The sequence below is a fragment of the Schistocerca serialis genome, chromosome 1 (assembly GCF_023864345.2).
Source record: "Schistocerca serialis cubense isolate TAMUIC-IGC-003099 chromosome 1, iqSchSeri2.2, whole genome shotgun sequence".
NCBI classification, from domain to species: domain Eukaryota; kingdom Metazoa; phylum Arthropoda; class Insecta; order Orthoptera; family Acrididae; genus Schistocerca; species Schistocerca serialis.
Window position 1 is genome coordinate 618,765,237 of NC_064638.1, and position 288,358 is coordinate 619,053,594.

The window sequence follows — 288,358 nt, forward strand, 5'->3', positions numbered from 1 at the left end:
TTCGTCTCCCTTCACAATCTGAATAATTTCTTTTATTTCATCATACATTTCTTCAATTTCTTCGTCATCTGCAGAGCTAGTTGGCATATAAACTTGTACTACTGTAGTAGGAGTGGGCTTCGTATGTATCTTGGCCACAATAATGCGTTCACTACGCTGTTTGTAGTAGCTTACCCGCATTCCTATTTTCCTATTCATTATTAAACCTACTCCTGCATTACCCCTATTAGATTTTGTGTTTATAACCCTGTAGTCACCTGACCAGAAGTCTTGTTCCTCCTGCCACCGAACTTCACTAATTCCCACTATATCTAACTTCAACCTATCCATTTCCCTTTTTAAATTTTCTAACCTACCTGCCCGATTAAGGGATCTGACATTCCACGCTCCGATGCGTAGAACGCCTGTTTTCTTTCTCCTGATAACGACATCCTCTTGAGTAGTCCCCGCCCGGAGATCCGAATGGGGGACTATTTTACCTCCGGAATATTTTACCCAAGAGGACGCCATCATCATTTAATCATACAGTAAAGCTGCATGTCCTCGGGAGAATTACGGCTGTAGTTTCCCCTTGCTTTCAGCCGTTCGCAGTACCAGCACAGCAAGGCCATTTTGGTTATTGTTACAAGGCCAGATCAGTCAATCATCCAGACTGTTGCCCTTGCAACTACTGAAAAGGCTGCTGCCCCTCTTCAGGCACCACACGTTTGTCTGGCCTCTCAACCGATACCCCTCCGTTGTGGTTGCACCTACGGTACGGCTATCTGTATCGCTGAGGCACGCATGCCTCCCCACTACTAGTAGTAGTAATACTACGGAGTACCACTGGTACTACTTCTACTTACTACTCGTACTATCTCATATAGGGTTAGTGGGAAATGACAAAAGTGATACCTGCACATGAGATGACTAGTAGTAGATAACGCTAGTCTAGTGCTTAGTGGCTGCTAACTGGTAAGTGGCTCCCTGAACTGACGACATTGTGGTGACATCTGGGTGATGTCTCGGCTGGTAGCTGACGATTCAGTCAGCCGGGCAGGACTTGGTGCTGGGGGTCCTAGTTTCAAATTCTCTTTAGCGTAAGACACCATTATCATCGATAATGAGATCTCCACCATTGCGGACAGGCTCTGCAGCCGCGTTTTCATAATGCACAATTCATACTTCATCCACAAGTGCCATTGTATAGTGTCACAGTTCAGTCTTCGAAACCCTTATGCCAGCGTATTTACATTGCTTCTGGTCTCGGCATCCATAAGTGTTCTAAACGTTTCCTGGTTCGGAGAGAGAGATCTTTTGTTTACCTCGTCTTCTGAACGACTGAAGACTCTGTGTTCTGGCAAGTAATAGTCAGCTTAGTCATAGATGTTCTGTCGTTCCTTTAATATTGATGAGGAAAACGTATGCATGCCATTAGCCGAATGCACATGATTCATTCTCACCCACCGCCTGATGTCGAGAAAATAAGTGATACATTCTCTGGCGCGAATCTATTATCTCAGGAAATACCGGCAGCCTTCCATCCACTAGTTTTTCAGTTGATTTTTATTTGCGGCAGAATACCCATATATGGTTTGGCTTCGGTCGATGTTTCCCAGTAGGTAGCAGAATGCTTACAGGACGAATCCCAAGGATAACTGCAGCAGCAGGGTGATGTTGAAAGCTATAGTAAGCCTCAGAAGCACGGTTTTGTACTTGCTATAAGGCAGCACCGTACTTCCTAAGAAATGCAAAATGCTTGACCTAACTACGCTTGAAAATGATTTGGAAGAATCTGGAAAGCAACATTTGGCGTTATCCATCCAGGCGGATAAATATATGACAGTGCATTTTCCTCGCACACAACCTCAAATTCTCAGCGGTACGTCAAAAATCAATCACATTTTATAGAGTCTAATATTATTGGGAACCAGTTTGGAAACTGCTCCTTTCATAGCACAAAAAGGGGAATATGTCCTGGGCAGAGTTACGGATGTAAGGAACGGAACTCGCTTTTCGTCTCATCTGGCAGCTCCAAAGGCATTTAAATCAAAACATCTTCACATATTCGCGATTTTAATTCGTGCCAGAAGTTTTATACCCCAGAAAAACTGTTTTAACTATTAAATGTACGCTCTTCGGCCATATGACATTATACAGGGTGGACCATTGATAGTGACAGGGCCAAATATCTCATGAAATAAGCATCAAACGAAAAAACTACAAAGAACGAAACTCGTCTAGCTTGACGGGGGAAACTAGATGGCGCTATGGTTGGCCCGCTAGATGGCGCTGTCATAGGTCAAACGGATATCAAATGCGTTTTTTAAAAATATGAACCCCCCATTTATTATTACATATTCATGTAGTACGTAAAGGAATATGAATTTTTTAGTTGGACCACCTTTTTCGCTTTGTGACAGATGGCGCTGTAATAGTCACAAACGTATAAGTACGTGGTATCACGTAACATTCCGCCAGTGCGGACGGTATTTTCTTCTTGATTCATTACCCGTGTTAAAATGGACCGTTTAGCAATTGCGGAAAAGGTTGATATCGTGTTGATGTATGGCTATTGTGATCAAAATGCCCAACGCGCGTGTGCTATGTATGCTGCTCGGTATCCTGGACGACATCATCCAAGTGTCCGGACCGTTCGCCGGATAGTTACGTTATTTAAGGAAATAGGAAGTTACGATCTGCAAGTTATATAACATAGTTGAATTTACTGTATAATTTTTAAGTGCTTTGTGTTTGACCGGAGAGTGATAAAAATTATTGCAGTGACCATTTTTGTTATTTACTTTAATGTATACTACTTTTTAAATGTAATTTGTAACATTAGTGTATTTTACATTGTGTATTTGAACCCACCAGTCACATACATTTGCTTACTCTTCCTTCCATATTATCTCAAGTCTTTGAATTTTTCTTTTGTTTTTCAGGAATTGATCTGGATAAATTCATTCAACAGAAAAGTGTGTTGTGGGCATTGAAAATACAACATGAAGAAACCAAAACGTGGACGTACAAACCATCCCGATTCATTTTGTTATATATATGTGATGAATTCACGACAAGGAAACAACGACCAATTTCTAACTTACTGAGGTCGTCGTATCATTTATACTTCAAATGCCAACTGGGAGATCAGGATAAAGATTGGGCACCTCACATAACTTGCACTAGGTGCAATTCTAAACTAACACAATGGCTGAAAGAAAAAAAATGAGCACTTACCATTTGGCATACCAATAATCTGGCGAGTGCCTGAAAATTATGTTGGTGATCGCTACTTCTGTTTGACTAATGTAACTGGCATTACATCAAAGAATAAGAAGAATATTAAGTACCCTAACTTGCCCTCAGCAATTAGACCTGTTCCCCACAGAGAAGACCTACCAGTTCCAACTCCTCCACTAGTGTGGGAAGAAGTTCCTCATTCTGATCATGGATCTACAAACGCTGGGGAAGCACAATGTCAATCTAGTGAAGAAAAGCACTTTCCAGAACAAAGACCACATTTAATCACACAAGCAGACTTGAATGACTTAGTTCGTGACTTATACTTATTCAAGGAGCATGCAGAAATTTTATCTTCACGTCTTAAGAAATGGAACTTATTTCATGAAGAAACAAGAATAACTCACTTTAGGCAATGCAGTAAAGATTTGATGACATATTATCGTATGGTGGACAACGTTTGTGCTTGTATTGATGTAGTACGATTAATGAAACAGTTAAACATACCATACGATGCTGCTGAGTGGCGCTTGTTTATTGACGCTTCCAAGACAAGTCTGAAGGCTGTACTATTGCGTAATGATGATATGTTTCCATCTGTACCTGTAGGGTACTCCGTGAGCATGAAAGAGAATAACGTAAATTTGTCAGAGATGCTTTAAGCTACTAAGTATAAGGAAGGAAATTGGAAAATAAGTGGTGATCTTAAGGTGATTGGTTTAGAAACTGGTCTCCAAAGTGGTTTTACACAGTATTGCTGTTTCCTTTGTCTCTGGGACTACCGTGCAACAGATAAACATTATACAGTTTAACAGTGGCTACCACGAGAGAAATTGGCTCCGGGGGGTGAAAATGTGAAATATGTACCCTTGGTTGATACTCAAAATGTTTTCCCTCCCCCACTGCATATTAAGCTCGTCCTTATGCAAAATTTTGTCAAGGAAATGGACACAAATGCTAATGGTTTTATGTATCTACGTGAACTGTTCCCTGAATTGACATCAGACTGAAAGAGAGGATTTTTATGGGGCCACAAACTAGGAAGTTAATGCATGAAAAGAACTTCGAAGAAAAATTAAGTCAGTTAGAAATTGCAGCCTGACTTTCTTTTTAGGATGTCGTTGAAGGTTTTCTAGGTAATACAAGAGAAGAAAACAGTGACATATTAGTGGGAATTCTTTTAGAGAACTATAAAAATCTTGGATACAGAATGTCACTAAAAATGCACTTCCTTCATTCTCATTTAGATTTTTTCACTACCAATTTGAAAGCGTTAGTGACGAACACGGAGAAAGGTCCCATCAGAAAATTTTGCGAATGGAAAGCCGTTGTTGTTGTGGTCTTCAGTCCTGAGACTGGTTTGATGCAGCTCTCCATGCTACTCTATCCTGTGCAAGCTTCTTCATCTCCCAGTACCTACTGCAACCTACATCCTTCTGAATCTGCTTAGTGTATTCATCTCTTGGTCTCCCTCTACGATTTTTACCCTCCACGCTGCCCTCCAATACTAAATTGGTGATCCCTTGATGCCTCAGAACGTGTCCTACCAACCGATCCCTCCTTCTGGTCAAGTTGTGCCACAAACTTCTCTTATCCCCAATCCTATTCAATACTTCCTCATTAGTTATGTGATCTACCCATCTAATCTTCAGCATTCTTCTGTAGCACCACATTTCGAAAGCTTCTATTCTCTTCTTGTCCAAACTATTTATCGTCCATGTTTCACTTCCATACATGGCTACACTCCATACAAATACTTTCAGAAACGACTTCCTGACACTTAAATCTATACTCGATGTTAACAAATCTCTCTTCTTCAGAAACGATTTCCTTGCCAATGCCAGTCTACATTTTATATCCTCTCTACTTCGACCATCATCAGTTATTTTACTCCCTAAATAGCAAAACGCCTTTACTACTTTAAGTGTCTCATTTCCTAATCTAATCCCCTCAGCATCACCCGATTTAATTTGACTACATTCCATTATCCTCGTTTTGCTTTTGTTGATGTTCATCTTATATCCTCCCTTCAAGACACTGTCCATTCCATTCAACTGCTCTTCCAAGTCCTTTGTTGTCTCTGACAGAATTACAATGTCATCGGCGAACCTCATAGTTTTTACTTCTTCTCCATGAATTTTAATACCTACTCCGAATTTTTCTTTTGTTTCCTTTACTGCTTGCTCAATATACAGATTGAATAACATCGGGGAGAGCCTACAAGCCTGTCTCACTCCTTTCCCAACCACTGCTTCCCTTTCATGCCCCTCGACTCTTATAACTGCCATCTGGTTTCTGTACAAATTGTAAATAGCCTTTCGCTCCCTGTATTTTACCCCTGCCACCTTTAGAATTTGAAAGAGAGTATTCCAGTCAACATTGTCAAAAGCTTTCTCTAAGTCTACAAATGCTAGAAACGTAGGTTTGCCTTTCCTTAATCTTTCTTCTAAGATAAGTCGTAATGTCAGTATTGCCTCACGTGTTCCAGTGTTTCTATGGAATCCAAACTGATCTTCCCCGAGGTTGGCTTCTACTAGTTTTTCCATTCGTCTGTAAAGAATTCGTGTTAGTATTTTGCAGCTGTGACTTATTAAACTGATAGTTCGGTAATTTTCACATCTGTCAACACCTGCTTTCTTTGGGATTGGAATTATTATATTCTTCTTGAAGTCTGTGGGTATTTCGCCTGTCTCATACATCTTGCACACCAGATGGTAGAGTTTTGTCAGGACTGGCTCTCCCAAGACCATCAGTAGTTCTAATGGAATGTTGTCTACTCCAGGGGCCTTGTTTCGACTCAGGTCTTTCAGTGCTCTGTCAAACTCTTCACGCAGTATCTTATCTCCCATTTCATCTTCATCTACATCCTCTTCCATTTCCATAATATTGTCCTCAAGTACATCGCCCTTGTATAAACCCTTTATATACTCCTTCCACCTTTCTGCCTTCCCTTCTTTGCTTAGAACTGGGTTGCCATCTGAGCTCTTGATATTCATACAAGTGGTTCTCTTCTCTCCAAAGCTCTCTCTAATTTTCCTGTAGGCAGTATCTATCTTACCCCTAGTGAGACAAGCCTTTACATCCTTACATTTGTCCTCTAGCCATCCCTGCTTAGCCATTTTGCACTTCCTGTCGATCTTATTTTTGAGACGTTTGTATTCCTTTTTGCCTGCTTCATTTACTGCATTTTTATATTTTCTCCTTTCATCAATTAAATTCAATATTTCTTCTGTTACCCAAGGATTTCTATTAGCCCTCGTCTTTTCACCTACTTGATCCTCTGCTGCCTTCACTACTTCATCCCTCAGAGCTACCCATTCTTCTTCTACTGTATTTCTTTCCCCCATTCCTGTCAATTGTTCCCTTATGCTCTCCCTGAAACTCTCTACAACCTCTGGTTCTTTCAGTTTATCCAGGTCCCATCTCCTTAAATTCCCACCTTTTTGCAGTTTCTTTAGTTTTAATCTGCAGTTCATAACCAATAGATTGTGGTCAGAATCCACATCTGCCCCTGGAAATGTCTTACAATTTAAAACCTGGTTTCTAAATCTCTGTCTTACCATTATATAATCTATCTGATACCTTTTAGTATCTCCAGGATTCTTCCAGGTATACAACCTTCTTTTATGATTCTTGAACCAAGTGTTAGCTATGATTAAGTTATGCTCTGTGCAAAATTCTACCAGGCGGCTTCCTCTTTCATTTCTTCCCCCCAATTCATATTCACCTACTATGTTTCCTTCTCTCCCTTTTCCCACTGACGAATTCCAGTCACCCATGACTATTAAATTTTCGTCTCCCTTCACTACCTGAATAATTTCTTTTATCTCGTCATACATTTCATCAATTTCTTCATCATCTGCAGAGCTAGTTGGCATATAAACTTGTACTACTGTAGTAGGCATGGGCTTAGTGTCTATCTTGGCCACAATAATGCGTTCACTATGCTGTTTGTAGTAGCTAACCCGCACTCCTATTTTTTTTATTCATTATTAAACCTACTCCTGCATTACCCCTATTTGATTTTGTATTTATAACCCTGTAATCACCTGACCAAAAGTCTTGTTCCCCCTGCCACCGAACTTCACTAATTCCCACTATATCTAACTTTAACCTATCCATTTCCCTTTTTAAACTTTCTAACCTACCTGCCCGATTAAGGGATCTGACATTCCACGCTCCGATGCGTAGAATGCCAGTTTTCTTTCTCCTGATAACGACGTCCTCTTGAGTAGTCCCCGCCCGGAGATCCGAATGGGGGACTATTTTACCTCCGGAATATTTTACCCAAGAGGACGCCATCATCATTTAATCATACAGTAAAGCTGCAAGTCCTCGGGAAAAATTACGGCTGTAGTTTCCCCTTGCTTTCAGCCGTTCGTAGTACCAGCACAGCAAGGCCGTTTTGGTTAATGTAACAAGGCCAGATCAGTCAATCATCCAGACTGTTGCCCCTGAAACTACTGAAAAGGCTGCTGCCCCTCTTCAGGAACCACATGTTTGTCTGGCCTCTCAACAGATACCCCTCCGTTGTGGTTGCACCTACGGTACGGCCATCTGTAACGCTGAGGCACGCAAGCCTCCCCACCAACGGCAAGGTCCATGGTTCATGGGAAGATGGAAAGCCGCTATAAAGGTAAATGGAACCCTTCAATGTTAAGTGGGTACTGTTAGTTTTAGAAGCGTGAAGGATATATATCCCACAGAAGGAAGTTGTCATCAAAAAGACTCAACCCTCCACCATCATCATCATCATCGAGCAAATGAATGTTGCATTTTTTCTTGTAAAAGTGTACATTAGGCCCAGGACACTAGAGTAAGATAGTTTTATGACAATAAGTATGTTACATATTATCTAAATTTAGTGTAGACCACACTAGTCTTTGTTTTTAGGTATAGGCATTTAAAAACCTGAATGACAAACAATTGGAGGGTGATGGGGAAAGTCTAACAGCATTTTCAGATTAAAGCAAGTCTATATTAGTTACGTCCACCGTGTTTTATCTCTGTGCCTGAAAAAAAGTTTTTGTTCTTGTTGTATAGTGTAATGGAAGCAAGACTAAAGAATAATCAAGATATGTTCATAGGATTTGTCGACCTGGAAAAAGCATTCGACAATGTAAAATGGTGTAAGATTTTCCAAATTCTGAGAAAAGTAGGGGTAAGCTATAGGGAGAGACGGGTCATATACAATGTGTACATCGGTCAAGAGAGAATAATAAGAGTGAACGACCAAGAACGAAGTGATCGTACTAAAAATGGTGTAAGACAAAGATGTAACCTTTCGCCCCTACTGTTCAATCTGTACCTCGAGGAATCAATTATGGAAGTAAAAGAAAGGTTCAGGAGTGGAATTAAATTCAAGGTGAAAGGATATCAATAATACGATTCGATGATGACATTGCTATCATGATTGAAAGTGAAGATAATGTGCTGAACGGAATGGTCTAATCAATAATGATTGAGAGTAAATCGAAGAAAGACGTAGGTAATGAGAAGTTGTAAAAATGAGAACAGCTAGAAACTTAGCATCAGGATTGATGATCACGAAGTAGATGAAGTTAAGGAATTCTGCTACCTAGGCAGTAAAATAACCAATGACGGACGGAGCAAGGAGGACACCAAAAGCAGACTATCAATCGCAAAAGGGCATTCCTGGCCAAGAGAAGTCTACTGATATCAAATATCGGCCTTAATTTGAGGAAGACATTTCTGAGAATGTACGTCTAGAGTACAGCATTCTATTGTAGTGAAACATGGACTGTGGGAAAACCGGAACAGAAGAGAATCGAAGCATTTGAAATGTGATGCTACAGACGAATGTTGAAAATTAAGTGGACTGATAAGATAAGGAAGTGGAGGTTCTGCACAGAATCGAAGAGGAAAGGAACACGTGGAAAATACTGATAAGGGGGACAGGATGATAGGACATCCGTTAAGACATGAGGGAATAACTTCCATGGTACTAGAGGGAGCTGTAGAGGGCAAAAACTGTAGAGGAAGACAGATATTGGAATGCATCCAGCAAATAATTGAGGATGCAGGTTGCAAGTGCTACTCTGAGATGAAGAGGTTGGCACAGGATAGGAATTCGTGGTGGGCCGCATCAAACCAGTCAGAAGACTGATGACAAAAAAAAAAACCATTCTTTTATATCCCTAACTCCACCCAGGACTTATTAGCCTTTTTTGTGCTATGACAGGACCACTTTTTATTCTGATTCTCAACTTTTAGTCTGCCATAGCGGCCGGCCGGTGTGACCGTGCGGTTCTAGGCGCTTCAGTCTGGAACCGCGTGACCGCTACGGTCGCAGGTTCGAATCCTGCTTCGGGCATTGATGTCTGTGATGTCCTTAGGTTAGTTAGGTTTAAGTAGTTCTAAGTTCTAGGGGACTGATGACCTCAGATGTTAGGTCCCATAGTGCTCAGAGCCATTTTTTTTTCTGCCATAGCTTGGCTACCGACGTAGATTTTTGTTGCCTCGGGCGACGGACAACGCTTTCACAAAACTATAAGACTTAATTTAAGGTACTTGTCTACCTCCTTGTAAAATTTGAGTCGATTCTCACAAGTTTAAAACATAGAAGAGGCGTGTTCAAGGAAACTAAAAAAAATGTGTTTTTTAAACATAAAATCCGAATGGAGCTACAGTTTTGAAACGGAGTTTTCAATTTTATCGCAAGAATGCATTTTTTTTATTTATTTGATTCACTTTAAATCTTTTCCGTGCATTCATTTCACGTAAGAATGAATTTTGCTTGCGACGTTTAAATCGACTTTCAACCATCGTAACTCAACAACGGATAAAGATTGGATTAGAAAATCCATTTATCTACCAACCAGTAAAGTTTTAACCCATTCGTGTGAGTTTAAAGCACAGAAATGTGACGCTACAAAACCTTCAAGAAAGACGTGTTTTTTGCACGTAAAATACAAAAGAACCAAGAATCTTTTTCAAGCGGTTAAAACTTATCTTGGAGTAAGGTCCAATATACAGGTGGACCAAATTTGAACCAGCAGTCTCGCTCCGTCCGGAGTTTTTTAGCGACGACTGTTTTTGCACGTAAAATCCGAACGGTGCGCATACAATCGGTGCTGCTGGCTGCACATTAATATCAGCCCAGTTAAAATCTTTTGAAAAAGGAATTAATCCATTCGCACAATTTGCCTGGGCGCTAGTCCGGTTCATGATGTACGAACGGCTATACAAATTGCCTCATTCCCGGGATAAACCAAATACTTTTCACCCAATGTTCCTAACTTAAACAGGAACTGAAGACCAAACCACCATTCTGTGTGCACCTTTTCATACACATTTGTTGCAGCGCTTCCGCCGTGTAATGATAAATGACAATAACCATTTCTACTAATTTGAAACCGGAAAATTGGAGACGTAAATCAAATTTAGTTGAGCTGCATGACCAGTGGTATTGGAATCCGCCATGTAGTAACATAAATATACAGTCACGTGAAAAATAGACAGCATTATACTTAGTCGTTGATGGAGGCACACCAATGACCACCGCTGGATTGTATGCCGCCTGATGGCGTAACGGGCAGCTGACTCGATAAGGAAAGTGTATAAGCATATCAAAGACGGATGAGGAATCACTGTAACGACGGTGCAAGCTGCACCACGGAAACTGCGAAGGTGGTCGGCAGTTCGCATGCTACTGTTGTGGCCAAATATGGAAAGTGGTTGAAGAACGGGAAATCACTAGTAGACCACATGTTTTTTAACGTCCACGCCTCACTACAGAGCATAATTTTATGTTGATTCGTTTGTCCTTTGTTCCCATATTTATTCCAGGTATTTCTTTTTCCACGTCTTGATAATCTTGTCTAGTACCAGGCTGAAGAGGAGTGGGGACAACCAATCACACTGTCTCACTCCTGTTCTAATTTGAAAAGGTTCAGAAACTTCGTCCCTGAATTTTACTTTTGTGGTTTTCTCTGTTGCTCAATTAATGAAGTAGTTTTGTTATCTACACCATATTCACGAAGTGTATTGAACAGATTGGTGTGATGAATCGAGTCGTACGCTTTCTTGAAATCTACGAAGCTGACTACTGTGCGGTTCGACTGACGGTGTTGCAGTATCATCTTCAGGTTCCAGATCTGTTCTGCGCGGGATCGATGTGGGCGGAAACCTGCCTGATATTCAATAATCACACGTTCTGTCTGCTGTTCTAACCTGATGAGAAGAGCACGTGAGAGCACTTTGTAAGTGACTGGTAGGAGTGAAATGCCTCGATAGTCGTTGGGATTGGTCTTTTCGCCCTGTTTGTGTAGAGGGTGAATCAAAGCAGTTTTCCAATCTGCTGGTATGACTCCACTTTCCCATGTATTTGCAATGATAGTTTTTAGTCTAAGAAATTCTTCCAATTCATATGTGGCATTCAGCAATTGGTTAAATGTGGCATTGGTTAAAAACAGTCTTCGTTGCAATTTTAGTTTTTTATTTTTCAACGACGCGTTTCGGATGCCTAAATAAGGCAAAACGCGTCGTTGAAAAATAAAAAACTAAAATTGCAACCAAGAATGTTTTTAACCAATACTGTCAATCAAGAGTTCACCTTCAATCTTGAGAATTTAGGTAATTACACAGTCTTTCCCGGTACTTCGTTGTTTTTCAGATGTGATACAATGTTTCGTTTCTCCTCATGCGTAGGAGTTGAATCATGGTTTGGGATTGCAACGTGGAAATCAAGTTTGTTTGCTGGTGGTTGGCAGTTGTCTAACTTTTGAAAATGCTGTTTCAGGATTTCACAGTTGGCCTTTGTGTTCGTCTCAAGTGTTCCATCAGGGCGCCGAAAACAAAGAGTGGGTGGCTTGAAGGTTGCTAGCTCTTCCCTAAATGTCCTATAAAAGATTCTCATGTTGCTTCCTTTAAAATCATTATCAATTTCATCTAATCGTTTGTGATGGCACATGCGTTTAATTTGTCTGATGATTTTGGATTAAAATTTAGAAATTTTATGTCGTCTTGTGGACAACAGATATTCCCAAGCTGCCCGGCCTAAAGAGTTGTCCGAGAACGTAAAGCAAAACGGTCGAAATTATAGTCCAAACATGATCTAATAGCTGGAAAGCAGCTTCCCATGCGATTAGAGGACACTATGTAAACTTTTAGTAGATGTACTACAGATTGTCGATGATCGTTAGAAGAGTTTCGCATTTCGAGAGTGACTTTTTTCAGAATAATGAAATCGAGGAAATTTGGGAAAATGTACATAAGTTTTGATGTACTTTTGATTTATTAATAAATATAGTTGTCTGAATTAAATAGCCATGTAGCAACAAGAACAGGTCTGCACTTTCTGAAAAGATGAGGATTGAGAATGGATATGCCCTTTTTCTGGGGACAATCCGCCAACATTTAAAGCGTATGAGATAACGGGTGAGCTCATTGTCCCTGGGAATGTTTGTGAAGAGGGGGCACCTGTTCGCGTATGACGCACTCTGGACTCTGGATAAGCTCTCGAATGTCTACTCCTAAGAGATAACGTTGAACGAGGGCATTGTAGTCCACTGAGAGCGGATATGAACGAAGCAGTTTATTGGAGGTTGAAATTTTTTTTCAGCTGCACTTCACACAGGTGTATATTTCGAGAAGTCGATCTTTGTTCGAACAGGAAACCGTGGCTTCGATCTGTGAACAAGAAACGAACATTTGGAGGCCCATCGCAAAAGGCGAATACTAGCATTCGATAGTTACACTTCAAATTATTTTGCCGTAAAAGCAATGGAGGCATTATGGGCAACGGAGAAAGAGTAATACCGATGCACTAATTGATAAGAAGGTGGATCTCATGTACAATGAGCACGTTCAAACACTAGATAAAGTATTGAATTCCTTTTAATGTGTGTGTTTAAGAAACAAAGCAATCTGCTTCAAGTACATGTTATCGGGAAATGTCTAGTTGATTTGCGGCATTGTACACTAGTTGAAAAAAGTCTTGGGATACCTCCTTACGTCGTGTCGGACTCTTCTTTTTCCCGGCCTAGTGTAGTAAGTTAACGTGGCAAGGACTCAACAAATTGTTGGAAGTCCCTGCACAAATACTGAGCCGTGCTGCCTCTGTGGTCGTCCGTAACTACGGAAGTATTGCCAGTGTAGGAGTTTGTGTACGAACTGACCTCGCGATTATGTCCCACAATTGGGGTGGAATTCATATCGGGCGATCTGTGTGGCCATGTCATTCGTTCGAATGGTCGAGCATGTTCTTCAAACCAATCACGAAGAACTGTGGCCCAGTGACATGGCACATTGCCATCTATAAAAATTCCATCCTCGTTTGGGAACATGAATGGCTACAAACGGGCTCCAAGCAGCCGAACATAATCATTTCCCATCAATAATCGATTGCACTCCATGTAAACATAGCCCACACCATTATGGAACCACCACCAGCTTGCACAATGCCTTGTTGACAACTTGCGTCCATGGGTTCGTGAGGTCTGCACCAACTCTAAACCTACCATCAGCTCTTATCAACTGAAATGGGGACTCATCTGACGAGGCCACGGTTTTCCAGTCGTCTGGGGTCCAACCGCTATGGTCACGAGCCCAGGAGAGGCGCTGCAGGCGATGTCGTGCCGTTAGCAGAGGCACTCGTGTCGCTTGTCTGCTGGCATAGCCCACAAACACCATATTTCGCCACGTTTGTCATGCGTCCTATATTGATTTTTGCGGTTATTTCACGCAGTGTTGCTTGTCTGTCAGCACTGACTCCACAAACGCCGCTGTTGTATGTCGTTACGTGAAGGCCGCCAGCCGCTGCATTATCTATGGTGAGAGATAATGCCCGAAATTTGGTATTCTCGGCATACTCTTAACACTGTTGATCGCTAAATATTGAATTCCCTGTCCGCCGCTCGTGATCTTGCGGTAGCGTTCTCGCTTCCCCCGCAAGGGGTCCCGTGCTCGATTCTCGGCGGGGTCAGGGATTTTTTCTGTTTCGAGATGACTGGGTGTTGTGTGTCTTTCATCATCATTTCATCCTCATTCACTCGCAAGTCGCCGTAGTGGCGTTAAAGAACTAGTGGAGCGGCGGCCGAACCGCACCGCGAGGGGTCTCCCGGCCACCAATGCCATACGCTCATTATTATTATCATTCATTGAATTCCCTCAGTGCATCAGTGCGGACTTCTTTTCAAATTTCTTTGTTTATAATAAGACAAATTTATGTCTTATTGTAACATTTATTCACGATATTTGTAATTGGATTCAGTAGACGCTGAGAGAGAGAGAGAGAGAGAGAGAGAGAGAGAGAGAGAGAGAGAGAGATGCACGAAGATTGGTTCAAATGGCTCTGAGCACTATGGGACTCAACTGCTGAGGTCATTAGTCCCCTAGAACTTAGAACTAGTTAAACCTAACTAACCTAAGGACATCACAAACATCCATGCCCGAGGCAGGATTCGAACCTGCGACCGTAGCGGTCTTGCGGTTCCAGACTGCAGCGCCTTGAACCGCACGGCCACATCGGCCGGCATGCACGAAGAAAGGAAGCGCCTTCTAAGTAGCCAGACTTTATCAAACGGTTGGTGAGAACCACAATGAATGAAGAGTATCGCTGCTGAGGGATGGCGACTTCACGGTTTTGAGGCGAAGTCACGGTGCTGCGCTCCTCACTGTAGTGTGACCGAAGGCAGACGTACTCTGCTGGCTGCCCGGCGATTGGCGGCTCTGGATGCGGTAGGGCAGCTAAAAATTAGGCCACTTTCTGGCGTGACGTGCAGTATATCTTCATTCGTGCGAAACTTCATGCAGCACGCCACAATCATTTGTCTTCTTTTACAGTGTGGGTGCTACGACGTTTTTCGCCATTTCTTGTCATCTTCAAGACTTTATAGCCCACTATCACTGAGTTATTGTCCTCCTGCTTAAGCTTCTAGTTTTACTTTCAACGAACTACCGCGTTGTATAATTTACTTCTGTTCTTATAGACTGCAAGATACGTTAGAAGATGTAATAGAGAATACATGGTGTACATTTACCACTCTCTGTCCCATCCACTGATTTTGTGCAGGGGGAACAGGAGACGGTAAGATTCTGTAATGATTCGCATGCAATTCACGATTGAAATCAAGTGTACAACTTACATAGTTTTCGTAACCAATTGCTTGCAAAACAACAAGTCTCATAACGTTTTAGTCCCTAAAACGTACACGTTTTTCAGCCAAAATGGTTGCATACTGAATATTTACCGTTGTGTACGAAGATTTTCGGTAAATACATCGGTGATATCTATGTTTCAACAATTTTGAAACTGTACTAGCAAATCTGTCCTACATAAATGCTCTGTTCGATTCTCACTGAGTAAACGTAGAACCGAAGGTATTTTTTTATTTTCAGGAACAGTCATCCAACCGAATCAGTATGTTCCTTACTTCATGCGAAATGAATTTTCTTATTGCAATATTTCGCAGTGTTTATGCTACATGAACTTCAATAATATATTTAAAAAATGTTTGAATATCTCATATTCTATGGGAGAATTTTACGAGAACCACTCAGGGGACTGCGAGAACGTCCGGCATCTCACAGAACCATTATACCCTGTACAATGCCTTATTGCTGATCAGGATGCTTGGACTGCGAAATATCCCACAACGGTAATGCGATCGTAATAACCTGCACCATGACAGATTCGTGGAATCTGCTGAGCGAAAAAACGAGTTCAGGAGCAGTTATACAGCTGACACTGAAGCGGAGCTTAATTTACCGTGAAAACTTACAGAAAGCACACTGCCACTGGATGTCCACCAGCTTGGATAGCCGCGCACTTTAGAATGCCGCTTCCGGGATGCGGGGACCCGCACCAGCCCCTGATCGAGTCCGCTCAGCGTATTAACGACGAGAGCCGGCCTGCCCCCCGGATGGATGTGCTTTTTTTAAGCAGTTGCCTACATCCGACTAAGTGAATACTGGTGTGGTGGTCATGACTCGCTTCAGTTACACAATTCGCAAACATTTCAAACCGTTCTCACACTTTCACAAGGATAAAGTTAGACGCAAACAGATGGATTAGTAGGGGTGTCGGTTATCCCTGAAACAATCGGTTTTCTGTTACACCAGTTTTTGTCTCCAGTTTAACCTGATTGTTAAAAATGCTCAAAATAACCGGTTTCTGAAGTAACCGATCTTCGGTTTTTTATTGCTACTGTTTCCAAGTAAACGTAGACTCCAAAAAAAGGATTGAAACATTCTAAAGTGAAGTACTATGAAATCTCGATCTATTTGGGGTTGAGACTTTGGCAGAAATCGATCTCATTGTCTCCAGAAAAGATAGCGAAGGTGGAGCTGACGGCAAGTGCGAAAGATCCCAAGCTGTAGACTTCCCTGCATCGTTACATTGGGATCTATCAATTTTTCGGCCTGAAGCAACCACAAAATTAGGGGTTTAGTTGTTATCGCAAGTTTACAACGTGTCAATAGAACTACAGTTGTGCCAATCAAATTTACCTTGTCTTTCAATAAACATTATAAATCTTTCCTCCTTATATGACGCTGCAAGTGTGTTGTGCCTCTACTCGTTTTTAATTTTTTAAAGCAAATATAGCATTGTAGTTCATTACTACTGCACTTCGTAAAATAATTCCTTGCTAGGTATGGTGCCATACTGCAGTATAATCGATGTCTGAGGCCGACAACGAGAAACTACTGTACAGACTAGATTGGGCCAAGTCTTGCACACTGGAAGTACACACCTACCGTCTAGTAGGCCACCCAGTATAACAACAGGTTCGGTATTGTCTCTGCAACGTTATACTGATTCTTATGTCATGACTCTGTTGCTAGTTCCTAACTACCGGCATTGTTATTACAATATCACTGATCATCTTTGCAATGTTTCAAAGTAATGGAAATTTTACGAATAAATACTACTCGTTTTTTGGAAACATGTGTTATTTTAAAGCCAAAAATTTTATCACTGCTGCTATGGAAAATTGATATGTCGGTTTTATTTACCCAGTTATTATTTAAAAAATAAAAAAAAATCTATTGTAACCGAGACCAAACAAATACCGAAAAGTACCGATAATTCAGAAGTAAAATACCGTTACCTGTTTTAATCGGTCAATTTTTCCCATTCCTATGCATTACGCAGTTTCCGTCTCGATGTGGCGAGGCGACGGGGTGGTGAGAGTAGGTTGGTTCAAATGGCTCTGAGCACTATGGGACTTAACATCTGAGGTCATCAGTCCCCTAGAACTTAGAACTACTTAAACCTAACTAACCTGAGGACATCACACACATCCATGCCCGAGGCAGGTGAGGGCAGGGGGGGGGGGGGGGAGGGGAAGGGGGATGGGGGGGGGAGAATGGCAGGCGACAGGAAGGGCATCCGGCTACCCCGACAACATCGTCAAATCGATATATTAATATGCTAAGTCGATCCTTTGAAGATATGGCATTAGGTCAGGGAAGAGACTGCTATCAACTGATATCAACGAGAATTTTCGTGGCAGATTAAAACTGTATCTAGATGTGTGACTACAAGCTGGAAATCTGATTTTCATGGGCAATTATCTAACTAGATACGGCTCACATTCCGCCTTCACATACCCACATCTGCCATTAAAGCTCTCCTACCTTACGCCTACTACTCGCTAGAGATTGTGCCTAGAAGGAAGAGGACACATCAGCTGGAAGAGGAACTTCTTTGTGCAGTTGACAGCAACTCCAGAATCAGAGTAAGACAATTATCTGCGACATGTAATGTTGACCACAAGTCTGTCTGGAGAGCGCTACATGAGAATCTGCTGTGTCCATATAATGAACAACGTGTGCAGGCATTATCAGTTAACGAAAGGCGTTCTGAACATATTTACTGTTGCCACATGAGTGCTATGGTCGTACTGCGAACAGGTGGTCGAGTGTGAGTGAGGGTTCAGTTTAAAACTGGAGGATTCAGTGACACAGCGACATTTGTAATAACATTTATTTATCGAATAAAGTGTACAGAATTGAAAGTGTCTTCAGAGATGCAGTTGGTAGCAGTGCGTAAGTTCAAGTGCCATGAAGGAGTGTTGATACCTTGTCAGCGAGTCGTGAAATCGCCGGGACAGGTCAGTGCCACTGCAGCGTGCTGTGCTAGCGATGGCGGCGGTTTGAGGAAGATGCTGTCTGGTCAGTCGCTCTGCGGTGACCCAGTACGGCTTCCACCTCAGGGCTCTCGAAGACAGACTGTCGTGCGCTCAGGTGGCGACTGCCGGTTGTGGTGCAGGATCTCGGTTGTCGTGAAGACTAGGTCCTCGTCACCCACCATGGATCGGCGAAGACAGCAGCAGATGCTCACGAGTCGGCAGAAAGCTGCGTGCACGCACCACACCTGGATGATGCGAAGATGGCAGCTTGTAGATCATCTGCCTTCTCATATGATACTGTACATCTACATCGGTACTCTGCAATTCACACTTAAGTGCCTGGCAGAGGGTTCATCGAACCATTATCATACTATTTCTCTACCATTCCACTCTCGAATGGCGCGTGGGAAAAAGGAACACCTAAGTCTTTCCGTTCGAGCTCTGTAGGAGGGCTGCCGCACACCAGTCCTCCCATTCACGATGACCCACTAGGCAGCAACGGCAGATCACGGCTATGATATGCATCAGGTTGGCTGCATCTCTGTTTGAAGGCAGCAAGCAGGTGGCAGTTGGCCACGATCGATCAGCTTGTTGTGGTTTCACTGAAACTCAATAGATTATCATTCTCTGTGGTTCTAGTGATAAGGATGCAATGGCAACATGACAGAACATGTTCTTGAGCTCTTAAGGCTTCGCTATTAAAGGACCGAGCCCGCAGTTATGAACTGCTGGCTCTGATTGTCTGAGCGCACTTGCCCTCATTTATCGGTACCGACAGTGCTACTTGCCTATGTGGCAGCTGAGATCAGTTCTCTCTGCCTTCATTTAATGTTGCAGTGTCGCTTGGGTAGTGAAGGTACGTAGCATTACCTCACAGTATCTTGTTGTCTAGCACGGCAATGCTTACGTTTCCGCCTGGTTCGCTCTGAGGTCCGTGCATAGTTGACACCATTCAGCACATCAATTAGCGCTAGTTACTCTGCTCTGAGATCGCTCTGTAGAACTTTTAGAAAAGTTAAAAATGTACACTGAAATTATTCTGCTGTCCGTCAGTGCTGTGCTGATCCATTCTTTTCCTGTGTGTTTTCGATGATTAATGAGTTGAATACATCTACATCTACATCTACATCTACATCTACATTGATACTCCGCAAGCCACCCAACGGTGTGTGGCGGAGGGCACTTTACGTGCCACTGTCATTACCTCCCTTTCCTGTTCCAGTCGCGTATGGTTCGCGGGAAGAACGACTGTCTGAAAGCCTCCGTGCGCGCTCTAATCTCTCTAATTTTACATTCGTGATCTCCTCGGGAAGTATAAGTAGGGGGAAGCAATATATTCGATACCTCATCCAGAAACGCACCCTCTCGAAACCTGGCGAGCAAGCTACACCGCGATGCAGAGCGCCTCTCTTGCAGAGTCTGCCACTTGAGTTTATTAAACATCTCCGTAACGCTATCACGGTTACCAAATAACCCAGTCACGAAACGCGCCGCTCTTCTTTGGATCTTCTCTATCTCCTCCGTCAACCCGACCTGGTACGGATCCCACACTGATGAGCAATACTCAAGTATAGGTCGAACGAGTGTTTTGTAAGCCACCTCCTTTGTTGATGGACTACATTTTCTAAGCACTCTCCCAATGAATCTCAACCTGGTACCCGCCTTACCAACAATTAGTTTTATATGATCATTCCACTTCAAATCGTTCCGTACGCATACTCCCAGATATTTTACAGAAGTAACTGCTACCAGTGTTTGTTCCGCTATCATATAATCATACAATAAAGGATCCTTCTTTCTATGTATTCGCAATACATTACATTTGTCTATGTTAAGGGTCAGTTGCCACTCCCTGCACCAAGTGCCTATCCGCTGCAGATCTTCCTGTATTTCGCTACAATTTTCTAATGCAGCAACTTCTCTGTATACTACAGCATCATCCGCGAAAAGCCGCATGGAACTTCCGACACTATCTACTAAGTCATTTATATATATTGTGAAAAGCAATGGTCCCATAACACTCCCCTGTGGCACGCCAGAGGTTACTTTAACGTCTGTAGACGTCTCTCCATTGATAACAACATGCTGTGTTCTGTTTGCCAAAAACTCCTCAATCCAGCCACACAGCTGGTCTGATATTCCGTAGGCTCTTACTTTGCTTATCAGGCGACAGTGCGGAACTGTATCGAACGCCTTCCGGAAGTCAAGAAAAATAGCATCTACCTGGGAGCCTGTATCTAATATTTTCTGGGTCTCATGAACAAATAAGGCGAGTTGGGTCTCACACGATCGCTGTTTCCGGAATCCATGTTGATTCCTACATAGTAGATTCTGGGTTTCCAGAAATGACATGATACGCGAGCAAAAAACATGTTCTAAAATTCTACAAGAGATCGACGTAAGAGATATAGGTCTATAGTTTTGCGCATCTGCTCGACGACCCTTCTTGAAGACTGGGAATAGTTGTAGAAACTGAGACCTAACATGGAAATAAAGTGTTTCTTAACACCTGTCTATGAATCAACAATTGACGACACAGTCGAATTCTCGCCCCAAGTAGCAGACAGCTTCAAAGCAACTCTTGTGTTCCTGTGTCGCTGAGGGCGCTCATATTTGGTTAGAGCGCTAACACCGAGGTGGAGTGTGGCCAAGTGCAACAACAGAGGGCAGTCTGTTGACCAAAACTGTTTCGAGAACAACTTGACCCGGTATTGGGCAGCCATGGGCAGCGGCGGGCAAGAGTTTGGTTTCGGTACTGGGCGTGGCATGGCGCGCCACCCGCGCTTGTTTATTACTGGCGTGGCTGACGCACGTACTAGGAATTTGCGGTGACAGCACAGCTCCGCATAGTTGGTGGACGGGGCAGCCGTTATCGTCATCAGTGAAGAGAGCGTCGGTGGAACGGAAGGAGTTGGAAAGGTGTAAACGGTGTATCGATGTCGACCATTCATACGCCTGATTTCCGCTAGCAAGTAATAAGGCTAGGGAGAAGCAAAGAAAAATGTAGCTGAAAAACGTAATCAGGCTATAAGTGGGGGATTAACCCTGTCCTGGTTGCTTTGGAACCTGTTACAGGAAGAAGAACATAGTGCCACACAATGGCCTCAAATGGTTCAAATGGCTCTGAGCACTATGGGACTTAACATCTGTGGTCATCAGTCCCCGAGAACTTAGAACTACTTAAACCTAATTAACCTAAGGACATCACACACATCCATGCCCGAGGCAGGACTCGAACCTGCGACCGTAGCAGTCGCGCGGTTCCGGACTGCGCGCCTAGAACCGCTAGACCACCGCGGCCGGCCCACAATGGCCTGGAGGGCTACGGAAAGAAGTACCTGTCCTCACCAGCACGTGTGATGACAGTAAGGCGACGATAGACCGGCCGCCAATGACCATCAGGACGACACTGCCGTTATTCAAGAAATGATAAAAATATTGTAACCGTCAGTTGTTGTACTGTCGAGCTAGCTGACAGACGTAAAGCTCATATGCTGCGCCAGGCCAGGCTATTTAAAGAAAACTGCTGTTAATATGAAATGAAGCATTTGAATGTGCGTAGGGAAATAGTGATGCATTGTGTGTAGTGTTTATTTAAATAATATATTTCAAGTGCATTGTCCAGTATTTGGTGCTTCTTGTGTCATTTCAGACACGAAATTGAATTATTTTTCAAATATTATTACTATTCCATAACAATGTAATACTGATTACGTAAGTTCCTAATAATTAATTTTTTACAAATACTACCATTAACATAACCATGTAGGCTTCTGCGGCCAGTGTCAAGATGATTAACATACTTCTGGATGTTGTAACGCGTAACCGCATAAAATGTAAAACACTTTTAAATCTATAAACTACAAAAAAACTAGCATTATGCGTCTCACGGTGTGGTGGAAGTTACAGCTTGCGAAACAAATGTGTGAACGACATATTCCACGCATAGTGCACCCACTACACGCACACTTTCTACTTTGTACCATGCATCTACTCATATGAAATTATAACTTATACGTGTACGTTACATATGCTTAAATGTCTCACGAAAATGCTTATTTCAATTTGTACCGCAAACTGCTTCATTATTCGCTTCGCTACAGACAAACAAACAAACCGACAGCACAATAGTAACTATGTAATGGCTACTTCACTGCTGTAGACTTTATCTTGTATTCTTGTTATTGTTCTTGTTCTTCTTCTTATTATTATTATTATTATTATTATTATTATTATTATTGTCATTAGTGGAAGTGGTCAGGCACAAAGCTATGGCAGCCTGAAGTCTCCCAATTTCTGTCAGTTTAGAAGCAGGGGGTCCAGTAATCAACTATAGTACTATGTTGTACCTTCGGAGTGCTCGATGTCGGTGAAGCAAACGTCACTGGGGAGAGGCGTGGTGCACGGGAAATACGTTTTGTAACAAGACTATAGCGTCAATTTAGATACACTACTGGCCGTTAAAATTGCTACACCAAGAAGGAATGCAGATGATAAACGGGTATTCATTGGACAAATATATTATACTAGAACTGACATGTGATTACATTTTCACGCAATTTGGGTGCATAGATCCTGAGAAATCAGCACTCAGAACAACCACGGCATTGAGTCAAACAGAGCTTGGATGGCGTGTAGAGGTACAGCTGCCCACGCATCTTCAACACGATGCCAAAGTTCATCAAGAGTAGTGACTGGCGTATTGTGACGAGCCAGTCTTTCAATTGGTGAGAGATCTGGAGAATGTCCTGGCCAGGGCAGCAGTCGAACATTTTCTGTATCCAGAAAGGCCCGTACAGGATCTGCAACATGCAGTCGTGCATTATCCTGCTGAAATGTAGGGTTTCGCAGGGATCGAATGAAGGGTAGAGCCACGGGTCGTAACACATCTGAAAAGTAACGTTCACTGTTCAAAGTGCCGTCAATGCGAACAAGAGGTGACCGAGACGTGTAACCAATGGCATCCCATACCATCACGCCGGGTGATACGCCAGTATGGCGATGAGGAATACATGATGACAATGTGCGTTCACCGCGATGTCGCCATCACGGATGCGACCATCATGATGTTGTAAACAGAACCTGGATTCATCCTAAAAAATGACGTTTTGCCATTCGTGCACCCAGGTTCGTCGTTGAGTACACCATCGCAGGCGCTCCTGTCTGTGATGCAGTGTCAAGGGTAACCGCAGCCATGGTCTCCGAGCTGACAGTCTAACAATAACTACTGCAAACGTCTTCGAACTGTTCGTGCAGATGGTTGCTGTCTTGCAAACGTCCCCATCTGTTAACTCATGGATCGAGACGTGGCTGCACGATCCGTTACAGCCGTGCGGATAAGATGCCTGTCATCTCGACTGCTAGTGATACGAGGCCGTTGGGATCCAGCACGGCATTCCGTATTACCCTCCTGAACCCACCGATTCCATATTCTGCTAACAGTCATTGGATTTCGAACTACGCGAGCAGCAATGTCGCGATACGATAAACCGCAATCGCGATAGGCTACAATCCGACCTTTACCAATGTCGGAAACGTGATGGTACCCATTTCTCCTCCTTACACAAGACATCACAACAACGTTTCACCAGGCAACATCGGTCAACTGCTGTTTGTGTATGAGAAATCGGTTGGAAACTTTCCTCATGTCAGTAGGTTGTTGGTGTCACCACCGGCGCCAACCTTGTGTGAATGCTCTGAAAAGCTAATCAGTAGCATATCACAGCATCTTATTCCTGTCGGTTAAATTTCGCATCTGTTGCACGTCATCTTCGTGGTGTAGCAATTTTAATGGCCAGAAGAGTAGTTACCTTTCTTTTCTGAGAAAGTGTCGTAGATAGCACTCACAATCCACTTAGAATTGCTTCGTCTTCCATAAGAAAATGTTGCTAGAAATAATCAGTACCAGTTATTTCATTGACTCGCTAGTTCGTGTTCTAATAAAACACATACAAACGCTAAATAATCATTTATCTTTCATCTTTTTGGAACAGAAGAGTTTAAAAAAATGTTGTTTTTCATTCAGAAGTTTAGTAAGGAGCTAATTTTGATGTTGATCGGAGCGAAGGAGGTGAAGGGGAGGGGAGGGTACCAGCCAATACGTGATTACACTTTGGGGTAATCGTCTCAGAAGTGTTGGGAACCGATGGTTTAATGTGACCTGTGTTACCTTGTAGTGCAGACGGCTGTGTCAGGACCGGCCTATTAAAGCCAGTAAGTTTGTGAAATACAGCGAAACCGTTGCTGGGTCTGACGTATTCAGTCGTAAAGGTTACGTTTCGTTCAACCGTGCTTAGTGAGAACTTTTATCTGTCACTGCTTCGGCTTTCACTGTTTTACTGTCCTTATGCACTGTTTCCAGCAGAGTCTACTTAAGGTTTGTATTTTGTATTTCTTGTATTGCTTGTCTAGCGTAAAAAAATGACGGCTTTGTTTAGGTACATTTTAGGACTGGGTTCTGGGATACGATCCTTTGTTGAGCATGTTCGTATTCCTCTTTTTCTGTGTGCTCCTGTTTATGTGTTTCAATTCATGCTCATAAGACGAAGGAAGTGAATTTTTCTGTATGAGTCCGCGATGATTGTGATTTTCTTATGAATAAGGCTTCCTAAATTGCTTAATAAATTTGTATATTTATTACTCCGTTTCGGCTACTGCCATGATCAAATGTCAAAACACGTAAAAATTGCAAAACAACTTTCAGCGTCACTATTAATGACTATGACCCAATGGATAACAGCTGGAACGCTAGAGGGGCCAAGCTGCACGTTCACAAACCACAAGCCCGTAACTTAAGAGAAATACTCGATCAGTGCGTAAACATCTGGCGTCACATACCTCCTGAGATTTAGCGTCGACTTATCGAATCCATGTCACACAGAACGGCTGCTGCACTGAGTTCCAAAGGTGGACCGACGCGATCTGAGCAGACGGTCACACTGTTTATGCTCGTCGGTGTATGTCCTACCTTCAGGCAAAAAACGAGAGAGCTTGGGCTTATTCGTTGAATGCTGGACAAATAAATGTGAAAAATAACTCGTCGTCAATGTCTGAAATGATTTAAAAGAAATTCGTATGACTTTATGCAGCAATTTTTTACTGTGAATGAACCCCGCGCCGTGAAACAGAAATCAAATCAGTGTCTGGAAATCGTCGGTCCTGCACCAAAGAAGACAAAGTCTGAAAGGTTACGATATGTGTTTCCTAGAGTTAAAAAAAAGCGAGCAGTGTACTTACTGATGCCCTTGAGAAGGGTAAGCCGGCCTTGTTGGCCGAGCGGTTCTAGGCGCTACAGTCTGGAACCGCGCGACCGCTACGGTCGCAGGTTCGAATCCTGCCTCAGGCATGGATGTGTGTGATGTCCTTAGGTTAAGTTTAAATAGTTCTAAGTTCCAGGGGACTGATGACCTCAGAAGTTAAGTACCATAGTGCTCAGAGCCATTTGAACCATTTTTTTGAGAAGGGTAAAGAAAGAGTTGGTGACTAGCACGCAAGAGTCCACCTCCGTAGCTGATTGATTAGGGCGGTTGACTACCGTGCCGACGACCCAAGTTCGAGTCCCGATACTGCCTGAAATTTTTCCTCGGTGGCAGGACTCATCCTCGTGAGGCGAATTCAGGCGCTACTTGATCAATTACTAGCGGTTCCAAGGTCACTAAACCCGACAGCGTGCGCGGGAGTTGCGTGCAGACCCTCTGTACCACATCAAATGATCCCATTGGCAGAGGATGACACGGCGGTCGATCGTGCCCGATGCACTCGTCTAGGGCAGAACGGGGAGTTTTACCTTCCACTCTCCAGTTCACTTGGTTACAATCATATTTTAGCAGTCCTTAAGTATTTGAAGCGCGTACTCTAGGAACATCTACTTTATTCATCTTAATTGACACCTTTGCTTTTCACGTTCTTCTGCGGCTAAAGAAACTGGTGTGTGGAAAACACATTGTAAATTTGTACTGTGCATGAATTCCAGAATCGAACTGCCGGGATGACATGTAATCAACGAAAAAAATGTTGAGCGAACCTCTGTTGAAACATTTCGAGAGAAACGAGTAGCGAAGTCTAGATACTCTCTACTTATCCTCGTAAGTCACTGATATCTCGGTGGAGAAGTGTAAATCGTCCGATTAACAGGATTTCCTTTTTCTCTAATTACCGTCAGGGGTTCAGAGCTCTACAACCATCTGAGTGGAGTGTAGTGCTTTACAGATGCAGACTTAGAAACGCGCAAGAATATCATGCCTACTAGTCGAAGGACAAATATCGAAACAACGCAAGATTTCGTACAGTGCCGCTTAATTAAATACGCTTAAGTGCAGCCACTTGAAATCTTGATTACGAAGACTTTGCATACGTACGTGACATTTAGATTTTCCGATGTACTTGAGAAGTATGAGACTAACAAATTGCTACGATAACGGCTGCCGTGGAAGATAAGAGAGATTTGCTATAAAGGACACTAGCGGCTGCCAAAGGGTAGGTTGAGATGATGTGGAGCCGGGGTCGTGACGTCCAGCTGTGTGCCCTTGTGGTGGTGGCGCTGGCCACCCTCCAGCAGGCAGAGGCGGCCGCATTACCGCCCGCAGCAGGTACTGTTCTCTAAGGCTTTAATCTTGAATTTGATCGTTAAACCAGAAGATTATCTCATCATCTTTGAGGTGTCTAAGATCCTGTACTTATTCATCGCGCTATGGTGTTATGTTTTCTGGTTTCAGAATTTTCCATAGTTATTCATTTGAAAATATCAGCCACACGTCGTCATTGTATTCACTGTGAGGTGTTGTTCTTATTACGTATTCCGGTCGCATGAACTTTGTCACCATCATGAAGGCCTTCAAAAGTTTATTTTTTATTTCTTAATGCACTTTCCGTTGAGCTAAGTGTATGGAATTTGGCAAGAATCAAGGTTTTACACTGTAAATAAAGGAAAAAATGCGATAATTTTAATTTGTAAGTATATCACACGAAATTTTTGTTTTTGTTTGCTTTCCAAATGTCTGTCTGCCCGTCCGTCTGTCTGTTAAAATCCGTTTCCATGAGGAACCGGTAGACGTACCAAGCTTAAATTTATGTCACTTACTAACATGAATGGCCCCTTGGCGGTGCAATGAATGTAAGCTAAGTCAATGCCATTTATGTGACATATTTTGATCCTTGCAAATTCACTCATCAAAAAATATAGGGTACTTTACGTTGGCCTAGAGCCATGAAACTTAGCAAGAACCGAGGTTTCCCAGTACCAGTAAAGGAAAAAAAATCCGAGAACTGTTAATCTGTAATTATATCGCACGAAAAAAATATTTATTTGTCATTTGTTGTCCGACTCTCTGTCTGTCCATGTGTTGAGACTTCTTTTACCCAGGAACGGGTAGGTGTATCAAGTTTAAATTAATGCCCCTTGGCGGTGTAAAAATTTAAGCTTCTGTGTCAACGCGATCGAAAAACAAGGCCATTTATGTCATATATTTTAATACTCGCATACTCACTCATCAAAACCTATAGGCTAATTCTCATTGACCTAAAACCATGAAATTTAGCAAGAAGCTGGGCTTCACAGTGCAATAAACGGGAAAAAAAATCAGAAAATGGTTAATTTTAAACTATATCACACGAAAAAATATTTCTTTTGTTGTTCGTTATCCGACATAAAACTTAAAACATTCTGGGAAGTCTAGGCATTCCCAGGACCGATACCTTGCCAGTATTAATGTCGATAACAAGCAAAAATTTGTCGAGATTCTCGACTTCTGGAATGGACGTACTGTGTATATACATAATCAAGTTCGTATGGAATCCTCACAGCGCAAAGTCCTACTCTCTCCTGACCATTTTTTTGTTCAAAACATAAGAGGTATAAAATGAACTTTCATGCCATTCGAAACTAATTTCCATCATCATCAGTGCGAGATGTGAACCGTCCCTACCCCTCCTTTCTAGGCACGGATACACTCTTATATACACTCAGCCTCCGAATGTGATCTTGAGAAATTCCTTGCCATGCCTGAGACATCTGTTATGTCAGTTAATCAAGACTGAGTAGCATTCTGTGTTGTCAAGCAATATTACATCTGACCCTGGCTGTACACCATGAGGTGTCTGTTGTGTGCTGTATGGAATCAGCCGTAAACGACAGATGGTAACTCGAGATTTCAGACCAGCTCCCAACAATCTGTTCCCGACGGTTAGTTGTGAACACACTGCCTGTAACCTCTGCCCTGATTCCAACTGTTGTCATCCGTCATTCACCCAAGCCAGTCGAACAGTTCTACGATCTTCTAGTGGTGTAGCTGTTCTGGGGGAACCTACTCTCCTCGCCACAAAGTTCTGAGTCCACCTCGTCACTAGTCGTTGTGCATTCACTGCACTGAAGCAGAATCCCTGTGTGATCTATCGGTATGGTGCACCCGTGTTCTTCACGCCAATGATTCGACATTTCTCGAAGTCCGAACTGTGGCGATAAGCTGCACGATCACGTCCTATGGGTACGCTGTGTTGCGACCTCCACCTGCGCAGTTCCAGGGACGTTAAGCCACACCTGCCAGCCATCACGTACACTCATCACTCTTCATGTGTAACCATGGACTTTTTTCTATGCTGAAAATAAGCTCGCTCAAGGACGAAACAGTAATTAACATACTTCACAGAAATGGAAATTCTGGTGTAACAGTTTGGTAGTGTTAAGCGAGTGTATTCACGGCGTAAGACTTTCCAGTTCCTTCAGTGTATTTCTGAAATGCTAGCAAACTTGGTTCTCTGATATTAATTCGATGCGGCCTTTCCCTTTTTCGCTATATTCGCTTAAAAGTTTCAGTTATAGTTTTAATTTTTTACAAATCTCTCTATTGGAATGTCCGTCTGCACTTGCACCTTTCCTTGCTTTCTTTTCCAGCTTTCACTGTAGCGTTCTATACATATTTTTTAATTTATTGGCTACGTCACTGGCGTGCTCAAACGATGGCGCCCTCGTACTTAAGCACAGTCTCTTACACAGGAGACACCTTGTAACCACACATTAAAGGTACATATCTAGCTTGAGCACTGTGTTTAAATGGTCATTCGAGAATAATCAACTTTTTTCAACAAAACACAACTTATACTTATGCCTGCGTGACTTTCTTTCTTTCTTTCTCGCAATCTTGCCTAATATGTACATTTGTATTCTGGAAATATACGAATCACTACGCAGTGTTTAACTTAACCAGTTCTAATCTCCAAACACTGACCACTTCTTTTCGACGATGCCGAAGAGTGACTAACGATGCATCGTCGTGTAAGTCCGACTTCTCTTTCTGCAGAAGTGGTCACTGAAAAAGAAGATTGTGGGAGGAAGTTACGCATTTCTTGGCACATCTTGCTCTCGGAATTTTATGCACAATGCAACAATTACCCATACAGCTGGCTGTTCATTCCTGTGAAGCTCTCGTGCTGACTGAAAAAATCCCTGACGAAAACTCTGTTCCATGTATTCAACTTCTTAAGTAAACCACTCGAAATGCGGGGTCGAATAAGTTCATAATAGTAATGACTCTGGGCGATCTGTTCTACTTTTCATTTAATTTGTGAAGCCACAGGCTTAACCTAAAATATGGTGATTGCAATTAAAACATCTTTACCTTCACAGTCTTGTGATCTATCCAGTATTGTCCGACGCTGGTAGCTGAGTGGTCAGTGCGACAGAATGTCAATCCCAAGGGCCCGGGTTCGATTGCCGGGGGTCGGAGATTTTCTCAGCTCAGGGACAGGGCGTTGTGTTGTCCTAATCATCATCATTTCATCCCCATCGACGCGCAAGAGTTGCCGCAGTGGCGTCACATCGAAGGACTTGCACCCGGCGAACGGTCTGTCCGACGGGAGACCCTTGTCACACGACATTTATTTATTTATCAAGTATTATGTGATATTCTTACACAGTTTGCTTTCGGCCTCAAGACGATTATTCAGCGATAGATATACTTGTTCTGCGTCTTTATATGTGCATCTAGATAGAGTTCATTATCTCTACTATGGCAGGGCATTACAGTGAGACACAGAAGTCATCAATATCGAAAGATAAGATTGTTCACTACGTGGCTGACTTTGTAAGTTTCTATCATTTGCTGTTACTGGCGATTTCGGCCAGTAAACCTTCTTGAAACACCTAAAATAAAAATAATTTTTTACAAACTTTAAAAATCTACGAAGTTTCTACACAATAGTGTGGGAGTTGATATCACATGAATTGTTACAAACAAGTTCCATCTTGGCAAGGCTTTGTGAAAAGCACACAAGGTCATATATAGAACCCTAAAATGGACGAAAGTTTCATAATAATGGCAGTAGATTAAGTACTGTGTTGCTTCCAAGACTATTTGGTATATTTTATATATACCGATTGTATTACTGATTATTGCTTATTATTCTTCAAAATGTTATCAGATGATAAGCATATCATGCTCACGTGCACTACCACCCACTCACTTGATTACATAACTTTTATCCGTTTTGCCGGCCGGGGTGGCCAAGCGGTTCTAGGCGCTACAGTCTGGAACCGCGCGACCGCTAAGGTCGCAGGTTCGAATCCTGCCTGGGGCATCGATGTGTGTGTGTCCTTAGGTTAGTTAAGAGTAAGTAGTTCGAAGTTCTAGGGGACTGATGACCTCAGAAGTTAAGTCCCATAGTGCTCAGAGCCATTTGAACCATTTTTTATCCGTTTTAGGGTTGTTACCTTTCCAAACTCTCTTTCCTCTAGACCTCTACCTTACAGTCTACAAACGTCGAATTTACCTAATTAAAACAATGAAATAGCTTGAATTAATACTTCACCCAAAGGTTACTGAGAATCCCCCCTTACAAAAGAAAACCGACTGTAGACTAAAACTACTATCCGGCCAGATGTAGGAACTATCACACCTACAATGAGCTCATCCATCCTGTCTGCGCTATGCAGGTGTTGCATTTGTGTATATCACTCTCAAGCTTTTCGCATCTGCTCCAAATCCTTGAGCGCCATGCACTGTCCCTTGCTTTCCGCTCTCCGCCTCTATCCTGTATCAGGCAAGTGGAATACCTTCATCAGTATTCCTATTTCTTTTTTACGAAAAATCGAAACCCAACGTACTACTGTATGCTACATCCTTGAGAACCATGTCTTGCTGGTACGCCTGTGTCACCATGTCCTTCCTTACTCCAGGGTAATTTCAACACAATTCCCCACTGAGATCATTCTTGACATCTACGCCAGTTGTTAGTTGTAAGCTACCCTACTTCTTTCTTTCTCCATATCAAGAATCCTATCCACCCTTTCCCTGAATTATACACCTCCTACCACCTCCGTTGCTTCTCTTCAATCGCATCTTTATACAAGTCTACAGTCCATTTCTTGATCCACCCTAAGAATTATCCCACAACATTTCTCATATCATCACCAAATTTAAGATGCATTTCAAGTATTTTAACTGTGACTCATACGTTTATTCAACAATAATAGGAAAATGTTGTTAAGAAGAAAATTATGTATATTTTTTATCTTTAGTTATTTACATAAGAGCAGTTTTTCCATTGTTATTGTAATCGTGGTCTTCAGTCCGAAGACTGATTTGATGCTACTCTATCCCGTGCAAGCCTCCTTATCTCCGAACAACTACTGCAACCTACATCTTTTTGAACTTACTTATTCATCTCTTGGTCTCCCTCTATAATTTTTACCTTCTACACTCTGCCCCCCCTCCCCCAACTACAAAGCTGGTGATTCCTTGATGTATCAGAGAGTGTCTTATCAACTGATCCATTCTGTACTCAAGTTGTGCCATAAATTTCTTTTCTCCCTAATTCTGTTCAATACTCCTCACTATTTACGTGCTCTGCCCATCTCATCTTCATCGTGTTTCTGTAGCACAACATTTCAAAAACTCCCGGTCCCTTCTTGTTTAAACTGTTTATCAATCACGTTTCACTTCCATATAACTGCAGACAAATATCTTCAAAAAATACTTCCTAACATTTAACTCTGCACTCGATGTTAACAAATTTCTCTTCTTAAGAAATGCCTTTGTTGTCATTGCAAGTATATATTTTATATCCTCTCTGCTTCGACCATCATCAGTTATTTTGCTACTCAAATAACAAAACTCATCTACTACTTTTAGCATTTCGTTTCCTAGGCTGATTCCCTCAGTATTCCCCTGATTTAATTCGACTACATTCCAACACCTTTACTCTGATTTTTTGATTTTCGTGTTATGTCCTCCTTTCAAGACAGTGTCCATTCTGTTCACGTGCTCTTCAAGTCCTGAATTTTAATTCCTTCTCCAAATTTTCCTTGGTTTCCTTTGCTACTTACACAATATACAGATTAAATAACGTCGGAGATAGGCTGCAATCCTGTCTCATTCACTGCTTTCCTTTCAAGCCTCTCGACTCTTATAACTGCCATCTGGTTTCTGTACAAGTTGTAAATAACCTTTGCTATCTGTATCTTACCTCTCCTACCTTCAGAATTTCAAAGAGATTATTCAAGTCAACACTGTAAGGCTTTTCTAAGTCTACAAAAGCTAAAACGTAGATTTGCCTTGCCCTAACCTGTCATCTAAAATAAGTCGTTGGGACAGTACTGCATCGCGTGTTCTTACATTCTTCTGGAATTCAAACTGATCTTCCCCGAGATCAGCTTGTACCAGTTTTTGCATTCTTCTGTATAGAATTCGTGCTGATATTTTGCAACCATGAATTTTCAAACTGATAGTTCGATAATATCCACATCTATCAGCACTTGCTTTGTTTGGCATTGGCGTTCTTGCTTTCTCCTTGAAGTCTGAGAGTATTTCGCTTGTCTCATTCATCTTGCACCGCACATATTGCACCGCATTCGTAATTTAAATATAAATTTCCGACACCAGTCTGTGGACAAAGTCGACCTATGCACACAGTTTAAAGAAATATTGTAGCTGCAATAAAGTCTTCACGGCTTTGCTGCCGCACAATACCTTGGTGTGAGCGCTCTCACTGCGATGTTACGCGGCAACAAACCCATGAAGATTTTATCGCATTGCCACGCCTCGAAAACTTTTATAGACACGAAACATGTAGCTGCTGGGCAGATGTCTTCTGCTACTAAAATTATTATACCGCTGATGACCAGTGCAAGCATCCACTACATGCAAATGCTTCTGAAGACCACAGCGCCATATTCCTTACAAGTCTCAAGACCAAAATAATATTTCTCTTCTCATAAATGTATTTTAATGAATTTTTGTGTATTTGATTGTTTTAATAGAAGGCAAAAGGGCGAAAACATGGCAGCTGCCAGCGATACCCTCCCCGCTCCCATCTTGTGCAAAAGGGGAACGGAAATTGCTATGTCCGCGGACCTGATGGGATACCAGTTCGATTTTACTCAGAGCACGCAAAGGAACTTGCCCCCCTTCTTGCAGCGGTGTACCGTAGGTCTCTAGAAGAGCGTAGCGTTCCAAAGGATTGGAAAAGGGCACAGGTCATCCCCGTTTTCAAGAAGGGACGTCAAACAGATGTGCAGAACTATAGACCTATATCTCTAACGTCTATCACTTGTAGAATTTTGGAACACGTATTATGTTCGAGTATAATGACTTTTCTGGAGACTAGAAATCTACTCTGTAGGAATAAGCGTGGGTTTCGAAAGAGACGATCGTGTGAAACTCAGCTCGCGCTATTAGTCCACGAGACTCAGAGGGCCATAGATACGGGTTCACAGGTAAATGCCGTGTTTCTTGACTTCCGCAAGGCGTTCGATACAGTTCCCCACAGTCGTTTAATAAACAAAGTAAGAGCACATGGACTATCAGACCAATTGTGTGATTTGATTGAAGAGATCCTAGATAACAGAACGCAGCATGTCATTCTCAATGGAGAGAAGTCTTCCGAAGTAAGAGTGATTTCAGGTGTGCCGCAGGGGAGTGTCGTAGGACCGTTGCTATTCACAATATACATAAATGACCTTGTGGATCACATCGGAAGTTCACTGAGGCTTTTTGCGGATGATGCTGTGGTATATCGAGAGGTTGTAACAATGGAAAATTGTACTGAAATGCAGGAGGATCTGCAGCGAATTGACGCATGGTGCAGGGAATGGCAATTGAATCTCAATGTAGACAAGTATAATGTGCTGCGAATACATAGAAAGAAAGATCCCATATCATTTAGCTACAAAATAGCAGGTCAGCAACTGGAAGCAGTTAATTCGATAAATTATCTGGGAGTACGCATTAGGAGTGATTTAAAATGGAATGATCATATAAAGTTGATCGTCGGTAAAGCAGATGCCAGACTGAGATTCATTGGAAGAATCCTAAGGAAATGCAATCCGAAAACAAAGGAAGTAGGGTACAGTACACTTGTTCGCCTACTGCTTGAATAATGCTCAGCAGTGTGGGATCCTTACCAGATAGGGTTGATAGAAGAGATAGAGAAGATCCAACGGAGAGCAGCGCGCTTCGTTACTGGATCATTTAGTAATCGCGAAAGCGTTACGGAGATGAAAGATAAACTCCAGTGGAAGACTCCGCATGAGAGACGCTCAGTAGCTAGGTACGGGCTTTTGTTGAAGTTTCGAGAACATACCTTCACCGAAGAGTCAAGCAGTATATTGCTCCCTCCTACGCATATCTCGCGAAGAGACCATGAGGATAAAATCAGAGAGATTAGAGCCCACACAGAGGCATACCGACAATCCTTCTTCCCACGAACAATACGAGACTGGAATAGAAGGGAGAACCGAAAGAGGTACTCAAGGTACCGTCCGCCACACACCGTCAGGTGGCTTGCGGAGTATCGATGTAGATGTAGATGTAGACCTAACCGAATCAAGCGCGCCCTGCCGTTGCTTAGCCTGGCCGCACATGCGCGGTGGTCGGCCTTAGCTTCACGTCGCGGTCGCCGGAGGTTCATGGCGTTATCTCCGGCTGAAGACGTCGCGCCATTCAATAGTTCTTGCCTGCAGCTTTCTCTATGGCCACAAGATATAACGGGAGCACAGACTGGACGCCACGGCCACTCGCTCTTGCTCGCTAACTGTGTTAATATCGAAGTGATATTGTATAGGCCGGCCGGAGTGGCCGTGCGGTTCTAGGCGCTACAGTCTGGAGCCGAGCGACCGCTACGGTCACAGGTTCGAATCCTGCCTCGGGCAGGACATCACACACATCCGTAGGTTAGTAAGGTTTAATTAGTTCTAAGTTCTAGGCGACTGATGACCTCAGAAGTTAAGTCGCATAGTGCTCAGAGCCATTTGAACCATTTGTTATTGTATAGATCTTATATCCCCCCCCCATGAACCATGGACCTTGCCGTTGGTGGGGAGGCTTGCGTGCCTCAGCGATACAGATAGCCGTACCGTAGGTGCAACCACAACGGAGGGGTATCTGTTGAGAGGCCAGACAAACGTGTGGTTCCTGAAGAGGGGCAGCAGCCTTTTCAGTAGTTGCAAGGGCAACAGTCTGGATGATTGACTGATCTGGCCTTGTAACAATAACCAAAACGGCCTTGCTGTGCTGGTACTGCGAACGGCTGAAAGCAAGGGGAAACTACAGCCGTAATTTTTCCCGAGGGCATGCAGCTTTACTGTATGATTACATGATGATGGCGTCCTCTTGGGTAAAATATTCCGGAGGTAAAATAGTCCCCCATTCGGATCTCCGGGCGGGGACTACTCAAGAGGATGTCGTTATCAGGAGAAAGAAAACTGGTGTTCTACGGATCGGAGCGTGGAATGTCAGATCCCTTAATCGGGCAGGTAGGTTAGAAAATTTAAAAAGGGAAATGGATAGGTTGAAGTTAGATATAGTGGGAATTAGTGAAGTTCGGTGGCAGGAGGAACAAGACTTCTGGTCAGGTGACTACAGGGTTATAAACACAAAATCTAATAGGGGTAATGCAGGAGTAGGTTTAATAATGAATAGGAAAATAGGAATGCGGGTAAGCTACTACAAACAGCGTAGTGAACGCATTATTGTGGCCAAGATACATACGAAGCCCACTCCTACTACAGTAGTACAAGTTTATATGCCAACTAGCTCTGCAGATGACGAAGAAATTGAAGAAATGTATGATGAAATAAAAGAAATTATTCAGATTGTGAAGGGAGACGAAAATTTAATAGTCATGGGTGACTGGAATTCGAGTGTAGGAAAAGGGGGAGAAGGAAACATAGTAGGTGAATATGGATTGGGGGACAGAAATGAAAGAGGAAGCCGCCTGGTAGAATTTTGCACAGAGCACAACATAATCATAACTAACACTTGGTTTAAGAATCATGAAAGAAGGTTGTATACATGGAAGAACCCTGGAGATACTAAAAGGTATCAGATAGATTATATAATGGTAAGACAGAGATTTAGGAACCAGGTTTTAAATTGTAAGACATTTCCAGGGGCAGATGTGGACTCTGACCACAATCTATTGGTTATGACCTGTAGATTAAAACTGAAGAAACTGCAAAAAGGTGGGAATTTAAGGAGATGGGACCTGGATAAACTAAAAGAACCAGAGGTTGTACAGAGATTCAGGGAGAGCATAAGGGAGCAATTGACAGGAATGGGGGAAATAAATACAGTAGAAGAAGAATGGGTAGCTTTGAGGGATGAAGTAGTGAAGGCAGCAGAGGATCAAGTAGGTAAAAAGACGAGGGCTAGTAGAAATCCTTGGGTAACAGAAGAAATATTGAATTTAATTGATGAAAGGAGAAAATATAAAAATTCAGTAAGTGAAACAGGCAAAAAGGAATACAAACGTCTCAAAAATGAGATCGACAGGAAGTGCAAAATGGCTAAGCAGGGATGGCTAGAGGACAAATGTAAGGATGTAGAGGCCTATCTCACTAGGGGTAAGATAGATACCGCCTACAGGAAAGTTAAAGAGACCTTTGGAGATAAGAGAACGACTTGTATGAATATCAAGAGCTCAGATGGAAACCCAGTGCTAAGCAAAGAAGGGAAAGCAGAAAGGTGGAAGGAGTATATAGAGGGTCTATACAAGGGCGATGTACTTGAGGACAATATTATGGAAATGGAAGAGGATGTAGATGAAGATGAAATGGGAGATACGATACTGCGTGAAGAGTTTGACAGAGCACTGAAAGACCTGAGTCGAAACAAGGCCCCCGGAGTAGACAATATTCCATTGGAACTACTGACGGCCGTGGGAGAGCCAGTCCTGACAAAACTCTACCATCTGGTGAGCAAGATGTATAAACAGGCGAAATACCCTCAGACTTCAAGAAGAATATAATAATTCCAATCCCAAAGAAAGCAGGTGTTGACAGATGTGAAAATTACCGAACTATCAGCTTAATAAGTCACAGCTGCAAAATACTAACACGAATTCTTTACAGACGAATGGAAAAACTAGTAGAAGCCAACCTCGGGGAAGATCAGTTTGGATTCCGTAGAAACAATGGAACACGTGAGGCAATACTGACCTTACGACTTATCTTAGAAGAAAGATTAAGGAAAGGCAAACCTACGTTTCTAGCATTTGTAGACTTAGAGAAAGCTTTTGACAATGTTGACTGGAATACTCTCTTTCAAATTCTAAAGGTGGCAGGGGTAAAATACAGGGAGCGAAAGGCTATTTACAATTTGTACAGAAACCAGATGGCAGTTATAAGAGTCGAGGGACATGAAAGGGAAGCAGTGGTTGGGAAGGGAGTAAGACAGGGTTGTAGCCTCTCCCCGATGTTGTTCAATCTGTATATTGAGCAAGCAGTAAAGGAAACAAAAGAAAAATTCGGAGTAGGTATTAAAATTCATGGAGAAGAAATAAAAACTTTGAGGTTCGCCGATGACATTGTAATTCTGTCAGAGACAGCAAAGGACTTGGAAGAGCAGTTGAATGGAATGGACAGTGTCTTGAAAGGAGGATATAAGATGAACATCAACAAAAGCAAAACAAGGATAATGGAATGTAGTCTAATTAAGTCGGGTGATGCTGAGGGAATTAGATTAGGAAATGAGGCACTTAAAGTAGTAAAGGAGTTTTGCTATTTGGGGAGCAAAATAACTAATGATGGTCGAAGTAGAGAGGATATAAAATGTAGACTGGCAATGGCAAGGAAAGCGTTTCTGAAGAAGAGAAATTTGTTAACATCCAGTATTGATTTAAGTGTCAGGAAGTCATTTCTGAAAGTATTCGTATGGAGTGTATCCATGTATGGAAGTGAAACATGGACGATAAATAGTTTAGACAAGAAGAGAATAGAAGCTTTCGAAATGTGGTGCTACAGAAGAATGCTGAAGATTGGATGGGTAGATCATGTAACTAATGAGGAAGTATTGAATAGGATTGGGGAGAAGAGAAGTTTGTGGCACAACTTGACCAGAAGAAGGGATCGGTTGGTAGGGCATGTTCTGAGGCATCAAGGGATCACCAATTTAGTATTGGAGGGCAGCGTGGAGGGTAAAAATCGTAGAGGGAGACCACGAGATGAATACACTAAGCAGATTCAGAAGGATGTAGGTTGCAGTAGGTACTGGGCGATGAAAAAGCTTGCACAGGATAGAGTAGCATGGAGAGCTGCATCAAACCAGTCTCAGGACTGAAGACCACAACAACAACAGATCTTATATGACAACCTTGGGCTTAGAACTTGCAATAGACGGTGTCTGCTTCAGTGTGGAGAATAAAGATAAGTAATCTTCCTGATTGCTGTCGCCTTACTTTGAAACTAATCTTTTCTCGGCCATCAGATCTTGCGTCACACCCCGGTCACGTCCTGCTACCAATTCCAACTTATGTTTGCTACTCCAGGCAGACATAAAAGAAATAACATACAAAATTTCGGTTATACATAGGATTTTATGTGTTTTGACAAAGTTTTGTCATAATGCAACTTGTTTACTCACAACTTACGTATGTGATAAAAATTTCCACACTGTGCTATTGTTTTCTAACTCTGAATATTCTTTAAAAAGATTTAAATTTATAAAATGAGAAATGTGCAACAATATATTGGTTTAGTGAGAGTGTAGATAACCCCCTCCCCTAAAAAAAGTGAATTGTGTGTCCGTAACTTACAGCAATTACCCAACTGAGAAAAGGGTACCTACAGCTTAACACGTAGTCCGAATCGCCTGTTGTTTCCGGTGACTCCTCACAACGTTGAGAGGTGAAGGCTAGATTAAAGCGAATGCCAAAAAGTCTGTGGTACGACCGAAATTCTATCACGAGACTTCTCGGTATCCTCACACAGGCTTTATCACTAGGCCACCAGGCCCCACATACAAATAGATAGTTTCTCTATATGTTTTGATGCCGGCCGAAGTGGCCGTGCGGTTAAAGGCGCTGCAGTCTGGAACCGCAAGACCGCTACGGTCGCAGGTTCGAATCCTGCCTCGGGCATGGATGTTTGTGATGTCCTTAGGTTAGTTAGGTTTAACTAGTTCTAAGTTCTAGGGGACTAATGACCTCAGCAGTTGAGTCCCATAGTGCTCAGAGCCATTTGAACCATATGTTTTGATAAGTGACAAATATGGCCATACCCTGTTATTGTACTGACAAAATGGTTCAAAAGGCTATGAGCACTACGGGACTTAAAATCTGAGGTCATCAGTCCCCTAGAACTTAGAACTACTTAAACCTAACTAATCTAAGGACATCACACACATCCATGCCCGAAGCAGGATTCGAACCTGCGACCGTAGCGGTGGCTCGGTTCCAGACTGAAGCGCCTAGAACCGCTCGGCCACTCTGGCCGGCTTCTACTGGCAGAAGTTTAAATTATTTGCCCCGTCAAGGGCCATAGAACTTAGTATTAGACATAAATTTCAACTTTATACTTCTATCTGTTCCTGAGAAGAAGGGGTCTTTACAGACCGCTGCATCTTCTGTTTGCATTGATTTAGAACCTTAAAGTGTTGGCAATACCAAGGAAACATAGACCTTATCACAGCATCTGACATAAATTGCAACGTGATATCTCTACTTGTTTCTAAGAAAGGGAGGAAAGACAGATAGGTGCACAACAAATGACAGAAAGAAAATTTTTTTATCATAAATAAATCCAGAGTAGCCGAGGAATTGCAACATAAGGTGGTTTTATTCAACCTCTTACCATGATTTCGACAGATGTAAATCTGTCTTATTCAGTAAAAACGTGTAACATAATTTCACATTGTAAAAACACCAAATAATGAAGCTCTCTGGCATGTCATTCATGTTCAAAATATTGATATTTTTTATGTGATTAATTACAAATTTTCGGATATTTTCCTTATCCTGTACTGTGAAAACTTGTTTCCTATCAAGTTCATGATTCTAGGTCCACGGGGGAGTGGCCTTTGGATACGTACCACTGACTGGTTATAATCAGTTTGTAAACACACAGCGTCATTGACAACTGTCAAATATTACGTGACTTTCTTTTACCATTATAAAAACAGAAAACCTGACCAAAGGATTCATCAATGACGGCCAGCCAGATGTAAGTATACATGTGCTGTTCACAATACGTACAAATATCGCAACTGTAATATTCGCAGGTGTACTTCGAAATACCAATATTGCCGAAATAGGCCGATTGTATGAAATATAATAAAGTTATTAGCAGCTGACTTGGAAAATTAAATTTAAAACTGACGACTAAATTTGTGAGTACCGAAACATGTGACATACATGGCAGTATCTTTTGAATGAATTCACTTAGAAACTTAACTTCATACTGCCAAAGGACGTAGATGTGTATGTGAGATTTCTGTATCCTTTTCTGGGAAAGAGGGGTCTTAACAATCGGAGAGACAGAAAGCAGACAGATGGACAAACAACAAAGTAATATTACTAGGGTACCGTTTTACCGACTGGAGTACAGAAACCTTTTTAGGTTCAATTTCTTTTTGATTTTTGATTTTTTGCATTTTCCTTTCAATGACGCGCCCCGCCGATGCCCCAGGACGAGCAGGAGGCTGCTCGGTGGACATTAACGACGAGTCAGCGTTCCCGGATCCGCAGCCACTGTTCCTGTTGCCGGGCGGCAGCGCCGACGCGAAGGGCTTCTGGGAGCCGGAAGTGTCTAGCGAGCTGCTGACGCTGCAGGAGGGCGACCAACTCAACCTCGCCTGCACGGGCTCCGGCAACGTCCTCACTGTGTTGGGCGTCGCAGAGGTGAGGCGGCGAGCGCGTTACGACCCAGTTACACCGCGTGGACACCCGCTACATCACGTGCCCGGTTTAAGCTTCGAAGTTTCCGGCAACTAACTGTAGAGTCCGCACAGGATACGGTGTACGAGGCGCAGTGATAAATTTTCGTCCGAAGCGCTGGACGTGTTCATTCGTTTCTTCAGAAGGGGAGGCCGACATTGTTTTACCGATTTCGGCCGATCGACGACGGCAGAATCGAGGCGCACGCCCTGCAATCTTCCTCTGACGATTTTAGAGAAACTACTCAGTGAGAAAGTTACATTTTTGCTTTACTCACAGTTTTACATGTCAGCCTCGTGAGGACGTGCCCTTTATTTCGTTAACGGTCATAGTTATAGTAATATATCAATGTAAGACACTGCCCGAAATTCTAAAACGTTTGCAATGAATAATAGGGGTCTTTGTGGTCTTGCGTTTGATGTGTATTACATAATACACTACTGGCCATTAAAATTGCTACACCAAGAAGAAATGCAGATGATAAACGGGTATTCATTGGACAAATATGTAATACTAGAACTGACATGTGATTACATTTTCAAGCAATTTGGGTGCATAGACCCTGAGAAATCAGTACCCGGAACAACCACCTCTGGCCGTAATAACGGCCTTGATACGCCTGGGCATTGAATCAAACAGAACTGGGATAGTGTGTACAGGTACAGCTGCCCATGCAGCTTCAACATGATACCACAGTTCATCAAGAGTAGTGACTGGCGTATTGTAACGAGCCAGTTGCTCGGCCACCATTGACCAGACGTCTTCAGTTGGTGAGAGATCTGGAGAATGTCCTGGCCAGGACAGCCATCGAACATTTTCTGTATCCAGAAACGCCGCCCGTACAGGACCTGCAACATGCTGTCGTGCATTATCCTGCTGAAGTGTAGGGTTTCGCAGGGATCGAATGAAGGGTAGAGCTACGGGTCGTAACACATCTGAAATGTAACGTCCACTGTTCAAAGTGCCGTCAATGCGAACAAGAGGTGTCCGAGACGTTGCACCCCACACCATCACGCCGGGTGATACACCAGTATGGCGATGACGAATACACGCTTCCAATGTGCGATGTCGCCAAACAAGGATGCAACCATCATGATGCTGTAAACAGAAACTGGATTCATCCGAAAAAATGACGTTTTGCCATTCGTGCACCCAGGTTCGTCTTTGAGTACACCATCGCAAGCGCTCCTGTCTATGATGCAGCGTCAAGGGTAACCACAGCCATGGTCTCCGAGCTGATAGTCCATGCTGCTGCAAACGTCGTCGAACTGTTCGCGCAGATGGTTGTTGTCTTGCAAATGTCCCCATCTCTTGACTCAGGGATTGAGACATGGGTGCAGGATCCGTTACAGCCCATGCGGATAAGATGCCTGTCATCTCGACTCCTAAGTCATACGAGGCCGTTGGGATCCAGCACGGCGTTCCGTATTACCCTCCTGAACCTACCGATTCCATATTCTGCTAACAGTCATTGGATCTCGACCAACGCGAGCAGCTATGTCGCTATACGATAAACCGCAATCGCGATAGGCTACAATCCGACCTTTATCAAAGTCTGAAACGTGACGGTACGCATTTCTCCTCCTTACACGGGGCGTCACAACAACGTTCCACAAGGCAACGCCGTCAACTGCTGTTTGTGTATGAGAAATCGGTTGGAAACTTTCCTCATGTCAGCACGTTGTAGGTGTCGCCACCGACGCCAACCTTGTGTGAATGCTCTGTAAAGCTAATCATTTGCGTATCACAGCATCTTCTTCCTGTCGGTTAAATTTCGCGCCTGTAGCACGTCATCTTCGTGGTGTAGCAGTTTTAATGGCCAGTAGTGTACGTTGCTGCATATGGAATTTAGCTGACGTATTGAATTTTTTTATAGACTGGTGGAAGTCTGAATCTGTCAAGAATCTAGAGAAAATTGATCTGATATAGTACACTCGTTTGCGATCGAGCGTGCCAGCCTGAAGCCAGAGTGCAATATGCATAACATTGAGGTATCGAAATGACTTTTTGGCAAATGGCACCACGCGAAGAAAAAGTCTTTTGCCATTTGGTTACTATGCATAACTTCATTACCTACTGTGTTATTGCACTAACGACGGACTTTTTCGATGAAAGAACGTAATTTGTAAAGGCCATCAATAAGCGGTGAAACGAGAAATGCTGTGGATTTTGGAACAAATTAGGTGAAGATATTACACATTTAGCCGCGCGAGATTAGCCGAGCGGTCTTGGGCGCTGCAGTCATTGACTGTGCGGCTAGTCCTGGCGAAGGTTCGAGGTCTCCCTCGGGCATAGGTGCGTGTGTTTGTCCTTAGGATAATTTAGGTTAAGTAGTGTGTAAGCTTATGGACTGATGACCTTATCAGGTAAGTCCCTTAAGATTTCACACACATTTGAACACTGAACACATTTTTTTAGTTTGGTGACGGAGACGAACTTTATCATACGCTATTGATGTTACTTCTCCTCAGTTCCTCACTTAATAAACCACTGTTTCAGAATTCTCTGCGTCTGCACAACACGTCAGTGAGGTGACATTCTGTAAACTCCGCTGTGTTTTGGCAAAAGATGCAGACTTAAACATGGCAATAAGAGAAACGTAGGTTACAATTCGCCACTCATGACGCTTCTCTGAAAGTTACAAATGATTAACAAGCTGGGCCACAATAAATCGTTGCTTTTGTTGCATTTCCGGAGAAATTCTTCTTAGCCCCCAACCAAAGCAGAGGTGGCAGTAGATCTTTTTCTACGGTCACCACGCGATTATGGGCATGTAGGGGCTCCACTTAATACTTACAAAGTATGTCAGTGTAAGCTCCAGTTTAGTGCGGCTCCTTCCCTCTGGTGCTCGGCATTTCGCCTGCTGCGCCTGCCCACAACCCCCACAACCACCATCCACCCTACGTGAGACCTGCTGACTGCGTATCTACTGGGCACGTTATTCTGTGTGCAGTCTACGACACGAAGCGAGTGTTTTTCAGCATCATTAATACTCTACTACAACAAGCGAGAGTTTTTCAGCGTCATTAATGTGGTGTCACCGCCAGACACCACACTTGCTAGGTGGTAGCTTAAATCGGCCGCGGTCCATTTAGTACATGTCGGACCCGCGTGTCGCCACTGTGTGATCGCAGACCAAGCGCCACCACAAGGGAGGTCTGGAGATACGGACTAGCACTCGACCCCAGTTGTACGGATGACATTGCTAGCGACTATACTGACGAAGCCTTTCTCTCATTTGCCGAGAGACAGTTAGAATAGCCTTCAGCTAAGTCCATGGCTACGACCTAGCAAGGCGCCATTAGCCTTACATAGTTTGATAGTTATCGTATGAAATGTCTCATCAAGAACGATGTATACAACAAGAACTAAAAGTTAAATATAATAGCAGCTACGTATTTTTCTTGTTACCATTTATTACGTATTCTGTTTCAGACCTCTATCTAGCCTAAGAGAGATAAAGCGTGCCTTTCGGCTACTTCAGTGTGTCGTAGCTGTCTTGTTACGCCACAACAATTAATAATCTGTCAAGAGTTTGAAACACCTATTGTCGTATTATGGAATAAATTTCTTTTATTAACGACAATCTAGGGTCTTGAAAAGAGAAGCAGAGTGCTCTAAAATTTACAAACATTTGGGATAAATTTCGGCACACGTGATTATCTTTATTTTTTTCTGTCCTAAGTGTACAAGACAAGTTTCGTTTTTATTAGAAAATCATGTTGTTTCTTTTTACTTTCTGTGGTAAAGGTTTTTATTTTCGTTGTCACTAGAGGTAGGAGTAAAATATGCTCTGTGCTTTCCTTCCGACAATCATTTCTTTTTCAATTTCATCACATTTTTCCTGCAGCCATTTCATCTTAGCTTCCCTGCACTTCCTATTTATTTCATTCCTCAGCGACTTGTATTTCTCTATTTCTGAGTTCCTCCTTTCATCAATCAACTGAAGTATTTCTTCTGTTACCCATGGTTTCTTCTCAGCTACCTTCTTTGTACCTATGTTTTCCTTCCCAACTTCTGTGATGGCCCTTGTTAGAGATGTCCATTCCTCTTCAACTGTTCTGGCTACTGAGCTATTCCTTATTGCTGTATCTTAGAGGACTTCAACCGTACCTCGTCATTGCGTAGTACTTCCGTATCCCACTTCTTTGCGCATTGATTCTTCCTGACGAATGTCTTAAACTTCAGTCTACTCTTTATCACTATTATATTGAGATTTCGGAATCCCTGTCTGACCATGATGTAATATAACTGAAATCTTCCCACACCACCAAGTGAAACAGGCCTATCAGACAATGAGATAATGTGTCTATATGACTGATCATGTAATCTGCACCAAAACGTCGGCAAGCAGACAGTTTCATTTCAGTGAAGTAAAGACAGCATTGATCTTTACAGAATTTGAAACATATTTCATACCGTAAAGTACATTTTCTAAAATGATACTTGGTTTAATCTTGGTTACATGTAATTTATTGATGGAATTAGTGATCTTGAAATATGTATTCATGTGAAAGACTGTCAAATAATTTTATCGCTTCCCTGAAACCAGCATAAACACACTGGACAAAAAGTTAGTCACACCAGGAGATAACAAATTGATACCGTGTAACATCGCCTCTAGCCTTAATAATGAACCCTGTTCAGTGAAGAAGAAATTCCACAAGCTTCTTCAGGTATGCCATACTCAGCTGATGCCGTTCATTGGTAAGCTGCTAAATTTTGGGTATGCTAATTGCTGATTTTTAACCACAGTTGCACATACCCCCAGACATTTTAACTGGATAAAGAATGGTTGATTTGGTGCGTCAAGTGAGGTGCGGTAGGATGTCTGTGTACCTGTAAAATCAGGGACACTTTCGTACGGCCCTATGAATGTGGCTGTTGGCTTGTTCTGTAGCCTCTTTTCTATAGCTCCAGTTGGCGATAAGCCTTAACATTGGACAATTGTGTTGTTACAGTGTAAAGTATGGAACCCTCCGTAGACGATCAGTCAATGCAATTTGATGAATCTCCTTTGGGGTGACACTTTCTGCTGGCAAGAATTCAATGACTGCACGTTGCTTAAATCGCATTGACCGACCGTCTGCGCAACGTTCCTTACTTTAGACTGTTACAACACAACTGTTCAACGCTAAGGCTTCCCGCCAGCTGGAGTTGTAGAGAAGAGGCTACCGAGCAAGCTACACTCCTGGAAATTGAAATAAGAACACCGTGAATTCATTGTCCCAGGAAGGGGAAACTTTATTGACACATTCCTGGGGTCAGATACATCACATGATCACACTGACAGAACCACAGGCACATAGACACAGGCAGCAGAGCATGCACAATGTCGGCACTAGTACAGTGTATATCCACCTTTCGCAGCAATGCAGGCTGCTATTCTCCCATGGAGACGATCGTAGAGATGCTGGATGTAGTCCTGTGGAACGGCTTGCCATGCCATTTCCACCTGGCGCCTCAGTTGGACCAGCGTTCGTGCTGGACGTGCAGACCGCGTGAGACGACGCTTCATCCAGTCCCAAACATGCTCAATGGGGGACAGATGCGGAGATCTTGCTGGCCAGGGTAGTTGACGTACACCTTCTAGAGCACGTTGGGTGGCACGGGATACATGCGGACGTGCATTGTCCTGTTGGAACAGCAAGTTCCCTTGCTGGTCTAGAAATGGTAGAACGATGGGTTCGATGACGGTTTGGATGTACCGTGCGCTATTCAGTGTCCCCTCGACGATCACCAGTGGTGTACTGCCAGTGTAGGAGATCGCTCCCCACACCATGATGCCGGGTGTTGGCCCTGTGTGCCTCGGTCGTATGCAGTCCTGATTGTGGCGCTCACCTGCACGGCGCCAAACACGCATACGACCATCATTGGCACCAAGGCAGAAGCGACTCTCATCGCTGAAGACGACACGTCTCCATTCGTCCCTCCATTCACGCCTGTCGCGACACCACTGGAGGCGGGCTGCACGATGTTGGGGCGTGAGCGGAAGACGGCCTAACGGTGTGCAGGACCGTAGCCCAGCTTCATGGAGACGGTTGCGAATGGTCCTCGCCGATACCCCAGGAGCAACAGTGTCCCTAATTTGCTGGGAAGTGGCGGTGCGGTCCCCTACGGCACTGCGTAGGATCCTACGGTCTTGGCGTGCATCCGTGCGTCGCTGTGGTCCGGTCCCAGGTCGACGGGCACGTGCACCTTCCGCCGACCACTGGCGACAACATCGATGTACTGTGGAGACCTCACGCCCCAAGTGTTGAGCAATTCGGCGGTACGTCCACCCGGCCTCCCGCATGCCCACTATACGCCCTCGCTCAAAGTCCTTCAACTGTACATACGGTTCACGTCCACGCTGTCGCGGCATGCTACCAGTGTTAAAGACTGCGATGGAGCTCCGTATGCCACAGCAAACTGGCTGACACTCACGGCGGCGGTGCACAAATGCTGCGCAGCTAGCGCCATTCGACGGTCAACACCGCGGTTCCTGGTGTGTCCGCTGTGCCGTGCGTGTGATCATTGCTTGTACAGCCCTCTCGCAGTGTCCGGAGCAAGTATGGTGGGTCTGACACACCGGTGTCAATGTGTTCTTTTTTCCATTTCCAGGAGTGTAGTACCTGCCGCATACCAATGCTGCCAACTATTGAAGAGTTACGAAGGTGGAGGCATTGCTTTTCAGTCAACCCTCGTATATGTTGATGGATGTAATATGTAAGTAAGTTAATAAAGTCGAACTCAATCCGCAGTTGTAAGTTTTTTAATTACATCAGGCTATACCACTTCGTCCTAACAAGCAAGAATCTCGTTTTTCTTAGTTTTAGGTAATGAATGGAGAGCGTCATTTTTAGTCTTCTTTCTCTTATTTTGGGTTTTCAGTCTTCTGACTGATCCGATGTGGCAAGTTACGAATTTCACTGCTGTGTCAACCTGTTCTCCTCAGAGCACAACTTTCATCCAACATTATCATTTATTTGTTGGGTTTATCCTAACCTCTGTCTTCCCCTATAGTTTTTACCTCATGCAGCTCTCTCACCAACCACGGAAGTTATTCCCTGTTATCTTAACACATGTAATACCATCCTGTCCCTTTTCCTTCTTATTGTTCTCCAAATACTCCTTTCCTTGCCGATTCTGCGGAGAATCACAACTTACTTTATCAGTACCCTAATCTTTAAGTCCTTCTATATTTCACATCTCAGTCGCATTGATTCTCGTCTTTGCTGATGTTCTCCTATTCCATGGTTCAAGTCCAAACAATGCTAAATCTCGTGAAAAAGTTCCAGAAGTGATTTCCACTGCTTAGTTATACGCAAGAGGTCAGGGTCAAAGAAACTGTAGCTAGAGAAGCTGGAAACAAGGTATCAGTAGTCAGATTCAAAAATAATTCGGAGAGTGTGCGTAATGTGCCATTACGGGTTATCCCTTCATCAGACCTGTTTTCTGACCCCAAAGAAATGCGTTGACTGACACATCGAATTTCCTTGCTTGTGTTAGGGAAAATTAATCCCTGTTCATGTAGGTCATCAATGATTAATGAGAAACTCACACATTTGTCATGTGTTGGATCTAGTTATTTCTGATGTCGGGCATCTTAATCTACATAGATGAGATTATTCTGCAAAATTCAGAATTAAGTGTCTGACGGAGGGTTCATCGAACCACCTTCGAGCTATTATACTACCACTTCACTCTCTAAGAGGGCGGGGAAAACGAACACTTAAATCTTTCTGTGAGAGCTCTGAATTCTCTTATTTCATTATGATGACCCCTAAGTAGGTGGGCATAAAAAAAAAATTTTCACACTCTTAGGATGAATCTGGTGAGTTAAAGTTCATTAGAAAATGCTGTCACAATGAAACAATTGCCACTGCAATTCGCGTTTTTATTCGTGGCACCTTGTCCTCTATTTCGTAATAATACAAAACGAGTTGTCCCTCTTTCAACTTTTTCTGTGTCCACCGATCAATCCTATCTGATGTGGAACCCACACCGCACAGCAGTATTCCAGAAGCGAGCGGACAGGTGTTAGTGTAAGGAGTATCTTTAGGAGACCTGTTGCATTTATTAAGCGTTCAGGCAATAAATCGCAGTCTTTCGTTTGCTTTACCAACAAGATTATCCATGTGTCAGTCCCAAATAAAGTTATTCGTAATTATAATGCCTAAGTATTTAGTTGAATTTACAGCCATTAGATCTGTGTGATTTATCATGTAATCGAATTTAGCTGATTCCTTTTAGCACCCATGTGGATGACTTCACACTTTTCATTTTTACAGTCAATTACCACTTTCAAGCGATACATAAATCTCATCTGAATCATTTTGCAATTGAATTTGGTCTTCTGACGACTTTACAAGACTGTGAATGTCAGAATAAGCTGCAAACGATCACAGAGGGCTGCTCAGGTTGTGTCTTAAGTCGTTTGCGTAGATTAGCAAAAGCAGACTTCCTTGGTGAACACTAGATACTACTTTTGTTTTACGTGATTACTACGAACTGAGCTTTACTAAATACTGAAAGAGGTCAAATACGCTGCAGAAAGGCTATCGACTGTTACGGCGTAAAGTCAAGAGCCGGCGCCATAGTCGGGAACGATAGAGAAGAGATGGCTACGAGAAGCCGTCAAACAATCGCACGCTGACCTGCCCCTCTCCAGGACGAAAACGCGGCAGCACCGCACCCTGTGTGAAGAGGGCCGCGATAGACTGGTAACGCCCAGTTGAATAGCAGCTGCAATGTTAGCGAGTTGGATAGAGGTGTCAACTCTAGATGCTCCGCTTGTACTTTCTATGTACCACAGACTTGGAGTTGTTGATACTGAAAAAGATTCATTATTTCGTATGTAACCCTTTGCTTGAGACTCATATGTGTAGTTGCAAAAATTAAGTATTGTAATTTACTTTTTGTAATAAAACTCATTAATACGATTTGTTTGAATGTTTGTCTAGCAAACCGAGTACACAGGATTTCTGGACTCCACATACTTGACAACGAGGCTGGACGTAATATCGACCATGATGTTGAATGAATTTAGGGCACTGAATCCGACATGTGCGGATCTGTAATTTGTCACACGTTCCATTTTAATATGTAATATACATACAGACCACCAGTGTCTCGCAACCTGAAACCTGTTAATATTTTGTTCATGCTTCTCGTTGTCACCTGAAGTAATTCCTAGTTTTATGCACATAGTTTCGAATTATGACGACAATTCACCCCTATCCCCTCCATCTCCTAGCCTGTTAAATGTTTCCGTCCGTTTCCGTTTTTGAACTGACAAGAAAACGCAGGAAAAGGGAATCTGATACTTGTTTTCTCAACAGATAGTAACCATTCGAGATTTATTTTCAAGAGACCGCTGTATTGCGTGTGTGCAGGCGACAGCGACGTGCGTGTCCGGCACGACGTTCTCGGTGGACGGGCGCAGCTACGCGCTGAGCGACCTGAAGTGCAGCTCCCTCCCAGACAGCTCGCAACGTGACACGCAGCAGACCTGTGGCGCCTCTGCCGGCGTCTACCCGCTACTGCAGATCGGCTTCGAGCTATCCACCGGTTTTGTCAAGCTCATCGACATCTGCTTCGATGACACGCGACTGACGACGCTCTACGCGCAAGAGACCATAGTGGCTGGCATCGGTGGCTACCAAAGCGGCTTCCCTAGACCCAACTGGATGGTGAGTTACACGACAATACTGTTTACACAATTTGATTATGTGGCTGTGTTACAAAAAGGTACGGCCAAACTTTCAGGAAACATTCCTCACACACAAAGAAAGAAAATATGTTATATGGACATGTGTCCGGAAACGCTTACTTTCCATGTTAGAGCTCATTTTATTACTTCTCTTCAAATCACATTAATCATGGAATGGAAACACACAGCAACAGAACGTACCAGCGTGACTTCAAACACTTTGGTACAGGGAATGTTCAAAATGTCCTCCGTTAGCGAGGATACATGCATCCACCCTCCGTCGCATGGAATCCCTGATGCGCTGATGCAGCCCTGGAGAATGGTGTATTGTATCACAACCGTCCACAATACGAGCACGAAGAGTCTCTACATTTGGTACCGGGGTTGCGTAGACAAGAGCTTTCAAAAGCCCCCATAAATGAAAGTCAAGAGGGTTGAGGTCAGGAGAGCGTGGAGGCCATGGAATTGGTCCGCCTCTACCAATCCATCGGTCACCAAATCTGTTGTTGAGAAGCGTACGAACACTTCGACTGAGATGTGCAGGAGCTCCATCGTGCATGAACCACATGTTTTGTCGTACTTGTAAAGGCACATGTTCTAGCAGCACAGGTAGAGTATCCCGTATGAAATCATGATAACGTGCTCCATTGAGCGTAGGTGGAAGAACATGGGGCCCAATCAAGACATCACCTGCCCAAACGTTCACAGAAAATCTGTGTTGATGACGTGATTGCACAATTGCGTGCGGATTCTCGTCAGCCCACACATGTTGATTGTGAAAATTTACAATTTGATCACGTAGGAATGAAGCCTCATCCGTAAAGAGAACATTTGCACTGAAATGAGGATTGACACATTGTTGGATGAACCATTCGCAGAAGTGTACCCGTGGAGGCCAATCAGCTGCTGATAGTGCCTGCACACGCTGTACATGGTACGGAAACAACTGTTTCTCCCTTAGCACTCTCCATACAGTGACGTGGTCAACGTTACCTTGTACAGCAGCAACTTCTCTGACGCTGACATTAGGGTTAACGTCAACTGCACGAAGAATTGCCTCGTCCATTACAGGTGTCCTCGTCGTTCTAGGTCTTCCCCAGTCGCGAGTCATAGGCTGGAATGTTCCGTGCTCCCTAAGACGCCGATCAATTGCTTCGAACGTCACACAACACCCAGTCATCACGAGGCAGACAACTAGTGACAACAGCACTTTTATTAATCTTTTTAGGTACTTCAGCTGTCCTTTTAGATGTTTAGTCGATCCCGAATGTTTGAGCGAAGCTCAGTAGGCATGTTTCTGGTCAGCTTTCTCATCATACGTTCCTGCTACATCTGAAGCCCAAGTTGATACAAATATTGTCTTCTTGTAATCTTTTCTGTTATTACTTCTTGCCATGAACAGTACCACTGCATTTATTCCCGCCTGATCCAACAAACGTAAGCAAACCTCAGAGACCAACTTCTGGTTTTGCGTGGCACCGTGTAGCAATACGCCATTTGGTCCAAAGTATCTAACCCTCCTTTTTACTGTTATAAAACTTCGATATTTTCGGTTTCTTGGTCTCTTAACTTATTGAGTTGCCTGACTGTATTTTTGAGAGTAAAATAACAGCTTCTGATATTTAGTGTCGTGAATGATACAAGAATCAGCTTCTCGCGATAGCAAAACAGCGATTGCAGCAATTCATCCTTTCTGTTCGCAAAGAGGAAGGAGGTATCTCTTTCTTGTTGTGTCTGACTGTTCCCACAACTGCGAATTTATGATTTTTCAGCATACCCTCTGCTGACTGAGTAGATGTGAACTAATTGCTCATCGTTATATTAAGATTGGTCCCGTGAATTGAACTAGTCGATGACTTTACTAAATGAACAGCTATAGGCTCTTGAGGCCCTCTTGCTTCTTTCCCAATATAGGGAACTCACTGATCATATAAAAGGTTCTACTGTCCCGCAAAGTTACTATTTTCAGCCCGCACTTACCGGATTTAGAAGCTATATACACCCGAAAAAGGCAGTGACTTCTAAAGCCAAGTCATTATTCTTCATCTGTACAGTGGAGATAGAGTGTATAGCATGTAATACAAATCTGTACGGAAGTTTGCCAGATACACGGAATTGGACAAAACTTGCATCTTGATTTCTTACTTCTTGTCATGGAACATTGTACAGTTGGGTAGACACCTAAATCTTGACTCAGTCATGATACACTTGTACATTCTGGGTCCTTATTTCGAAAACATATCATTCATGTACAAATAGGAGTCCTTTCGTACTCAAGAGATTTACAGAGTTAAAATAAGGGAACATATTCCCTCCTTATCAGTTGCTTCAACATGTCCAGAATGTTTGTACTTCAGCTTATGTCTCTCAATTTCTTGGTTGGTGTGGGCTACAATTTGATGGAAGATATCGTCATCGAACAGTACATTCCAAGAATTCCTCTATATAGAAAGAGCCTTTGCCGTTCCTTGACACTCGGAATTCTGACTATTATGTTTCTGGTGATTGTTCTAGTTTTGGGAGGTTCCTTCGTACGACACATAAACATTCTTCTTACATGTATACTGAAGCGCCAAAGAAACTGGTGTAGGCATGCGTATTCACATACAGAGATAGACGGAACACGGCACTGCGGTCGGGGACGCCTATATAAGACAACAAGTGTCTGGCGCAGTTCTTAGATCGCTTACTGCTGCTGAAATGGCAGGTTATCAGGTTTTAAGTGAGTTTGAACGCGCACGAGCGATGGGACACAGCATCTCCGAGGTAGCGATAAAGTGTGAATTTTCCAGTACGACTATTTCAGGAGTGTACCGTGAATATCAGGAAACCGCTAAAACATTAAATCTCCGACATCGCTGCCTCCGGAAAAAGATCCTGCAAGAACGGGACCAACGACGACTGAAGAGAATCGTTCAACGTAACAGAAGTGCAGCCCTTCCACAAATTGCTGCAGATTTCTATGCAGGACCATCAACAAGTGTCAGCGTGCGAGCCATTCAATGAAATATCATCGATATGGGCTTTCGGAGCCGAAGTCCTACTTGCTTTACGCCTAGCCTGGGCGGTACACACAGAATTTGGACTGATGATGACTGGAAACACATTGCCTGGCCGCACGAGTCTTGTTTCAAATAGTATCGGCCGGCTGGACGTGTACGGGTATGGAGACACCCTCATGAATCCATGGGCCCTGCGTGTTAGCAGGGGACTATTCAAGCTGGTGGAGGCTTTGTGATGGTGTTGCGCGTGTGAAGTTAGAGTGATATGGGCTCCTGATGCATCTAGATACGACTCTGATAGTTGACACGTACGTAAGCATCCTGGCTGATCATATGCGTCCATTCATGTCCATTGTGCATTCCGACGGACTTGGGCAATTCCAGCAGGACAATGCGACACCCTACACGTCCATAGTGGCTTTAGGAACACTCTTCTGAATTTAAACACTTCCGCTGGCCACCAAACTCCCCAGGCATGAACATTATTGAGCATATCTGGGGTGGCTTGCAACGTGTTGTTCAGAAGAGATCTTCACACACTCGTACTCTTACGGATTTATGGACAGTCCAGCAGGATTCATGGTGTCAGTTCCCTCCAGCGCTACTTCAGACGTTAGTCAAGTCCATACCACGCCGTGACACTTCTGCGTGTTTGCGGGGGCCATACACAACATTAGACAGGTGTACAGTTTCTTTGGCTCTTAAATGTATATTGCTGATCCTCAGTATCATTAATATCGTTTATGTCGAACAATTGACGCTAAGAAGTAACACTTCCATGATCTGAGAGAACTTCAACATTATCTTCAAATTGATTGTTGTCATATTGGCTATCTGCTTCCAACTCATTCTTTCGCATATTTAGAACGCTACCTTGGTTCGCACCTATTAATTTCACGCTAATGCTAGCCGCTATAATCCGAAATTCAAAATTATAACTGAAATGTACTTATGTAGTTGGATACAGGGATAACTCCTTACCCCAACATATATGGTTCTCCTCTTCGATAGGAGTAATTTGTTGAACGCAGCCAGCAAAAAATGCATCTGGGGCATAGCTGATAATACATTAAGCATCAGGTCTACCAATATAAAAAATAAACATCCTCAAAACGTAAGTAATCAAGTGGGGTAACGAGTTACACCTGTATCCTTTCTAAGGGTAATAATATGAATGTAGATGGCTTCGTTTGACGATAACTCGTAGTTTGGATAGAGACTTTTAGCTGCGTAGCCCCTTGGCTACTGTGTTGTTGGAGTCTGAATGGAAGGAAAGCGGAATGCTTAATGTTCAAAATCGAGCGATTTTTTGGTCATAAAAGGCTTGCAGCTAGCTCGGAACGGACAAATCTGGGGCAGAGAATCGGACCACGGCCCTCGGCTTGTCGAAAAAGCTCACTTAGATCGTACGTAATGTGATGTAAAGAAACTGTGAAATACCTAAATTAGAAAGTCAGGATTGAAATTAAACTCCCATTCCTCCAGCAGGTGGCACTAGCGAGAACCTGGCCACGTGTTCTTCCGGTAGAATTCACGAACTTATTCATGTGTTTTAGACGCCTTTCATCTCCCTGTCATCTTCTGTAGACATTTGCCATGAATGGGAAGATACACTCTATGACAAAAACAGTACTCACCACAAAGGAATTACCTGAATGGGACGGAAATCGGTTGACGTGATGTACATGTATAAACAAACAAATGGTTACAGTTTGAGAAAAATGGAATATTTATTCAAGAAAGAGAGCTTTACAAACTGCGCGAGTCCATAACGCATCGGTCCACCTCTGAATTGCCACGATATCCCTCAGGAGGACGTCTAGTAACTCTGTCAATAAATGCCAAGACTAATAACTGTTTGCATAAGGGCCAGAGGTGGACCAACGCGTTGTGGACTTGCTCAGTTTGTAAGGCTCTTTCTCCTGAATAAACCATCCAATTTTTCTGAAACTGTCTGTACTCGTATATCACACCTACCGATTTCCGTCCTATTTGAATAATTCCTTCTTGGGGCGACGTATTCAGTCATTTCTGAAGTAAAACCCGTATGTGTAAGAGAAACAAATATTTCCGCACTGGAAATTAGAAAAATAGATAGAAATCTGAATCCTCTCCACTGCCGTCGTTAGGGAGACACTTGACGTATCCCACTTGTTTTCCTTCTCGAAACACCAGCCCCAATGATCGATCGGGTATTGTCGAAGCGAATGGAGGAAAAACTCGTTATTGCAGTGTTTCCCATATACCTGTAATTAAGGAACGCAGAACGTCAGTAGAAGGTGCGAGACTCCGATGCGACAGATCTGGTGGAACATATAATCAAAAAGTTGTCCGTTTGTCAAGTCCGCAGCTCGTGGTCGTGCGGTAGCGTTTTTGCTTCCCGCGCCCGGGTTCCCGGGTTCGATTCCCGGCGGGGTCAGGGATTTTCTCTGCCTCGTGATGACTGGGTGTTGTGTGTTGTCCTTAGGTTAGTTATGTTTAAGTAGTTCTAAGTTGTAGGGGACTGATGACCATAGATGTTAAGTCCCATAGTGCTCAGAGCCATTTTGCCTAGTCGAACTAGTTCAACATAGGAAACTTTTGAACTATTAGGAAACTAAACTTCCTGGCGGATTAAAGCTGTGTGCCGGACCGAGACTCCAACTCGGGACCTTTGCCTTTCGCGGACAAGTGCTCTACCATCTGAGCTACCGAAGCACGACTCACGCCCTGTCCTCACAGCTTTACTTCTGCCAGTATCTCGTCTCCTACCTTCCAAACTTTACAGATGCTGGCTAAGCCATGTCTCCGCAATATCCTGTCTTTCAGGAGTGCTAGCTCTGCAAGGTTCGCAGGAGAGCTTCTGTAAACTTTGGAAAGTAGGAGACGAGATACTGGCAGAAGTAAAGCTGTGAGGACGGGGCTTGAGTTGTGCTTGGGTGTCTGAGATGGTAGAGCACTTGTCCGCGAAAGGCAAAGGTCCCGAGTTCGAGTCTCGGTCTGGCACACAGTTTTAATCTGCAAGGATGTTTCATATCAGCGCACACTCCGCTGCAGAGTGAAAATCTCATTCTATTAGGAAACGGATTCGTATATCGTGAATCCGATCGAACTGACGTCAGCTATTTGTGAGACATAAAAATTTGTATCGGACCGGGACTCGATTCATAAATTTTTGCTACGTGAGATTTGGACGTTTGGATCGGTCCTCGAGGCGCGTTCAGATAGCCGCAATGGTTAAGGCGACCGCTCGCGACAAGCGGGAAATCTGAGTTCGAGTCTCGACAAATTTTCTTGTGTCGCAAACAGCTGACATCAATTCGGATTAACAGAACGCGAATTCATTTCGCAACATTTATCACCGTTCTAATCAGAACACTGTCTCTTCCTTCAGACATGCATGTGTGAAGGACATTGTGGTGTGAAGATGCAAACAATGTAAAAGCACAGGCATTGTAACCAGCCATTTTGAAATTCTTTTGTTCACAGCAAGGCGACTTCTTCGGCGACATAGACGTAAACACGGCGTACACAAAGAACAAACAGCGCGAGACTATTTCGGAGATACTCGGTTCGAGCGAGCTGGGGGACCAGTACGTCACGTCTGGCGACTACTACTTGTCTAGGGGCCACATGTCTGCCAAGGCCGACTGGGTGTTCGGCTCGCAGCAGACCGCCACCTTCTGGTTCCTCAACGCGGCACCCCAGTGGCAGACCTTCAATGGTGCCAACTGGGAAACGGTGGAGAGCAACGTACGCTACTACGCGCGCAAGAAAGGTGCCGACCTGACGGTATACACTGGAACATACGGCGTCGCCACGCTGCCCAACGTGGACGGCGTGGAGACAGAGCTGTACCTGGTGGCTGACACCAAGCAGATCCCCGTGCCGAAGCTGTACTGGAAGTTGGTGCACGACGCAGCCAACGACGCGGGCGTAGCTCTGATCGGTATCAACAATCCGTATGTTTCCGACCCCGGAGACGACTACTACCTGTGTCCCGACGTGTGCAGCAAACTCAGCTGGGTCACTTGGGAATCCAACGACCAGACGAAAGGTTTCAGCTATTGCTGTGAAGTCAGTGAGTTCCAGAAGGTCGTCTCCGTGCTGCCAGAAATCAGCGTCAGCTCACTGCCTACTCTCTAGTCATAAACCTGACAATGTGTGAGCTAACAGTTCAGCAACTACACTGGAGAATTAACAGTCTCAGCGGGGATAATCAGCACTTCTCATCTGTGTAGCTACGACAAACTCCCAAATTATTCACTTTCTGCGATTACTTTTGACTCTTTTTCTACCACCGACACTGTACATTAAATACAATAAAAGTCATCTGCTGTCGACTTGTTTGAATATATTAGAATAACTTATCGAGATTGCTACAATTTATAGTATTTACCTAAAGTTTTTTTCAGATTTAAGAATTGTATTATCATGTAGTACATTCATTTTGCGAGGTGCCGGAGTGGAGAAGAGTTTGTACCTCTTTAATTCAGACGAATTTTGCATGACAACGAGACATGCACTCGACCCCCTCCTTATCTACCACCTAATTGATTATGCGCACAACGGCAACGGAAGAAAATGATGGTGGACCCTGCTAGTTTGTAAAATAAGGAGTGCACACTCACAATAATTTAATACAAATCGTAAGCTACTCAGAAAAAAAGAGAACTTTATCATAATAAACAACAGGAAATGGGATTCTGCATATATCTACGAAATGATATGCGGATTAAATATTACAATGAGATTTATTATACATCAGAACATAAATGCACATGATTGTCGACGCACACAGTAGATTATATTAGATTAGTACTTGTTCCATAGATCATGAATGCGACACTTCGAGATGATGGGGAACGTGTCAGGTTAATAAAAGGTGTCTATACAAGATATTACGTTAGGCAAAATATTACATGACACTCAATTTTTAAAATTTTTTTGTGGAGGTTGGGAAATTACCCACTTACTATATCCAAAAATTCATCTAATGAGTAGAAGGAGTTGCCATTAAGAAATTCTTTTAATTCCCTTTTAAAGGCTATATGGCTATCTGTCAGACTTCTGATGCTATTAGGTAAGTGACCAAAGACTTTTGTGGCAGCATAATTTACCCACTTCTGAGCCAAAGTTAGATTTAACCTAGAGTAGTGAAGATCATCCTTTCTCCTAGTGTTGTAGCCATGTACACTGCAATTACTTTTGAATTCGTTCGGATTGTTAATAACAAATTTCGTAAGTGAATACATATATTGTGAGGCTACAGTGAAGATTTCTAGCTCTTTAACTAAGTGTCTGCAGGATGATCTTGGATGAGCTCCAGCACTTATTCTGATTCTTTTGTGCAATCAACACTCTTTTACTCAATGATGAGTTACCCCAGAATATGATGCCATACGAAAGCAGAGAATGAAAATAGGCGTGGTAAGCTAATTTACTTAGATGTATATCGCCAAAATTTGCAATGACCCTAATAGCATAAGTAGCTGAACTCAAACGTTTCAGCAGATCCTCCGTGTGTTTTTTCCAGTTCAACCCCTCATCAACGCATACACCTAGAAATTTTGAGTATTCTACCTTAGCTAACGATTTCTGACCGAAGTCTATATTTATTAATGGGGTCATTCCATTTTCTGTGTGGAACTATATATACTGTGTTTTGTGAAAGTTTAATGAGAACCCATTTGCAGAGAACCACCTAATGATTTTCTGAAAAACATCCTTTACAATTTCACCAGTTAATTCTAGTCTGTCGGGTGTGATAGCTATACTTGTATCATCGACAAAAAGTACCAGCTTTGCATCTTCGTGAATGTAGAATGGCAAGTCATTAATATATATTAAGAACAGCAGAGGACCCAAGATCGAACCTTGCGGCACCCCATTCTTGATTGTTCCCCAGTTTGAGAAATCACCAGTTCTTAGTAAATTATGGGAACTGCTTAATTCAACTTCCTGCACTCTTCCAGTTTGATGTGATTTAAACCATTTGAGCGCTGTCCCATTCATACCACAGTACTTGAGCTTATCTAGAAGTATCCATGATTTACACAATCAAAAGCCTTTGATAGATCACAGAAAATCCCAACGGGTGACTTTCGGTTACTCAGAGCATTTAATATTTCATTAGTGAAAGTTTACATAGCATTTTCCGTTGAGAAACCCTTCTGGAAACCAAACTGACATTTTATTAAAACTTTATTTTTATAAAAGTGTGAAGCTACTCTACAATTCATTACTTTTTCAAGAATTTTGGATAAGGCAGTCAGAAGAGAGATTGGGCAGTAGTTGTTGACATCAGTCGTATCCCCTTTTTTATGCAGTGGTTTAACAATGACATACTTCAATCTATCTGGGAAAATGCCCTGCTTCAGAGAGCTATTGCATATGTGGCTAAGAATCCCACTTATTTCTTGGGAACAAGCCTTTATTATCCTGCTGGAAATGCCATCAATTCCATGTGAGCTTTTATTCTTGAGAGAGTTTATTATCTTCCTAATTTCAGAAGGAGAGGTGGGTGGAATTTCAATTGTATCAAATTGTGTGGGTAAGGCCTCTTCCATTAACTGCCTTGCTTCTTCTAATGTAGGTTAAAGGATAGGGTACACTGAACTATTATGAGAACAAGAGTTGGCTCGAGAACAAGGGGCTCCTACTCTCTATGATGCAATAGATTTACAATAATGACTGGAGGTCCTAATGAATCAAATATTTATCTCCCAAATATATAGCAGTATTGCAATTAGCAGTGAGAGCCCAAATGGGATCACATAGAGAAGCAAGCAAGGTGGACTTGTAGCAAAGCGAGCTCGCATGCTGCTGAGGGATTCAGTATAAAATTGATAAAGTCTTACAATGCCGGAGCCGCAAAATGTTGTACCAGACCTGAAATCTGCAGCATGTCGTCAGTAGGCAGCGTTCTGATGATGTAGGCGCCTACTTCTGCTGTGCAGTAACTCTGTTTCAACCCCTGGTCTCGAAGGCTGTCCGAGAATTCTCAGTTCTGCCAAAAAAGCGCGACTAAGTCGAAAGACTGCCCGACTCAGACGAAGATCAGATCCCGAATTCCTGCGCCCGCGCAACGCAAGAGCGAAGCCAACATTGCTGAACTCCCTACTACTCTCTAAAACCGCGAATCAGCATTCAGTGCTGATTCCAGAATTCCCCCACACTGTCTCAGAACATCATTCACGCCAACAGAGACTGTTCCCCCCAATTTCGAGAAGAGCTTTATGCCATCAGCTAGCCTCAGTCTGAGTTGACCAATCATGCCTCTGCTATTCAGCTGAGGTCACTGAACTTGCCGTTTAACCGGCTACGAAAACCACATGCCTAGACCACCAGCCATCCGGCGCCAGACAGTCGCACCCAGCAGGGTACAGTCCACAAATATTCTCAGAATCATGAGGACAATGCAGTCAGTTGGTGCCAGGAATCTTCGTTCCGGACGCGCCGGAACGGTAAACACATAAACTGCGGCGACACTCTGACGCCTCGCAGGTCGTTTCGCCCTGCATACAACAGACGAAACTCGACCGACGTCAGTCGTCCCGCCAGGCGCTTCAGCCTATTGTACAAACTCCTCAGAATTCAGGGAAGTGCAGCCCCCAACCGGAAATTCCGTGTGCCGCGTCCTCCGATGCTTCCCTCGCACAGGCCACCCAGGGAACTAACCCAGCATGTTTAGGAATCAAGTGAAAAGTATTTTTTGAGCTCTCAGTACAAATACTCCCATTAAAATAACCTTATTCGGTCTTTTACCACCATGCAGTGACATAGAACATTAGTAAAATTGAAGAAAATGAGAGTAGACATGCAAAAGAGGGCATGGAACCTTTCAATATTCCATAGGTGATGAGAAACCTTGGTGCCAAAGTTAGTGGTGAGGTGCTTTTGGCAGTGACCGCATCCTATTGTCTTTCTGTGGACTATGAATGAGTACACCTGTCGTACTGACTGTGACAAGTGTATAGGAGGTATATTCTTCTACCATATATTATGTCTTAATATTACAAAATGAGAGGGAAGGACGAGACGTGTGACTAATATGCATTGTACTCTTTCTGAAAAATATAAAAACTGCACCAAGAAACTGGTTTGCAACAAGTGCAGCATCAGAAATCTCTTTTCGCATTTTATCTTACAATCGAGACGAATGGCGTGTTTGTAATACAGTGAACTCTCACAGAGGATGAGCAAAAATACGGAAATACAAAAAATACAGGATATTACCATGTCTAATACGGAGTAGAAAACTCGTTGCCACTCAAAACGCTTCCAGTCGTTTCGGAGCGGATAAACACAAGTACTGTGTGGTTTTCAAGGTATTCTTATACCTTACTTTCTGCAAATTAGTGGTAAGTTCAGTTAACAATGATGGAGGTGGGTAGCGATCACACACTCTTCTCTCCAAAGCAGACAAAAAAGGCTAAATTATATTGAGATCGGTGACAGCAGTAGCCACGAGAGGTGGTCAATTCGACCTCATGCTCATAAAACTAGTCCTGGACTGTGTGAGCTATGTGAAGAGGGGCCCTATTGTCTTGGAATATAGTATCATAAATGGGGAATAAACATTGTACCATAGGATGGACTAGATCTGCCAAAATGGTCGCATAGTCCTGCAGTAATGCGGCTTCGCTTAGTAACCATGGGCCTATGGAATTCCACGATACGAATACACTCCTAGGATGGGCTTCGGCACCACGTCTTCCCGTTACGGACATTTGCGTCGCTGATGTGTGAGTTTTGATTTCTATATCGCCCTGAAATTCCCAGCTGATGGAGCTCCCTTCGTGTTGTTTCACTGCGTTGTGACGTTCAGTTCTGCTGTGACATTTCCAGCTAACGCTATCTTATTTTTCGTCACAACCCTCTTGAATGTCCGTGCGTCAGGGTCACTCAATAGACACTTTGTCTGTGTTGTGGCATAGCAGATTACGTTTTCCCACTTTCCTTGTGTGTGGTATAAGTTTTCGATACAGTACCTCATAAACACGAACCATTTTGGCTACGTTTATTGGAAGTACTTACCATATTGGCACCAGCAATTTGCTCACTTTCGAATCGACTTAGCTCCAACATGAGGCATTAACAATTACACAGAACACCGTTCTGACCACGACTGACACGTACTGAGGACATCGCACGAGTGCGCAGCCTGCACTCTCAGCTAGCATCTGCATCTGTGTTGAAGCGTGCATTTCTCGCAGTTTTTCCGTTTTGGTCCAAACCGTGGATTTTCTACTCTTAAAAGACCAATACCGGCGTTGAACGAGTCACCGTCTATTGCATTCCCCTAACGTCATACAACTAAGATTGTGTGCTCTCGACACGGGTGAAATGCTGAACACTAACATTTCTCCATATGAATCCTGCCACACAAGGAAGAATTTAGCGATGGCGTTCGATATTGTGGTAGCCAGACTCAGATTCCTGTTCTACATCTACATCAACATCCATACTTCGCAAGCCACCTGACGGCGTGTGGCGGAGGGTACCCTGAGTACCTCTATCGGTTCTCCCTTCTATTCCAGTCTCGTATTGTTCGTGGAAAGAAGGATTGTCGGTATGCTTCTGTGTGGGCTCTAATCTCTCTGATTTTTTCCTCATGGTCTCTTCGCGAGATATACGTAGGAGGGAACAATATACTGCTTGACTCTTCGGTGAAGGTATGTTCTAGAAACTTTAACAAAAGTCGGTACCGAGCTACTGAGCGTCTCTCCTACAGAGTCTTCCACTGGAGTTTATCTGTCATCTCCGTAACGCTTTCGCGATTACTAAATGATCCAGTAACGAAGCGCGCTGCTCTCCGTTGGATCTTCTCTATCTTTTCTATCAACCCTATCTGGTACGGATTCCACACTGTTGAGCAGTATTCAAGCAGTGGGCGAACAAGCGTACTGTAACCTACTTCCTTTGTTTTCGGATTGCATTTCCTTAGGATTCTTCCAATGAATCTCAGTCTGGCATCTGCTTTACCGACGATCAACTTTATACGATCATTCCATTTTAAATCACTCTTAATACGTACCCCCAGATAATTTATGGAATTAACTGCTTCCAGTTGCTGACCTGCTGTTTTGTAGCTAAATGATAAGGGAACTATCTTTCTATGTAGTCTACATTGAGATTCAATTGCCATTCCCTGCACCATGCGTCTATTCGCTGCAGATCCTCCTGCATTTCAGTACAATTTTCCATTGTTACAACCTCTCGATACACCACAGCAACATCTGCAAAAAGCCTCAGTGAACTTCCGATGTCATCCACAAGGTCATTTATGTATATTGTGAATAGCAACGGTCCTATGACACTCCCCTGCGGCACACCTGAAATCAGTCTTACTTCGGAAGACTTCTCTCCATTGAGAATGACATACTGCGTTCTGTTATCTAGGAACTCCTCAATCCAATCACACAATTGGTCTGTTAGTCCATATGCTCTTACTTTGTTCATTAAACGTCTGTGGGGAACTGTATCGAACGCCTTGCGGAAGTCAAGAAACACGGCATTACCTGTGAACCCGTATCTATGGCTCTCTGAGTCTCGTGGACGAATAGCGCGAGCTGGGTTTCACACGACCGTCTTTTTCGAAACCCATTCTGATTCCTACAGAGTAGATTTCTAGTCTCCAGAAAAGTCATTATACTCGAACATAATACGTGTTCCAAAATTCTACAACTGATCGACGTTAGAGATATAGGTCTATGGTTCTGCACATCTTTTCGACGTCCCTTCCTGAAAACGGGGATGACCTGTGCCCTTTTCCAATCCTTTGGAACGCTACGCTCTTCTAGAGACCTACGGTACACCGCTGCAAGAAGAGGGGCAAGTTCCTTCGCGTACTCTGTGTAAAATCGAACTGGTATCCCATCAGGTCCAGCGGCCTTTCCTCTTTTGAGCGATTTTAATTGTTTCTCTATCCCTCTGTCGTCTATTTCGGTATCTACCATTTTGTCATCTGTGCGACAATCTAGAGAAGGAACTACAGTGCAGTCTTCCTCTGTGAAAGAGCTTTGGAAAAAGACATTTAGTATTTCGGCCTTCAGTCTGTCATCCTCTGTTTCAGTACCATTTTGGTCACAGAGTGTCTGGACATTTTGTTTTGATCCACCTACCGCTTTGACATAAGACCAAAATTTCTTAGGATTTTCTGCCAAGTCAGTACATAGAACTTTACTTTCGAGTTCATTGAACGCCTCTCGCATAGCCCTCCTCACACTACATTTCGCTTCGCGTAATTTTTGTTTGTCTGCAAGGCTTTGGCTATGTTTATGTTTGCTGTGAAGTTCCCTTAGCTTCCACAGCAGTTTCCTAAATCGGTTGTTGTAGCACGGTGGCTCTTTTCCATCTCTTACGATCTTGCTTGGCACATACTCATCTAACGCATATTGTACGATGCTTTTGAACTTTGTCCACTGATCCTCAACACTGTCTGTACTTGAGACAAAACTTTTGTGTTGAGCCGTCAGCTACTCTGTAATCTGCTTTTTGTCACTTTTGCTAAACAGAAAAATCTTCCTACCTTTTTTAATATTTCTATTTACGGCTGAAATCATCGGTGCAGTAACCGCTTTATGATCGCTGATTCCCTGTTCTGCGTTAACTGTTTCATATAGTTCGGGTCTGCTTGTCACCAGAAGGTCTAATATGTTATCGCCACGAGTCGGTTCTCTGTTTAACTGCTCAAGGTAGTTTTCAGATAAATCACTTTAAAAAATTTCACTGGTTTCTTTGTCCCTGCCACCTGTTATGAACTTTTGAGTCTCCCAGTCTATATCCGGCAAAATAAAATCTCCATCCAGAACTATAACATGGTGGGGAAATCTACTCGAAATATTATCCACAACAGCTGCTGAGCCAGGGGGCCTATAGAGACATCCAATTACCATGTCTGAGCCTGCTTGCCGTAACCTTCACCCAAATTATTTCACATTTCGGATCTCCGTCAATTTCCGCGATACTATTGCACTTCTTATCGCTATAAACACGCCTCCCCCTTCACTTTCCAGCCTGTCTCTGCGGTATACATTCCAATCTGAGTTTAGGATTTCATTACTGTTTACGTCTGGTTTCAGCCAACTTTCTGTTGTGACCATTTATTAATGAGAGCAGTTCTGGGACCTTTCTATAGACGCTCCTGCAGTTTACTATTAGCACATTAATGTTGTTATTCCCTGTTGCATTTTACGTACTCCTACCTTGCCGCGTCTCAGGAGGCGTCTTGTCGGGCCTAGGGAGGGAATTCTCTAACCTAAAAAATCCACATGTGCACTCCACACGCACTCCGCTACCCTTGTAGCCGCTTTCGGCGTGTAGTGCACGCCTGACCTATTCAGGGGAACCCTACATTTCTCCACCCGATAGCGGAGGTCGAGAAATTTGCACCCCAGATCTCCGCAGAATCGTCTGAGCCTCTGGTTTAAGCCTTCCACTCGGCTCCAAACCAGAGGACCGCGATCGGTTCTGGGAACGATACTACAATTAGTTAGTTCTGATTCCACCCCGCGAGCGAGGCTTTCCGCCTTCACCAATTCCGCCAGCCGCCTGCACGAACTGAGGATGACCTCTGAACCCAGACGGCAGGAGTCATTGGTGCCGACATGAGCAACAATTTGCAGTCGGGTGCACCCAGTGCTCTCTATCGCCGCCGGCAGGGCCTCCCCCACATCTCGGATGAGACCCCCCGGCAAGCAGACAGAGTGAACACTAGCCTTCTTCCACGACCTTTCCGCTCTTTCCCTAGGGGGCTCCATCACCCGCCTAACGTTGGAGCTCCCAATAACTAATAAACTCCTCCCCCGTGTGCGTGCTCGGACCTTGCTGAAGGAGCGGCCACATGTCCACTCACAGGCAGAGCGGGCGATGCCACACGGCCAGCCTCCACATTTACCCTCCGCCTCGTGCGCCGCGAACGCTGCTGAACCCGCCACTCCCCTTGGGGAGAGGGTGGCGCATCCGCGCCCGGTACCCGCGAAGATGTCTCGACAGCAGGGACAGTGGGTGAAGCCTGTAACACCTGGGGTGTACCATGCGACGCACGAGACTCCCCACAGCCGCTACACTCCGAGGCAGCAGCCTGAAGACGGCCGACCGCGGCCATCAACACGTTCAGCTGTTCGTGAACAGTGGCCAGCTCCTCCTGCGTCCGTACACAGCAGTCACACATCCTATCCATCCTAAGGAATCAATTTACTGTAGACAGTTAATCAACTTTTAACTAGGCTGCTAATTCACTAAAGGCGGCTGACTAAACTGACTTAACTGTGGTTACTAGCCACTTCTTGTAGAAAACAATGAAAATAGCACTACCTGTCTCTGGACTGTATTGAAAACAAACACTAGCACTACTGGCACTATGGTTGACTAAAGGGACTCTCTCTGACTGTATTCAAAACAAACACGAAATCTATGGAACACTATTACTAGCACTCGACAATTAAAGTTTCCTAAAAGCAAAAACACACGGAAGAAGAAGTGACAAGTAAGAAAAATACAGTTAATACTTAAATTAAGGTAGCTCGCTGCACAGCAGACGTGAAGCGGACGGTAGTTACGACGACACTGACACTAAAGAGCATTTGATGGATATTCCCGTGTATCCATTGCCTTTAAATGGAAGACAAATTGTAGACGAAGCGAAGGTAAATATTGAAACTGATGAAGGAAGAGGTCGTGGAAGCACGAAATTACTCGGAATCAGTACTTGACGTATAAGAGACAATCAAACGAAAACGATACAGATAGGCACAAGTAAGTAAATTGTTTATTACTTCAAACGCAATCGCCGTAACTGTTAATATATTTATCCCACTGTGAGATAGGACGATCAATGCCTTCGTGGAAAAATGTTTGCGGTTGCCTTCGTACGCACACACATCTTCGAGGCAAATTGATGGCCACAAATGTCTTTCTTCAGAACTCCAAAAGTATGGAAATCGCATGGACAGAGTTCGGGACTGTATGGATGATGTGTCCTCTGCAGCGTACTCGCAACAACTTTGGAGACATGTGGAAGGTTTCGCTAGGAAGCCACTCACATTCTCCATACAGCACCCAACTCTTCCCATGCGATTTCCATATTTTTGGAACCCTGAAGAAAGACATTCGTGGGCGTCGATTTGCTTCGGACGAAGAGGTGCGCGCCTGGATGCAATCATGCTTCTGTAGGCAACCGTAACCACTTTTCCGTGAAGGCATTGTCTCACACTAAGGTAAATTTATTTCCATTTATGGGGAGCACTTTTGAAATAACAAACAGTTTTCTTGCTTTTCTTCAGATCTGTCTCGTTTTCGACTATCCCTTATACCACCTCATATTACGCTGCATACCATTGAGCAGTCGCGCTATGTAGTTGCGTACGAACGTTACACCCACTGCAAACAAGTAAGCAAAATTGTTGCGTATGTAGCAGGAATTCTACAAATCACAGAAAAAGATCAAACTGTAGCTAAAAATGTAAAAAAAAGAAAGAGGAAAAAAGCTAAGAAATAAAAGTACAGATAATCGCTTTAGAAAGATGTTTCTAAAATATAACATTTTAAAACAGCAGCGACGTAAAGTAAAAAAAAATGTTGTAGAACTAAAATAGAAATACAATGTGAACGCTTCCACAACTCAGTTGTCAAACGACGACGCTTTTTGGCTGAAAGTAAGGAAGACTGTAAATGCCAGAAAAAATCGGAAGTGTTTAGCAGTATTATACAGGACAATAATCACTCTGTGATGGGGAAAACACTGTAAGAAATAAAAGAATAAGATTTGTTGAAAAGAAAATTAACAGATTATGTCAAAAGCAAGGATGATGATCGTGAGAAGTACATTCTATTCCATGAAAGCTTTCTTGAATAAAAGATTTCCAATACATTTCTATTATCCGTAACGCCACACTATGTAAGCCAAATATGGACCATGGGAAAACCGAAGGTGTATAAATTGAAAGCATGTGATAAGTGGTGCAGCAGGATGATTTAAAAAGTTGCATGGACAGACATAGAACGAGTCGAACATATGGGGTCAGACTTTTTGTCTTCAGTAATAAGCATATGCTTCTTGCCATATAAGCATTATTATCGGTGATAACTGATTTATATCATGTTTACGGCCAGGTTGGCAAAGGAGTTATTAGGGGGTATTGCTTGTAAGGTTACAGTACTAAGTTGCTTTCCTCACGAGTCTACCATCAACAATTTCGGAAACACGAAATATAACATTGATACAATAATAAGTTCATCGCAGCCAAATAATCATACAAGTTCAAAGTACATTTACAATAATATACGAAATCAGAAATTTTACATATTGTGGTTTGCATAGCCACTTATTGACTGAGTCCTTTTGGTACAGAATTCTGTACGGCAACGATTACATATCTGATGACACAGTTTAGACTCACACATTGCGTTTTGTTCATGATATACACGCTGTTGCAAATAAGGTGGTGGAATCCATGGACGGCTATTCTGGTGATCACGTGTCCCATCTTAAAGTTTTCCTTTGCCCGTGTTCGGTCAGTATTACGGTATAAGCGTATATTTTATATTTTTATCATTATATGTTTTATGATTTTGGTTGGGGTGGCTTTAAATATTGTGGGCTAGCATGAGACTTTTAATTAACTTATACCGCGATAACAGTGTTCAAATGTGGGTGAAATCTTATGGGACTTAACTGCTAAGGTCATCAGTCCCTAAGCTTACACACTACTGAACCTAAATTATCCTAAGGACACAACCATGCCCGAGGGAGGACTCGAACCTCCGCCGGGACCAGCCGCACAGTCCGTGACTGCAGCGCCCGCAGACCGCTCGGCTAATACCGCGCGGCCCGCGATAACACTCGTACGGACATCGGCTACCCCGAAGTACGTTCGATATAATATTTTTTAAACACAGCGCGCGGCTCACCGCCTTCTAATAAATAATTTGCGTGAGCGCTGCTATTTAGAAAAGAAAATTTGCGTATTATTACGCAAACTGTAATTCTTAATGTTGGTCTCAGGGGCTACTCGTTATTTATGTACCAAATTACATAAAGGTTAACTGAGATATTGCGGAACGTAATGATTTCCAATATTTCTTGTTCATTATTTGCAAGGCAAAACTGGAGAGAATCTCGTCTGCCGTTAGGCGGCCAAAATGAGACATACTGAACTCATTCAGTGCTGTGAATTTTCGTAATTTAAATTAATTTTAACTTCGAAATTAATGAAAGAACAAAATTGAGAAGTCTCTCACATTTACATTTAATAACATGAATCGTCAGTGTAATGGCTGACTAAATCCTGCTAGGGGAGATGAGCTCCCTGCACTACGAAGTCCTGTAAAAACTTTGTTAATTATAATTAATAGTTGCGATCATGAGAGATGACAACTAAATCAATCATACACACTTTCTAATAACAATTTCTATTATATGTTTCAAAAATACAGATAAAACTTCCGTTAATTATCAGACAGCACTACGATGGCGGCCTACCGCTAGACGAAGCAAAACAGGAGAGATAGTTCAATCAAAGCATTGTCTCTGATCTTTATGGCCTATGTTACACAGAGATTATACAGAAAAAAACTGTGTTTTGTTAATTACATCGATATTTGTGTTTTGATAATAATAACTTACGTTCTTTATTATTTGTTATACATCGCGCACTCGTACACAGTCTTGAAATGATTTATAATTCACACGTCTCATAACAAAAACCTCCTTCCCCTTTCTCCAAATGTCCATTTATGTGACGTACCGTCACATCAATCATTGTACCTAAGCTGTATAATTCTGGAGGTACTCTTCCCTTTTTTTCTTCACAGTTTTTAGTAGACTTTCCGAAGCGTTGATGATTGATATACAATCAGATAAGTTTAAAATCACTGGTTCCGATTAGTTACTAGTGGGTTCCAATGCAGTGTTTCTTACGGTAAAACAATAAAATTAACAGTGTGACATTTCAAGTTTATTTAATAACAAGTACCGCGTTAATCTCATTGCATAATGGCTCTTGCGAAGAACAACAGACCAGCTTTATACGAAGACATTGCAGAAATAACTTAGATTGCGTTTCTCTCTACAGATTTGTAGAACATGTTTAAATGGAAATAGATCTGCTACAGATGTGGAGGTTAAGGGATTCACACCTCTTTGGATGAAGAGAACACTACCACATTATATTTTATCACTGTATGGACTTTGGTGGCATAAAAAAAGCCTACAAGTGATTAAGCACTCACAAGGGATGGCGATACTGGATGTATTATCAATAAATGCATAGATTTAAGATTGAAGCTAAAAGTACTTCAAACAATTTTTTAGTTATTAAGTACTGAAATCTGATATTAATTTTATGTGTGTTGCTGAGGTGACTGACAGATCACAACATATTGATGTTCCTAAGGTATAGCGATGATTTTTCGGTTGAATGCGGATTAGTAAATAATGGCGTTGTTAAGAACAAAGATTTCCATCAAAACGGAACCCTTGACTGTAAGAGCTCATCTCGATGTGCAGATATACTCCAGTAAGATGAAACCAGCGTTAAACGGTACCAAAGCCCCGTTACCTATGAGGGCCCAGAGTTTCAGAGTTCTCCCGACAGGACTGACTGCAAAAAGATCTGAGTAAGATGGTCAGAAAAAGTAATGCCAAACTGGTCAGTCGACTATTTTTATCCAGGTATGAACAGAATAAGGGCTGCTCTGACGTTTCAACTGCACTTCGGTGGAACAACACGTGCTTCTGAGATTGCTGTATCCAGCCACCAGGCCACACGGATCAGAGCTGAAGCCTCAGGAACGGCTACAGCTGCGACCAGCAATCGTTCAGCTCGTTTTATTGCTCGTAAATCGCGATGGCTGATTTAACGATGGTTGGTACGATTATTATCGAGTCACGGGGTCACCCGCGCTGCCCACTCAGCAAACGCGAAATGTTCTACTGCCGTTGTGTCATTACTTGACGACATCTCATTCTCACTCACGTCATTATCTAATGCTCTTTATACACGTGATTTCCGTTCTCGAGTTATACGACGAATTTCTGCCGGATTTCCTCTTCTATTCAGGTTCAATGATTTAGGTACTCTTTACTACCTATTTCAATGCTATTAGTATTGTTCAATCTGTGTGCACTGCACAGAGATTGAATACCTAAATAACTTAGTGAACTAAAAAGATGAGGTAAACAGCATTCGATTATATTACTACTGATTTAATAGAAACTACTGAAAGTTTACGAAAAGAGAATTGCTAAGATTCAAAACGACACCAATAATATTGTAGAACTGTCTCAAATTCCTTTGGAGCGGCCCTAGAACTGTGGACTACCCACGAAGTACTGTTCAAACCCTTATTACATCCTACCGAAAGAATACAATTATTAAAAGGGTATGCAGTTTCGGGGCACTCAGTGAACAGTTCATTCCCCAATAAACTAATACCCTCATTTGATGATTTTTTTTCCTGTTTCATGCTTTGAGAAAAGTTATTATCCAGTTACTAAAAGATATCACTTTTTTAAAAATTACTTGCTCTTCGACTTTCTGACGACTCTGCGTTAAAATCTGTACAGGACGTATCATAATTAATGGCGTAAACTCATACAATTGAAAGTGCACAATTTTGTTAGCAAAAAAGTCTCACTAAGAGAGTCACTAAAATGCATACCTTAAGAACAATAAGTACTTCTTCATCTTCGATACTGTGAAACAAATCTCTTCTATTACAATCTCTTTGCTTTCCATATTTTATGGAGGACGGAATATGGTCGAAAACAAGAAAAATTTGTCCAGCAAACATGGTTTCTAAGGTGCTACGAGCACTTGTTCATCTTCATTACTGTGAAACACATCACTTCTAAGTGCTCATAGCTCTTAAGGTATGCATTTTAGTTAGAACCCATGCTTACTTACACTTTGTGTACTTTCAGCTGTGTGCGTTTACGCCACTAATTTTGACACATCCTTTATTAATGACGAGTCGAACATGCTACAGGCAGCCATTTACGAATTGCAGTAATACGTGCAACACAGTATTAATAAAGAAAATAATCATGAATCCAGAGTACAGTTTGACCATTTCAGCTCTTTACACGAAGATTAGTGTTCACTTCCAATAGACGATGACTTCATTAGAGAGATTGAGCATAAGTTCATAATAGAGAGAGATGGAGTATGACTTTTTAAAGAAAACCATTTAGCTCTTCCCTGAAGTAATGAGGAAAACTTTCGCCAATTTAAATAGGGATATTGTAGCGGGTTTTGTTGTTAATATAATTATGTTGAATTCTCCTTTCGGTTTGTAAATCACAGACCGATAGTGAGCAATTTATATTTACCTCCCTGATTGCTTCAGAAATAAGTCCTTTTGTTTATTATAATCTAAATTTTTGCGTAAAAAGTTAGCCCATTTTCCTTAAAAACAGCCATCAAATGCAGAAGTTCTTGGGTTAAGCTGTCCGCGTCGGACATGGCATATGCTCTGCTTACCAAAATCCTAAGGACGCCACTGCGTTGGTGTGGTGGATGACAACTCTTAGAATGCAGATTCCGATCTGTGTGCGTCGGCTTTCGATGAACACTGTGTCCCAAAGTACCATCTGGCTTTTTATAAACCATAACGTCTAAAAATGGAAGCATCCCATCAATGTCAACCTCCATGGTAAATTTAACGCAGGGATGAAGACAGTTGAAGTGGTCAAAAATCTATTAAGAGCATAACGTCCATGCGGCCAAACGAAAAAGGTATGATCCACATATCTCCAGAAGTTCGTTGGTTGCAACGCTAAAGTCCTCAGTGCCATATCCTCGAAGTCCTCCATAAATAAATTGGCGACTGTGGATAACAAAGGACTGCCCATAGCCCCTCTGTCATTCTGCTCAAAAATGTTGCCGTTAAATAAAAAATTCGTGGATGTCAGCACATGACGACAAAGCTTCACCAACTCTTCAACCAGTTTTTCACTGATCAGACTAAGGGACTCTTCAGGGGGACTCGTGTAAACAGAGATAACACATCAAAACTCACTAATAGACCTGAAGGACTCAGCTTCAAAGATTTCAATCGTCGAATAAATCCACCGAATTGGAGATATGGTGTTCACACTTGCCAACATGTTGATTGAGAACAGAAGATAAATACTTCGCCAGGTAAGTGGGTGCACCTAAATTATTAACAATAGGCCTTAAGGGAACCCCTTCCTTATGCAACTTAGGCAGTTCATACAACCTAGACGGAACGGCAGCACCAGGATGAGGTTTCTTACGGAAATCTTCGGACAACGAACTCTTTTCTGTGGGGTCACTAGATAGCGTTCTGTACCCCGATCGTTGAGTAGTAAATCCATTTTTAGGACATAACCATCCCGCGTCATTACAACCGTGGCATTCTCCTTGTCAGCTGGTAAAGGAAAATGGATATTCCGAGAAGCAGATTCGTCGGGCTAAGGAGTTTGGACCATCACTGGAGGTGCATGAAGTGGAACATAGAGACGGCTTTACTTCCTTATGCTGGAGGCATAACGTTTAAGACTGGACAAATTTTAAGGAATTTTAATATTAAGAGTGTGTTCCGTCCACCTTATAAGATTAGGGTTTAGGAAACCGGTGTATACAAAATGACAGGTATGTGGAACATCGCCATCATACGAGGCTGCAACAGCCGGAAATAACGGCAGCATGAGGGACACGGCATGAAATTTGACGAAACTGTGGTAGTTGCCAACATCCCGGTTTCTGGAACAGTGTCCACAAAGAGAAGATTGAAGTTAGATTGGCGGGTAATTTAATTAACAGGTACAATGGGCTTCCTCTAAGCAGGACGTGGAATCCTGTACTATCCCGCATCAAAATTGAACGTTCTTCGGTGCGGCCCTGAGTGCGATGTATCGTTGCCGCCAGTTTCTACTAAGGGCACCACCACCTCCCTGTCTTGGAGGGCAGCAACCGTGATGGGCGGCGCATGCGTCGTGTACTGGGCGGCGCATGCGCCGTGTACTGAACCGTGGCCTATATAGGACGACGATTTGCAGCCTTGCGTCAGTTCTCAGTGGGACTCATCAGCAGAAGCAGCATTCTCCTGAAAATGGTGGCCAGTTGAATCGCCGAAATATCGAGTCAAATTATAGGATCCGCCAGCAAACGCGAAGAGACTTCCATGAAAATGTTGGAAATAACTTTTATAAGGAAAAACCAATACGAGAACTCAAACCACATGAAGAAATACGATGAAGAAAATATAAGTAAAAAGATTAACATGGAGAGTGCCAGATAATTTCAAGTAATTTTATATAGCAAACGAAAATGAACTAACTTTTTACGCAACAATTTAGATTATAACAAAAAGAGGCCTTATATCTGAAGCAGTCATGGCGGTAAAGATAAATTGCTCACAATCGGTCTGTGATTTACAAACCTAAAGGAGAACTCAACATAATTATATTAACAACCAAACACACTACAACATCCCTATTTAGATTGGGATCCGGCAGCAAACCCGAAGAGACTTTCATGACTTAATACGCCGGGAAAGCCTACGAAGTCATATTTCCAACATTACTAAGATTTGTTGGAAGTAAGAATCACCTTTTATTCGCAGTTACGTTATAAGTCTTGTGGACGATATCTTCCAAGGACTAATCCCGAATAGCTGTCTTTGAAAGCATTCTGAAGCTACACAGTCTGTGTACAATGTTTACGTACCGCGATTCACGCGGTTTGTTTCTTCCAAAAGACGATGTTCTGAGTAATTGAAACATCCATTCAAGAATATCGATAATCTGAGAATTGGTTTTACTTGGAAAATTCTGAGCCCAGTTTTGTAATCTACAAATCAAAGAAAGTTTTTCTAAGTATATATATATATATTAAGAGCATAGTCTTTGATTTTTATTTTAATCTTTTGTAATAATTTTCGTTTTTGTATACTTTTTGATCTTCCATTCCCATGTTAGGTTGAGTCAGTCAATGTATTATAATATGCGAACAGGACCGGCAATATCTGGAGATCCTCGAAATCTGTTTTAATCCACTGTAACATACTGACCTTCAGAATCATTGTAAACCATAGAAACGTCGATTTGATTCACAATAATTCTGGCATAGGGCTTGGTTGACGCCTTAAAAATCATATCATAAACTACCATAATAAAAGATGTCACCTCATTCGAAGGTGAGCGGCTGTGAACTGTTCTGGAGAATTTTCAGTGTGTTTGGTCAGTTGCTAGGAGAATCATGGGCGCAATAATTGTAGTTAATTTTTGGTGGCAACACTGATAGCACCATGTTGAGGTGGAGCAATAAGTTTTTATCTGGTGATGAATAATAATAAAACAAGAACCAGTATCATGCAAGTTCTTGTTTGTAATTTATAATTTTGAAATCATCTGAAACATTATGTGTAGTTACGGACGCAAACTTGGATAATCCGACGATCACTAGATGATTATATTCAGAGGAGTTGTGATTTGAGAATGGATTGATAGACTCTCGATTTTAATGTCAAAATAGTGAACAGAAGCAAATCTGGACGTCAGTCACTCCTTCCTTATGCAACTCCAGTACCTTAAACAACGTACTTTGCTACTAACTCTTTTACTCGAATTAGTATGTGGCAGGTTCACTCAGTCAAATATTTACTTGTGCCTTTGTTGCAACCACCAAGCTTAGGGCTTAAGACCAGATGATACCTAGCCCTCAGACTCAAATACCTAAACAGTACGAAATATATAAGAATAACTATAATAGCAATATGACTAATACCCTATAGTAGACTGAATATTTTACGACATGGTATTTACGAGTTATGCTGATCAACAAAAACATCAAGATACTGAAGCAAGTCGTTGCAGTGATACATAAGGAACGCTGGAGTATTTGAAGACACAGGCAGAGGAAGCAACATAAAGGAAAGAGAGCAGTTAGTGGAAGGGAGAACAGAGAAAGATGACCGTTGGTACAGGAAAAAAAGAAGGCCGACAGAAACGAGCGATAAAACGCTGAGGACGAGACAAAAATTCTGGTACGCTGTAGGGAAAAACCCCACTGTGGGGCATCTGTGGTAAGCCAAATCGATGGCAAAAATCTCTGCATTTTCTTCTCGAAAGCAATATGGTAGTTCAATGTTAGGCCATTCTAGTGAGGAATAGGTGCAGAGGAGACGAAAGGAAGGAAGGAGGAAAATAAGACTTTAACATTACGTCGATACCACAGTCATTAGAGTTAGAGCATAACTTCGAATTACGAAAGGATGGCGAAGGTAATCAGACAGTCTTTTCAAAGGTATCATTCCGGAATTTGCTTGAAGTGATTTAGGGAAATCACGGAAAACCTAAATCTGGATGGCCAGATGTTTTTTATAATTTTTATTTATTTATTAGAGCCAGCTCCCGGTGAACCCCTGACTGGGTTAAGGTTTTGCACGAAGATCCTTTCCCCAGCCTTAACCTGATGGGACCTCCTGCCCTGATTATAACGTTTCCTCAGCCGACGGTGGGCTGGTTCAATGTTTCTCCACACCCGTCCCAAATTCTGCCTAATAACATATGAGTCAATGATCTCAGGTAAAAGCTCATTGATATTCCAAAGGTTAGACAAGAGGGAAATAGGGTAACCGGAGCCGTTTCAGAGACTTCATGCTGCGCGGAATTAACAGCAAGATTGATCGAGGGGATGAAACTGTCCCACAAGGTTTGAGACCATGCGTGGTAAATTGTAAGGGCGGCCTTCAGATTCCTATTTCACCTTTCCACAAAGGAGGACTGCGGATAATAGGGGTGGTGGTAATATGCTTGATGCCATTGCCAAAAGAGAAACGCCTAAGTCTCCTGGGAACAACGGCCGGCGCGTTATCACTTACTAGCGCCCTAGGAGAACCAAACAGAGAATATATTTTGATAAAGCGGTGAACAGTTACAGACTCCGCCGAGTAGGAACAAGCCAAAGGAAACAGGAGAACGCGTCCACGACGACCGGAATGCAATGGTTGCCAAACCTAATGCGGGGTAGGGGTCCCATGTAATCAATAAACAACTTATCCACCGAGTGTTCCTCACGATCCGAACAAAGAAGGCCCTAGTGTGAGTTGGGGTTAGGCTCAGCTATTTTACAGAGATCACACTCCGCCACTAAGCGGCGAATATCCTTGGAATATTTGGCCAAGTGTCATGGCGCCGAATCGTCGCAATTGTCTTGTGGATGCCTAAGTGGCCTCCCTGCTAATGAGCTATGAAAATAGTGGTAAAACGATGGAACGACTCGATCAGCAAATAAATTCTAAGTTGTAGAGGCCTACCTACTTCTCGGAAAAGAATGCCTCTGTGCAAGTTGTAACCTGGGGCCGAAATGCCGCCAAAAGCTGCTTACTAATAGGCACTAGATCAAGGTCTTGATCCCGTTTACCCTTCAGATCGCAACGAGCTGGGGAACCTCGGTAAGACTACTACTACAGGAACTCCTGTCTCAGGGGAACTGACTCATTGTCATCTCCGAACATCCGACTGAGTGCGTCAGCAACCAAGTTATCAGAATCTCTAATACGGCACGCTTGAAAATGGAAGACGGAGATACGGATGGCCCACCTCACGGTCCTTGTCTTTCTAGGCCGAGCGACGATTCAGCTAAGAGCTTGGTTGTCAGTCTCGCAATCGAACTCCCTGTTTTCCAAGTATAATTTAAATTGCTCGAGAGTGAACAACACACCCAACACCTCACACTCATAAAACGAGTATTTAAGTTCGGGTCTCTCTACTAGAGACTGGCAAGGGAGCGCCTCTCTCCTCTATCTTCCTGGAGCAATACCGCGCCAACGCCAACATAGGATGCACCGGTGTGGACAATGAATGATTTATCAAAATTAGGAATGGCTAAGACTGGGGGATTAGTTAAGGCGGTTTTAATTGTCTCAAAGGCGGCCTGCTGGCTTTTTCCCCACACAAAATCTTGCCCCTTCCTGCACATACTCTTAAGGGGGGCAGCGATTTGGGCAAAATTAGGCATGAATTTAAGAAAGAAATTTTCATGCCAATAAACCTCACAATGCCTTTCTTATTTACCGGAGGGGAAAGTTCCTTTTGCCAACTCTGTGTTCGTGATCAACTCTAATTCCGTCACCGGACACCTGGTGGCCCAAAAAGAAAACTTGGCGTCTGGCCAAAATGACCTTCGATGGTTTAACAATCACACCAGCCTTACGTAATCTAACCAAACCCTGACGAACGTGTTCAAGACGTTCTTGAACGACTGATTGTAATGACCATATCATACAAAGGCCGTGGCCGGCATGGAATCTTCAGTAAGAGATATCTCATAATACGCCTGATATAAACTGACTACCGTAAAATAAGAGGCACCCGAAAACCACTTAGAGGCGTCATGGAGATCAAGAAGTGGTACTGACTCTAAAATTACTTTCTTATTAAGGGCACGACAATCAATAACTGACTTGTAATCATTGTCTCGATCCTTGAGAACCAAAATGATCGGATAGGCATAAGTGGAATGGGTGGTATAATGACTCCCTGGCGAGGCGTGCGTTTTATCTTGTCCCGAAGGGTGGGGAGAGGCGGTAGGCGTTTCTCGTACCGGGACATTGTCAGTAAGATGGACATTGTACTGGACGAGATTAGTAGCACCGAGTCTGTCGTTCAAGACATCGGAAAATTCATACAAAACGCTTAACAATTCTCGTACCCTCATTGACTCTCAAATGACTGACGTCAAATTCCGGGTCTTGCAGCTGGGCAGAATTGATACTACTGACAGAAGGGTAAGAGCACAGCGCCATCTTTTCTAAAGAAGAAATTTTAAAATACAAGATGTCAAGATCAAGGTTGACCACCAGTCTAGTCCGTTGTATAAAGTCACAGCCAAGGATTAGCGCGACAGACAAACTCCTCGGAAGAAAAAAGGTAATAAGACGTAAAGCCCACAAATAGTCAATTTCCCCTTTACTTCTCCAATAAGAGGTAACTGTTGGCTATTGGCGATACAACATCACTGAGAAGAAGAGTGTATGGGAGTTAATTTGAAAATGTTCCTGAGCTCTAAATACCAACTGTAATTACAAAGGGAAACGGCGCCACCGGAATCTAACAATGCACAAACACGTTCCTGATTCAGACTATCCCAAATAAAGGGGAGCGGAGAACTGTTAGCAATAATGATACAGCCACATATACCTGAAGAGCGTCGGCATGACTTTCTAGACGGACAATCTACCACAATATACGCTCCACCTGAAGTAACTGATCTATTGACTACTCCAATACATCCTTCCGCTGATACGTAATTGAGTTGGGCAATTTGGCGAAGATGGAGGCAACATGAGCTTCCGTTTCCGCGTGATTCCCAGGTCGAGTCCCCTTATCTAAACTGGATGGAGCCGAAACTGCCTCCTGGTTATTGATGACTTACAAATCCAACCCTAAGGTACTAGTTGAAACTAACAATTTCTGAACCTCAACCAGCAACTTAACAGCTGCCTCCTGCTGCGACTGATAAGCTAGAAACCCCCCCCCCCCCCCACCACCACCAAAAAAAAAAATAAATTAACCAAACAATTATTCCAATGGCAACGTTCCACAAGCCCAGGGAATCACCCGCTCTCGCCATCCACTTGCTGCCTAAGTCGGAGCTCATACTGCAGTTTCTCTCGCCGGAGGTAAGATAAACCAACATAAGCCCTCTTCTCCATAACGCATAACGCCGACCCAGATGACAAATAATTATAATACGCTGAAGAGCCAGAGAAACTGGTACACTCGCCTAATATCGTGTAGGGACCCCGCAAGCACGCAAAAGTGCCGCACCACAACATGGCATCGACACGACTAAAGCCTGAAGTAGTGCTGGAGGGAATTGACACCATGAATCCTGCAGGGCTGTCCATAAATCCGCAAGAGCTGCTGAACAGCACGTTGCAAGGTATCCCAGATATGCTCAATAATGTTCATATGTGTGTGTGTGTGTGTGAAATCTTATGGGATTTAACTGCTAATGTCATCAGTCCCTAAGCTTACACACTACTTAACCTAAATTATCCTAAGGACAAACACACGCACCCATGCCCGAGGGAGGACTCGAACCTCCGTCGGGACCAGCCGCACAGTCCATGACTGCAGCGCCTTAGACCTCTCGGCAATGTTCATGTCTTGGGAGTTTGGTGGCCAGCGGAAGTGCTTAAACTGAGAAGAATGTTCCTGGAGCCACTCTGTAGCAATTCTGGAAACGTGGAGTGTCGCATTATCCTGCTGGAATTGCCCAAGTCTGTCGGAATGCACAATGGACATGAATACCTGTCAATTTCAATACAGTTCCCAACAGCTCTGAAACTTAAGATGTTATTTTATTTTATTTTGAAGGCTACCAGTTTCAGCATTTCACTATGCATATCTCCAAATAAAGGAAAATGTCACATATAGCCATAAATCTCTGGATGTCGTTAATTCAGTCGTTACACTAGTACTTCATTCGTAGACTTGATGGAAACTAAGCACACATGCAGTGCAGCAACATGGTCAAACATGTCCTCTGTCCGTGATGGACCAACAGAGATTGAATGGATATGAATGGATGCAGGTGATCATACAGGATGCTTACGTACGTGTCACCTGTCAGAGTCGTATCTAGACGTATCAGGAGTCCCATATCACTCCAATTTTACACGCCCCCGCCATTACGGAGCCTCCACTAGCTTGAACAGTCCCCTGTTGATATGCAGGGTCCCTGGATTCATGAGTTTGTCTCCATACCCATATACATCCATCCGCTCGGTACAATTTGAAGCGAGACTCGTCCGACCAAGCAACATGTTTCTAGTCATCAACAGTCCAATGTCGGTGTTGATGGGCCAAGGCGAGGCGTAAAGCTGTGTGTCGTGCAGTCATCAAAGGTACACGAATGGGCCTGCGGCTCCGAAAGCCTATATCGATGATATTTCGTTGAATGATTCGCACGCTGACACTTGTTGATGGCCGGCCCAGCATTGAAATCTACAGCAATTTGCGAAAGGGCTACACTTCTGTCACGTTGAACGATTTTCTTCAGTCGTCATTGGTCCCGTTCTTGAAGGATCTTTTTCCGGCCCCAGCAATGTCGCAGTTTTGATGTATTACCGGATTCCTGATATTCACGGTACACTCGTGAAATGGTCGTACGGGAAAATCCGCACTTCATCCCTACCTCGTAGACCCTGTGTCCCATCGCTCTTGCGCCGACTGTAACACCACGTTCAAACTCACTTAAATCTTGATAACCCGCCATTGTAGCAGCAGTAAGCGATCCAACAACTGTGCCAGACGCTTGTTGTCTTGTAAAGGCGTTGCCGACCGCAGCGCCGTATTCTGCCTGCTTACATACCTTTGTATTTGAATACGCATGCCTATACCAGTTTTTTTGGTGCTTCAGTGTATGTTAGAACCAATATACGAGATAAACAGCAAGCAATGACTTCGAAGAGGAGGACAAACAGGCTCAGCTACCACTGGAATCTCAGTGGACGTCCCAAGATATGACAACAACTTAACGGGCGGGAAAAAGCTGCCGGGTGAGTTTACCGAATGTCATTTATTGCTTCACAGTAGTTGGTAATCCTTTATTTAGCAAGATGTACTTAAAAGTATCAGTAACATATAAATTAATACACTACTGGCCACTAAAATTGCTACACCACGAATATGACGTGCTACGGACGCGAAATTTAACCGACAGGAAGAAGATGCAGTGATATGCAAATTATCAGCTTTTCAGAGCACTCACACAAGGTTGGCGCCGGTGGCGACACCTACAACGTGCTGACATGAGGAAAGTTTTCAAACGATTTCTCATACACAAACAGCAGTTGATCGGCTTTGCCTGGTGAAACGTTGTTGTGATGCCTCGTGTAAGGAGGAGAAATGCGTACCATCACGTTTCCGACTTTGATAAAGGTCGGATTGTAGCCTATCGAGATTGCGGTTTATCGTATCGCCACATTGCTGCTCGCATTGGTCGAGATCCAATGACTGTTAGCAGAATATGGAATCACGGAACGCCGTGCTGGATCTCAACGGCCTCGCATCACTAACAGTCGAGATGACAGGCATCTTATCTGCATGGCTGCAACGGATCGTGCAGCTACGTCTCGGTCCCTGAGTCAACAGATGGGGACGTTTACAAGACAACAACCATCTGCACGAACAGTTAGAAGACGTTTGCAGCAGCATGGACTATCAGCTCGGAGACCATGGCTGCGGTTACCCTTGACGCTGCATCACAGACAGGAGCGCCTGCGATGGTGTACTCAACGACGAACCTGGGTACACGAATCGCAAAACGTCATTTTTTCGGATGAATCCAGGTTCTGTTTACAGCATCATGATGGTCGCATCACGGTGAACGCACACTGGAAGCGTGTATTCGTCATCGCCATACTGGCGTATCACCCGGCGTGATGGTATGGGGTGCCATTGGTTACACGTCTCGTTCACCTCTTGTTCGCATTGACGGCACTTTGAACAGTGGACGTTACCTTTCAGATGTGCTACGACCCGTAGCTCTACCCTTCATTCGATCCCTACGAAACCCTACATTTCAGCAGGATAATGCACGACCGCATGTTGCAGGTCCTGTACGGGCGTTTCTGGATACAGAAAACGTTCGACTGCTGTCCTGGCCAGCACATTCTCCAGATCTCTCACCAATTGAAAACGTCTGGTCAATGGTGGTCGAGCAACTGGCTCGCCACAATACGCCAGTCACTCCTCTTGATGAACTGTGGTATCGTGTTGAAGCTTCATGGGCAGCTGTACCTGTAAACGCCATCCAAGCTCTGTTTGACTCAATGCCCAAGCGTATCAAGGACGTTATTACGGCCAGAGGTGGTTGTTCTGGGTACTGATTCCTCAGGATCTATGCACCCAAACTGCGTGAAAATGTAATCACATGTCAGTTGTAGTATAATATATTTGTCCAATGAATATCCGTTTATCCTCTGCATTTCTTCTTGGTGTAGCAAATATCGAGAAAGTCCGCATAGTTGCGATAAACACTGTGTCAGGGTGCAGCAGTGGTTAACGCAACTGCCTAATAATCAGGAGATCCCGGGTTCGAGTCACAGCCTGATGCACTTTTTCACCCGCCACCGCTGATACCGCATAAAGCCCCGATTCAGCTGACTTCAATAATTGCTTCTGAGCCCCGGCGATCAGTGCGAGGGACGCTTTCCTTCGGCAAAAAGATCTTTGAGAGAATTTCGAGAGGTCGAGTAGAAAAACTAGTGGCGAGAGTTTGGCGGTTGCGGATGGAACGAGGAGACGCGTGCGGACGGCGGTCGTGAGAGGAAGTTTGGAGGAGTGCTGTGGGCGCGCGCGTGGTGCGGAGACCGGCCCGTAGTCAGTCAACTGCTGCTGCCTTGGTCGGCTACGATTGCCTTTCGCTGCGGTCGTCCGTGGAGCTGTCAGCCTGATGGGACTAGTCCTTGCGATTGAAAACAGTGATCTTTGCTGACGAATTCTTCTCGGGTTATCGGCCGAGTGGTGGCGTCGTCTTGTCGCAACGTTTCAATGATCTTTGCTGCACTTAGCACAAATCTCAGTGCAACGAATGTTTGTAAAGTGGTAAGTTAATTCAAAAGCTGGTTGTAAAAGTTTCTCCTGAATCGATCTTAATGTTTGGAACTGGTTACGCTGGTTAAAAGTGTCACAAGTGTAGCAAGCTCAAGATAAGTTTGCACGTGACTTTGAGGAGCAGCTCGGTCAGTTGAATTACTTGCGCTAGTCTATTATATTTACAACTGTAAACGCTCCAATGCCGAGTCGTGTAAATATATACACTGATCATTATTAGTGCAGACTGACAGTAATTTGGTACATTCATGTTTAATACTTGTCAGATAAAGAAATTTAACCTTATGTTAATGCTCATATGGCAAGCGCCCCTTTCAGCAATATAAGTTTTCGGTGAGGCCAACTATTGCTCCTTTGTGTTTGAGCAGTGCATGGCTCGTTTTCATGCCATTTATTGTTTGTCGTCTTCTATTACAGTACTGCCGCCTCGTTTTCTTATTCCATTTACTGGCGTCACTAACTTCCTGCCTTACTTGCCCGTGAGCGGCAGCAGCAGCGCGTATCAATAAGTGCACTGTCGTACCATCTCTGGGGCGACCGATAGTATTTCCGGGTCGTCGAGTGGCTGGCGGTCGGTTGGAGCCGGACCAACAGTGCAGTCGGGACGGAGCAGCAGTGAAGTCGGGGGACGGAACGCCGGCGAGGCGCGGACAGCCAGTGCTCGGCGACCGCTGGCGACGCACGTGAACTGTCCGACGGAGCGGAACGACCGTTGGCTGATCGTTCTGTTGGTCGTCTCATCGGCCGACGTATATTTGGTCCTTTCACCGTTTCCGGGCCCGGGCAGTCGGTTGGTTGGCGTGGAGCAGCGAGGAAGTCCGTGTCGCGCGTCCTCTGGCCGGGGCCACTGGCGGTGTGCACGCGCGGTTGGAGTGTGGGGTGCTGCTTGCGGGTGCTACGAATTTCGTCGCCCATCGATCTTGGACATGAAAGTTGAGTCCTCATTTAACTTACTATCGAGCCTCAACTGTTTACATCTCTTCGTTTGATCCTGGTTGTCGCTTTTGGGAGCAACAGCGTGTGTGTATTCAAGTCGGCCAAGATTCCAGCCGTCTTCCTGTGGAGTTTAACTTAAATTATTCCCTGTTATTGAAGTTGACCAGCGGTATTTTCTGGCTTGTGGCCGTTGACGTTCCAGTTACCTGCCCTGGTCGTTGACGTAATTTTCGGCAGTGTATTTTCCTCGTCGTGTTGTTGCTGTCCAACACGGCATGTAGTTCGACAGCTGAGATGTTCTTGGTCGTTGTGGGCGCCAATATTCTGTGTGTCGTTGTATTGAAATCTTGTGGTCGTTTTGCTGGTTGCGTGGAGAGGAACTGATCTTGTTGATTGGTCGGTTGGCTATCTGTCGGTTGGGTTGCCTTCAGGTTAAGAAGTAGTTGGACAGGCTGCCTGTTTCACCTAAACGGGCGTTAGTGTTACAATCCCAGGTCGACCCTTGGAAACTTCTGAGCGCCGTTCCTTGTGTGTTACACAGTACTTGCCCTGTATGGGTTTTAGTTATTTGGTTGATGTGTGGCCTTCAGCCGAGTATCAATATCTCTTAAATTAGTGTTCTTGTCTTGCCCTTAAGGCATAAGATTGTTAAGCTTTTGTGTGGGGCCATCAGTCAAATTTTGCATGAAATGTTTTAAGATAAGGCCTTCTGCCTTTTGATTGAAACTCTTCTTATTGCTTAGTATGTGGCCTCCAGCCAAGTTCCATAAAAATTAAATTGCTAAGGCCTTCAGCCTGTTTAGATTGAAGATTTAGAAAATAATTTTGGGTGAAACCCCCAGAAGAACCTTGTATTTCAAGTTCTTGCTGAGGCCTTGAATTTTGAGTGTAGCCTACAGCCGATCTAAAGTTAATCAGAGGAGGTCAATTAAGGTTTTGAGTATTTTGCATCCTTGTTGTAATATTGTGTGTTGATAAATGAAGTTTGTATGTTGAGTGCAACTCACAGCAACTTATTTTGGCCCCTTTCCACAACCTAATCCGCTCTGTCCTGCTAGCCCAGGCATTTTAGTGATGTTGTAAGCTTAGTCTGTTTTAGTTCACTACTACTCGGCTCCTGCAATTGGTCGCCCACCCCTCCATATTCCTGGGCAAGAAGCCAAGTCTATTTTTTTGTTTTTGTTTTTTTGAGTCATGGGTCTTCAGCCTGGTTTGATGCAGCCCGCCACGAATTCCTCTCCTGTGCCAACCTCTTCGTCTCAGAGTAGCACTTGCAACCTGCATCCTCAATTATTCGCTGGATCCATTCCAATATCTGTTTCTTCTACAGTTTTCGTCCTCTACAGCTCCCTCTAGTACCATGGAAGTCATTCCCTCATGTCTTAACAGATGTCTTATCATCACTTCCTTTCTCCTTGTTAGTGTTTTCCACAGATTCCTTACCTGTCCGATTCTGCGCAGAACATCCTCATTTCTTACGTCATCAATCCACCTAATTTTCAACATTCCTCTGTAGCACCATATCTCAAGTGTATCGATTCTCTTCTGCTCCGCTTTTCACACAGCCCATGTTTCACTACCTTACAATGCTGTGCTCCAAAAGTACATTCAGAAAAGTTTTTTCCTCAAATTAAGGCCTACGTTTGATACTAGCAGACTTCTACTGGCCACGAATGCATTTCTTGCCAGTGCTAGTTTGCCTTAATCGAGGCCTTTGTTTGATACTAGTGGACTTCTCTAGGCGAGGAATGCACTTTTTGCTAGTACTACTCTGCTTTCGATGTCTTCCTTGCTCCGTCCATCGTTAGTTGTTTTGCTGCCAAGGTAGCAGAATTCTTTAGCTTCATCTACTTCATGACCATCAGTCCTGATGTGAAGTGTTTCACTGTTCTCGTTTCTACTACTTCTCATTACTTTCGTCTTTCTTCGATTTACTCTCACTCCATACTTTGTACTCATTAGACTGTTGATTCCATTCAGCAGATTATGTAATTTTTCTTCACTTCCACTCAGGATAGCAATGTCATCAGCGGTTCGTATCATTGATATCCTTTCACCTTGAATTTTATTTCTACTCCTGAGTGTTTCTTTTATTTCCATCATTGCTTCTTCGATATACAGATTGACCAGAAGGGGTCGTCCACTCTTATTATTCCCTCTTGGCTCTTATACATATTGTATACTAACCGTCTCTCCTTGTAGTTAACACCCACTTTTCTCAGAATTTCGAACATCTTTTCCAGGTCGACAAATCCTATGAACATGTACTGATTTTTCTTTAGTCTTGCTTCCATTATCAATCGCTACGATACAATTGCCTTTTTGGTGCTTTTACCTTTCCTGAAGCCAAAGTGATCGTCATCTAACCCGTCCTCAATTCTCTTTTCCATTCACCTGTATACTATTCTTGTTAGAAACTTGGATGCATGAGCTGTTAAGCTGACTGTGCGATAATTCTAGTACTTGCAGTCTTCGGAATTGTGTGGATGATATTTTTCCGAAAGCCAGATAGTATGTCACCAGACTCATCATTCCACACACCAACGTTGCCACTTCCCCCAGTCATTTTAAAAATTCTGATGGAATATTACTAATCCATTCTACCTTATTTGATCTTAAGTCCTTCACAGTTGATTCTAATTCTGGATCCTCTGTCTCCTCTAAATCGACTCCTGTTTCTTCTTCGACCACATCAGGGAAATCTTCCCCTCATAGAGGACTTCAATGCACTCTTTCCACCTGTCCGCTCTCTCCTCTGCACTTCACAGTGGAATTCCCGTTGCACTCGTAATATTACCACCATTGCTTTTAATTTCACCGAATATTATTTAGGCTTTCCCATATGCTGAGTCAGTCTTTCCGACAATAATTTCTTTTTCTATTTCTTCACTTTTTTCCTGCAGCCATTTCGTCTTACCTTCCGTGCACTTACTATTTATTTCACTTCTCAACGACTTGTATTTCTGTATTCCAGAATTACCCTGAACATTTTTGTACTTCCTTCTTTGGTCGATAAGCTGAAGTATTTCTTCTGTTAGCCGTGGTTTATTCGCAGTTACTTTCTTTGTACCTATGTTTTTCTTGTCCGAATGTCTGTGATTACCCTTTTTAGAGAGGTCCACTCCTCTTCAACTGTGCTGGCTACTGAGCTATTCCTTATTGCTCTATCTACAGCCTAAAAGAACTTCAAGAGTATCTCGTCATTCCGTAATATTTCTGTATCCCACTTCTTTGCGTATTGATTCTTCCTGACTAATCTCTTAAACTTCAGCCTACTCTTCATCACTGGTACATTGTGACATGAGGCTGTATCTGCTCCTGGGTACGCCTTGAAATCCAGTATCTGATTTCGGAATCTCTATCTGACCATGATTTAATGTAACTGAAATCTTCCCGTCTCACCCGGCCTTTTCCAAGTACATCTCCTCCTTTTATGATTCTTGAACCGTATTCGTTATTACTAGCTGAAATTTATTACAGACCTAAATTAGTCTTTCTTCTCTCTCATTCCTTGCCCAAGCCCATATTCTCCTATAACTTATTCTTCTACTCCTTTCCCTACAATTGGATTCCAGTCCCCCATGACGATCAGGTTTTCATCTCTGTTTATGTACTGTATTACCATTTCAATATCCTCGTATACTTTCCTATTTCTTCATCTTCAGCCTGCGACGTCGGCATGTATACCTGAATCATCGTTTTCGGTTTTGGTTAGCTGTCGATTCTGATTAGAGCAACCCTATCACCGAACTGTTCACAGTAACACACTCTTTGCCCTGTCTTCCTATTCATAACGAATCCTAATCCCGTTATACCATTTTCTGCTACTGTTGTTATTACCCTACACTCATCAGATCAGAAATCCTTGTCTTCTTTTCATCAATTGTCTTCTCTTCATTTCACTTCACTTCACTGACACCTGCTAGATTGAGCCTTTGTATATTCCTTTCCAGATTTTCTAGTTTTCCTATAACGTTCAGGCTTGTGACATTCCATGCCCCGACTCGTAGAAGGTTATTCAATCTTTTTCTCATGATCAGCTCCCCCTTGGAAGTCCCCTCTCGGAGATCCGAATGAGAAATTATTACGGAATCTTTTGCCACGAAGAGATCATAATGACAGTCTTTCGATTGCTGGCCACATGTCCTGTGGATAAAAGTTATGTATCTGTAGTGTGGTGGTTTCCATTGCCTTCTGCAGCCTCATGCCGTTGACCATTGCTGATTCTTCCGGCTTTAGGGACAGTTTCCCACCCCAAGGAGAAGATAATGCCCTGAATCTCTGTCCGCTCCTCCACCATCTTTGACAATCAAAGACGCTATCCCTTTTTTAATTTTAGTTTTGTTTGTTTCTTTATTTGTATTTATCCTATTGAAGACACTGCTTTTGTTTTTCTTTGGGATCAGGTCAAGGGCTGGCGGAGGCACTGTGGGCAGGGGTCGCAACCCGACGCCTGGCCACAATGTTCCCACCCTCCCTTTTCTAAGGACATGGTCCAAGGTATGAAACGTTTCCATTTTTATTTTTATATTTTTTTAAATTTTTATGTGATTTGTATATCAGGTGTTTTTGTGGCTTTTTTATATTTTTATAGGTGCTAAACACCACGTACAGAAATTAAAGGTGCCACCGACACATCCAAACGTAAAATGGCTCCCAATGACGTCTTGATTTATACAGTTCACTGAAAAAAGAAAAGAAAGCGGGATCCTGCAACGGCCCTGTTGTCTTGTATCGAGGTCGGCTTCGCCCCTAGACCTCGGGTATCAAGACGTTTAAGACGGTTCAGTTGATCTAGGCCGGTCAGTCGTTGGAGGAAGGAAACTTCCCAATGCAGTAACCGAATTTGTAACATTGCTATGACAAAGGAGTAGAGGTTGAGGCCTTGGCACTGGATTATTAAGGACTAAGTTATGTACATAAGAGATGAGTTAATGTTACTATGTTTAAATGTTTCTGTTAAAGTGTCTCTCTTAATTTGCTTGCCACTTGACAATTTAACTCTACTTAATGTGTTGGTATTTTGGTATTCTTGATATTAAAAATTCAGTCAGTCATTTTCTTCGCGTCTGTATTTGTTAGCCTTAAATTTTGACATGAATTCAGAGAGTTTCGAGTAGTTCAAGATGTTGATTGCCGTAATAAAGGTAAGTCATATCTTAAAAAAAAAAGAAAAGAAAATGTTTCCTAAAGATTTCATAATCATAAATACAAGCATTTAGTTAAGGTTGCTATATAAAATTAAGCTTGCAAATCGTTAAATAAATTTTCTGTTTAAATTTTTAACCTTGAATGGTGTTGCCGTTGCTTTCCTCTGCGTTCCCCTTCCACACCACAGCCCTTGTGCTGGCCTTTAGCTTCTTCCTGGTAAACCCATTTCACTATCCCTTTCCTTTCCTTTCTCTCCCTCCAAATCCAGTTTACATAATACGTATCACAGCTGCGGATTTCAGTGAGTCTGGAGTAACTGTTGCAACGATGCTGTCTGTAAAGTCGGGCAGATAGCCGGTAGAGGACGCACATTCACGTGATTCTCCATGAACCCCCAAGCTAAAAACTACATGGGGTCAGGTCGTGTGTCAACTTGGAGATCAATCCATGTGTCGGGTACAGTCTCGTTTAATCAATCGCGTCCTGAGTTATGTCAGTCAGGCGGTGTACCGTCGCGCTGCCAATAAAGTTAATTCCAATTGAGCAAACAGTCATAGCTCTAGCGCATCATCATAAGAAACACCAGTTAGAGTTGCTTCACCAAAAAATAAAGCCCCATAAACTGTCCGTCGGGATACGGCACAAAAATATTCGATTTAGGGGAGAAGCGTTGCTGCTGTACCATCTCGTAAGGATTTCTTGATCCACAGACGCACAGATTATGTGTGTTCATATTTCTGCTTAAGTTAAATGTCGAGTCATCACTGAAGAACACACGGTCCATAAAATCTTCATCGTCATGCAGGAATATTTCGTCTGCAAAGTTGGCGTGTAAACCATAGTCTGTAAGCGATAAGCATGTAGTTGTAAGGATCTCCTTAAAAGTCTCCACAGGGATTTCAGTAGAATTGCAAATTCAAGACCAGACCTCCCAACTGATTTCTTGGGGCTACGCGCGAAAGACTCTCACTTGTTCAACACTTTCTTCAGTCACTCTTCTTCGTTCTATGTCCTTGCCTTTACGCACACAAACAAACCGGTATCATTTGTTCGTTCATTTGATGCATTATTTATAATTGTAACTTGAATATAATAAATGGTACAAAACCTTAAAACATGTATATTCATGTTGCAACACCCAGTACTAGAACAGCTATGCGGTTGTATGCTGAAGAGTGCCCAAATCGTGCCAAGCACTCACCATCTGTCTTTGCAAAAGTTATAAAAAATTCTAGAAATTGTAAGAGTGGAGAGTAAAATAAGCCAAGGAAAAAGATGAGCGCTGGTGCAAAAAAATGAAATTAACATTTTAGCAGCAATAACACATAATTTATATGTCGCTAAGCGGCATCTCGGAACTATGGAAGAGATCAACCAAATAAGCGCTCTGCGAGCACTATATTCCCTCGCATTCCATCCTCTTCACATTTCGCTGCATCTACAACTTTACGACAGTGACTTCCAAAATTGCTTACAATTCTCCGTACGTTATCTACTCATATTAAAAGTGGTGCGGTAAATCTGTGCATAATTTTGTGTAAGGATGAGCATTGTTTACAGATCATGGGCAAGTAAACCTTCGCAATATGCACTAACCGTGAGTTGAAAATCCACGCTGACTCTAAGAAGTGGATAAAAACAACGCTATGGGCCTATGAATGTTGGGTGCGTGTTTTTCAAGACCCATATCATTGGTCCCTGTTTTGTTCATAGGAATCTAAAAGTATGCATTTAGTATGGCACCAACATGATGGATTATTGCTCCCATGTAATGACGGACACACTTAACAGAACATTTGGAGAACACTGGAGCGATCGTTCAGGAAACATAAAATGGTGTGTACACTCACACACCAAACTTAACCCTTCTATACTTTTATCTGTGGCGAAAATTAAAACAAGAGATCTATTAGGAAACTTTAATGATTATACAGAATCCGCCTCAATTGCAAATAGAAACTGGATGTTGACCTAGGTTTCGGGGCGGATAACCACGCCTTCTACGGAACATACTAAAACTACAAACTGCCTAAAGAGGCATGGTCCAACATTAATACAGAACGCCCAAGTTTTAGGCAGTTTGTAGTTTTAATGTTGGACCATGCCTCTTTAGGCAGTTTGTAGTTGTAGTGTGTTCCGAAGAAGGCGTGGTTATCCGCCCCGAAACCTAGGTCAACATCCGGTTTCTATTTGCAATCGAGGCGGATTCTTCATAATCATTAAATTATCCGCGATTGCAGACGCGCTGCAATGTTAAAAGTTCTATTAGGAAACGCCGACGACTCCCGAAGGCATAAAATACCCTATAAGACGGGTCTGCGCTGCCGCTAACTCCATATGAAATTCAACGTGCAGTATTGTTACACCAGAATAACTTTATAGCGTGTAGCAGTGCTGAAGGTCAACATTTTGGGCACTTGGTATGAAAATAATAGCAACAATAAACACCATTATGTGCTAGCTCACATTTGATGTAATAGGGCGGACGTTTGTGGAACCTCTTCTTCTGACGACGGGACAGTGGTTTCCGGCGCTCTTATCTCATAGTATTGGGTAATATCCCATGCATGTTTTGTCGTTGAGGTTCTCTTAGAAGCTTCTTTCAAATGCCACAGAAGACATTTAATTTCGTTAGAAAAAAGCGGAGTCAGCGTCATAATGCGGCGACCGTCTGTGATAAAAATTACTTGTGTACGTCATGGAAATCGCCATATTGTCCTCTACATCATGGTGAACTTCGATATGTTTATTCATTCTGGATATATCTGTGGTGGCCTGTCTTAGCTGGCTCACCCAGTATAAACGGAGCGAATACGTCTGGGGAAACATTCTAACGACAATTTGCATCGCAAATGAGGGAACCCATTGACATAAACCATTCTGACAAAATGCAGTCTGTTTTGAGGTGGCACCTGAGAACAAGCTTGCCTGAAGCGGGAAAGATGGTCGGTCGTTCGCTTGCTACTGTCGTGCACGTGTAGGAAAGCGGATTACAATTAACTCAACGAAATCTTCAATTCTGTTTGCAGTCGCTACGGGATGATTATGCTCAGACCGTGGATCAATCTAAAGGAGTCGCCAGGCCGGACGAATCACGTTTCTTGTAACACCAGATCGACGGTCGTGTCGGTAAACGCCGACATCCAGGCGAACAGCTACTCCGAACACGCCCTGCCCACGAACGCAGGTCGACGGGGGCTGAATTATGTTATGATGGATATTCACTATTCACTTAAGCTTCAGTCTGGACTTGCGGTAGTATTCGAGGGCAACACGACTGATGCGGACCACCTGCATCACTCCAAGCTTGATCAGGCTTGACGTCTTCCTCGACGGTGATGGCATCTTCCAGCAGGATGAGTGTCGCGTCACAAGGCCAGAATGGTTTGACAGTGGTTTGAGGAGCATGGTAGTCAACTCATGTTGATGTCTTAGTCACCATCTCAACCAGATGGAGCACTTCTGGGGTGGTATCGGGCGTCGCATCTGCACCCTCAAAGCACCGGCACTGCACAACTCATCCGTAGACATCTGGAGCCACATACAGCGGACTGGAAAACTTTACGACTAAAGTAAATTTCGCATGATCTGTCGCTGCCAAATGACAGCGCTCGATGAAACTTGGACCATACGTAGTAAGGACTGTTGTAGTGCAGTGGATTAGAGTACAGTACAGAAGGCAACTGAAAGAAATACGAAACGAGGCGAACACAAATGACACTTTTATTCAAAGGCAATAATTGCATTGAAGTTCCAGAAATTCCTCAACGTACTCTGGACATCAAAAAAGGCGAGACATGGTTCTTTATAGGGTATGTGGTCACCAAGACAGCAGTGCACGCTCTGTAACGTGCTCTCATGCTGGCCGCAGGGTTTGGCAAGTAGTTCTTATGGTAGGGCGTTCCATTCCTCCAACACCGCGGTTGACAAATGCTGTGTGGGACGTCCCACACTTGCTCGATGGGATTTAATTGGGAGCAACGGGCAAGGCATTCCATTCGCCAAATGTCCTCTCGTTGCAAGAGTTCCTTCACCTGCACTGTACTATGTGGTCGCGCATTGTCATCCATAAAAATGAAAACAGGACACCCCGAAAAGACGCACACGGTGAAAGATTGTTGACTGGAGACTGTACCACGTTCAAAGATTTGTTGACCAGTACGTTCATGCAAAATAATACCTCCACACACCATAAAACCTGGACCACCAAAACAGTAATGTTCTACAGTCCTCAACGTATTCTCATATGATGGAATGTGGGAACACGTAATGCAACCAGGAGCATTGTTTTGATGGTCCAGGTGATATTTTGCGGGAAGACACAATGTTGCATGGGCGTAATGACCTCCAAATCTTTGGATACGGTACTCATCTATCAACGTTATTATGACATAGTACTCCTTCCTCTCGTTTGTGTTTTCAGGGGTTGCCTTCGGTTATGACTTCAATTTTACGGATGACAATGTGCGACGTATCAAACAGAGCAGGTTGAGGAATTCTTGGAACGATATGATAAAAGGCGAATGGATTGGACTGCCTGTTCCCCCGAATTAATTGCCATTGATCACGTGTGGGATGCGATAGGGGGACTTACTGCAGCACCGTCCACGTACACAGACGACCATCCAGAGGGTCAACCGCGCTGGTGCAGGAATGGCACGCCCTACCAAAAGAATTCGTTGTCAAACTTGTGGCCAGCTTGGGGAGCACGACGCAGTGGCGTACTGACGTCCGTGGTGGTCATACACCCTATCAAGAATCATGCCCCGCCCTATGTAGTGTACAGCGACGACCATCATGAATTGTGGTGACTTCAGTGTAGTTTTTGTGTTGGAATAAAAGTGTCATTTATGGTCTTCTCATTACGTACTTCTTTCAGTTACTTTCGCTACTATGCTGTAGCAGTTCTTTCTATGTGTGATCCAAGTTTCATCGAGCAACGTAACTTGACAGTGATACATCATGCGAAAAGTACTCTCGTTCGTAAGTTTTTCAAAGCAGTGTATCTGTGGAATATTTCCAAGAACTTGTCTAATCTATCACGCAGAATGGCTGCAGTATTTCGTTTTAAAGGTGTTCCATGAAGCTACTAACCAAGTGGTGATTTTGTTTTGGTTCTCCAGTGTACCCCCTGCCTTTAACCAGAAACCGCGAGACGTTGTGTGAATTTACTGAATGCTGGCCAAACGAATGCGGAAACCAATTCGTCACCGATGTCTGAACTTATGGAAAAGAAATTCGTCCGATTTTGTGCAGAAATTTGCTGCTTTGGATGAACTTCACCCCACTAATGAAACAGGAATAAAATTTGTGTCCGGAAACAGCCGGTCCTGCTCCAGAGAAGCCGAAGCATGTTGGAAACGTTACTGTCATTGTTTTCTGAAAGGCAAGACGAATTGTTATTCATACCCTTGCGAAGCGTGAACAATTATCTGGCGAGAACTACGCAAGTACTTTGGAGGAATTGTGAAAGAAGTATTTGAGCATGGGTCGACATTGCAAATTACAATACCCTTCTTAACTGAACAACGCACCAAACAGCACGTACTTTTTGAACATCTACTCCATTCAGCTCATATCTCACGTCCCACTTTCACGTAAATTCACAGCCGAAGAAATTTGTGACTGAAGAACGCACTGGATTTAAAGAATCGAACCACGAGGGCGAGATGAGAACAGCAAAAAAAAAAAAAAAAAAAAAAAAAAAAAAAAAAAAAAAAAAAAAAAAAAAAAAAAATAATACTTGGCTGAAATTGCATTGATCTGTTCGACAAATAACTTAAAACCATGCTCACTGCAAAAGCCTTTGAATATGTCCTACTTATCCTCATAACTCCCTGATATATCGATGGAGAAGGATTCCTTTTTAATCTGATTTCTGTCAGGTGGTCACCACTCTGCAACAAACTGGCATGGTCGGTTGTGAAGCACAGATGTAGATGTAGAAACGTGCATCAATATCACGGTGACTAGTGCAAGATGATGTATTTAAACTATGTAGGGTATGGTAGGCTGGAAGTATTAATAGATAAAGCAAGCTTAAGTGTAGCCACTTGGAATTTTGATTACGAGGACTTCGCATAGGACGTGACATTTTCCTATGCTCTTGACATGTGTCACAATGACGGACTCGTATGATAATCGCTGCTGACGAAGATAAGAGAGATTTGCTATAAAGGACACCAGCGGCTGTGACAGGAAAGGTTGAGGATGATGTGGAGCAGAGGTCGTGGCGTGCAGCTGTGTGCCCTGCTAGCAGCCGCGGCGCTGGCCGCCCTCCAGCAGGCAGAGGCGGCTGCCTTATTGCCTGCAGCGGCTACTGTTTGTTGCCTAAGGCTTTAATTTTAAATGTGAGCACTAAACCAGAGGGCTATCTTATCATTTTTGTTGAATTCAAGATCCTTTAGGTATTTATCACGCTTTAATGTTACATTTACGTGTCGGAATATGTTCGCATATTTATTCATTTAGAAATATCTTACACACACACACACACACACACACACACACACACACACACACACACACACGCCGCACTTTAATAGTGTATTTATTTATTGAATGTGTTTTGAAACAGTCTGTAGGCTGCAGAGCAGCGTAATAAGCTGCTGCCAGCCCGCCCCCTTCGGGGGGAATCGAAATACAATAAAGGAAAAAAAATATTGAATGTATTTGTATCTATACATAAGCCGCGCGGAGTGGCCGCGCGGTTTGAGGCGCTGTGTCACGGACTGCGCGGCCCCCCCGCCGGAGGTTCGAGTCCTCCCTCGGGTATGGGTGTGTGTACTGTCCTTAGCATCAGTTAGTTTAAGTTAGTTTGACTAGTGTGTAAGTCTAGGGACCGATGACCTCAGCAGTTTGGTCCCTTAGGAATTCACACACATTTGAACATCTTGAACATATAGAAACACCACACACACACACACACACACACACACACACACACACACACACGAGCTCTATCATCTTTACTGGGAGATGTAGCCCTTATCACCTCATCATTATCTCATGGTTCTCCCCACCAAAAGTTTTTTTTCTTCATCTGACGCGCCACAAACTCCTCTCCTGTGCCAACCCCTTCATCCCAGAGTATCAGTTGCAACCTACGTTCTCAATTATTTGCTGAACGTATTTCAATCTCTATCTTCCTCTACAGTTTTTGCACTCTACAGCTCCCTCTAGTACCATGGAAATTATTCCCTGATGTCTCAACAGATCTCCTATCATCTTGTCCCTTCTCCTTGTCAATGTTTTCCGCATATTCCTTTCCTCTCCAATTCCGCGCAGAAACTCCTCATTCTTCACCTTATCAATCCACCTAATTTTCAACATTCGTCTATAGCACCACATCTCAGATGCTTCGACTCTCTTCTGTTCCGGTTTTCCCACAGCCCTTGTTTCACTACCATACAATGCTGTGCTCCAAACGTACATTCACAGAAATTTCTTCCTCAAATTAAGGCCTATGTTTGATATTAGTAGACTCCTCTTGGGCACGAATGCACTTTTGGCCAGTGTTAGTCTGCGTTTGATGTCCTCCTTCCATTCTTGATCGCTTATTTCGCTTCCAAGGTAGCAGAATTCCTTAATTTAGTCTAATTCGTCATGACCTATTTTGATGCTAACTTTCTCTCTATCCTCGTTTGTGCTACTTCTCATTACTTTTGTATTTTTCCGTGTTATTCACAAGCCATACTCTGTGCTCATTAGACTGTTCATTCCATTCAGCAGATCCCGTAATTATTTTTCACTTTCACTGAGGACATCAATGTCATGAACAGAATCTTATCATTGACATCATTTTACCCTGAATTTTCGTCCTATTCTTGAACCTTTCTTTTATTTTCGTCATTGCCCTTCGATGTGCAGATTGAACAGTAGGAGCGAAAGACTACATCCTTCTCTTAAACAATTTTTAATCCGAGCACTTCGTTCTTGGTCTTCAAATCTCATTGTTCCCTCTGGATTCTTGGACACATTGCGTACTACCTGTATTTTCCTATAGCTTACTAATGTTTTTATCGGAATTTCGAACATATTGCACAATTTTAATTGTCAAACACTTTTTCTAGTTCGACAAATCCTATGAGTTTGTCTTGATTTTTCTTCAGTCTTGCTTCCATTATTAACCGTGCACGTCAGAACTGCCTCTATTGTGCCCTTACCTTTCCTGAGGCCAAAGTGATCGTCATCTAACATATCCTTAATTTTCTTTTCCATTCGTACATATATCATTCTTGTCAGCGGCTAGGAACCATGGGCTTTTAAGCCGATTGTGTTCTTGCACTTATGTCATCGTTGTCTTCGAATTTTGTGAATGACATTTTTCCAAAAGACTGGTGATACGTTGCCAATCTCATGGAGTCTACACAGCAACTTAAATAGCCGTCTGGTTGCCACTTCCCGCATGGGTTTTAGAAATTCAAATGGAGTGTTATCTGTCCCTTCTGTCTTGTTTGATCCCAAGTCTTCCAGAGCTCTACTAAATTCTGACTAATACTGGATCCTGTATGTCTTTCATATTCAGTTTCTTCTTGTATCACGTGACCTTACAAGTCCTCCCCTCATAAAGGCCTACAGTTTACTCGTACATATATCATTCTTGTCAGCGGCTAGGAACCATGGGCTTTTAAGCCGATTGTGTTCTTGCACTTATGTCATCGTTGTCTTCGAATTTTGTGAATGACATTTTTCCAAAAGACTGGTGATACGTTGCCAATCTCATGGAGTCTACACAGCAACTTAAATAGCCGTCTGGTTGCCACTTCCCGCATGGGTTTTAGAAATTCAAATGGAGTGTTATCTGTCCCTTCTGTCTTGTTTGATCCCAAGTCTTCCAGAGCTCTACTAAATTCTGACTAATACTGGATCCTGTATGTCTTTCATATTCAGTTTCTTCTTGTATCACGTGACCTTACAAGTCCTCCCCTCATAAAGGCCTACAGTTTACTCTTTTCACCTACCTGGTTTCTCCTCTGCTTTTAACAGTAGAATTCCCATTGCAGTCTTATTGTTTCCACCCTTGCTACTGATCATTGTCATTATGGCCTCCAGAAGTCCAAATCCTTTAAACCTTTCTCAGTTCAGACACTGATGGAAATGGAATGTGTTACACCGTGAAGAATGTGTCAGATATTTATCAAACTGTGTGGAAATTTTCCTTACGTAATGAGTAATAAATGATAAAAGTTTCCATTCTGAACTATTTTTCGTCATCAACATTATTGTCATCATCGATCTAAGGTATGAAACAGCCCCCGAATATCATATCGAGGAATTCCTTGCCATTCCTGAAACACACACTGTGTCAGTTCATGAAGATAGCTATAACACAGAGTTCCACCAAAATTTCCAGCAGACTGTCTGTACGCTATGAAAGTCTTTACTGTCGGTGGCATATTGGTGTCAGTACTATATGACGCGTGATAAGTTGAAGTCTCAAACCAGTTTCCTGTAAGCTGTTGCGGACCGTACTCCTAAACCAGAAGGTTGTCAGGTCAGCTTTGATGTACCAGAGATCCTCTACCTATTGATCGTGCTTTAATACATTACTGGCCAATAAAATTGCTACACCAAGAAGAAATGCAGATGATAAAAGGTTATTCATTGATATATTATACTAGAACTGACATGTGATTACATTCCCACGTAATTTGGGTGCATAGATCCTGAGAAATCAGTACCCACAACAACCACCTCTGGCCGTAATAGCGGCCTTGATATTCCTGGGCATTGAGTCAAACAGAGCTGGGATGGCGTGTACAGGTACAGCTGCCCATGCAGTTACACCACGATACCACAGTTCATCAAGAGTAGTGACTGGCGTATTGCGACGAGTCAGTTGCTCGGCCACCATTGACCAGACGTTTTCAATTGGTGAGAGATATGGGGAATGTCCTGGCCAGGACGGCAGCCGAACATTTTCTGTATCCAGAAAGGCCCGTACAGGAGCTGCAACATGCGGTCGTGCATTATCGTCCTGAAATGTAGCGTTTCGCAGAGATCGAATAAAGGGTAGAGCCACGGGTCGTAACCCATCTAAAATGTAACGTCCACTGTTCAAAGTGCCGTCAATGCGAACAAGAGGACACCGAGACGTGTAACCAATGGCACCCCATACCATCACGCCGGGTGATACGCCAGTATGGCGATGACGAATACACGCTTCCAATGTGCGTTCACCGCGATATCGCCAAACACTGATGCGACCATCACGATGCTGTAAACAGAAACTGGATTCATCCGAAAAAATGACGTTTTGCCATTCGTGCACCCAGGTTCGTCGTTGAGTGCAACATCGCAGGCGCTCCTGTCTGTGATGCAGCGTCAAGGGTAACTACAGCCATGGTCTCCGAGCTGATAGTCCATGCTGCTGCAAACGTCTAAGTGTTCGTGCAGATGGTTGTTGTCTTGCAAATGTCCCCATCTGTTGACTCAGGGACCGAGACGTCGCTGCACGATCCGTTACAGCCATGCGGATAAGGTGCCTGTCACCTCGACTGCTAGTAATAGGAGGGCGTTGGGATCCAGCACGGCGTTCCGTATTACCCTCCTGAACCCACCGATTCCATATTCTGCTAACAGTCATTCGATCTCGACCAACGCGGGCAGCAATGTCGCGATACGATAAACCGCAATCGCGATAGGCTACAATCCGACCTTTATCAAAGTCGGAAACGTGATGGTACGCTTTTCTCCTCCTTACACGGGGCATCACAACAACGTTTCACCAGGCAACGCCGGTGAACTGCTGTTTGTGTTTGAGAAATCGGTTGGAAACGTTCCTCATATCAGCACGTTGTAGGTGTCGCCACCGGCGCCAACCTTGAGTGAATGCTCTGAAAAGCTAATCATTTGCATATCACAGCATCATCTTCCTGTCGGTTAAATTTCGCGTCTGTAGCACGTCATCTTCGTGGTGTAGCAATTGTAATGGCCAGTAGTGTATTATATATACTTATTTCAGTATGTATATTATTCGTCAGAGATAGTCGACCAGCCCTACGATGTTGTTGCGGTACAATTCTTCTGAAAGAAAACACCTACATCTACAGACGTAGTCCGCAAGTCACCGTTTGATGCGTGGCGGAAGGTACCTTGGACCACTACTGATTATTGCCTTTCCTAACCCTCTTGCGAAAAGAGAGAGGGAAACACGACTACCTATATTCCTCCTTACGAGCCGTAATATCTCGTATCTTCTTAGACTTCACGCGAAATATAAGTTGGCGACGGTTGAATCGTTCTGCAGTCAGCTTAAAATGTTGGTTCTCCAAATTTTCACAGTCGTGTTCCGCGGAGACAACATCGCTTTCCCTCCAAGGATTCGCACTTCACGAAGCATCTTCACAACAGTCGCATATTCACCGAATCTGCAGGGACCAAATTTGGTAGCTCGTCTCTCAATTGCTTCGATGTCTGCCTTTAACCCGACATGGTGTGGGTCCAAAACACTTTAACAGTACTCAAGTATGGCCGCATTAGTGTCTCACGTTTAGGGAACTCTGTACTTCGGATTCCCTTAACATGTGAACCATATTTTGCTGAAATTCTCCAAATAAACCGCAGTCATCCATTCGTTTTCCCTACTATCGTCCTTGCGTGCTCGTTCCATTTTAGAAATAATATATGTTTTAGTCTATAGTCGCAATCTCTTTATTTTGCTCACTTGCCACCGGTTTCGGTACACAGTAGCATCTTCAGGCCATCCCCTGGCACGCAGTCGTCACGAACCCTTCCCAAGTGGGTGTGTCAAATACAAAAAGTAAAGATCAGTATTTGGGCTTTAAATACAGATTATCTGCGGCCAGCAGTGGTAAGCATGCCCCCTGTGGAGACAATTTCATTGTTTACCCTTTACAAAAATGGTTCAAATGGCTCTGAACACTATGGGACTCAACTGCTGAGGTCATTAGTCCCCTAGAACTTAGAACTAGTTAAACCTAACTAACCTAAGGACATCACAAACATCCATGCCCGAGGCAGGATTCGAACCTGCGACCGTAGCGGTCTTGCGGTTCCAGACTGCAGCGCCTGTAACCGCACGGCCACTTCGGCCGGCTCCTTTACAGAGATTCACAATGTAAAAGATGCCTAACAAATAAAAATTGCATAAAATGCGAAACTAAGAAATTACATAAGAAAATAGCCACACTCTTTCCATTTCATCGCTTTCCAACGTTACGCCTAGATATTTAATCGAAGTGACCCTGTCAAGTAGTACAGTATTAATGCTGTATGCGGACTTTACGGCTTTGTTTTTCCTCCTCATCTCCACTGACATATTTTTCTATATTCAGAACAAGCTGCCATTCATCACACCACCACGAAATTTTGTCTAATTCAACTTGTATCTTCCTACAACGGCGACACCTTGCCGTACAGCACAGCATCATCAGCAAACCGCCGCAGAATGCTGCTCACGCTGCCCGCCAGATGATTTATCTGGGCCATTACCTTTGCGTTTGATGAACATTCGCCGTCGAGGACAAAGTACTGAGTTATGTTACTTAAGAAGTCTTCGAGCCATTAACGTATCTCGGAGCCTGTTCTGTATGCTCGTAACTTAGTCAACATTGTGCAATGGGGCACCGTCACACGGTTTCCGGGAAAGCCGAGTTTCGCACAAGCGTTGGTTCCTAAAATCGTGCCGATTTGTGCGCAAGAGCTTTTCCGTCTCAAGGAACTTAATTACATTGAGACTGAGAAAATTATCAACAGTTCTTGCTAAAAAATATAGCGGCTCAACCACTTGTTTATAGTTGAGCCGATATATTTTTTAACATCCACATTCACAAACACGACCTCCCATCCAGTATGGATAAAATCAAAGATCAGCAGTTCTGCAGCAAAGCAATGTTAAAGTTCTTGTGTAATTTTGCGCGTCTGTTCTTTTACCCTTCCTATATGTAGTAGTCACCTGCGGGCTTTCTGTTTCTTTTTCAGTCGCTTGGGATTGGGGCTGGGCAAGAGATTCGCGATAAATGCGAGCTAAGTACGGGGCCAGAGCTGTAAAGTACTCTATAAAACAGCATTGGGATTCCATCCGGACCTGGTGACTTGAGCATTTTTAACTCTTTCCGTTGCCTCTCTACGTCAGGGACGCCTATTACTATGTCCTCTGTACGGGAGTCCGTACGACGGTCAAACGACGTTATGTGTGTAAGTAGGCTGTTTAGGTTTTTTTATTGGTAACGCCACCTCTGTATGAAAATCACTGGCTGTGCTGTGTGCAGTCTGTGGCTGCTTTGCATTGTTGTAATACTCGCCATTGTAGTGTTGGGCAGCTGTATGTGAACAGCACGTAGCGTTGCGCAGTTGGAGGTGAGCCGCCAGCAGTGGTGGATGTGGGGAGAGAGATGGCGGAGTTTTGAAATTTGTCATGAACTGCTATATTTATATATGATGATATCAAGGTAAATACATTGTTTGTTCTCTATTAATATCTTTCATTTGCTAACTATCCCTATCAGTAGTTAGTGCCTTCAGTAGTTTGAATCTTTTATTTAGCTGGCAGTAGTGGCGCTCGCTGTATTGCAGTAGCTTGAGTAGCGAAGATTTTTGTGTGGTAAGTGATTTGTGAAAGGTATAGTTTACTGTTAGTCAGGGCCCATTCTTTCGTAGGGATTTTTTGAAAGTCAGATTGCGTTGCGCTAAAAATATTGTGTGTTAGGTTAAGCACAGTCATTTGTAATTGTTCAAAAGGGGACGTTTCATATGTCGACCCTTAGCCGAGGATACCTCACTGGAATCTTCTGATTTTTTGTTGTAGTTTGTGTAATTAGTGTAGATTTTGTTTATTGCTAGCGCGTAATTGTAGAGAAAATCTCCTTTGTAGTTGCAGTCTTTCATTGTTGTACAGTAAAACAGTTGTGGTATGCATGTAGATTTGCACCAAGTATTTCGCAGCTGCAATTAACTAGATATTATTTTCAGTGCTATGTTAATGTGTTCTCTTATTTTTGATCTTCAAACTGTGTTTTACTGTGTTGTCGTGTGAAATACTGTGACAATAATGGCGTGTGAAAAACGTAATACTAGGCTCCAAAGTAAACTGAGAAATGACAGTGAAAATGAAAGCAGTGTGTTAGCGCCACCGAGTAATGAATTAACTGATGTTCAAAGTAGTAATTTGGTAATTGTGCATAGGGAAATGGAGCGGGCGGCAAACAATGGCGTGGACAGTGAAACAATTAGTGAAGAGGGAAGCATTATCGATCGATCGGTCGTTAACAGCTCGCCTCAGGAATCCGAAATGACAGGACACAATCTTGCAAATACTGTAGATTCAGGTTTTGCGTCCTCACCCTTTTCTCAAATAAGTCAAGACACATTTTCTGTTATTCAAACTGCGAATATTGCCGGTTCAAATGTGTTGCCGAATAGCACTGAGGAACATGTTTCAGACACCAGTGCACTGTTATTACAGTTAATGCAACAAATGGGACAAAGGCTACAAAAGTTAGACACAATAGAACAGAATCTTCTAAAGTTAGACACAATGGAACAAAATCAGAGACAAACACAGCAAAAGCTTCAAAAGTTAGACACAATGGAACAACACCAGAGACAAACACAGCAAAAGTTAGACACAATGGAACAACACCAAAGACAAACACAGCAACAGTTAGACGCAATGGAACAAAATCTTCACACCACGCTTGAACAAACACGTGAAGATTTAACTACTGAGTTACATAACATTGAATCGAAATGTCAAAAAGTCTGTAATGACGTAAAAACACAAATTTGTGAGCATTTTCAACCTATTTTTTCGCGGCATGAAAATGCATTACAGAATCACGAAGCAGCAATAAAAGAACTGCAAACCATTGTTCATGAAAATCATGAGACCTTGTGGGCTAAAATTGACTCAGTTGCATCTACCGATTCGGTTACGCAACTTGCAAAAACTCAGGAAAACTTAAAGGACACAGTAGATTCGATTTCAACACAAATGGACACTCTGAAACTTGGTTCAGAAAAACACACTGAGGAAATGTGTTCACTATCGGAGAAAGTAGCCGAACTTTCGGGTCAGGTCACTAACTTATCTACAAAGGTAGATGATGATCTGAATGACACAAGACCCGTAGCCTTCACTGACACAGAAGAGTATGAACAAATAAGAAAATTCAAACAAAATCAAAATCAAATCAATACACAGTACAAAAGAGAAATCCGGGAAGTACAAGATCAGTTGACGCAGGTGATACAAGAATTACATATTTCAGAGGACACTCGCGCTCCAACACGGGAAGAGGAACTTAGAAATACGGAAAAGCCACAAAATAATAACACAGAGCATTTCGGTAATTATGAAAGGAATTGGCAAGGTGGACCGAATTTTGAGATGGAACCGCCGACACGACGTAACAATGACCGATATGCTACTCGCCGACACGATGACTTTGACTATAAGCTGTTCATTACTACACGTAAATTCAAAACATTTAGGAATTCTGCCAACGACATTCATCCACAAGCGTGGCTCCATCAATTCTTTCATTGTTTTCCTCCCAACTGGTCATTGGAGCACAGGTTAGAATTTATGTGTGGCTATTTAGAGAATGAACCAGCTGTAAGAATGCGATCGGTAATTCACGATTGCCACAGTGAAGGAGAGTTTTACCATGCCTTCCTCTCAGCATATTGGTCTCAAGCCACACAAGACCGAGTAAAACATAGCATCATAATGATGAAACGTTTCGAACAATCTGAATTTTCCAGTCTTATGAAATATTTTGAAGACATGTTGCATAAGAATCAGTATCTTTCAAACCCATACAACCCCTCAGAACTCATCCGCATTTGCTGAATCAAACTGCCTGAACATTTACGACATATTATTTTAGCAGGACGTTGCAAAGACGACATTGAAGCTTTTCAGGGACTGTTACAAGAACTGGAAAGTGACACTGACAATCGCGGAACGCAGGAGCATAACAATTACAGATCACATCAGTCACAATTCCGCGATGAAAGAAATAATAACTGGACGCGACAAGGCTATTCTCACAACACAAATCGTGACCGAAACAGACACCACCCATATTACAACCGTTGGCAGAGTAGTAATAATTACAGGGAAAGATCACCTCTCCGTGGTAATGACTATCACAGAGACAATCAGAGAAACAGACAATGTGGGAACCAAAACAATTATTATCAAGGGAGACAGAATAACTTTAGACGCAACGGTCCAGCGCGCAGTTACGACTCAGGGAGAAATTCTCCACCACGTGACCGACAAGAAAGAAACTATGGAATCTACCGACATGACGACAGACGATATGATCGTAACGACAGACCTGAACTGCATCAGAACTGGCGGGATTCTCGTCACGGTGAATTTGTAGAAGTTAGGTCTCCAAATCCCAATAACGAAGCGCGCCAACAAAGAGACAATAGGCAATGACTCACACCGCGGGCAGCCACAAAACATACTTATGAAACTGACGACGCAGCTGCCGTAGCTAGTAATTACGTAAAAATGGAAGACATTAGGGACATCTTACTCCAGGAACACGACGTAAAACGTAACAACATTGCATATCCTGTGATTCACATTACAGTAAATGACGTAAAATTTACGGCAGTACTTGACTCTGGCAGTCCCATTTCAGTAATTAGTGAAACAGCTTTTAGCAAATGCAACAAATCGAACGATTGCCCCACACTTCCGTTATGTAAGATTAAATTACAAGGTGCAATCTTTGGAAAAAGCGTAGATGTACGCCAACAAACCAACTTAGAATTCTTTTGTCAAAGCCACAGCTTCTCTACGAACTTTCTTATTGTTCCATTATTGTCGACGGAAATTATATTGGGAGTAGACTTTTTGAATGAATACAAAGCAATCTTAAACTTTCACGATGCTGAAATAAGTTTAGAGAAGGAAGGTAAGTCAATAGCTTTGAAATTTGAAGATTGGCTCTCAAACCATGACGAAGAAATCAATCGGCTTTACCTTCTGTTGGACAACAGTTCGGAATTTTCTACGGAACTAGACACTAACAATCACTCTGCAGGAACTGACAGGGATGATATCGACGGCATATTTGAAATTAATGAGTTAATTCAGAATAAAATTCAAACAATTGAGAATTGTAATGACACTGATAGGCAGGACCTTTTTGAGATTTTACAAGAACATTCCACAGTTTTTACTCATAAAACAGGAACAATCAAGGGATTTCAATACCAATTTCGTGTTCGTGAGCATACTAAATTTTGTGTTAGACCATATGTAATTCCAGCACATTATAGGGACCGCGTTAGAACAGAAATACAATCTATGCTTGACGAGGGCATTATTGAGCCTGCAGTAAGCTCATACAACAACCCATTACATGTTGTTGAGAAGAAAAATGGATCGATCAGGCTTGTCTTAGATTCGAGACAAATCAATACGATCATTATTCCTGAAACAGACAGGCCGCAAACGTTGGAAGAACTTCTTCAAAATTTTAATGGTGTAAAAGTGTTGTCTTCCATTGATCTCAGATCCAGCTTTTATCAGATCGAACTTCATCCAGAATGTAGAAAATACACAGCTTTCCTTTGTTTCGGCGTTTGTTATCAGTTTCGGAAACTTCCCTTTGGTTTGAACATTTCTTCAGCAGCATTCATTCGCGGGCTAAATTCCATATTACCTGAGTTCTTAAAACGTCACATCACCTTATATGTGGACGATATTCTAATAGCAGAAGCTTCATGGGAATTACATAATCGCATCCTCAACAGTTTGTTACGTATTTTTGCAGAATCTGGCATTACAGTTAACTTGGAAAAGTCTGAATTCGGTAGGACAAAGGTGAAGTTTTTGGGACATATTATTTCTTCTGAAGGCATTCAGCCGGATCTTGAAAAGTTAGAAGCAATCAGAGCCATTCCAGTTCCATCCACAAAAAGACAAGTCCGCAGTTTTCTAGGTCTCGTAAATTTTTACCGTCGTTTTCTGAATATGCAAATTCTTGTTACACCAAAACTTTGTTCTCTCACTGGAAAAAATACTATTTGGAACTGGGACGAACAAGCACAATTGGAATTCAATTCTTTGAAAGAAGCGTTACTTCACGCGCCAATCTTAGCTCATCCAGATCTGTCACAAGATTTCTGCCTTAGCACGGATTCTTCTAAAGTCGGTCTTGGTGCCCATTTATTTCAAGAAGCCATAGAAAATGACACTACCATTCAGAAAACCATTGCTTTTGCTAGCCGAGTGCTAACAAAATCTGAAAAAAATTATTCCATTACTGAATTAGAAGCTTTAGCTATCGTTTGGGCATTTAACAAATTCCGTTTCTTTCTTTCTGGTTAGCACGTAAAAGTATACAGTGATCATCGTGCATTACAATTTCTTATGTCTTCAAAATTAAATCATGACAGGTTAAAACGTTGGGCATTGTTTCTGCAAGAATTCCACTTCACAATAGTCTACATTCCCGGCAAGGAGAACATTGTTGCGGACCCACTGTCACGCGCACCGGCTGGGCTTGAGAAAAGTACCACAGAAGGCAACCTCGAGAAAAATTTCAGTATTCTTTATATTCAGAAAGTCGCCTTTGAAAACTTCATCACCACATCTTTAAAGGACATTGCTCATGAACAAGATAAAGATCCGATTTGGAAAGACATCAAGAGCAAATGGCATGAAAAGACACACACACAGATTCGGCATTATTATCTGGTTAGAAACAACATACTGTTCAAATGCTGCACTGTTGATGACAAGCTATGGGTACTTTGCATTCCTGACGATTTTGTTAATAAGCTCATTTGGTACATTCATTTCAGCTACGCACATTTTGGTCCACGAAAATGTTATCATATTCTTCGAACGACTTGTTATTTTAACAATATGGAAAAAAGAATTCGAAGAGTCTTGTCTATTTGTAAACTTTGTCAAAAGGCGAAACCATCTACTGTCTCACATCGTGCTCCGTTGTTTCCTATTATTCCTTCTAAATTAAAAGAATTTGCTGCTGTTGATCTCTTGGGACCGCTTGTCAGAACATCCAATGGATTTTCGTACGTTCTAGTCGCTGCGCTGTTGAACTTACTTCAAAATTTGTTTCTTTCACTCCGTTACGTAAAGCCACTGGACGATCTGTATCCAATGCTTTTGTTAAAAATTTCTTACGTGAAGTTGGCCACGTTGCTAAAGTCATTTCAGATAACGGACCGCAATTTAGATCTGCTGTTTGGTCACGCACGCTTCGGAATCATAAAATCAAACCTGTTTTTATTTCATTGTACTCACCACATTGCAACCCGTCTGAACGGATTATGAAGGAAATCAATAAGCTTTGCAGACTTTATTGTCACAGAAAGCATCAGCATTGGGACAGATATCTACAATTATTTCAAAATGTGCTGAATGAAATGCCTCATGATTCCACTGCTTTACCACCTACTCTTGTACTGAAGAATGAAGAACCACCGAACAGAATCAGAGAGCTTGTACCTTTCCCGAATACACGTAAACTTCGACACAAAGGCATAATTGATTTGGCTCTTAAAAATATAAAATCTGCAGCAGACAAAAGGAGAGAACTACACGGTAAAGCAAATGCAAAGAAATTATATATTGGTCAGAAAGTTCTCATTAAAGCTCATTCATTGTCACATAAGAAGAAACACTTGAGTCACAAATTCTTTCTAGTTTACAATGGACCTTACAGAATCCGACGTATACCACATGATAATTGCGTTGAAGTTGAAACTCTGCGTACTAGGAAGAGTAAAGGTTTACACCACATTTCACATGTAAAACCGTTTATTGAAAGATAATCTGCTTTTTAACTTTGTCATTGCCATAAAACTTTTCACTTTACATTACTAGTACGCTTGTCAGACTTAGAATCTGTTAACATGCAACAATGTTTGAAGTTAAATATCCAGTCAAGAACCAAGAGAACTTATTGAAACAGAAATGACGAATGCATTGTTATAGTGAACAGACGTCACAGTGGTATTGTGTGTGTACATTCTTGCTTGTTAGTTGCACGATTATGGAACGACTATAAGGCTTACATACTTAGAACATTTACCAGTACTGCTAATGAGATTTTAATGCAACATTTTGGTTTACTTGAAAATATATTCTGGATTTAAAGTACTTTCAGTGAGATACCAGATGGCACAGTGGTTAGTTTATGTGACAGCTACACGATTTTATCACGACGCTACTAATGAGTGACAATTTACAATGTTGCTTTTGCAGTGTTTCTGTTTTATATCTGCACAGTTTTCTGTTTTATTCTGGAAAGTAAAACAGGTGTTAGTAGTAACTTTTGTGGTATAGCTACAATGAGACTGCCTTTTCCGTAGCACAACAATACGTTACAGCACAGTACTTTCCTCATCACGGCAATAAGCGTAATAACTAAGACATTTATACGCAAAGCATTTCACTTTTGTGTATTATGAGGTAATTACATTGACTTCTGCAGAACTTAGCTTTCGGAGGACGATAACTACGACACTTCCACACAGATTATGTTGCAACAAGACGCACATTTAGCGCTACAGTACACGTATTTGAGTGATTAATTTTGTACTTAAAACATTTATTTTTAAAGATTTTTGAATTACAAAGAAAGTTTTCCGTGATACATTTCATTCCATTGCTGTAATCTGTAACACCTGAGGGTATAATTACATTAATCCTCAGGGGGGTACACGCTTACTTTGTGTACCATGTGTGTGGCAACCACAAGGAACCCTAACTAATATGGTATTTGCTTATACAACTTTACACATCGGTACCATATTTCTCTAACACACAAATTACACAGCTATCTGATCATGTAACTGAGAGATAAACATTTTTTTTCTACATCAGTGACACATGTTTACGCAATACACAGTTGGGTAACTTCACACTTATGAAACTGTATTTTGTCTGTACTTTGTAAACTGTTCATATTTTTTCGGAACCATTGTGATACTATGAGAGCTTTGAATGATATATTTGGTAAGGGAGCATGATTTTAAAGTACGTTTGAGGTAGATGACACTATTGAAATGAACAGAGAATTTTTTTTAGGTTTTGAAATTATTGGAGGAAGCTACGACGATTTTGAGAATTGACTGAGATGTTATGATAGTATTACGACAACGATGTGTACTATGCTGTTGAGATATGTTTATGATCAATAAGATGATGCTACCGTATATGAGGAATAAGAAGTATGTTGGAAACCAAGAATCGTACTTTAAGAGTTATGAAATGTGCGTAAATGCGTGACTGTATCACAATGCTGACGAATATTTTATTTGGACACTTATATTTATAGGATTTTCTTTCTACAGATTTGCAACGCTAATTCTTGACCTGTGAAATATTTTTATGTGAGACTGTCACTGTAGCGGAAACTGCTGTCGTAAATATTTCCGTAAGAAAGTTAAGTGACCACCTGCATGTAATGCGTCGTGGGCACCCACCTGGGCGACAGCCGCCCGAAAAAAAGCCATTAGCCTTTCCGGAAGCACAGGTAGAAAAAAAAAAGGGGAGGCCATTATCCTCGCTATTGACATTTCCTTGTTGAAAGCATACTGTGGAGCTTGTAATTCATGATATTTACTGAAATGCCTAATGAAATGACGAGAAATATTTTTACATCTGCACACCTGATTACGACAAGCGTCTTTCTACGAGAGTTGAGAGAATTTCTACTAACTTATGAAATGTCACATGACTATTGAATGATATTTTTATGCTTTGGTTTGCGTAATTGCTTATTTCATTTGATACCTGTTTTCCAGCTGTGTTACAGCATTAGTTTTATAAAATAAACTTAGATGCATTTGCTAATGTGAACACTTTCTGTCAACAGATCTATTAAATGATAATTTTGTAATCCACATTCTTTAAAAAAAAGGAGCACTTGGAAAGGAAAGAACAATAAGAAGGGACTAGTAACAGTAACTGGACACATAATTTTCTTTTCAAGTACATGTTAATATTTCTTTTACAATAAGTTGTTGTGGTGCACCACTTTAATTACTTAGACATTAAGATGTGATTATACATTTCCCTTATCTGCATTGTTATCTTTAGTGTACTATTTTTTCTGCTTGAGCTATGTCATGTTTAGATATAAGCTGCTGTTTGTCAGGCATAGTGCTACTGAACTTTAATTTGTGTTACTCTGCTAAGCTAGATTTATTTTTTTGTTTGCTGCGCATTGCCTCATATTAGTTGTAATGTTGAATTGCTTGGTAATTTAGATTTACTGTAGCTTGCTTTGCGATTTTCCATTTTTTTTTCATTGCTGTTTATATTAATTATTTTATGTGCTGCTGCATTGCCTCGTCCCTTAGTTTAGCATCTGAGCTCAGTATATTTAAGTTAGCTTAAGAGGGGGTAGACTATATAAGAAACTGACTATGGAGAATAGGTAAAGAATGCATTGCGAAGTTATATGAAAAAGATCTGGGCCCAAATGAGTATTGTACAATCAGAAATAATTATTTTGAAAGAAATATGAACAGAATACAGAAAGCAGGCTTAGATAGGACTTTTTGGGAATAATGACGAACAAAGGGAGATCTCCATGCAAAATACTGCAGTAAAACAAACCCTGTCCTTTCCCTTTTGTGTTATCCCACTATATGTTTGTGTACCCTTGTGTATTTGTTTTCTTCCTGTCTCTGTGTACTGTTTCATAGAACTTTTTTCTCTTCTAATACTAAGTTACATTCACTATGATGAGGAATACTGTTATCCTCAAATACAATTGGCATTAATAATGTGTTATTTGCTTTGTAAAGATGTTTAGACATTATTTATTCTGTTTTGTGTTAATGCTCATGTGTGAAGTTGATGTTTCGAAAGTTATTCTGATCTTTTATGTATGTACTCATGTCATAATTCCTGTAACACTGACGTATATGTCTATTTCTATTCTTTTGTAACGCCTGTTTTACTACAAATGTTATCTGTATTGTTATGTTCTTTAATGATGTATTTTGTACCTTTGTAATTGTATTCTCATGTTATAAAATTGTAATTGACACCAGTTCATCTTATTATTAACTTGTAAGTTACATTTCACTGCACACGTTTCTGTTGGTCATAGTATATGGACAACATGTGAGAAGTAGGGACTGTTAGTGTTTGCACGTGTGTTAATAATTCAGCAAGGGACTGGATAACAGCATTGTTGGTTCTAAGGACAGTTCCGAAAACTTTGTGAGTGCACAAGTGGTCGTTTATGGACTTGCTTTATTATCCGCAAGACTCTTCAATTGTGATTGTGCACCTGCACATTCACAACAGATGCCTGCTGGCTATCTCCACAAGGACTACAGTGGGTCTACATCTTTGATGATCCATCAATACCATTATTTCTACAAGGACTGCAGTGGGTCTGCACCTCTGGTGGCCCACCAATACCGTAATCTCTACCAGGACTACAGTGGGTCTGCTCTGTGATGACCTACCTACCAATACTCTTCAAAATTTTGACTGACTCTGCTGTGGGTTTGCTGTGTTGTGGCCCATTACCTGCATGCATGTCAAGAGTCAGCACTGTCTTTCCGTTGGAAGGACAACACTACTTCTTCAAGACTGCATGGAAATCCACTACTTCTGTGTGCATTTTCTTTTACTGCTCAGACTTTGAGAAAAACTCTGCATTTTTACTGTGATGAACAATCTGGACTGTCTTTATGGACTGTGAGAAATTTTTAGCTTTTGACCAACATTGTATCAATAAGTGTATGCATTTGATTTCTTTGTTATTGTAATTATGAAAAATTTTTTTCAAATCTGTATTGGCCACTGCCCAATCCAATTTGTAAAATTTTTTTGTGGGGAGCATGGGGGCTATGTAAGTAGGCTGTTTAGGTTTTTTTATTGGTAACGCCACCTCTGTATGAAAATCACTGGCTGTGCTGTGTGCAGTCTGTGGCTGCTTTGCATTGTTGTAATACTCGCCATTGTAGTGTTGGGCAGCTGTATGTGAACAGCACGTAGCGTTGCGCAGTTGGAGGTGAGCCGCCAGCAGTGGTGGATGTGGGGAGAGAGATGGCGGAGTTTTGAAATTTGTCATGAACTGCTATATTTATATATGATGATATCAAGGTAAATACATTGTTTGTTCTCTATTAATATCTTTCATTTGCTAACTATCCCTATCAGTAGTTAGTGCCTTCAGTAGTTTGAATCTTTTATTTAGCTGGCAGTAGTGGCGCTCGCTGTATTGCAGTAGCTTGAGTAGCGAAGATTTTTGTGAGGTAAGTGATTTGTGAAAGGTATAGTTTACTGTTAGTCAGGGCCCATTCTTTCGTAGGGATTTTTTGAAAGTCAGATTGCGTTGCGCTAAAAATATTGTGTGTTAGGTTAAGCACAGTCATTTGTAATTGTTCAAAAGGGGACGTTTCATGTGGTCCTCTTGCGCGAATGAATTCTTGAATGCGAGATTAAACACTTCAGCTTCCCTTTTGTTGTCTTCTATTTCCACACCAGAATGGTCAACGGGTGTGGAAAGCTGCCTTCGCCCCTCCCTCTGTCCGTGCCGCCATGTTCTTCTGAGCCCTTCTCTTCACCACTCGTTTTGTAGTTATTTTACTGCGATGCAGTCAACTGCCTGTCGGTGTGACACTCCAGTGTGCCTCATTCCAATGCCTCGACCTTTCTCAGATCGAAACATATTCGCCCGGAAAGTTCCAGTAATGTTAGATCTAGCGATAACCATCATGCACTCATACTTTTCTTCAACTGCGACAATGGCCATTTGCCCATACTGAAAAAAAGGCTCGCATAAGGATGTACGTTTAAGTAACATATTCCAAGACATAGAAGTTGCGAAGTACCAGTTTGGTATCGTCGTTCAAGGTGTTCATTGTGTAATATACACCATTTCCCTCAGTGGATTTAGAATTGCTGACGTTCCTGGTATTGGTACAATATGGTCCTTCATTATTGGTTATACTCGGCATCACATTTCAATAATACTTTTAGTTTTAATTTGTCATAAACATCTGCACTGCGCAATCTCTCTACAAATCACTTCTGGATACGGATTTCTGCCGTTCGTGTGATGCCTCTTTGTCCTCGTCCTTGGAGCCACGTCTGATTTCCACACATTAAGGCAGCAAGGCCAACAGTTTTGAAATACTCAAGTTATGTACCTCTCCTCGCTTCACTTTTCAGGTTTCACTTCATCGTTCCACGAACTTTTCTCAAAGTCGTTAATTAATTAGAAAAGTCGTTGGCGATCTTAAAAGATATCATGTGATCACACGTATGTGAGTATTGTTTCGTGCAGAGAAGATAAACCCAGCAATGGGACATGAAAGGTATACATCAACGCCCGAATCGTGTCCTTAAACGGACATTCAACAATCATCAACTCTGTACATCTGTTTTCAACAAGACAGTTGGTATTTATGCGCATATGACTTTCTTCTAGCGATTTTTTTCTTTCTCACGGTCTAGCTTTATAGGTACATTTACACTCAGGAAATCTGTATCTCATAATACGGTGTTTAGCTGAGGGGAGATGGTATATGAGCTCTAATCTCCACATCCTATCTACCTCGAGTCTTATGCGATTGGTGTGCGCGACAAACAACTCGCTGTGCCTTTTCATATAAGCCCCAACTTCTTTTCCTGCCCAAGAGTCACTGTGAAAGATGATAGTGTGAAGAAGTAGTACACTTCTTGATTCGTCTTGAAACGCTTGCTGTCAGACAGCTACTGCAGCAGTTCCTTGGTGCTGACTCATTTTTGTTACGGTTTCGTCCTGACTGAAAAAGCCCTACACTTCACCGTATACCCATTCTGTACCTTCGCCGTGTGTACCGATTTTTGAGCGAAGTTCTCGAAACGAGTGTAAATTATGGTGTGTGTTGCAACACGACTGTGCTCCGGGCCCGGGGAACAGGAATGTGCCTTTTGCTGCCGAAGTTACCCTGGCAACATACATGAAAAGGGAACAGTGATCTGCCCAAATAAAGCCTCGCACAATAACGGTCGGGGTGTAGAAAATAAAATATACATTAATGCCAAAGCAAGTATCTATACAGGCTAAATTTAACACTCCTTAAGATTACTAGTGTGTTCACAAGTGATCACAATAGCGCCTGCTGTTGCATTAACACAAACATACAGATGTACCACCTCGCCTCCCACAATGGTCCTGTTACAATTTATCGCTTCACAGAACCTACTGCAGGGAATACTCTTACATTTTCACGATATATGGCCTAGAAGACAAATTACAATTAGTAACACTGACCCATGGTCATGCACGCAACCATTCGTAGGCGCACTAATGTAACAGGTCAGGTTCCATATAACAGACATGGCCTAACAATATCATGTACTCAAAATAAGAAAACAACACTAAACTCCACTCAGGTGTGAAGGAGCCGCGACTCGCAGGATTCCAGTCAGGGCGTTGTTGCCTCCAGCCCATACAGGCGATCGTCGACTTGCCGTAAACCTTATGTTTGCAAAGTAAACTTGGAACTTGCCGACCAGATTGCATGTGATCTCAATCTGTCATCGGGCTGCCTGCGGCTACCAATTCTTAAGCGAGCCGGCCAGGGTTGCCCCCGACCGATTTAACCTTACACCGCTTCTAGAGACCCGCTCCAGACTGCCGGAGACCCCCAAGAGCGACAACGTGCCAGCCACGTGCACCACAGCCAACTGACTCTGCAGGCCTCGCCAAATCAGCCGTACACACACACCTCGACCAAAGACCTTAGCTCGCGACACACGGTCGAATCGATATCGTCATTCTAAGAACTTAGTTCCCCCAGTGGAATGCCATACTGCCAAGATTAGAGCAGCCACGGCTCATGAACGTATCTTGATTTTTCTTTAATCTTGCTTCCATTATCAACCGCAACGTCAAGATTACCTCTTTGGTGCCTTTACCTTTCCTAAAGTCGAACTGCTCCTCATCTAGCACGTCCTCAATTCCCTCTACCATTCTTTTGAATACTATTCTTGTCAGCAACTTTGATGCATCAGCTGTTAAGCTGACGGTGCGATAGTTCCCGTACTTGTCGACTCTTGCAATCTTCGGAATAGTGCGGATGATTTTTTTTGTTTCGAAAGCCAGACTAATACATTCTACACACCAACTTGAGTAGTTGCCAATTCCCCCAATGATTTTAGAAACTCTGATGGAATGTTATCTTTCCGTCTTATTGGATTTTTAGTCTTCCAGAGATCTTTTAAATTCAAATCCTAGTACTGGATCCCCTACCTCTTCTATATCGACTCCCGCTTCTTCTTCTATCACGACATGAGACAATTCCTGTCCCACATAGAGGCCATAAATGTATTTTTCCATCTCTCTCCTCTGCCTTTAACAGCGGAATTCGGATTGCACTGTTACTGTTACTGCCCTTGTATAGTTTCATGATGACCATGACACTTTTTCGATTACAGTCCACGTGATCTGTGAATATACATTATGTGTCTTTAATGCAGTGGTTTCCACTGCCTTCTGTATCCTCACCCCGTTGATCATAACTGATTCTTCCACTCTTAGGGACAGTTCCCCACTCCAAGGGCAAAAGTGTGCCCTGAACCTCTGTCCGCTCCTCCGTCCTCTTTAACAAGGCCGTTGGCAGAATGAGGGTGACTTCTTATGCCGTAAGTCTTCGGCCGCCAATGCTGACTATTATTCAAAGTTTAAGAGAGAGGGTGTTCGAACACGGACCGAGGACATTTTGATTGATACTCAGACCCGCTATCCCTCTACCACGTGGGATCATACGAAGAACCCTCACATGGATGAAAGTTATATAATAATTTCAGTGTATAACACTCCGCGTTGCTCCCACGACTATTTGTTATAATTTTACGCACTGTGAGTTACGCTGTAATTTCGAATTCTTCACAGTGTCATCAGATGTAAGCAAATCATGTGTAGTTGCACTGCCACCCACTGACATACTATACGTGGGGCGCTAAGTAAGACACATTTCTTTCTCTGTTAGTATCGATTGAAAAATGCAGAATTTGTGGAAAGAAATCGTGGAATATTCGCGCTTTAGCTCATACATTGTCATAAAGTTCCGACAGGTGGCGGCTCTATATTTCTCGTTCAATATGGCGCCTGTAACGGAGCTGTGTTACAAGCAGAGAGCTGTCTTTGGGCTTTTATTGGCGGAAGCCAGAGCATTACAGATATTCGTAGGTGCCTGCAGAATGTCTACGGCCACCTGGCAGTGAACAAAAGCACGATGACTCATTGGGCGAAGCGTCTGTCATTGTCGCAAACTTATTCGATCCCCCGCGTTCCGGCCGACCCCCCACGGCTGTGATTCCTCCAATGTGGGAATGCGTGGACACTCTCATTGGAGGTGATCGACGTGACAAAATCAAAGACCTCGCTGCACAGTTGAACATCTCTCTTGATAGCGCTGTCCACCAGTTCGAGTACCCTTTGTTGTGTACCTCCTGAGTTCCTCGCCGTCTAACAGAAGACTGTAAAGAGCAATGGAGGATCTTCAGTGTGGCGTTGCTTGCACCTTACGAGGCTGATCGTGACAGTTTTTTTGTCGAACATCGTCACAGGCGATGGAACTTGGGTTCATCACTTCGTACCAGTAACAAAACGGCAATCAATTGAGTGGCGCCAAGCCACATATCCTTATAAGAAAACGTTCAAAGCCGCACTCTCAGCCGATAAACTCATGGTGACGGTCTTCTCGGGCTCAGAGAGGGTTAGTCTGCTTGACGTCTTTCAACATTGTGCAGGGGTCAACTTTGAAGTGTATTGTGGCACCTCAGAAAATTGAAGAAAGGACTTCAGCGTCTTTGTCGCCACAAAAATATAAACGAACTTCTCCCCACGACAGCGCAAGGCCTCACACAAGTCTGCATACCGGATGACGATGATATTTGATTTGTGGGTCGCTCAACTGCGTGCTATCAGTGCCCACACAAATTCCCTTTCTCTTCACTATCCAGTCTCGTCACTTTCCCAAATGATGATGCAACTATGGGGATAACACAAACATCCAGTCCGCGGGCGGAGCAAATCTTTCACCGGGCCAGAGACCGAACCTGGGATCTTGGGATCCAGAGGCAGCAACGCTAGACATTAGACCGCCAGCTGTGGACTGCGCACATGAGAGGAGCTCACGGAACTTCACTGGGCTGTTTTCCCTAGTCCACCGTACATCCCGCGTCTCGCATCTTCCGACTTCCATCTGTTCGGCACTATGAAGGATGCACTCTGTGGGAAGCAGTACGTGGATGACGATGAGGTTATTGATGCACCACGACGTTGGCTCCGACGTCGACCAGTAGAGTGGTACCATGGGGGCATACACGACCTCCCAGTAAGGCGGTTAAGGCTGTCGCCTTGAACGGATATTATGTTGAAAAATAGACTTTTGCAGCCAAAAGAGTGGGGAATAATATGGTGTATTGGAATCCTGGATAAAACTTATCTGCTTTCAGAAAAAAAGTGTTTCATTACTTAGTGAACGCCCCTCGTACAACTTTTATCTTCTGGTGTTTTATTACTTCTCCAACAACCATGTTAAAATCCAGGCAATAATTATATCTACCCTAACTTTCCACCTTATGCGGAACTATGTTACAGAATTACGTTACAGTCTGCAATCGCACAACTTGTCTAATTCAAATAGTACCTTGAACTAACACCCCATTAAAAGCTAATTTGTATCCCCACCTACTAACCATCTAGAAAAAGACCCATTGTGGACTAAATCCCCAAAAGCCACTAGCCGCCCGAAAGTGGGGAATAAGATCCAGCGCATAACAGCGCCCTCTGTATCGTTTCCGGATGCGTTTACAAATGTCCTGAGGTCCTGTTCCTTGTTCTTGTCAGTGTTTTGCATATGTTCCTTTCTTCGCTGATTCTTCTATCTAATTTTCATCCTCCTTCTATAGTATCACAGCTTAATCGTTCCGATTTTTTTCCCGGTTTTCTCACACTCAGTGATTCATTATCATTTAATGTTGTGCTCGAAATGTACACTCTTAGAATTTCCTCAAATTACGGCCAGTGTTTGATACTAACTCTTCCACCTTCTTTCCCTCCAGCTTAACTCCCGTTGCTCCTCCATTTTTGTTTCCCTCGACCTCCAAAATGTCTCTGACCACGTATGACATCCCGGTCTCCTCTTTAAACTCCAGACCTACGCCCTGCCTATCAATTTTGTCTATCTGGTTGCTTCCTTCCTTTCATGACATGTTACCTATGTCACCTTCCACAACACCAACTCCCGTATATCTTTTATCCCACCGCTGCCATCTCCTGTCCACCTCCTCCAGTATGCTCATGACACCGCCTTCCTGGCTCTCTATCGTACCTTTCAACGGTCCCAACAAACCCTTCAAACCCACCTAGACCAGTTCACCACATGGTGTAACCAGCGGCTCCTTTGTATCAATCCCTCAAAAACCCAGGCAATCATCATAGGCCGCACCATCCACTCCTTCCATCTCCACGATTTCTACCTCACCATTTATCATTGTCCCATCCAGCTCACCCCCACTCAGATTGCATCCTTCCACCATCCTCCACACTTACAAATCCCTCATCAGTCCTATCTCCTGTTATGCCAATGTTGCCTGGATCTCCGCCCCCCCCCCCCCCCCCCACACTTTTGCAAGGCCCTCCAAACCCTTGGACGCCACGTACTCCGCCTTGCCTTCGGTATCCACCTTCCTCCCTCCACATGACTCCTGTATGACCTCATACCCTTCCCCCACCTCTTCTTTTTCCTCCAACATCTCCACATCCTTTACACTGTCTTCAGGCTTGATCCCCCCAGCCCCCTGGTTTCCTCCTTCCTGTCCACCCCCCGCCCATTGTCGTGCCTCTATCGCTGTATCCCTCCCTCTCTCCACCTCCACACCCTCCATCTCCTTCGTCAGGGCAATTTCCAGCACCTCCCCCTCCCGGATGTTGAACTTCGCCATGACATCTACCCTTCCTCCCAACTGTAACCTGGCCTTGTTCCCCCCTCCCCAGGGCCCCCTTTTTCCTCTCCCCTCCTTCTTTCAGAGCAGATTTTCCTTCTTCCCTCCCTGAATCGCTGCACCCCCTCCTCTGCTGTTTTCCTCTCCTGTCCCTTCCCTCCACAACCCTCCTTTGGCGCACTCCCCTCACCTCGTCCTCCCTCTCTCTCTTCTCCTTCTCACTTCCTTTTCGCTTCTCCCCCTCCCCCACCCTCCCCTGGCAGATTCTCCCAGGTTTTTATTCATTATCAAGTGTGCTGCATTAGTCTTGTGTTCTGTGCCGTTATACAGTGTCATCTGGTGATGTGGTTTTAATTTTGTGCTCGATCTGTATATAGTCCATGCTTGTTCATGTGCTTTTTATACTGTGGCCGCCTTTTACGTTATTTTTCTTTGAGTGTTTTTTTAAGTGCGCTTAAAAGTGCCAGCTGTGTCGAACTTTAACTGTCCCCCAGTGTATGTCCCCATATTAGTGTGTATTTTAACTCCCTTCATCTCCATTTTCAGTGTTTTTATGTCCCCTTTTATATCCCCCTTTTTATGTATGAATCCCCCTTTTTATGTATGAATCCTCCTTTCTGTGTTTTATAAAGCCGTTTGGCTGAAGAGCAGTGGACTGTGCCACTGGCCCGTGTGGGGCAGGGGAATGAAATTACAATAAAGAAATTAAAATTATACTAACAGATTTCTTTTGGCCAGGAATGCATTTTTTTCCTATGATGGTCCGCTTTTTACGTCGTTCTTACTTCATTTATTAGTGTTATTTTGCCTCCAAAATAACAGAATTCCTGCACTTTGTCTACTTCGTTGACACCATTTCTGATGTAAGTTTACTGCTAATTCCTTTTCCGACACCTATCATTATTTTCGCTTTCTTCGTTTTACTCTCACTCCACATTCTGTACCCATTTGGCTGTCCATTACATTCGATGGGTCCTGTAATTCTTCTTTGCTTTCACTGAGGATTTCAACATCATCAGTGAATATTATCGTTGATATCATATCTTTTATTTCCGCCATTGCTTCTTCGATATATAGACTGAATAGTTGGGGCGAAAGACTGCATCCCTGTCTTACACATTTATCAATCAGAGTTCTTCATTCTTGGTCTTCCATTCTTATTTTTTCCTTCTTCTGCATATTGTTTATTAATCGTACTCATCTATAGACTTCACCTCTTTTCATTTGTATTTCGAACGCCTAATACCATTTCACATTGTCGAATGTTTTTCGAAAACAATAAATCCTATGAACAAGTCTTCTGTTAAGTCTTGCTTCCATTATTAGTCGCAACGACAGATCTGTCTTTCCTATAGTCAAGCTGACTGTCGTGTAACAGATCCTCAGTTTTATGTTCCGTTCTTCTGTACGTTTATTGTTGTTGGCATCTTGGGTGTTTGATCCATTACGTTTATTGTGCGATAGTCGTCTCACTTATCTGCCCTTGCTATCTTCGGTATGGCATGGGTGACGTTTTTTGAAAGTCTGATGGTGTATCTCCAGATTCATAGATGCTATGCATCAGCTTGAAAAGCCATTTGGTTGCCACTTCCCACAATGTTTTTCGAAATTCAGAAGGTATATTATGTAGCCCTTCTGCCTTATTTGATTGCAAGTCTTCCAATGCTTTGCTGACCTCTGACTCTAATACTCAGTTCCCTGAGTCTTCGGGGGGGGGGGGGGGGGATGTAGTCTCTCATTTGTTGTTCCATCGCGTCATTAGACAAATTCTTCCCCTTGTAGAGGCACTCAAGATATTCTTTCCACCTATCTGCTCTCTCTTTTGCGTTTAACAGTGGAATTACCTTTGCACTCATAAAAATGACGCCCTTGTTTTTCATTTCACTGCAGGCTGATTCGACTTTTCTTTGTGTTGAATCAGTTCCTCCAACGATCATATATTTTTCGATTTCTTCACATTCTTTCCGTAACCATTTGACGTTGGCTTCCTCGTTCTTCCGATTTATTTCATTCTTAAGTGATTTACACTTATAAATGATTTTTACTTTTTTTTCTCGTCGATCGGTCGAAGTGTTTCTTCTGCTACTCATAGGTTCTTCATAGTTGCCTTCCTTATATCCATGTCTGTGATTGCCCGTTTTAGGGAAGTCCAACCCTCTTCAACTGAACTGCCTACTATGACGCTCATTATCGCAGCATTTACAGCCTTCAACAATTTCAAACGCATTTCAACATTTCTCAGCGCTTTAATGTCCCACATCTTTCAGCATTGACTATTCTCTTAAACATCAGGCTACACTTCATCATTACTAAATTGTGATCCATCTGTTCCATGGGTCTCGCAAGTCAGTACCTAATTTCGAATCTCTGTCTGACCATAATGTAATCCAACGAGAATTTTTCCGTGTTTCCGCGTCTTTTTCAAGTGTACATCTTCGTCTTGTGGTGTTTGAACAGTGTATTCGCTATTACTAGCTGATATTTATTGCAGAATTCAGTCTCTCACCTCTCTCATTCCTATTAGGGACAGCCAAATGAATACGAGGCAGACAGAAAAAGGTAAGTAAACCTTTTATTATTTCAAAAGAAATCGCCATAATTGTTAATACATTTAGGCTACTGCGAGGCAAGATGGTCAATGCATTCTTGTAATCAAGGTTCTGTAGGCCACCGCAAACATTTTTCCATGAAGTCTTGTCTAATCCTGGGATAAATGTATTAACAGTTATGGCAATTATTTTCAAAATAATTAACAATTTTCCACCTTTCTTGATTTCATTTGACTGTTCCTTGTAATACGGAGCTAATATTCTCCTGTAACTTTGTCTTATATTCCGTCCCCCACCTCCACGGTTCAATACCCCTCTCCCTTTACGTTCTGATCCTCATATACTTTTCTAACTTTTCGTATTCTACTTGTGACCCTGGCATGCGTATCCGATATATTGTTGCTGACGTTGGCTTGCTGTCGATTCTTCTCAGAACAAACCTACCACTCAACTGTTCACAGTAACTCACTCTTTCCCCTATCTTCGTATTCATAACAAAGCCTACTCCCGTAATAGCATTTTATCTTGTTATTGATGTGACGAGATGAATACACTAAACAGATTCAGAACAATGTAGGTTGCAGTAGGTACTGGGAGATAAAGAACCTCGCACAGGATAGAGTAGCATGGAGAGCTGCATCAAACCAGTTTCTGGACTGAAGACCACAACAACAACAACAACATTGATATGACAATATATTCGTCTTCATCTTATTTCCGTTTCACTCCACTGACCCCCATTATATCTGGATTGACACATTGCATTTTCTATTTCACTTTGTCTGGCTTCCCTATCACGTTCAAACTTCAAACATTCACGATACTATTCTTAGAATGTTACCGTTTCGTTGGTTATTCCAACTTTTTCTCATGGTTACCACCCCCTTGTCAATTCTCTAACGGAGACTCGAATGGTGTACTGATTCGGAATCTATTCTCAATGGAGAGGTTTTCATGCCACTTTTTCATTTACGGGCCACATATATTGTGGCTGCACGTTATGTGTTTTAATGTAGTGGTTTCCACTGCCTTGTAAATCCTCATGCCGTAGGTTATTGCTGATTCTCCCACCTTTTACGGACATTGTCCCACCCCCAGGGCGAAAGAGTGCCCTAACCTCTGTTCTCTCCTTCGCCCTCTTTGGCAAGACCTTTGACAGAACAAACGTGACTACCTATGTCGTAACTCTTTGGCTGCCATTACTGATGATTTTTATTCAAAATTTAACCAGTTACTGTGCTCGAACCCGCGACCCAGGACGTTTTTATTACTAGTCAAAACGCTACCCCGTTTTCTCCCTGGCAGATTCTGTTATAATTTTTGTGTTTATTCCATAGGATTGGTTGGTTGATTGGGGGGAGGGACCTAACAGCGATTTCATCGGTCCCATCGGATTAGGGAAGGATGGAGACTAAAGTCGACCGCGCCCTTTCAAAGGAACCATCCCGGCATTTGCCTAATGCTATTTAGGTAAATCACGGAGAACCTGAATCAGGATGGTTGGACGAGGGTTTGAACCATCGTCCTCCCGAATGCGAGTCCAGTCTGCTGACCACTGCGCCACCTCGCTCGGTATTTGCGTTTACAAAGTAATTTTAAACATATTTTCCACTCAGTTTTCATTCTCGAGTAATAAATAACGTCAAGTGAAAATACAGTTGGAGATGTTACATTAAACATTTTTGTAAATGAGTAAATACATGTTATTCCAGGTAATAATTTATAAAAATATACTCAATTTCAATGACTAAATCAAAATAATATGAATATTAAACCTCATTCATTACGAAAATTTCCCTATTTTTTACTTCAACTCATTGACTTGGTGTAATTTTACCAGCTGAGTTTCTTGTCTACTTATTTAATATTTAATTCACGACGCAAATGTTAATTTGTTTTGAACAGTAATACGAGTAGATTGTAACTGGCACATACTTTGGTTACGTGGATGTCATTTGTTCATGCACACCTCACGGTCCAACAGAAATCAATTTTAACACTCTTAAATTTGAAAACTATTTTCTCCATCATTAGCGCTCATATTAAAATGCCCTAATTTGTCTTGTTTCAGTTTCAGCAATTACGGAGTATTGTCCAAAGTAGGGCCTACAAGTGAGGGAAGAGGCTGAGTCTGACACTGAAGCCAGTGACTAGTGAACTAATGAAATCGTATATAAATAAAAGGAACTTGTTATGATTTGATAATTTTATTTAATAAACAACATTTACAAATAGTAGGAACTGGATCATTTGGCCCTTCCTCTTTTTGTCGCCACTAATCTGAAAATGTTTGCAGCATTTTAAAGGAATTTGTTTCCTGTATTTGTATTCAGTGCACTCCATTCTCATAATTATTTTCTTCGTGGTTTTTTCCTTTTTCCTGAATATGCGTTTCGTCTGCCCACCGAAACCTTGCTGTTTTCTGTCGTAATGGCGTCGTCCTTGTAACGCTTGTCTCGTCATAGACTTTTTGTAATGAGTTGCTATCTGCTGCTTATGCTTTTTGCATTTCTTGCAGAAAATCCTACATTGCTTCGGAACGTTAACCATTGTATTACATCCATTGCAAATTTCTACGCACCATGTTGCCTATCCCCTAGATCACAGTACTCTTTCTTGTCAGTCCTAATTGTCCTGGAAAACTGAAACCAAGCATCCCACTGTATGCTCCAACTTCGAGGATCCTGGACAGCTGCTTCGCCTCTATCATCATGTTATTCATTCCTTTCATCCCCACTCGCTTCATGTCCTTTGTCAGGATAATTTCAACATCTTTTTTCTCTCAATCCATAAGTGATTGTTGAGATCTACGCAACATATCAGCTACAGGCTACTCAGCCTCTTTCGTCTTTTTCAAATCAAGCGTAACACACTCTTTCTAAACGTCTTATACGCCACCTTCCATCTACATTCTGTCTCTTGACCCATCCAACTACTCATCCTAGAGTTCTCTCATGTCGCTTTCTCTACAATACAGTCTGTATCCAGACTTACTTTCCGTCTTATGAACCATCCATATAATGATCCTACAACCTTTCTCATGTAATTTTTTAGTAAAAGTTGATCCATCGAAGACGTACAGTTTTCCTTTGATCATCGTTCTTAGACCAGTTTCGGAAACTTATGCATCCGATATCAAAACGAAGTACACGTTTGGAATATTTCAATTGTGATGAGTGCAAAATCCAAAATGTATCATAATGTGCCACTTACTTTAGGACTTGGCATGGTATGAATTTATACGCTTATTGTACGGTATAAGAAAGATATTTTTGTAAAAATTATACGTAAATTTTTTTCGTTTCATTACTAACACAACTTTTTCTTTCATTGTTCAGCACTGTTAATGCAAATACAGGTTTCCAAAATCGGTCTGTGAATAAAGTTCAAGGAAAAATTGCAGCTGTTTGGCGGAGCTTCTTCTTCTTCTGCAGAAAGGATTACACAGCTATGGAGCCATGTAACCATCCACCACACGGAAATGCTTTAACATTTCACATATCACATCGTCTCCAACTCCATCGGTATCCAAGTCTCTCATCTAGGAAACGGTACTAGGAGCCGACCTCGATTCAGCTTCCTTATCGATCTTATGATCACACATATCACCATGTCATTACGAGTAAAATAATATTTTTCTTCTTCTAAACGTAATTTCATTTTATTGTTTCAGTCAAAGAATCAAGAGCAGCAACATGGTCGGAATCAACACGCCCCCTCCATCCGCCCTCCATCACGTCTTCCAAGGGTGAAATATAAAAATCAAAAATTAATTGCTTTCTACGTAGGAGATTATGTACTCTTCACAAAATTTTGTCATGATGCACAGTTTATGTAAGTAGTATGAATTTCCACTCTACTGTTTGCGTGGGCAATGACCCTGAACTTACGTTATGCTAATACTTTGCTATAAGTATATTGTTGTTTATTATGTCTGAATACCTCAAGGTCGATAGCCAAACAGTCATAAACAACACACGGCAAACTTATAATTCTAGGGGTAACCGACGCAGCTCTACCTTACTTTCCATGTTAGAGCTCATTTTATTACTTCTCTTCAAATCACATTAATCATGGAATGGAAACACACAGCAACAGAACGTACCAGCGTGACTTCAAACACTTTGCTACAGGAAATGTACAAATGTCGTCCGTTAGCGGGAATACATGTGTCCACCATCCGTCGCATGGAATCCCTGATGCGCTGATGCAGCCCTGGAGAATGGCGTATTGTATCACAGACGTCCACAATACGAGCACGAAGACTCCCTACATTTGGTACCGGGGTTGCGTAGACAAGAGCTTTCAAATGCCCCCATAAATGAAAGTTAAGAGGGTTGAGGTCAGGAGAGCGTGGAGGCCATGGAATTGGTCCGCCTCTACCAATCCATCGGTCACCGAATCTGTTGTTGAGAAGCGTACGAACACTTCGACTGAAATGTGCAGGAGCTCCAACGTGCATGAACCACATGTTGTGTCGTACTTCTAAAGGCACATGTTCTAGCAGCACAGGTAGAGTATCCCGTATGAAATCATGATAACGTGCTCCATAGAGCGTAGGTGGAAGAACATGGGGCCCAATCAAGACACCAACAATGCCTGCCCAAACGTTCACAGAAAATCTGTGTTGATGACGTGATTGTACAATTGCGTGCGGATTCTCGTCAGCCCACACATGTTGATTGTGAAAATTTACAATTTGACCACGTTGGACTGAAGCCTCATCCGTAAAGAGAACATTTGCACTGAAATGAGGATTGACACATTGTTGGATGAACCATTCGCAGAAGTGTACCCGTGGAGGCCAATCAGCTGCTGATAGTGCCTGCACACGCTGTACATGGTACGGAAACAACTGGTTCTTCCGTAGCACTCTCCATACAGTGACGCGGTCAACGTTACCTTGTGCAGCATCAACTTCTCTGACGCTGACATTAGGGTTATCGTCAACTGCACGAAGAATTGCCTCGTCCATTGCAGGTGTCCTCGTCGTTCTAGGTCTTCCCCAGTCGCGAGTCATAGGGTGGAATGTTCCGTGCACCCTAAGACGCCGATCAATTGCTTCGAACGCCTTCCTGTCGGGACACCTTCGTTCTGGAAATCTGTCTCGATACAAACGTACCGCGCCACGGCTATTGCCCCGTGCTAATCCATACATCAAATGGGCAACTGCCAAATCCGCATTTGTAAACATTGCACTGACTGTTAAACCACGTTCGTGATGAACACTAACGTGTTGATGCTACGTACTGAGGTGCTTGATGCTAGTACTGTAGAGCAATGAGTCGCATGTCAACACAAGCACCGAAGTCAACATTACCTTCCTTCAATTGGGCCAACTGGCGGTGAATCGAGGATGTACAGTACATACTGACGAAACTAAAATGAGCTCTAACATGGAAATTAAGCATTTCCGGTAACATGTCCACATAAAATCTTTTCTTTATTTGTGTGTGAGGAATATTTCCTGAAAGTTTGGCCGTACCTTCTTGTAACACCCTGTATAGGTAAGACTGAGCGAGTGCAATGATTTTACCATCACTGAGTAACAAGAGAGTGATGGTTGGATTTGGCCACTGTGTACAACGATAACACCGTCATAGTGAGAACAAAAAGCTTAGGTGTGCAGTAGGTTACAGTTATTATTATTATTATTATTATCTTCTTTCCTTTCTCAGACCTTAGGTCTGGTTAAAAATGGAAAGTGACGCGGACCTTGATCAAGCGTGACTTATTTTTAACTGTACGGTATATGTTACATTGCATTTAGGAACTTTCGGGTAATTGAACATGTATCAATGATTACAGATTTCTGTAGTTGTATATATATGTTTGGATGTAGCTGTATTGCGTTGATGTACTGGTTGATATTTTGTGGTATTTTGTGGTATTTTTCTTTTAGCTCTTCCTTAATATTTCTATCATCTATTCCTATTTTTTGTCTGTATCCTAGATATTTATAGGCATCTGTTTTTTCCATCGCTTCTATGCAGTCGCTGTGGTTATCCAATATGTAATCTTCTTGTTTAGTGTGTTTTCCCTTGACTATGCTATTTTTCTTACATTTGTCTGTTCCAAAAGCCATATTTATATCATTGCTAAATACTTCTGTTATCTTTAGTAATTGGTTGAGTTGTTGATTTGTTGCTGCCAGTAGTTTTAGATCATCCATGTATAGCAAATGTGTGATTTTGTGTGGGTATGTTCCAGTAATATTGTAACCATAATTTGTATTATTTAGCATGTTGGATAGTGGGTTCAGAGCAAGGCAGAACCAGAAAGGACTTAATGAATCTCCTTGGTATATTCCACGCTTAATCTGTATTGGCTGTGATGTGATATTATTTGAATTTGTTTGGATATTAAGTGTAGTTTTCCAGTTTTTCATTACTATGTTTAGGAACTGTATCAGTTTAGGATCTACTTTATATATTTCCAATATTTGTAGTAACCATGAGTGGGGTACACTATCAAAAGCTTTTTGGTAATCAATGTATGCGTAGTGTAGCGACCTTTGTTTAGTTTTAGCTTGATATGTCACCTCTGCATCTATTATCAGTTGCTCTTTACATCCTCGTGCTCCTTTGCAACAGCCTTTTTGTTCTTCATTTATAATTTTGTTCTGTGTTGTATGTGTCACTAGTTTCTGTTTAATGACTAAAGTTAATATTTTGTATATTGTTGGTAGGCATGTTATGGGGCGATATTTAGCTGGGTTCGCTGTGTCTGCTTGATCTTTAGGTTTCAGATAAGTTATTCCATGTGTAAGTGTATCAGGGAATGTGTATGGGTCTGCAATGTAACTGTTAAATAATTTAGTTAGATGTGAATGTGTTGCGGTGAACTTCTTTAACCAGAAATTTGCTATTTTATCATTTCCAGGGGCTTTCCAATTGTGAGTAGAATTAATTGCTTGGGTGACTTCATGTTGCAAAATTGTCACTTCAGGCATTTGTGGTATCATCTTGTATGTGTCTGTTTCTGCTTGTATCCACCGTGCATGCCTGTTATGTTGTACCGGGTTTGACCATGTGTTGCTCCAGAAGTGTTCCATGTCTGTTATGTTTGGTGGATTGTTTATTTTAATGTGTGTGTTATCTATTGTCTGGTAAAATTTCTTTTGGTTTGTGTTGAATGTTTGGTTTTGTTTCCTTCTATTTTCTCTTTTTTTGTACCTTCTGAGTCGTTTGGCGAATGCTTGTAATTTCTGCTTCTTTTCGTCTAATTGCTCTGTCGCTTCTTGTTGTGAGATTTTACCTAACCTTTTTCGTTTTTTTTCCGAGATTTCATTTCTTATAAATTGTGTTAGCTGTCCGATGTCTTTTCTCAGTTTTTCTATTTTGATCTGTAGCCTGTGTTGCCATGCTGGTTTTGTGGGTTTCTTCTGTGTGTTGGTTGGTTCTGATCTCTGCCTAGTGTGTATATTTAGTGTAGTGAGTGCTCCTATATATACCAGTAGTTGTAACTCTTCCATAGTTGTGTTTTCATTTATTTTGTTGTGTATGATTGTGTTGATAGTTTTTATTGTTGTTTCGACTTGTGGGTTATTTGGTGGTCTACGCAAGAATGGTCTAATGTCTGTATTTGTGTCTTTGTATTCTATATATGTTAGCTGAAATTTTTCTTCTATATCTAATATCTGTGTCACTTTGTGTTCTATTTGTGCTTGTTCTGGTGGCTGCCTTAAGATTTCGTTTTCCTCTGATTGTTTAATTGGTGCGTGTTGTTCTTTGTTTGTTTGCTCTGGGATGTTTGAGTCCATTACTGTATTTTCTTCTTCTTCTGATTGCACATTATTTTGTTCCAGTACTTGTTGTTTGATGTTATCTAATTCTGACTGGGGTATCCTGTTATTTTTTATTATTACACGGATCTGATCAGCTAGTCGTTGTTCTGTTAAAAATTTTAATTCTGGGTATCTGGTAATAAATGTTGTGTATACTTGTGATCTGTATCCAGTTGTGTTGGTTCCTAGGTTTGTTGCTTGGTAATAACAGAACATGAGGTGTCGATTAACTTCATCTGACCATCTCATCCTCTGTCTTTGTTTTCCTTCTAGGGTGGTTGCAGGAAGCATATCCTGCAAAACACCTCTATTTGGATTTAAATCATTTTCCAGTTGGCTAGCAGTGTCGTTACCATTGTGGGCGGGCATAGGGTTCAAGCGTCGTCCCCGACCATGACGGCGCTTGTCCGAGGCTTCATTAGTTCTGTCCTGAACCAACTAATCACACTAAAAGGGGGGTTAGCCCTATCAGCGGTTTGTTCTTTTCGTCGCCTTTTACGACTGGCAGAACATACCGGAGGCCTATTCTTTTCCCGGGCCTCCACGGGATTTATTATTATTATTATTATTATTATTACTATTATTAGTGGGTCGCCTAACCATGGAAAAGTTGTAGCATAGCTTAATGGATCTTGTTAAATCAATTCTTGAAGTAATAAATTTTATTTACTCTCATTAGTGGACACAACACACAGTACACAGTTATTTAAAAGAGAGCAAAGTTTTGTAAGTAACCTAGAGTGAATTCACTCATAATGACGTTACAGCTGTGGGGAGCCACCAAATTATATGGAAGAGTGCATGGACAAACGCAACAATTTATCCTTATCTGGGTAGCTCGGAAACTCCATGTTAATGAGACAAAATTACAAACTGTAATCAGATGGGTATCTGACGTTATGTGCCAGAACGAGTAATTTGTGAGCTGCTTGGAGTATGAATTGCGCTACCACAGATTACGAAAATAGCATTGCCCTAAAATCAGCAGAAATGTGCACCCACCAGTGGTGGGTGGAACACGAATGCGTTGAAACTTACTTCTCTCTACTCAATTCTCTACTTTTTAAAACTCAACGCTATTGGTAAGTGACGGACGAGAATATCGCTTATGTCATGAATAAATAGGGCAGCACAGCAGAAACTTCCCAGTCTTGGCTTCAAGCGAGGTGTTGCAGTGGTTAGCACACGGGACTTGCATTTGGGAGGTCGACTGTTCAAACCCGCGTCCGGCCATGCCGATTTAGGTTTTGCGTAATTTCCCTAAATCGCTTCAGGGAAAAGCCGGGGTGGTTCCTTTGAAAGGGCACGGCCGACTTCCTTCCCCATTCTTCCCTAATAGAATGGGACCCATGACCTCGCACTGTTTGGTCCCCCCACCCCCACCCCTAAATCGTACAACTAACCGACACTTTTGGCGTGCAAAATGTATACTAAGTAACAAGATATTTGGTTTCGTGTAGAACAATGTCTCCTCAGTTTTTCGGCTTCTTGAAAACAAGCATGATGGTGGGCGACTTAATTCGTCTTTCTTAACGCCAGACAGACGCCGCTGTGGCAGTTCAACCTCGGTGTTTGTGCAGAAAAGGCAAAAATGTCATATTCAATTATTCTCCGGGGACGGCAGTGGTGGCACGGTGTCCCCTGTCCTCAGCTAGACCAGGTGCCATCTCTGTCCACAAAAGCACGAAGCTGGCTGCAGCCTGACTTCCACACCTCCATGGGGAAGCTCGCCTCTCATAATGAGATCTACTGACTGCCCTCTGTCGACAGTAGGAGCCTGAAACCACACTTGGATGTACCATTCCAGTGAGAAAAAGACAAAGCTTACTTCCCAAGCCCACATGTCCAATACTCTCCATAAAATAACCATGAAATAGCGGCGAAAATGAAACAGTACAGATTACTGACATGAGAAAGTAACGTCGCACCTTGAAGGCTGAATAATATGAGAACAGCAAATGAAAGCACCTTATAAAATCAAACAGATGTGTCGTAGTGTTGTCTGGCAGTAAATTTCTATTGGTTGAGGACCTACAAGGTGTTTTTTTTTTGTGTTAAGACTCTATGGGACCAAACTGCTGAATTCATTGGTCCCTAGGCCTACACAGTAATTAAACTAACTTACGCTAAGGACAACACACACACCCATCGCCGAGAGAGGACTCGAACGTCTGACGGGGAGAGCCGCGCGAACCGTGACGAGGCGCCTTAGACCCTCGGCTACCCCGCGCGGCCTTACAAGGTGGACTGAAAGTTTTGGCCTCAAGCATTTTTTATAATTTTTTTGCTACACAGAACTGTTTTACCAGAAACACGCTTCTACATTTGAATGAACGATATGGTTAGTCATCCGTCAGTTTTTCAGTATTTTGTAATGCGTCCACGATTATGAAGACATTCTCCAACTAGTCTGACAAAACTCTCTACAGGCACTCCTGTCTCTTTAGTGGAGATGGACCGCAGCTCGTGGTGTAGTGGCTAGCGTTGCTGCCTCTGGATCATGGGGTACATTTGAATGAACGATATGGTTAGTCATCCGTCAGTTTTTCAGTATTTTGTAATGCGTCCACGATTATGAAGACATTCTCCAACTAGTCTGACAAAACTCTCTACAGGCACTCCTGTCTCTTTAGTGGAGATGGACCGCAGCTCGTGGTGTAGTGGCTAGCGTTGCTGCCTCTGGATCATGGGGTCCCGGGTTCGATTCCCGGCCAGGTTGGGGATTTTCTCTGCCCGGGGACTGATGTTTGTGTTATCATCATTTCATCATCATCATCATCATCATGTATGACTGTGGCTAGATTGGATTGTATAAAAAAATTGGACCGTGTAAAAGGTGGTACTTTGTACAGGAGCTGATGACCGCGCAGTTGACCGGTCCACAAACCAAACATCATCATATTCAGTGGTGATGGAGTCCATTTCTAGTGAACACGTGAAATACGCTGTTCTCTATTGCATCTTGGGAGATTGAATGCTGTAGTCTGGCCCGCAGGTACCCTACTGAGTTTAAGTTTGGACTGTTTCCAGGACAGTCAGCCCCAGCAACAGGGAATGTTATCTTTAGAATCACAATCGTTGGTTTGACTGTGAGATGTTGCTTCATCTTGCATACGAACAGCATTGTCTGGATAAGGGAAAATATCATTAAGGACTGCTTAAATATAGACAGGAACCATCCTTTTCTGATAGTAGTCACCGCTGATGGCCCATTTTGTGTCAACAATATGCATTTCAATTTTGTCGTAGTCACAGATGCCACCAGCCAAAATTATCTTCAATCTTTGTTTTCTTCTGTGTGCCTCGGAAATTTTCTGTGGTTGATTTCTACGGATTTGGGCATTTTATTTGTTGAGCTTGGATAAAGCTCTACTGGAGACTCGTCTGTAGCCGAAAGGTGCGTCCTTTTCTTCTTCCCTTCAGGACTGCCATCGCAGAAACCATCAGGCGTTCCACAGAACGCTTGACGATCATCAATATTTTTCTGACAGCATGGTCTTTTTTGGTTCGACATAGACATGTTTTCCGGAGGATTTTCTACGAACAAAGTCTCTTACAGTTGTCCTGCCGCTGGTCTTTTGCCTTTGCTGGTAGTCATCTGAGAAACACAGACGATTGTAAACTGCCCAAGTACAGACGCTAATTTTATACTGTATGATATTGCTTTAGTGTTTGTCGTGAGTTTTGTCAGTCATTCAACTCTGTTTCACCCTGTTTCTGTCACTAACATTACCAAAAGCTCTATTAACGTATTGTCTAACGATTTTTTAATCAACAGCCAGTTTTTAAGCAATTTTTGGTGTTAGACATTCCAGTGGCATGGAAGCCTTGAATCTGAGAAGCAACATGCTCATGTTTCTATACCATCTTTTAACGACACCTTTAAAAAAGACGAAATCCACAAAGAACCACAGAGTGGTATACAAAGATAAAAAGTAATTAAAATAAGCAATGTGTAAATCCATTAATCTGAAGATGAACGTTTGCGAGACTGACCTTTTTATCTCACTTATTAAAATTTAGAGAAAACATTATTCATTGTTCTGTTCTTTCATTATGTAAAAAGTAAGAATATGTAAAAAAAATTGAAGACAAATTTTCACCGGCATACCAAGTACATGTGTGTTACATTTATGTGTGTTACATTTATGAAGATTTTCTGTTAGGAAAAGTAGCCGGCCGGTGTGGCCGAGCGGTTCTAGGCGCTACAGTCTGGAACCGAGCGATCGCTACGGTCGCAGGTTCGAATCCTGCCTCGGGCATGGATGTGTGTGATGTCCTTAGGTTAGTTAGGTTTAAGTAGTTTTAAGTTCTAGGGGACTGGTGACCTCAGAAGTTAACTTCCATAGTGCTCAGAGCTATTTTTTTGTTAGGATAAGTGTACCGTCACAACAACACGTCATAACAAATAACTGTGGGAATGTGTTCACTACGATTCGTCAAGTAATTCGGGCTAGTATAAAGTTGATACAGCCAGCGCCATGGTACTGTCTCCATAGAGCATCGAACCTCCGTGGCTCTGTTAATAAAAAAGGGAGGTATTTTCTGTCCACCCTCTACAAATGAAAAGATATGATCGGTTTCTGTGTATATTTTCAGAGTACCGCCACTATCAATAATGTCCACCCCGTACAATAAAAAAATACAGCCGATTTCTATGTGTATTTTTACAATCTAACCAGTAAATATTCCAGTTAGTTTTCCTTTGAATGACGAGCCTCTCTAATGCACCAGAACGAGCTGGAGGCTGCTCGGTGGACATCAACGACGAGTCGGCGTTCCCAGACCCGCAGCCACTGTTCCTTTTGGCAGGCGGCAGCGCCGACGCGAAGGGCTTCTGGGAGCCGGAGGTGGCCAGCGAGCTGCTGACGCTGCAGGAGGGCGACCAACTCAACCTCGCCTGCACGGGCGCTGGCAACGTCCTCACGGCGCTGGGCGTCGCAGAGGTGAGGCGGTGAGCGCGTTACAACCCAGTTGCACCGCGTGGACACCCGCTACATCACGTGCCCGGTTCTAGTACAGTAATCAGCTTTTCAGCAGGTGGCTGCACGTCAAGATACGAGCTTTATCAGTAACATTTACATTCTAGCAAGAAATCGAAACGCCTATTTTCTTATGGTAACCGTAAACACCGATTCGTTAAAGAATCGAACTCCCATCTGTAAAACAACTTCAAAGGTGTGATTACAAATGAGTTAAAATTTCAAATAGACTCTAAGAATAAGAAAAAAAAAAGATTCATCTCGAAGCAATTATCCGAATGGGACGGAAATCGGCAGATGTACATGTTTTTGTGCAGGCAAACAAATGATTACAATTTCAGAAAAAAATGAATGATTTATTCGAGAGAAAGTGCTTCTCAAGTCGAGCAGGTCAAAACCGCATTGGTCCACCTCTGGCCCTTATGCAAGCAGTTATTTGGCTTGGTTTTGATTGATGGAGTTCTCGTATATCCTCCGGAAGCATATCGTGCCAAATTTTGTGCAGTTTGTGCGTTAGATCGTCAACCCTAGATGGTTAGAGGGCCCTGACCATAACGCTCCAAACGTTTGCAATCGGGAAAGATTCGGCGACTTTGCTGGAAAAATGCAGGGTTTAGCAAGCTCGAAGACAAGCAATAGAAACTCTCGACGCGTGTGGACGTGCTTTATCTTGCTGAAACATAAGCTCAGGATGGCTTACCATGGAGGATAACGAAACAGGGCGCAGAATATCGTCGACGTACGACTGTGCTGTAAGAGTGCAGCGGATGATTACCAAAGAGGTCCTATTACGAGAAGAAATGGCACCCCAGACCATCATTACTGGATATTGGGTCAGATGGCAGGTGATAGTCAGGTTGATATCCCACCGTTCTTCGAGGCGTCTCCAGACACCTTCTCGGCTTTGAATCTCATTGCCTGCAGTCTAATTGTCTTCTGTCAGGAGTCTCGCTTCGAAATGAGCCCCGATCACTGGCAAATACGTCTCTGAAGACGCACTGGATGCCGGTGGGATACTAGCCTGACTATCACCAGCCATACGGTCCGACAACAACTCGGCACTTCGACGCTCTACCGTATCAGTTGGATAGAATTTGGCACAATACTCTGAGAACGACATCCTACAACTCTGCCAGTCAACGTCATTTCGAATAACTGCTTGCAAAGGGCCATAGGTAGGCCAAAGCTCTATCGATTGCTAAATTCTTGAAGCTCTTTCTCTCGAATAAATCCTCCAATTTTTCTAAAGTTGGAATCATTTGTGAAACCTGATACTAGTCAAGGAAAGGTAGGATTCGGTTACGATTGTGGACAGGGCAGTAATCAGTTACTATTGGTTGCCTTTTACAATCACACACAATTTATTTTAAACCAGTCATTCCAGACTCAACAATAAATAAAAAATACCGCACGTCATTAATGAAGGAATAAACAACAGCGTAAATAATAGTGTTTTCAGTAGTTACGATTTAGCAAATCACCATTAAATACAGATACAACAGATAATGTTTTAAAAACAAGCCACTGTGATCTGGGCAGAAGGCCTTATTCGCCAGGAATGGCAATAAATTAAGAATTGTTTAAAACTCGCTGCAACTTACAAATTACAGGTATTGAAATATTAAAGGCAAGTCGCCACAAACACAGCAGTTGGCATCAGACGCCAAGAATGGCAGTAAATAGGGTTTTAAGGCTTACTGCTAAAATACAAATACCAAATAAAAATTTTAAGGCAAATGACCACAATCACGGCTGAAGGCCTTACAAGCCAGGAACGGCAATAATATTAAAAAGAACTGGAAACCTGCTGTAAAACAGCAAACACAATAGCAAAAGTTGATTAAAAAAAAGAGCAACTGATCCAGACAATGCTCCAGTACTTGACCTCTTGAGAAGGTCCGCAACAAACACTTTCGCGAGCGATGAGATAGGCAGTCAAGTGTTGCATTCACTTCACAAGATGGTACCTCAGAGTAGTGCCAGTCTAACGAATGACTAATGATTATCTTGCTGAAGCTACCTAACGTCCTATAAACTAAATGCAACGATGGGACAATACGCCAAGCCGGCTGGGGTGGCCGAGTGGTTCTAGGCACTACAGTCTGGAACCGTGTGACCGCTACAGTCGCAGGTTCGAATCCTGCCTCTGGCATGGATGTGTGTGATGTCCTTAGGTTAGTTAGTTTTAAGTAGTTCTAAGTTCTAGGGGACTGATGACCTTAAAAGTTAAATCCCATAGTGCTCAGAGCCATTTTGAGCCAATACGCCAAAGCCGGAACTGGCGTTCTGCACTACGTCCCCAGAATACAGTGTTTAGAGCGCCCGGAACGAGAAAGGAACCACTACCACCAGAGCAGAAAGCACTCCACTCGCTGCTCTTTGTCTCGGCGACACTACGAGCAGAAACACGAACCCAGGTCACTGGAGAATCGCGAGATATCACAATGACGGAAATTTCTCTACTTGGATTGAAATGCACTCATCTTAAAGCTTGCTGGATCCGGTTTACGACGAAGTCGTGCTCCCTCGTGACCACATCCCTTCCATCCGGCAGTCCATGCATGCCGTCAGCAGTCCTGGCGTGTTCCCGCACTGCGCGGACCTGGCCCCTCCTGAGTCCCCAACCGAACTGCCACACTCACACGACCGGAAAAACAACGACGTCGCCCCAATGTTAGGGCAACTGTTACTACATATTGATAACTGCCGTTGCTGCCACTAGCGGCCAGGCAACGCTTGTGAAGCTGAGTGGCGTCAGTCAACACGAGAAGAAGACAAACAACCACAACCATGTCAACTAAACGATACCGGCTGGCCTCCAACAGAGGGCGGAAACCTACAAACAGCAACAACGCAAGCCGCAGCACGGCTCTATTTTCTTGTCTGTAGATGTACATCACATCTACTGATTTCCGTCCCCTTAGGATGATTCCTTAGCAGTGAGGCTTTTTTTTTTTTTTTTTTTTTAATCTTACGGTGTATTGGACTTTAAGTATGTAAGCGAGAAAATTTTTTGGAAAGTTTTGAAATTATGCCTGTTTTGTTAGGAATCGCCAAGTGCTCTCATTATGAAACACTGGATGAGTAAAGCCTATGTAATTTGCGCTCCATTTTAAGCAAAAGCTAGTTATTAACGTATCTAAATTCTTATGAGATCATTTTAACTGAAATGCGTGTCGTACAATGACATAATTTTGCAGGTTCTTTCAGTGCTATATGTGGATACTATCTGAGAAGTGTATTGCGAATATTGTTGGTAATAAAGAAGCAATAAATTAAAACGTCATGCGTCATGCTGAAGTTTGTATGAACAGCGAAAACGTAGTGAGTGACAGTTTCTTCTTTGCATCATTTTGTAGGGGGTAGTCAGAGGGAAAAGTTCTGTAAATTATGTGTGAAATTTGATGGACGTCGCTAAGTGCTGTCGTTCTCAAATACTGGTTGAATCTGAGCGTCGTTAATTACGCTGGCTCAAGACAAAAACACAGTTTCTGAGCGTAACACTTGTCGTGTTGTGTTAAACTTTTAACACACGATTGTACCTCTTAATGACTAAATTAATTAATTCAGATTTGCGTTGCTTTCATTTACCTTCAAAGTGAACTTTAACATGTGTGTGTGAAATCTTATGGGACTTAACTGCTAAGGTCATCAGTCCCTAAGCTTACACACTACTTAACCTAAATTATCCTAAGGACAAACACACACACCCATGCCCGAGGGAGGACTCGAACCTCCGCCGGGATCAGCCGCACAGTCCAAGACTGCAGCGCCTTTGACCGCTCGGCTAATCCCGCGCGGCGAACTTTAACAGTTAATATACATCTGATAAATGTACAGGATTAGTGAAAATGATTCAACAGGTTTCAAAGTACTGCTTATTTACAAGTATATAACCGAACGTACAAAGGCGGGTAATACGTGAAAAGATAGATACACTCACCAGCTTTCTCGCACATTCTACAAAAGTCCTGTCAGTAATTATGTGAAGTATAGAAAATCAAATTTTTGTTGCCCCTTCAAACCATTAGAAGGGAAATCTGCAATTGGTGTTGGGTTCCAGGATAACAGTTTAGTAATTAGGTGACGCTCTTTCACCAACGACAGTCGAGAATGTTGAAAAGGGAGGCACAGTGATATAATAATTACAGAAGTGTAAGGTGAAAGAAAATGATAATTTTTTTCTCGTCTTACGTAAAGTGCAACTTCAGAAAGTTATTATTAACTTTTATTGGAAAAAAAGTCTTCAAAGGTCATAAGCGCTTATTGTTCCTTTTCTCGCGCTATGATAACATGTTTTTCTTTTCGTTGTCCCTATTTCAATGATAATTTATTCTCTGCATTTAGAAATCCATCTTTTATTAATTTCATGTTTGCTTGTAATTTCTTTATTTACATACTCATTTTTTAAATTTTTTTTTGAAAACTTATAGCAGACATAGGTTAGGAAATTTCTCTATGGCACTTCGTATGCAGCACAAGAATAGCCACAGTATAATACCTTTGTTTTGTTCACTGATCATCTTCGACGACGATTTATGTTCTACTAAATCCGCTACGCATTCCAGTAATCTTACTTGGAAATGATCATAGTGATATCTCTTATATGATTTTTGCTGTTAGTTTTCTGTTGTTTAGTTTGTTTTCCTCTACTCCTCTGTCTTTCTTAAACATAGATATAAAATAATTAAATAGATCAATAATTAATAAAGTCCACTCCAACATATACTGAGATTCTCAGTTTATTTTGGCAGATCTGTCACATAAACGTGAGCGCTGTCCATTTTGCGCCCGCTCAACTTCACAACTCACACGAGAAGCCAGTCAGCATCTACCACTCACTATTTTCCTTCATTTCAAGACGGCTGAAAACGAGACGGTGCCAGAGATCAAAATGTTCAGGTGAGTCCTTAGTCAGTAACAAGCGACTTGAGGAGAAAAAGTAAGACGAAAATAGCCACGTAAAACCACGATGTTAAACAAAAAAAGTTACGTTCCAACTGGAGGAAGACCGATACATAACAAGTCAAGTCTCATGTAGGAGACATTCTTCGATGTTACTTTCACGTGTTCTTTCTCCTAGTCAGTGAATCAGACGTAATACCATCATATCCCAAACGTCTTCATTGAGGAGTCGGCCTGATAATCAAGTCGGACATGGAAGCCTACAATGATCTAAGAGAGCACACAGCAGATAAAGGGAGAAGAGTCTGCGTGGGAATTATCTTGCTCACAGAACGTTGCCTTGACATTATAGCTTCGGTAACAGAATGTGTTGGATGATACGAGGGTTGTCCAGAAAGCTGAATGGAAACCACAGTGAAACTCAGAACATTTTATTTGCAGGAGTTAGCTACACTTTCCAGATACTTCTCTACATAGTCACCGCTCCGGCTTTGACATTTGTCGGAGTGTTATACCAAATTTCCAACACCATCGTCATAGAAGGCAGCCGCCTGTGCTTTCCATTAATTCTCTACACTGGTCTATAGCGCGTAGCCTGCGCCCTTGTCTTCGTATCCAGCTTTTCATGTGAACAGAGATGATACTCAGGACGAGCCAGTTAGGGCTGTGTTGTGGGTGATTGAACACTTCCCATCGAAAAGGCTGTAGGAGCGTCTTCACTGCCCCTGAAGAGTGCGGCTGAGAATTTCTATGAAGAAGGAATGTGTGGCAGTTGTGTCAGGTGGGCTGCATTCATTAAGGCGAAGCCTCTCAATGGGCCCTCCTACTTGGCGGGCGACATCGTTGTTCTAGGCAGCTTAACTCACTCACAGTGCGCTCACAACTGAAAAGAGCGTCTCGATGCGATCGACTGTCATACTAGAGACACTACCCAACACATCTGTGCAAAGGATCATCAGGTTTTCACTGTGGTGTCCATTTAGCGACCGATCGGAACTTACTTTCTGGACAACCCTCGCATCTTGGATGTACGCTGCACTGTCCAAGTTTCTATCACTTATTGCTGGGTAAGAACAGTCAATTATGTGCTATGGCTTTCCACCCCAAAGTGTGGCACTGAGAAACATACCAGTGGATACTGTTCTCTTTATTTATTGTGGATTCTCAAATCACGTCACTGACACTAAAAGAGTCACTAAATACTGCTTCACTCCTTTCTCCACTCCAGTAGCTTCACTCACACGGTGGGCTTCATGATGAGTTGAGGTGGAAGCTGGGCAACTAGCAGCCTTGCTCTTCGCCCTACTTCCTGTAAATGATTCCCGGTGTAATTGACACTCGGGATGCAACATTAACCCAGATTTGCGTCGTAAAAAGAGTCAACGAATCACTTCATTACTGTTCCTATGCAGTTCAGTTGTGTTTCACTTACCTTCAAAGCGAGTTTTAACAGTCGATGTACAGTTGAGACATGTACAGGATTAGCCTAAACGATTCATCAGAGTTCACAGCACTGTGTAGATACAATGTACAAAGACAGATGATCCACGTAAAGGTAGATACACTTACCAAATTGCCTGATAAATTTTACAAACGTTCAATGTGTGCGCCCTTAGTCACCTGGCACACATACAAATTGTAATCCAGTTCCGTCCATATGTTCGTTAGTATGTTTCCGTCAATGTCCGTCACAGCATCAATGATGCGTTCCTCCAGTTCTTCCAGCATGGTTCGTATTGGGGGGAGGGAGGGGGGGGGAATACATACATTTTGTCCTTAACATGCACTGAAGTGACAAAAGTCATGGATGGGATACCTTATAATATCGTGTTTTGTGCCGGACTTCATTTTTCCAGGTGTTGTGCAGCAACTCGACTTGCCATGGATTCAACAAGTCGCTGAAAGACCCCTGCAGAAATCTTGCACCATGCAATCTCTATAGTTGTCCATAATCCTCAAAATGTTGTTGATACAGGATTTTGTACTCGAATGGACCTCTTGATTATATCCCTTAAAAGTTCGATGAATGACCAAATCATTCGCTCGAACTGACCAGAATTTTCCTCAAACCAATCGCTAATAACTGTTGCTCGATGATATGGTTCATTGTCATCCACAAAAATTCCAGCGTTCTTTGGGAACATGAAGTATATGAACGATTCAAAATAGTCTACAAGTAGCTGAAGATAACTATTTCCAGTCAATGATCCGTTCAGTTGGACCAGAGGACCCAGTTCATTCCATGTAAACACAGCCCACACCATTGTGGAGACGCAACCAGCTTGCACAGTTCCTTGTTGACAACTTGAGTCCATGGCTTCGTGGGGTCTGCATCACACTCGTACCTTACCATCGGCTCTTACGAATAGAAATAGGGACTCATCCGAGAGGGCTACGGTTTTCCAGTCGTCTAGCGTCCAACCTATATGGTCAGAAACCCAGGAGAGGCAATGCAGACGATATCGTGCGATTCGCAAAGACACTCGTATCGGTCGTCTGCTGCCTTAGAATATTAACGTCAAATTTCGTCGCATTGTCCTAAGAGATACATTCGTCGTACGCTCCACATTGATTTCCGCGGTTATTTCACGCAGTGTTGCTTATCTGTTAGCACTGACAACTCAATGCAAACGCCGCTGTTCTCTGTCTTAAGTAGGACATTGCGTCGTCTGTGGTGAGAGGTAATACCTTAATGCCTGCAATTTGGTCCGAAAGAACAGATACCATCTTCATATATATATAAGGCTCACCGGCCATCTTCTGTGCGGATGCACACACATTGCTCGAACTTTTATGGAAATCGGTAAAGCCGCGAGTAATGAGTGTAATGGGCAGGGGCACAACGAATATAGTGCCGGACAATAACTTGGGAATGTGGGTCTCACGGGAGGCATGCCAGATATAAGTCACTGCAGTCGCACTATCCTCTGTGTCCTTGGTGGCTCAGATAGATAGGGTTTAGCTACCCTCTGTAATAAAAAAACTGAGTAAAAGGATCAACGAACAACCTGACCAACTGTCATCGGACGCCCGCCACGAACAAATTCAACGAACAATATAGAACAAAATAAAATAAAAATAAAAGATGGGTAGAGCATCTACCATGTAAGCAGGAGATCCCGGGTTCGAGTCCTGGTCGGGGTACACATTTTCAACTGTCTCCGTTGACGTATATCAACTTTTGTATGCAGCTAAAAGTATTCATTTCATTGTATTGATTTAATTGTAAATTCATTCTAACGAGCTGCAAGGTCACCGATGGTATCTGTTCTTTCGGACATGTCCGAAAGAATAGATACCATCTTCATATATGTAAAGCTCTGCCTGACGCGCTCCAAGATTTCCTCTGAGACACGTGGTCGCCCCGAGCTTTTCCCTTTACACAGACAACCAAAATCATGAAAATGGTGAAATCAACACACAATTTTTCTGGTGACTAGGTGCAACTTTTCTGTATTTCCGTGCGAATGTACTTTAAACTTTCGTAACTGACGAACATTTCGCATAATCTAACACACAAAACTTGTTTTGCTGCATTGCCGTCACAGGTCTGCCATCTAGCGTGCACGCGAGGCACTAGGCGAGATGTTTAAACTCGATGAGTGTATGTTTCTTTCATGTACCACACGTCTTTGTAGGTCATATACTTGTCAAAAGTCAGTGCTTCGAAACACGAAGAATCGTTTAGGCTAACCCTGTGCTACGATTGATTACTAAACCTATGACTGATAACAATCTCACAAGTAGGTAAAAAAATATGAATCTTGGAATTACAAATCATATTGAGATCTACATTAAAAACATTACAATGTTGAAAAACGGAAACAAAAAAAATGTCATCTGTAACTCGGTATATCAAACGATGGTTGGAGACTATACCTTCCAGATTTTGCATGATATAAATTTTCAAGTTCCTTGGTGACTATTTCATACAATTTTCTCTTATTTTGTCACATCTGTGGACTCAGATACAGCCAAAATAGAACTGATCACCTAGACCGAGAATGCTGCTATTTTTACATTGAATATTCCAGAATATATAAACGTTAGAAACGTAAGGAGTTTCGAGATACTTTCAGAAATGATTAGTTTAAAGATTTCACTTCATTTGCACCAATGATTTATTAAATCGACAGTCGGTTTCGGGATATTAAAACCCCATTTTCAAGTGTATACAATTATTGTATTTGGCCATGCATAATACGTCGTCAGACCAAAGGGCTACAAATCACTGCATCCTAGGGGGCAAGTGTCCGCCAGCTACGAACGCCAATGACGACTGGTAGTAGATTGGAAGAAACATTAATACAACAGGAGTGGGTCTCATTAAATTAATTTCTGGTGTTTCTGAGTTGTCGATTTCCTACATACCAAATCATGTTCTTTTAGAAATGATAAATACTAAATTATAAAGAATTGCTGGTGACGGGGTTTGAACTGGCGACCCGTCAGATAGCGATGCTAAGTGCTTCTCCATAAGGCATGTATTGTTGTTATAAGGACAAAGTTAAGGGCAAAGGAGATACGCAGGGGATACAGAAGCATCAAAACAACACATCAAAATCCGAAACCAAAAATGATTCTCTACTCGTAGTATAGCTTTATGTGTGTTCGCATCAGCACATCTATTCTTCCCCATAGAAATATTGCGTTGGCATATCGATTTTCCCTGTTTCTGTTACTAGAAGGTCGCCCTTTCACATTCAGATTGTCAATGATTAATGAGATGCTTACACATTTTACGTAGCTTTGTTAAAACGAAATCTTTTTCGTCTATTCATTTCAGCTGCCGATATTGGTACTGAAAGAGGCTGCTCAGGTTGCAGAAAGGCTACCAGCAATGACGTCGGATGAGGTGAATGAGACATGTTAGGATACGTAATTTATAGCACGTTCCGTTTTGATAAGTTGTGTACGTACTGATCACAATTGTCTTGCAACATGTAAATACACTACTGGCCATTAAAATTGCTACACCAAGAAGAAATACAGATGATAATTGGGTATTCATTGGACAAATATATTATACTATAACTGACATGTGATTACATTTTCATGCAGTTTGGGAGCATAGATCCTGAGAAATCAGTACCCAAAACAACCACCTCTAGCCGTAATAACGGCCTTGATACGCCTGGGCATTGAGTCAAACAGAGCTTGGATGGCGTGTACAGGTACAGCTGCCCATGCAGCTTTAACACGATTCCACAGTTCATCAAGAGTAGTGTGGTGTGTGTACTGTAAGACCTTCGGTACACACACCATCAGATTATTTGACTTGTCGCTCTAACGAAGTAGGCGAGTGTGAGCAATATGTCTCGTGGTCTTATCGTGGCGCGTTTATCTTCTGCCGTTAGGTCAGACGATAGAAATGCCACTTGCACGCTTAGAGTAGCAGATTGACGGTGACCAACTTTAAACAGAACTTGATTAATTTTCACACACAATTATTAAAATAATCAAAAGCATAGGTATTACGTAACTTGATTCTGGATGCTGTTTACAATTGACAATCTGAAGTTCCTTTGGTCTTGGTACGTTAATCTTATTCTCACATATCTCTGATACTTGACAAAGTGTCTCTACGTTTCTCTTCATGCCTATGTACAGGAATGTGATAATCTTATTAGGTGCAGACTGAAACTTGGCTATAGACTGGTACAGACAAATGCAGACTGGTACAGACTAGTGCAGACTGGTACAGACTAATGCAGACTGGTATAGAATGGTGCAGACAAATGCAGACTGAGTAATCAGAGGTCTGTACACTTGTTATAATACCTCGCGCGTTCAGGTATCACTGCACGAGTGTTATCCACGAGGAGAAAAGGTTCTACGTTAGCAGCAATCTCATTGGCTGCGTTACATATTAATATGCGGATCGGTGGAAGCAGAATTTGGTCCGTCTCTAAGACAGCGCCATCTCGTAGTGCGGAGACGGGCGAGCACTGTGCCTGCACTGTTGTGCTTAGCAGGGCGCGCTCTATTGGGAAAGTTGTGTACGCGCTGACTATGCGGAACTACGAACACTACAAGTAGTGACTGGCATATTGTGATGAGCCAGTTGCTCGGCCGCCGTTGACCAGACGTTTTCAATGGCTGAGAGATTTGGAGAATGTGCTGGCCACAGCAGCACTCGAACATTTTCTGTATACAGAAAGGCCCATACAGGCCCTGCAACATGCGGTCGTGCATTCTCCTGGTGAAATGTAGGGTTTTACAGGGATCGAATGAAGGGTAAAGCATGGCTCGTAACCCATCTGAAATGTAACGTCCACTGTTCAAAGTGCCGTCAAAGCGAACAAGAGGTGACCGAGAAGTGTAACCAATGGCACCTTCATACAATCACGCCGGGTGATACGCCACTATGGCGATGACGAATACATGCTTCCAATGTGCATTCACCGCGTTGACGACAAACACGGATGCGACCATCATGATGCTGTAAACAGAACCTGGATTCATCCGAAAAAATGACGTTATGCCATTCATGCACCCAGGTTCGTCGTTGAGTACACCATCGCATGCGCTCCTGTCTGTGATGGAGCGTCAAGGGTAACCGCAGCCATGGTCTCCGAGCTGATAGTTCATCTTGCTGCAAACGTAGTCGAACTGTTTGTGCAGATGGTTTTTGTCTTGCATATGTCCCCATCTGTTGCCTCAGGGATCGAGACGTGGTTGCACGATCCATTACACCCATGTGGATAAGATGCCTGTCATCTCGACTGCTAGTGATATGAGGCGGTAGGATCCAGTATGGCGTTCCGTATTACCCACCGATTCCATATTCTGCTAGCAGTCATTGGATCTCGACCAACGCGAGCAGCAATGTCGCGATACGATAAACTGCAATCACGATTGGCTACAATCCGACCTTTATCAAAGTCAGAAACGTGATGGTACGCATTTCTCCTTCTTACACGAGGCATCACAACAACGTTTTACCAGGCGACGCCGGTCAACTGCTGTTTGTGTATGAGAAATCGGTTGGAAACTTCCCTCATGTCAGCACGTTGTGGGTGTCGCCACCGGCGCCAACCTTGTGTGAATGCTCTGAGAAGCTACTCATCTGCATATCACAGCATCTTCTTCCTGTCGATTAATTTTCGCGTCTGTAGCACGTCACCTTCGTAGTGTAGCAATTTTAATGGCCAGTAGTGTAGTTAATAGGGTCATCATTTCTTAGCTCTGTCAGCACATTATTTTGAACCTTATGGCGACAATTGGTCCCTATTTCTTCCATTTCCCAGCCTGTTAAATGTTTCTCTACGTTTCAATATTTTAACCGACAAGAGAACTCGGAACGCAGAGATGTGACACTCGTCTTTGCAACAGACTTCAACCATATGAGGTTTATACTAAACAGACCACTGTGTTGCGCGTGTGCAGGCGACAGCGACGTGCGTGTCCGGCACGACGTTCTCGGTGGACGGGCGCAGCTACGCGCTGAGCGACCTGAAGTGCAGCTCCCTCCCCGACAGCTCGCAACGTGACGCACAGCAGACCTGTGGCGCCTCTGCCGGCGTCTACCCGCTACTGCAGATCGGCTTCGAGCTATCCACCGGTTTTGTCAAGCTCATCGACATCTGCTTCGATGATACGCGATTGACTTCGCTCTATGTGCAGGCAACCATAGTGGTGGCATCGGCGGCTACCAGAGTGGTTTCCCTAGACCCAGCTGGAGGGTGAGCTACACAATACTGTTTACACAATCTGATTCCGAAGTTGTTATGTCTAACGAACGTGGTGCTAGGTGAAATTTTCGTTGACAATGTTTGGTTCGTAAAGTGCTACACGGTTTCCTGATCACTATTAGCTTCGTTCAACCATGACTCATACATTGGATGTAGAGGTTTAGCCATGAAGTCTCACGACGATGTGTGATGGGAGTAAGAGAGGAAGGAAGGTGGGAAACTTAATATTCAAAGTTCTGCCGCCATTGCAAGTACAGTCAGTGGTTACTAAAAACCATTATACCGTAAATTTAACATTTTACGATTCGTGAAAGAAATCGGAGGTACTGTGTAAATTTGCCTAACTGCGCACCAGTGACTGATTTCTTGTACATTCTTAGCGACGCTCGCATCTCCCTATTTCAGACCCTATTTCTGTTTCAGTTTACGACGCAAAAGCCATGAAGGTATCCATCTTCAGGCCCTGACTGTAGTATTGCACCGCATTAGGTAATTCAGGGAAAAATGTTACAGGAATGTATCTTAACCATCACACATTCACCAAGAATTTTTATTTTGAATGTTGTGCATATTTGTAAAAAAAATAATATTTCTTGTTTATGGGGGTCGCGGACAGCATTTATGATCATAAATTCATCAGACTCACTTTTGTTTTAATGTTGAATCACCACATGAGTATGTTCCTTGTCTCCTTGTACTATAAAAAAATAAAAAAAAAGAAAGAAAGAAAAGAAAGTGTACTAACCTCTATGCTGAAATCTGATACCGTAATTCCCATTTTATGTGTGAAATCTCCACAGAGAGCGATTTCATGTGTTTCTACTCTACCTGGAGAGACGGTCTCGGTTTTGATCCGATGATGGCACATGCCACCTGGAGGGTAATAAATGTACTGATAATGGTTTTAACGTCGTCCTCCAGCAGACAGCGTAGTGGCATAGCTACAGAGCGCCTTTTAATAGGGAACGCTCATACCCAAAATGTTCAGTGTCGTGCATACACTTGAAGTAAGCAGGCTATCACACCACTGAGACGCTCTCGTGCTTCCTATAACCAGCGGAGCGAGTTTGAAAGAGTTCAAATTATGGCCTTCAAAGTGCAGGGATTCTCCTCTACATCTACATCCATACTCCGCAAGCCACCTGACGAGGGGTGGCGGAGGGTACGTTGAGTACCTCTATCGGTTCTCCCTTCTATTTCAGTCTCTTATTGTTCGTGGAAAGAAAGATTGTCGGTATGCCTCTGTGTGGGCTCTAATCTCTCTGATTTTATCCTCGTGGTCTCTTCGCGAGATATACGTAGGAGGGAGCAATATACTGCTTGACTTCTCGGTGAAGGTATGTTCTCGAAACTTCAACAAAAGCCCGTACCGAACTACTGAGCGTCTGTCCTGCAGAGTCTTCCACTGGAGTTTATCTATCATCTCCGTAACGCTTTCGCGATTACTAAATGATCCTGTAACGAAGCGCGCTGATCTCCGTTGGATCTTCTCTATCTCTTCTATCAACCCTATCTGGTACGGATCCCACACTGCTGAGCAGTATTCAAGCAGTGGGCGAACAAGCGTACTGTAACGTACTTCCTTTGTTTTCGGATTGCATTTCCTTAGGATTCTTCCAATGAATCTCAGTCTGGCATCTGCTTTACCGACGATCAACTTTATATGATCATTCCATTTTAAATCACTCCTAATGCCTACTCCCAGATAATTTGTGGAATTAACTGCTTCCAGTTGCTGACCTGCTATATTGTAGCTAAATGATAAAGGATCTTTCTTTCTATTTATTCGCAGCACATTACACTTGTCTACATTGAGATTCAATTGCCATTCCCTGCACCACGCGTCAATTCGTTGCAGATCCTCCTGCATTTCAGTAGAATTTTCCATTGTTACAACCTCTCGATGTACCACAGCATCATCCGCAAAAAGCCTCAGTGAACTTCCGATGTTATCCACAAGGTCATTTATGTATATTGTGAATAGCAATGGTCCTACGACACTCCCCTGCGGCACACCTGAAATCACTCTTACTTCGGAAGACTTCTCTCCGTTGAGAATGACATGCTGCGTTCTGTTATCTAGGAACTCTTCAATCCAATCACACAATTGGTCTGATAGTCCATATGCTCTTACTTTGTTCATTAAACGATTGTGGGGAACTGTATCGAACGCCATTCAGAGAACTGCCACAGAAGTTGGAAGTGCAGTTTCAGTTGTGCAACGATGCCGGTACCGGTGGCCACGCAGACATTCTCACACCTGTAGACGAAGTTCTGGACGTTCACGCAGCACAGACGCCCACCAGGATACTCGTATTGTAAGGTTGGCAGTGGCATATGGTACAGCTACCACAGCACAGATAAGAGTGCTTGTGAGCCCAGATGTATCAACACGAACTCTTGCAAGCCAGTTATTTGCATTGGGGTTACAAGCCCACCTCTAGCCTGTCTTCCACTCATGCCACGGCATCAACTTGCACGGTTTGACTGGTGCCGTCAGGGGACCACTTGGAAAATTGAATGTGCGGCATGGCCTTCAGCTACAAAAGTAGATTCTGCGTGTAAGCAAGTGATGATCCTTTGCTCGTACGACGTAGACCTGGTGAGCGCCGTCTCGTAGAGCGTATTCGTCAAGACACGCTGGTCCCACCCGGGCCTTATGGTCTGGAGTGCGATTAACTACAACTCTCGCTCACGTTTGGTGTTTCTGGAGGAGACGCTAACTAACGATCGCTTCCTGCAGTACGTTGTTGGACCAGTTCTTTTTCCGTTCCTGTAACAGGAAGGTGAAATGTTGTTCCAACAACGTAACGCTCACCCATACATTATCTGTCAAATTTAACATGCCCTGGCCCTGGCCAGTAAGATCTCTGGACCTATCTTCAGTCGAGCATGTGTGGGATACAGTGAGACCCGTCAATCAAAATCAAAATGTTCAAATGTGTGTGAAATCTTACGGGACTTAACTGGTAAGGTCACCAGTCCCTAAGCTTACACACTACTTAACCTAAATTATCCTAAGGACAAACACACACACCCATGCCCGAGGGAGGACTCGAACCTCCGCCGGGATCAGCCGCACAGTCCACGACTGCAGCGCCCAGGACCGCTCGGCTAATCCCCGTCAATCAACAACTCTTACAGAAGTACGTGGGCAGGTCGAACAGGCGAGGCATAACGTATCCCACGACAGTATTCGCCATCTGTACTGTCGACTGGATGCCAGAGCCAGCGTCTGCATTGCCGGCCGTGGATTCTACATCACTTAACTAATATTGTTATTTCAGCATGGGTCGATAGCCGGTACCTCGACACAGCTTGTGCTATTAATCTGTAAATGTAATCATTCAGGTATTCCATATGCACTGTTACAACAAAAATCTAGAGTGAAATGGAAACGTCTAAAAGAGCGCAATAATTTTTGCCCGGCAATGTTTTTCGGCAGTAATTACCTACATCTGCTCATTTTAGCAATCAAACGCTGCGTTACACGCCGGATTAATATGAGCGTAAAATTCTTCTCCATTTGACAAAAACAGAATTTAAAAGAAATGACACATTTTGCACGCTTGTGAAATGACGACACACTCTCTGGTGGGCTTGATACAGATGCCTGGTGACTAGATGTGGTGAATAATGATGCTTTAATTTCATTGTGTATGTTTATTGACACATGAATGATTGCCTCCATCCTCCCCCCCCCCCCCCCCCACAACCCCCCACCCTGTCTCATATTCTCCAGTTTCTTTTGCACCAAGTGATCCTATCCCGAAACAGGGACGCTTTATTAAATTAATGTCTTCCTTCCTTTTCCTTAGATCGTACATTGGTTATTCACACGAGTGAAAACCTGCTTCGTAGTTCAATATTACATCACAAATACAATACGGAACACAATTAAACGGTCACTTTTTTGAAACCCTTTTTTCCTTACTGCGACTCAAAAGTCTGAAATTTGGTGCCCAGAACCTTCCTCTGTAAAGGGACAAAACCGAAGCGCCCTGCGACGTCACCTGCGGGCTAGGCGACGCTTCAAACAGCAAGGTATACGTGCGCAGAAGAGGCCATAGCACAGAATTTGATGTGAGGTTTAAGGTGAGGAACTGATGGCACATTGGAACCAAATGTCACTACAATTTTGCCCACTGCCATCGTGGACGTCTCACACGATGGGAAGGTCCTCACGTTCCTCCCTACCCACATCTCACCACTTCTCTTGACGCCTGCGACGGAGGTCAGAACTGCGACGCTCAGCGTTGAAATCAGCGGTTTTATTAAGCGTAGTCGAAGAAAATATTTCAGGACACCACCGCTCAGGATTTGCACGAGAAGGCCTCAAGAGGTAGCGTAGAGGGAACAATGAAAAAAAAAACCTTCGCTTTGGGTGTTCATTTACACACATTTCGCGGTCGAAACCGACAGTTCGCAGTGCGATGTACAACAGAAGAACGTTCTTGCACAATTCTGACAATCCCAGTGGCGAGTAAACCGTTTTCTAAAGATGTCTTGGGGCTGAAACCCCCACTGAACGAGACCTAACCCCTTTGGAATGTAGCGTGACGGCAATTTTTGTTCTGGTACACTGGGTGAAATCATTATTAAAACCATTCGACGAAACTGGAACTTGATCCGAAGCAGCAAATGGTGATTATGCTTTTTCAGCCCTTCTGTGGTATGATCACGGGGGAATGCGACATTGAAATGTACGCGATTAAAACGGCAAAGGGTCCTTCTAAAGTCCCCTTCCCCCTTCAGTTCGGCAGTACCTCAATGGCACCCGTGCACTTTTGCTGAGCAATTTGAAAATTTTCCTCTGCAGAGGAAACATTCTCCAGGGACTACGCGCTGAGGGGATAGCCAACACTTTCGACACCCTCGGATTTCGCATGCTCCAAGGAGACGCTAATGCAGCGATGTAGTGGCGCTCAGCCGAGGTTGTGTCGACAGGGTATAGTCAGTGGAATATTCAAGTCTCTGTACAGAGACGTTTTGCAAACGTCAGTGGAGGTGAGCGGGGACACTGTGGAAAACGGGGGGGGGGGGGGGGGGGGGTCTTAGAGGGAACCTTTGCCCTTTTATTTATGTGCTTGTCAAATTTGCACTCCACTGTGGTCATGCCAAAGGAGGGAGCGAAAGAGGAAGAGTGAACAAGCATAAATGCCCGTTGCTGCTTTGGATTATGTTAAAATTTCGTCGAATGGTTTTGAACGATCCGTATATTCCATCCTGTATAAGAGAACAAAAATTGCCGTCGCACTCCACAACGAATGGGACAGATCATGTTCAATGGGTCCGCAGCCACACGATGTCTTTAGAGAACGGTTGGGGTGTGTTACCAGCGTCTACTATCGTCAAGCATATCGGTCTGCAAACTGTCGATGCTGACTACGAAATAAGCTAAATGAACGCCCGAAGGGAAAAGATGATTTCATTGATATCCTTTGTATCACCTCTGGAGGTTTTAGTGTAGGCCACCCATAAGAAAACTGCGTGATTTCAGCGGTGGGAGTCGTGGTTCTGCCCATCACAGAAGCGTCAGAGAAGGGGTGAGATGTGGGTAACAGGGGGTGTGACGACCTTCCCATGGTGAGACACATCTACGGTGATGCTGGGCAGAATTGTGGTGAAATTTGGTTCCAATGTGATATCACTAACTTACCTTGGAACTCACATAAACTTCTGAGGTCTGGCGTTTTTTCCGTATGTGTCGACAGCTTAATGTCTGAAGCCTCAGGCGCCACGCTTTACTACATGTACAGAGGAAGTTTGTAGGCGCATGCGAGCCAAATTTCGAACTTTTGCGTCACAATGCGAGAAAATAACAAGGTTTTATTATTATTTTTGAGTGACCCTTTAATAGTGTTGCAGAGTGTACAATCGATCTCTGCATGAGGTATGATCTTCGCAATTTTAGTATATTTAGTCTTTGTTGGATTTTATCTATTTGCGTAACAGATTAATAAGACTGAGAATCAAATTTAGGACACTTCCTGTACATTACAATGCCATATGGAGTCCGACTCTACTCTTGGTGACTTATGCCAGCTTGTTAATAACATCCTACAGGGAAAGACGTGCAAGCGAAGAGAAAGAACTGTGCAATCTGTAATGCAATATTTGCGGTCCTGCACTATCCACTCCGCATCCTAATAGCAGGAGCACGTTTTACTGCTATAATGTATAGAAATTTAATCACACCTGAATTCCATTCTGGACAGAGATCATGCAAAGTTTGGTCAGAAATAGACTATAAGAATGACCAACCACTGAAAGTGCCGTTCGTATAGCTAGGAATAGATAGTATTCACTAACGTTACATATTAGGTACAATCACAAAATGTGTCGTTTGTCTTGCCAAATTAGTTTTAAAAACTTTTCAAATATTTGTGTTTACAGCAAGGCGACTTCTTCGACGACATAGACGTAAACACGGCGTAGACACAGAAAAAACAGCGCGAGACTCTGTCGGAGATCCTCGGTTCGAGCGACCTGGGAGACTAATACGTCGAGTCCGGTAATTTCAATATGGCGAGAGGCCATCTGTCTACCAAGGCCGACTGGATGTTCAGCTCGCAGCAGACCGCCACCTTCTGGTTCCTCAACGCGGCACCTCAGTGGCAGACCTTCAATGGTACCAACTGGGAAACGGTGGAGAGCAACGTACGCTACTGCGCGAGCAAGAAAGGTGCCGACCTGACAGTATACACTGGAACCTACGGCGTCGCCACGCTGCCCAACGTGGACGGCGTGGAGACAGAGCTGTACCTGGTGGCTGATACCAAGCAGATCCCCGTGCCGAAGCTGTACTGGAAGTTGGTGCACGACGCAGCCAACGACGCGGGCGTAGCTCTGATCGGTATCAACAATCCGTATGTTTCCGCCCCCGGAGACGACTACTACCTGTGTCCCGACGTGTGCAGCAGGCTCAGCTGGGTCACTTGGGACTCCAGCGACCAGACGAAAGGCTTCAGCTACTGCTGCGAAGTCAGCGAGTTTCAGAAGGTCGTCTCCGTGCTGCCAGAAATCAGCGTCAGCTCACTGCCTACTCTCTAGTCATAAACCTGACAGCGCGTCAGCTAACAGTTCAGCAACTACACTGGAGAATTAACAGTCTCAGCGGGGATAATGCAGCACTCCTCATCTGTGTAGCTACAAAAAACTGCCAAATTCTTCACTTTCTGCGATTACCTTTGATTCTTTTTGTACCACCGTTACTGTACAGTAATTACAATAAAAGTGTACTGCTACATCACAAGCACAAATGCTGTCAACTTTTTTGAACATATTAGAACAACTGATGGACAGTTCTACTATTTACCTACAGTTTTTGTTTCAGATTTAACGATTTTATTATGATGTACTACATGCATGTTCCATAGATGATGAGATACTCTGGTGCAAAATCTAGTGGCTAGCTGCTTTAGGCAGTGTCTGCATGATATTGTCTTCCTGTGGACTGTGAATGAGTATGCCTGTTGTATAGTTGAATATAAGATGTGTTTAGGAAATGCGTTGTTCTACCATTTACCACGTATCAGTGTTAAAGAAAAAAAGAGGCACTGACGAAACTATGGCTCATTTTGAAAAAAAAAAAAAGAAAACAGTGCAATAAAGTTTCAGTGACTTCAACTATACAGAAATATACTGACCACCAAGAACATTATGACCGTCGAGCTACTATCGACATAAACCCGTCCAGGCGATAGCAGCGTCACCTGGCGAGGAATGACTGCTAGTCAGACACACGCACGGCGCATATAGTATTGTAAGTAAGCTGTTTAGGTTTTTATGTTGGTAACGCCACGTAGCGCTCTATATGAAAATCACTGACTGTGCTATGTGCAGTCTGTGGTTGGTTTGCATTGTTGTAATTCGCTGTTGTAGTGTTGGGCAGTTGGCTGTTAACAGCGCGTAGCGTTGTGCAGTTGGAGGTGAGCCGCCAGCAGTGGTGGATGTGGGGAGAGAGATGGCGGAGTTTTGAGAGCGGATGATCTGGACGTGTGTCCATCAGAGACAGTAAATTTATAAGACTGGATGTCATGAACTGATATATATATATATATATATATATATATATATATATATATATAATGACTTTTGAACACTATTAAGGTAAATACATTGTTTGTTCTCTATCAATATATATATATATATATATATATATATATATATATATATATATATATATATATATAATGACTTTTGAACACTATTAAGGTAAATACATTGTTTGTTCTCTATCAAAATCTTTCATTTGCTAAGTATGCCTATCAGTAGTTAGTGCCTTCAGTAGTTAGAATCTTTTATTTAGCTGGCAGTATTGGCGCTCGCTGTATTGCAGTAGTTCGAGTAACGAAGATGTTTGTGAGGTAAGTGATTCATGAAAGGTATAGGTTATTGTTAGTCAGGGCCATTCTTTTGTAGGGATTATTGAAAGTCAGATTGCGTTGCGCTAAAAATATTGTGTGTCAGTTTAGAGATGATCTGAATAAGTAAAGAGAGAAAAGTCTGTGCACGTTCAGTTCTGCTCAGCTGTTTGAAAAGCAAATAATGTAAGACGTTTATCAGCAAAGTCATTCATAAATTTTTCTAAGGGGACGTTTCAGTATCAGCGAGCGTGCTGTCCATATGAACGATGTGGATGGCGCGCGATCTATCTGAGTTTGACCGAGAGCGGATTGTGATGGCCCGGAATTTCGGCACGAGCATTTCGGAAACTGCAGGACTTGGGTGTTCGGGGAGTGCTGTAGGGGTGTCTTCAAAATGTGGCGAGACCATAGTGAAAGCACGTCCAGGCGTCTTGGGGTGGGCGGCTACCGCTCATTACGGATGTCGGACGTCATAAGCTAGGCAGACTGCTAAAAAAGCGCAGACGGTGAACTGTGGCGGAACTAACATTAGACAAGTGTGTCTGAACGCACAGTGCACTGAACACTCCTAACGATGGGCCTCTCCAACCGACGACCCCTGAATGTGCCAATGTTAACACCACGACATCGGAAACTATGACTGAGATGGACATGTGACCATCGGCACTGGACGTTGACGCAGTGGCAGAGCACTGCATGGTCTGACGAATCCCGGTACCTGCCCCATCATGATGATGGGAGAGCGCGAATCCGTTACATTCCAGGGGAACAGCTTCTTGACACCAGTACTACGGGACGGAGACAAGCTGGCGGCAGCAGACCACGTACACCACTTCATGACGATCATGTTTCCTGAAGACAGTGGCATTTTTCAACAAGATAATTCGCCACGTCAAAAGGCCAGGAGTGTGCTGCAGTAGTTCCAAAAACACAGTGGCGAGTTCCAATTGATGTACTTGCCCCCCAACGCGTCAGATTTGAACTCATCGCATCCCTCCCCGAAATCTATTGTAATATAGTGGACACCTGCCTCTGTCTAGGGAGGAGTTGGGTCTGGCCAATGAGAGCGTGTCATTCTGTGACTTTTAAAAGATCGATACCGACGTTCAAAAAAGACACTGTCGAGTTCATTTCCCTACTGCCATAAAGCAAGTGCTCTCGGTAAGGATGAGATGTTAAACACTAACAGCCGGCCAGTGTGGCCGAGCGGTTCTAGGCGCTTCAGTCTGGAACCGCGTGACCGCTACGGTCGCAGGTTCGAATCCTGCCTCGGGCTTGGATGTGTGTGACGTCTTTAGGTTAGTTAGGTTTAAGTAGTTCTAAGTTCTAGGGGACTGATGACCTCCGATGTTAAGTCCCATAGTGCTCAGAGCCACTTGAAGCCACTTAAACACTAACATTCCTTCGTTCGAAGAAGCCGTGAACGAAAGGCACGATTGTGCAGTGGTGTTCGATAATGTGGTAGCCTCATTCCGATTCCCTTCATAAAGTCCATATTTAAATATCCATACCTGCATGACCATTCCCTTCGAAACTAAAGACACATTATAGTACAAGCAAAGGTGAAGTTTGACGTTGGCCAAAGATCATGGAAGCACGAAATTACTCAAAAATCCAGAATCTGATGCACAGCCTCTCATTACGCTCCATATCATTGCGCATTCGCAAGGTGCAGGTGCGTATGAATGCTATATACACTACAAGAAAATGAACAATTTAGAATTTTTGTAGGTAACTAGCTACAGCTGCGACATATTTTAGAAAAGCATTTTCGTTTGGCAACGACTGTATAAATTGTATTCATTCTTGACCGGTTTCCGTCGTTTCATCCATCATTAACTGGAATGAAATAATTTTTTTTCCAGTTGATATTATACTGATAGAAAATAAGGATGCTTTCCTTGAAACGAACAAATGTGCTGTGCATACAGCATAAAATCTATAGATCGTAGAACAAGGAGAAAACTGTAGCTAAAATGTAAACTATAAACTAGGAAATTCCTAAAAGACAAGATAAGAAGGAATAAAAGGACAGCTAGATGGTTTTCCTTGAGAGTTTTTTTTTTTAAATATAATGTTAAACTACCAGTGACAAAAATATTAGAACGGAAACAGAAATACAAGGAGATCGCTTCCAAAAACCCATGTTGTCAAATTACGTGACCGTTCTGCAGAAAGTAAGGAAGACCTTAAAGGTAAACAAACCAAAAACCACAAGTGCTTAACGCCTTAGTAGGCAGGGAAGTAATGCTTCATGAACGTCAAAATGGGGAAAAACAATATAAAACACAAGGGATACGACTAGGTGTAAAGAAAGCTTACAGAGGTTGGTGGAGGAAGTAGGCACACGTGAGTAACAGCTACAAAGAATATGGTACGTAATGTTGCTTTGTTTCTCTATGCAGTCAAATTGAAGTATACACGAAGTTATCCTGGCATGTCTGGTGAGTCAAAGGGTTATGACCTAGACATGGGGTAACGAACGGTTCATTAGATCAGGCCTTCCCAACGTGTGGTCCGCGGACGCCTTAGGGGTCCGCCGGCTCTTTCTGGGGGTCCGCGGCCACATTTCACCAAATCGTGTAAAATAATGAGTTAAATTATTAAATAAAAATGTAAAAATGAAATTCACCATTATTTCTTTTTTTTTCCTGTGAGAAACATATGTACTTTTACTTCAGGCCGTATTTCCAAGCAGTCTTTGCGGCTCCTCAGTGAGAACAAATACACAGTTTAGTGCCAGAGAATGCGGCTTCTCTGATCGACTGTTTCGCAACAATACGGGGGTCGTTTGTGCGCCGGCTCACGGCGCTAGATGCTCTGAAACCTTTTACGCATGCGCGGAGCGAGCTTTGTCGGATTTATTATGTGAAAACGCTGCAAGTACTCCATTGGCTGCAATATCCTGTGGAAGTGGAATAACCAAGAAGCGTAAGTGCAACGAAAGCTATATAGAAATGGGCTTTACGGAGACAAAAAAGGGTAAAGCTCAATGTGTAATTTGTGCACGAGTCCTTCCGAACAGTTCAATGGTTCCAGTTAAACTGCACCGTCATTTTGAAGGTACTCACCCGGATTTCCAGGCTAAAGACATCGATTTTTTTCAAAAGGAAGAGTGCTGAACTAGCTGCTTCTCAGAAGTGCATGAAAACCCATGCAAAAACAATTAATAAAAATTCATTAAAAGCTTCTTTCTTGGTTAGTTATCGAGTGGCCAAAACAGGCAAAGCTCATACCATTGCAGAAAATCTCATAAAGCCGTATGTTAATGATATTGTTTCTTGCACGCTAGACGAATTGGGAACATGGCACGTGAATTAAGAAGTTTCCAGTTCCCATGGGTTTCGCTCTGAAATTTAAAGTTACTGTGCTCTTGACTGACTAGGGGTCCGCCATGGATTTTCGACTGAAAAAGGGGTCCGCCAGCTGAAAAGCTTGGGAAGCCCTGCATTAGATTATGCTTTAACTGACTACTAAGGAATTCTAAAGTCCAAGAAGATTGATTCTCTCATCTACCCTTGGAGGAGTGACTATTTATATTCTTACATAAAGTAATGACAGCATATGACATTGAAGTAGACTATACATTTTTGTTACTTGAGGTACGATTTTTATAAGATGACTGAAAATTGTGATGCAAAGTACAATTCAAGCAAACTCTTACACAATAACTCAGTGTCAAGTGTGGATCTGATAGCGTGAAATTAATAATGTGAAAAAAACAGTGAATATAATCTGTTAGTAAGAAGTATATTCTCCACTACACACACACATACGCACACACACATACGCACACACACATACGCACAGACACACACGCAGACACACACACACACACACACACACACACACACACAAATGCGGAGAGACTTTACATGTTTCTTTTTTACATACAAGTAAATAAACCTAGGCCAATAAAGCATTTTGTAGTTATAGGCTACTAGAGAAGTTTTGGGGCAAATTATTTCAGAAATGTGGTAGGACATAGAATTGAAACAAAACTTTCTCCTTGAAGGGGACTAAACCAAATTTCAAACTTTATACTGTACTCGACTGAACTTTGATTAAGTTTATGACGGCTGTGGATAGTAAAGGTTAGAATAAACGTAGGTTACGCAAGGCAGATAAATACGAAACACACACACACAAAGTAACAGAACTAGCTCAAGTCTGGTGTGACACCGCCTTTAAGCAAGCGTGATCGATGAATTGTGTCACTCTGGATATAACTTTATACAATCTTAGTAGCGAACATAGGAGGTAAGTAGTAAGTGATTTTGAATGAGCACATTTGTTGAACACAAACATGGATACAATAAACACGTGCACGCAAATTGGAAACAGCCCTACATGAAGATACTATTAGGGCCCATACCCTTTGCTATAGATTCCATATCTTTCTTCTTGCTGTAGAATTAGCTATTTTCACTTGATTTGTAAGAAATATGCTACAGAGATTTCTTGCTCGTATTCAGGTAACTAATCCTGGCCACTGAGTAGAGTCTATATTCTCTCCTAGAAGGCGTTTGGATTTAGTTGCAGACTATTCGGGTCGTATACGTAATTCGTAATTATGCTATGTTTCATGTGACATGAATCGCGCGCGAATCGTGAATTCTCCCTGTGGACTAAGGACTTATTTAATGTTTGATAACGGTTGTCGTACTAATAAGTAAATGAAATATAAGCCTCCAAGGAAAAATATATTACAATATAAAAGTAATTGAAACGAGTACATCAGCGGGGTGTACCGAAGGAAATACGTGTCCACAGAAAATCATTACTGAAATAGAAAACTGTATATCGAAAGTTCAAGCTACCGTAAATGTAAAGGCGTTAAGAGAATAACTGGACGTTGAGGCAGGAAGACAGAAACGGGTGTTTAGGATACTGTACCAAAATATTAATCACAGAACGAAGTATGTCAAACTTTAGTGACTCAAAACAAACATGATGCACGGCAGTGGATTGACTGAGACATACGTGTGTGATGGGCCATAAGGTGAATCGCTGTATGAAGATTCCTACGGAAGATAAAATACTAAATGTGTAGCAGTTTACCTGACGGAGATGCAAGTAGTGCGTTTTGCGTCCTGTGTACACTGTGGAACCGCCCGTCGTCGTAATCTTGAAAGGGTTGAGGTCGATGACACAAGGCGAATAACTGCGGAACATGCCACTGTGTTCCGGCACTTTCATTCACTACTGCTACCGCCGGCAACGCTGTCCCACGTGATGCCACGCCAAGCAAAAACGGCTCCAATTTGAGTTCACCATTGTAGAACTGTATCCAATACCTTAAAGAAGTTTAAACAGTGCCATTTACCAATAAAGTGACTCCTTCAAAGTAAAGACTCGCTATCACGAAATTTGCTCGCTAACTGTTACATGAAATAAAGATGAATAAAAACGTTTTTATATAAATCCATCTAAAGATAGTAATCACACTGCACAGTTGATTTTCTTGTTCTTACCAAAGTTGGATTATTTATATGTCTTTTCCAAACACTGTTGAAGTTAATTGTTTTTTATTGTGAACTGTACTCTATTGTAAAGTAACATAAACAGCAGAAATCATTATCCTCATCACTATAACCTACGTATCCAACACTCAAATAAAGTAAATACATGCACTATGTCTACGAAGAGTAAGGTCGTATGTCAATCAGTTTGTTCATGTTTTACTGACGTGCAATGTAGTATGCAGCTTTCCTCATGGACGTTATGTATCCTACAAAATATATTCTCTCACGATGCTGAAGAAATGTACAAACACTAAATGTCTGTAATCTTTTGAGCTTTGTGTTGAATATTCGATTCCCTTCACACAGAGCAACAGCTGATATACAAATGTTTGCTGTAGCGGTTCATCTGTAAAGACATGTCCGAAAGAATAGATACCATCTTCATATACAAATAGCTAAGGCTCACCGGCCATTTGATCATCTTCTGTGCGGATGCACAAACAGTGCCCGAACTCTTTCGGGAATCGGCAGTAAAGCCGCGAGTAATGAGTATAATTGGCAGGGGAACTATGAATATAGTGCGGGACAATAAGTTGAGAATGCGGATCTCACGGGAGGCGTGCTAGAGATAAGTCCCTGCAGTCGCACCATCTTCTGTGTCCTAGGTGGCTCAGATGGCTTGGTCCCGGCGGAGGTTCGAGTCCTCCCTCGGGCATGGGTGTGTGTGTTTGTCCTTCGGATAATTTAGGTTAAGTAGTGTGTAAGCTTAGGGACTGATGACCTTAGCAGTTAAGTCCCATAAGATTTCACACACATTTGAACATTAGCCGGCACGGTAGCTCAGCGTGTTTGGTCAGAGAGTTAGCTGCCCTCTGTAATAAAAAAACTGAGTGAATGGATCAATAACGAACTTCAACGAGCGTCAGGTGACGTCCGCCACGAACAATTGAAAAGAACACTAACGAACAAAATGAGATTAAAAAAAAAAAAAAGATGGCTAGAGCGTCTGCCATGTAAGCAGGAGATCCCGGGTTCGAGTCCCGGTCGGGGCACATATTTTCAATTGTCTCCATTGACTTATGTCAACGCCTAGGGGTATTCATTTTATTGTAATTAACAGTCCAACATCAGCTGGGGCAGTTGTGCTGTTTCCTGCACATTAAGCGAGTAATATGTTCTGGCGTAACCACAAACGCCGGAACGAAGATGCGAAACGAAAGACCATAGAAGGCTGTGACGAGACGGGGGCCAATGGTGCGTGGAATCGGACCGCGCCGCGCCAGACGCTCCCCCTGCGACAGCAGCATATAAACACAGCTCCTGCTAGCCTCGGCCGCACATTATCTGCACGAGTCTGCTAAGTGATTAGTGCTACGCTGTCAGTATCAAGTGTAATATTCAATGAACTGTGGATGAAGCCCGACCAACAGGGAATTACATGCACTGAGCGAAAATAATAGTGCATTGAGAATGGCTAGCTTCTAGCCGAAATCTAGATCTGCACAATAAAATTTAAAAAGACCACTGATTGCTGTAATCTATAATTTACAAGTATCAAGTGTTTCCTTGGACTCTGTGCATACCAAGAAATGTACTGTTTTCACGTCACCTTTCGCTAGCGACATTTGCTGAAAAGAAAGTTAAGTATTGTCAGTTTCCCTTCTGAAATTAAAACTACTGAAGTTATTCGTTTGAAATTGTTGTATAGCATTCTGAGAACGTTGCATCCCGCAGGCACCATATTAGCGACGAGTGGGCAAGACCCCCACATAATAATTCAGAATTACTTTCGTCTCTGACGAATATCAAGGAAGAGGTTTGTGCTTTTGTCTAAGTAATTTGCGAGTGTACCTCTGAATGAGGAGGAGGTACTATCTATGAAAAATAATTGAAGCCAATGGTTTTCATGTTTAGGGTTCCTTGCCTCAATCGGTAAAAACGGCGACCATTGTGAGAGCGCTTTGTTGTCCGTCTATCAGTCTGATTGTTGAAAACCATTTTTCTCTGGAATGGTTAGACATATCAAGTTGAAATTGATGTCTACGATTAGCTTCTTACTCAATGCAATCAAAAGATACGGCCATTTATGTCACAGATTTTAATACTCGCACATTCACTCATCAAAATCTGTAGGGTACTTCCCGTTGGCCTAGAATCCTATAATTTTGCAAAAAAGATATCACAATTCCAAAAAAAGGAAAAAGTCTGAAAACTGCAAATATGTATATCATGCGAAATTTTTTTGTCATTTCTCATCCGACTCTCTGTTCGTTCGTCTGTAAAGACTCATTTTTCTTAGGAACGGTTAGACATATCGAATTAAAACTTATGTCTTATACCAAGGTCTATTGTCCCTTGGCGGTGTACAGGATTGAAGCTTCTTAGTCAATATGGTCAAAATATGTGGCCATTTATGTCACCTATTTTGACATTCGCAACCCTCAAAACCTGTGGGGTACTTACCTTTGACCTAGAATTATAAAATTTGGCAGAAAGAGGGGTTTCACATTACAACCAAAACAACAAATTTAAAAACTGTAAATCTGTAACGAAATCACACGAAAAAAATATTTTGTCATTTGTCATCTGATTGTCGTTTGTCCGTCTGTTAGGACCCTTTGTTTCAGCAATGGGTAGACGTTGAAATTTATGTCACAGAGTAAGGTCTATGGTCCCTTGGCGGCATACAATAAGCGTTAGCTTCTAGGCCAATGCAGTCAAAAGGTACGTCTATTTACACTATGTGATCAAAAGTATACGTTTTTCATATTAAGTGCGGTGTGCCGCCACCTAATGCCAGGTACTCCATATCAGCGACCTCAGTAGTCATTAGATATCATGAGAGAGCAGAACGGGGTGCTCCGTGAAACTTACGGACTTCGAACGTGGACAGGTGACTGCGTGCCACTTGTGACACACGTCTGTACACGAGATTTCCACACTCCTAAACATCCCTAGCTCCACTGTTTCCGATGTGATTGTGAAATGGAAACGTGAAGGGACGCGTATAGCACAAAAGCGTAGAGGCCGACCTCGTCTGTTGACTGACAGAGACCGCCGACAGTTGAAGAGGATCGTAATGTGTAACAGGCAGACATCCATACAGACCATCACACAGGAATTCCAAACTGCATCAGGATCCACTGAAAGCACTATGATAGGCGGAAAGTGAGAAAACTTGAATTTCATTGTCGAGCGGCTGCTCATTAGCCACACATCACGCCGGTAAATGCCAAACGACGACTCGCTTGGTGTAAGGAGCGTAAACATTGGACGATTGAACAGTGGATAATCGTTGTGTGGAGTGCCAAATCACAGTACACAATGTGGCGATCCGATAGCGAATGCCCGATGAACGTCATCTAATGCTCAAATGTGTGTGAATTCCCAAAGGACCAAACTGCTGAGCTCTTCGGTCCCTACACTTACACACTAGTTAACTAACTTACGCTAAGAATAACACACACACCCATACCCGAGGGAGGACTCTAACCTCCGGCGGGAGTGGCCGCGCAATGCGTGCATGGTGCCCTAGACCGCGCGTCCACTGCGCGCGGCGAACGTCATCTACCAACATGTGTAGTGCCAACAGTAAAATTCGGAGGCGGTGGTGTTATGGTGTGGTCGTGTTTTTAATGGAGGGGTCTTGCACCCGTTGTTGTTCTCCGTTGCAATATCACAGCACAGACCTACATTGATGTTTAAAGTACCTTCTTCCTTCCTACTTTTGAAGAGCAATTCGGCGATGGCAATTGCGTCTTTCAACACGATCGAGCACCTGTTCATAATGCACGGCCTGTGGCGGAGTGGTTACATGGCAATAACATCCCTGTAATGGACTGTCCTGCACAGAGTCCTGACCTGAATCCTATAGAACATCTTTGCGATGCTTTGGAACGCCGACTTCGTGCCAGGCCTCACCGATCGACATCGATACCTCTCCTCAGTGCAGCACTCCGTGAAGAATGGACTGCCATTCCCCAAGAAACCTTCTAGCGGCTGATTGAACGTATGCCTGCTAGAGTGGAAGCTGTCATCAAGGTTCAAATGGCTCTGAGCACTATGGGACTTAACATCTATGGTCATCAGTCCCCTAGAACTTAGAACTACTTAAACCTAACTAACCTAAGGACATCACACAACACCCAGCCATCACGAGGCAGAGAAAATCCCTGACCCCGCCGGGAATCGAACCCGGTAACCCGGGCGTGGGAAGTGAGAACGCTACCGCACGACCACGAGATGCGGGCATGTCATCAAGGCTAAGGGTGGTCCAACACCATACTGAATTGCAGCATTACCGATGGAGGGCGCCAAGAACTTGTAAGTCGTTTTCAGCCAGATGTCCGGATACTTTTGATCGCATAGTGTATGTCACTTATATTCATACTCGCAAAACTCACGTCCAAAATCTATAGGGTACTTTCCGCTTATGTAAAATGATGAAAATTGGCAAGAAGTAACGTTTCGAGGTGCAAGAAAAGGAAAAAATCCGAAAATTGTTAATTTGTACTCATATCACAGGAAAAAAAGTTTCGTTCGCCATTTGTTATCTAGCTTCAAACTTGAAACTGAAACAGTCAGTCATTCTGCTTTCAGACTGACTGTGTCGCAATGATAAAAGTCAAACATCAGGCCAGAAATGACTTTATTGCTCATGTAACATGTTTCGGAATTTATGTATCATCAGAAAGCAGAAGCGATTGCCGTATATAGATACGGCAGACCAGTCTGCAAATATTTGTTTCACATAAAACTTGAAACGCCTTGTATACGTGCATTAATCGCTTCTGGATATCTGATGATGAATAAATTCCGAAATGCGTCATATGAGCAATAAAGTCATTCCTTAGCTGATGTCTGACTTATGATATTGCGACCCGGTCAGATTGAATGGAGAATTACTGATTATTATAAAAATGGTCGCCTGCTTCCTGCAGGTGACTTTATGTCACGTTTATGTTATTGATCTCAAAACAATCTCAAAAATCTTGAAATCCCTGGGACCGATAGCTTGCCAGTATTAATAACAGGCAAAAATGGTCGAGATTCTCTGTGGTGTCACCGCCAGACACCACACTTGCTAGGTGGTAGCTTTAAATCGGCCGCGGTCCATTAGTACATGTCGGACCCGCGTGTCGCCACTGTGTGATCGCAGACCGAGCGCCACCACAAGGGAGGTCTCGAGATACGGACTAGGACTCGCCCCAGTTGTACGGACGACGTAGCTATCGGCTATACTGACGAAGCCTCGCTCCTTTGCAGAGCAGATGGTTAGAATAGCCTTCAGCTAAGTCAATGGCTACGACCTAGCAAGGCGCCATTAGTAACATTGCATGTATCTATGGAGTCTCACTTATATCGTCAATAGCGATGTATCAAGGATGGATTAAAGATAAGTATTCCAGAAGCTACGTACTTTTCTTTATAGCATTCATTACGTATCCTGTTTCAGACCTCACGCCATCCTGCTTTAACTTAGCGCGTGCCTTTCGGCTTCCTCTCATTGTGTCTAGGCTGTCTTGTCTAGACGCAACATTCTCGATTCGAGGAATGGCTGAGCTTGTCTCTATACGTACATAATTAAGTTTGTACCGAACCCTCAGTGCGCGGGTCCTAATCGCACGTGGCAAATTTTTTTTCTCTAGTAGGAGTGTGTCGTTGGGGTAAGATGTATCTTTCATGACTGAGAATGATTTGTGAAACACATGAATTGTGGCTGAAAGCATGTTTAATTCATTGGATTACTCTCAATTTTAAGTTATGTGCTACTCGGAAAAATGGAAGTAAATCATAATTAAAGGACTTAATTATTACATACGCCTATTGTAGGTGTTTATCGTAGATTTTTGATAATTTAAAATAACATTTTACTCTGGCCTGTTCTCTATAAAAAGTATCTTAGTAGTTTACAAAGAATTAAACATTCCTTCTAAAAACCTAGAGGTCTTCCCCAACAGACGTCACATGCGATATTATTCGGAAGTGGAACAATCTTGCATTTGTTCTTTTCCGAGCATATCAAAATACGTAACACGGAATCGTTATACGTTCATGTTCTCACGAGAGCTGCACTGGCCTAGGCTTTCCATTGTGGTGTATAACAGACGCGAGCATCAACAACGTGAAACAAGCAAACAACAGCGACACGTTGCTGTCGTTATTCACCCTAGCAGAGTAGTGTACACTCGCTCTGGCCTCGTCGGCGGTTCTAAATGTCCTTCATCTGTTCCTGAAGTTCGTAGTAAACTACGTTTCCCACTCAAATAACACTGTGAATTTTGAAACAGGAGATTGATGCTGGTCACTCAAAAGAATGCAGGAGGGCTTTTGAAAACCAAATTTGAAAGCCTCCTACTTCTTTTGTAACTAAGCTGAGTCCAAAACTTATATGCCTTTAGTGAAAACCCCTGAAAAATTTCCCGTTTTTTTCCAAAATTTAACCCATGAATGAATAATAATGCGATCTGATTACTATCCGACTGACACTCAAAAATATGAAAGAGTGTCATACGGTAAACAATAATTTGGAAGATGTATTTAAGTGAACGCAACATTACTCTCAGTACACTCTAACCTCCCGATACGATCTGAAAATATACTTTGATCTTCCCTTGTAGAAATAATGTGCAATGAAAATGAAAAACCTTACTTTTTACGCTCTAACACCCACTCACTATGAAGATGAATCACAATAATCACTCAGAATACAGTTAGGATTAGCAGGAATTCTCGAAGTTCTTAGAAACACAAATGTACCTTATATTTGCTGTAAAATGCCTGCAAAGAATTGAAAATAATTCTGCTGATGGCAGCATATCTCAGACACGATTCTGCTGAAGATAGAGCGGGTCTAGTAAATTGTGCTCGCATCAGCTACCCATTTCAGTATTAGTACACTAACACGTGGAAGTAGCCCAGGAGAACGTAATAATTTTCAGATATGACTGTGGAATCGAAATAATTAAAGAGAAAATTAGTTACTTACTGAATAAACAAGAGGTAAAATGCAGTAAGAGGATTACATTTGTCTTCTAAATGATCACATGGACTAAAATTCCACAAAGTTTTTAAACCAGGACAAAAAGGAACCCCACATAATCTTAAACTCCCGTGATAATAAGTGCGACAGTAACGTTAGCCCTGACCTTCATTAACGTAAAATGAATGAAATACCGACGTTCACTCCTGAACACTGAACAAAGCCTCTCACCTCGAACAACGGACTTAACTTTGGACTCAAAGACGCTACATTTACGTCTACATGGATATTCTGCAAATCACACTTACGTGCCTGGCAGAGGGTTCATCGAACCACCTTCATAATTCTCTATTATTCCAATCTCTTATAGCGCGTGGAAAGAACCAACACCTGTATCTTTCCGTAAGAGCACTAATGTCCCTTATTTTATCGTGTCGATCGTTTCTCTCTATGTAGATCGTTGTCAACAAAGTATTTTCGCATTCGGAGGAGAAAGTTGGTGATTGAAATTTCGTGAGAAGAACCCGCCGCAACAAGAAACGGCTTTGTTTTAGTGATGTTCATCGCAAATCCTGTATCATGTCCGTGACACTCTCTCCTCTATTTCGCGATAATACAAAACATGTTGCCCTTCTTTGAAATTTTTCGATGTACTCCGTCAGTCCATTCTGGTAAGGGTCCCATCCTGCGCAGCACTATTCTAAAAGAGGACGAACAACGTAATGTAGGCAGTCTCTTTATTAGAGCTGTTAAATTTTCTAAGTGTCCTGCCAATAAAACGCAGTCTTTGGTTAGCCTTCCCCACAACATTTCTTTCCAATTTAACTTGTTCGTAATTGTAATTCCTAGGTATTTATTTCAATTTCCGGCGTTTAGATTAATGAAGATAAAAACTCTACGAATGAAATATTACGCCAATGTGCACTTTCAGGCAATGATATCTCTATAAAATATTGTATGTTGCAGCACAGAAATGCCCATCGAAGTGAAAGATGAGACGCAGTTTCCGAATTAGTGGAGGCACCTAGTCCTGTCGATCTCCGAAACATAGCCTCTTTTTTCTGGCCATCTACTCAGGTACACTGATTAAAACTCTGCCACATTGATACCACACTGGTCAGACAACTAGCGTACAGTGTACCTTCGTTATGCAGCCAAATACCGTGGCAATCATAGCAGACGAAAAGCGTGCATAGTGTGTCTTTGCACCAGGAATGGACGACTTACAATTTGTGTCTTAAAACAGGTCAAAAACTGTTATCAACAAGTCTGTCAAGACTGACTTTGCAGCGTTTATTCCAATGGGAGAGAATATGATAACTCCTTTGTTGCAGAAGCAGCCTGGTCACAGAGCACGTACTCGCCAAAAACGGCATCCTCCGGTACACTCTACATCCCTCTGTTGTTCTTTTTATTCTTTTAGTGTTACCAACTCGTGGACTCGCTGGTGGAAAACCCTTTCTGTCCTGAGTGCTCAAGCACATACAACTATCACATCCGGATCTTCCGGCGGTGTGATGTGATAACACATAATGGATAAGAGTTCTCTCCGTGTAACGAGGTGTGAATCGCTTACTTTCCACATCTGTAATCGCTCTAATTCGCATTTAGATAAGAATATCAGATATCAGTAGAGATATATCAGAGCCCTTTCATCTTTCCGGCAACGATATCGGAGATTTTGCTCTGCTGTTCTTCACAAGTGACGTAATGGGGATCAGGGCAATGTAGTTCTTTTCGGTAAATACACCATCAATTTTTATCTTTTAATTTTCTTATTTCGCTGTAGCATCTACTTGAGTGACGTTAATTAGCAACAGGCAGAACTAACGATTTAAACTAAGCGAAAATGCAAAATTTCCAATTTCCGTTTTCTCAGATCGTAGTTTCATGAGAAATGATCTCATTACCTTAGCCCAACAATGAATAACTGCTCTACGACTCGTTTGACAACATATCCAAACTTGACATAAATCGCTGATCAATGATAATTATGCTACGTGACAATTGTAGTACGATCCACTTCCCGTCTTGCCAAAATAAAAATTGATATATACATATTTATGGAGTATATGTTCACGACTGCAGTAAAATAACCCACTAGTGGAACTGTTGTTTATATGGCAATGAGTCCCAGGAGATAGTGCCTGCATGGTCAAGTGTAGCTTCTCACACAGTGTTATTATGAAAATTGCTTGAAAAAATGTTCAAATGTGTGTGAAATCTTAGGGGACTTAACTGCTACGGTCATCAGTCCCTAAGCTTACACACTACTTAACCTAAATTATCCTAAGGACAAACACACACACTCATGCCTGAGGGAGGACTCGACCCTCCGCCGGGACCAGCCGCACAGTCCATGACTACAGCGCCCTAGACCGCTCGGCTAATTCCACGCGGCGAAAATTGCTTGGTGAGGACATTTTGCTATTGGTTTTCTTCGAGAATTGTCAGAGGTGTAACTACACTCCTGGAAATTGAAATAAGAACACCGTGAATTCATTGTCCCAGGAGGGGGAAAATTTATTGAGACATTCCTGGGGTCAGATACATCACATGATCACACTGACAGAACCACAGGCACATAGACACAGGCAACAGAGCATGCACAATGTCGGCACTAGTACAGTGTATATCCACCTTTCGCAGCAATGCAGGCTGCTATTCTCCCATGGAGACGATCGTAGAGATGCTGGATGTAGTCCTGTGGAACGGCTTGCCATGCCATTTCCACCTGGCGCCTCAGTTGGACCAGCGTTCGTGCTGGACGTGCAGACCGCGTGAGACGACGCTTCATCCAGTCCCAAACATGCTCAATGGGGGACAGATCCGGAGATCTTGGTGGCCAGGGTAGTTGACTTACACCTTCTAGAGCACGTTGGGTGGCACGGGATACATGCGGACGTGCATTGTCCTGTTGGAACAGCAAGTTCCCTTGCCGGTCTAGGAATGGTAGAACGATGGCTTCGATGACGGTTTGGATGTACCGTGCACTATTCAGTGTCCCCTCGACGATCACCAGTGGTGTACGGCCAGTGTAGGAGATCGCTCCCCACACCATGATGCCGGGTGTTGGCCCTGTGTGCCTCGGTCGTATGCTGTCCTGATTGTGGCGCTCACCTGCACGGCGCCAAACACGCATACGACCATCATTGGCACCAAGGCAGAAGCGACTCTCATCGCTGAAGACGACACGTCTCCATTCGTCCCTCCATTCACGCCTGTCGCGACACCACTGGAGGCGGGCTGCACGATGTTGGGGCGTGAGCGGAAGACGGCCTAACGGTGTGCGGGACCGTAGCCCAGCTTCATGGAGACGGTTGCGAATGGTCCTCGCCGATACCCCAGGAGCAACAGTGTCCCTAATTTGCTGGGAAGTGGCGGTGCGGTTCCCTACGGCACTGCGTAGGATCCTACGGTCTTGGCGTGCATCCGTGCGTCGCTGCGGTCCGGTCCCAGGTCGACGGGCACGTGCACCTTCCGCCGACCACTGGCGACAACATCGATGTACTGTGGAGACCTCACGCCTCACGTGTTGAGCAATTCGGCGGTACGTCCACCCGGCCTCCCGCATGCCCACTATACGCCCTCGCTCAAAGTCCGTCAACTGCACATACGGTTCACGTCCACGCTGTCGCGGCATGCTACCAGTGTTAAAGACTGCGATGGAGCTCCGTATGCCACGGCAAACTGGCTGACACTGACGGCGGCGGTGCACAAATGCTACGCAGCTAGCGCCATTCGACGGCCAACACCGCGGTTCCTGGTGTGTCCGCTGTGCCGTGCGTGTGATCATTGCTTGTACAGCCCTCTCGCAGTGTCCGGAGCAAGTATGGTGGGTCTGACACACCGGTGTCAATGTGTTCTTTTTTCCATTTCCAGGAGTGTATATGGAGATAGCGAACGTAACTACAAATCGAGGACTGAATCGTATTTGTAATATTATGGGCGAATAACGAAAGCAAATGCAGGCAAATAGCCGGCCCATAGCGTACTTTATGAAGAGGATAACCAAAAGGCCAGAAAGTTTTAAGTTCTCGTGTAGTTTTCATAAGTAGACGGAAAATCTGTGAAGTGTACAATTCTTCTCAGGCGCGTTCCATGTGTAGTGTGTACAATAAGTAGAAGTCGCTGGAAACAGTACGAAGGGCAACAAGAAATACAGGGTTATTCGAAAAGATAAACATAATTTTATGTCATGAAATGTAAATTGGAAATATACAAAACCACAAGAGACGATAAAGTTTCGATTACTGCTGCTAAAGCACGGATAGTTACGTAAACGGCAGCTATGTTTCTCGTGCCACCCAGTCAGCCATTTGGCGTCAGTCCTGAGTAAAATGACCACGATCTCTCATTAATGGCCGATTGTATAAACATCGCTGATTGGAGATCAATTTTGACGTTTGTTCAGAAATTGAACTCTGTTCAGGACTCCACTCCATTGTATAACACTAAACTTGGATCCACCAAAAGTGGTTCAGTGTTGATCTAAGATGCAAACAAACTTGCTTGGCAAAACACAGAAATCGGCTATCGTCACGATTATCACGCATCGAACGCATATATTAATAGTACATAATAGATATATAGTACTTATAATCGAAAATGTCGTGTTATGGTTGGTTGGTTGTTTCGGGGAAGGAGACCAGACAGCGAGGTCATCGGTCTCATCGGATTAGGGAAGGACGGGGAAGGAAGTCGGCCGTGCCCTTTGAAAGGAACCATCCCGGCATTTGCCTGGAGCGATTTAGGGAAATCACGGAAAACCTAAATCAGAATGGCCGGACGCGGGATTGAACCGTCGTCCTCCCGATTGCGAGTCCAGTGTCTAACCACTGCGCCACCTCGCTCGGTGTGTCGTGTTATGAATATGGAGGAAAGTAAACAGATAAAGAACGTCCTCGAACGTCTCCCCGTAAAAAGAGATTTTTTACTGGAAATAGCTTTGAACCAATAAAATGACACAACAGAATTCAAAAAACTGATAAAGTTACCACGACCAACAAGGAAAAGACGTTAGCTTTTTTTTTACATATATAAATACGTTGTTATCAAATTCCACACTCATTGCATTGTAAACTCCTGTTAGCTTCATTTTCTGTTGGTTCTGGGCTGTCTTCGTGGAAAGATTTTCGTCCTGAAGTTACTTGCGATGCTTTTAGACATTTAAATACGCTCTGGTTAAGCTTAGAGTACGAGATTAGTAATTCATTTAACGAAAACCATCAGTGACGATTCCTACATATTTCTGCACTTTTGTCACCAGCAGATATGGTGGGGGTTTGGGTACAGTCTACCGCGCCTAAAATAGCAGGAAAACGTGATATTTGATAAAAACAACGCTGCATCCTTCTGTAGTATTTTGATGAATTCTCTCTTCAGTCAGGCAGTGCAGACCGACGCCTTGAGGATAACTCTGCAAGCTGTTGCTACATGTCTTAGAACAAATCGCCAACCAGCGTCCGAAAGCTTCCTTTAGCACAAATTCTTAATGTTAAACGTAACATGCACATTGGAGTCAGTGGCTGGCTTCTTTTCGTGGTTTCAGCAGATTTGTACTGGCTCGGCCTTAGTTCTAACAGCTGCGCAGTATTTTTTTTTTCAAGGTTAAATTATCTATCACTTAATTTCGAGAATGAGTTCGCCCTTTGTCGACCTCAGCAGACACATCGGAATGCTCAGATATCTGCAAAGTAAACGAAACAGTGTACCGTAGTTCACATCGTGTAAGTTTCTTGTTAACATAATGCTGGCCCCCGCAGTGGCGCAGAACGCTCTCAAAACGGAAGTAGTTATATTTTATAATTATAGTTACAATTATCTTTGTGGCCAATATAGCAGTGAAAGTGTTATCAGATGGTAGAAAAATCCTAGATTTGAACTGCCAGTGACGTTCCTAAATTATTGGATAGTTTTTCTTGTAAGATACACACAATAACAATCGAAACATATTCGCAGTTGCGAATATGCGCAACCATCACCTGTATAATGGTATGATGACAGTAAAAATTTGTTCTGGACTGGGACTATCCGGATTCCCCGCTTACCGCGAGCGGTCGTCTTCCCTTTTTTTTTTTTATTAAATCTCATTTTGTTCGTTTTCGTTCGTTTCATCTGCTCGGTGCGGACGTCGCAAGACAGCCGTTTCAGTTCGTCGTTGATCCATAACTCAGTTATTTTATTATAGAGGGAAGCTAACCCTCTGACCGAACACGCTGAGCTACCGTGCCGGCGATAACATCCGTTCAAGTTCGTTTATTGATCCTTCCACCCAGTTTTTTTTTTTTTTTTTTTATATCACAGAGGCCAACCGGCTCTCTGACCGAACACGCTGAGCTACCGTGCCGGCACCCATTAGGCCATCTCAGCACGACTCCCGGTCAGGCTCAGACTTCTCTATGTCGTCAACGACGTGTCTAAAACCAGTACTCTTACATCCTTTATGTACACTACTGGCCATTAAAATTGCTACACCACGAAGATGACGAGCTACAGACGCGAAATTTAAACGACAGGAACAAGATGCTGTGATATGCAAATGATTAGCTTTTCAGAGCATTCACGCAAGGTTGGCGCCGGTGGCGACACCTCCAACTTGCTGACATGAGGAAAGTTTCCAGCCGTTTTCTTACACACAAACTGCAGTTGACCGGCGTTGCCTGGTGAAACGTTGTTGTGATGCCTCGTGTAAGGAGGAGAAATGCGTTCCATCACGTTTCCGACTTTGATAAAGGTCGGATTGTAGCCTGTCGCGATTGCGGTTTATCGTATCGCTACATTGCTCGCGTTGGTCGAGATCCAATGACTGTTAGTAGAATATGGAATCGGTGGGTACAGGAGGGTAATACGGAGCGCCATACTGGATCCCAACAGCCTCGTATCACTATAACTCGAGATGACAGGCATTTTATCCGCATGGCTGTAACGGATCTTGCAGCCACGTCTCGATCCCTGAGTCAACAGGTGGGGACGTTTGCAAGACAACAACCATCTGCACGAACAGTTCGACGACGTTTGCAGCAGCATGGACTATCAGCTCGGAGACCATGGCTGCGGTTACCCTTGACGCTGCATCACAGACAGGAGCGCCTGTGATGGTGTACTCAGCGACGAACCTGGGTGCACGAATGGCAAAACGTCCTATTTTCGGATGAATCCAGGTTCTGTTTACAGCCTCATGATGGTCGTATCCGTGGTTGGCGACATCGCGGTGAACGCACATTGTCATCGTGTATTCGTCATCGCCATACTGGCGTATCACTCGGCGTGCTGGTATGGGGTGTCATTGGTTACACGTCTCGGTCACCTCTTGTTCGCATTGACGGCACTTTGAACAGTGAACGTTACATTTCAGATGTATTATGACCCGTGGCTCTACCCCTCATTCGATCCCTGCGAAACCCTACATTTCAGCAGGATAATGCACGACCGCATGTTGCAGGTCCTGTACGGGCCTTTATGGATACAGAAAATGTTCGACGGCTGCCCTGTCCAGCAGATCCTCCACATCTCTCACCAACTGAAAACGTCTGGTCAATGGTGGCCGAGCAACTACCTCGTCACAATACGCCAGTCACTACTCTTGATGAACTGTGGTATCGTGTTGAAGCTGCATGGGCAGCTGTACCTGTACACGCCATTGAAGCTCTGTTTGACTCGATGCCCAGGCGTATCAAGGCCGTTATTACGGCCAGAGGTGGTTGTTCTGGGTACTGATTTCTCAGGATCTATACACCCAAATTGCGTGAAAATGTAATCACATGTCAGTTCTAGTATAATATATTTGTCCAATGAATACCCGTTTATCATCTGCATTTCTTCTTGATGTAGCAATTTTAATGGCCAGTAGTGTATCTTACAGGGGAGACATTTTAAATGAAAGCCCCTTGCGTGTTGTCGGCGGATAAGTAAGATATTACAGTTGGGGTTGTAGAAAATATATCCGCTACCAGTCACAATAAAAGGTTGTTTATTCGTCACACGACCGGTTTCGGGCTTGCGCCCATCTTCAGGTGTTTATGCATTCATTTACATGTTTGTACTGTTGGAGATCACTGTATAAATACAAAAAAATTATTTGCTGGTGACTACACAAATACAAGTGGGACAATTGTAAGTGATAAGGCAGCATTTGACGATAATATATCTGTACTTACAAATAGATGAAGCACCATTATTAGAGTTACGCTGCGATGATAGTTTTGCCACTTTGTTACACACTTATGGTCATGTTCACGTCCATATATCAGGTATAGCTCCATATTACACTATTATGGTGTGCACTCGTGAAATACACTTTGTTTACATACAAACATGTGGACTGTGGTCAAAGAACTTAGATGTAGCAGATGTAAAGATGTTGCTCACACAGAAACTCGTAGGTTCTGGTCAAAGAGCTTAGCCACATGAAGTGCAAAGGTGTTGCATATATAGAAATTTAAAAAGCTATTACAAATTAAAAAACTAAAAAAAATGTCAGCTAGAACTGTTTTAAGCCACACTGTTGTCAAAGAACTTAGATCTAGGAGGTACAATAATGTTACATACATGAAATTTTTGAAAGCTATTACACATTATAGAATGCCAGTTACAGCTTGTGTTTACAATATGACTATTACAAATTATGATAATGACCCTTGGACTGTTGTATGACTGCTACATCGAATTTTCATAGAATATTACTTTGTTATTATATCAGAGGGTAATTATTTTCTGTTTTTGAATATTTATTGCAAACAAATCCTATCTTCACGTATTTCATGTATTTGTGTAGTCACCAGCAAATAATTTTTTTGTATTTATACAATGATCTCCAACAGTACAAACATGTAAACGAATGTATACACACCTGAAGATAGGCGCAAGCCCGAAACCGGTCGTGTGATGAATAAACAACCTTTTATTGTGACTGGTAGCGGATATTTTTCTACAACCCCATAAACTCATAAAGGAACAGTCACGGCGTTCGACAGCATCCACTATGGATAAAATTCAGATATTACAGTGCTGTGTTGTTTCAAAGTACGAGGCAATATTCCTCCAGACATGCATAAATGTCCGAAGGGACAGGAACTATGGCGACTACAACCATTATGAAATACACTAAATGTATTCGCGGTTCCGATAATGAATAACTATAATGGAGTGACGACAATGACAATTTGTGCTGGACCGGGCGTGCATGCACGTCCGAAGAAACATTGCATCGTACTTATCAACAACACGGTTAATGCAACATCTTACTTATCCGCCGACACTGGGAAAGCAACTTCGAATTAAAATCTCTTCCCTGTACGGGAGTATAGATAATGAATGTACGAGTACGGGTTGTTGACACATGGTTGAAGACATATCGAAGTTTGGGTCCGTCTGTGAGCGGTTCTCGTGGTAGCCAAATGTAAAGGCGACAGTTCACCACAATCGAGAAATTTGGGTTCGAGTCCCGGACCGGCACCAACTTTCATTGTCTTCGTTGATCCGTTATTGACCATAGGACAACGGCTGGCTTGTACTTCTTGATCAGAGATAAGTGCAGCAATATTAACCTGTAGTTTTTCTTCTGATAGAAGTTACTTTTCTTAGGAGTGTTGATACGCAGTTGTACAAAACTGTTGTCTACGAAAAAGGTGTTGATTATGATGCAGCTATTGTAATATACGTCCCCATATATTTTTCCATGTTCCTTAGCAGCGACACTATCTTGGCTGTTTCAGCAATGAAACATGTTTTTTCGTCGTGTTCTGGCAAATAGCCGCTATAAGGATTGCATTTATATGGAGTTCTGCCAGACTATCAATACACGCTACATAACGTTTCCTTTGAGAAGAAACGATTGTCAGACCTTTCACAGCGAGTCCATTTCCGTTTTCCATATGTTTTGCCAACTATTCGTACAGCGTTCCGCCGTGATCTGTCCCTAGATATAAATTCATTATATACCTGTATTAAGCAATAAAAATCACAGATGATCAATCCAATGAGGCGATTTTTTTTTTTAATTTAATCGTATGGCTAGGGCCCCCCGCCGGGCAGACCGTGCACTGTACACCGGTCTTTCAATTTAGCGCCACTGCGGCGGCCTGCGATGGATGAGAGGATGATGATGATGAACACGTAACAACACCCAGTCCCTGGGCAGAGAAAATTCCCCGACCCACCTGGGAACTGAACCCGGGTCCAGGCGATTGACAATCCGTTACGCTGACCACTCAGCTACCGGGAGCGTACAGTGAGGTGATAAGCTAGCTAAAATAGTGGCTTCGCGTTCGAGAGGACCAGGGCTCAAAATTCTCTATCACATTCATCTTTATTACGAGTTCCTATGACTTTCCTCTTTACTTCCAGTATCACGGACGAAGCCTTTTCAACTGATCTGCAGAGTCGCAGCGCGGTGTTGGGTCGTTACCAGATAGGATTGACGGAGGACGTCGAGAAAGTCCAAAGAAGGGCGCTTCGTTTTGTACTATCACAAAACGGGAGAGAGGGTGTTAACGATATTATAAGCGAGTTTGGGTGGTAATGGTTGAAACAAAGGCATTTTCATTGTGGCGGCATCTTTTCGCGAATTATAATCGCTATGTTTCTCCTCCGAATGGAGAAATATTTTGTTGATTCTTGGTTATCTAGGAAGAAATGACTTAGTGATGAAATGAGAGAACTCAGAGCTCCCTCGAGAAAATTTAGGTTCCATTTTTCCACGGGGGGAGTGCAGCGCCAGAGAAGTAGTCTGATAGTAGTTCTATGAATCTTGTCCTAAACGCTTGATTGTGAATTCCAGAGTAATCACGGAGATGTAGACATAAACTTATTTAAAGATACCTGTCGCCAGTAAACAAATAGTTGTCACAAATACTAAAGAAACAAAGTGTCTATTGAAAGCGAAAAGATATTATAAAACTCATTTCTGTATTTTCCTCTTGCCCCGAAGTTCCTGTAATTGTTTTTCCTGTGCATCGATAAACATTCTGGCACCGCATTTACGAATCATTTTTAATAGCTTCTGCTGAAGTCCTTTTCAGTAAACATACTTTAGTATTTGTTTCACTTCGAGCTTATTGTACACCTCATATTGCAGATGTTCGTGACAGGTACTTTCGGGCACCTACATCTACATCCATATACACAGTCTGAAACCCACTGTGAATTTTATGCAGGTAATTCCTGCTGTATCAGTTGTTAATGTCTCTTCCCGTTCCATTTGCGTACGGAGATCCGAAAGAACTAAATAAATCGTTCCCGCGCTCTGTTATCATACGCGGATCCAAGAACTGGTAGGGGGAGCGGCGGTGGTCTCAAGGGGGTCATGACGCACCTACAAAAATCATATTTACAAATTTCTCAGCTACCTTTCAGAGAATAAAGTGACATGAAAATGGAGCTGATCCCCCATGGTACACAAAACAGGTCAGAACAACGCAATAAAGCAACTTAAAACGAACGCAAAACACCCAAGATTGTCTATCTTTTACAGAATCCCGAAAACAGTTTTCACAGCGTAACTTTGTATCGAAACCTAGAAGAAAATCCAAAGGAATTCTGGTCGTACGTAAAGTATGCTAGCGGCAAGACACAATCAATACCTTCTCTGCGCGATACGAATGGAAATGCTATCGATGACAGTTCTACTAAAGCAGAGTTACTAAACACAGCCTTCTGAAATTTCTTCACCAATCGAATCAAGAACACCATTAACTTAGAGTAGTTAACCTCGGAGTGGCGAAGCAACTTCAGTCACTTAATAAAAGCAAGTATTCCGATCCAGACTGTATACCACTTAGCTTCCTTTCAGGGTACGCTGATACAATAGCCCCATACTTAACACTCGTATACAACCGCTCTCATGACGAAAGATCCGTACCCAAAGATTGCAAACTTTCACAGGTCACTCCAATATTCAAGGAACGCAGTAGAAGTAATCCACTAACTTACAGGCCCACATCATTAACGTCGATATGCAGTAGGATTGCCGGCCAGAGTGGCCTAGCGGTTCTAGGCGCTACAGTCTGGAACCGCGCGACCGCTACGCTGCCTCGGGCATGGATGTGTGTGATGTCCTTAGGTTACAAAATTGCTGAGGCTTTCGTGGCCACTTGTCGACAAACTGCCTGTTGGCTTCTGTCTCGGGTTCTTCGGCCGACGCTCATCTAATGATTTTTCTGACGTTTCGCCAGCACGAGTGGCTGGCATTGTCAAAGCTTCACCCTCCATTGCCGGTGGTGATGGGTGAAGCTTTGACAATGCCAGCCACTCGTGCTGGCGAAACGTCAGAAAAATCATTAGATGAACGTCGGCCGAAGAACCCAAGACACAAGCCAACAGGCAGTTTGTCCTTAGGTTAGTTAGGTTTACGTAGTTCTAAGTTCTAGGGGACTGATGACCTCAGAAGTTAAGTCCCATAGTGCTCAGAGCCAATTTTTTTGCAGTAGGATTTTGGAACATGCATTCTGTTCGGAAATTATGAATTACCTTGAAGAGAAGATCTATTGACATAATCAACCCGGATTTAGAAAACATCGTTCTTGTGAAACACAACTAGCTCTTTACGCACACAAAGTTCTGAGTGCTTTCGACAAGGGATTTCAAATTGATTCGGTATTTCTAGACTTCTAGAAGGTTTTTGACACTGTATCTCACTAGCGGCTTGTAATAAAATTGCGTGCTTGTGGAATATCGTCTCAGTTATGTGACCGGATTCGAGATTTCCTGTCAGAGAGGGTACAGTTCGTAGTAATTGACGGAAAGTCGTCGAGTAAAAAAAGAAGTGATTTCTGGCGTTCCCCAAGGTACAGTTATAGGCCCTCTGCTCTTTCTTATCTATATAAACGATTTAAGAGACAATCCGAGCAGCCGTATAGTAAAGTCATTAGAAGATCAAAACCAATCGCAAAACGATTTAGATAAGATGTCTATATGATGCGAAAATTGACAGTTGATCCTAAATAATGAAAGGTATGAGGCCATCCACATGAATGCTAAATGGTTAAACTTCGATTGCACATCTAGATACAGAAGAATTACAATTACGAAAAACTTAAATTGGTAAGACCACATGGAAAATGTTGTTGGGGAAGCCAAATCAAAGACTGCGTTTTAATGGCAGAATACTTAGAAGAGGCATCAAATCTACTAAAGAGACTGCCTACACTATGTTTATCCGTCCTCTTTTGGAGTACTGTTGCGCGGTGTGAGATTGTTACTAACAGGAGTAACGGGATACATCGAGAAAGTTTAAATAGGGCCAGCATGTTTTGTATTATCGAAGAATAAGGGAGAGAGTGTCACGGACATGATACAGGATTTGCGATGGACATCACTAAAATAAAGCCGTTTCTTGTTGCGGAGGAATCTTCTCACGAAATTTCAATCACCAACTTTCTCCTCTGAAGGTGAAAATATTTTGTTGACGCCGATATATATAGGTAGAAACGATCATCATAATGTAATAAGGAAAATCACGAAATCACAGGAAGCTGTAGGGGTGAGACCACGGTTTGTGAGACAACAGCTATAACGACAAACCAAGTTCAAGACAGAAAGGGAATTATATTGCACTAATAAAAAAGTAAGACTACCTTTTCTGAGCGCAAGAAGAAACGACTGAAAGAGAGGGAATTCCCATTTACACAATTGCGTACCCATCGTGAGTGAACCTGAGTTCTCAGAGAAACTCCTATGATAATGAGTACACACTGTGATTTCACATTCTGTGAAATATGACGTCAAAGTCGTGACAGTTTGCTGTCATTGTAGTTCGTAAATCAGTTACTTGACAATATAGTTCTCTAACTTCGGGCGAATGCTTTACAAATGCTGTACCTCTGAAGTTTTCTCATATCCCTTCTTGTCTATCCAGCCATCCCGTGATGTTTCTAACTTGTAAATGAAATTGAAAATTTTCCTCATTAGCCTACTATCATTTATTCTGTACATATGAACGTAAAACTTTAAACTCCTCTTTCTTATTGCGCCTGCATAGATTTTCATTACTCCTCTTCATCTAATTTTTCTCTTTCTTCTTTTGCGGTCCTAAAATTTTTCTGAGCATTTTTCTTTCTTTCTTCTCCAGTTCTTCTGGTTCACCTTTTTTATTCAGTGTTAGGCTTTCACTTCCGTTAAGTGTTTCCGCTTTAATTACTGTTGCACAGTGTTTAATTTTTGCCTAGTATGACAATGTTGTTGTTGTTGTGGTCTTCAGTCCTGAGACTGGTTTGATGCAGATCTCCATGCTACTCTATCCTGTCCAAGCTTTTTCATCTCCCAGTACCTACTGCAACCTACATCCTTCTGAATCTGCTTAGTGTATTCATCTCTTGGTCTCCCTCTACGATTTTTACCCTCCACGCTGCCCTCCAATACTAAATTGGTGATCCCTTGATGCCTCAGAACATGTCCTACCAACCGATCCCTTCTTCTGGTCAAGTTGTGCCACAAACTTCTCTTCTCCCCAATCCTATTCAATACTTCCTCATTAGTTATGTGATCTACCCATCTAATCTTCAGCATTCTTCTGTAGCACCACATTTCGAAAGCTTCTATTCTCTTCTTGTCCAAACTATTTATCGTCCATGTTTCACTTCCATACATGGATACACTCCATACAAATACTTTCAGAAATGACTTCCTGACACTTAAATCTATACTCGATGTTAACAAATTTCTCTTCTTCAGAAACGCTTTCCTTGCCATTGCCAGTCTACATTTTATATCCTCTCTACTTCGACCATCATCAGTTATTTTGCTCCCCAAATAGCAAAACTCCTTTACTACTTAAAGTGTCTCATTTCCTAATCTAATTCCCTCAGCATCACCCGACTTAATTAGATTACATTCCATTACCCTTGTTTTGCTTTTGTTGATGTTCATCCTCCTTTCAAGACACTGTCCATTCCATTCAACTGCTCTTCCAAGTCCTTTGCTGTCTCTGACAGAATTACAATGTCATCGGCGAACCTCAAAGTTTTTATTTCTTCTCCATGAATTTTAATACCTACTCCAAATTTTTCTTTTGTTTCCTTTACTGCTTGCTCAATATACAGATTGAACAACATCGGCGAGAGGCTACAACCCTGTCTTACTCCTTTCCCAACCACTGCTCTCCTTTCATGTCCCTCGACTCTTATAACTGCCATCTGGTTTCTGCACAAATTGTAAATAGCCTTTCGCTCCCTGTATTTTACCCCTGCCACCTTTAGAATTTGAAAGAGAGTATTCCAGTCAACATTGTCAAAAGCTTTCTCTAAGTCTACAAATGCTAGAAACGTAGGTTTGCCTTTCCTTAATCTTCCTTCTAAGATTAGTCGTAAGGTGAGTATTGCCTCACGTGTTCCAGTGTTTCTACGGAATCCAAACTGATCTTCCCCGAGGTCGGCTTCTACTAGTTTTTCCATTCGTCTGTAAAGAATTCGTGTTAGTATTTTGCAGCTGTGACTTATTAAGCTGATAGTTCGGTAATTTTCACATCTGTCAACACCTGCTTTCTTTGGGATTGGAATTATTATATTCTTCTTGAAGTCTGAGGGTATTTCGCCTGTTTCATACATCTTGCTCACCAGATGGTAGAGTTTTGTCAGGACTGGCTCTCCCAAGACCGTCAGTAGTTCCAATGGAATGTTGTCTACTCCGGGGGCCTTGTTTCGACTCAGGTCTTTCAGTGCTCTGTCAAACTCTTCACGCAGTATCATATCTCCCATTTCATCTTCATCTACATCCTCTTCCATTTCCATAATATTGTCCTCAAGTACATCGCCCTTGTATAAACCCTCTATATACTCCTTCCACCTTTCTGCTTTCCCTTCTTTGCTTAGAACTGGGTTTCCATCTGAGCTCTTGATATTCATACAAGTCGTTCTCTTATCTCCAGAGGTCTCTCTAATTTTCCTGTAGGCAGTATCTATCTTACCCCTAGTGAGATAGGCCTCTACATCCTTACATTTGTCCTCTAGCCATCCCTGCTTAGCCATTTTGCACTTCCTGTCGATCTCATTTTTGAGACGTTTGTATTCCTTTTTGCCTGCTTCATTTACTGCATTTTTATATTTTCTCCTTTCATCAATTAAATTCAATATTTCTTCTGTTACCCAAGGATTTCTACTAGCCCTCGTCTTTTGACCTACTTGATCCTCTGCTGCCTTCACTACTTCATCCCTCAAAGCTACCCATTCTTCTTCTACTGTATTTCTTTCCCCCATTCCTGTCAATTGTTCCCTTATGCTCTCCCTGAAACTCTCTAGAACCTCTGGTTCTTTCAGTTTATTCAGGTCCCATCTCCTTAAATTCCCACCTTTTTGCAGTTTCTTCAGTTTCAATCTGCAGTTCATAACCAATAGATTGTGGTCAGAATCCACATCTGCCCCTGGAAATGTCTTACAATTTAAAACCTGGTTCCTAAATCTCTGTCGTACCATTATGTAATCTATCTGATACCTTTTAGTATCTCCAGGATTCTTCCAGGTATACAACCTTCTTTCATGATTCTTGAACCAAGCTATGATTAAGTTATGCTCTGTGCAAAATTCTACCAGGCGGCTTCCTCTTTCATTTCTTAGCCCCAATCCATATTCACCTACTATGTTTCCTTCTCTCCCTTTTCCTACACTCGAATTCCAGTCACCCGTGACTATTAAATTTTCGTCTCCCTTCACAATCTGAATAATTTCTTTTATTTCATCATACATTTCTTCAATTTCTTCGTCATCTGCAAAGCTAGTTGGCATATAAACTTGTACTACTGTAGTAGGTGTGGGCTTCGTATCTATCTTGGCCACAATAATGCGTTCACTATGCTGTTTGTAGTAGCTTACCCGCATTACTATTTTCCTATTCATTATTAAACCTACTCCTGCATTACCCCTATTTGATTCTGTGTTTATAACCCTGTAGTCACCTGACCAGAAGTCTTGTTCCTCCTGCCACCGAACTTCGCTAATTCCCACTATATCTAACTTCAACCTATCCATTTCCCTTTTTAAATTTTCTAACCTACCTGCCCGATTAAGGGATCTGACATTCCACGCTCCGATCCGTAGAACGCCAGTTTTCTATCTCCTGATAACGACATCCTCTTGAGTAGTCCCCGCCCGGAGATCCGAATGGGGGACTATTTTACCTCCGGAATATTTTACCCAAGAGGACGCCATCATCATTTAATCATACAGTAAAGCTGCATGCCCTCGAGAAAAATTACGGCTGTAGTTTCCCCTTGCTTTCAGCCGTTCGCAGTACCTGCACAGCAAGGCCGTTTTGGTTATTGTTACAAGGCCAGATCAGTCAATCATCCAGACTGTTGCCCTTGCAACTACTGAAAAGGCTGTTGCCCCTCTTCAGGAACCACACGTTTGTCTGGCCTCTCAACAGATACCCCTCCGTTGTGGTTGCACCTACGGTACGGCTATCTGTATCGCTGAGGCACGCAAGCCTCCCCACCAACGGCAAGGTCCATGGTTCATGGGGGGTGACAATGACTTTTTACTATATCGATTTTGGCTGAGCTGGTATGCTAATTCCATTTTCTTCGATCTTTCTTTACTCCATGTTATCTAATTTATGTGATTGTATCCATTCTCCAAAATACCCACATTTTATCAACTCGTTCGATGTTCCCGTGTTGTGTTGTATATATTTTTTGTGTTGTTTGTATATATTTTTCCCTTTTCTGTTTATGTTGCATGTGCTCCGTTTTCTCATACGGTATTTGTAATCCGGTTTTAGTCGGAATTTCGTGAAATGTTTCTCTCATTATCTGTACATCTGTCTTGTCCTAAAAATTATTACAATACCGTCAGCAGAAACGAGACATTTCATCAAGTCTTCTTCTTCCTTGTGCTAGATGGATTCTTTCGCTGTTTTTCTCTTGTAGTTCTTTGTCCCACTCTCTCAAGACATTGTCTAAGACCAAACTGAAGGGAATCGGTTGGATCCCATTGCGCTGCCGAACACCTGCGTTAATTCTGAATGGTTCAGAAACTTCTCCTACGAATCTAGCTTTTGAAGTTGTGTCTGTGGGTATATGTTCGACTAATTGTCTGGTGTTTTTGTCGATACCTAAATCTTCCAGTGTTAGAATACTGTCTGTCTGTGTCAACATAATCGTAGGCTTTTTTAAATCAGTGTAACGACCGTGTTAAGGTTTCGCACTGATCTGATCCTGAGGACTGTTTTCAAGTTCTTTTTCTTTTGAACCCCGATTGGTATTCATCAGTCGTGTGCTCTGCTTGATCTTCTATATTATTCAGCGAGCTGTGCATGTAATTCTGTAGGTGACTGGAAGCAGAGTTACACCTCGCTAATGGTTGATGTCCACAACAAGAGGTGGAGCCCCTCCACGCCCACACCGGCATGATGGCCAACACAAAAGGTCTACTGCCATCTCTGCATAAGGGTTAGTATTCACTAAAGTGAGGTGTCGCAGGATGTGGGTACTGCGATGTTTGCGTACGTCTGGTTAGGATTAACCATTAATACGCGCTCATCTGGAGATAGATTGGTCGAAATCTGACGAAGGGTAGCGGTTTGAAGGGCAGAGGAAAAAAAAGTGCCAAGGCAAGAGCCAAGGGAAAAAAACCTCTGCGAAAGTTAGGTCGGGCGGCAAGAGCAGTAGCGGTTGTCTTGCTGCCTGCGATAGGTTGTGCAAGGATAGGCTTTGTTAGTAGTGGGTATCATGCATGTCGATACCTTGACGTTGTGCGTTTGTGCTGCTCGGCGGCTGGCGCTGGGTGCTGGTACAGAGTCCTCGTTCAGCGTCCTGCAACCTGCAACAGTTATGTTTGTTATCGGTCTTGTGTCCGATAGGTCATATACCGGAGGCACAGTGTGAGGGAGTGTTGGGAGATTGTTCGTGCGTCTGTGGGCGAGCTCGTCTGTGTCCCTGCTGTGGCCTGTTGGTCGGCTCTAATAGCAGCTGGTAGTTGCCAGTCAGTATTGCTGATATGCAGGGGCTTACCGACGTTTGTCGCTGTTTGCGTATGTTAGTTTACCATAGGTGGTTATGCCCTAGCTAGCAGTGTCTTTGGTCGCTTGTGTTTCCACCTGTGGTTGTGATCGTAGTTTCCCAGAGTGAGGATGAAAGGATTGTTCGAGTGTCTCGAGTTCCTGTATAGTCGTGTGGCGTGTTTCTTGAATACTTCCTTGAGGGTATCAAGGCGGTATTCATGGTGAAGATCCACGGTGCGTGTGTAGCGTGGAGCATTGCTAATGATTCGTAGCACTTTGTTCTGTATGATCTGCAGGCGGCGCAGTCGTGTGGGAGCTGCATATCCCCAGACGGGAGCTGCGTACATCAGAGGTCTAATCAGTGTCGTGTATAAGGACCTCGACACCCTCCTATTCAGTGTGCTTTCCCTGTTGAGCATTGGGTAGAGCTGTTTGAGCCTCGCGTGCGCTCGGTTGGCAACGTATTCGATGTGGTCCCCCCATGTAAGTTTCCGGTCCAGCCAGACACCAAGGTATCTGACTTTCTCAGGGAAACGTATTGGGCGTGTATGTAGTGTTATCGGTCTACAGTGTTGGTGTTTGCGCAGTAGTTTCGGTCTGCGTGTGAACAGAACTGCTTCGCACTTGTCGACGTTTACTTTAATACGCCATCGCTCCAGCCAAGGCTCAGCTGTTCTGAGTGCTGTCTGTATTCGTGAGTTGATGTTCGACGGTTTCCAGTCTTGCGCGAGGATGGCTGTGTCATCCGCGTAGACGGCTAACGTCGTGTTTCGTGTCGCTGGGTAGTCATTAATGTACAGGTTAAACAAGATGGGCCCCAGAATGCTTTCTTGGGGTACTCCAGCTTGGATACCGTGTTGTGTTGATTGTTTATCCTGCACGTTAGTGTTGAAACATCTGTTCGTGAGATATGAGTGTATGAGACGTACGAGTCCGTCTGGGAAACCAGCTTCGCTTAGTTTGCGTATGAGTCCGTTGTGCCAGAGACGATCGAAAGCCTTTTCGATGTCTAGGAACACGGCCCCTGTGGCTTTGTTCATGTTGTAGCCGTGTGTTGTATGTTCGACTACGCGGAGGAGTAGTTGTGTTGTCGAGTGGTGATTCCTAAAGCCTAATTGCTCCGGTCTTAGGGTGTCGTTGGCGATGCAATGCCTAGTGATACGTTTTAGTATTACCTTCTCAACAATCTTGCTGAGCGAGCACAGCAGACTGATGGGTCCGTAATTTTGTGGGAGGGAGTGGTCTTTCCCTGGCTTCCTGAACATCAGGACCTTGGCCGCCTTCCAAAAGTCAGGGAAGTGTTGGTGTGTCAGGATGGCATTCGTTAGGTGTGTGAGGTATTCTACGGCTTTATCCGTGAACTCCTGGAGGACACGGTTTTGAATGCCATCAGGCCCAGGGGCTTTTCTAGCGTTGGTGTGCTTGATAGCCCATGTGACTTCATTTGTGCTAGTATGTCTGATTTCGTCGCGCGAGGGCTGGGCTACAAGTCGTGTAACCTCCTGGTCCGTTTCAAGTGTGAATGCTGGGTCTGAAGGAACCAGATTCGGCATGAAGGACGCTGCAAGTGTTGTGGCCATAAGCTCTGCCTTCTCCGTCGCGGAGTAGGCTGGGCCGTCTGGTCCTTGTAACGTGGGAATGTAATGTTTCTCCCTGGTGAAGTGTCTGGCCAGCTGCCACACGCCAGGACGTGTGGTATCCAGCCGAGCGAGTCTCTGTCCCCATTGTTCGTTTCTGAATGTTTGGATTTTATTCCGTATTATGCCCTGGAGTCTGTTGACGTGCAGTTTATAGAACGGGCGCCTGGTACGCTGCCAGTATCTCCTGAGGCGGTTCCTCATTGAGATAAGGCCCAGGATTTCCTGGGGCAGGGCCGTCGAGTGTTGTCTTGGTGTTGTAAATGGAATGGCGTCAGTCATTGCGTCTTGGACGGCAGTCGTGAGAGCCTCCACAGCCTCATCGATTGTCAGTCATGTCACCCTTCTTATGTGGCGCATGGATCACGGCTTGTTTCCAGTCGTCGGATATTCATCTTTTCTCCCAGCAATCTTTAATAACCTCATAAATGGTTGCAGCTGCCCAGTGTCCATATCTTCGCTAACGTCCAGTCTTCACCTGGCTACACATCCTTTTTCAAATGGCCAATGTGTAGTTCAGTTTGATGCAATGACCGTGGTTCTGAAGGTGACTGAAAATGAGTCTTTATGTTGTTTCCTCGTAGTTTAGAAGATTTTGAAGTATTTTGCTAGTACCTCAAATTGCCTTTGTTGTTGGTAATTTGGTCGCCTGTTGAATCTTTGAAGTGAAGACTCACCGGCTGGTACTCTGTTATTTCTTCTTTGAAAACTTCGTAGAGGTCCATAATGCTGTCCTGTCTGAAAGTTGCATATATTTTCTCTAGTGTTTTTTTGTAATATTTTCGTTTCTCTGTTCGAATAATTGTTGATATCTGTTTTCTGATCTCTTTCCTTTTACCGGAGTTCCATTTTTCGCTCTAACGCTTCGTCACATATCTTATTTCACCACCTATGTTTCTTTCTTCTTCGTGGTTGTCCTAGTTCTTTCACCGTTTCCATCAATACGTCTCTGATCTCATCCCAGTTACCCATTTTATTTGTTTAAATTTTTTTAACGAATTCGTTCTTATTGTATGACAACAATTTTGTGTCAATTCCACGGATTTTTAAAATATTGCAGTTTGGTTTTTTAGGTAGAATTTTCTGGATGAAAGTGGTCCGAATCGGTGCCAATTTGGTTTTGATTTCGGTTCGAAACTGGTCTGAATCTGTGCCTAGTCCTCTGCTGACCCGTATTCTTGGTTTCTCTGTGGTTTTATTTGGTTATTGCAACATGATCCAGTTGATTTGATCCTAAATGTGTATTAGGAGAAGACCATGTTTTCTTTCTCTTTGGGAATTTTCTGTAAATGGCTGACATTAGTTTTATGTCGAATGAGCATTAATCCGTTCTTATTGGTGCGTTATTGCGCAGAAAAAATTCTCTCCTCTGTCGACCGATGCGTCGAAGTCTCCTACGAGTTGTTTTATGTAGTGCTTTGGTACTTTTGATGTCTCATTTTCTATTGTTTCCCAAGATTGCTCGATTTTCCACTATATGTTCTGTTGTCATTATTGGCAGGTCCATGTGCATTTATGATGATATGACCCTTGTTTGCTGATCTACAAGTTATATTCACTCCGATGGGGGTCACAAAATTTGTTATGGTTTCCATTAGACTCCGTTTGACCATGAAAGCTAATCCAAGCATAGTGACTTTCTGTTTATTCTTTATGACCTGTTTCCTCTTATAAATTCTGTAACTCTCTGATTCAAATGTGTTCCCACCTCGGTATCTGGTTTCCTGAAGTGCTAGTATGAATATGCTACGTCTGTTTAATACATTCGTCTTTAATACATCTAGTCTTTAGTAAAGTATTGATGTTTAGTGAGCCTACCAAATGTTTTCCGTAGAGCGTATGCAAGAAGTTCTAGGAAGCTCCGACACTTCCTTGCATTACGTTCTAGGCTTTCCAGAATCCGATGGCCTGATTGCATCACCATTTCCAGTGATGAAGACTTGTTTACCTCCCGGTGTACTTTTCCGTGCAATGTTTAGCATCATGTCGTGGTTGGAAGCAAATTAGGAATAGGAGTTGACCCCTTCGTGCGACGTTACATCTGTGATCGAAGGTCTCAACAGGCGTCAGCTGTCAGCACAGATGTATTGAAACGCTGAAAATCTCTGAGAGTTTCCATTTGCGGCTTGTTCTTTGGAAACTGCAACGAATAAGTCATGATTATTACATCACGAGCAGGCAAGCCAGGTGCTGAAAAATGGGTCAAATGGCTCTGAGCACTATGGGACTTAACATCTGAGGTCATCAGTCCCCTAGAACTTAGAACGACTTAAACCTAACTAACCTGAGGACGACACAAACGTCCATGCCCCAGGCAGGATTCGAACCTGCGACTGTAGCGATCGCGCGGTTCCAACCTGAAGCGCCTAGAACCGCTCTGCCGCTCCGGCCGTCCCAGGTTCTGAGACCTGTTCAGTGTGAATAACTCTATTTGGAGACTTGGTTGCGAATATATCGGTAGAGGTGTGTCTGCTGTATGGTAAGTTCACCCAAGAGTGTAAGGTATGAGTAGCGACGTATACGCCTGAATTTTGATGCGGAAGGGCCATTGTTTAGAAAATTCTTGAACACATCTCCGGCTGCAATTAGACATTCGGTGCGAATGCAGAGGACTAGGAAACAGAGGGTATTCGTTATGAGGAAATATAGTTGAGAAACGTGGCGACTGTAAAAACGATTTGTATTAAACTTTGAAAATTAGTTAGTGATTTGTACAGTTGGGAGACGAGAAGGAGCTTCTTTACAAGGCCGATGCTGCCAGTATGTAAAACATAGGGTGGATAACTACAAGATTAACATATAAAGTTAACAATTATATTAGACATTACTAAAATAATATTAATTGGGATTCTGTTCTTGGTAGTTTAATCCAAGAAGGTGAGTCAATAAAGTAATCAGGAAAAGAATACCAATGCTACTATTACGCACAAAGTAGAGAAAACTCAGGAAAATACTTAGTGTTAGCAATAACTAAAATTAAGTGTCAGGGGTAATATAAGAGCGGTAAGTGAAGGTGCTAGTACAAAGATAATTACAGGGTTACAGTTTCAAGAACAATAAGGAATGGAAAAGATAAAAGATATTTACAGAATTAATACAATTTTCAGATGTATTTACAGTACAAGAGATATTACAATAGGCTAGAATTAAACCAAGGCAAGAGGTGTTCAAGTTTTCATTTTGGCTCTCATTCTTTCATTTAATGCTATTTAGTTCTGTCATGTTATAACTGTTTTCCATTAAGGACCTGAGACCACACACTATAAAGGCCGAAATGGAATATAACATCTTTCAAAATCATTAGTCTTACAGTGTAACATCTTCTCTTATTATAAGCCTTGTTCTTGCTAATTTTTTCTTGTGACTAAAGATCTTGTGAGGTAACGGGCGAGTTGTGGTGCCCTGGAAATATATGTTGGGAGTTGGGGCGGCCGCACAGGACGCTCGCCAAAGCCGCGGCCCGGCAGCGAACACGTAGCGGCGAACGTTGGCCGAAGCAAGAGGGGTCCAGCCCGGCCGCGTGGCTGGGAATTCCGCTGTGACGAGGACGGTGCTTTGTGTCGGTGAAGGAGTAGTCTATGCCGGGAGTGCCGAAGGTAGCGGATTTCTTGAAACCATAATAGCAGACATTTCACAGTTCGTATAGAAATTAATAGTAGCCAGATGAATCATGATACCTCAAAAAGAAACATGCGCATTACTATTATTTGCAGGACGATTCTGATGGTGTAATCAGATTTTCAATATCTTTATTAGTTTAAAATTTAGTATCTGATGGTAAATTATACAAGTAACACCCAGCAACGAGTTTCCAAATTATAAACACTTCATCCGATTTTGTCGATCGCCGTGTCTTTAGAAAGCTATTAGTGTAAACCTAAATTGGTATGAATTACAGGCATTGTAACTTAAATAGTATATGAGTTAGTGGAGGTCAAGGTGGCCGATTACCATCGATCGCGTCATGCCATAAGTACGTCACAGTTGCAGGAGAAAACTGTAGCAGCATGCTTATAAATACACTCCTGGAAATTGAAATAAGAACACCGTGAATTCATTGTCCCAGGAAGGGGAAACTTTATTGACACATTCCTGGGTTCAGATACATCACATGATCACACTGACAGAACCACAGGCACATAGACACAGGCAACAGAGCATGCACAATGTCGGCACTAGTACAGTGTATATCCACCTTTCGCAGCAATGCAGGCTGCTATTCTCCAATGGAGACGATCGTAGAGATGCTGGATGTAGTCCTGTGGAACGGCTTGCCATGCCATTTCCACCTGGCGCCTCAGTTGGACCAGCGTTCGTGCTGGACGTGCAGACCGCGTGAGACGACGCTTCATCCAGTCCCAAACATGCTCAATGGGGGACAGATCCGGAGATCTTGCTGGCCAGGGTAGTTGACTTACACCTTCTAGAGCACGTTGGATGGCACGGGATACATGCGGACGTGCATTGTCCTGTTGGAACAGCAAGTTCCCTTGCCGGTCTAGGAATGGTAGAACGATGGCTTCGACGACGGTTTGGATGTACCGTGCACTATTCAGTGTCCCCTCGACGATCACCAGTGGTGTACGGCCAGTGTAGGAGATCGCTCCCCACACCATGATGCCGGGTGTTGGCGCTGTGTACCTCGGTCGTATGCAGTCCTGATTGTGGCGCTCACCTGCACGGCGCCAAACACGCATACGACCATCATTGGCACCAAGGCAGAAGCGACTCTCATCGCTGAAGACGACACGTCTCCATTCGTCCCTCCATTCACGCCTGTCGCGACACCACTGGAGGCGGGCTGCACGATGTTGGGGGGTGAGCGGAAGACGGCCTAACGGTGTGCGGGACCGTAGCCCAGCTTCATGGAGACGGTTGCGAATGGTCCTCGCCGATACCCCAGGAGCAACAGTGTCCCTAATTTGCTGGGAAGTGGCGGTGCGGTTCCCTACGGCACTGCGTAGGATCCTACGGTCTTGGCGTGCATCCGTGCGTCGCTGCGGTCCGGTCCCAGGTCGACGGGCTCGTGCACCTTCCGCCGACCACTGGCGACAACATCGATGTACTGTGAAGACCTCACGCCCCACGTGCTGAGCAATTCGGCGGTGCGTCCACCCGGCCTCCCGCATGCCCACTATACGCCCTCGCTCAAAGTCCGTCAACTGCACATACGGTTCACGTCCACGCTGTCGCGGCATGCTACCAGTGTTAAAGACTGCGATGGAGCTCCGTATGCCACGGCAAACTGGCTGACACTGACGGCGGCGGTGCACAAATGCTGCGCAGCTAGCGCCATTCGACGGCCAACACCGCGGTTCCTGGTGTGTCCGCTGTGCCGTGCGTGTGATCATTGCTTGTACAGCCCTCTCGCAGTGTCCGGAGCAAGTATGGTGGGTCTGACACACCGGTGTCAATGTGTTCTTTTTTCCATTTCCAGGAGTGTATTTCGTAGTGCCGACTTGTGCTCTTGTGTGATTTCCGTGGCTTCTACAGCGAAGACGTAGTATGCGTTTAGAAGTGAATATCTCGCGAGCTATGTTGTTGTTCACAACTAATTACGTGAAGTAGGAATCTATTGTTTCCCTGTAATTCAACTCGTATTTTAATTGCTGGACCATCGACACCGATAAGTGTTTTGCAGAAATATACCGCATTCTCAAAAGTACTTCTACTCTCGTACTCATCATATAAAGTCGTTAAGATTGTACACGCAGATTTTATTTAATTGCAATCTTTCATTTATAAGCGTCTATGTTACGTTCAGAATTCGCAATTGCCGAGTGATAGGAACCTTTAACCATTCGATTCATGAGTCTATTCATATTGTATACTGTAGACTCAGCAGTATTTGGTTTGTAAGGCGGCGACTACGTATCCCAGCCCCTAGACAACGAAACCAGCCAAAACGTTTAATATTTCACCTCTGAGTCGGAGGGTGCGTAGTTATTTGATACCGCGCAATCTCCGCCCTTTTTTGGTGTGCTCCAACTTCACAATAATTGAACGAGGTTCTTCGTCCAACCCGATGGCTCCTGTCAATTCCTGCATCAATTAATGCAGTGCCTAATATTGCAGTGCACCCTGTACAAGCAGGCTGTAGCTTCCGCCATATCTTCTGCTACGCCAGTTTTTCTTCCAAATCTCATGTCTTTTTCTCGTACTCAGATTTTTTTAAGCGATAATTTGAGCAGTATTATCCTCAGTAGTTTCACGACTTACTCCTGGCTGCTGCAGTAAATACTGCGTCTGATATAGCGTCAGCAATCCGAGAGAGACTGTCTTTATCGTGAAGCGCCGCACGTAACTCGGAGCGTACCAGTTCGGATATCGGGGGAACCGTGGCCTCACCTTCCGCTACGATCGGGGCCGCCACTGTACCTATTGCTGCGCCGCTGCTGGCTGTGCTGTTGTACCGTTTTTGAGTGTAGATATAGATTGAGCACAGAAAACTACCTACATTTCGAAGAACGTGGATGGGTACACGAGTTGCACTTGTCTTGAGAAACAACGCCCTCTAGAACGCTCTCGATTTCGAATAAAAGTTTTAGTCCGCAATGAAATTGGCTTAATGGTGAACATCAAGGATAACTTACACATTTTGGATTTAGTAGATGGAAAAGAATAGAATTTTAAGCTCTTGGGAGAATAATACAAAACGACTGGTGGGAGAACTTTACTACCGATGAGTTGTAGGGAAAATCAATTATGAACTAACGATAAGGTGTTGTTGCCACATACATCGCAATTAAAGCATTTGGATACGGTTGTCACATCAGCGCGCTGGCATTCACTGCATATTACACGAAAGAGAAGATTGGAGTTAGAAAAAGTAGAAAGACAAATGTTTCGAAACATTTTGGACTAAAGATGAGAGGTGAAAAGAGTATTCTTAGATCTAATAAATAATTATACCACAAGACGGAATGAATGGTTACATTGATGGGAAACGATGCCACAGTTTTACTAACAGTTGTCAGTAACGAACGACAAGAGTAATCGTTACTCAGAATGATTTCAGCAAGTAACGATTGATTTCGCCATGTTAAGAAAAGAGCTTGTACTCCATAAGTAGATCTACACAACGAGTAAACACGTCCAAGGGATTTCAGGGGACTGGTGTAAGTTCCAGTAAATAAGAATTTACGCAGTAGAACAAAGTCCATAAATCAGCGAAAGGGTGAAGATGTAAAAATACTACCAAACGGGGTCCATAACTGGTCTAAATAAAACTTCCCGGTTGAAAGTAAGGAAGGAGGAAGATTAGGTCTAGTGATGATGTCAGAGCCGAGCACCAGCTCAGAAGTCAAAATTATGACGAAGAAATCGGGGCGGGCCGGAGTGGCCGAGCGGTTCTAGGCACTACAGTCTGGAGCCGCGCGACCGCTACGGTCGCAGGTTCGAATCCTGCCTCGTGCATGGATGTGTGTGATGTCCTTAGGTTAGTTAGGTTTAAGTAGTTCTAAGTTCTAGGGGACTGATGACCTCAGTAGTTAAGTCCCATTGTGCTCAGAGCCATTTGAATTTTTGAAGAAATCGGACGTGTGTTTTTCATAGAAAACATCCTGTCATTCACATATATTTAATAAACCATGGAAAACTTAATCTGCACGCCTAGTCGGAAATTTGAACCCCGATCTTCCAAAACGCGAGTTCGTGCCTTAAGCACCGTCTCATTAAGGTTGATTCTCAATGAAAACGTGCTCGTGTTTCACTGTGACTAATCCAGTCTCTTTTCATATCATTTTACATGAATTTCCAAAGAACAGGGATTCATAAGCAAGGTGTTTAGCCCCTCTAATATCATAATACACATAGTCCATCCTCTTCACAGTAAGTAGTTAGAGCATTGTGTTCCTTGTGTCACTCATCCTTTTCGTTCCGTTGTTGTGACTTGTTATACACAGAGGTGACAAAAGTCATGCGATAGCAATATACAAACGTACAGAGGGAGGTGGTACCGCGTACACATGGTATAAAAAGGCAGTGCATTGGCGGAACTCTCATTTTATACTCAGCTGATTATTGTGAAAACGTTTCCGATGTGATTATGGTCACATGACGTGAATTAACAGACTTTGAACACGGAATGTAACTTGGAGTTAGACTCATGAAACATTTAATTTCGGCAATAGTTAGGGAATTCAGTATTCCGAGATCCACAGTGCCAAGCTTGCGCTGAGAATACCAAATTTCAGGCATTACCTCTCACCACACACAACGCAGCGATCGACGACCTTCACTTAACGACCGAGAACAGAGATGTTCGAATCAATGATCGGTTCATTTGGACCAGAGGACCCCGTCGGTTCCATGTAAACACAGCCCACACCATTATGAAACCACCACTATCTTGCACAGTGCCTTGTTGACAACTTGGATCTATGGCATCGTGAAGTCTAGGCCACAGTCGAACTCTATCATCAGCTCTTACCAACTTAAATCCGGGCTCATATGACCAGACCAGGTTTTCCAGTCGTCTAGGGTCCAACCGGTATGGTCACGACCCCAAGAGAGGAATTGCAGGTGATATCGAGCTGTTAGCAAAGACACTTGCGACTGCTGTCTGTTGCCATAGCCTGTTAATGCAGAATTTCGCTGCACTGTCCTAACGAAAACCCTTCGTTGTACGTCCCTCACTGTTTTCTGCGGTTATTTCAAGCACTGTTGCTTGTCTGTTGGCACTGACAACTGTGCGCAAACGCCGCTGCACTCGGTCGTTAAGTACAGGCCGCTGCATTCTTCGTGCAGAGAGGTTATGCCTGAAATGTGGTATTCAGCACACTTTTGGCGCTTTGGATCTCAGAACACTGAATTCCCTAACTATTTCCGAAATGGAGTGTCCCAAGCATCTAGCTCGAACTACGATTCCGCGTTCAAAGTCTGTTAATTCCCGTCAAGCGGTCATAGTCCCATCGGAAATATTTTCACATGAGACACCTGAGTACAAATGACAACTCCGCCAACGCACTGCCCTTTTATATCTTGTGTGCCTGATACTATCACCATTTATACCTGTACGTATCGCTATCCCATGACTTTTGTCGCCTGAGTGTATATAAACACGTAGTCGTAACTGTAAGCAACGAAGGGAAACTGAAGATATTTAAGTATTAAGTGTAAGCAACGAGGGGAATATTAATAGTAAGACAGAAAATTTCCCTGATTTTTTTCCCTTTCCGTGTGTGGAACATGTTAGACTTCTGTAATTAATGTTCAAGTAACCGCAATGTCAGGTCATAATATTTGTAACATAGGATGAAGATAACTTTTTCAAATGTTTATTAGACATGACATTGAAATAGTAATCATTATATTTATCTTGGAACAAAGAAAGCAACGTTTTTTCTCCCGTAAGGCTGTTATATGAGAACAAATTCCTTAGTGTGTGGAAAAAATGTAACGCTGTCGGTCGCATGTGCAGCTGCTAGGTACATATCGTGGTACTGTAGTGGGAAAACTAGAATATTCATCAATGTGAATGGTATCTGTCGCGGATTACTCCAACATTAGTATCTGCAGATTATCACGTTGTCAGCGCTCAGAATATTTCGGATTATACGGATGATACACAAACGTTCAGTAGATGGCAAATGAAAGATTTTATCTACATCAGTTTTTATCATCTCGAATTACGGTGTGCATACTTACCTATGTTACTGACACACTGAGGAGGAAAAAAAAACGCGGCAACGTGATAGCATTAGTCACTTCTGTATTTCATCTCTTACTATTTCAATAACAACGTACACCCTACCGACGTAGCTCGCACATGTCAGATCAGTCTAGTGTGTACATCATTTGACATTCCTTTTGCGATGGAATGAATACAGGCAGTTACCACGAAGCACTAACCCTGTCAGCAGTCTGATAGTCACTCTCACTCTGTTTTAGAACTGAGCAAACCACTAAAATTTTGTGCTACCTGTTCTCCCAAGCTTTCCACGACTCTCTGTTCCATCTCTGTACGGTTATATCTATACCCTGCAGCCCCTGTGAAATGCGTCGTAGAGGGTACTTCCCATTCTACCAGTTAGGAGGATTTCTACCCGTTGTATTCGAGTTTGGAGCGGGAGGATGACAGCCCCGTGAGCTACAATTGACGTAATTTTGTCTTGTACCGCGATCACTACGAGAATATTCCTATATTTCTCTCTTGAAACTTCGTAAACTTCCACAGGATCGCGATAATCATCAAGTGTCTATCAGTACAGTTTCATTAGCATTTCGTGACTCTTTCACATGGGCCTGACAAATAAGTGACTGCCTACTGAGCTACTCATAATTGCACTATCTATAGGCTCAGAGAATTTCAAGCGTACCTCTTCATTCCTCAGTACTTCCGTATCCCATTCCTTTCCGCACTGATTCTTCCTATATAGTGTCTTAAACTTCAGTGTACTCTTCATCACTACTAAATTGTGATCTGAGTATCTATCTGCTACTGGGTACGCTTTACAATCCATAATCTGATTTAGGAATCTCCAACTAACCACGATGCAGTCCAACTGGTCTTTTCCAAGTACACCGCCTCCTTTTCTGTTTCTTCAACAGTGCACGTTCTAATGTAACCCTTCCTTCTACTTCCTCCCCTACAACTGCAACCCAGTCCCCCCATGAACTGTTAATGTCGGTGTTTGTTTACTATCGATTCTGATAAGAACAATGCTATCACTGAACTGTTCACAGTAATACACTCTCAGCCCTACCTTCCTATTCATAACGAATCCTTCTCCCACTATATCATTTTCTGCTGCTGTTGGTATTACTCATACTCGTCTGTACAGAAATCCTTGTCTTCTTTCCATTTCACCTCACTGACCCCTTAGTGTATCTAGACTGAGCCTTAGCATTTCCCTTTTCAAATTTTCGATCTTACCTACGATGTTCAAACGTCTGACATTTCACGACCCGATTCGTAGACCGTTACGGGTTCGTTGGTTATTCAGTCTTTTTTACATAGTCACCTCGCACTTGGCAGTCGCCTCACACAGATCTGAATAGGGGAATCTTTTGCCAATGGAGAACACATCACGACGCTTTTTCAATTACAGGCCATATGTCCTGTGGATACACATTATGTATCTTTATCGCAGTGGTTTCCATTGCCTTCTACACCATCATTGCTGATTTTTTCGCCTTTTATGGGCAGTTTCTCAACCGAAGGACAAGAGAGTGCCCTTAACCCCTGTCCACTCCTCTGCCCTCTCCGACAAGCCGGTTGGTAGAACGACGGTGACTCCTTATGACGGAAGTCTTTCGACCGGCATTGTTGATCATTTTTATTGAAAATTTAAACAGTGGCGATGCTCGAAGCCGTTTTAATTACTAGTCAAAGGCTCTACCCTTTATTTTCCATTTTTTCGTAACTGTTCTCATTATTTTGTCTGGGTAAACGTTATAAGACACTCCCTCAAGTTCGTCGATGAATATCTCACCCACTTTTTTTATATATTAAAGGCTGAGCTACCGTACCGGATCCCATAGACAATCGGTGCCTATGAAGAAGCCATATATTTACTTTTAAACTTCAAAAACTTCTATAATGTTCGTTCCTGAAGAAGAAGATATTAACAAAGAATATAGGGACTTTGAATTCCACTAACAAAAAGGTTCGATTCGGTCACCATGAGAAAAAGAACCGGCCATGGCCTTCGGCAAGGAACCATCCTGAAAATGCCTTAAGTAAGTCCAGTGACAAATACATTGGTCATCCTCGGGCTGTGCTTAAATTATGTAAAGACTAAAACATGCTTCTTCGTCCAGTCAGTTGAATTGGTTTCTCATTGCTTTTGAAAAGTAGTTAGTGCACGTTGATGAAATCTCAAGCTTAAGTTAGGCGCCGAATTTTCAGGTTTCCAGAAGATAATAGCTGGTAACATGTTTAAGAAATGCGTCAGGTAAGACTCCAGTGACTATGCAGGGCGTTTAGGGTATAGGTGCAGATATTTTGGTAATTGGTATAGTGTGTTTTCACTGTGTCCAACAGTTTTCCCGAAAACCCTTTACATTGCTTACCACCTTATGTTTTCTGCGCAGTCGTTACCTTCCCCGTGAAGACTGTCTGCTTTCTGTCCATACTTGAATAACTGACTTGTTCCCAGGGGAAAATATACATTAATGTCTTGCTTCTGCTACGCGTAGCAACCTCAAAACTAGAATTACTAGTGTGCAAATGATGTAAAAGCTAATGTAATGTTACTCAGTACATGAACCTCAGTGATCAACAGAAGTATCTGCACTTATACCCCTAACACCTTGTTCAATATGATGAAGCTACAGCGACCGCCAAACTTCAGCAACAAAGAAGATGCCAATCACATCTCCTTTGGCTGCTTCAGCAGCTCTGATACTACAAGTCAATTACAACAACATCTGGTTGACATGTGCTGCTCTCTGCCGACTTCTTGTTGTGACTTGGCAAGACAGCAAAGCCACTAGGAGGTGAAGCCGAAAGGCACGCGTTTAAGCTCACGCAGGCTGGCGTGTGGTCTGGAACAGGACAAGGTAATGAATATAGCCAACAACGTACGTAGCTGCTGGAATACTTAACTTTAATCAATAATTGGTGAACATCGGTCTGACGGTACATGCATCACAAGATAAATAGCAAATGATAATGGCGCCTTGCTAGGTCGTAGCAAATGACGTAGCTGAAGGCTATGCTAACTATCGTCTCGGCAAATGAGAGCGTAATTTGTCAGTGAACCATCGCTAGCAAGTCGGCTGTACAACTGGGGCGAGTGCTAGGAAGTCTCTCTAGACCTTCCGTGTGGCGGCGCTCGGTCTGCCATCACTGACATTGGCGACACGCGGGTCCGACGTATACTAATGGACCGCGGCCGATTTAAAGGCTACCACCTAGCAAGTGTGGTGTCTGGCGGTGACACCACACTTCTATAGTCGTGCTGCTATGGCTAAAAGCTGAGGCGTTTGTACTGTGTTCTAAAAGCTCACCACGTTCCGGAAAGTTCAATATCTATAGAAACGTGGAAAGACGAAAACGCTGCTTTTTCGCACGGCAGCGAGACATGTGGCGGATTGGGAGGGGCAACAGCTTCACGTTCAGATGGAGTAGGGTCCCGATCCCTGCACGACAATCCAGATTTTTCGTGTTTCATGTTCTCCCTGACATATTGTATCGGTACGACAGTGTGATTCCCCAAATAGCTTTTTATTGCCCCCTTCCCCTAAACCTTTTTCAATGAACTACACTCTTAAATTAGGTGGCATCTGAGTTGTAGGCCCCAAAGCAGCGACGCTGTTGAAGGCAGCTGTCGCAGCACCACATCACTGTGCTCTCCGCTGCCACCGAAAATCGCTGTAAAGTTTATCTTTCGGGAAAATCACTTAAACGTGTGGTAAAAATCTCTGTAGTGTTTCTAGGCTTGTCGAAAACATGCTCTTAGTTTTACTTTGGCCCAGAGTTGTTTTTGTAGCTCTGTATCTCGATAACTGTAGAGGACACAGAAATACCTTTTGTTGTTGATTACAAAAGAACTCGTTTCGCAATGAATCTTTTCTGATTAGTTAATCGCTTTGCATTCAATATCTATAAACTTCGACTATGGCCATTTTATGGCAGTTTTATCAATAATTGACTCGCATCAAGCATAAAGTTCAAAGCCTGTATCTGCTACAAAAATGCAGTAACATTCTGAAATTGACTTATGGTGTAGATCGCTATAGTGTCCCCCTTATGCCTCTCTTTCATCTATTTTCATTTTACAGTGAGCCGGCCGTTGTGGCCGAGTGGTTGTAGGCGCTACAGTCTGGAACCGCGCGACCACAACGGTCGCAGGTTCGAATCCTGACTCGGGCATGGATGTGTGTGATGTCCTTAGGTTAGTTAGGTTTAAGTAGTTCTGAGTTCTGGGGGACTGATGACCTCAGATGTTAAGTCCCATAGTGCTCAGAGCCATTTTACACTGAAACGAACGTGCGACTAAACGTTAAAGGAATATCCTACTGCAAGGCTAACTGAGGAGTGGCAAACACAATGCTTGCAATTGACGATCCAGTTGTAACCTACAAGGCAAGTACAGCTCCTACGGGACGCAGTATAGCCAATTAGTGATCGAGCGCCAGCTACGTTATATCGGACTATAGATTTCCGCCTTCAGTCAGTCAGTGTCGCCGAGACCATAAATTCTAACCCCATCACAGCTTCAACAGATATCTCTTAGGAGATTTAACCCAAATGAAATACACGTTACAGGTAGTTGAACCTTTCGCCCCTCGTTGGTCCTCTTATGGCACGTGCAGCGACTAACGAGCTTCCAATGGTTGGCAGATAAGAGCGAGAGCATCGGCGCAGGTAATATAAGCGGGCGGCGGCCGCAGTCCCCTCAGTGCGAACACGATGGCCCCCCTTCCGCTGCCGCTGCCGCTGCCGCTGCTGCTGGCGCTGCTGCTGGCCTCGGCTGGCCACGCCTCACCGCTGCCTCGCGCAGGTACGACCCCTCGTCCCGCGAACCAAACTGTAGCACTTTTCATTGAACGCCCAGGTCTCTTCGCCATAAAACTGGTAGTACATGCTCATCATAAACTTGAAAACCAGGTTTATCTTAGTCTTCATTTTCTGTTTGCCTGCCTACGTCTGTAGTCCGCAAAGCCACGTGATGGTGTGTCGCGGAGGATACCTTACAATGACATGAGAAAAGTCGTGGGATACGTACTAGTATCGTGTCGAACCTGCTTGTACCCGGCGTAAGGTGGCAGCTCAACGTGGCATAGACTCAAATGGTTCAAATGGCTCTGAGCACTACAGGACTTAACTTCTGAGGTCATCAGTCCCCTAGAACTTAGAACTACTTAAACCTAACTAACCTAAGGACATCACACAACACCCAGTCATCAGCATAGACTCAACAAGACATTGGAAGTCCCCTGCAGAAATACTGACCCATGCTGCCTCTATAGCCGTTCAAACTGCGAAAGTGATGCAGGTGCAGGATTTTGTGCAAGAACTGACCTCTCGGTCAAGTTCGATGGTGTTCATGTAGGGCGATCTGAGTGGGCGTATCATTCGCTCGAATTGTCAAGAATGTTCTTCAAATCAATCGCGAACAACTGTGGTCCGGTGACGTGGCGTATTTTTATCCATGAAAATTCCGTCGTTGTTTGGTTGAAAATGGTCTCCAAGTTTTCGAGCGTAAGCATTTCCAGTCAATGATCGGTTCAGGTGGACCAGAAGAACCAGTCCATTCCATGTAAACACAGCCCACATCATTATGGGCCCACCACCAGCTTGCACAGCGCTTTGTTGAAAACTTGGGTACACGGCTTAGTGGGATCTGCTCCACACCTGACCCCTATCGTCAGCTCTTACCAGCTGAAACCTGGACTGTGACCAAGTCACTCTTTCCAGTCGTCTAGGCTCCAATCGATATGGCCACGACCCCAGCAATGACGCTACAGGCGATGTCTTGCTGTTAGCAAACGCACTCGTGTCGGTCGTCTGTTCTACAGCCTACTAACGCCAAATTTCACCACTGTGCCATAAGGGATAGGTTTGTCGTACGCCTTACATTGATGTTAACGTTTGTTTCATGCAGTATCGCTTGTTTATTAGCACTGACAATTCTACGCAAATACCACTGCTCTCAACCGTTAATTGAAGGCCGTCTGCCATTACGTTGCCTGTGATGAGAGGTGGTGCCTGAAATTTGGTGTTCTCGGCACACTCGTGACACTGTGGGTATCAGAATATTGAATTTCCTAACGATCTCCGAAATGAAATGTCCCATGCATCTAACTCAAACTACCAGTCCGCATTCGAAGTATGTCAGTTCCCATGGCGCCGCCATAACCATGTCGGAAACCTTTTCACATGAATCACCTGAGTACAAATGACAGCTGCACGCAGTACTATCACCATCTTTATATGTGCGTATAGCTATCCCATGAATTTTGTCACCTCAGTGCATGTACCACTGCCACTTCCCTCCTTTCAGATTCCAACAGCGACATTACGCGGGAAGAAGGGTTGTTCGTTAAGCTTCCGCGTCAGCTTTACTCTCTCCACTTTCATATTCAGCACCTTTGCGCGAAATATGCATAGGACGAAGCAATATATTGGTTGACCTTTCCAGGACAGTATGCGCACTGAATTTTAAATGTAACCTATACTCTGCTTGACAAAGCCATGGTTGCAGCGTCTGCTGCTGCAATTTAATGTCTCCGCGACGCTTTGGCGATTATTAAAGGAACCGGTGACCAAACGCGCTGAGCTTCTAAGGATATTCTCTGCAGGTTGTCCCAGAAATGTTGCGACAATCTCCAAGGTGTTGCAGAGTGTCTTCCAGAACAAATCAAGGATAGGGACCTGTTTCCGAAACTTAGTCGAACGACGTTACAGAGCGCCGACGTTACAGGCGCCGGCGCCTGCCACTCGGCCACTCCTTCGGCAGAAAACGCTACTATTGTTATTCAACGATCACGACTGACTGGCAATGTCGCCAGTAGACAAGATGGAGCTAGCTGCTGTGTATAAAGGCCTTATCTCTTATGAATGGGATCCTGTGTCGTCTCGTTGGGCGATAGTTTCCGACACGGGTTTCCATATGCAGTTTACTTTTTGTCCTGTATAGTTTCCATTTGCAGCTTATTTTTCTCTTGTGTACCGTCAAACACTGGAGATTTTAAACGGTTGCAGGAGAAAAATAAATTGCGAATGGAAACCATTGTCCGAAACCGTCATTCACCTAGCCAACAGAGCATCGCATTTATAGGAGCGGCGGAGTTTCTACGCAACAACTAGTTCCATCTCCTCCTCTGGCGATCGTGGCAAACAGTCACTATCAGTGAATAACAAACAACATTGCCAGTCTTTCTGCCTTCGATCCGTCAGCGTACAAAGTCACATTTGCTGCTGACGGAACGATCGAATAGCTGGTTCAAATGGTTCAAATGGCTCTGAGCACTATCGGACTTAACATCTGAGGTCATTAGTCCCCTAGAGTTACAACTATTTAAACCTACCTAACCTAAGGACATCACTCACATCCATGCCCGAGGCAGGATTCAAACCTGCGACCGTAGCAGCAGCGCAATTCCGGACTGAAGCGGCTAGAATCGCTCGACCACGACGGCCGGCTAATAGCTGGTGCCGGTGCCTATAACTTCGACAGTCTCTAGCGTCCTTGGATGACATAGATTCCTATCCGCGATTCGTTCCTCAAGGTAACCTCTACAACCTCTCTATGTCTGGCATGGCACTTCTGGTACACCTACAATAAATCCCAGTCTGACGAACAATATTGAAGCCTCTAACAGGGATTGTGTATGTTACCTCCTTTCTGGCGGAATTACAATATTCTACCAATGAATCGGTATTGCGTTTGCCTTTCCTACGATTAGCTTTATGTGATAGCCCCACTTTAAACTGCTTCGTGTATGTACTCCCAGACACTGCTTTGGTGGACCACTTCCAGTGCATGTTCGGCAACCTTGTAATCATATAATGAAAGGTCATTACGCCTGTTTAAACGCAATACGTTACACTCGTTTATATTGATAATTAACTGCCAAATCGTGCACCAAGCATCGGTCTTCTGCAGGTCTACTTGCATTTCTATACAATATTCTAGCGTTGCGACTTCTCTGTCTACAACATCATCCGCGATGTCTCCTGGAGCTTCCGACGTTATCCACGAGATCATTTGCATATGTTATCGTCAATTGGCCTAAATACATTAGTCATAAACTGCTTTATGACTTTGTAGTATTTCGTTTATGATGTGGCATCAGCCTGCGTGGGTGACTTTTCTTATGCATGCAGTAAGTTACGTAATGCAAACATCTCCAGTGACCTAATTCTACACACATGATACTTCAAGATAGAATAAGACGTACTAAGTTTCTTGGACCCACTGCCATTATTGGCCAGTGAAGGAACAACTAATTGTCTGTCTGATTTGGTACTATCATTTACCAACCGTGTGTTAATCTTCTCGTCATCATCATCATTATTATCATCCATTTGCTTAGAACAGCTGGACAAAGACTACCTCTAGACTTTTCCATGATTCATGGTCTTCACATAAAAGCTTCCATGTTCCTCCAGGATGTTTTGGGATCCAGCAAACAATTTCGTAGGTCCACAATTATCTGTTTCATTTCAGTCTGTTCGATGATCCTTTTGATTTCCCATTCTTCTTGTACTTGATAATTAAGTTCTCTCAGCTGATAGCTGAGAAATAATTAGTTTTTGAATAGTTTTCCATTATCGTATGTGTCTCAGTGCCGTATATCAAAAGTAGCAATACACTCTCATTGTAAACATCCCTTTTCAGATATATCGGAAGCTTCGTTTTGAAGATTGGTCTTAGTATGTCGAAAATCTTCATTTTTTATCCCTCCATTGTCTTCATGCGCCCTGAAGGGAAAATCTCAAAAACTGGTTCAACTAATAATTTTTAATCTGTACTACTTTTTATTAGATATAGTGTTTATACATATTCCTTTCTCTTTACGGAGTGGATGCTGACATCTATTACCCTTGCCTGTAATAGGTAGGATTTTTTTTAACACAGATGTTCAGTATCTAGTTTTGCAAATTCCTTCTGTGTAATATTGGCTTCAGCTACAAACAATTCTACTGAAACACTATCATTTCTCACCGCCTTCTCTTGCTTCATAGACTGAACGGTTTTGCACACCTGATCTTGCATTACTTCTGGAATGTCATTACTTTCATTAATAGTTTCTGTGTATGTAATTCATCTTTTGAGTTACGAAATCATTTAAACCAATCTTGTAAAGCTGATACTATTCTCCTGCCATCTTAACTGATAAAATGCGGTGTCTGTTAACTTAAACTTCTGTTTCATTTTCTTCATATTCCGTATTGCTTTCACACTTCAGATTGCCTTCAGTTGTTTCTGTCATTAAATTTTCATTTTATCTTCTGTCTCACCGAGAAATTTCCGAATACTATTTAATTCAGCAAATGGTATTAAGTTCCTCTTATTGTATTCTCGGGCCCACCACCTTCGCCCATCTTTAATAGCTACGTCTTTGCATTTAAGATTTTCTTTTGTTTTACTTCCTTCGTAATTCCAACGTCTTTGCTATTTCCAGTTAAATAGTTTCTCCATTTTTCTGTCAATACATCCTTGGGTTTATAATATACCGAACTCGTTGCTTATTTTGATCTGGTATACTCCCCTACGCTTAAAAAAATTTCGCAATGTGGATATTTGGTTTGCTGAACGTTTCTTTCTACCTTCATATCTACGTTTACACTGTGCAACAAGAGTCCATAGTCAACTGCAGTTATAAAGTGATTACAGATCGTCACATCGTACACTACATTTTTATTATTCGATTTTTTCCTACAATTTTTTATTATTTCGCTACAGAAACCATATGCCACTTCCCATATTTAATTATTGACACTTGTCTTAAACGCTAATTTTATAGAACTATCTGATGACGCATTAGACTTAACGTGAATCCACAAAGGTTAGAGCACCGCTCTTACAGGTGATGACTGCTCCCTCTAATTAGCCTCATCACTGAAGTTCTTCCTTACACGTATTTTTACGTGGGTAGTAGCGTGTACGAGACATGTGGGAGCAACATCATAAAATCAAATGCTTTCCGTGACTGTTAACTTGTTGATTTGGAAATCGAGCTCGGCTATTTTTCTTAAGCGCTTCATTGATTCAGAATTAAGGCAAAGAAAAAAAAAACAGTACGTGAATTACAGATTCCAATTTTTCTCCACTACTGCTTCTTCCAGAACCTCATTTATTATTCCTGTATGCCGCAGTGCCTTCCCACTAGCCTGTGCCTTCTTTGATAAGGGTCGTCGGTAGTCATCTTTCTTCGTTGTCTTCACCTATCTTTTTTTGTAGTTCTTCATTATCTGTAACATTCTTCGAGAGCTACACATTTCAAATGCCTGCATGTTTCCCTTAATCCACATTTGATTTTCACTCACTACTGAGCTTTACAGAAGTTCCCCTCTGTTCCATATCGATACGTGACATCAAAAGGTCTCTTTTACTGACACAAGTCTTCTCCGCTTATGCCAATCTACTTTTGATATCTTCTTACATAGGCGAATCCAATACCTTCTTCTATTGTCGTAATTAATAATTATGTTGGTAAACAAGCGGTTGTACTTTCTACTTCTCAGTGTCACATACGTCTTAGCTTTCTTTATACCTAACCCACATTCTGTGCAAAGTAGTTTGGGATGAAAGATTAAAAAGTCTATGAGCTTTGGTAGCCGCACCGTGTGCAATTTTATTCCACTGGCAAATCTGACTTGAGCTCCCTTCATAGCTTCTTCGACGCAGAAACGATACCATAATGTTAAGCTGTAACCCTCTCTTATCCTATTACGAACTTAAAGCGTATTGGTCCGTCTTCAGTACATTATGCTAAGACTAAACACGTTCGACGAAAATGTATGAGTCTCGCTACGACGTGGCCATATGTGTGAATATTAGTCAGCGTTACACACGGTGTCGGAGAAGGTACGGTTTGTATCCTTTTATACAGATTTCAGAGTCAGGTTCTAAAATCTTAAATTGAGCATAGAGGAAAATCAGAGAAAAGGCCACTGGTACAATGTAAAGTTAACATTTCTTAATTCACACTATTTACTGTGTCCCGTAATTTTCCAGTTTCTCCTACCTACATAAATTAGTTTCTTCAATTACGAATCTAAAGTTCTGTAACGACCTTCGTCAACCATATTGTAATTGGGAAAATAATGATATAGCAACGTAGTACGCGTGGGAAAACAGCTGTGGCTTTTGAAATAATGTGTGGTTCTGCTTCAAGCAAGACAGTACTATGTACTTCATATCACCTTCATTATTTCGGTGCTGATGACAACCTCCAGAACATGAATTTTTGTCGGATGTAAATTTGATGGGTTGCATCGGCGTCCGTACTTGATACTGATTATGGACGTGATTTGACACTTGCTAATTCAAACAATTGTCTCACGGTATTATGTTATCAAAGTGCCGCTCCTAATTCCCGTCATCATGCACAGGTATTTGATCATCGAATTTTATCAAATGCACGTGCAACGTATTATAATTTTACTTCAAATATTTCCAAATATTAAATTTCTGAAGTGACAGCTCTGGCAGCAATGATTTCTACAGAAACCGCTGATAAACGATGGATAATGAATTCTGTGCTCGTTGCGGAAGTCGGCGCTAGTGACAGACAGCGGGTCCGCTCTGTATACTAGCCTGTGGACTCTACGGACAGTGCTGTCGACAGTACTACATCGGCCCGCCGTCATGCCCGTGTCTACAACTACACATCGTCAGCATCTCCTACAGCTAACGAAATTGGGGCGGACAGCGGTTGGTGTGATGTACTTGTACACACTAATGAACGATTCCAAGAGTTCAATTTCAGAAAAATTCGATGATTTGTTCAACAGATAGAGCTTCGGGAATTTAGTGAGTCAATAGTAAGTTGCTCCACCTCTGACCCTTATTCAAGCTGTTATTTGGCTTGGGACTGATTGATAAACTTGTTTGATGTCCTCCTGATGGATATCGTGCCATATTCTGTCCAATCGGTTCTGTCCGAACTGGTTGGATGGTCGCGCCCGTAGTCCTCCGAACTTTCTCAGCTGGGGAGACATCCAGCGACCTTGGTGCCCAAGGTAGGGGTTGGCACGAACGAAGACAAGCAGTAGAAACTCTCGTCGACTGCGGGCGGGAATTATCTTGCTGAAACGTAAGCCCACGATGGCTTGCCACGAAGGGCCACAAAACGGAGCGTAGAATACCTTCGCTACCTAGGCAGTAAAATAACCAATGACGGACAGACATCAAAAGCAGACTAGAAATGGCAAAAAGGGCATCCCTGGCCAAGAGAAGTCTGCTAATATCAAATACCGGCCTTAATTCGAGGAAGAAATTTCTGAGAATGTACGTCTGGAGTACAGCATCGTATGGTAGTGGAACATGGATTGTGGGAAAACCGGAACAGAAGAGAATCGAAGTATTTGGGATGTGGTGCTACAGACGAATGTTGAAAGTTAGGTGGACTGATAAGGAATGAGGAGGTTCTGCGCAGAATCGAAGAGGAAAGGAACTTGTGGAAAACATTGATAAGGAGAAGGGACAGGATGATAGGACATCTGTTAAGACATGAGGGAATGATTTCCATGGTACTAGAGGGAGCTGTACATGCCAAAAACTGTGGAGGAAGACAGACCACCACTCGTGACTGTTGGGCCGTGGGGTTGACTACAGTCAGGGTGGTATTCCACCGCTGTCTGGGGTGTCTCTAGGCACTTGTCATCGGGGCTCCGTTCGGTCGGAGTGGGACTGAAGACAACTGTACTCTAGTAAATGAGGTTCCAGGCCGAAGACGTGTGTGGAGACGCTCTGGACAACGGTGGGATACCAACCTGACTGTCGCCCGCCATACGGCTCAATTATCATGAGTGATGGTCTGCAATGCCATTTCGTTTCAAAGTATGACCCTTTGGTTGTCATCCGCGGTACCTTTACGCCACAGCGGTACGCAGGTGATATTCTTCATCGCAAGCCAACGTGGGCTTATATTTCAACAAGATAGTGCCCACCCGCACACCGCGAGAGTTTCTACTGTTTGTCTTTGATCTTGCCAAACTCTACCTTGGCCAGCAAGGTCGCCGGATCTCTCCACAACTGAGAACATTTGGAGCAGGACCTTCCACTCGGCTCGCGATTTTGACGACCTAATGCGCCAATTGAACAGAACATGGCGCAATATCCCTCAGAAGGACATCGAACAACTCTACCAATCAGTGCTAAGCCAAATAATCGCTTGTGTAAGCCATAGGTGGACCAACACGTTATTGACTTGCCCAGTTTCTGAAACTCTTTCTCTTAAATAAATCATTCATTTTTTATGAAATTGTAATCATTTGACTGTCTGTACGTGTACGTCACATTTACCGATTTCCATAACATTTAGATAATTCCTTCGTGGTGCGTCGTTTTCTTGTCTTAAGAGTGTAGTAGTGCCAAAAATGGCGACCAGCCTTCCTAATTGTGAGTTCGCTTTGAAAACAGTCACATTACTCCTGTACTGAAGTTTAAATTCACTGTCAACACAACATTGCAAGGGAAGCAAAATATGTGGTTCAAATGTCTCTAAGCACTATGGGACTTAACATCTGAGGTCATCAGTCCCCTAGACTTAGAACTACTTAAACCTAACTAAGGACATCACACACATCCATGCCCGAGGCAGGATTCGAACCTGCGACCGCAGCAGCGCGGTTCCGGACTGAAGTGCCCAGAACCGCTCGGCCACAACGGCCGGTAAAAAATTTGTGGAACTGATTTGATGTTCAATTGTGCCGACAATACTGACACTGACAGTTATGAAACACGCTGAGCAGAATCCATCGACAGAATGGGCCGAATTGTCTCACTAGTTGTTTATGGGTAAAATAGGATGTATTTCCTAAACGGTGATCAAATGCATATCTCTCTACATCGTATAATCACTCACGGTTATGGATTTCAGAAGCGATTTGAGAGTATTCGCTACTTGAAGGACGCTAATGCTCTCATACTTAAAAATACATAAGGAAAATGCTACATGACTATGTAGCACAACGCTTGTTTCACGCAAGATCAGTGGATAACATGAAAATTATGTTTTCAGTAACAACAAAACTAAAATTGATACCGATACTTAAAATGTGTAGCGATGGTACAAGAATGTGTGCAGTGATTGTTGTACATACTCGACCACCAGTAACAAGAGCTAGTTACTAAAGGGTTCTCAAATATTGTGATCAGAAACTTTTACAAAATAAAACTTGATGTAACTAATACTGTGCTCAAAGTATTCAGTAATGAAATAGTTGCTACGATCCAAGTACGAATTAGCTTGAAAGTAATTTTTCTTTTTAATTTTAAAATCCATACACTGTTGAATATATGAGATGCACAGCAAATTATTAGTACTTACCCTTTATGTTTGTGATATGACTCTATATTTTCATCAATAAAGTGTGACCTAGAAGAAAAGCTACACATTTATCTTACCAAAAGCCGAGAAGCTCTTTTTGGTGTTGTAGCTCTCAGGGGCATCCTGGGATGCTCTCTGATGTAACCCTATGCAGCTCTTGAGTTGCGACCCATGATTTGCGCATGCGCAGCGCTGGGCCGTATAGTAGTAAAGTTGTATACTTTCGATCTTCGTCCGCGATGTGCTTTGTGCTTTATGTTTTTAAATATGTTAGTTATTATAAACCTTTTGTAATGTGCTGTTTTTTTATCACATGACAACTTGGCGGGAGGTCCAACTTAAAAATGAACACGTTTCCTAACAAAGTTTTTTACAAGATCTCGAGATGACAGCAATGTCTGCCGAAACTGATAGTTAAATAGATAAATACTTGTACGATCTTCGATTTAGAAAGTTTTTAGCAAGGCCAGTAGTGTATTATCGCTTCCTCTTGCATAGGCTACAGTAGTCAGTTTCTGTAATTGTAGATTAAGCAACATCAGACTCTTGCTCTGACTTTAATATTTAACTGAAGCAAATGAATACGTTTCGGTGATAAACTTTCCAACTTACGATTTACTGTGTGTAAATACTTTGCCAGAGTTATTTTTTTGTAATCCTTTTGTAGCCTGTTGCGAAACTAAGCCTATGGGTGCAACCATAAACTGTGTATTCAAATTAGCAGGTTGTTCTGTGGACGTGAACGGATCCAAGATGCCCGACCCGCAGCCGCTGCTGCTGAAACCCGGTGGCAGCAAAGACGTGCACGGCTTCGTCACGCCGGACTCCTCGGGGGTGATCTCGCTCAGCCGGAACGAGCAGATCGTAGTCGCCTGCCCCGACAACAGCCTCCAGGCCACCGGGCAGTCGCAGGCGACGGCCTACTGCGTCTCGGGCTCCACCTTCTCCATCGACGGGCGATCGTACGACTTCGCTGACCTCAGCTGCCGATCCCAGCCGAAGCCGTCAGGCCAGAAAACGGGCAGCTCGTGCGGAAGCAGCGGTCAGTACCAAGTGATCCAGCTAGGCTTCCAGGTCGGCGCCGACTTCTACACGCTTATCGACGCCTGCTTCGACGATCGTTCCTACAACACGGTGTACGACCACTCCACGATGATCGCCGAAATGGGGGGCAGGCAGAGCGGTTTTGACCGGCCCGATTGGTTGGACGGCGGCTTCTTCGGCGACATCGACGTGGATAAACAGTACAAACGTGCCACACAGATTCAGACGGTCGGCACGCTGCTGGGGTCCAGTCAACTGGGGTCCAAGTACATCTCTGAAACCAGTGACTACTTCCTTTCCAGGGGACACCTCAGTGCAAAGGCCGATTTCATTCTCGGCGCGCTGGAGTATGCCTCATTTTTGTACGTGAATGCTGCGCCGCAGTGGCAAACGTTCAACGGTGGCAACTGGAACACCTTGGAAAACAATGTACGTTCCTATGTTTCGAACAACGAGGTAGAACTGGAAATCTACACGGGTACGCACGGCATCACGACGCTGCCGGACGTGAACAATGTCGAGACGGAGTTGTATCTTTATGCTGACGGCAGCAAGTACATTCCAGTTCCAAAGATCTTCTGGAAGATCGTGTACGACGCTAACACTAAGGCAGCTGTGGTGTTCGTGGGCGTAAACAATCCGTACATTGAGAACCCTGGCTCTGACTACTATGTCTGCACAGACGTATGCAGCAAGATCAGCTGGATATCCTGGAAGGCCACGGACCAGGAGAAGGGCTACTCGTATTGCTGCGAGTACGCAGACTTCAAGAACGCCGTGGCCGACGCACCCAGCCTCGGCGTCAACTCTCTGCTTACCTAACACTCCGAGATGGGAGACACTTCACACTTATCTCCGGATATCGCATGGACGCCACACGAGACGAACACATTATTCAGTGCTTCTATCGATCCCTCTAATGAACGTACAACGTTGATTCATCTGTAACTGTATTTCGCTGTGTTCAGTGATTAGCTTAGCTTTTGATTTAAGCATTCGACCTCTATCCGAAAGTTATTCCTACCAATTGCAGAAAATATGTCTAGAACGCTTATTCCGTTTGTGACATATTGATTTTAGAGTAAGTTTGGTCATTAGATGAAACATCGGAATACTGGAAACTATGTTTATACACATATCAAACACAGTTAACTTCACACTTTTGTCCGATTTTATATCGTATGACACAATCTTAGTTGTTTCTCTGTTTCTTACAATCAAGACTTGAATATTTGGTATAAAAGCCTGAAACCATTAAAAAACAACTTCTCTGAAAATTTCCATTCTTCCCTACATTTTAAACTACTCTTGCACATAATTACATGGCAATATTAAAGTGGCGAAAAATGTGATGAATGAAAGGACACGCATATTTTAAATAAAGTTCTTCACTACTTCCTCAAGTTCTTTAGGGTATTCTCATCACACGTCAGTTCTTGAGACTGTTTCTTATGCATGTAAAACAACTTGTGTAGTGATCAGGTAAGAGAAAATAGTGACACCTGAGACTGAATCTTCCATTTATTCCTCTTCTTAGGGAGAGCAGTTACATGAAGAGAGATGAGGCGAGGGAGTGCTGAAGTAGAACAGGTAACAAAATGCTGTCCTTGTATACCTCCATTAGGAGAGTTGCGACGGTATTCATAAGTGCTGCCGCCAATGGTACTTATGCGATTTTTTTTAAATTTTTATTTTACAATTCTGTAGCCGAAATTCATGAAGATGTTATTACACTGGACATTTACGAAGCTCATGCTGTGATTAACACCTCAGCAGAATACAGACTTAGTTCAATGGGCGTCGACCAGTGTTGCCTCGAATTACTTCTCCTTACTTAGGCGTCAGGGTATGCTAAATTTTAGTAAATACTTTATCACCTATTGCCAAATCCATGATACCAAGCAGCATATTCAGTAGTTTGGGTGTGCATTTGTATGACTACAGGCGTAACAGTCAAATAGCAGATACTCATCTTCGTTTCTCGCCGATCTTCTTCCTATGCTGCAGCTGCTGCGAAAGAATTTGTGAGTATCCGCTCGACTAAAATTTGCTGATTTCTTGAGAGTGTAGCTAATGATTTGGTAATGCCAAGAGAAATTTCAAGAAATTCAGGTTGACAAGATGTTTCTCTTTCAGAATTGTATGTTTATTCCTTAATATGGTTACAAAAGTGTAACAAAACTGGCTCACAAAATCTATCGGAATACTGGATCCTGGTGGCTGATTCGCCACTACTTGCGTATTGTTTTAACAACCACTGGTTACGTCCTTCATTACTGAAAAAGGAAGATTTTGCGGATTACAGTCAAAAACTTGCTGGTGTATGCAGAGTAACATCACGGAATTACTTGTTAATTCGTTCCTCTCACATCGGCTTTTGGCATTTTGGAATTGAAATTCGTAAAATCAGTTAATCAACAATGCCTTTTGTGAAGTTGCTTATATCATGAAGATTGTTAGTTGGAAAACGTTCCTAAAGTGTACATGTGTTCTCTACATAAATACTAACGATAAGCTAGTTTCGTTACTTGTGAGAGGATTCTGGAATTACAAAATGAGAATTGTCGGTGTTTTAGGTTCAAGTACCGATTAGTAACAGTCGAACCAGAGCAGAGATGTAACGGAATTAATATCAGTATAATAAATCGAGCCTTTGAATGATGAGATAAATGAAATAAGAATGTTAAAAAAAATTATATAAGCCTGTAAATGTGGCAGACTGACACCTGGAGTCAACAGTTCATCTCACACTTATCCTAACGACCAGACAGTGAGTGATACGTTTCACCCGCAGCACAGGAAAGCACTAGACTCTTTGCTATAACCGCGGATTTTTTCACTGGACCACACGTATTTCAACACTGCACTGTCGACACAACACTTTTGCACGTTTCACAAAAATTTGCAGCAACTGGCAAGTTCAGCAGCTGATTCAGCAAGCTTCAAGAAACTAGGAACTGTTTACACTAACTTGCGGAAGCTACTTTTACATAACGAAATGTACGGAAGCCACATTGTTGTGCGTGTGTTTCCATGCCCAATGAACTTGCGGAAGTAGCTTGTTCAAGCGACTTGCAGAAAGGTACCTGACATTGGACACTCTCCATGATATAAGGGGTCCTCCACACTGGTACAATGTGTATAACGTACCTATTACACCGTAATTATTCTTGGGTTAAGCATTTATACGTTGGGGTTTTTGTGTACTCATCCTTCCTGCAGATCTGTCGCAGCTGAAGTCCTAAGTTCTCAGTAACTGTAAAAAATTTTAACTTCGGAAAAGTTAAAATTAAAAATCATCTTGTATTATGTTTTTTAAACACATTTATTACACCATAAAAACAAAATTAAAGTATTATCACAAAGGCAGACAATACTTACAATACAATACAATAGGAGCAGCTACACGCTCACTGTTCAAAATTCAAAACCAGACTGACTCTCCCTGCCAACATGGCAGCCACCCTTTATACTTTCTTAACAATCCTGAACAATCCTCAGCATTGTTTAAGATGAACATTTGATTAATCAACAATTAAAATTTTTACAAAATAACTGAAAATACATATATAAACGTAGGTCTGCTCAGTACAGCAAGTACACTATGACATTAGTACATGTATGTTATTTCTTTCGAGAATAAACTCTCACATAAGAAATTACAATAATACATTTATATTTTCTATTAATTACTGGAGAGTCCCTTCACGGGAATTATTCCCTTCATTTACAGAGCTTCTACACTTTGATCTGAAACAGATTAAACAGTTATTTTCTCAGTTATTAGATTTTCTAGACGAGTTACATATTTTGTTCACATGTGCGATCCTGAATTAGATTGGGAAATGTTCATTTTAAATATGCCTCAATGGGATGTTACGTTTCAAGTGCCGCACCTCGTCCCTCAAAGCAAACTTTTCCATTTTCTGTCAAACGTCCCTGTGCCTTTGCCTTAACTTCAAACTGTTAATACACTGGTCATTGTACACCTACTTTTGGTCCAGTTTAGCTTAGTCTACAGTTTTTTTCGTTTACACATGTACATCCACTCATTATTTACATGTACATTTACGACTGTACCACTCCACAAGTTACCTTACGGTGAACAGGGGGAGGGGAGGGGGCTTAATTGTTTGTACCTCCGTCACTTGCCACCCTTTCTTTTTCCAGTCGCGGATAGTAGAGGGAGGCTTTTTCGCGAGATACACACTGAAGAAAAAAAATCACATCACCTAGAAGGACTTGTGCGATATAAACGAAAGCTGCTAGGCATGTTTTCACATCTGAAAGATGACGTCTTTTCAGATTTCGAGCCAGTCGCATAGGAGTGGCGCTGGAAGCGCCGCTATGAGGATGCAAATACACTCAGTAACATTCGTGAGCGTTAGTTACTTTTGGGAATGGATATTGTGAGTTGATTTTAGTCAAGAATGCCTTTAAGGCAACATAGACGCTACTATGAACACTTCACTAAGTTTGAATGACGTCGTGTAACACGGCTGCGAGAAGCTGGATGTTCCTCTTGAACTATTGCACAAAGAATAGGTAGGAATGTAGCTACTGTACATCATTTGTGGCAGCAGTGGTCACGAGAATGTAAGGTCGCAAGAAGACCCGGCTCCGGAAGACCATGTAGCAGTACCGAGAGTGAAGACGGTCGTGTTCAGTGTGTTGCTCTGGCTGCGTCTGGCAGCACCAATTTGAGCAGCGTTTGGCGCCACAGTTACACAACGAACTGCTACAAATCGATTACTTCGAGGACAACTCCGAGCCAGACGCCCTGTAGCGTGCAATCGACTGATCGCGAAAGGACCGCCGTTTGCGACCTCAAGCGAGGGCTCACTGGAGGGCAACGTCGATATCTGTTGTGCTTTCTGACGAAAGCTGGTTCTGCCTCGGTGGCAGTGATGGTCGTGTGTCGGTTAGAAAGAGATCAGCTGGGGGTCTGCAATGAACCTGCCTGCGTGTTAGACACGTTGGACCTACACCTGCAATTGTGGTCTGCGCTGCGATTTCGTACGACAACAGGAACACTCTCGGTGTTATCTCACACACTCTGACTACAAATTTGATCATCAGTCTGGTGATTCGCTTCGCTGTGCTGCCATTCATTAACAGTACTTCTCGACACTCTGTAGAGCATTTTGGATTACAACAGCGGTATATGGGCGAGCGTTATCCTGTTGGAAAACACCAGGATAACGCTCGCCCATTTACCGCTGTTGTAATCCAACATGCTCTACAGCGTGTCGAGATGTTGCCTTGGCATGCTCGCTCCCCAGATCTGTTTGCATTCGACCACATATGTGACATCATAGGACTAGAACTCTGGCGTCATCCGCAGCCAGCATTAATTGTCCCTGTATTGACCGACCATGTGCAACAGGCATTGAACTCTATCCCAAAAACTGATTTCCGGCGCCTGTACATCACAATGTATGTACGGCTGCGTGCTTGCATTCAACATTCTGGCGGTTACAACGTTATTAACGTAACAGCATGTCACATTTGTTGTGCCTTATCTCGCGCTTACATTAACCTGTGCTGTTGCAGTGTTAATCACTTCAATACGTTACCTAGACGAATGTATTCCCGAAATGTGATTACTCTGCATTAATTATATTTTGTTGGTGCGGTTTCTTTTCAGTCAGTGTTTGTAGAAAGAATCAATACATAGGTTGACTCTTCCAGGAATGTAGGCCCATGGAATTTTATACCTAACACGCAACGTATTTGGCAGAGCGCTCTTGTCTGGAGTTGGTCATCTCCATGACTTTTTGGTGGTTGTTAAACGAACTTGTGAAAATGCACTGTTCTTCTGTGAATGTTCTCTATTTCTACTGTCAGTCCCATACATGTTCGAGTTCCACAAGAGCGATATTAAAGCATCACTCTAGCAAGACTGTCGTAAGTTACCTTCTTGCTGGTGGGACTACAATACCTCAGAATTATCCCAATGAGCCTATCTGACATCTGTCTTTCCTAAGGTCAGTTTCATGTGGTACTTCCACTTTAAACTGCTTCATATACTCACTCCCGTATCTGGACGTGACTGCTTCCACTGCGTAGTGGCAATCTTGTAATCATAATTATGGATCACTGGTCCTATTTATGTTGCATTTGTTTGTACTGAGTGTCAACTGCTTATACTTGTATCATGTATCGGTCCTCTGCAGGTTTACATGCATTTCGTTACAATTTTCTAGCCTTGCCTTCTTTGTATACAACAGCATCATCCCAAGTCTCATGAAGTTCCGTCGTTATCCACTACGTCATTTCCATATTTTATCGTCATCTGCCCTAAAAGCAAATGTCATAAACTGGTTCTATGACTTCAGTGTTACTTTGTACTATTTTCTTTTCGATATCTCATGAGACTGCTTGAGTCCTATGCCCATCATTAGATATAACTGACTTTTATTGTACAGGCAATAAGTTACAGTAAGTGACGCGGACATCTTCAGTTACCTAATTCTAGAAATACGGCAAGTGTACCCAGAGTAATACGTAATAAATTTCTTGGACCCATTGTCATTATGACTCTTTTCAAGCCTTTTATCAGCCTTGCTTTTATCTTCGCGTCATCATCATCATTATCATCATCATTATCATCATCATCAGACATTTTGTAACCACGATTGAATATGGCCTCCACTAGACAGTTCCAAGCATCATGGTCTTCACGTATATTTCTCCTGCACGCTTTGTAATGTCATTTCCGCATCTCACATTAGATTGCCGTCTCCTTCTCTTTTTACCTACAGAAATACAGCAAATAATTTCTTAGGTCCACAATTGTATCTTCTACTTCAGACTGTCTCGTGATCCATTTATTTGTTTACTATTTTTCTTTTTTTTCTTTCTTTTTTCCGCTGATCGCTCGGAAACCCTCCGTTTTTGAACAGTTGTCCGTTATGGTGCGAGCCTTACTGCCGTAAGTCTAATTTAGTGATACACTTTCATTGTAGACTTTCCTTTCACACGCATCTGAACCATAGTTTTTAAGACATTGTCAGATGTTTTCCACTACCCTAATTATAAAATCTCATAAACTGGTTCTATGGCTACATTTTTGATTGGTACTTTTCCTCTTGCATGCAGTGGTTATACATATATATTTCTATATGATTGCAACATGGATACTGAAATTTTATACCTAGGCTGTTTCCTGTCTTCTGAGGTAGAATACTGTACCGGCTGCGAGAAATTGTCTTGCTCCGCAGGTATTCAGTACCTATTTTTGGAAATTTCTTCTGTATAAGTTTGGCTCCAACTTTAAACATTTCTATTCAAACACTACCATTTCTCTCTGCCTTCCTTTCCTTCATAGAGTCATGGCTGTATACACTTCCACTACCACTGTAATACCATTTTCTTTAACAGTTAACCACATTAAACATTTAAAGCGATCTTGGACTACTCACATTATTTCCCCTGCCATCTGAAACTGGTGAAATGTGGTATCTATTAACTATAGTTTCAGTTCTATTTTCTGCATACTTGATATTGTATTAAATCGTTTTTCTTGCCTACTTTCCATTTTATCTTCTCTGTTGCCGAGACATTTCCATATAGTTTTGTGTAATGCAGCAGAAGGTATCAAGTTCCTATTATTGTATTCTCGCCCTCTTACTTAATATCTGAGTTTTCCATTTAACATTTTGAATGAAGAACGACTGGCGTAATATTCTGCAACACGTACCGGTTTTCGGTAGTAATTTTAAACGAAACAACAGCAAACTCTTGCTCTGTTCTGTAGTAAACTAATGCGCTTTGGCAACAAAATTTCAGATTTGCGATTTATTGCGTGCAAATAATTTGACAACGTTAGTTATTGCAATATTTTGGAAGCCTGTTGTGAAATTAACGTTTCAGTGCAACCAGAGTGAGCTTTCTAATTTTTATGCTGCTTGTTGAACAATACCGGGCTGCAGAACCCGCAGCCGCTGCTGCTGAAGCCCGTCGGCAGCCTCGATTAGCGCAGCTATGTGATGTTGATGGGTCTTAACTTTGAGAGTTAAGAGAAGTGGTAAAATTATAAGTGAATGAAAAAAATGAACGGTCGTCAGACTAATTAGGCACATTAATTTGAAAATATATATTTGAGATAACTGGATATTAGTTATTGAAGTTACTTTTGTAGAGATTTCCCTTTGAATGGTTCAAATGGCTCTGAGTACTATGGGATTTAACATCTGAGGCCATCAGTCTCCTAGAACTTAGAACTACTTAAACCTAACTAACCTAAGGACAGCACACACATCCATGCCCGAGGCAGGATTCGAACCTGCGACCGTAGCGGTCGTGCGGTTCCAGACTGAAGCGCCTAGAACCGCTCGTCCACACCGGTCGCCTCCCTTTGAATAGCAAACAGGATACAAACTGACACAGTGTACTCTGTATTGTGTGTAGCAGCATTTACCAATAACACACACACCAGTAAATTATGGGGAGCAAAATTACACCGAGCTCATACTAATAACGGCCACAATCAATATCATTACTTAATCAAGATATTGAAACATCACTGCATGAATTGCAGAACTAATTTTGGACACGAGGGAACTTCTATCTTGACTGACATGAATAACACAAATAAAGATTAATAACATCTTAAATACACTGTTTAATCTCCTCTATATATAGCACTTTTCCTTAGTAACAGTGATAGTTCATTTTTTTTCTTACTAGGAGGACAATATGATGGGGATCCAAAAACTGGGATAGTTTCACTAGCCAAGGTTCTTTAATTATTGCAAAAGTATAAAGTATCTCTAGAACCTAATCATTCACTCAAATTACTTTGCAAGGTAATAAAATGCAACACTGGGCTTAATAAACTTCAAAAGGGATCATTCATGATGGGTACCATAACTACACTATCTTCAAAAAATGTGAATAACTTCATGTCTAACATTACTACCACAAATCAGTTCATTAAAGATTTATGTATATTTGTACTTTAATCACCTTTGAAGCAGGTATTCTTGGCAATAAAATTTACACAATCCTTCTCTGTAATCCTACAAAACTATAATTTATAATAAACTAAGGATACTTTAGTAAAATCCTATTCAACTTCATTTTTATGGTTTTAGTTTTTAAAGGTTTTCACTTTCCTATTGATTGCTCTTTAAATTCTTGTACTTAAACTTCCTAACTTAACAATCTCACTTGGAGTAGTGGACAAAAATCACTTTTAAACACATGAATGCCAGAATTGCCCATTTAAATCAGGATACTCAGTTTTAGTAGCATTTGGATGAGGATCCTGCGTAGGTTCGTGATCAGGATTGAAGTTATGTTTCGAAGACGAATTGACATTTTATGTGATTATTATTGAAACAACACACGAATTAACTGGTCCATGCCAATATACATTACGTAACTGAATGTATGAAGACTGTGAAGTAGTGGCGAAGATTAGTGGCAGGCGGAATGGCGGCTAACTGTAGTCACGGCTCTTGATGTGCGAATGCTCTGTAAAATCTCTTCTTGGCGTCGGATTTTCAACATATTAGAGCCATTCCATTATTCCGTGAATACCAAATAATAGCCAGATCCACACCCACGGCAAATCCTTTCTAATGCAGCTTCCAGTTGCCTCTCTTAGTACCGTGGAGGTGCACCGTGCTAATGCTTGCCATACACTGCGTGCCGTTCACACAAAGGAGCCGCTCAGTTCGACAGCCAAACCCACATTTTACATCGCGTCATGCCACTTTGGTTGCGGAGGGACTTCTCTACAGCGTTTACATGTTACAAAGACAAGTGCCCTAAGCATGAACCAGCTTTTCACAAACATACTTCTTTCATAAACATATTCATTCTAAAATTTCAGCATATTCTTTTGCTTTTTTTTCATGTATACATTACAAAAGTCTAATTTTCTTGCCATACATCATGGAGTTCAATCAACGCAGAATGCACATTTCATAAATTGCAGATACACAGTTACTTAAAATAAATCTACTCCTAATCGATATACGTGTTACACATGCCCCATGCTTCATTGAGGTTTCCCGGAAGGGATACATCAATGAAACATCAATAACACTTCAAAACAGTGTTGGGCGACCAGAAAAAATTTGCAGACACATTACACAGCAAACACTTCACATAAATGTTTACATAAAACCCTTTTTCTTCAAGTACCAAAACATGAATTTTTGTCATTTTCAGAAAATATATATTGTTCTATTAATGTGTCCATGTTGTGAAAACGTATATAGGAATTTACATATTGCTTACGTACACAGCTTACATTACACAATATTTTCATTTGGATGATAAGATGTCTCAATATTTTTAATGCTTTCCTCTCACATGATAAGTTCATACCTATTTTAACTGTATAATCATTAAGAAACTATGTTTTGTCTGCTTTAAATACTCATGCAGTTCATCATAAAAAACTTAACACTCAGTACACTATATAAACTTTTCATTACTGCCACTTCGATATTCTAGGCAGTCCACCTTTATTTTCAACTTCAACACTTGTCTGCCTGTTGACATATTTGGCAGTCCCACTTTATTCTCATCTTCAACACTTGTCCGCCTATTGACGTATTTGGCAGTCCCCCTGATTATGCTGCAAGTATTCCATCAATGCAGTCCTCATGTATGTTATAGCCTGGAGTTTACATATAATTTGTATATCCAATTATATTACACAGAATCTGAAACTTACAGACATGTATCAGTAGTCTCATAACAGAAAAGTTTTCCAGCATAACAACACTTGATAACACAACATCGTGAACAAGAATATACAGAGTAAGATACTATTTGATTACTTCTATATACACTTTTTAATGTTCTCCCTTATTATTCATTTCTATGGACGTAAGGTTTCAAATCTATAATGTTACAAACACCTAATGTCTTCTTTGACTTATGGTAAACAACATAATATGGGTTAGTGTGCGGAGGTCCTTGCACTTCAAAGGGAACATTACAAATATATTTGAACTTATAAATTTCTTGGTTTATTTCACTTGATTTTTCGTGAGTTTTTACTAGAACAAAATCCCCAATTTTGAATTTGGTCACTTTAAGGACCTTCTCATGCCTTTTAAATCTGGCTTCCACTTTTTGTTTTATTCTTTTTCTTACTAAGTCTTTTTTGTCCCTCAGATCTAGTTCCACTCAGGGTGGAAATTGTAAGGTTTCTTCTATTATACTTTTGCTCTTATCTAACCCATCGATTCCTGAAATCATCTCATATTCAATTCAGGCACGACCAGGAAGTTGCGTTCAAATTTTCGCCCATTAATTTCAAATTCCACCAACACTTATCTTCGAATAGGCTTGCTTGATTTGCCAGTTACCTCTACAATTTTCACACCATTTACTGATATCGTAACTAACACAGGTTTATTGGAAATGTGTTCAAAGAAAGATTGTGAAGTGGCACTAATATGGGATCTAGTGTCAAAAAGTACTTTCAATTTAATACTGTAAATTTCGACTGGGATGGTATTTTGTCTGATAGTCCTATTTTCTGAATTTTTTGTTCTTCCCATAACAAATCTTGTTCGACCATCAGATAGCTCCAAGATATGTTATTTACTGGCAAATCACATACTTCTGGGGGCTTATTCGGTTTTCTGATTTCGACGTCTTTCACAACTCTAATCATTTCTTGCCCCCGTTATCGTATTGTCTGGTGGCTCTTTCTTTTTCGGTTCGGTATTTACTGCCGGATTTTGCTTGGATAACACTTCATTTCGCTTTTCAGACACATCTTCCGTTATACTTTGTTGCCTTTCCTCCATTTCTACATATTCCTCATCTGAACTATCATTTTTTCATATTCACTGTCTGATTCTAATATGAACGCTATTCTTAGACTACAATCAAGCTCCTCTTTTGACCTTTCATCAGTTTTCGTACTTTCAAAATTTCGACTCTTTCCTAAAATTTCTATTTCATTCTCAGTCACAGGCGGTTCTTCATCTAAACTACCTTCAGTATTACTTCCGATGACATCAACCTTAACTTCCTATTTAGTATAATCTTCATGGATTTCGGCGGTTCGCACATACTCATCTGGATCTATGTTCTGTTGACCATCAACATCAGCTAGTTGTACGAGTCTTTCATCAGCTAAAATCGCCTCATCGGCAGTATCGATACCCAGATCCCTATTTATAAAAAAAATGGTTCAAATGGCTCTGAGCATTTTGGGACTTAACATCTGAGGTCATCAGTCCCTAGAACTTAGAACTACTTAAACCTAACTAACCTAAGGACATCACACACGTCCATGCCCGAGGCAGGATTCGAACCTGCGGGGTGGTCGCGCGTTTCCAGACAGTAGCGCCTAGAACCGCTCGGCCATTCCGGCCGACCACTATTTATACCGACCATTTTTCTGTTTCTAGCACCAGTTTCTTTAACATCGGCAGCCTGCATGCTTTGTGTGGCACATTCCTCTCCATTACCAACCACTTTATCTGAAATCGCTGCTTGTGCACCTTGCGCGGCGCTAACTACTACTAACGCCCTCTTTTCGACGTTTCCACTCTCGTTTCTCCGTTTTATTAATTCCCTGGCCGTGTAACGCTTTCTAAAATCTTCCCACTGTTTTAAACTGTATACAAATCATCACGCCACTCCGCGATCCCTAAAGACTCCTTTTCACACAAATTGTCTGTCTCTGCTTGGTTGCCGATGCTTGCGCTTTTACTTAACATGTCCGATTCCCTTTTCATTTCGGTGATATTTCCCAGCGAAACAGGTCCACTGAATTCCCTTGTGATTTCATCTCTCGCTGCTGCCGCTACTGCAGCCACGCTACGGACACTGAACGCTCTGCCAAGTTCATTGCACGCGGTTACTCAGTTCGCATGCTCGCCCCTGTAGCATAGCCTGTCACCTGTGACTCACTTATGCACGCACCTGTTGTTCTGTGTGTAAAATCCTGTGGCATTGCGCTGCCGCTTACTCGTGTCTTAAATTCACTTTGTTTTGACTGGTACGATTTCTTTAGTTTGGGCCGGTAATATTTGTCCCCGCGAATCTGGCTTGTAAAACATGCGGGCCTTAGTTTTCCGCATCATTTTGACGTTGATTGTTTCGTGGTGCAAAACCTCTACCGCGGAATAACATGTTCCCGCGACATCTCTTTGCATCATATGTACGCGGTAATGTTCATTGTCATTCTATTCATTGTTCTCGTGATTATCCCGATTCCAGTTATTATTTTGACGATAATCACGGTTCTCTCTCCAGTGGTCCTCGTCTTCGACCCTTCAAAAAAGGATGAGAAGCTTTTGTGATTACTTCTCATGTAACGTTTTGAATCCTCTGGGAGCTTTCTCCATAGTTCCCACACTATTTTGGATTCCGTTCGTCTGTTTCTCAAGTTTTCGACACCACATTTTGCGAAACTCTTTCACTGAGTTTCCGCCTCAGTTGTCATATAACCCGGCCATGATAAACTCCCGCCATAGACAGTCCTGTTTTTGCTCCAACCAGTATTGCTGTATGAATTTCTGTTTCAATTCGCCAAACGACATTTGTTCTGTATCCACATTTAGGCCCATCTTTTCGCATCGCCAGCTAAGGCGCTAATTACCACTTTTATCTTTTCCTGGTCCATTACGTAATCAGGAAAATTCCTTTCACAGTTTTTCAAAAAATCTAACGGGTGCCATCCATTATGTCTTTTTGCTGGATCGAACTGTTCTTCATCCTCTAGCAATTTGCTACACGTTATTCTTTCAGTGACATAATTCGGTTTTTCTCTTATTTTCCGTTCAAGGTCGCTCATTTTACCTTTAATTTGGGAAGTATTTTGTTCACACTTCTTTTCGCATGTTGTCACTTGTTTACAGACCGCCCGCGCTAGCTGAATGGTCAGCGTGACGGGTTGTCAATCCTCTGGGCCCGGATTCGATTCCCGGGTGGGTCGGGGAATTTTCTCCGCCCAGGGACTGAGTGTTGTGCTGTCCTCATCGTCATCCTATCATCCTCATCGACTGCAGGTCGCCAAGTGGCGTCAATTTGAAAGACCGGCACCTGGCGAACGTCTGCCCGACGGGGGGCCCTAGCCATACGATTAAAAAAAAACTTGTTTACTCAGTTCTTTTTCAGAATCATTCACTGTTTGACTCAGTTGAGAAATTTCGGTCTTACATTTGTTTACTATTTCGGTTTTGAGGCCAAAAACCTTTTCATCAACTTTTGTTACAATCGGAGGTTCTACAGTGTCTTGAATTTTCACTATTTCGGCATCAAACCCATTGTTGATTTCATTAATCTGCCCAGCTTAGTTGTGACATTGTTATTGATAGTATCTATTTCAGTTTTTAAATCCTTGATTACATTACTCACAAAACCTACTTTTGAGGTTACTTTTTCGATCTGTTTACTGATTTTAACACCTTGTCTTTTAATCTGATTGTTAATATTACTACCTTGTGCTGCAGTTTGTGGAGACAACATTTTTACAAATCGTTCATGCTCAGTGGTTTTCCACTATCTTCCTCTAAGGTATCCTGATACTCATATTCTACTTCTCGTGTTTCCCTTGGCTCACTTTTGACTTTTGATGAACTGAACATATCCACGTAGTCGTTAACATAACCACTGCCTTCATTCGTGTCGTCCTTCATACCTTGTTTTATTTGCAACTGAGTCCGGCCCCGGTTGCTGTGTGGTCAGCGCGACAGAATGTCAATTCTATGGGCCCGGTTTCGATTCCCGGCTAGGTCGGAGATTTTTTCCGCTCAGGGAGTGGGTGTTGTGTTGTCCTCATCATCATCATTTCATCCTCATCGACGCGCAAGTCGCCGAAGTGGCGTCAAATCGAAAGACTTGCACCCGGCGAACGGTCTCCCCGACGGGAGGTACAGTCACACGACATTTATATTTGCGACGGGCTCATAACCTGAGGTTGATCACTGACGTGCGCATGGTACTCAACATAAGCCTGTTGCCGTCCCATGGCGTCATTTGTGCTCTCATCTAGTGTACTACTGCCACCTGGTACACTAGGCACTTTTTCGTTTCGCTCGTTCTGACCTACTGCCGTCTTTATATCCATTTTAATTTTGTTAACACTTTATATTTTATCTTTTAAAGGCCTGTAAAGTTTTCTGTTAATTATTTTGCCCGATCTAATGCAAGTTCGCGCCGCTGGACATTCAATGCTCGTCTTACAGTTATTTTACACCTAATATTTATGTTACAATATGCATTTTGTGTGGTGTGGATTCTCGTCGAGTGTGAACGGCTCCGTGTTTGTCTTTATGTGTCTACTGTTTTATTGCCCACCGTTCTGTAACTTATGTGTCTTCTTACTGTTTTTTTCTCATTGTGCATTCTATGGCTGAAGAACAGCGTAGAGCGCTGCTGACAGCCTGCCTGTTGTACAGGTTTTAAACTAACAATAACGTAAAAAAATTTTTTTTTTTTGTGTGAGACTTTAACGAATGTCCTGTCACGATTGCCACATATAATGTTACCCTATGCGAGGATTTCAAAGTTCGACGGTGCGTGTGGCTCATAGAACAGGGTATCGGACTATAATTTAGAACTTTGTGAAGTTGACAGTAAACCAAACGGGCCTTAACCTTAGGAGTTAACAGAAGTGGTAAAATTATAAGTGAATGAAAAAAAGTGAACGGTCGCCAGCCTAATTAGGAACATTAATTTGGAAATATATATTTGAGAAAATTGGATATTAGTTACTGAAATTACTTTTGTAGAGATTTCCCTTTAAATAGCAAACAGGATACAAACAGTACACAGTGCACTGATCCAGATGAGATGGCTGCTCGAAGTGAACTGACTTCTGCTTTTCAGATGATTATATTGCAACCTTTATAGTGCTACAGACGGCCATCTTGTGAGTCCTGTGGTTAAGTAGCATATTTAGACCCGCTTGTAGCAGTACCGCCAAACCTAGGAGGTCCATGGTTTCTGCCACTAACGCGTCTTCGGCCGTCGATGGCAAAGAGACTCAGTTCCATTCAAGCCTTGAGTAGAAAAGAAATTAACACACGTTAACGTAAAAATTAGTGTTATTTATTATTAACAGACATTTAGTAGAGGGCTATATTTGTTAATTATAAGCTATCTAAAGTTAGATAGCTCTAGTTTTTTTTTTTCTTCGATGGAGGCGGATGCTCACTAAACGTTGTATAGTTTGAAGTTGTACATGCATATTCACACTATTTGCAAACAGCGAAAAGAGTCACTGAACAGTCATAGGCACACAAAGAATTTTATGGATTAAAGCTTTTGACACACACACGCAGACATTGAACAGTATTTATGAAAGCAGCGAATAGTGCAAGCAACAAAAGGCTCTACTTACATTTTGGCAATCACCAAATCTCCACCAGTTCTGGAATTGAAGCTTAAATGGCTGTACGTGATCATAAGATATGGAACATAGTATTTTTGGAAACTTTATTTGAAAAAACCTACCTACGCATACTTACAGCGACTGAGTTGCGTACATCTATATCTGTCAATCCCTTAATTGTAAAGTGTGCGTCCTACGCAATCAATTTACGAGAAAAGACAGGTATGTGCAACGGCAGATATAATAACTGTGAAACACCTCGGATGTTGCTGGTTGGAAAGCATTACTAAATGACTGTTCAAGGACGCGAGACACAGCATTTCTTCTAAACCACAGTTCGTGATCCCTTGCCGTGGCTAGAAGAACAACGTCCTCACAGACGGCGTCAACTTCATCTAGAAGTTCTTTAAACTCAGAGAGGAATAATTCTGGAGTACCGAAATTAACATAGGGGGCAGGTGGGATGGAAAGTGATCAAGCAAAGATGTAACACCTATGCGAGCTCTGAGACATCCTCCACTTCCCGCAAATAGCAAGCCACTCTCACTGGCACCCGTACAAAGCAAACAGCTGGTTGCTGTCCTCATGTGTTGCGTATCAGGATAAGAAACAGTAAATTATCCATACACAGTCAAATTTTGAGAAAACGTTGTAGATGTACATCAAATAATTCTGGAGTACCGAAATTAACATAGGGGGCAGGTGGGATAGAAAGTGATCAAGCAAAGATGTAACACCTATGCGAACTCTGAGACATCCTCCACTTCCCGCAAATAGCAAGCCACTCTCACTGGCACCCGTACAAAGCAAACAGCTGGTTGCTGTCCTCATGTGTTGCGTATCAGGATAAGAAACAGTAAATTATCCATACACAGTCAAATTTTGAGAAAACGTTGTAGATGTACATCAAATAAATGTGGCAGCGACTGCTCCCAGACCACATTTACAGTGAATGTCGGATTATACAGTGCAGTAGATCGCTTTCATGCTGCTTCAGACAGTTATCCACTCGTTAACAGCAAACTCACGACATAAATTTCAGATAAGGTCGAAACAAAATATAAACTCTTGGTCTTCAATCCAAGTAAGTAAGGAAACGTTGAAGATATATACTAGCTATGATTTCCACATGATTTTGTCATATCAATTATTGTCCATTTCATATGAGAAAGCAAGACAATTGTTTTCTCTTTTTTTCCATTTTTCCCTTTTAGCAGTGTGTGTGAAACATGCTAGACTTCTGTAAGTATTTTTCAAGTAACCATAACGTCAGATAAATATACTTATTGCCTAAGATAAGCTATGAAACATAACTTTTTCAAATGACTCTTGAGTATGACATTGAAATAATGGTTAAACATTTATCTTGCAACAGAGATCAAAGAAAGCAACGCTTTTTGTAGAATAAGGCTGGGTCATTTGTTTAAGTAAGCCGGATTTACCCACTATGGGAAAAAATATCTTAAGTTGTAGGTCCTTATGTTCTCCCGCTAGGTAAATACCGTTCTACTCTCGTGGGAAAACTGTAGCATTTTCATCAATGCGAACAGTATTTTTCGCGGGTTACCCCAACAATTCTATCTGCAGATTATCGCGTTTTATCAGATTCAGGGTCTCTCAGATTATAAGTATGACACACAAAAGACCGGCAAACAGCAAGCGAGAAAGATCTTATCTACATCAGTTTGTTATCGTGGAGAATTACGGCGGGCATCATTTACGTGTGCAATTGACACACTGAAGAAGAAAAAAAAAAAAAACGCACATGTGGTCATAGGCATCAAGGACGCAATTTGACGATAACATGTTAACAGCAGACACGTCTGTGTTTCGTCTTTAACCACTTCAACAACAGCTACCGACGTAGCTCCCCAGATGTCAGATCAGTCCAGTACCAGCGTTGTGTGACACTCCTTTAGCGAGAGAACTGTAGCTGGGAGTTACCACGAAGGACTCGTTTTCCGAGCAGGTGTGGTAATTGCTCATGCACTGTTTTTGAACAGCATAAGCTACTAAAATTTTGTCCTACATATTTTCTATTACCTCAAAAATATTTGTTACAATATAGTAAGAGTTCTGCAATGACTCTTTATTAAATATGCCGTGATTCTATTATGTTATTTCGACTGAAGGACTCAGTTGTATTCTTTCAGTAGTAAATACATAAGTCTAAGTTTCATAATAAATCTGTTGGTATCATTTCCTCTTATCAGGTCATGTGACACTAAGAAAAGAATGAAGCATGAGAAGATAATACAGAAGTTAGGTTAAAATTATGATACAATTTGTCAGCGCGGTACGCAGTTCCTAAATTTCTCTTAGCAAAAGCTGAGGCGGAGAACTTCAACTTAGAACGTGTTTCTACGGAATTCACATCGAGAGACCGGGACTTTCCTCTGTACACCGAGATCATTGCTTTTGAAGATATTCGTCATCGAATCTACGTCTACATGGTCTCAGACTACCTTCTCCCAAGAGGAAATTATCACATACTGCACCAGTGTTACGACGTGTACATGTATACCCCGTTCTTGAGTAACTACTCCCTAAACTTTAGTCAGAGTTTCTCTTGCTCAGAGCTGAAATGTTTCAAGTTTCTCATTGGAATACCACACTACCACATCTTTATCTATTGGGTTGGTCCATAAGTTTAATAGACAAAACAGATAATACGTAACAGACACTTTACTCATCTATAATATATTCTCCTTCACTATTTGCAACAATCTTCCAACGCCGCGGTAACTTTTCGGTTCCGCTCCTGGTTTTGAGGAGAACTCGTCGAGCCAAGTTCGGAACGCATTTTCATCCGGAAAGGGATTTTCTTGAAGGTTGTTCGATAGAGAGAGGAAAAAGTGAAAATCTGAGGGCGCAATATCAAGTTAATAATTTGGGTGCGCAATTACTTACACAACACCGGTATAACGTTTTGTCAGTCTAACAGTGCGGATGGATGTTATCGTGCAGTATCATTTCACGCAACCTTCCTGGTCGTAGTTCTTGGATTGCGTCTGCAAGATGTTTCGTTTGTCGACAGTGAATGTCAGCAACGATGGATACACATCGAGGAATTAATTCATAGTACAGCACACCGTCGCTGTTCCACCAGATGCATAACATTGTCTTTTGCAGGTGCGCGCAAGTCTTTGTACGGGGCGTTGGTGATTTGTGTGGACTTCATCATTCCTTTCTTTTCCTTATGTCAGGATAAAGACACCAATTCCTGTAACCAGTAACGATACAGGATAGGAATATTTGGCACCGTTCATGAGCCAATTGATGACGAGCAAACAGAGATGCACATTTGACCACTCGTTGATTTTTTGAGATTTTCACTTAGAGGTTGCAGTACCCATACATCCGACTTTTGCCAGTTCTCGAGTGCACTGACGTGTATAATTGTGGATTAATGCGTTTAAACGATCTACATCGAATCCTGAAGGTCTTCCTGAACTAGAGAGTCGCTAATGCCAAAATGATCGTGCTTAAAACGAGAAACTCATTTTCTTGACGTGCTCTATCCAATAGCTTTCTCCCCACACACGACGCAAATATTTCTGGCACAACAACTCTTACGGGTCGTTGAACATATAACACATGGATTCAACATAAACAAAGCTACAGGGGGGTGTTCCTGGACATCGAAAAGGCTTTCGACCGTCTATGGCACAACGGCCTCATTCGCAAACTCAGCGACGCGGGATTCCCCGACGGGCTGCTGCGTCTAATACACTCACACCTCACAGACAGGAGTTTCAACACTGACGTGCAGGGAAAACAGTCAACACGACACGGTATACACGCGGGAGTACCCCAGGGAAGCATCATAGGGCCCCTACTGTTTATCCTCTACATAAACGATCTCCCAACCACACACAACACAACGATGGCAATCTACGCGGATGACACAGCCATCCTCGCGCAAGATTGGAAACCGTCAAACATTACGTCACGCTTACAGACTGCACTCAGAGTGGCTGAGCCTTGGTTGGAGAAATGGAGTGTTAGAGTAAACGTCGACAAGTGCGAAGCCGTTCTCTTCACTAGAAGACCGAAGCAACTGCGCAAACACCGATACTGCAGACCAATAACTCTACATGCACGCCCAATACGTTTCCGTGAGAAAGTCAAATACCTCGGTGTCTGGCTGGACCGGAAATTACTCAGGGCGTACCACATACAACACATGACCAACCGAGCTAGCGCGAGGCTCAAACAGCTCTACCCTATGCTCAGCAGGCGTAGCACACTGAACAGAAGGGTGTCGAGGTCCATGTACATGACACTTATTCACCCGTGATGACGTACGCAGCTCCTGTCTGGGGATACGCCTGCGCCGTCTGCAGCTCATACAAAACAAAGTACTCAAAATCATAAGCAATGCTCCACGATACACACGCATCGCGGACCTTCACCGGGAATACCGACCTGAGACTCTCACGGAGGTAATCCACAAACTCACCACAAGACTGTACAGAAACTTCAGACATTCGCAGAACCCGTTTATTCTGAATCTGGGGGACTACGACCACAACCATAGATGGAAACATAAAAGACCAAAAGACATACTTGTAAGGACCTAACATCTAAGGCCAAGCACACCCAAACACAACGGTACAGGTGAGCCCCTGTTAATCAGACGCCATTACTGGATATCCAGCTGGAATACACTGCCGAATAACTGGCACCACGCAGGGAAGCCGTACCGTACACTGCATGCAGACAAGCTCCACACATCCCCCACACAGTGAGACGATCTATGGCCGATCTCCCACTATTGTATAACGATCTTGATTGTTCCAGGAATGTAGCGACTGCAGCAACTGGGATACATCGCCATCGCTTGCCACGGTAATGATGCATGATACCCATACTAACAAATCCAACCTTGCATGAACTATCGCAGCTAGTAAGCCACTACTGCTCTTACTACCCACCCCACTGTGGCAGAGGTTTTTTCCCACGGCACGGGCCTTGGCACTTTTTTCACTCTGCTCTTCAAATCGCTACCTTCACTCGCGTTTCGTCCACTATCTATCACCTGATGGACCGTGTTAATGCGTAGTCTTACCCAGACGTACGGATAATATCACAGCCCAGCATCCTGTGATCCACTTACTAGATAACTAACATGTTGACGGAGGTGACAGTAGAACTTTTGGTTTGGTCACCACGTTGGTGCGGGCGTGGAGGGGCCGCATCTCTATATCTGGCTGCCTCCGCTGCTGTAACCCCTCTATTGAACTCAAACAGAAGAATACGTCTGAAATAGTCAGATATCTCCACTTGGCGTTCCATATTCTAGCGTGCACAGCTCCATTCACTATCTTCAAAAGACAAATTGGCAACATGTAAACTCCGATAGCAACAGTAAACTACAAATAAAAAATGAAAATAAACCTTTAGCAACCGGAATACCAAGATGCAAAAGAAAAACGCTACGAACTTATGCATCAACCTAATAACAATGTATTTCTTAGTTTTCCTGACAGGGAGGAATATGGCCGCAACACTGATCTTCTTTGACAAACATTCATTAAATGAATGGCCGAGCGGTTCTAGGCGCTACAGTCTGGAACCGCGCGACCGCTACGGTCGCAGTTTCGAATCCTGCCTCGGGCATGGATGTGTGTGATGTCCTTAGGTTAGTTAGGTTTAAGTAGTTCTAAGTTCTAGGGACTGATGACCTCAGAAGGTAAGTCCCATAGTGCTCAGAGCCATTTTTTTTTAAACTTCAGCCCATAATCTCTGTTTCAGGAAAGACACTTCTGGCTGATTGGCAATAGCAGTTTCTAAGGCCATCATAAGAGAAGCAACGTTCCATCCAGACACGTTGTTTTTAATAGTTAAATAAGAAGATCATATTATTTTTCGCTTTTCGATTGGTAACAAAGCGTAGACTGCCTGAATATTGATTGTTACCTCCCAAGAACTTCTAAGATCGATGTGAAGTACATACAAGTACTTCTTCCAACTCTTAAACATTCCACCCACAAAGAATGATTCACAACTTGATAAACATGGTTTCAATTTTCATTGGCAGACACAACTCCTGTTACATGTTTGAAGAGCACACATGCCTATGAAGTTTGTATATCTACGAAACCAGATACAGATATTGGTGCCTTGCCTTATAAATGCATGAGTGGCACTTAGTGTCATTCATGTGACAGGTATGAAGATGACATAATTGAACGTTAAAACCATTTTCCTAACAAAATAACATGAAAATAACTGCTGCCGGTACAGTATTACTACATTTCATCGACCAGCTGCTGTCCATTACTCCTGAGCCCAAGCTGAAGTTACATTTAATGTCACATACATCTCCAGTACTACTCATAATCATTATGATGGCTGTTTTTCGCATTAGCCTTCTTGTTACATTAACTCTCCCTGTTCTTCCATTTGTTTATAGTTGTAACATGATTGTCTTTAAATTACGAATATGTAATAAATGACAAAATTGTTTCATCAAGCCTCACGATTGGTTCTGAGCAATTATTCACCGTGACCTGAGCCGCTATGTCATTCTGCTGATTCAGGGTAGCTACTTCTCCCAAGTAGTGATCTATTGTCAGTACATAGTGATTTCCGCCCAAAAGGACCTAAGATGCCCATTCCAATAATTTCAAATCATTTACTATCACCTAGTGATGTTTGTGGTGGAATATGCTGCTGGCTCAATTCAAACTGCTGTTTACATGGCACACAGATCTTTAGATATTGTTCTACATCCTGCATAGATGTTCACCACCTTCGATGTTCAGCTACATCTCATTCCATGGTTCTTCGATCCACATGGCCAACAACCACAACATGAGCTCCTAGTTTTGTTTGCTTGTATAACAGAGTGCTGCGTATAGTAAACTGTGGCTGTGTTGCAGTACCTTATGTCATGAGCTTGCACAATCAGGCATTCCATAGTGGTGTGACCCACTTCTTGTGATCACAAATCTTTTGACTGAGGCTATTTGCATTCCTGTGTTCTGCCTGGGTGATGGATTGCCTCAGAACTGAACTCAATCAGTTTTAATGCCAAATACTTTAACCTGATTCGTGGATCTTCCAACCCTAATAGCAGTTTTAATGTTGCATGACCAGTTATTACTTTGTACCATACATGGTGTCCCAGGTTGAATGGCCAGTATTCAGGGATATGACAGGAAAGATAATTTGAAGCAGAGAACGTCATATGGACATATGCCCTATTCTGAACAAATTGCAAAGTAAAACACATTTAATGTCCGTTGTTATTTATTTTCTGTATTTTTCAGTACATTGTCTGGTTTACACATGCACAGCAGTTAATAAAAATGAGTTAGCAAACATGGGGTGTAAAAAGTATCAATTTAAAAATATGTATTGTTGCACAGCAGAATAATTTTATTGTGCAGGCTTAAAATATTTTTGTTAAGGTTCCATCAAACGAGCTCAGAACAGGGTAGGTTAGAGCTGAAGTGATGTAACAATCGTTACTTCAACATGGCATACCACCAATGCAGTAGACATTAAAACAGGACAGGTAGAAATGAAAACACTATCGTACTTAGCACGGCTCTGTGAGGTAACACTATGTAACTCCGTGACTGAGCACCACTAAGAAATCATTGACAGAAAGGCAGAGCTCGACAACCTAAAATCATTAGTGAAGTTGCCACAGCGAGGCAAGGAGTGCTGACAAGTCCAATAAATGGGAACTAATACGCTTTTGGACTCAGAGCCGCTGCACTGTTGGCAGGAAGTCATATAAATAACGCAGCTTTCGAAGTTCAAGACACATTCTGTTGTGCTGCCATTCTGTGCATTGTTAGAAGTAGAGAGACTGACCATCTAATGAGTTTCAATAAAATCACGAATATCTATTCGATGATTATCAGCCTACTACCTAGTTACTGACTTAAAAACTGTTGCAGCCAAACATGATGCACACCACAACCGTGGCCTCCCATTGCTGCCTACTAGGCCACTGCAGACGAGAAGACTGGTGAGCAGCCAGTCCTTCTCTGCCACTGAGTCATCGCAGCTGATCTATAAACGGACATTCTCGCACTGACCAAGCGAGGCACATCCACATATCCTGCTGATCTACTTGTGAACATCTGCTGCAGTCTCGGTCGATGTATGTGGATGACCAGGCCTATCTCCACGACAACTGACATCCCGCACCACATGACGGAGAGTGCTGAGGTACTAGCCGATCTGCGCCACTGTATTACATCCTGCCGGCCTCGCTTACCTCGCCGACCACCGTCACCAGCGTAGCAGGCAACTTAGGCACTGACCTGCAGCAGCGACGTCACGATACACTGAGTTGAGTTTGATGAAACAGTTATGTCATGTACTACATATTCTGGAATTACAAACAAGCCGGCTCCATTCAAAGATTACTCGCAGTTCGCAGCATTCATGCGGACGGGGGTACGTATTCGCAATACATAGTTTGTGTGTTTAACTCTAAAGTGCATACCAATACAGTCCTTTCGAATTTCTAGGTGATGTATAGTAGGAAAATTTCGCTCCACTTTGATATCTTGATTCCTAAATTAAGACCAGTCTGTGAATCAGTTAAGAAATTTGCTAAAAGGATATAGGAAGTATGGCAGTCGGTAGAACGAGCCAATACCAAAGCTTTGGAGCGAATGGAACAGCCCACGCCTATACCAGTTCCTTTAGCGCTTTAGTGTAGTTCTCTAATGGTCATGTATTATTTCTTACTATTTGTATGTACGAGATTTTGAAGAAGGAAAGGGATGGTGGAAGTGCCTTTGCTTAGGTGACGGATCACCAGGAGCAGCCAGATGGGCTGTGATTATCTTGATGTGACTGCACAGAATCAATGGAGGAGTAACATATGAAGTTCGCATTCAACTGTTGGAGGCAGGTGCGTTCCTTTCTCGCAACCGGATCTGTTGTTTACAAGTCACCAATGAACACTTAGGTTAATCATTAATCTGTGGAAGATATGAAACGAAGCCCATGTCCATGTGTTCATAGGACACTGATACAGACAGAAATAGCCTTGGGCTGGTAGTAGGTCTACGCTGCACCTTTCAACATTGTGTTTCATTCCTGCATAAATTACACGTTCAGATGAAAAATGGGAACTTGGACAATACCTGTTTCACGCGTTGTGCTAAAAAGTCTGGTGAACATTCTACGCTCAGGAAAGCGACATGTCGGAGAGCGCCAATGGTGTTCTTCGACAGTAGCAGGAGCACTAACATTGCAGAAGCCGTAAACATACACCACATCTGCATATTCTACATTAGGGAAGACGTGTGGCATCTTAGCCAGTGTGTTGATAATCACAGCTAACCTATGCTTCTCTCTGATAGACTCTCAGGACCTCTCACTCCTTCTGTCACTACACATCACCATACATGTGCTCTCAATGGACTAGTATAATGGCAGAAAGACGTCCAGAGCAAAGAGGTTGAAAGCAGCGAGGTAGATTGGGCTAGAATAAAACGTCAAAGAGGTAAGAACATATGTGTGCCCCATTAGCTCAAACATAAATGTCCATTAAATGTGTGCTATCGCAGGAAGCATTCGTGGTAGGGTATATGTCCATATGAAGTTCCTTGTTTGAAATGAGCGTTCCTATCATATTGTTGAATACTGCCCATTCCTCCTAGGTCAGCCAGTTCAGATAACATCTAAAGCATGTTACGCTATATACAGTGTGTCCATGTTACACATATCACAATATAAAACGAGACTCTGTCTGCCGTCAGTGACAGTTGCTCTCTGTCTGGCCTCAATGGCCAGTCAGTGGTTGTGTGTATTCGTATGTGAAAGGAGCATGTATGAATATGTGTGTGTGTGTCTTTTCTACATTTAAAAGAAGGCCTCTTGGCCAAAAGCGCACATTTATAGCAGCGTTTTTGTTGTGCCTGTCTGCGACACAACATCTCCGGTATATGGTGAGTAGCAATCTATGTTTTTCATAACATTGTTTTTATTCTATCATAAATTTTCCATTTTTTAAAATGTAATAACTTGGCACGTAATCGAGATAGTTATTGGCGGTTTGTTTTTACAAGTATGCAACTCAAAATGTTTTCTGTGTTTGCTTGTGGCTATTGGTACCACGTGCACTTGTGCATAATTGCTTTATTGACGTAATCACTGGACTGAGAGAGCTAGCCCATCGATTGCTTGGCCCCCTAGAAATCTAGACATCACAGCACTTGATTTCTTTTTCTTTTTCTGTGACGTTTATCAAGAACCAAGTGCACCAGACACCAGTTCGTTATCTACCAGATCTGTACCAATACATTCCTGCAGCTATCGCAAATGTTCCGCCTGCAATGCTACAAAACACTTGGAGAGAAGTGAAATACAGATTAGATGTCTGCCGTACACTAATGGTGTCCGTATCGAAGTATATTAGGTGTCTAAAAAAATATTTTGAGTTATCATACTTGTAGAAACGTACCGTCAATAAATATCTCAATCAACTCACAAGTTATTACAATTTATATGATTATATGTTAAACACGAACACCCAGTATGAGACCCAGCATTTCCTCCTCTGTCGTAGAGTACTTACTTCCCACTTTATTCAGCTGCCATGAGGCTCTGAGCTGTCTACTACTTGATTCAATGCACAGCTAAGGCACATGATAGTTTGTCTCTCATGACGATAAGAATTATTTCTAGTAATTTCGAAAAAGCAACCTTGCACTAGTCTTAAACAGTTCTTTTAATTTATCAAACCCATGTTTGCGCATTGATGTCAAATGAAACTTTATTCCCTTTTTCAGCAGGTGATGACGGGTCATGGTATCTCTGCAAATGTCGGTACAGACTTCCTACAATAATTTTCTAGGCATAAAGATATTGTAACTCCTTTTCCATATGCATTTTCAGAAAATCTTGTTCAGCTTTTACTAATCTAGGATCTGTCCAGACTTCTTCATGTGTGTCAGGTGATGTGTGCACAACCTCTTAAAACACCTCCCTTAGCCATAGAACATGTTTTTCCATATCCTCTACAAAGACAATTATGACATCCGAATTTACCATACACTCGTTTTCAATCCTTGCAGCACTCCATCTAACAAACGATCTGGTGATATTAATAGTGTTCTGAAAGAACCATAAATGCTGTTTCTGCCTGATCCTTCAGTACTATTTCTAATTGTTAATATCGGCTCCTTAGATCCATGGTGGAGAAAGACCTGCACCGTCCTAGATCACCCAAAGTTTCGATTATATTTGAATCGCAAAAGCATCTGAGATTGAACAACTACTGAGATATCTGTAATCGCAACAAAACTGATATACTTTTGTACCATCTCTTTTTTATGGAGATAATGCGGAATTCTGTACAGTTTATGATATGCAGACAGTTCATTTCCAGTTTGGATACTATGCTGTGTCAGTGGGGCCGCTGCCAAAAGCTCACGAGAATTGAACAAGTACTCAAACTCTGCTAACAATTCCTTCATCGATAACTTTCCTGCTCTGTCGAAGTGTTTCACAATTTCATGTAAAGTAGTTTAATGCAGTTACGGTGACAGCTTGCTTAAGCTTAAGTTCCGAATTTATTTCATACAGCTCATCTTCCTGTAAAATTTCCAAAGTGTGACCATCAACACTGTAGACATGTCCATGTATTCGTTCCTAAAGTTATACAGGCGTTGCCGACCGAAGCGTCGTATCTGCCTGATTTCATATCTCTCTATTTCAATACGCATGCCTTTTCCAGTTTTTTTGGCGCTTCAGTGTATCGTAAAGAAAATCAGTTGTTTTTCATCCATAACAAAATCTAGTAGCCAGCATTGCACTGGGCTGTGCCAGAAAAATTTCTTATAGGAGCAGGTATATACACGTTATCCGGCGACATCATTGAGGCAAGAATTTTCAGTTTATTCAAAATGATTTTTCGGGGCCATGACGCAGCACTGCTGACGTTCAGATTTACCAGTTTAGATTAACAGTCAGTTAATTGTTGTTGTTGTTGTGGCCTTCAGTCCTGAGACTGGTTTGATGCAGCTCTCCATGCTACTCTATCCTGTGCAAGCTCCTTCATCTCCCAGTACCTACTGCAGCCTACGTACTTCTGAATCTGCTTAGTGTATTCATCTCTTGGTCTCCCTCTACGATTTTTACCCTCCACGCTGCCCTCCAATGCTAAATTTGTGGTCCCTTGATGCCTCAGAACGTGTCCTACCAACCGATCCCTTCTTCTAGTCAAGTTGTGCCACAAACTTCTCTTCTCCCCAATCCTATTCAATACCTCCTCATTAGTTACGTGATCTACCCCCCTAATCTTCAACATTCTTCTGTAGCACCACATTTCGAAAGCTTCTATTCTCTTCTTGTCCAAACTATTTATCGTCCATGTTTCACTTCCATACATGGCTACACTCTATAAAAAATACTTTTAGAAACGACTTCCTGACACTTAAATCTATATTCGATGTTAACAAATTTCTCTTCTTCAGAAACGCTTTCCTTGCCATTGTCAGTCTACATTTTATATCCTCTTTACTTCGACCATCATCAGTTATTTTGCTCCCCAAATAGCAAAACTCCTTTACTACTTTAAGTGTCTCATTTCCTAATCTAATTCCCTCAGCATCACCGGACTTAATTTGACTACATTCCATTATCCTCGTTTTGCTTTTGTTGATGTTCATCTTATATCCTCCTCATCTTATATCAGTTAATTATTGAAGGGTTATATTACGAGATTTATGTTGAAATGTCATATATGAATCACATTTTTAGTGGGATGTTAGTCACCTTTTTATTGCGAGGTTACGGAAATAATCTGTTGGGAGGTTGCACTTGTCGACAGCTTGTCAGGATCGTATTTTTTGTGAGTTTCTGAAAGTATTCAGTTATAAATTTGCTCTTATTTACCTAATGTTAAATGTAGTTCGTATCTGGCGCAACCCATTTACTAATTTGTCACTCTTCTTTCACAGATCATCGACAATTTATTGCTCCTTATTGTTATTGTATGTGTTCCATATTTGCTTTGTCTTTGTTTGATTTTGTGCCTACTTTTGACTTGTGAAAATGGCACGAAAGACTGCCAACAGTACATCGCGATGCGTAATGAGTGAAAAAGATGACTTGAATAATTTGACTGATAGTACTAGCGACATTCAGTGTCATGATGATAATCCTCCAATTATAGATAATCAGTGCGTGCCGACCACCAGTAATGATTTTAATCTAAATGACGAACAAACAAATTCAATTATGTCCACAATAAATTTAACGACAATTGACGACGCGGCGCGTTCCGCTACAATGAACGCTGCCCAGTTTGACACACCTGATTTGCAAAATTTACACAGTGAACAGATAAATGTTTCTAACGAAGATGAACAATGTACTCAAAATACGTCAGATTTATTTGATTCCGATGTAGTGACCAACCGTGCACATTCAATTAGCATACCTTTTCATGAATCAGACAATGACCAAATGGTTACAAAAAAGTGACAAATGCAGATACACCATCATACATCAAAGAGAATAGAGACACTAATTTTGGCATGGATCAAGTTGTGGCATTATTGTTACAACTTAATGAAAAACACGACAACAATTACAAACAACTTAGTGAACAGATTACAGCCGTTTCCGTGCAATGACATGATACCAAAGAACAGTTACTGAGAAAATTAAGACTTGTACTAGGAATAGTAGTGAAGAAATTAGATCCGTTGCACAAGAAAAACGCAATACACATGCACCCACAACAAAATTACTTAGAGATGAAATCAGTGCAGTCGCTAAACAATGTCCAGAAAACGCAACACAGTTACGCGACGAGTTTAAATTAATGTCAGCAGAACTTTCACGCACTCTGGATGCGAAAGTCGACAAGAAATTTGAACAACAGAACAGCCAAATTGACGAACGTTTTAATCACCACCTACAAAACAGTGAAACGCGTTACCGTAAATTCATGCAGGAACAGAACAAAGTAAAGAAACAAGTCATGGAAACAGTTACTACACAGAGACAGGAAGACAAGCGAAGTTGTTTACGAAAGCAAAAATATACGTAGACACCAACATTGCTACAGTTTCAGACGAAATCAATACTATCAAACAGTTGAACAATGAATTGCATGGTGAAATCTTCGATCTAAAAACAAAAACAGACACTAATATTCAGGATTTGGAAAATAAATACACAGTAGACTTTCAGACAGTGACCAGCAGACTTGAGCAATTAGAATTAATACAGGATCCCGATCCCATTAAAGCAGACATAAAGAAAATAAACAAAACCACACGTAAAATGCAAAAACAAATTGATGCCTGTGACACTAAAAATGACGATCAGGTAAAAGCACTGACTTTAAAATTTGATGAATTGGCCAGTCGTATTGACGTTATCGAAAATAACAATGACACCAAATCAGACGATACGTCACCAGTTTCGTTCAGTCAAACACCCGAAATCCAAAATATACAGCAAGCAATCAGTAAGATAGGTACGTCCAATAATACATTGCGCAGAAAATTGTCATATTTACAGCAAGAAGTGACAGAAATGAAAAATGTTTCAGCCTCTAACACGTCAGAGCATACTCCACATTCTGAACATTTGTCACACTCACACAGCCAGTATAACTTAGGTAATTTACAGAGAGTACGTGACTTAGATTCCAAAGAGACACAGACAAACAGATTCTCGTACAATCCTGAACCTGCTCAGACATTCAGAGACCATAATTTTGATTACAAGCACTTTCCGTCCGTTAGGAAATGTAAGGTGTTTAAAAATGATAGAATACAGATTCACCCCTTGGATTGGATACAACAATTTGCTTTTGCATTTCCATCGGCTTGGCCTGTAACGCAGAAACTAAAATTTATTTGCAGCTTTTGACCTCAGGCGATTTATTACACTTCGATGAATATGTGCCGTAGCGTGCAAAGGGCCCCGAGCCGTAGTATGCTATTTCTCCTTTAGTTTTCTGCACTGCTGCCTACTCATTTACTATACTTTATACACTACTGGCCATTAAAACTGCTACACCATGAAGATGACGTGCTACAGACGCGAAATTTAACAGACAGGAAGAAAATGCTGTGATATGCAAATGATTAGCTTCTCATAGTATTCACACAAGGTTGGTGCCGGTGGCGACACCTACAACGTGCTGACACGAAGAAAGATTCCAGTCGATTTCTCATACACAAACAGCAGTTGACCGGCTTTGCCTGGTGAAACGTTGTTGTGATGCCTCGTGTAAGGAGGAGAAATGCGTACCATCACGTTTCCGACTTTGAGTAAGGTCGGACTGTAGCCTATCGCGATTGCTGTTTATCGCATCGCGACATCGCTGCTCGCGTTGGTCAAGATCCAATGACTGTTAGCAGAATATGGAATCGGTGGGTTCAGGAGGGGTAATACGGAACGCCGTGCTGGATCCCAACGGCTTCGTATCACTGGCAGTCGAGATGACAGGCATCTTATCCGCATGGCTGTAACGGATCGTGCAGCCACGTCTCGATCTCTGAGTCAACAGGTGGGGACGTTTGCAAGACAACAACCATCTGCACGAACAGTTTGACGACGTTTGCAGCAGCATGGACTATCAGCTCGGAGACCATGGCTGCGGTCACCCTTGACGCTGCATCACAGACAGGAGCGCCTGCGATGGTGTACTCAACGACTAACCTGGGTGCACGAATGGCAAAAGTCATTTTTTCGGATGAATCCAGGTTCTGTTTACAGTATTATGATAGTCGCAACCGTGTTTGGCGACATCGCGGTGAATGCACGCAGGAAGCGTGTATTCGTCATCGCCATACTGGCGTATCGTGATGGTATGGGGTGCCATTGGTTACACGTCTCGGTCAGCTCTTGTTCGCGTTAACGGCACTTTGAACATTGGATGTTACAGTTCAGATGTGTTACGACCAGTGGCTCTACCCTTCATTCAAGCCCTGCAAAACCCTACATTTCAGCAGGATAATGCATGACTGCATGTTGCAGGTCCTGTACGGGCCTTTCTGGATACAGAAAATGTTCGACTGCTGCCCTGGACAGAACATTCTCCAGATCTCTCACTAATTGAAAACGTCTGGTCAATGGTGGCCGAGCAACTACCTCGTCACAATACGCCAGTCACTACTCTTGATGAACTGTGGTATCGTGTTGAAGCTGCATGGGCAGCTATACCTGTACACGCCATCCAAGCTCCGTTTGACTCAATGCCCAGGCGTATCAAGGCCGTTATTACGGCCAGAGGTGGTTGTTCTGGGTACTGATTTCTCAGGATCTATGCACCCAAATTGCGTGAAAATGTAATCACATGTCAGTTCTAGTATAATATATTTGTCCAATGAATACCCGTTTATCATCTGCATTTCTTCTTGGAGTAGCAATTTTAATGGCCAGTAGTGTATCTATCAAAACAACTCTTCAACTATCGATCTATCTAGAATTAGGAATGAGTAAAGAAAACCTGATACGACAAGTCTTACCTGAAAGTGACAGTTTTCATAGGAATCTCCCGAAATGACAAGATCTACCAGCATAATTTTAATAACAGCAGTATCCTCACAATTATCAACAACCGCAAACACATTTTGGCAACAATCTAGGTTTTTTCCCCACAACAGCAACGAAACCAACCAGCTAGCCTACCTAACCAATAATCTGGTTTACAAGGTCAGGCAAGCTTTAACGTTTCGCCGCCTGCATGTACAGCAACGGCTCCGCCGAGTAGTAACGCTCAGCAACAAGGAAACCAGTACGTACAGAAAACCTATGATTTCAACTCCTATTGCAGCGCGCCGTATAGTAATGACTATCACGACAGATGTAAAAGTAATGAGCACAGTTTTCAGCGCATATTTAATAACACCAGGTTTTGTCAGCAGCAGAATCATCCACGACAACAGATTATCGTGAATGAACCAGACAGTCGATATCATCCCCAACCTAATACGTCAGGGCGAAGTAAGAGAACAGTACAGATAATTGAAACGCCACAGCATCCTCCCGCAAATAACAGCACGTCAGAAAGAATTTGACTAGATACAGTACAGGTTGCACCTTCCAGCAACGTAAGCAATACTTTTCATACACAGAATGTTGTTCACTAAAATGTTATTACTTTTGACGACATCCGAGACACACTTTTACATGAAAAACCAGTTATACAAAAAACCATTTCCCACCCTGTTATTGAAGTAAAGACTGAATCATCCATATTTTCAGCAGTAATCGATTCTGGATCACCTATGTCAGTTACAAATGAAGAAACTTTCAACGAATGTAACAAAGAGAACATCTATCCTACATTCCCACTAGGCAAAACTAAGTTAAAGGAGCAGTATCTGGTAAAGGAGTAGATGTAACATTGCAAAAAAAATGTTCAAATGTGTGTGCAATCTTATGGGACTTAACTGCTAAGGTCATCAGTCCCTAAGCTTACACACTACTTAACCTAAATTATCCTAAAGACAAACACAAACACCCATCCCCGAGGGAGGACTCGAACCTCTGCCGGGATCAGCCGCACAGTCCGTGACTGCAGCGCCTTTGACCGCTCGGCTAATCCCGTGCAGCGTAAAATTGCAGACACACTTACGTAGGGGGACAACCTTCGCGCCGCTGCACTCTCCATTGTTGCCAAATTTATACAAGATAGCGGCGATGACGTCATCCAAGATGGCGGCATGTAGACTTGGCAACAACACATGACGTTATCCAAGATGGCGGATTTTGGCGGGACAATAGTCCAATTGTGCTACCTCCACTAACCTAACCTCAAGAAAAAATGGCGGGAAGTTTGAATTTTGGCGGGAAAATAGTCCAGTTGTGCTATGTCCACTAACCTAAGCGTCCAGAAGAAAAAATAGTGGGAAGTTTGAATTCCAACAGGATGATGCATGCAAGACCATACTTGTCTTTATTATTATTATTGATTATCATTCATTAACATTCATTATCATTCAGTATCATTTATTATTATTTATTATCATTTATTACTATTTATTATTATTGACCTGCCTCCACTACAAAATTACCTCCAAATTCAAATTCCTCCACGATAATGGCTGCAAAACCTTACTTTTGTTTATTATTATTCATTATCATTTATTAACATTCATTATCATTCATTGTCATTTATTATCATTCATTATCATTTATTATTATAGGCTACCTCCACTAGAAAATTGCGCCAAATTCAAATTCCAACACGATATTCTCTCGAAAACTTTACTTCTATGTTTTATTATCATTTATTATTTATTCAAGATGTCCGATTTTCTCGGTAAGTAAGCCATTCTCCTTACATCCATAACAAAAATCTATCACAAGTTCAAATCCCCAACACCATCTTCAACTTCGTGGTCAGGGGGTCACTTCGTCACCCAACACCGTAATTGATCACATTTACAGGCTTTCTCCGCCACTTATCTTTTTTTTTTTCACTGGTAGCCTATCATAATCGTGTCAAATAATAAACTGCACTTATAGTAACGTAATTCACGTCCTTTGATTTTGCAGGTTGGAAGGGACTGAAGACTTTATTTCAGGCAGTACGGTCATCACTTGTTCTCCAACACAGTCAGCACACACATCTTTGATATGGCAGTGCAGTCACCACGACGTCCGCGCTCCAACTGAATTAGTTCAAATCCTCGCCACCCCCTGACCAGCGCGCGGAGACACTGGCTACGTATGTCACGTGAGGCGGGGGGTGAGCCCAGTGATCGCTCCCACGTCGTAAAAATGTTTTCTCTGGACACTTTGGAACTTGTCGAGTTTGACGTCACAGCAGCCCCTTGTCCGCTCACCACGTGTATTCGTCGCCTCCACACGTTTCCCGCCAAAATTGTCTCCCTCCGAGCTGAATCACACAACGGTCGGCCGTTTCCCTGCAACACTTTCGGCGCCACGTTCAAACCTGTCGATGCCGACCTCACACAGCCATTCGCCATGTGTCCCTGTGTGAGCGAGAACGCAGTGCTACACTTTTGGAGGCAAAGTTTGCTCGACAGTGGAATCCGCCATGTCTATATAACAGCACCATTGGACCGCACTAGAACGCCCGCTAACTGACTCGCTCTCGCGCGCGCGTAATAACTGTACAATCGCTGCCCCACTCCACGTCACACACCCTCCATACACGCGACGGACACAGCCTTCCGTAAATACCTGGAAAATGACTCTTTATTTCAGACATTACGGTCATGCAGGTGTGTCCCAACTGACTTCTCCATGCTCACACAGCGAAACTCCAGAGCGCAGCTGACGTACGTGCGGCTGGCTGAGCCCGCTCCCTGGCCCGCTGACGTCAAGCACACCCCCACGGCCAGCGCGACAGGTAGGCGGCGGCGAGTGGCGCCTGAGGGTCCCGCCACAAACGGTCGGCCGCGCCCGCGAGCACGTAATACCGGACGCGATGTTTCCTGTCGACCGCATGCCGTACAAAGGATACGTTTGGCTCCAGAGTTTGACCAATAGCGGAATCCACCATGACCATATAACAGCGCATTTGCTTGTCGCGAGAACGCTCGCTAATTCACTCTCACCAACCCTCTATATTAAATAATTCCATTTACAATTTCATATACATATTCAAACATTTTCAACTCCCTAATATCAACTACTTTTCGAGGACCAGAACGCCACCTCCTCCTCCTAGGAACCAGCGCCAAGTTTGAAATCTGCCGGTAAACAAAGCTCACTTGCGCTTCTGCCACCAACCTAAGAAAATTGTTTCAAACTAAGCCACCAGCACTCAACCTCTTCCTACACGTTTCTGGTAAATGGACTCACCCTGCACTAGGTCCACGGACCGAGGAACGAATTTACTTTATTCTTTGAATGGAGTATATGTATCACGCCGACTTGTCCCACATCCTACAGACCTGCAAAACACTCCTACATAACTCATTCATAATGTTCTAGACACACGCTTGCTAATTGTAAACAGTTACAAATAACTCATAGCACAGCCAACAGACATGCGAACCGCTCGTAAATAATGCAAAACATTTACCTCCAAATAGCCAAACAACTGCTAATTTTCGCAAATAATTTCAGTGCATAGGCCGATGGAAGGAAGAACGAGTGTACTTTATTTATTCGCTACATATCTTTTTCAAACTTTTACTTCTCATAGGTTTCGATATGTAAGGCTGATATAAGGCAGTTTCTGAACTCCAGTAGTGCACTACACTTGGCAACATAACCACACCCATCAAGATATTCATTCCATTCCAGACCTGTAACTTCTCTACAGATAAATTTGTCCAGTTATTTGTCTACTCACTCACATTCTGACCAGATTGCCGTTATTGCGCAAAAACAGCTCGGACTGCGCTGTGCTGCTTGGGGAAGTAAGGAAGGGCTGCACTCTATTTATTTGGAGCCCTTTTATTTAGTCGTGGAGTATATTTGTCACAAAACACCCGCACTGATCCCACTGTGGTCATCTGACACAGGCCACAAACACGTAAACAGCTCCTAATTTCACTGCACAATACCAAACAGCTCTTAAATAATGCAGTACACAATATCAGCAGACTAGCTCTGTACTCTTAAACTCTCCAAATAAAGCACCGCACAGTGCACAGACATGCTCGCAAAATAGTCCAACAGACGCGCCGAAACACCACCAGCTGCCAAACCGACCAAAAAGTCTCTGCTCGGCCTCCCCCAAACATGACTTCAACACAGTCGCATTCGGATTCTCCAGCCAAGTTCATCTTTCGAGCGCTCGTGACAGCCGACACATGTGAAAGCGGCATTGTTCTTCTCATGTATACCGCCGGCGTCTCAGGTCTGGACCTGCCTTCACGTCTATTCTCTGAATACCTCACAGCTCGTTGACACACTCGATTAACACGGCCGGGAAAACATTTACTACTCGCATGCAACCGAGATGGTGACGGAAAAACCAAATAACTGCGCTGCAGGCACGTATTATCATTGAGAACACTATTTATTTTTTTCGAACAACTTATTTAACCATACAGTGTATCTATCACGCTATCACAAAACACCAATCCCAGATGTGCCCTGGACCATGTTGCACAGCCCACAGACATGCACTCAATCATAATTTCAGTACACACTATAGCAAACTGCTACTAAATAATTCCTCACACAGATGTGCAGATACGCTCAGTACTCGTAAACTATCCTAATAACACATAGCAGAGTCTGCAGATCCGCTCGCAAAATAACTCAGCAGACATGCGCAGGTACCCCCACTCTGCACCCTGCCCACTGGATCGTGAAGTCTGATTTCAGACCTCGCACAGCCCCTGCTCGGCTTCCGCAAGCGTGAGTTGGCGCGGTCAACGCGCTCGTCAGCGGTCAAAGCACACACATACGTCCGTCTAGAACCGCGATCCCGAGCCGCGACCACCGAACGTGGGTGAAAGTCAACTTTATATCAACGTAGCATAATTCCAAAGCGCAGCCTCCATACGCTAGACACATCATAGCAGCACATGTCTTTACCTCCTATGACCCTGTAGCACACTGCACATTGCTCCTTACAAGACATTACACAGGCCTTTATCTAAACATAACTACACATCCCTGCTCTCGCCTCGTCGTGTGACCAGCCATCTAAAAACCTTCTCAATATTATTCCTACTTTACAACTTTTTTTTTTTTTTAAGTAAGATCTAATTTACACCTCCCACCACACCTAACCTCACACCCGTCCCACCATCAACATACGCAAACGTCCTCAACCCTGTCTTGATACTCATATATCTCCCCACAAACCATGCCCATCAATCAATTTACCATCCTCATCCCCTCTTTTCGAATTACAAACGTAGCCCCTATCTAAACACCAATCAACTCATCTTTCTCGCACTTTCAACAGTAAAATTAATTTTACACACCTCCCAGAAATACCAAACCCAATTAAAGATTCAAACTTTTATACAAAGCATCAAGCACATACGACAATATTCAAAGCCTGGTCGCTGATCTCTGCAATTGAAGTCGGAGAAAGACATATCTATTACCTTCTGCAACCTGTCTATAAACAGAACAATCTCAGTTACTACAACAGGACCTTGTTTTGACCATTCGCCAGGAATGCGCGCAATGTTGTACGCCTCAAACTAGGTACAAGTACAACAGATCCTCAACACCCTATCATCTTTATCCTCTACCATCAAACAGTGAAAAAGTCACGAAGGCACCAATGCGATCCACCTCCAGCGCGGACAAACGGAATTCACAATACTCCCCCCGAATAACTCAGAGTGCAACCATCCCAGAATTCTTAACAACTCACCAAATCCAACACCTCAAACTACAAATGCCTATATGAACAAGATCATATTAAATATACACATACGCTGCAGAGAGCCCTTCAAAGTTTGATCACCCATACTCTAAGCGAATGAGAAGCTGCCTCTGGCCCTTGTTCAAACAGTGTTTTCTAACATGGTTTTGCACACTGCCGAGCATTTCGTCTTTCTGCCGCGACTTCGAAGTCATTGTCTGATTCTAAACAGACATTAACACGGACTGATGCACGGTCTGTCACAGGAAACTATACCTTACACCTTATAAATCATATTCTTACAGTCGATAGCATAACATTGAATGATTTTAAATAACGGACACGCACAACACAAGTAAAATAGAAGAGCCTGCTGGCGTTGTAGCCACTTCCCTCGAAAGTGATTGACCACCTCTACATTTAAACTCATATGTCGCAGTGACCGAATAGTTTATAACCCTGCATTCAATTTCTAGTGATTGGTCATTTTTGCACACAAGTATAGGATCACTGTTTTCGGTGCTAGCAACCCTGGAAGTTGCGGTCCATCAATGACAATATTTCTCCCCCAACTCAAGCAAGCATTGTCAGTCAATCATTATGTTCTACCCAATGCACAGATGTGATGGATAAGAAGACACCACCGATTTACTGTAATATTGTCCATCACAACTAATATCGCGAAAAATTTTACAGTAAGTCCAACACTGGCCAATCATGTGACAGCTTGTTTTCTTAATTTCAGTATCATAGCTAAACCATACATCCTCTACTTTGCAAGTATCATTGCGATCATTCATAGATGATTGCTCAACACGTCCATTCACACTTAATTCTCGAACACATAAAGACGACCAAATTATACCAGACAACGCTATACATATTTCTAAGACCTCGCGCATAGTACTCGATCAGTCTCCCTGCGTATGGCCGTCACATAACTATCTAGTCCTCTTACGTTAAAAGACCATCCTCACCTCGGCATTGACCTACCTACCCCGCAACATCGCTACCCAATTATTCCTCAACCGAGCAGACGAATACAGCTACACTCCACCTCTCTTGACTGAATAGAGCTTTCCTAGTCCTAATCCATCCAAGTGCACCACATTTCTCGAAATGTAACCAAGTCTTGGAGCTTAGCACACCATATCGATCTATAGTAACAGATCTCAAAGTGCCTTAATTTAATAGCATACAGTTAAGAAGAACAAGAACGGAGCGATATTTATAGACAATGTAGTTCGATAGATTTTTAAGCAAATCATCCAATCTATCATGTGTAAAGTATTGTTCTAGAGTCCATGATCGGTGCATCGAAGGTTCCGGTAGGAGAGAGAGAGAGAGAGAGCGAGAGAGAGAGAGAGAGAGAGAGAGAGAGAGAGAACATAAACACACACACACTCCTAAGACTAGAACGTTCAGCACTTAAAAACGAGCAACAACCTTAGATCGGTTACTTTTCCGTCCTGTCGGACATGCATCCTTCTCCCCGGTCACCTTACGCTGAGCTATCTCTACCCCAATCGTAAAACTTTTCCTTTCTATGATACGAGTCCAATGTAGCCCTGCGGACACGTCTAGTGTCCAATGATCACAGCAGATCACGAGTCATAAATAATACTATTACTCCATCAGGTCTATATAAAAAATTATAGTTATTAGCAGCCGCTACATCCTACAAGCAACAGATACGTATAACAGCAGCGTCCAACATGTGAAAATTAAAAGTCATCCCGTCACCGACTCTGTAAACACCCGTTTGTTGGGTAAGTGTGTACACAATGATTACAGGCCCTCACAAATACCCACAGCTAACTTAGTTATGACGCTGAAGTCTCGATTTTACACCAAGCATGCGACAGGGTGGGGGTCGCGTAAATCAAAGTGCATTTAGAAAAAATGGCGGGAATTTTGAATTTTGGCGGGAAAATAGTCCAATTGTGCTACGTCCACTAACCTAAGCCTCCAGAAGAAAAAAAGGCGGGAAGTTTCAAATCCAACAGGATAATGCATGCAAAGACCGTACTTGTCTTTTTATTATTATTGATTATCATTCATTAACATTCATTATTTATCATCATTTATTATTATTGACCTGCCTCCACTAGAAAATTCCCTCCAAATTCAAATTCCAACATGATAATGGCTGCAAAACCTTACTTTTATTTATTATTCATTATCATTCATTATCATTTATTATAATTCATTATCATTCATTGTCATTCATTATCATTTATTATCACTCATTATCATTCATTATTTATTATCATTGATTATCATTTATTATTATTATTATTAGAAATAATACTATTACTCCATCAGGTCTATATAAAAATGATAGTTATTAGCAGCCGGTACATCCTACAAGCAAACAGACACATATAAGAGCAGCGTCCAACATGTGAAAATTAAAAGTCATCCCGTCACCGACTCTGTAAACACCCGTCTGTCGGGTAAGTGTGTACACAATGATTACAGGCCCTGACAAATACCCACAGCTAACTTAGTTATGACGCTGAAGTCTCGATTTTACACCAAGCATGCGACAGGGTGGGGGTCGCGTAAATCAAAGTGCATTTAGAGGAATGTGTCAACCTTCATCACACATGAGAGGGAAGTCCTCTAATGACCGACGGGTTCACCGTTAACGATCGCAAGTAGACAGCGCTTTAAACCACATACCAAACACGTAGCCGCATATGACTAGAACGCTGGCTATATCACGTGACTAAAGCATCCAAATAGAATACTGGAAAAAAAATCTACCTTCAACAACTTGTCCTTCTCTAGAATAAATGAGTCAACGTTTGAATCGTACCTAGTTGCAGCTCTGTCTCAATCGATCATCCCGTACACCCTGTGTTATGGTTTAACACAGATGTGAGTAAGTTTAGACGTGAATGATTCTCTGTCCTCCTGAAAAGCATCAAATACAGTATTCAACTCGCGAGTATCACTGCTACCTCAGTAGACATACACTATAATACGAACTCAACGAGAAAAAATTGACTGCCTTCCTTATTCGGCTCGCTTCGAAGTCACCGTTTTCCTGCATTCCTCTTGCTGCCGCATACTTGACTCCATGTACAAATTCCCCCCTGCGAACCAGAAGATAAGCAAGTACGTTCTCATTTTCACCGCATTTCGGTCTATATTAGCTTAGTTTATATCTGTGCGCTAATCAGTTTTCGCATTTCTTTCGGTTTTATGTCAGATCCATCCATGCGACCGCGACATAAGTTATCGTTCTGTGTTGTAAAATTGTCTCTAAATGTAACCAAGGCGTATCCAGTCACCTCCACATCCGGAGAGCGCTTGCTCTGTTTTCTGTATCTCTTTGCACATGCACGCCTCGCGAACGGCTCCCAGGACCGGCGGTAGAGTAGGCTACCTTCAACTAAGCGTTGGGCGGCGCTTGGGTGTATACAGGGTAGTGTACAGCGTGTAAACTTTTAGATGGCAGACCTCTCCCTAGTCCTGAATCGGTAGAAGTCGGTAAACTGCTGCCAACATTATGTAACTGACTGTGTTGTACAACGTAGCCATTGTAGTCTGCTTCGTTATTGTTTTACTCTGTACTGTTCTGCGTGCTTTTATTGTGCAGTTGTGCTAAACATTATCAAAATGAGTGAAGAGGTAGTTGCTGGCCCATCTCGGGAGTCGCCAACAACCCCTACCGGTAGGCCTCCGGTTAGAAGGAAACCAGTATTACGTAGCGATGCTCGCAAAATTATATTGCGTGTGATTGAATGCTGCGAAAGGGAAAGGGAGCAGAAAAAATTGCTTCACCCCATTTACAAATCTTCAGTGAGAGCTGCTACATACACAGGACAAAGCATGCGTAGCATTGGAAGATTCAAACAATTTTCCAAGAATCATCCTGGCGTATCACCACAAACGCCTGGCAAGAAAAGGTGAGTTTCCATTTCAGATTGTTTGCGATCACTTTGAAGGAGCCCCCTATTTCGTCCGAATTACCTTATATTTCATTTTTCCTTGCTACCGTATTGCTTTGTGTGGAAACACCACTGGTTACTGTATTATTTCGAAACACATTCATATTACAGTACGTTTCCAAATCCAAAAAATACATGCAGTGCAGAAGGCATTTTCTTATAAATGGTTTGTGAGCGCATAGTAGACAAACATACATACATTCATTTTTAAATACATAGATTTTAATGTACATGACGATTTCAGTTTCGTTTACAAACAACATTTAAGGCGAGTTTTACTTCCAAGCCTTTCGTCTGCTTTCGTGTAAGCATGACGCGCAATTTGTAGTGCCAGCACTGCAACTGGTAGGCGTGCCTTGTCCTCCCCCCAAAGTCTCCTCTCCCCTCGCCAGCCTCTCCCCTCGCCAGCCAATGCTTGCTTCCTCCTCTCCCGGCACTCCCCTCACAACTCTGCTGTCTTACAGTTAACACACTATACTAGATTGCGCCAAAGCCTAAGCACAGATTCCGGTGGCCGACGAAGATATATCGATGACAGCCATTATTACGCCATTTGGCTTATTTGAGAGCAAATTTATGACTTTCGGTCTCCGGAATGTGGCTCAAACGTGGCAAAGGTTCGTCGTTTCAGTGTTGCGAGGCCTGTCATTCTGTTTGGCTTACCTCGACGACGGCTTGGTCTTCTTAGCCTCGCCAGAAGAACTTCTCCGGCATCTCGTCGAAATTTTTCAAAGACTATGTGAGTACGAAACTGTGCTGAACGTGACGAAGTGTATCTTCGAACAGTCGCAAGTTGACGTCCTAGGCCACCATATTACTCCTTCAAGCTCACTACCATTGCTGGACAAAACAGAGGCTAGCCCCAGCCGGCCACATACAAGGACTTAAGACGCAACCTAAGCATGTTGAACTTTAATCGGCGGCATCTGTTGCATGCAGCTGAAGTTCAAGAGCCGCTGACAGCCGCACTAGCGGGCTCGAAGGCTAAAGACAATTCGACAATTACCTGTACGGACGACAGGATGGCGGCATTTGAGAAATTAAAGTCAGGGATAGCGGACGCGGCATTGTTGGCACATCCCGAGCCGAATGCACTGTTGGCTGTGGTATTAGATGCAAGACAGCGATAGGTGGAGTGCTTCAACAACGCATTGATGAGGCCTGGCAGCCGCTAGCTTTCTTCTCTAAAATGCTGACCACCTCGCAGAAGAAATGGAGTGCGTACGACCGCGAACTGCAGGCGATGTACGAATCTGTTAAATACTTTCGTCATCACGTCGATGCTCGCTCCTTCACAATATTTACAGATCACAAGCTGCTGGTATTCACCTTCCGGCAAAATAATCTGAACTGCTCGCCGAGGCAGCACAATCAACTGCTATACATTGCCCAATTCACCAAGGACGTTCAACGCATTTTCAGGATCGACAACACCGTGGTGGACTGTCTCCCTCGCGTCGGTAGGTCTCTACAGTGGACTAAGCGGCACTCGCAGAAGCACAGACCAAGATCTGCAAGACCTGTGACAAGATGCACGAACATCATTCCAACTACAACCCGTAGACATTCCTGGGGCCGGCGTGCAACTGTGGTCCACGGCCAAGCCACGTCCACACCTGCCTCCGGTGGCAAACATTCGAATACCTACACATTCTGTGCCACCCAGGTACGAGATCTACACTCCGTCTGGTTCTAGATCGCTTCTTGTGGCTGGGGACAAAGAAGGATTGTAGAGAGTGGACGAAGTGTTGTCTTCAGTGCCAACGCAGTAAAATCGGCAGACACGTACATGCGCCAGTAGGTAATTTCCCCAACGTCACAGTGCGATTCATTCACGTTCACGTTGACGTCATCGAGCCGCTGCCGCCTTCGAACGGCCAGCGCTACCTGATCACCCTCTTCGACAGATTCACACGTTGTCCGGAAGCTGTACCAATAGATAATATGTCGGCCGAAACCTTGGCGCATGCCTTTGTGTCGCATTGGATATCGCGGTTTGGCTGCTCGCTCAACGTCACCACCGATAGAGGCAGACAATTCGAGTCCCAATTGTTCGCAAAACTGTCAGTACCTTGCAGTATGAACCACCTTCCGACAACTAGATACCACCCGGCAAGCAATGGAACGATGTCATCGCACCCTAAGAGTAGCCCTGATGTGCCATGCGACTAGGTGGACTGAGGCTTTACTAATCGTCCTATTCGGACATCGAAACACATAAAAACCCAACTTGGGTAGTTCCTCGACCGGGCTAGTATATGGGGAAGCGCTGAGACTACCCTGTGATTTCGTAGAAGCAGCTCCAAAACAAGAAGTGCTCTCACGTGATGCTACGTACTGGCGGCATCAAACTAGCTATCCGACTGCCTACACTGGTATACACCAGGTTGTCATTAGAGGAGATGGCATACTGGACATTCTCCTGAACAGGAAACGTACCACTGTGACTATCGACGTAGTCAAGCCGGCCTACCCAGTCACCCGCACCGACTACGCCAACAGCTCCTGCAACACAACGAGATCTGGCTGTTCTCCCGTCAGCCGACAGCACATCTAGCGGGCGTTTTGCCGCGTAGTGTAGCTGTTTTACTAACGGCATGGTGGAGCTGCAGGACCTAATTCATTTACACTACGGCTAAAGACATAACAATATTTCAGTATCTTTAAAACTGCAGAAGTTAATATTTCACAGTGAATAAACATTTACACAGCGAACGTCTGAATTAACAACTTTCAATCACGTCATGCGATTTCAACAAACGGTATCTCAGATGATAGCGTTGACCTGTAGCTACCATCCCTGAAAGCTACATATCTGTATCAATTTTATTTACTGATTTATGACGTCTTTTATATCTTTTTCAATGTGCAAATGTTTATCAGAATATCGTATTCTCCACATTTACACAGCAAATGAATGCAGCATATTTTATCATATTTGTGTTTTTATTTAATGAATAGTTTACTATTGTGCCAATAACTTTAAATGCTGATTGTAAGTGATATAAGAAACTAAGCTAGTTAAGAGTGGCCAGTCGCATCTGTTAGCGGACACCACAACTGAAAAGAGGACCAGAAGACGCTTCTGTCAAGCAGGCATATATAATTGTTTAAGCAGTTTTCAGCGACAGTCTGTTGTCATTTAACGTAAGCGCACTTGCGCAAGAGTGTCGTTTATTTGTTAATCATTGCGAATAATTTGAGTGTAACCGAGTGTTCATGATACTTCTTTATTTAAATATTATTGTAACACTAGTTTAGTCTGGGAACTTGTCACGTTGAGTGAAACCATGTCTTTAGGGCTTGTGAATGGTATATTTTTGGTGGCGATGGCCTTCAGCCAATGAGCCTTGGACAGTGGCGTACATTGCTGCAGTCAAATGGGACTGGGACTTCCGAGTGTGGCGCCCAGCGGAGCGATTCTGGACAATTTTTGGCGACTTCAGGATGAAGGCATACCTATCTAGAGTAACGTGTGCGATTCCGTTGGCTATGTGCTGGAGTCTATACTTTAGCTTCTGAAGGGATTTTATATTTCGAGAGATCTAAATGTGATCCATAGTAGGACTAATTTTTGCCGCTTGTTTTGCGGAACTGTGGATAGACGAAGTACGAGTTGCTGTTCTTTGTATCGCATGTGTCACTTTGTGAATCATCATGTTGAATTCTGAATTGTTTTCAGCTGGTAGATATTTCGTATACTGTGATCACGAAATGGGCTTAGTTTTCGCGAGTCTTTGATGACTATTTAGTTTGGGGATTTTGCTACCGTTCTCTTAATGCTCTCAGCGTAACATCTTCTTGTCTTGTACTCCAACTCCTTCTCATTGCATTCTTCTACGGCTCCTCCTTGATGCTCCTGGAATTGGCTCTGGACTGGCTTGAAAAGATCTTAGACACCCAACTTGTACTTTTTTGTTGCTCTTGTGGCAACCGGAGCTTCACGTTGACTGGCCAACTAGTCTCCACTACCTGATAAGGTCCGGCCGGAGTGGCCGAGCGGTTCTAGGCGCTACAGTCTGGAATCGCGCGACCGCTGCCTCGGGTATGGATGTGTGTGAAGTCCTTAGGTTAGTTAGGTTTAATTAGTTCTATGTCCTAGGGGGCTGATGAACTCAGGAGTTAAGTCGCATAGTGCTCAGAGCCATTTGAACCTCATAAGGTTCTTGATGCCTTGTGATGAACTACTTTTTGTCTTCCCTTTCCGTGTGTAACTGGACAACATCACTCATTGCCCCACCTCATAATGTGGTAAACTAATCGTACGTCTCGCTGATTCCTCCTGCTTCTCTAATGCATTCATATTCGCCTTCTGCACTCATTTCCATATTTCTCGTGCTACTTGCTAACTCATGAAGCGCATCCCCAGCTTTCTTCACCTTTAACCTTTATTAAGTGGAATGGTGATGACATTTTCCGATCATAGTCCACCTCATACGGGGACAAACAGGTGTTCATGTGTCTTTTGAATTATGCACTGACACGGCATACCTCAAATATGCATCCCAGTCCATAATATGTGCATTAACATAGTAACTTAACATTTTCCCTATTGTTCTGTTCTACCATTGACCTGTGGATCAACAGGGCTAGTTCTTAACTTCTTCAGATGCGGTAACCAACATAACTCCTTCAATAAGTCTGTCATGAAATTCGTATCCTGGTCCATAATTACTGTATCTGGTACTCCAAACTTCAACATCCAGTTGTTAACAATTGCTTGCGTGACTGTCACTACCTGCTGGTTTGGCATAGTACCCATCTCCTTGTACCAAGAAAAGTGATCTATTATTGTCAACCAAAACCGGTTTCCTTCTGATGTACAACTTAATGGTTTTAATAAATCCATCTCAAGCATTTAAAACTGTTTTTATGCTTCGGGTGCCTTTGCAACGGTACTCGTTTTCGATTCAAGTGAGATTCTGTACACTGTGTGCAGTTCCTCACATACTGATCCATATCCGCTTTCCCTTCTCTCCACCAGCACCTCTCAGTTATTCTACGGTTTTCAGCTCCACACACTCCATGACCACATAACACGTCATCGTGTGCTTGCTTTGAAATCCCCTCTGCAAATTTTGCTGGTATTACTAGCCGTGGCCCGAACTTACTTTCCTTCCACAACAGTTTTTTTTGTAGAACATATTGAAAATAAGTTTGGTGAAGTAGACTCACTAAGATGCAATCTGGTACCCTATTGATTAATACCTCTTCTGCCAGTCAATCGGCTTTCCTTTGTGCTTGCGAACTCTTAAGAAATATCCCAGTGAGCATCACTGCTCACGAGTCCTTAAATATGACCCAGGGCATTATCTTCCTCAGGGACCTCCTCTTTCAATCTGACGAGTAACACGAAACTAATATGACATGGCACAGCGTTCATTTCGTCCAGAGAGTTCAGAGAGGTACTAAGAATAATCTTGTTGATACCAGTACTTTCATTCTGGATTCTGAGGTTGATACTCTTCCGGAAAAATCAAAGTTATGGTTTATCATTGCAACATGAAGCCCTATATTTCACCTCCCATGCGCTATTTCCGGTGTCTCCAGTTTGTCACATGTCTTCGCGATGTGAGGTGAATCCTATTTGCAGCGACTGCAGCTTTTCTCTCCATGTGGGGAGATGTTGCGTCCCACCACCCAAGTGCATGAACTGCTCCTGCCCATATTCTCCTCGCTCGCGGGATTGCCCGATCTATAAAAGGGACAGAAAGTTTCAGGAATTCAAAACTCTCGATCGTGTATGGTATTCTGAGGTATGGCAGACATTCAACTGTCTCCACCCAGTATCTTTAAGGCCTGCCTTTACTTTTATTATGCCCTTTCCTCCTCCTTCTTCTTCCTTACGTCTGTCCTGTCCCCCTTCCCTTTCCTCCTCCCTGGCAGTTCCATTTCCCCCTGTCACGGAACCACTCCTTCTCCTCAGTTCAAGAATAAACCATCTTCTTGTCTGACATCCACTGGGGAAGAGGCTCCATCTAGGAATCCCCTGTCATCAGAGTCTCCAGGACAAAAAGCCTGTTACTTCGAGTCAGATGCATGAATAACGATCTGTAGGCCTCATGGCCATCATCATCATTCATATCCTGATACTGCTGCAACTTTCTCTCTTCCTAACCACACCTCCTCTCGCCCTCTGAAGGAGAAGAAGGTTATATGTAAGTCTCGGGACGAGGTCCACCCAACATCCCAGCCTCTCCGTCTCAAGCAGGGTCTGATCTCACATTAATGAATGTCACTTCATCCTTACAGACAATGGACACTGACACAGCACAACGACCAATTCTGGGACACTCAGTGTCCATCTGTCCTCTTGTACTATTCTCCTCCAGTAGAATGTCGCTTCCAGAATTCCAGTATCTTCTGTCTCTCTATTCTGTAGCTTGTGTTGTATTACCGGAATCTCGTTTTGTGGATACTCATTTGTCAACTCTTCATGGTTTCCAAGCCTTCTGTCAGAACCAGGTTGGTGCTTTGCGAGCGTCTGGTCATGTCTTTATGTCAGTCTGCACAGACATTGCTAATTCCTGAGTTCCTCTTCATACTTCACTGGAAGCTGTGGCCATTTGGATCAATTTAGACTCTGCAGTAACGAAATGCAATCTTTATCTCCCCCAAGACTGGCCTCCTATGCTTCCTGTCTTTCTTGCCCATCTTCCTCAGTGCCTCTCCCCCTTCCTTCTCCTTGAGGATTTTAATGTCCATAATCCTCTGAGATCACTGATTGGGCAGACTTTTGAATACCTGCTCCCAAGGCTTGATCTCTAACTCCTAAACACTGGAGTCCCCATACAATTTAGTGTGGCACACTGCATTTTCTCGCCCACTGATCTTTCCATATGTAGCCCTAGATTACTGCCCCCTGTTCAACGAAGAGTTCATGACGATTTGTGTGACAGCAATCATTTCCGATCATCTTATCTTTTCTCCAGCGCCACTCATTTGGATAACTCCCAGGTGGGCCATTACTAATCCTGATTCGAATGCCTTTTCCTTATCTGCTATTTCCGCCACTTCACCACATGATTACACTAAAGAGTCAGTACAGAGTTTGACCGATGCTATCCTTTTGGCAGTGGATTCGACGATTCCTTCTTCCTCAGGTTCTCGCTAGTGGAAGACTGTTTCTTGGTGGATCCACGAAACTACTGCAGCTATCAAAGACAGCCATCATGCCCTCCAATGCTAAAAACACTATCTATCTCTTGACCTCCTTCTGAGCTTTAAACAGCTTCGTGCCTGGACCCATTATCTTCTTAAACGACACAAATGGTTTTGTTGGGAACGATATGTCACTTCCATAGGGCTGCATACTCTCTCTTCGCAGGTATGGGTAAATATCAGGTGCATTTCTGGCCACTGCCCTCCCACAGGTGTCCTGGGAAGTTTCCGTGAATGGTATTATCCACACCAGCCGAGATTCTATTGCTGAGCGTTTTGCTTGGCATTTCATCCACGCCTCAGTATCAGTCCTTTATCTGCCTGCATTCCATCTTCTCAAACGCCATCTGGAATGACTCCATTTATCTATCGTTCCCTCCCCCCCCCCCCCCTACCCTCTCACCCAGAGCCTTATAACACCCTGTTTAGTGAAAGGGAATTCGCCAGTGTCCTTTCTCTCTGTCACGACACAGCTCCTGGACCGGACTACTTACACAACCAAATGCTTCAACACTTATCGGTGGCTAGGGAACATCATATACTTGCCCTTTTTAACTGTCTCTGTAGTGAGGCCGAATTCCCTTCCCAATGGCGAGAAAGTGTCGTTATTTCAGTTTTGAAATCTGGTAAACCACAGCTTCAGAGGGACAGCTAATGTCCAGTCAGTTTAACAAATGTCCTCTGCAACTTACTTCAGCATGGTGAGTGGAAGGCTGTATTGTATCCTTGAAACTCAGGACATTTTGGCTTCAATCCAGGGTGGTTTTCACCGAGGCTACTCTACTGCAGATAATTTAGTCTACCTGGAATTAGCTATCTGAATGGCTTTTGCGCAGGATCAGCACCTTGTTGTAGTCTACTTCCATCCGCATAAAGATTATCATACCGCACCACATCCTTGCCACCTTATATGAGTGGGACGTTTGTGGCTTGCTCCCGATTTATATCCAGAACTACCTTTCCTGTCGCTCTTTCCAGATAAAAATTGGCACATCGTGTAGCACCTCCTATCTGCAGGAGAATGGGGTTCTGCATGGTTCTGTTTTCAGTGTCCCTCTCTTTTTAGTGGCTATCACTGGTCTGATGGTGGCGGTGGGGCCTACAATGTCCCCCTCTTTGTATGCTGATGATTTTTGCATTTCTTTTTCTTCATTCGCAATGGATGTTGCTGAATGCAGACTGCAGGGAGCAAAACACTGAATGCAATCTTGAGCTCTCACTCCAGGATTCGATTTTTCAGCTGCCAAGACTTATATTACGCATGTCTCTCATCACTGTACAACCCTTCCCATCTGTAACTATACTTTGATGGCCCGTTCCTCAATGTGGTGGACTATCTTTTTCTGGAACTGATCTTTGTTACTCAGTTGACGTGGCTTCCCCATTTTTATCAACTGAAGCAGACATGTTGGTCACACCTTAATGCTCTTCAGTGCCACAGCAACACGAACTGGGGAATAGACTCCTATACTCGGATATGGCTCTACACAACAATGGTCCAGTCCCATCTTAATTTCGAGAGTCTTGTATACAACTCAGCATCACCTTCAACATTACAGATGCTGATACCTCTCGCAATAGCCCTGTGATCAGCCTCCTAACGAATGGCAGAGGTTCTGCCATTGCAGGCTCTGCACCAATAGCAGTTGATAGCTTATGCATTATGCATGTGCTGCTCCCCAGAGCACCAAAACTACCGTCTCCTCTCTCTAGATACGTGTATCCACCTTCTGCAACTTCAGCCCAGCTCTGGAATTATGATCGCCATCCACATCTTGTTCCATTTTTCTGAGCAGCAGCTTTCCCCTTTACTACCTCCTCTCTGGACCTACTCATGTACAGCTCCATGGCACATACCTCGCCACATCTCTCTCTTGAGCTGTCATAAGGTCCGAACGACTCAGCTTGTCCTGAAGCCCTCCAGCATCAGTTCTTCTCCATTCTCGGTGCATTTTGGGTTCCATATCTAGTCTACACTGATGGCTCGATGGTTTCCAGTTACATTGGCTTTGCTCGGTGCATTTTGGGTTCCATATCTAGTCTACACTGATGGCTCGATGGTTTCCAGTTACATTGGCTTTGCTTAACTTCATACATGATGTAATGAACTCTGGTCCTTGCTGGACAGCTGCAATGTTTACACTAAGGAGTTGGTAGCCATCTCTAATGCTCTTAAGCATATCTGCCCCTGCACGAGTCCTTCATCACACATAACAACTCTTTGAGCAGTTTACAAACTTTTGACCAATGGTACCCTCGCTGACCTTTGGTCCTGACTATTGAGGTTTCCCTTTCTTCCCTCAAACAATGTGGTGTGCCCTCAGTAGCATTTGGCTGAACCCTGGGTCATGTTGGGATCACATGGAATGAACTCACCGACAGACTGGCGTAATTGGCTGCCAGCAAGCTGTCCCTTGAGATCGTTATTCTGGAATCAGACCTTCAATCAGTTTGATACCGACAAGCTCTAATGATTTGAAATACAGTATTGAATACTCTGACTTTGCTGAACAAACTACAGGCAATAATGGAGACCATGAATTTGTGGAGGTCTTCCATATGGGTGTCCCACAAGGACTTCATTGTCCTTTGACAGCTTTGCATTGGCCATACTCATGGTAATCTCCTCCATCGAGGAGGATCCTCCCCCCCACCACTGTCGCTGTGGTGCCCATTTGACAGTGGTCGACATTTTGCTGGACTTTCCTAATCTAGCTGATCTGCAGTGGAGCCTTAATCTTCCTGACTCGCTACCCCTAATGATATTGAATTATGCCTCAGTGGTTGATCTGGTTTTACTGTTTATTTGTGAAGAGGGTTTTTACCACTCTCTATAAGGGAGGGCATCTCAAGTTTGCTGGCCATTGAGGTGTTGGCAGGACGCCCTGTTGTCTCATCTGCCCCAAACAGATAGCAGCTGTCTGGACTTCGTGCTCCACCCCAGTCCTCGCCCAACCCTTCTCTCTTGCCCTTCTTCCCCCTTCTCACACTTCGTGCTCTCCCTCTGTTTTCCCGTGCTTCTCTCGCCCTGTCCATGTCGCTAGTCTTTTCTGGGTGTTGTTAGATGGGGTGCCTCTGGTAGACGGATAGGTATATGACAACCATCGCACATTCTGCCTCTGGGAGTCTCTGGCTGTTCCTTGGATGAGGCACCTCACCCACCTTTCTTCTTTCCCTCCTCCCCTTTTCTTCTTTCTTGTTCCTTTCTCTAGGCCTTTATGACCTTCATAAGACCTTGGGGGTTTCTTTCCTTGGATTTCATGGACCAGGCCATTCATTGGTGTGCAGCTTTGTTGACTTGCCTGTTCCACATTGGAGGAACTGATGATCTCTTACTTTAATTCCTTTAATCTTTAAACCAAACAACCATTAAAACCATTAATGGTACCTGCATTTTGACGGCTGTCACACTTACCACTTCAAAAAATTATTCCCATCCAGCCTGCCCATCCACAGACGGCATACCTGCAATAACGAGAATTCCCTTTCCCAGTATGCTGAAGGTCACACAAGGGTCTTGACAGGGCAGGCAGTCCACTCCCTCTCTCCCAGAAAACCTAGTCTGCAAACAGATTTCCTGTGCCTTATCCTTACATATCTCTAATCCTCCAACCACCAGCAAGAATCAGCTACAATGCAATAAAAGAGTGCCCACTCCTTCTCATCAGCCAGTCGCCCATTATTGCCCTGTGTTGGAGCAACTGAACCATCTCTTGCACCAGGGCTTTGATTAGCCATCATCATGCCTCTAAATGAGGACATCCTACCAAAAAACCTTCTCCCTCGTCCTGAAGTGGTATTCAATCGCCCATCCAACCAAAACAACATTTTAGTCCATTCCAACGCTGCTTCTACTCCCAACCCCTAGCAACAAGACTCATATGCCTGTGGAAGGCCGGATTTATCCTCCCATCACTTTCTATTCCTGTCCTATCCTAGACTTAACCTATTCCATCACAGGCAGGGCCACCTCTGAAAGTAGGTATGTCATATACCAACTCTGCTTCAGTCACTGCACAGCTGTTTATATCAGCATGACAACCAGCCAGCTGTCCACTAGAATGAATGGCAACCACTAAACTGTGGCAAGAAACAAAGTTGACAACCCAGTGTGACAAGAAGTAGCTGAGCAGAATTTGCTCATGATCAATGGGTCCTTGACAACTCATGCCATCTTGATCCTACCCTTCAGCACTAGCCACTCTAAATTATGTAGATGGGAGTTATCCTTACAACACACACTTTGCTCCAATCATCTGCCTGGCCTCAATCTCTGTTGACCCACTGCCCCTACACCCTCCGTCTAACAGTTTCCACTCCCTCTGTCCTGTAACCTACACCCAGTCCACGCCTCCACGTCTTCCTCATCGAGCCAGCATCTCACTGGCTGTGCATCACAAGCCTAGCCCTTGCCACCCCTCCCTTCTCCATCCCTAGCCAGCACACCTCCTGCCTCTCTCCGAGCCGGTAGCCCAATGCTTTTGCTACTTTGTGAATGCACTCCTTTCCCCTAAATCATTTCTTTACATGAACTGTGTGCTTCAGAGTTCCATCAACATAGTATTTGGCTGTAGTGTGCATGCTCACATAGGAAACTGCAAGTGCAGATGCGAGGGAGAGAAGACATTGTCCCTTAAGTAGTGCCAATACCGGTGCACTGGTGGAAGGTAGGATTCTTTTTTTTACTCGATGTGTATTGCACTTAAAAACTGTGTACCATTTTCGTGAACATAACTTGTAACCCTTACAGTAGTTTTTATTTTGAATGGTTCCAATAGAAAATTTGGGTTTGCAGTTGTGAAGTGTTTACTCTTTGGAGGTAATGTAATGTGGACAAAAGATGGCATTCGAAATACAAAAAAAAAATGAAACAAAGAACTTAAAAGCACGGGAAGTCACAGGAGCAAGTTGATAATGTAATTTCACTGTCACTTTTAGGAATCATAAGTATTAAGGAGAAAGCGAGGTATATAGACTTCTAATCAATGAGCATAAAGTAAAAAAGATCATGATGTTTTGTCTGAAATAATAAGACTGTATTTTCCTCACGCTGGGAGTTGTGAACGACAGAAGTAATGACTGCTGATGTGTAAAGTGGTCTAGAGGTTGTGTTTGTGTCACAGTGATGTTGGTCATGACTGTCAAGTGGGGTGTGTCTGCATTCTCTTCATCTGTATCGGCGGAATCCCAGAGTATCCACGCTGGCATAAGTCTGTGGAGGGACACCATACTCACTTTGCCTTTGAGGATGATATCGAAGACCTATAGTCCTCCCTCGACAACCCAGAATGGTCCCTTATGGAGGCTGTAATGATGAACAAATGGTGTCATCACGAAGCATCACGTATTCACATTCCAAGAACAATTTGTGAAGAAATGTTTTGCTGATAATGTGTGCCATCAGGGGGTGGAATTTACTAATTGTTAGCCTGTTTTTTCACTTGCTGTACTAGACCTGGTAGAACAAAGACTGCAGGAAGGGTGAAGGTTTCCCTGTGCAGTATTTCTGGCAAAGAGGCCTGTAGGTCTTCCTTAAAAGCTGTGCAGATGTCACCTCCATTCAGCTGTTGACTGTTGTCTGAAGAGCTCAGAGCCACCATTCCACCAGCTCTTTACTTTGCAGCTGGTATGCCATTGTCCAGTTTCTTTTGACAGGACGAGATCACTGATTCGATTATGTGTCTTTAAACATTGTGAACATGTCCTTAGGGACTGTACCTACATTGGAACCAGTATCCCTGAGGGAGTATGTGCCTGAATTGTGGATCAAGGGAATACAGTTGGCCTTTGATAGCTTTCAGGATGACGTCCGATACGGTACGTGCAAAGGCAGCTTGGCATCTGCTTGCAGACCAAAGCACCTACTCCAGTCCATCCTTGACGCCTGTGAACAAGAAGGAAAGCCAGCAGTTGCACATGGTGTTGCTGAATTGTGCATGGTACGAGCACAGCGATGTAACAGGGGCAACAGGGTCAGATGTGATAGAGTAGTGAGCTGCAGGGGTAGTATCCTGGGCAGACAGCCAGGCCGTGCCTAGGGTCACAGTGGTGATGTAACTGTCAATTATTTTTTGCTCCGTTTGGAACAGCTCAGCACATGTTGTGGATTGCAGTTCTCTGACATGCTGTGATAGTGTGGTGCCTCTGAAGTTTATGCAATACTGATGTTGTAGGACCATAAATAATCTATTTGCTATGTCAAACTTTCAGTCTAGCAGCTCTGCTTCATGAGGAAGCAGGGCTAGTTGCAGTTGCTGAGGAAGTCTGAGTATTCAGAGAGTCCAAAGCATATTGAATATCATGAGGTTTGTGTCTATCAAAGTTTGCAGTCAGGCCACAACTGTGATGGAGTTTTATTTTCCAACTGTTCATCATATATTGCCCTTCATAACCGTTTTTCTGAGTCATGTGTCAGTCATTGTAGTAAGGCAGATTTAACTGTAATGTATTTCTTAAGACATTGCTAATGATGATGGCGTATTCAACCAGGTGGCAGATCAATGTGATAAATTTGGAATCGTCATCCATGTTCCCTGTGATGTGAAAACACATTTCGCAGGTGTAAACCTATAGGGCGGATTGCTAATGGCGCAACGGAGGCAGTTTAGGTTTATTAGAAAGTCACTGGAGGGCAGGCTTGATGTCCAGTAGTGATTTTCCATGAAACGTTTAAAGCAGAATATTTGTGGGAGTATCTTAGAGCACTCACAGTGTGGATTAGAGCACATCCGACATCTGGTAGATGAGAATGCTGGTGTCATACATTGTCTAATATGGCAGTGTGCATGACTTAAATTCAGAGTGCAGCTAGCGCAGTTGACACAATTGTCTTGGAATTGATTGGCATGCTTGAACATCGAGAATCAACTCCCAGAAGTAACATGTGTGGTGCTGGATCTTGTGTGAAGTCTACCGATTTTAAATTGGGCAATGACGGTCATTGTTGTGTCGTGGCAGTTGCGAGAGCTTGGAGCTGCATCGTTTGCACACATGAACGTAACTCCGATTTCATAGCTGTTAATCATTAAAGCACTCACTGCACTGATGGACACATATAGAGGCACAATCCATGTGGTATCCTCACATGGAGCAGTTGATGCATACGGCACAGCACAAGATGCCTGCATTGTTAGCATAGTTTATGCATACAGTATAGCAGAAGATGCCTGCGCTGTCAGAGCATAGTAGAACAAAGTGAATGAATTTCCATTCCAGTATGGTTGTCGCAGTAGCCATGGGTCACCAATGTGATAGACCTCCACTACAGACACCGTTATGTGTTAACAACACTTTATTATGAGAAAGAAGCATGCAACTCATCTACTCGATACAAAGCTCTGAACTTAACTGTCTTTCACTCTCTCTCACAGATACCACACATCAGGACTGTGTCTGTTTGGTTTGCGATATTGATGGTACTGTCATAGCCACAACTGTTTTGCATATCAATTTAATAATGAGAAATGCTGCAAGTATTCTACAAAATGCAAGAATGTTTTTCTCTAAGATTCTGGTTATTCCAATATTATTCTCAAAATCACTGCAGTGTGTCAGTTCTCTAGAAGTATACAGACATTGGTATTCCGTGCCTATCTTCTACGAAGTGGAACTTCAATAGAGTTCATGAAAATTTGCAACCTCGACAGGAGTGCCTTACTGAAATTCAGTAAACTTCAAGTGCAGGTAAAATCAACACAAAAGCAAAAGAATTTTTAGGTGCCTGAATGATGATAATTTCAGGTTTTGATTAGAGTTGTTTCATCAGATTATGTCTCATGCTGAAATAACTTACAACCAAATGCAGTCTCAAGAAATTAGTGTGTTTGAAATTAATGAATACATAACAACTCTCAAAACAAGTACTTTTAAATTAAGAAACTTAAACTGCTAAGTGAATGTTTTGAAGACACCATTGAAGAACCTAAGGAAGTGTGCAACTGTTTATGCATTGAAATAATCAACAAATATTCTCCCACCAAACACTTAGTAGCTGCTAAATTCTCATATAAAAAATGCTGCACTACCTTTAAGAACGAAATCTTACAAAATAGATGGTACTGACCACTGCAGCATATTCCATTACTGACATAGAGTTGCTGGAAAGTGAACTGGACTTATTCTTTTGCAGGTCTGATGTTCATGAATATTGCAAATTAACGGAACTGCTGAAACTGGTCTTGAAAAATAATCTAAATAATCTCCTTAGTGAAATTACGACACTCGTACTGATAAAAATCATATTGACAGTTCTCATGATTACATAAGAGGCAACATGTTGCTTTTCAACACCAAAAAGAATAAAAACTTTTCTAAGAAGCAGTCTGAATTAGGAGAAACTAAATGCAGTTGCGGTGCTTTCAATGGAGAAAAATTTCCTCAGTTGTCATCCACAGATCAAGAAGAAAATTACTGTTCTTTTCGTCTACATTAAACGAAGAATGGATTTCAGAATGGCATGTCCTAAAAATTTTGGTAAGACATGCAATACGAAACTTATCACTTGTTTATAAGTGTATACGTTATGTATGTATGTACATATGTGATAAACCTGGCATTTAACTGCACTCTCCTATAGTCATCCTTTACATATGTTTCTGTTCGTTTTCCTTTTCCTCCCTTCCTTGAAGTATGACATATGCCTTCAACTTTGTACCACATTTTCCCAAAAGCCATTGTATCTTTTATTGTGCAGCTTTTCTTTCGAGCCTTCCACTTCTTTGCTGTAAATTGTAATGTTCAAGGAACTGGGCTGCACACTGTTAAATGCAACGTTTTTCAATGAAAGCAGTTCTTCAAAGAGACCCAAAATGGAGTTAAATTTGAAATCCTATAACATTGTGAGAAATCCATGTGCTTCATTAACAGCAGTTGCGACCCAGTTTTCTTTTCAAATTTTCCAAAATTTACTTGTACACATTTCCACTTCAACCCTCTGATTGGCCACAGTTTGTGTCAAATGCTTTGAAAAACTTCACCTTGTTCACACAATTTGTGGATGACTCTTCACAACTGTATCTAATAAAATTTGTTCTTTTCGAGGAATGGGCAAAAATGTTACAAAACCACTAACAAGGGGAGGTCGCCAATTGTGAAATTCAGATTCGATTCATACTGCGCATAATAAAAGCTCATGGCCAGAGATGTAATGGGGCAAAGCACCAAGATGCACTTCTCAGCCATTGTCGAGAAAATCGACAGTTAAAATAAACCGTTGCAGTGAAATACTCTCTACGATTAATGATTTTTCTACAGCGTCATAGCGCAGCGGTAAGCGCTGCGGTTCGTAATCCGCAGGTCGCCGGATCCATGACTGCACACGCAGTCATTGCCAAAAAGCAATCAGACAGCGTGCAGTTCCTCACGGACTTGTGGGAAGAGCACAAGAGGGCAAAACAACGCGCTACATGTCGTCAGACTTTCCACAACTCCCTGGAGATCCCGCTGACCGCCGCCTTCAGGGACGCCCTGTCTGCCGCCACGTGACGTGTCCGCCACCGCCACCGCCGTTGCCGTCGCCGCCGCCGCCGCTGCCGTTGCCACCGCCGCCGTCCACCGCCACAAACCCCCCCACGCCCTTGCCACAGTCGCAGATGTCCTCCCACATCCCAAAAGCACCAACAGTGATGCGTGTGTTAAAGTGCTAAAGTGCTTTTTATTTAAAAAAAAAAAAGTGACAGTGAAACGTGATCGAACGCGTAAAAGTTTACAATATAGTGTTAATATAACTGTAGCTCCGAGTGTCCTTTTGTCTTTTGTGTTTTTGTGCTTTTTTTTTTTCTACCTTCCATCGTGTGCAATCGAGAGGTGTGCGAAACTGTGAGTACCACAAAACTATTACAGGCCTATCAGTACAACAAACTAGTGATATACATGCTTATATATGTCTGTCTTTCCACCACGAATAGTTTCCTCCTTTCAGTCTTCCTCATTCTCACGCACCACCGATAGTAAACTAGCTCTAAAATTGCACTATATAATGCTTCCTAGTGTATTGCTCTTTGCTCAATCGAAAAAAAAATAGGTTTAATAATTCGCTAAAATAGTAATGTCCTTTTTCTTTTGTCATGGATTGTTTAATATGTTAAGATAGTTTTTCATGAGGGTTTCCCCTTTGGATACCACTTTACTCATCAAACAAGAGCTGACAACTGATACACTCGTTAATATTTCTATCAAACTGATTTCATGCCTAGTGCATGTCCCACTAAGGTCTCGTTTTTCAAGACCCAACGTAAAATGCCTCCTCCTTGTTTTCTAACACAAGATTTAATAAGAGGATAGTAATAACACAACATTATTTTAAAATGAATAGAGCACATCCTCAACTCAAAACATCTACAAAAATAATAACAATAATAATACCATAACTAGTAATAAGTAAAATTCCATAAAATAACTTTGTTTTCTTATATACTAATTATTCTCTGTAAATAACTAGATCGTACAATCAATGCTTACTCCAAATACTCTGCCATGCGTATAAATGTAGCGTACAAAGGCTCAGAAAAGCTAAATTGCTAAACTACAACAATAAACGGTGCAAGAAACAACTAAAAAGCCTCTGACTGACAGACTTTCGAAAAATATTTAAAAAATTAAAAAAACAAAAAAAATACCAAATGAAATAATTACCTGGACAGTACAGTAACAGAAAAATAAAAGCAAAGAATGGATTGTCTCGTCTTTACAAGTAAAATGTAAACTGTATTTTGTAAAACGAAATTGTTATTTTGTAAATAAAAGTCTATATACGTTAAAAAAAAAGATCGAATCTCGCGCCATGCAATATTTTTTTACTATTAGTTTTTTGCAATTCAAATATATATATATATATATATATATATATATATATATATATATATATATATATATATATATATAAACTATTAATGAATTGCTTATGCATGTTGGTGAAGGCGGATCGCTCTCCAATTGTACCGCCTCCATTTTTCCGTTTGTTTAACCGGGTGTACCAAAGCTGTCCCGTCCGCACTGATTTTCGACGATGTTATAAGTTGCGCTAGGGACCGCATCTACCTTCTTTCGAAGTTAGCAGGCAACTACGCTGTTATGGGGCGGCTCGTTTCGGCCCATTCAACATCTGTCCTTCAAGTGTAACGAGCGAGTAACGGAGTTTAAATTTCATACCTGTCACAGCAAGTTTGTGTTCGTGGGGTCTCTGTTCTAATTCGAACGTTTGACTTACGCTATACGTATTCGTTTCTACGTCTTCCGTTAACTATACGTGGTTAACATTATGAAGACAATTAATAACATTTGTGAAATACAACTTTGTTTGCGGAAAACATAATGATGTTCGAAGTCGCCAGTTTTTCCACGACAAACGACTTTCAACAACTTATTATATGCATAATTGTTGCAACTGATTGCCGGGAATTATATATATATATATATATATATATATATATATATATATATATATATATATATAAAAATTACAAAAACAAATACTAAAAAAAAGTTGCATGGAGCGAGATTCGATCCGGCGACCTTCGGATTACGAACCAGAGCGCTTACCGCTGCACCACCACGCTGCAGAAAAGTACTAATCATAGAGAGTATTTCACCGCAACGGTTTCTTTTAACTGTCGATTTTCTCGACAACGGCTGAGAAGTGCATCTTGGTGCTTTGCCACGTTACACCTCTGGCCATGAGCTTTTATTATGCGCAGTATGACTCGAATCTGAACTTCACAATTGGCGGCCTCCCCTTGTAAGATCAGAAAAAAAGAAAACACCCTATATGCTCTCATGTACAATACTGCCAGTGATAAAACCAAATTCAATATGTGGGCGTAACAGGCATAAATATGGCATTTGGACTTACTTCTCCAAATTTTGTTCACACAATATTCGAACGTCCTGTCATGATGGCAGCCCCATCATAATCAGTGTGACCAACTTATTTTTGTATACAAATTCTTAAAGACAGTCTATCGTCTGTCCCTGGTATACATATCTGAAAACAGTTCATGATTGCGAAAGATTTGACATCTGATGTTTCATCTAGTAAAAGAGTAACAAATGACGCTTCTTTCACCTTAGTTTTATCGCAGCGCATAATACCATGTACGCTTCAGATTAAATCATTTTGAATAAGATGATATCATGTACTGAATACAAAGGCAGATCAGTTAGATCTCAATTTTTCGCCAAATTCAGCTAACAAAATGAATTACCTCCACATAATTGCCTTGACTGTTGGAGTATCAGCTCCCCATGTTCTCGAAATGATAATTCCTGCTGTCCTAATAATCAGATGGATTCTGTCAATTCTGTCAGAATTTCGTCATTCTGTTCCACTGCTCCAATCTGCTTCTCAATGCTTACACATTTCTGTTAATCTAACTGCAAATCAATCATACTTTTACCAAATGGACTCAGGTCTATTCGTGTATCGATGTGACATTCAGATTTTTCGTGCCTCGAAATTACAATGTGCAGATTATTAAGGTCCAAATAAGGACGATCTCTGCTGTTCCAAGGCGATTTGTCCTTTCTGAGCAACAATCAGAAGAATTTACATAATGTGTCACTACTGCATAACCAGACTGTTTTGTTGTAAATATCAGGATTAAATGCTGGTATGAAATTTCTGGTTTTGTTCTCTGTTTCTGTTCTCTGTCTTGAAATTGCTGAGACAGGGGGTAGGCGACCATTCTGAAGAAGTTCCAGCTTTCCACTGAATGGCCTTGAGTGGGAAAATTTATTAAAAAAGTAGTTATTGTAACATCACTATTAAAATCACTCATTTTGCGAAACTGACAGCTAAAATATTATTCGGACACATTAAACATGATGCAGTCATCTATCACTTACGAATACAATCTGAATTCAGGATATCAGAGGATAGAACGTGCTGATACAGTTCTGCTATTGCAACATGTGTGTGTCTATCCAGGCACATTTCATGCGAGCTTGGTGTGACATCAGAAACAACCAAATAGGAGTCGAGACTACCACAGTGCCTTGCTTATCCATATCAAGAATTGCTACAAGGAAGTGGCTATGCAGGAGCACCAACTCTCATGCAGCAAAAAAATTAGCTCTTGGCTCAATGAAAAGAAAATACAGACTGTGAAATAGCTATTATATTGTGATTTAATTACTGCAGATGGCCTTCTAAAGAATATCTGTGATTTAACAACTCATATATTCAATAGAGCATGCGATGTGTGCATCACATTCATGGACAATAGGCCCTAGGATTTCATTTTTAAATTAGTAGATCAAGCTTGAACTGTAACAGTTTAGATTAAAGTAAGTAAAAAATTGATTTTGCTCTTTTAGGATTTTTATCAACTTCTTGAACAAATTTTCTTTTTGCAAATGTTTGTTTCTTTGTACATAATTTTAAAACAAAGGCTAAACATTTCCTGAATCAGCACCCCACTAAATTTAGCTATAAACTATCACTGTGTGTATTTGTACAAAGTCACATTGACAGCTGACCCTTTCTTCTGGGTGGTTTATCTTCTTTGTCAGACAATGTACCTTAATGTTATGGCTATACATAGAGAAATGGTTAACAGATCAGATATAAATTTTACTAATGGCTGTACAGTGTATGAAGAAAATCCTTGAAGAGAACGATGTATTGTGTAGCACAGAAATATGAACACTTCATCAATAATTATAATATGTTCAGGCCTCAAGTTTTACAATGTGGAATACCTGCACGATAAATTCTTTGTGTGAATCGTAGGATTTTTCTTTTTGTTTTAGCAACTTTTAACATCAAAATTTCAAGCTGTTAACATCATGTTTTCTGTTCATAGAATATCGTATAATTATGTCATTGATTGACGCAAAATACGTATAAGATATACAACTGTGTCTTCACGATGAATATCCAATCACTTTGACTACTGTATGCTACCGTTAGCACCGGTGCCAACCTTTCAGCATTACAGAATCGATAACTGCATCATCATTATCGTTCATTTCGATAAGTAATCGTACAGATCCACAATCTACAATATTGAAGCCATTTTTGGGTGTCTGTCCTGGACCTTTTGTTGCAGGTGGCTAATCTAATAGCTTCCAGAAGCAAGAAAAAAATCATTTTCAATATTTTGCATAACTACTGACTGAATTTGAAAATTAAACATGCTATCATAATCCTCTCTTTAACAGTAAGTTCGGTTTAACATGATAAATATTACACTTAGAAATTAAATCTCTGTCTTGGAGCTGATGGCACTAAAATATTCCAACTTTGTTCATCCATTACTCGAAAATGATAACACTTAGCAACTATCAGCAAACTTCACGTACACCTTCAAATCTTTAGGAAATGCTGGCAGTCCTCAAAAAATTATGGAAGGAAAAAAGTTTCTCGCTTACTACATTTTCGCTGTTTGTGTGGTCAAACTTCAGCATATACCATGACATTATTTTACTCCTTTGTCACTAATGCTATTCACAACACACTTCGCAGACAGTATCTACGTATATCGCTAAAGGCATCTGAAAAATTATATCATTGTATGGCACTTGGTTCAAGGGGTATGACATTATAGACACTTAAACCTCCAAAAACTAGCTTCTGCTTACATTGGCGTGCATTACAACTTCATCAGGTCTGATGTTTTAATTTATCACTTCTTTACTACTAATGCCATTTGCAATTTATTCTGCATGTACATATGCAGGGTGTTACAAAAAGGTACGGCCAAACTTTCAGGAAACATTCCTCACACACAAAGAAAGAAAATATGTTATGTGGACATGTGTCCGGAAACGCTTACTTCCCACGTTAGAGCTCATTTTATTACTTCTCTTCAAATCACATTAATCATGGAATGGAAACACACAGCAACAGAACGTACCAGTGTGACTTCAAAGACTTCTTACAGGAAATGTTCAAAATGTCCTCCGTTAGTGAGGATACATGCATTCACCCACCGTCACATGGAATCCCTGATGCGCTGATGCAGCCCTGGAGAATGGCGTATTGTATCACAGCCGTCCACAATACAAGCACGAAGAGTCTCTACATTTGGTACTGGGGTTGCATAAACAGAGCTTTCAAATGTCCCCATAAATGAAAGTCAAGAGGGTTGAGGTCAGGAGAGCGTGGAGGCCACGGAATTGGTCCGCCTCTACCAATCCATCAGTCACTGAATCTGTTGTTGAGAAGCGTACGAACACTTTGACTGAGATGTGCAGGAGCTCCATCGTGCATGAACCATATGTTGTGTCGTACTTGTAAAGGCACATGTTCTAGCAGCACAGGTAGAGTATCCCGTATGAAATCATGATAACGCGCTCCATTGAGCGTAGGTGGAAGAACATGGGGCCCAATCAAGACATCACCAACAATGCCTGCCCAAACGTTCACAGAAAATCTGTGTTTATGTGATTGCACAATTGCGTGTGGATTCTCGTCAGCCCACACATGCTGATCGGGAAAATTTACAATTTGATCACGATGGAATGAAGCCTCATCCGTAAAGAGAACATTTGCACTGAAATGAGGATTGACACATTGTTGGATGAACCATTCGCAGAAGTGTACCCATGGAGGCCAATCAGCTGCTAATAGTGCCTGTACATGCTGTACATGGTACGGAAACAACTGGTTCTCACGTAGCACTCTCCATACAGTGACGTGGTCAACGTTACCTTGTACAGCAGCATCTTCTCTGACGCTGACATTAGGATTATCGTCAACTGCACGAAGAATTGCCTCGTCCATTGCAGGTGTCCTCGTCGTTCTAGGTCTTCCCCAGTCGCGAGTCACAGGCTGGAATGTTCCGTGCTCCCTAAGAAGCCGATCAATTGCTTCGAACATCTTCCTGCCGGGACACCTTCGTTCTGGAAATCTGTCTCGATACAAACGTACCGCGTCACGGCTATTGCCCCGTGCTAATCCATACATCAAATGGGCATCTGCCAACTCCGCATTTGTAAACATTGCACTGACTGCAAAACCACGTTCGTGATGAACACTAACCTGTTGATGCTACTTACTGATGTACTTGATCCTAGTACTGTAGAGCAATGAGTCGCATGTCAACACAAGTACCTAAGTACACATTACCTTACTTCAATTGGGCTAACTGGCGGTGAATTGAGGAAGTACAGTACATACTGACGAAACTAAAATGAGCTCTAACATGGAAATTAAACGTTTCCGGACACATGTCCACATAACATCTTTTCTTTATTTGTGTGTGAGGAATGTTTCCTGAAAGTTTGGCCATACCTTTTTGTAACACCCCGTGTAACTGAATGCACCTACAACACAATATCACTATACAGCAAACAGTTCAGGAGATATGAAGTCAGAAATAATGAGATGCGTCAAAACCATGCTTCTGCTTAAAATATAGCGCAAATTACCTATCCTGTAATCATCTAGTATTTCATAATGTAAGCTGTCAGTGACACCCAACAAACTTTAAGCGTAATTCCTTTACGAAACTGTTTCTCACTTACATACTTATCGTGAAGAGTAATGGAATTAGAGCGCTATTATGATAGTTGCAGTGCATTGGGAAGAATCTGTGGCTGGCCTCTGCCAGAGCTTTATACTGGTACCACATAAAAGTAGGTGTGTTCCATTATGTCAGGTTAACTTCTCAACACTTAAATGCCACTATTTTTAATTTTTTTACAAGGAAATAATTTATAAAAACTAAATATGTTCGTAAAATTATAAAAAGATTACTTCGTTATTTACTTAACTTAGAAGAAGACTTCAAAATGGGATGCATCATCATCATCATCATCATCACCATACCTTCCCCATCTGGAGGGTCAGGAACAGAAGAATAGGAATAGGATGAACATAGCTGTGTTTTCTTCATGCTACTGGGCATCTTTTCAGCAGAACAAAATTTTTGCATGAGTTGCTGCTTGTCACACACTGCCGGCAAGTAAACATCCATTCACGGTGAAAGTAATGAACCTATTCCTATTTTGCACTTCTATGACGTTCATCTTGCTAAAAACTCTTTTGCAGGCAGCATTTCAATGGGGCAGGGATAAACACGACAGTGCAAATTCTGGTACAGCTGGGAACTATTTCTTGCCAAATAAAGTTTTTATGTTGAATACATCCCTCAAACTCTGTCCGCTTCTGTACAGTTCTTAATATTTTCGTCCATTTTTATGATAGGAAGTTTCCTTCATTCATCACTGATTTGTTGTAAATGCTTGTCATCGCCTAGACAGATTATTCATGGCAATAGAGGTATAAGAGAGGGAGTTTTTTTTCTTGTTTGAAAGAGCCCTTTTAGGTGTGAAAACTGCAAGTAATGGCAATAAATCATCATGAAAGTTATATCTCTTTTTCAGTTCTGAGCCTCCCATCTGCATGAAATATTTCCAACTCTAGTACACGTCTTTCACAGCATCCAGTTCATTATATAATTCTGACTGTCAGGAAGAAACTTCGACCATTGTTGGGTCAATGTCAGTCAATTGATCGGTTATGGCATACTCCCGGTCCTTGTAGCAAACAACATGTTCTGGTATCCTTCTACCATTTTGTCATGTAAGTCAATAATAACAATTTTACCACTCTGCAAATACTTTTTTAAATCTGTGAATTTCGTTAAAATATAGACAAAAATATATGAAATAATTTTTAAACATTGTCATTGAGAGTTAGGCGCATTTCTTCTGCCACAACCAGTCTCATCTAGGCATTTAGAATCAAAATGGAGATACAAAACATTCCACTGTTCTAAAACTCTCACTACAGCACCTGGCAAAGATAGCCATCTTGTCTGTGATGGATGTAACAATTCATGAATTTTGAGATCTAAGAACTTTCTAAATTCTTGCAGCTGCGTCTGTCTCTTAGCACTAGCCTTAAAATGGTTGTGAACGTTGCTAGCTAGGGCATCACAACGTCTGGGAAAACATTTACAAGTTTCACAGGGACATGTGTGAAGCGAGTGTCATATACATTTGAGAAAATTAGTCCAGTACATTTTTCAGATAATCGAGAAGCAAAAGAGTTTCTTGAAGCCATTATAGAACCACAGCCATCAGAAGCAAATCCTATAATACTGTTTTCAGAAAAAAACGCACTCAGAAAATGTAAGCATTAGATAAGAATGAAGGTTTCTACTTTATTCTAATCATATCATACTCACCCTGTCAAAAATATTCCAAATTTTACTTTCAGTTTTATTTGTGCCTTTATCAAAGTATCTAACCACAACACAGTACGTTTTAACAGATCCTACATCTGTTGACCCATCATAAGAACATCGAATTTCGAATGTCTTAGTTTTTCTGTAATTTCGTTCTTATGGCAACCTCTTATCACGTTATTTGTGATCTGGGAACATTTAGTGCGCCGTAAACGCATAGCCTCGGCGATTTTAGAATCAGAAAATAAATTTTTAGCTACGCCCTCCATGTGTCCCACAACACTGAAAGGAATATTATGTTCTGTCATGAATCCTACCAATTTAATTTCAGCAATTTGAGCCTGACTATTTAACTATGCATCAGTTGTAACTGATTCCACAAATGAAGTAAAAATTGCCTGGCTTTTATATGAGACCACCTTCACTTTTTTGACAAGATTTTCACCTTTCGAATGTTTTTTAACACGGTTAAATTCAGACACAAATTAACGTTAGAGATTCTACATTTGGCCTTTTCAGAGTTCCATTCTTCAGAGCACAACCAACCTTTAATTCAGAATTAGTTTCACAGACTTTTCTATAATTTTGTTTTCGCTTGTTATGTTTAAACATACCTGCAGTAGATTCCTTTGGAGTACTAGGGTCACTGTCACAGTCTTGTGTTTCCGCTGATACAATTTTGAACTACTTAACACCTTACAAATCGTTCACTGTCCTCACCTGAGCCAGCAATGCATGAGCACACTGCAGGATGTAATGCAGTCACTGCGGTGAATTTCCCGGCAGGAGAGGAGGGATTCATCTCGGGGAATAGCCTACGTTGATTTTTTGCAATTGCAGCGTAATGAAATTGGTAACGCCCACGACTGGACAGACTGGCATGTAGGCTGCTCAAAATCATATCTGTGAAATAAATTGTCAAAAATTAAATAAACCATAAAATTAAAATAATAAAAAGCTGAAATATTAAAAATAGTAACCTTTTCAAAAGATCGTAAAATAAACGCACGATCCGAAGGGTGGATAGTATGTTCGTGCACCATCTTCAATTATCGTGGGTATACGAACCAGAGCGTACGGTTGGCAAAGCTGATCGTTTGAGATGAAATTGTTTGAAGGTCACAGTAGTTCTGTTGACGTTATTGCGCGAAAGTAGATTGTTGAAAGCGAAGCGGGACCGAGTAAGGAAAGGTTGCTGGTTGGCGAAGTATGGCTATGAGGAGAGTCAAGACAAGAGGAGGACGCCGAGTAAGTTACTGATATAACTTTGAAATTAAGTCAGAGGGATAAAAAAAAATCACTTTAATATTCAACTGCGAATGTTGGGCCTTTTGAATTGTTACACGTATTGTCTTACCTGTCTGTGAATTTGTTTTAAACTTTTGAAGTTTTAGTGGTGGTGTTATTTTCCTACAACTGTAGATAGTTTTGTTGGTTTATTTCTCTGATGCGGACCAAGGGTGAACTGTTGCATTATTTTTTCAATTATTATTGAAAGTATGGTGGATTTTAATTTCATTCTATGCAGACGACAGAAATCGTACCGAAGTTATTTTATTTCGTATTGTAACTCAGTGCACGAAGCATTTTACGAAAAGAATGTAACTGGAACAAACATGGCATCAAAACTATTTATGAAGTGTTATTCAGTTTCAAAAGACATCCAGCTATCCCGTCAGTACTTATGATAACAAAAAATGGTTCAAATGGCTCTGAGCACTATGGGACTTAACTACTGAGGTCATCAGTCCCCTAGAACTTAGAACTAGTTAAACCTAACTAACCTAAGGACATCACACACATCCATGCCCGAGGCAGGATTCGAACCTGCGACCGTAGCGGTCATGTGGTTCCAAACTGACGCGCTTAGAACCGCACGGCCACACCGGCCGGCCACTTATGATAACAATAAAAGGACATTTTAATCAGCATTCATAATTACCAGCAGTATTGGTGCTGATTAAGTTCAAGCTAGCTGCCGTTGTAAAGGACTACTGTAGTACACATTCAGATTTTCTGATGAATGGAATTATTTCGAAAGCTTTTTGTTGCAGACTTCTTAAACACCGGCACCATACTAATTGTTCAATTTTCCATGTACATTGGCTGCGATGTTATCAACAAACAAAAAGCGACCTACCAGTATTCTTCAACAAATGATTGTTAAATTTGGATTAGGTAGTGGTTGTGTTTGTAGTGTAAAGTAGAAGTACAGCAAGGCATGAAAGATTTAATGATGTAAATGGTGAGATAGTTGTCTACAGGCGTTTCAGATTTGTGAACTATTACTTTACTGCCCACGCCATCCATTTCACTGGTGTGGAATTGTTATTTTCTAAATGAAGCCTTGTTGTTTCTCATTAAGTAAATAATTTGCCCCATAAAATTGTAGATAAACAGAACCAACGTTATATATTTAAATGTATTAGGTAACAGCAGTCGTATTAGATGTCTGAAAACGTAAGTGAGGCAATGTGAGAAGTGCTTGAAATCTCAGTTAATTTTGTTGCTATGGTCCTGTGATCTTGGTTCCAGTGTTCCTTATTGTTGCCTAGGAATCACGGTTTCATAAAGCACTCAAAAGGAGTTCCTCTGCAGTGTTGTAATTCCTGATGACACTTTAGTGGCATAATAACAGAAGACGATCAAACACACTGATCTCACCCTGTTCGCATCTGCCTGATTGTTCTTTTCCAGTTTTATGCAGTTAGATAGGGCATTACTCATGTTACTTTAAGAATTGTTTTTATTGTCCAGGAACAGTTTATTATTACAGTGACAAATGACCTTATTGTGCAGTACATTTTACTGGCACTCCAAGACTTCATGATTTCATTCGTATTAACATGTTTAGATTAGATTAATAATTGTACTAGAGGTCACGAATATGACGACTTCAAAATGATATGGAACATGTCAGTTTAATGCCTTAATTCAAGGTAGTTAGTTTTTGTGGTTGTAAGATTACTGATTTGTATCTAAAAATGCATCTATTGAATAAGGAGCTGTCATTCAGAAATTCTTTTAATTTGCTTTTAAATGTTGGTTGGCTCTCTGACAGACTTTTGATGCTAGCGTATTTGGTACGAGACAAACGATTTTTGTGGCCGCATAATTCACCCCTTTCTGTGTCAAAGTTAAGATTTAATTGAAGGTAGTGAAGATCAACCTTTCTCCTAGTGTTGAATCTGTGCACATTGCTGTTGCTTTACTATTATTCAGCTTACATGCTTTGTGCAATGATTACTTTTTTCCTTATTAATGAATTACTCTAAAATATTATAATGCCAGTTGATGAAAATAGGCATAATAAGCTAATTTAGGCCTACTTGTATATATGTTGTCAAAATTTGCAATAATCCTAAGAGCATTAGTAACTGCACTTAAACGTTTCATCAGATCATCAACGCGTTTCTTCCAGTTCAATCTCTCGTCACTGCACATACCCAAAAATTTTGGGTATTCTGCCATAGCTACAGACCTCCGTTACTCTATAATTATCAATGGTGTTGTGTCGTTAACTGTACAGAACTGTATATACTGTGCCTTGCCATGCCAGTGTCCCCTTTTGCAACCAACAGCATGTAGCTCTGTACCTGATGATAACATTGGCATTATACACTTGTAAAATTACTGTCAGTACTTTAGTTGTACTTAATCATAGAAATACACCTCATTTCAGGCATTTCAAGTATGGGTCACAGATACTTTAGTGAATCCTAAGGTAACCACTTTTCGGAATTTAGTTATATTTGGTACGTGGGTATTTATTTATTTGTCCATGAGACTTCGTTGGTATATAGAATGTACATAAGATGTGGGACATCATTTAACACAATATTGTTTCTGTCATTTAAACACCAGAACTCTATTGTGATGACACTAGTTATTGTTGGTAAATTATTTGTATTTGTTCAGTGGTTACAATGTTACTATGGTTTCAGTGGATGAGACTGGTACATTATTATTCATACTGGCACAATATTATTTATAAAAATACTCTTTCATACTGTAGAAGCAATGATCAATTATATATGGTAAGAGCACCTATAGTCAACATGTTAAAAGAATTTTTTCCTACTTTTTAATATTACGGCCATGCTATTAAATAATTATGGGTTCTGAAATTATTTTCTGGAGCTTCAGAGTCTCAGCTTTCACCTAAAATATAATGTCTTATAAAAATGAAATTGTATGTTTTTCTAAATTAAAAAAAAGTGCAATGTGAATGATTTGCACCTAAAATATATTATTTAAGTTTAACTGCAAACATTTACAGTAGGTGAAATCTTATGAAGTACATGTAAATATAGTCCTCAAAAATTAACATTCCTTACCAAATTATTGATTATCTTTAAACAGACTAGTAAAAGCAACTGAAAATTCGGAAAGGAGCTTACTGCTTCAAATTGATGTTTACAAAAGAATGTCAGAAACCAATGTGTGACCTACTTTTCTTTCACATTAAGTGACTTTT

At 42.5% G+C, this 288,358-nt stretch overlaps 1 protein-coding gene and 1 pseudogene across 1 annotated transcript; both read left to right on the forward strand.

Annotated features, from left to right (window-relative positions):
* The first annotated feature begins 26,805 nt into the window (after positions 1-26,805).
* Positions 26,806-216,870, forward strand: LOC126419359 (uncharacterized). The gene is given in 12 exon segments (XM_050086581.1): positions 26,806-26,905; positions 41,209-41,420; positions 50,834-51,130; positions 57,621-58,276; positions 58,373-58,439; positions 121,230-121,283; positions 127,973-128,133; positions 136,803-137,031; positions 149,362-149,598; positions 156,177-156,718; positions 205,390-205,499; positions 215,729-216,870. Coding segments are annotated over 12 exon segments (3,807 nt in total).
* A 55,810-nt stretch (positions 216,871-272,680) lies between these two features.
* Positions 272,681-275,233, forward strand: LOC126419466 (uncharacterized; annotated as a pseudogene).
* The last annotated feature ends 13,125 nt before the right edge of the window (positions 275,234-288,358 follow it).